Below are 288,358 nucleotides of genomic sequence, written 5' to 3'. Positions count from 1 at the left end.
GTCTGTCAAGGGAAGAAAAAGGCCAAAACACAGATAAAAGCACATGCAGAGAGTTTCTGAAACAGCATGAAAGTACAAGAGAGCTGATTATTCCAGTAGAGCTCTTAGACCCATTTGTGCTGAAAGTAAGATTCATACCTGAATTTCTTATTATATAGGACAATAAATAATCTTTTAGGCTTAAATTTATCTAGGTGTATTTCTTTCATTGGTAACAAATATGCATATATGATATATATGCTATTCAGATATAATGTATATATATTTACATAAGCATACACACAATTAAAACATGTTGAGGACCTAATATTTATCAAATAACGTTCTAGGCACTATGCATACAAAGATGTAAAACATGCTTTAAGAGTCTAAGAAATTCTGGGTTAATATAGCCTTTTAAGCATATATTTACTTTCTTTCTTTTCCCAAATCCTTCCAAAACAACTATAAGGAGATTTTTTTAAGGCATAAATTTATAAGTACAGAGAATGATAGAAGAAATAGGAAGAAAAGTTTGTAGCTAGTAGGCAGGTGATTAAGGAAACTTTTCTTTGGTAGGAAAAGCAGTGACTCAACAGCACCCAATAGTGAAGAAAGCTAAGCTTAACCTGATCTGTACCACCAAATAGAAACCCCAGAAGTTTCAGAAGCTAACAACACCAATTACCTCTGCAAGAGGGGATACTGGTGATAATGAAAGAGGAGAAAGTTGTAGTCTACTTAAAAATCAGTCAAATCCCCAAGTATTTCTCCTTTTCAATACCAGAGTTACTTGGGACCTCTAGAAATGGTAAGACAGTTTTTGGATTGGAGAGTCCAAGTAGAACTGAGGATGAAAACATCATACTGACCACAGGGTAAGTAACTGAATTTTTACTTCCAGAATGAGACTATGTACACTTTCTTCTGTCATTCAGCTCCTTGTCCAAGGATTCTAAGCAGCCTAAAATTCTAAAGAATTTCTCAACAGCAGACATTTCAAGGAAATTGCCTGGCCAGATAGGTCTACAGTGAAACCCACAATTAGAGTTAAAAGTGAAACCCATGCATTCAGAGATTTCAAATAGATTTTTTTTCATTGTTGTTGTTGCATGGTTTGCAGGATCTTGGTTCCCCAGCCAGGGTTTGAACCTTCACATGTGGCAATGAAAGTGTAGAGTCCTAACCACTGGACTGCCAGGGAATTCCATCAAATTTAGATTTTTATTGGCCAAATCTTAAATATGAAGAGAGAGTCAAGGATTAGCAAACACCTAAAGAAAATAAAAGTGCCGAACTCAATATGCCAGCAAATCTGGAAAACTCATCAGTGGCCACAGGATTGGAAAAGATCAGTTTTCATTCCAATCCCAAATAAAGGCAATGCCAAAGAATGCTCAAACTACTGCACAATTGCACCCATCTCACACACCAGCAAAGTAATGCTCAAAATTCTCCAACCCAGGCTTCAACAGTACAGGAACCATGAACTTCCAGATGTTCAAGCTGGATTTCAAAAAGGCAGAGGAACCAGAGATCAAATTGCCAATATCTGCTGGATCATGAAAAAAGCAAGAGAATTACAGAAAAACATCTACTTTTGCTTTATTGACTATGACAAAGCCTTTGACTGTGTGGATCACAACAAACTGCGGAAAATTCTTAAAGAGTTTGGAATACCAGGCCTCCTGAGAAATTTGTATGCATGTCAAGAAGCAACAGTTAGAAATGGACATGGAACAACAGACTGGTTCCGAATAGGGAAAGGAGTACGTCAAGGCTGTATATTGTCACTCTGCTTATTTAAATTATATGCAGAGTATATCATGCAAAATGCCAGACTACATGAAGCAAAAGCTGGAATCAAGACTGCTGGGAGAAATATCAATAACCTCAGATACACAAATGACACCACCCTATGGCAGAAAGTGAAGAAGAACTAAAGAGCCTCTTGATGAAAGTGAAAGAGGAGAGTGAAAAAGTTGGCTTAGAACTCAACATTCAGAAAATGAAGATCATGGCATCCAGTCCCATCACTTCATGGCAAATAGATGGGGAACCAATGGAAACAGTGACAGACTTTATTTTCTTGGGGCTCCAAAATCAGTGCAGATGGTGTATGCAGCCATGAAATTAAAAGACATTTGCTCCTTGGAAGAAAAGTTATAGCAACCTAGACAGCATATTAAAAAGTAGAGACATTTTGCCAACGAAGGTCCATCTAGTCAAAGCTATGATTTTTCCAGTAGTCATGTATATATGTGAGAGTTGGACCATGGAGAAACCTGAGTGCTGAAGAATTGATGCTTTTGAACTGTGGTGTTGGAGAAGACTCTTGAGAGTCCCTTGAACTGCAAGGAGATCCAACCAGTCCATCCTAAAGGAAATCAGTCCTGAATATTCATTGGAAGGACTGATGCTGAAGCTGAAACTCCAATACTTTGGCCACCTGATGTGAAGAACTGACTCATTTGAAAAGACCCTGATGCTGGGAAAGATTGAAGGTGGGAGGAGAAGGGGACAACAGAGGATGAGATTGTTGGATGGCATCACCGACGTGATGGACATGAGTTTGAATAGGCTCTGGGAGTTGGTGATGGACAGGGAAACCTTGAGTGCTCTAGTCCATAGGTCTCAAAGAGTCGGACATGACTGAGTGACTGAATTGAACTGAAAGAAAATCCATGACATGAAAAGAACCAAAAGAATCATGTAACTGTAGTGCTCCAGGCAGAAACAGAGATCCTCCTAGGGAGTAATAGTTTCAAAATAACTATAACTAATACTACTCATGAAGAAAAGAATAAAATGGTATTAAAAAAGAACATTCAGAGAGTAAAATGAGCTCTTAAAAATTAAGATTCTAGGGAAGAAATGAAAAATGCCATAATCTATTTAAAAGATAAAAATGAAAGAAACTTATATGAAATTAGTCAAAGATATGGAAAATAGGAGAGGAAAAAAGCAAGAATATTAGAAGACTAGATGAGAGGTACAACATCCAAATAATGGGAATCCATAAATAGAACTGAGAAAGTAAAAGCAAGGAAATCATCCAAGACTAATTTATGAAAAATTTTTCATAAAGAAGTGACAATGTTCAGAGATTAAAAGGATTCATTAGGCCACCAGCTGATCAGATGAAATTAAACACCACAGCACGTCATGACATTTCAGCATTTTACAACAGAGGACAGTAAAGATTCTAAACGACTTGAGAGCAAAAAGGAAGGGAGTTACATCACACATAAAGGTCAGAAATAGGACTGACTTCTGACTTCTCAACAATATGGAAACTAAAAGGTAGTGGATGTCCAACAAATTCAGAAGGAAAGCAGTTTCTAACTATATCAAGGGGGTCCCCAAGACCAAACCCCCATGTTTAATGATTCCCTGGGAGAACTCACAGGATATGGTTGTAGTCACTGCTGTGGTTTGTAAGAACAGAAGGAGGCAAGAGAAATTCAGCAAAGGGATTGGCACATTTGGTTAAGTCCTGAGGATACCAGGCTCAAACTTCCAGGAGTCCTCCCCCAATGGAGTCACAAATGAAGTGCTTCACTCTTCCAGCAATTCTGATCTCTTCCACATGTGTGACATCATATATGATGTCTACCAGAAAAGCTCTAGAGATGCAATATCTGAGACTTTTATTAAATGGTCATATAGGGGGACTTCCCAGGTAGCTCAGTAGAAAAAGAATCTGCCTGCCCAGCAGGAGACTGGGGTTTGATCCCTGGGTCGGGAAGGTCTGCTGGAGAAGGAAATGGAAAACCATTCCTTGGACAGAAGAACCTTGTGGGCTACAGTCATGGGGTTGCAAAGAGTCAGATAGGACTTAGCGACTAAGCAGCAATAGCAGCATTATAGACATCCTTTGCCCAGAATGTACCAAAATTCCAGACTCCCAAAAGAAAGGTGTTCAGCATAAACTATGTTGCTTGCACAAAAAACTAAGACATAGGAAAGCACTCTTATCATTCAAGGAATGTTTATATCAGTGTAGGGAACAGTTTATAATCCAAGTTTCCAGACCCCAGACAAGGGACAACCTTGCAAGCAGGCTTTCTAAGGATAGCATGATCAGGCTAAATATGCTAACTCTTCTGCACACCAGATCCTTAATTCTCAATTGCACCATCAGTCAAATGTAAACACAGAATAAAGATATTTTCATATACTCAAGACCTCAGGAAAAGTTATGTCCTATATCTTCCTCCTCTGGAGAGTACTGAAGACCACACTTCACCAAAGTGATGGAGTAAACCAAGAAGTAGAAAGAATGGAGAAGTAGGACACAGAGACTCCCACACAGAAAAGAGGCAATGAAATCCTCAGGATGACAGTGACAGAAGATCTCAGGATGAGAGCTTGTACCAGGTACTGATGACAAGCAATTCATCAAGGAACACATCAGGAGAAACTTCTTTAGGAGGCAACATCAGTAGGCTATTTGATGGACTGAGTAGATAAATAGCACATGTAGCTACTTAAAGTTGAATCAGTACTAAGTAAAGAAAACAAACATGAAATCAAGACAATTACTCAGCTCAGTTCAGCAACTCAAGTATGTCCGACTCTTTGCTACCGAAGGGACTGCAGCACACCAGGCTTCCCTGTCTATCACCAACTCCCGGAGCTTGTGCAAACTCATGTCTATCAAGTGATCAATGCCATTCAACCATCTCATCCTCTGTCATCCACTTTTCCTCCTGCCTTCAATCTTTCCCAGCATCAGGGTCTTTTCCAATGAGTAAGTTCATTGCATCAGGTGGCCAAAGTATTGGAGCTTCAGCTTCAACATCAGTCCTTCCAATGAATATTAAGGACAGATTTCCTTTAGGATTGACTGGTTGGATCTCCTTGCAGTCCAAGGGATTCTCAAGAGTCTTCTCCAACACCACAGTTCAAAAGCATCAAATTTTCAGTGCTCAGCTTTCTTCATGGTCTAACTCTCATATCTATACATAACTACCAGAAAAGCCATAGCTTTGACTAGACAGACCTTCTTTGTTGGCAAAGTAATGTCTCTGCTTTTTAATATGCTGTCTAGGTTGGTCATAGCTTTTCTTCCAAGGAGCAAGCATCTTTTAATTTCAATGGCTGCAGTCACCATCTGCAGTGATTTTGAAGCTCAAGAAAATAAAGGCTGTCACTGTTTCCACTGTTTCCCCATCTATTTACCATGAAGTGATGGAACCAGATGCCATGATCTTATTTTATTGAATGTTGAGTTTCAAGCCAGCTTTTTCACTCTCCTCTTTCACTTTCATCAAGAGGCTCTTTAGTTCCTCTTCACTTTCTGCCGTAATAGTGGTGCCATCTGCATATCTGAGGTTACTGATATTTCTCCTGGCAATCTTGATTCCAGCTTATGCTTCATCCAGTCCAGCATTTTGCATGATGTACCTTGTGTATAAGTTAAATAAGCAGGGTGACAGTATACAGCCTTGACATACTCCTTTCCCAATTTGGAACCAGTCCATTGTTCTATGTCAGGTTCTAACTGTTGCTTCTTGACATGCATACAGATTTCTCAGGAGGTGGTGGTGCAGGTAAGGGAGTCTGGTATTCCCATTTCTTTCAGGATTTTCCACAGTTTATTGTGATCCACACAGTCAAAGTCTTTGGTATAGTCGATAAAGCTGAAGTAGATGTTTTTCTGGAACTCTCTTGGTTTTTTGATCATCCAGTGGATGTTGGCAACTTGATCTCTGGTTCTTCTGCCTTTTCTAAATCCAGCTTGAATGTCTGGAAATTCTCGTTTCACATACTGTTGAAGCCTCAGTTGGAGAATTTTGAGCCTTACATTGCCATCATGTGAGATGAGTGCAATTGTGCAGCCATTTGAACGTTCTTTCATATTGCCCTTCTTTGGGATTGGAATGGAAACTGACCTTTTCCAGTCCTGTGACCACTGCTGAGCTTTCCAAATTTGCTGGCATATTGAGTGCAGCACTTCAATAGCATTATCTTTATAGAACTTGAAATAGCTCAGCTGGAATTCCATCACCTATCTTTGTTTCTATCTTTGTTGTGATGCTTCCTAAGGCCCACCTGACTTCGGACTCTAGGATGTGTCTGCCTCTAGGTGGGTGATCACACCATCATGGTTATCTAGATAACCAATTAGTACCTTTAGGGGAAACGAAGTTGGACAGGAAGTGAAAGGTAATCACAGGAAAATATTGCTAAGTAAAATACATTTTACAGTGTATGTGTTATGCCATCATTTGTGATTTTCTGAAAAAGATGTACAAACACATTTATATACTCATGGACTCTCTCTGGAGTTAGTCAAGGACAGTCCTTTGAGAAAGAAACTAAGTGAATAGATTGAAAGGGAGTGAAAAATTTTTTCACTCAGGTTCTATTTGGATTTTTTGAGACTTTTGCCATGAACATGTATAACTTTTCAAACAAACAAGCAAATAAAATGACCTCTGAAGAAAAACAAAACAGTAGCAGAATATAGAGTAGTGAGACATCATAGTCCCTCCAGACAGATCATCTTCTTCAATAAGCATGGTCACCCTGGCTACACAGTCTCACTAACAAGCTGAAGGAAAGCTTATGTGCCCAGGTAGAAAAAATGTTAAATAATTCATTTTTTTCCTTTAATAGGAAACAGTTAAGAAAAAAGAGCCTGTAGTTTTCATTTATAAACAAAATTCGCATTTAAAAACATGAATGTTTCTTCCTTTAGTCTCCTATAAGCATTAAAAAAATTATCTATGCACATGAGTGGAAAAATTTAACTACCATAAAAATATCAGGTACTCACTAATGGGAAATAATATGAGAGAAAAAGTTGTAACCTTCTCAGCAAATACGCAGCATAAAAAATTTTATCATGAATCAACTCATAGTTTTTCCCTAATGAACTGATGATTTTTCTTACTAATTCTTTTGCAGCTCAGTCTTCTCATCAGAACAACAAAAAATCATGGAAATAATATTTGCTCTAATTGTAGCTTGTATTTATTAATGCCTTTCCTCTTTAAAATGAACCCTTTTACATCTCTCCTGTGGTCCTCAGCAATGCTGGGTGAGGCAAGATAGCTGTTATTCCTGTTGTTTAAAATAAGGCAAAAGAAATTGAGTGTCCCTGAATCTGTCTTGATCAAGCTGACCCTGCTGATCAATAATGAAGCCAGAGCTGGAATCCAGATGTTCTAATGCCTGCTCCAGGTTCTCTCTCCTGTCTTGCTGCCACCTACTACCAATCCCACTAGGTCATTTGACTCTCAAGGGGATAATGGTCAAAATGGCCCAAGAGGAGGGCAGAACAACATGCAATAAAATATTATTACAGCCCAACTCTAATGAAGCAACTTACTACGACACTAATCAGTAAACCAAATGCAATGGTTCACCCTATCCACTTCAAAGAAACGTTGTAAGTGTAATTAACCTTTCTAAATTCATCAAGCGGAAGAGCTTCTTAGAGATTATTTTTAAATGCACCTACCTTCAAGCTGCAGATAAAATAAAGGCAGAAGTGTATGTGAATTACCCTGTGCGAAGTACAAGCCAGAGGCAGAAAATGTGAACTTGGGTTTTTCTGCTTCTCCCACCCCATTGCAGTCAGTACAGAAACTCTAGTCCCTCCGCATCACCTGCAGGCATCCAGCTGCTAGAAAGTTGCAAGTGGAGCAGCAGGTGGGTGCGGCTTTTAGTAATGAAGACATAGTGGATGATTCATTACCAGAAGCCTTGTAAAAGACATAAAAACAAACTTCACAAAAGAGAAAAGCCAACAGAACTTTAAAATACGTAGCAATTACAGTCTCCAACGATGTGGGAATCATTTTGAGAGATCATGGTGCCAACGTTGTTTTTCATGAATCAAATATTGTATGTACAGAAGAGGGTGAGCAGGATTCACATTTCCCCTGTCTCATTTCTCCTGTAGTTCCAGAAGAGAAGAGAGGCTAAGTGACACTTCTTCCTCTAAACATAACCTGAACACATGATGGTTGTTGTGTGTTTATTGCAAAAACACTACTGAGCTCCCAGTATCCTGTGGTCAACACTGTTTACAATTTTAATTAAATCAAGTATCAAATATTACATAGAAACTCTTCTGTGCATTGATATCTACACATCCCACAGCTAAACCACATACCAAAGCCTTGTTTACCATAGATTTCAGTCATCAGACCACTGCTTGAATGATACACTCTATTTATCAAAGGGGGGATCACATTGGGATCATGTATAATTATGTTAAAAAAATTTTCAGGCTAAAAATCAAGTCAAAATTACTCCAAACAGCACCACACCAAGTCCCCCTCCAGACTTCATCTCAATGCTTTCAAACTACCATGCTGGAGAAGACTCTTGAGAGTCCCTTGGACAGCAAGGAGATCAAATAAGTCAATCCCAAAGGAAATCAACCCTGAATACTCATTGGAAGGACTGATGCTGAAGCTGAAGCTCCAACACTTCAGTGACCTGATGCGAAGAACTGACTTACTGGAAAAGACCCTGATGCTGGGAAGGATTGAGGGCAGGAGAAGAAGGTGGCAACAGAGGATGAGATGGTTGGATGGCATCACTGAATCAGTGGACATGAGTTTGAGCAAACTCAGGGAGATTATAAGGGACAGGGAAGCCTGGCGTGCTGCAGTTCATGGGGTCGGAAAGAGTCAGACACAACTTAGCTATTGAACAACAACAATGAAAAACCAGAGAGTAAATCTTACTGATTCTTTTAAAACAGACTTTCCAGGTGATTGATAACCACAGTAAAGTTTGATAACCTGTAAGCTCTGGGGCCCCTGTTTGAGTAATACAACCCACAATGCTTACTGAGGACTCTGAACTTGGCTTTCACCTGCATAATTCATTTACTTTTTAAACCAGAAACTATTGTGTTATTTCTACATCATACCTTGTTCCAGATAACACAGTATGATATTGAGCAAAACACACATGGCTCCTGCCCCTCACCAAGGCATTTAAATGCTATTGAATCCCAGGGTTCATGAGATTATCCTGAAAAGTTTGACCAGCCACCACACACAATGGGTATCAAACATCACCTGAGAAGCTTGTTAAACATCATGCATATTCAGCAGCTCTGTAATAGATTATAGGAATCTACCTAATTAGTACATTTCCCAGGTGATTACAACCACATTTTGAGAAACTCTAGTCTGGAGAGTTGAAATACAGAATACATAATTTGTTGTATCTGTTTAGGCCTAAGTTAACATATTATACAAGGTCTTAGGTTTCATTTTTTAAAAAGCACATATGTTATATCTGCCCAACATTTTCCTTCCAATTTTTTGAGCCATTAGTTTTCATGAGTTCTATTTATAATTATGTGTGTTTGTTTAATCACTCAGCGAGTATTCAGCAAGCACTACTGAACACCTACTATGTATCTCACTTCCTCATGGGCACTGCTAAAACCAAGATTGAAGGGTCCCGTCTCTTCCCACACAGAGCTTACAGAGAAGGAGGCTTGTCAGCTGTCACTCTCCGCAAGTGTCTTAGTAACTATTGAGTTGGTCAAAAAATTCACTCAGGTTTTTCCATAGCATCTTACAGAATACCCTGAATGAACTTACTGGCTGATATTATGGGCAAAAGTGAGTTGGGAACAAGAGGAAAAATGGTTGGGCTGTGCCTGGGGAATCTTCAAGGTGTGCACAGAGGAAGTGACCTGGAGGCAGGAAGTGACACGGAGGCAGGCTTAAAGAATCCTACCAGACAGAGAAATAGAGGACTGGAGGATATGCCAGGCATTGTGTGGAGTGTTTAATGAACATGATTCCATTAATTTTCACAGTATCCTTATAGGTAAATGCTTTCTCCATCTCGATTTTATAGCCGACGAACCTGTAGCCAGGAGGGTAAACCCCCTGCCCCAGATCCCAGGCATGGTGAGCGGCTGGGCAGTCACGTCCAGGCTGTGGGCCCCCAGGGCCTGCCGACACAGAAACTCTGTCCCATCATAGACGGGGGGAACCCTATGGAGAAGAGCCCAGAGCCGGAAAAGACCCTGCCGTGCTCAGGGATTTCAAACAGCACACGGTCCCAGGGCAGAATGCATGTGGGAGGAGGAGGAGATAAGAGCAGAAGTGTAGATTTTAATTAAACAAGACACACCTGAAAACTGGTGTCTTTACACTCTGATCTTTACATTTATATTTTCAGAATTCAGTGCAAGAACCCATTCGTGTAAGCAGAAAGAACTATTACAGTTGGTCCTCATTATTTGAAAATCCCATATTTGTGATATATCAACTCACTAAAATATATTTATAACCCCAAATCAATACTGGCAGTTTTGGCATGGCCATGTGTGGACACACACATGTACAGAGTAGTGAAAACTTTAAGTGGTCCCGTACACCCCACCCACAGCACCCAAGTTCTTGGCCAAGCTGAGGTGCAACAGGAGGTTTCAGCTCTCATTATATAAGCAAGTGTCCTTTTTGCACTGTTTAGCGCCACGCTTCTCACACATTTGTGCTTTTTATTGGTGATGCTGCCTTCTAAACTGTCCACCAAGTACAGTGCTGAAGTGCTCTCTAGTATTCCTAAAAGCAAGAAGGCTGGATGCACATGATAGTGAAAACACATGTGTCAAATAAGCTTCTTCAGGCATGAGTTACAGTGCTGTTGGCCATGAGTTCAATGTTAATTAAATGTAAGTTATAACATTATATATATTAAAATACATAGTATACATTATGGGATATATTATGTGTTATAATTATTAATTGGGCTTCCTGGTGGCTCAGATGATAAAATATCTGCCTGCAACGTGGGAGACCCAGGTTCGATTCCTGGGTTGGGAAGATCCCCTACAGGAGGGATTGGTAACCCATCCCAGTATTCTTGCCTGGAGAATCCCATAAACAAAGGAACTTGGCAAGCTACAGTCCATGTGGTCATGAACAGTCAGACATGACTGAGCAACACACACACATAATTATTAATTACCCTATATTATATAGACATTATTCAGTTTTGAACTCAGGGCCAACAGCACTATAACTCAGTCCTGAATGAATCTGACCTAACACTTGTGTAAAGTCTAACACATGTGTGTGTGTGTGTGCTCAGTCACTAAGTTGTGTCTGACTTCTTTATGACCTCTGGACTATAGCTCTCAAAACTCCTTCTTCATGGAAATTTCCAGGCAAGAACACTGGAGTAGGTTGTCATTTCCTTCCCCAGGGGATCTTGAACCCATATCTGCCTGGCATGTGAATTCTTTACCACTGAGCCCCCAGGGACCCCATTTAACACATACACATACACACACACAAAATAAGGTTTCTTAAAACAGAAACCCACATAAAACAAAGTTACATATTGATTAGCTGATAAAAATGTGGTCAGAGGTTTGTAGGAATCCAACTCTGTGTTTTGCTGGAAGACAATGATTCAATATTTGCTAATACAGCATTCATGGTGATTGTATAGAATATAATTACCACACATAACGAGAATAGTCTGTATTTTCAGAAATGAAATGAGATTAAGAATAATGTAAAACCTTTAATATATTGAACACTTGCTCAGATACCACGTCAGGGGCCTTGTGCTTATTAACTATTTTAATTTTTATGACAACTCTATGAAAAAGAAGAAACAAAGACACAAAGCAATCAGTTATCTCTTTAGGATGATACAGCTAATTAAGTGATAGAATTTGAAACTAGGTGTGACTTCAAAGCCCAGCTGATTGTATAAATACTTTCCCCATTCTATCTCCAGAATCAAAGAAACTCCATGTGTAGTACCACTGTGCATGTTCTCTAATTAAAGCCATTTTGAATAAGGATTTTATTTGCTAGGTCACTATTGTTACCTTCACCACCTTTCTACATGCTAATAAGTTGGTCCTTTGATCTGGGCCCCTATAGTCTTCAATTCCAGATGGCTAGGTCAGACAAGGCAAGGTGGATCTTCCACTTAAACAACCTTGGGCCCCTCTACATTATTTATGCAGCTTCCAGAATTAGGAGTTTCTGAAAATGACCTTTAAAACCCCTTCCAAACCTGAAATTCCATGATTTCCTGAACTTATTTTCCTGATGCTTAACATAGGATGCAGGTTTCCCTGGTGGCTCAGTGGTAAAGAACCCGCCTGTCAACGCAGGAGATGTGGGTTTAATCCCTGGGTCTGTCAGGATGATCCTCTGGAGAAGGAAATGGCAACCCACTCCAGTATTCTTGCCTGGGAAATCCCAAGGACAGAGGAGTCCAGTGGGCTACAGTCCATGGGGTCGCAAAAGAGTCGGACACAACTGAGCAATTAAATAACAATAACAAACACAGGATGATAGACTTGTGGATGTTAAAGTGACTCCAGAGGACCAGAGCAATGACAGACATATACCAGTTCTGTGTTGGTGCCTAGGAAGGTCAAATTTCTAAGTGGTGATATCCCCCAAAGTCTGGGGCTATTTAAAGACAATGTACCTACACAGATACTACGTAGATAATGTGAGGACACTTTCAGAGGAAGGCCAAGCTAATAAAACAGGAGACTGTCTTGCAGAAGACGGCAACAATATTACCACAGCAGGTGTGACTTGTCTTAAAATAGCTTAAACTGTCTTTGTAGAATTAACAGAACGTAAAAACATACCTTAACATCGAAAATTACTATAAAACAATACAATTGGGAAGCAATTCAAACACACTAAATGCTAAAACAAAACAAAGCAAAAAAACCTATGTGACCTCTTCCCCATTGATATACCATAAAAGAGGTACATATTTAAAAGTCTAGACTAGTCATCTGAAATACAGTGTCCACAATATGGATAATTTGGAGAAGTCTTCATTCTCAGGACATAAATTTTTAGCCAATTTATTTAAATAGTTTTTTGGACTTCTAAACAATTACATTGTTTAGGACCAAAAAAATGTAGTTAGTGAAAAACTAGTGCATAAAATACAGCCTAAGTAAAAAACAAGGAAACAAACCTCTTGAAGCTACTCAGGCATTCCCTTTCTTGATGACTAATGAAATCTATTGGCTAAGTATTGCAGGTAATATATTAAATGTTCTTTTTTTAAAAAAATGTTCTTTTTAAAAATCACAGAGGTAGCTGCCAGTTTACTACATGGACAGCCATAATATAATGGAATTAGTTTGGGGAAATTACATATCTAGCAGGATATGAAGGTCATTCTCGCAAAGTATTAAGCTGTCAACCAAATATATTCAAAGGGAAGTCTCCATTGAATGTTGATTTGATCGAGTTTCAGTCATGTTTGTGTTCTTCCTGCTGAATCTGTGATCAAGTATTTATAGTCTCAAAAGACTCAAAAAGTTTTTAATCTATGCCAGTGATGTCACATTGACAGTTCAAAAGGTACAAAATCTAACAAATGGCACCAAAGAAAAGCCAGTTGCCCATACAGACAAACGCCACAGAATGACATATTCCCAATTATATTTATCTTTTCTTATTTATTACATTTGTCTATATATTTATCAATATTCATTCAGTCAAAAAGTTTGTATTTTACTTTCTGGTTTGAATCGCCCTCTTGCCTTCTGAAGTCAAATACAGTTTTTTCAAACTTTCTTCATCCAGGCAATTGACTCTTACAGATCCAACCTTAGCCTTTTCTTAGAAATTATTTGTAAGATGAAGCTAAGTATAATGCTAGCATGTTTTGAAATATTGAAGATATTTGATTTTCAGACTGCTTATGAGGCTTGTTTGATTTAAAGTGAAAGCTGAAAGCATATACATAATGTATTTTAGATTGAGGAATTCTCTTCAAACAAGGGCTATTGATTATGTATTTCTTCAAAATAGTACTTAGGCTTTGTCCATACACAGAGGTACAGAAAACTTTCTGTGATAAGCTTGAAGCTACATCTGTTAAAGAAATAATTGATAAGCTGGAATTCGATAAAATTAATGCCTACTGCTCTTCAGGAGACTATGTCAGGAGAATGAGAAGACAAGTCACCAACTGAGAGAAGATATTTGCAAACAAAAAAAAAAAACACCATATGAAGGACTGTTATTGAAAATGTACCAAAAAACTCTTAATTCTCAACAATAAGAAAACAACCAATCCAATTAAAAACTAAAGATAAACAACAAGGCAAGGATCTTGAAAAAGAAGATGTATAGATGGCAAGTGAGTATAGGAAAAAATACTCTACATCACGTCATCAGAAATGCAAATTAAAATGACAAGATAACCACTACATACTTATTAAAATGATCAAAATCCAAAATACTGACAATATTAAAACCTGATCAAGATATGGAGCAAGAGGAACTCTCATTGCTGGTGGAAATGCAAAACAGCATAGTCACTTTGGAAAATACTTAGTTTCTTACAAAACTAAACATACTCTTACCATATGATCCTACAATTGGGCTCCTTGGTATTTACCCAAGGGAGTTGAAAACATATCCACACAAAATCTATGCAGGAATGTTTGTACCATTTTATTCATAATTGCTAAAACTTGGAAGCAACCATATGTCCTTCAGCAGGTGGTACATACAGATAATGGAGTAGCATTCAGTGCTAAGAAAACAAATGAACTATCAAATCATGAAAAGACATAGAGGGAATTTAAATGCATATTTAAATGTATAAATAAAAGAAGCCAATGTGAGAAGACTTCATACTGTATGGTTTCCACTATATGATATTCTGGAAAAGGCAAAACTATGATGACAGTGAAACAATCAGTATTTTCCAAGGATGGGAAGTTGGGTGGGTGAAGATGGATAGACAAGGCACAGGGTATTTTTAGAGCAGTGAATATACTCGGTATGATATCATAATGATAGATACACATCAAAACATATTTGTCCATGCCCATAGAAAGTAAAACATCAAGTGAACTTTAATGTAAACCATAAAATTTGGGTAGGTATGATGTGTCATTGTAGGTTCATCAATTTCAACAAAGACACCACACTGGTAGAGGATGTTGGTAATAGGGGAGGCTATGCATGCATGGGAGAAGGGGTTCTACAGAAAAATCTCTGTACCATCTCTTCAACTTTGCTATGAGCCTAAAACTGCTCTTAAAAAAAGTAACATCTTACAAAAAATTGAAAGCTACTTTTGAAAATCAAGATATTCTAAATTATAAACATAAATTTGGAGTTGTACCCTCAATAGTAATTGAACCACCTGAAAGCATGAGTTAGCCATGCTGACCATAAATACATACGGCGTAATGTAAGCAGATGATTCCCTTGATTCTGCTTTCATAAATCAAGAAATAATAGTTATCTGAATTATCATAGTCATTGTCGCCATGGTTATCAGGACATACTGGTTGCATTTTCCTTAAAAATGAACTCAAAAATGAATAATCAGCCTGCAATACTGTTCCCAGGGACGGGGGAGCCTGGCGGGCTGCCGTCTATGGGGTTGCACAGAGTCGGACACGACTGAAGGGACTTAGCAGCAGCAGCAGCAATACTGTTCTTAAACTTTTTTCGTTCCCCATTAGCACGCCACAACTCCCCCACCGGTAAGACTGTGAGACATCACTTGATATTTATACTTTCCCATTTTATTAAAACTGTCATCTCTGTCAAGTCTAATTTCTCTTTGGCACAGCTCAATTTCTTTTTAGACCCTGAGCCTGGCAGGCCCTGTTAATGTGAATGTCCAAGCTCTATTACACTATTCTGTGTATTGACTTTTATCACAATATGAAAGCATTGCACACAAAAGAAAATCCCTTGCTGGGCTCCATAGGATGTGGGACTCACCCACACCTCTAACCTCATCATGTCCTCTACTCCCCTTCCTCTCTAAGCTTCATCCACATGCCCTTGGCCTGTTTATTATTTTGCTTATTGACCTTGACAAGGTCTTTCCTGCCTGTCAGCTTCTGTGTTTGTTACTCCCTCACCACAATGCTCTGCCCTCAGATCTTTACCTGGGTGAGACCTTATGTGTAAGTTTTCAAGGACCATTATCACCTCCCCAGAGAGTATTCCCAGCTAGCCAACCAAATGCAGTCAATCTCCCATGTCCCCTTCCCCAAGCAAATTTCTGTCAAATCGCCCGGCTTCATTTACCTCTCTGGATTTGACACTGTATAAAGTGATACTGCTCATTGGTTAGTTGCTTCTGATGTAGCCCGACTATATTATACTGCAGTTAAAGGAAGAATGGCAAGTCCTAGTTCTGTCTTTGACATGGAATAACCCAGAGCAAGTCCACAAATAGCACGAACCTGGCAGAAACTTCACTGTCCCCTCCATTCACTATAATATGAAAATGTATTACTTTTTAAAGAAATAATTGCACTGTGTTATAGGCAACAGGAACACTGTTGAAAGTTGTGTGTGAGTGGGATTTTTTATTTTGGGGTTTTTTAGAAATCAAATTAATTTTCAACTTCATTTGATGGGAAACTAAGGAACATTAATGCAGATTCATGAATAAATCACTTTTTCTAAAGAAAATCATGATTTTCTTTTACAATTAAAACATATTCTTTGCAGGCACTTTAGACAATACAAAAAAGTATAAAGAAGGTAATTAAGATAAACAGCATCTTATCACAGAAAACATCTTGGTAGTATTTTCATTTGGTCTTTTATTCTATGCACATAAACATGTAAATTCATTATGAATGCAAAGCCCTATAGTGTATGCAATTTAGATCTTGACTTTTTAACATTTCATTATATCTTCGTATGTCATAACATATTTCCTAAAATAAAGTACTTAAGAGCTATAATGGTATTCCTTCATGTATGTCATACATTATTTAGCTAAGCCTTTAGCAATGAACATTTACATTACTGACAAAATTTTGATTATAAATAAAAGTATGATGAATATCATTATATAAACTCATACTTTTAAATCAGATCAAATTTAGACCAAATGTTTCTCCAAATGGATCTGTCTGTTCAAGAAACACACAGCTGACACTTTCATTAAGTTAAATCTAGGCTAGTGCTTTTTAAAATAGTGAAAGTGAAAGTGAAGTTGCTCAGTCATGTCCGACTCTTAGCGACCCCAAGGACTGCAGCCTACCAGACTCCTCCATCCATGGGATTTTCCAGGCAAGAGTTCTGGAGTGGGTTGCCATTGCCTTCTTCTTCTTTAAAATAGTAGCTGATACCAAAAATCAAATGATGACTCAAGTAACTTAGGCAAAAGAGTCACTATTTCTCTTCATTATGCATATTAATTAAATAAAATTACTTGTCCTTGCCTGAACATATAGCAGAGAGGACCCAACGCGTTTCAGAGAAAAGATAACTACAGGATGGACATATGTGACATTCCCATGCTTTTCTTAGATTGAGAAGGGGAAATTGGTAGTTAGAGCTGTGTCTAGGTTAAACCAACTACAGAAAGATCAAGGAAGAGAAAAGAAGGTTGGAAGAAGTTGTCATATACTATGTCATATCGTCAAAAGGCATGGACTTTAGTTAGATTCATGGATACATTATTTCTAGAGATTTGATCTTGGATTGGTTACCTATACTCTGATAGTTTTACTAAGGGAAATGTAGATAATGCCTATTTCACAGACTTCTTTTAAGGATTAAATATGACTGACTCCTAAGTCAGTATACAGCATACTAGATGATCAAGAAATATTTAGTTAAAAGAAGGCAATGAATCTCACATACTAACAACCAAGGGATCACAACAAAACTCTCAGGCTATAATCAAATGTACCCAAATGTCAGAGGGCAGAGCAGAGTATAAACAATCAATCAAGGGTGAGAAAGGAGCTAAAAGCTTGAAAGGGGTGGGGAAGGGGCAAGGAAGAAGGCTAAGGTGAAACAAATACTAATCTGGGGAAGCTGAAAGCATAGGGTCAGGCAGGCAGAGGTGACCAAGGAAACATAACTGAGCAGTTAAGACTACACTTGGCATAGAGCAGGGGGCCCCAACATCTGGGATCTAATGCCTGATCATCTGAGATGGAGCTGATATAGTAATAATAGACATGAAATGCACAATAAGTGTAATGCTCTTGAATCATCCCAAAACTATCCCCCTACCCCATCCATGAAAAGACTGTCTTCTATGAAACCAGTTGTTTAGTCACTAAGTCGTGTCCGATTCTTTACCACTGAGCCACCTGGGAAGCCCCATGAAACCAGCCTCTGGTGCCAAAAAGGTCGGGGACCACTGGGCTATAGAGTGTCATATATTCTATGAGCAGCTGATAGCTGATCAGGGCTAGCACAGGTCTTGATGATAAGTCAGGCACCTGGTGGAGTTGGGAGTGATGGGACAAGCCTCAAACATGTTAGACACTTTATTCACTGGTGCCCTAAGAACAGTGCAGATAAAGAAAAGCTGCAGTTAGAAAGTTAGAATGTAGCCAGGAGCAAGCAATAGAAAATTCAATTAAGGAAATTAAGACAGAAACATATTTGTTTACTTAACAAAAAGTCCAGCGGTAGATGTGGTCGATTTAGGAATTCACTGTTATCATTACACATCCAGTTACTTTCCATCCTTTCAGAAAGCCATCCCCTTTGTGCCAACAGGGCTTCCCTGATGGTTCAGTGGTAAAGAATCTGTCTGCAATGCAGGAGACAAAGGAAGCCCAGGTTCAATCCTTGGGCAGGAAGATCCCTTGGAGGAGGAAATGGTATCCCAAACCCACTCCAGTATTCTTGACTGGGAAATCCTATGAACAGAGAAGCCTGGAAGGCTTCCTTCCATGGAGGTCCCAAAGGGTCAGACACAAGTGAGAACATGCAGAGTATATAGTTTATGCCAATAATGTCTTCCTACTCAGTCACAAGTTGCCTGGGCAACAACTCCAAATGGCATAGACAACATCCCAAAGCAGAACCAAAAAGGGTGGTGGGGGAGAGAGATTTGTTCATTCTTATCTTCTCTCCTATTAAAGAGAAGTCTGGAGAGGCCCCCACAAACCTCCAATTATGTTGCCGTGCCTTGAACTCTGGTCCCATGCACACTCCTAGGTGATCACTAGCCAAGAAGAAGGTGGTTAAAGTCCGCCCATGGAGATACTTCAAAGGGGAAACAAAACTGGAGCTCATGAAGGAAGTTGACTCGAGACAAAGGGAAGCCCCCCAGAAGTGAGGCACAGGTTACAGGGTGAAGGAGAGGCCACTAACTTACGTCAGATGACCCAGGTATTGGCCCTGTCTCTGTCTAAATCCTCTGCTTGGGTATACTAATGATCTTTAAGGCAATGTCCATTCTTCCGTAAACTGGAAATACTGCTACTCTCACAAGGGCTTATCACCGTTAGGAGGATTAAATGAGATAACACATGTGACAATGCTTTGCAAACAGGCAGGAGGAGTCCAGATATGACTTTGATTGAATGACAGCAAGGCATTAGCTGTCAGCTTAGGCCATCTGTAAATAAGTGAAGCCTCCTTCAAGAGGAAAGTCACCATGTTGTATCTTTCTTGTTATTACTGCTTTTAGAGAGTTGGCAGACAAGCCATTGTAATTGGTGATATACACTAAATGGCAAATTGGATGTCCTGAAGATTTGAAAAAACATACTTAGATGGTATAACACATAAAACTGTCTACAGTGTATCGGACAGAGGGGAAGCCACTTTAAATATTCTGTGAAAGAAAAGTCTTGACCGCACTCCAGCAGGAAAATAACTTGTTGAAATCTCAGCAGAAGCAATTTTCAATTTATTAGAATTCTGAATATTACATGCTTCAGTTATCCCTGGAACAAAACCTCTATGCATGAATAAACAGATAAATGCAAGGGAGACAAACCAGATGTTTTTTTTTTCCTAACTGGTTCACTCACAGGAATCAGCTAACGGCCCTGAGAAGGTGACTGTTACCTCTTTGACCTGATAAATCAACCCAGCCTCCTGGCAGTGACAAGCGAGGAGACATACAACAGCTAGAGAGGGATGTAAGCATCTGATCTGACTCAGAGTTTGTAATAGCCTCTGTCCTTGTGCCCGGGCTGTATTGAGTTCTATGTCACACTATCATGGCTGCCTGGAAATGGCTTTGTGAATCATGCATATATTGGGTCAGGAATCAAACTTTTCAGGTCAGGGAGGCTTGGTCATAACTGAGGGTCAACAGGCTGTTGGGGTCTCCCTTCTTCTATGTGCAGAACAAGGAGCATAATTGGGGGGTCATGATGAGCCCCATACCTTCTGTGTCCACTGAGCTATAGACACGTGAGGAAAAGGTGCAAGTGGATGGCCCAGACTGACCTTCTTCTAACCACCTCCATGCTCCAAGCTTTCTCCCTGACTTGTGTATTCATGTGTAGTCTTCTAGCTAAATGTCACAAGATATAAATAATTTGACCCCATCCTCTTTCTCCTCTGGCTATTATGTGTGCATGCTCAGTCACTCAGTCAAGTCCAGCTCTTTGCAACCTCATGGACTATAGCCCGCCAGGCTCCTCTGTCCATGGAATTTTCCAAGCAAGAATACTGGAGAGGGTTGCCATTTTCTCCTCCAGGGGACCTTCCTGACCCAGGGATGGAACCCGCATCTACTGCATTGGCAGGTGGATTCTTTACCTCTGAGCCACCTGGGAAGCCTCCCTGGCTGCTATGTCTCTTCCACAATCATTGCTTCTCCTTTCTGAAGATGCTTTCATAACAGCCTCCCCCGAAGATGCTGCAGCAATGAAGGCCAAGAGGTATTAATGATCGTTTCTATCCAATTAGCTATTATTTATGCCAGGTACAAGCTAGAAACGGGGTAAGAGGTAGGAAAAATGAAACTACTATGTTGGAAAAGGATGTAGGAATGAAAGTGAATCAACAGGAAGATACAGAAGAAGGAAAAGGGGGAAGTTCTGTTTAGCTTAACAAATATTTTACAGAGTGCCCAGTACATGCAGATATAGGGCTAAGGTTTGGAAATTAAGCAGCAAATAAGAAATTGGGACGTGTGATGATCTAGCGGAGGTGGTAGATACGTTAACTTTTTTACTTTAAAATGAAAAAGTAAAAGAGAGATATACATTTGGGATGATGTGGGGCACTGAAATACAATCCAGGAGCTTAGAGAAGATGCTATATAGGAGATAGTGCCTGAGTTAAGTCTTAAAGGATGAGTAAGACAGTAAAAATGTGGCAGATATTTCAAGCAAAGGGACTAATGTGAATAAAGACATTAAGTGAAGGAAACTGGTGATGCAGAAAGAAGGGTCATAAGGTAAGACACTTTCCTATGATCAAAATCAATAATGGAAATCATAATACAATGTATATTTTATAACAACACTTAAATTACAATCCATTAGCTCATCTTTTCCTTGTAACAGACCTGGTGGTGGTGGTTTAGTTCGCTAATTTGTGTTCAACTCTTGTGACCCCACAGACTGTAACCTGCTAGGCTCCTCTGTCCATGGGATTCTCCAGGCAAGAATACTGGAGTGCGTTGCCATTTCCTTTCCAGATCCAGGGGGGATCTTTCTGACCCAGGGATTGAATTGGGTCTCCTGCATTGCAGGCAAGTTCTTTACCAACTGAGCCACCAGGGAAGGCCTGTAATAGGCCTAGAAGAGACAGATACTGCCACCCACATTTGCAAAAGAGAAGACTGAGGTTCAGAGAAATCAGTTCAGCAAGGAAGGGCCATGCCCAGCAAAGCCTCTGGGATCCATCTCCAGGGCCCTCTGCTGTCCCTGACTTTTGCTTCTTAACAGAATATGAAACCACCCAAGAGAAAAGGAAACTTCGGGTATCATATACTCCAGTAACTTCGAAATTTTGAGCATGACCAGTAAAAAAATTTTCATTTCCATCTAGCACCCCTTCCAGAATATATGTAGACAAAAGCATCACAAAACAAGGCTTAGTACATACTGTGTTTTCTGATACTGTCTATTCTATTGTTTCACTTAAACAAAAAATGCTGGTCAGAACAATTAAATTAATTTCACTATAACTAAACATTTGAGGAAATGGTGATATTCTCAGCCAGTTTATTTAAAGGGAATGAAACTGAGCCCTGGGAAAGAATGGGGCTTGCTGATGTCACCTGTGAGGCAGCGAGCTTTCTGGCTATTGGAGAGATCAACAAAAGGCACCAGATTACCAGGTTAGTGGTTTGCCTAAAACAGAGCCAGCATTGGTTTTTTTTTCTTTCTTGCCCATTAGGCCTTGTTCTAAGTGCTTGATCTGTCCTAACTCATTAACCCCTAGGATCCTGTGAAGCAAGCTCTTTCACTAGTCCCATCTCACTGGTGAAGAAACTACATACAGCACAAAAAGATTGAGCCGCTGGCTTGCGGATGCTTACATAGGTCATGGGGGAACTACCCATCCCCAGGCCAAGAAAAGCTTGATTCAAGGACCTTGGGTTTTTTTGGCCACTCCATGCAGCTTATGGGATCCTAGTTCTCCAACCAGGGATCGAACCCAAGTCCTCAGCAGACCGCACAGAGTCCTAACCACTGGACCTCCAGGGAATTCCCAAGGACTTTGGAATATTGATGAATAGCTCTTTTACATGTGAATTTAAATCATTAGGATCTCTCCAATTCCCTTTCTCTTCTCGTCAGAACCTTTATTTCTTCAAAGCTGTACTCTGTGACCTGGCTGGGTCATGAACTCTGTGTTAATGTGAGGAATCCAAAAATGTTCTCAGGACTCCTCAGTTCTAGAAATTAGAATAATGCTAGACTTGTTAGTATTGCTCTGATCCATTTGGTTTAGGGTTTAATTTTTTCCTGTTTCTGCAGAGGCAGAACAGTCTCTTAATACGCAGAAAATTGCAATTTCTACACGAGTGGAAAGGGTGATTGGCTTCTATTAATTCATGAGACACAGACAGTATTGGGGAATAGTCATCCAGCAAGTGGACAGATGATACCAGGGAATTTAAATGCATGTGATATAATAGGGTGTACACATTCATATCGAAACTCTGCTATTTCATTACTTCTAACAATTTTTCTTTCTTGATGGCAATTCTCCAATAAGTTAACTGTTATGTTTCAGTCCACAGTGGAAAATAGAAGCTTATATAAAGTTCAGTCAATTAATATCAAATGATCATTGTGCCCTCCATGACAATATCAATGGCGGGGTTCAGGAGGTAACTACAAAGAACAATAAAACTGGCTTTACAATGGGAATCTACTTAAAGCAGAACTCAGAGGATTCAGGAATGCAATTCAATACATGGTTTAATGAAGTCTACTTGAGAGAGAATCAATCTTGGGGGAGAAAAACAAAGCCTCAGGTTTCCTCCAAACTGAGAGAAATGTATGCGACAATAATAAGAGATTCCAGAAAACAGAAATGTTTCCAGCAGATGATATGAATTAAAGACAATCCCGCTTGCTCTTTCAACACTTTTTTTTCCTCCCCTGGGAGTCACTTACATAATCTAGGCAATGATTAATCACTTTCATTTACTGGTACTTCTCCACCATGATAAACCTCTAGAAAACCTGAATCCCTAAGTGCTGACAGTTAAATAAGTAGTAAGCCTTTTTCCTCACCTCAATCCAAGAAATGACTTCATTATCCTTAAGATAAAAGCCAGGGAATCCTTGCTGAAAACATATTTCAAATGGAGCCAAAGGGGCAGCTTCATCTGGGTTCTGAAAGTGGCTCACTGCTCATGAACTGTGTGGTCTTGACTACATCACATCCCTTCTTGGAGCCCTGTTTCCTCATCTGCTACTTCACTGACTAAAGCTTTTGACTGTGTGGATCACAGCAAACTGGAAAATTCTTCAAGAAATGGAAATACCAGAACACTTTACCTGCCTCCTGAGAAATCTGTATGGAGTGTCAAGAAGCAACAGTTAGAACTGGACATGGAACAATGGACTGGTTCCAAATTGGGAAAGGAGTACATCAAGGTATTGTCACCCTGCTCATTTAACTCATCATGAGAAATGCTGGGCTGGATGAAGCACAAGTTGGAATCAAGATTGCTGGGAGAAATATTAACAACCTCAGATATGCAGATGATACCACCCTTATGACAGAAAACCAAGAGGAACTGAAGAGCCTCTTGATGAAAGTAAAAGAGGAGAGTGAAATAGCTGGCTTAAAACTCAACATTCAAAAAACTAAGATCATGGCATGTGGTCCCATCACTTCATGGCAAATAGATGGGGAAACAATAGAAACAGTGACAGACTTTATTTTCTTGGGCTCCAAAATCACTGCAAATGGTGACTGCAGTCATGAAGTTAAAAGACACTTGCTCCTCAGAAGCAAAACTATGACAAACCTAGACAGTGTATTATGAAGCAGAGACATTACTTTGCCAACAAAGGTCCATCTAGTCAAAGCTATGGTTTTTCCAGTAGTCATGCATGGATGTGAGTGTTGGACCATAATGAAGGCTGAGTGCTGAAGAATTGATGTTTTTGAACTGTGGTGTTGGAGAAGACTCTTGAGAGTCCCTTGGACTGCAAGGAGATCCAACCAGTCAATTCTAAAGGAAATCAGTCCTTAATATTCATTGGAAGTACTGATGCTGAAGCTCCAATACTTTGGCCACCTGATGCAAAGAGCTGACTCATTGGAAAAGACCCTGATGCTAAGAAAGATTGAGGGCAGGAGAAGAAGGGGACAGCAGACGATGAGACGGCTGGAGGCGTCACCGACTCGATGGACGTGAGTTTGAGCAAGCTCCAGGAGATGGTGAAGAACAGGGAGGCCTGGAGTGTTGCACTCCATGGGGTTACAAAGAGCTGGCCGTGACTGAGCGACTGAACAACAAGGACACAAGATGCAACTCTACTCCTGGCTTCTCCATCAGCGTTGCCTGTCTCAACCCGATGTGTCTTTCAAACTTCCTCTGTTTCCTTCACTGCCTTCCCTGGATTTCTCCTTGTTCTCAGGCATCAAGTTTTTTTTTCCATCTTACTCCTCAGGAGTGTGCCCCCACTAAGCCCATTGACAGACAGCTCTACACATAAAACCATGCCACCCAAATCACAGCCCCCCACTCCCACTGAGGGAAACATCAAATGTTTGTGGCCAATACTTCTGTCAAAAGCAAATTTTTACAACAGGAATAAATAAACACATCTGTACATACATTAAAAATAGTATAGCTGGTCAAAACTTAAAATAAAAATGGAATAATGAAAGGAAACTGAGGTGGCAAGAAGAATGATATTTTCAGATATTATTTACGTTTCATTTTACAAATGATAGAACTCAGGATTTCAACTGTATTGAAAAGACAAATATAAAATAAATTATCCTAATTTGGTAGGGATTACTGTCTCTAATCCCTTGGACTGCAAGGAGATCCAACCAGTCCATCCTGAAGGAGATAAGTCCTGGGTGTTCATTGGAAGGACTGATGCTGAAGCTGAAACTCCAATACTTTGGCCACCTCATGCGAAAAGTTGACTCATTGGAAAAGACCCTGATGCTGGGAGGGATTGAGGGCAGGAGGAGAAGGGGACAACAGAGGATGAGATGGCTGGATGGCATCACCGACTCGATGGGCATGAGTTTGAGTAAACTCCGGGAGTTTGTGATGGACAGGGAGGCCTGGCGTGCTGTGATTCACGGGGTCACAAAGAGTCGGACACGACTGAGTGACTGAACTGAACTGACCTGAACTGTCTCTAATGGATACAAACATTCACACACAAATAAAATGTGTGTGTGTGTGTGTATATATCATGTGTGTGTATATATCATACATATACCTTATGTGTATGTATGCATATATCTTATATATACTTGTGTTATGTATATAGTGGACACAGTGAATATATGTATAGTATATATATATTGTGTTTATATATGTGTGTATATTCATCTTATGTGTGTGTGTGTGTGTATATATATATATATATATACATATATATATACACACTTGCAAATCTGTGTGTGTATATGTACTATCTGTAAGTATGTATTTCACACACACACACACATTTTTGTTTTCCATATAGAATATAAAACAATTTCACCCTTGATTTCCTTCTGTGGAATTTTAAAAAAATTCTCAAAAAGGGAAAATCCTAACTCACACACAAGATATTATTATGAGAGGATGATTTACTACACTATTAAACTGTGCGTTTCCTGCCTCAAATTTTCCCTCCCAGCTCATTTCACTGTCTTTCCTCGGTGGCTCCCTGCAGGGAAGCAGAAAGAAAAGATGCCTTTGACACCCAGCAAGGCTGGGAGGAGAGGTTCTTCAGATCTGAGAAAGACACAGAGTTCTGTGGTCTCTAACAGCAGGAAAGATGTCCTACTTTCAGGAAACTTCCCCTGTGGGGAGGTGGCAAAAAAGCAAAAAGTCATGAACTATGGTCCACCTCCAGGTCCAGAAATTCTTGAAGGTGGAGCAGGGCACAGGAGCCAGAGTGGCTGCAGTCGGGAAGTGTGTGTGACCCAGGGCGGCGGGTGATCCATCAAAGACTGATGCCTTTGATCGCAGGGTTTCCCCAAAGCTCTGGACATGGGAAACCTCAGCTCCCTGTCCACCCGCCTCAGGGGACCAGGAATGCAGGAATAATGGGTTTGAACTTTCCAGCAGGGAAGAGAATTAGGTACTTATGTCAGGAAAATAAAGTCTGTGCTTCTTGCTCACCTTTTCTGCTACTTTAAATGTGAAGTATGGGCCACACAAAAGTATTGGCTTTGTCTTCAAATGTCTAGTTAAGAGACAACACATTAAGTTTATTTTTCAGAGAGGAGATGGGATGGTAGGGTAGGGAGATAATTTTGGTGAGAGTTCTATATAAACAAAAGGATTTCTTGATGAAAACTTGAATAAACAGCATTTTGTTACCTACATAATGTATTAAACTCTTGCAAACAAAGCAGCTGCTACTAAGCCAAATCAGAAAATCACTGTCCTAGGATTCTCTGTCACCAGTGATTAGATTTTTCAGTATTAAGTAATTCAAAGCAGGGTTGTCTTGAAAGCATGTTCACCTTGTATATGTCAGCCAAAAATATAATCCACAAAAAAATAGCCCTGCTCACCAGTGACGTGTGGCTACAAAGTTGATAGTGCACCTGTGCTGTGTGGAGAACTCCGGGTCCGACTCTTCCCTGGTTTCCTAGGGACTTTGTTATAGCCACACAGAGGGGTCACTTGGGGTCTTGAAAGTTAGAGTTCAGTTTGTTCATGGATTGTAGAAATCAATTCACTACATAAGTTCAATACTCTCAGCATTATAACTCTTTTATCTCAAAGGCAGTGGAGAAATTCAGCATAGGGCCTGGCCCAGGCTCTTTCTATTTACATCCAGGCTGATCAACTAGCAAAAGGCAGATTGTGTTGGGGAATGGGTGCTGTGGCCTCCATTCCTAGAAAATGTTCAGGACCAAAGTCCAAGTGATCAGCAGACATTTTCTCTCACTAGTGGAAGCAAGTTGTAGATGAGTCAGTAGATGCCACGGTAGAATCCTGGGTGCTAGTTCCCACTTTGCATTCCCCACTCACCCGTCCTGTTTGACATATACTCACTAGCTGTGCGACCGTGATGAGGTCCTGAGCCTCAGTTTTCTCCTCTATAAAATAGGATGGTTGGGATGGATGATCAATAAGATTACTTCCAGATCAACTCTAGTAGTTATAAGTTCATATTATTATTATTACCAAGATACATTCACATTATTAATCATTTTTAGACAGGAAGCAAAACATAGGGTTGAACTGATATTTTGATAAAAAATGAATCTATTTGACTCCCATAATCGTATTTTCTTTCCTCTCATCCAGTTTTATAACTCTCCTTGTCCTTTTTCCCTTTGTCAATTTTTTCCCACTTTGCTCTTTCCCCCCACACTCAAACATGTTCTGATCTTATGCAGAGGAGACCATTATGAAGTGCTCAAAGCATTTATTTTTGTAAAAAAATGTAGTCATGTTGTATTTATTCTTTGACCAATGCCTGGTATTGCATATGATTGGAACCCTAAGTGGAACCCTCTCTGATTTTGATGGAACCACATGAGGAGCCCCAGTTCTTCTGTATGAGTGATCAAACCTTGAACAGGCCTTGAACCTTTTGCAGCAGAATAGAAAGTTTCACCTCTCCCCAACTGAGCTTTCCACACAGAGGACGTTGCAGGTTACAGGAGTTGGAATAGAGAGAGAACAGCCCACGTCTCCCTCCCAGTCATTTCCAAGCAAGATAGAGCTATGTGGAATGCAGCCAGGCTCAGGAGAAAGAGAGCTGGCTTTGCAACCAGATGGACCTAGTTCTGAATCTAACACTTTTAGGTAAGTACATCAACTTTGTGAATATAAATTTCCTTTGATAACTAACACCCACTTTTATAATAACACTTATTTTAGGGTGCTGCAAGGATTAAAAAAATATATGAGGAATGTGCCTGGCACCATAGAGGCATGCAATGAATTGTAATAATTGATCAATACCCACTCAACTTCAATTTCAGATTTTTCTCACCTCCAACCTGGATCATTTTTTAAATGTCTGTTCTTAGGTGATAAATATAAGATTTTTTAAGAATTTATATATATATATATGTATATATGTGCATAGTTGTCTCAGTGGCAGGTAAAGAATCTACCTGCCAATTCAGGAGACCTGGGTTCGATCCCTGGGTCTAGAAGATCCCCTGGAAAAGGGAATGGAAACCCACTCCAATATTCTTGCCTGGGAAATTCCATGGACAGAGGAGCCTGGCAGTCTACAGTCCATGGGGTCGGAAAGAGTCAGACACAACTGAGCAACTAACTTTTTCACTTTTCACATGCATAGTTACAGAATAATGATGAAATGAACTGTAATTATAACTATATAGCATTTATGAAGGAAACTGAAAAAGACACAAATATATGCAGATATTCCATGCTCATGGATTGGAAGAATTAATACTGTTAAAACGTAAATACTATCAAAAGCAATCTGCAGATACAATGTAATCCCTATCAAAATTCCAATGGCATTTTTCACAGAAATGAAGCAACCCTAAACTTTGTATGTAACCATAAAATACCCCAAATATCTTGAAAAAGAATAAAACTGGAGGTATTATACACCAGGATTTAAAACTATACTAAAAAGCTATAATAACCAAAACAGTATGATACTGGGCAAAAGAATTAAATTGAACCCCTATCACACCACACAAAAAATTAACTCAAAATGGATCAAAGACTTGAACATAAGAACTGAAACCATGAAACATCTAGAAATATAGGCAATAAGCTTCTTGACATTGGTCTTGGAGATGATTTTTTTGGATTTGATACCAAAAGTGAAAAACCAATAGGACCATATTAAACTACATAATTCCTGCATAGCAAAGGAAACCATTAGCAAAATAAAAGGCAACCTATCAAATGGAGGAAAATGTTTGCCACCTGTGAATCTGATAATGGGTTAATATCCAAAATATATAAAGAATTCACATAACTCAATAGCAAAAAAGAAATCCAATATGATTTAAAAATGGACAGAAGACCTGAATAAACATTTTTCAAGAAAAGACACACAGATGGCCAACAGGTGTATGAAAAGGCACTCTACATCAACAATCATCAAAGAAATGCAGATCAAAACCACACCTGTCAGAATAGCTACCATGAAAAAGAAAAGAAATACCAAGTCTCGATGAGGATGTGGAAAAAGGGGACCCTCATGCATTGTTGGCAGAAATGTAAATTTGTGTTGCCACTATAAAAACCAGTATGAGGTTTCTCAAAAAATTAAAAATAGAACTACAATATGATCCAATAATTTTACTCCTTAGTGTCTTCTTTTTCTTTGGGTGCTAACTCAAAAAGATATCTGCACCACCATAGTCACTGCAACATTATTTACAACAGCCAAGATGTGGAAACCACTAAAATATCTATTGATGGATGAATGGATGAAAAAATGTGGTGTATATATACATATATATATGTATATATACTTTATATGTGTACACACACAATGGCATATTATATGGTCATAGAAAGGATGAAAATCCTGCCATTTTTTACAACATAGATGGAATTTAAAACATTATGCTAAGTGAAATAAGTCAGACAGAGAAAGACAAATAGTGTGATCTCACTTTTATCTGTATGTACTTATATATGTACACACACACACACATATATAAATAACATGTACACATGTACTTTTATGTGTGTGTGTGTGTGTGTGTGTGTATGAAGCACAAGCCAGAATCAATGTTGCAGGGAGAAATATCAACAACCTCAGATATGCAGATGATACCACCCTTATGGCAGAAAGTGAAAAGGAACTAAAAAGCCTCTTGATGAAAGTGAAAGAACAGAATGAAAAAGCTGGCTTAAAACTCAACATTCAAAAAACTAAGATCATGGCATCCGGTCCCACCGCTTTATGGCAAATAGGTGGGGAGACAATGGAAACAGTGACAGACTTAATTTTCCTGGGCTCCAAAATCACTGCAGTTGGTGACTGCAGACATGAAGTTAAAAGATGCTTGCTCCTTGGAAGAAAAGCTATGACAAAGCTAGACAGCATATTAAAAAAGCAGAGATGCTACTTTGCTGACAAAGGTCCATCTAAAACCTATGGTTTTTCCAGTAGTCATGTATGGATGTGAGAGTTGGACTATAAAGAGAGCACCGAAGAATTGATGCTTTTGAACCATGCTTTCCACCCATGGAGAAGACTCTTGAGAGTCCCTTGGACAACAAAGAGATCAAACCAGTCAATCCTAAAGGAAATCAATTCTGAATATTTATCAGACAGACTGCTGCTGAAGCTCCAATACTTTGGCCACCTGATAAGAAGAGCCAACTCATTAGAATAGACCCTGATGCTTGGAAACATTGAGGGCAGGAGGAGAAGGGGATGACAGAGGACAAGATAATTGGATGGCATCACTGACTCAATGGACCTGAGTTTGAGCAAGCTTCGGGAGATGGTGAAGGATAGGGAAGCCTGGCCTGCTGCAGTCCAAGGGGTTGCAAAGAATCGGACATGACTGAGTAACTGAAGAGCAACAATATGTATATACAAATACTGTATGATTCCACTTATATGGAATCCTTTTTAAAAATGGACTGATACATACAGAGAATTGATTAGTGGTTGGCAGAGGTTGGCAGGTGAGCAAAATGGAGAAGGTAGTTAAAAAGGCACAAACTTGTAATCATAAAATAAGCCCTGGGGAGGTAATATACAGAATGGTGACTATAGTTAATAATACTGTGTTGTGTATTTAAAAATTGCTAAGACAGTAGATCTTAAAATTCTCATCACAAGAAAAAAACATAATCATGTATGGTGCTTAATGATAACTACACATTATGGTGATCATTGTGCAATATGTACAAATATTGAATCATTATGTTGTACACCTAAACTAATAGAATGTTATGTGTAAATGATATCACCATAAAACATAATTAAATATACCTATTTACCTCCAACCAAGATCCCAAAAGAGAGCACAACCAATGTATTCAAATTTCAATATTTGATACTTCTCAAATTCAAGATGTATCCTCATCCCCATCATAAATTTTGTGTTGTTACTCTTTTTCCTAGTCAATGTTATCACTGTATATATCTATATAATTTTATATACATATAAACTTAAGATATATAATAAAGTTGAATAAGATTTAGCAAAATAAGCTATATTTACATGAGTCCATGTGGATCCATATTGATATGCATGTTCTTATTCTATACATATAATAACTTCCTTTTGTAGCCAATATTTAGCTTTTAATACATATACCCATGGGTTCACATAAGTTATGTCACAAATTTCTTTCCAGCTGTGTGACAAACCTTAGGTTTGTAATTTCAGTTACTGTAATTTTTATGTGAAATTCATAGTTCCTTTTTAATGTTCTTGGTTATTTTTAATAATCTTGTTTTTCTACATACTTTCAATACCTCATCCTTTTTTTAATACCTCATTTCTTTAATTACGTAAAACATATCTATTTTTAATTTGTTTCTGAAAGTTTCAATATCAACCACCCCTGCAGGTCTTAATCTGTTTTATTCTATTGCTTATTGGCAGTGCATTTCTGCTGATTCTTATTAAGGGTGGCTCAGCTCCTCGCTTATTAGAGATTTTAATTGAGAGCCTCTGTTTCTTGGAGCTCAGTTTGTGGGAGTTCTTCTGCAACCTGCCCAGTCTGAAAGCATCCTTCTTTGGAAAAGCTTTTAGTTTGCTTCTGTCAAGTACCTGAAGCCTGTCAACCTGGGACCACTGTTAGTTTGGGACTTTGGTTTCTGACTACAGTTACTGTGACCTTTAGCTTCAAGCTCACGTGAAGACTGATTTGTATCAGGGATCAAGGGAAATTATTTTTCTACTGCCTCTGAAGAGCTATATTTTCATATTCACTATCATCCTTTGGTGGCCTCTGCCTTGTATATAAGTCTTTAATCCAGCTTTGCATCTGTTCAGGTCCCAAGCATGATCACCTATCTCCAAGGCACCCACACTTTCAGTCCCAGAGTCTCAGTTATGAGGAAGAAGTGATTTCCCCCAGGAAACAGGCTGGTGGTGATATTACTTAATTCTCTGGATTAATATTTCCTCTTCATTACTGGCTTCCTCCTGCTATTCACCACCTGGCCCCTCCCCTCATGTAAACATAGTACTTTCATGCACTTAAAGGCTTGGTTTAAAAATATCTTATCAAGAATCTTTAGGTGTTATGCACAAGGAGGGATTTCTCTGAACACTGGGTTCACCACTGCTAGACACATGAGCGTTCCATCTCGCTGTGGTCTCCCTTCTCACCTGGGCTCACTGCCCTCTAATCAGCTCCCAGAGACCTACAGAACCCTTTCCCACACCCTGGCCCTGCCTCCATGAGCCCCTCATACACTTTTCTTTGCTCTGGATCTCTGCTTCTTTCTTACCCCAAATTTTCAACTAGGCTAAAGAGAGAAAACAAAAGCTCTGGGGTCAGAAGACCCAGATTTGAATCTTGTATCTCCTTTTCCTGTGGGATTTAGGGTTGTGAGATAAGAGAAAATATATAAACACATGGCTCTCTGCCTCAAGTTCCTGGCACAGAATTCCTGGAATTTATAACTTCCTAAGAGATAAGAGTACCCGGAGCATCTTTTGTTCTATTGAGTGACCTTGAGGGACTGCTGGATGGACTGGGGGTTGGTTGACAGAAAGACCAAGCCATGAATCATCAACCCCATCCCCATCTTCAGAGAGGGAGGGGGGACTGAAAATGGAGTTAATCGTGGATTGTGCTTATGTGATGTGTCTCCGTAATATCCCAATAGCATGAGGCTTGAGGAACTTCCAGACTGGTGAACACATTCAGACCAGGAGAGTGACTCACCCCAACTCCACAGGAACAGAGGCTCCTGCCAGCTAGACCCTCCCAGACGTTGCTATATGCATCTCCTCAGCTGGATCCTTCATCATGTCCTTCAATAAACTGGGTAAGGTAAGCAAATATTTCCCTCTGCCCTATGAGTCATTCTACCAAATTAATCAAAACTGAGGAAGCTGTCATAGGAACCTCTGATTTGTAGCTACATTAGAAATATTGTGGCTACATGTAGAAAATCTAAGTAACATGGAGACCTGTGTGTGTGTGCTAAGTTGCTCAGTCATATCTGACTTTTTGCAAACCCATGAACCATACCCTCCAGGCTCCTCTGTTCATGGGATTTTCCAGGCAAGAACACTGGAGTGGGTTGCCATTTCCTTCTCCAGGGGATCTTCCCAACCCAGGGATCCAACTTGCATCTCGTGCATTGGCAGGAGGATTTTTTTTACCACTGAGCCACCTGGGAAGCCCAACCGGGAAGCCTACTACTTGTAATTGACATCTGAAGGAAGGTGGGGGGGAATCTTGTGGGAAACCTGACACCATCACCAGATAGTGTTAAAATTGAGCTAAGTTGGAGGACACCCAGCTGGTACTGCAGAAAAATGCTTGCTGTGATAGAAGACATATACATTGGGTGACCAGAAGTGTCAGGGTCCAGCCTTTTCTGTGAAGGTAAAGGAGAGACACAGGAAAAGATATAGTAGGTAAGAACTCAGTTTTCTCTACACAAGAGGTAGGCATGAGTGGTAAAGAACCTGCCTGCAAATGCTGGAGACATAAGTGACATAGATTCGATCCATGGGTCAGAAAGATCCCCTGGAGAAGGAAATGGCAATCCACTCCAGTACTCTTGCCTGGAGAATCCCACGGACAGAGGAACCTGGTGGGCTACAGTCCATGGGGTCGCAAAGAGTGGGACATGACTGAAGCAACTTAGCACACACACACTCAAGGCTGTGAATTTACCTCAGTGTGCAACTTTGCTTCTGAAAATTTGAAGAATTTGAATACAGGGATAAATCATGTGTAAAGTAGAAATAGTTAACCCAGCCCCACTTGTCATAAATAATTGTGAAAAGTGTTAATTGCTCAGTTGTATCTGACTCTTTGCAACCCCATGGACTGCAGCACTCCAGGCTTCTCTGCCCATGGAATTCTCCAGGCAAGAATACTGGAGTGGGTTGCCATTTCCTTCTGCAGGGGATCTTCCTGACCCAGGGACTGAACCTGAGTCTCCTGTATTGCAGGCAGATTCTTTACCATCTGAGCTACCAGGGAAGCCCTGTTAAATAACTGCAATGAATAACTGTACTAAGAAGCAAATAAGGCAATGTATGTAAAAACTTTTACAATTGGTAAAGTTTGCTAAACGTGTAAACTGTTCATAGAATCTGACCTACAAATAAAGGGTGCTTCTCTCCATCATCTGTACCCAAGGAAAGGAGCTAAAGAATGATTTTTATACTGAATGTATTGTACTTCAAGGTCATTTGTGTTTCAGTGGAGAAATATGAGTAATGCAAAAGAAAGCAACTCGAAGTGTCTTCAGAATGCTGGGGTTGGTATTTTAGAATGGTGGTTTTCCTTTTTCCTCATGCCTCTGTTATCAGCACAAGCACATGAGGCCAACATTCTTCATACCTCCAGAAACCACCTCACCCCTAAATTCTGATAATGGCTTCTGTAGCAGTGATGATCACAGAAAGGGAAGGCCACTGCAAAGTGCACACAGCACAGGCCAGCTCTTACTGACTCCTGTGGGGAACATCATAAACTTTGATAGATGCCCAGTTGAAAACACAAAATAGTAAAAGTTTGTTCTAACACTTTCCCAAGAGGTGATTCCTGATGCCCTTGTTGGAATTGAAATTGAAAGCTGGCTCCAGCCATCTGTTAAGCGGCCACAGGTCCTCCCCAGCTGCTCCCCATGGGCCAGAGTTAATATTGTGGCTATGCCTCTGCCTACTGGGAAGCTGGGTGAGCTGAATTCATAATCAGGGAAGAAAGCAAACATGCAGTGTCAGCCAAGGAAGGAAAAGCAATATTTAGCATATATGCAGGTAATAAAGATCTTCAAAGATGTATACAGTAAGTCCCCTACATACAGACAAGTTCTGTTCTGACAGCATGTAAGTTCAATTTGTTCATAAGGCCAACAGAGTTAGCCTAGGTACCCCACTGACACAATTGGCTATATAGTATGATGAAATGAAAGTCTCTCAGCCATGTACAACTCTTTGCAACCCCAGAGACTATAGCCCGCCAGGCTCCTCTGTCCATGGAATTCTCCAGGCAAGAATACTGGAGTGGGTAACCATTCCCTTCTCTAGGGGATCTTCCCAACCCAGGGATCAAACCCATGTCTGCTGCATTGCAGGCAGATTCTTTACCATCTGAGCCACCAGGGAAGCCCATATAGTACTGTACTGTAATAGGTTTATGATATTTTTCATACAAATAATATGTAAAAAACAAACACACAAAATAACACATTTTTAATCTTACAGTACAGTACCTTAAAAAGTACAGTAGTACAATAGCTGGCACATAGGGGCTGGCATCGAGGGAACAGGCAAGAAGAGTCACTGACTGGAGGAGGGGGAGGAGGGGGGTGATGGCAGAGCCTTAGGATCGTCAGCAATAGGAGACAGACGGCAAGCTGCAATTTTGCTCATGCCTGACATTGATGGCACAGGTTCTGGTTCCTTGCTGGAACCAGACACATATTTGCATCTTTCAAAGTTCACAACTTGGAGGTTCATACGTAGGGAATTTACTGTATATTCTTATGATGGCAAGTCAGCCAGGAAGTCAAGCTTTGCATATTTGATGGAGTTCCTAACATCTTAGCATCAGCCTGAATTCCTGATATTTTATAGAAACACACATGCACACTTGATCTGGAGTGGTTATTATGTCCTTATTTTAAAGTCCTGACACTTGGTTTCAGCTACCTATACACTTATGCCTCTGTCTGCCCATTTTCCAATTTCAGTGATCTTTGGCTCAGTTAAGTTTTATGAGAACATTGGAACTGAGCAGAGTCCAGCATCAGCTGTCTAAGGTGTCCATTGGGAAGGAGTAGGTGTAGTAGTACAGGGCTTGACAAATGAAAGGATCACCTATGGCCACTTGACAATCTGGCTGTTCGGAAGTTGAGATGATGGAGATAGGCATAACCAATGAGCCATCAGAATTAGGAGATAGTCTGAGGCAGGAGCTGAGAAAGACATGAAGTTGGTCAGGAGGATGGGAGATGGGCAGGTAGGCAGTGTGGGATGACTCGGTATATGGATATGATGCCCTCGCCATGGTACATTTGGGCTGGCTGAACCAAATCTGACACATTGCTTGTAAGGCTACTGTGGGCTTGCTTTCAGTGTTTATCTAAATTAGTAAATATCCACAGGCTGATTTATCCATTGTTGAGTGTAATATATTTTATGAAAATACAGGCTCAGCTCATCTACATGTCTTAATTTCAGAGTTAAAAATCCAGCATTAGTTAAGCATAAAATTAATAAAACTATTAATAATGAACAGAAAAGAAGAATCAGAAAGAAAAAAAAAAGCCTATACCAGCATAATAGTTACCAAGTCTAAATTCTAAATGCCATCATACAGCATTCAGGTATCATCATAAGCTGTATTTCCCATCACCTAGTTTTTCTCTAGGCTTCCCTGGTGACTCATTGGTAAAGAACCCGCCTGCCAATGCAGGAGACACATGTTCTATCTTTGGGTCAGGATGATCCCCTGGAGAAGGAAATGGCTACCCACGCCAGTATTTTTGCCTGGAAAATCCCATGGGCAGAGGAGTCTGGTGGGCTGCAGTCCATGGGGTCACGAAGAGTCAGACACGACTGAGCGACTTCACTTTCACTTTTCACTTTCATGCACTGGAGAAGGAAATGGCAGCCCACTCCAGTGTTCTTGCCTGGAGAATCCCAGGGACGGCGGAGCCTGGTGGGCTGCCATCTATGGGGTCGCACAGAGTCGGACACGACTGAAGCGACTTGGCAGCAGCAGCAGCCAATGCAGGAGATACATGTTCAATCCTTGGGTCAGGATGATCCCCTAGAGAAGGAAATGGCTACCCACTCCAGTACTTTTGCCTGGAAAATCTCATGAACAGAGGAGCGTGGTGGGCTACAGTCCATGGGGTTGCAAAAGAGCAGGACACAATTTAGCAACTAAACAGCAACAGTCCTCTCATTTTTCAAGACTCAAAATTTGTTCCCCCTTTTTTCGTAATTCAAGTATGTTCAGGCATCTGTCCCCCTTTTCTCATGACATTCTGCTTCATTTGGAAATGTAGTTTAAAGCAAAGTTATATGTAGACAACATAGTTACCAAGTCTAAAATCAGGTTCAAAAGCCTTGAGGATTAGAAGTAGAAAAGCCTGATAAAGGTGCAAGTCTCCTAGGTAGGGATCGAGTCAAAAACTTCTTCATGGTTTTAAAGTCAATTCCTTGAGAGAGGCTGTCAGCTTGAAAGTTGCCTGCACCATATCACCTTGCTTCATGCTACATTCTCATAAAAAGAGAAAGTTGTGAGGGAAAAAAAGCGGGGGGGGGGGGGGGCAAATGATGCCCAAGTAAAGTTTAATTAGGAAAAAAAAATGTAGAACAACTTTGAAGTAAGAAGTTGAAGAGAATGAGTAGGAGATAGGACACACAGATCATGGAGATGCTCAGTGCTGGGGAAGGCATTTGGAATTAGCCTGAGGCTGGTGGTTTTCAGTCTCTGTTCAGGAGCTAGGGCTCCTTCGACTATGTCTCAAGCAAAAGCCTGAGGGAAGAGGAGGCGAGGAATCCTTCTGATATACCCACTCACCATCTGAGGTCCCTCCAAGCACAGAGAACCTGGGAGACTGGCAGGAGTGTAACTGCCTAGACCTACAATGGGGTTGGCCAAAACTTCACTTGGGTTTTTCCATTATGTCTTATGGAAAAATCTGAATAAAATTTTTGGCTAACGCTATATTTTGTTGTTGTTTCATCGCTAAGTTGTGTCCAACTCTTTACAACCCCATGGACTAAAGCCCTCCAGGCTCCTCTGTCCAGGGGATTTCCCAGGCAAGAATTCTGGTGCAGGTTGCCATTTCCTTCTCCAGAAAATCTTCCCAACCGAGGGATCAAACCCACATCTCCTGTATCTCCTGCACTGGTAGGCTGGCTCTTTACCGCTGAGTCAGCAGGGAAGCCCAACCCTATACTATCTTTGATTAAACAGGTAAAATAGAATATACCATTTATCCACATTGAGATCCTATTTTCCCTTTGGTTATAATGCTGCTATTATTCCTCCCATGGGATTGAGAGTTATATTTGATATTGCTGTGAGAATACAGTTCATGCAGCTATCAGATAAGATTTCATGTTCAGAATGTCCTGGATCCTTAAAAGACAGAATTCACCAAAATTTTTCTCCCATTTTACTACAACTTCAGCTATGGAACCATTGTCATCTGGGTGATTGGCTTACTGATGCTCCTTTCATTATTTCTATATCCTTGTGAATCATTTCATTACGGTGGCAGCTCAATTGGACCTTTCAGGGAAATAAAACCTAATTCTATCTGCCCAAACTACCTAACTCATCTCAATTTTTAGCATGTATTTCTTTTGTCCTGGCATCCTCTAACCCTCTCTACCCAGATGCACCTTAGAAAAAATTTGCTTCTCTAGATTTATATTCTTCAAAAATTTTATTCAAAATAATCTTTACATGGAGATGAAGTTTAGATGAAAGCTTCAATATTGTTTATTTCTAACTCTGTCAACATTCATTCATGCTCTGAAAGTCTGATGTGAAACGTGACCCATATATGAAGCCACATCTTCCATCACAGGACCTCTTTTATCAAAAGTCCTGAAGCCATACACCAAAGCTGACAAAACACACCACAAATGCAACAGAGGCTGTTCCTCCCTGCAGGAATGTTGATATTGCTGTTTGCAAAGCTTTCACTTATTAGCCCCAGATTTCTCTTTTGTGATATTCAGGTTGCTTCCTTGCAGCAGCAGTGACAAATAAAACCAAAAAGAGCATCAATCAGCCCTGCAGATGGCACAGAACGTAAATCACTGTGCATACATGCCACTCTGGCTGCTGGCACCTGGTTTGCAAAACTTTTGGCCCTAAAGAGGTGTAATTTAGCAGGAAAGAAAAAACAAATAAAGGTACACAGGGAAAAAAACTAGATGATGGGTGGTAGCACTGAGGTCAAGGGCACTGGTTCTCTGAGACTACATTCCTTCAGTTCGTATCGCAAGTCCTGCTTACAGGCTAAGTGATCCTGGGTGAGTTAACTGACTCCTCTGTGCCTCAGTTTCCCCATGGTGGTGGTTTAGTCGCTCAGTTGTGATTGACTCTTGTGACCCCACGTACTGTAGCCCACCAGGCTCCTCCATCCATGGAATTTTCCAGGCAAGAATACTGGAGTGGGTTGCCAGTTCTTCCTCCAAGGGGTCTTCCCGACCTAGAGATCGAACCCACATCTCCTCCATTGCAAACAGATTCTTTACTAACTGCACCACAGGGGATTCTGCAGTTTCCCCATACAAAATTAAAACAATGTTATCTATTTAGAAGATTTTCTAAGGATCAGGTGAATGAATGCTTTTAAACGCTCAGGACAGTGCCTGGCAAGTAGCACTCAGTAGGTGTCAGCTATGATAACACTTCTTATCAAGGCAAAACAACCAACAGTTTCCATGAGATCTGACTCATATTTTTATTGTTGGTTCTAAATGTATTTGATGTATGCTCTCCTGGCTCCATCATGAGGCGCTTATCTTCCCCTGTGGCCTGTTCGGGACTGTCTCTTGCCATTATGTTGCATTCTGCTTCCCTTCAATTGCTCGTTAGGTTCTAGCATATTTGTTCTGCAAGGAAAGTGCTTCCTATAGAAATTCAGAACAGAGGAACCTTGGGGACATGCAGTGAAGCAGAAAGCTGTGTGGCCTGAGGAGGAAGAAAGGTCAGCAGGTCGTCACCCACTCAGCCCAGCAAGGTGGTCTTTAGTCCCTAAGGAATCAACCACTGTTTGTCTCCAACTCAGAGGTCAGCCCACTGCAAAAAGATACCTCTCTAAGAATCAAATTCACAAACTCACTGTGTTGGGCTAAATGATGGCCCAAAGGGTATCAACTCCTAATTCCTGGGACTCTGCCTAACAGCCAAGTGGTGCTTAAACAACATTTGCCTCATTCATCTTAAACATGCAATAATCTCCTCGCATCATCTGTAGGCCAACGATTCGAACCAAATCTCAACCATACTAAGGTGTATGGCTGAAACGGAACACGATCCAGTGATCCTTCCTCACCATGTCCTCCAACTGCTCTTTGAAGAAAAACTTTAGCCAAGGAAAAAGTTTAATCAGAGAAGTGAGAAAATGCAGAAGCAAGGGAAAGCAGTCAAGACCAAAGGATAATAGTTTAGTCATTAAGCAAAGTCAAGGACTTTTAGTTCCTCCACAAGGGCTATGGATAACATTCTGAGCCATATCTTGCGAGCTGTTTCATACCAACTGTCATAGATACTCCCCCAGGTGAAAGAAGTTAGGATCAGGCATAGAGCTGTTACAATTCTGAAAACTGACCTCAAGGAAGTTGAGGAAAAGCTGACCCTGGACCTGAAGACTAACTCTACTTAAAACAGTCAAGATGATGCTGGTCAGACCACTACATGAACAATTTCAAGATGACCTTCAGGGTTGACTGTGCTGTTTCGGCATGTAGACCCCTCCTTCTACCTCTGTAATGGCCAATAAGGGAAAAGAATCTAAAAAAGAGTGGATGTGTATATATGTTGAACTGAGTCACTTTGGTGTACACCTGAAACTAACACAATATTGCAAATCAACTACACTCCAATAAAAATATTTTAAAATATATAGTGCAAACACACAGGAGCGTACACATTCACAAGCTCCTGCCTACTGATATTGTCATGGAGGGGGTGGACGGTGGACTCCAGTCTGCTCCAGCCCCCACCCTGGTTGCTGGTCTCTGAAATAAAGCAAACTTTCCCTTCCACCAACCTTGCCTTTCCAGGATTGATTTTTGAGTGGTGAGCAGCCAGACCCCACTCTCAGTAACATGGCCACTAACTGTGGGAAGCTTTCCTGCAACCTTTGTTCCCATCTTTTCTGCTTGCCTCTTCTGCCTTCCAAAACATTATCTGCTATCTCGCCTCATCTCCTCCTCACAGCTTCTCCACGCCCATGCCCTGCAGCCCCCACCCCAGCTGCCTGCCTACCCCTGCAAAGTTCCCCGGACCAGCAGTTCTTCATCTACCTCCCGACTGATGTTTTCTCTGCTGTCACCCACAAGGAAACAGTTCTCAAAATACCCAATAGAAGTGCTGCTAACACTTAGAGTTGTGTCTTGAATGTGACTGTTTCTAAAAAAGCAAACAATTTTTAAAAGCCCCTTAATTCTTAAAATATCCAGTGTGGGATTACTCCTTTTCATTTGCATGCTAATGGACTCTAAAATGTCTCTGAAAACAACTTGGAGACTAATGGTCATGGATATTGATTTTTCAGGAGAGAAGGAGCATTAAATAAAAATCGTCAGTGTAATTAATTGCAGCTGAACAGAGAGGTAAGCCGGTCTACAATACCCTAGGAAACATTCTGTATCAAGGTAAAGAAACAGTACTATAGTCATTCTTCTTATGACTAACTTCTCTCACTAGATTCCTTCATCACACTTCAATATACAGACAGTATAAATAATGCATCTTATGTAAAGTAGCAGACAGGCATTGAGAACATAAGTGTTTTGTTTTTTTTAAATTTCTAATTAAAACCTATCCTACAGAGCTGCAGCACCCTCACATATATCTGATTCCTTATTAGTATGGCATCCACTTAATCCCCTAAGTAGCTGTTGTTCAATTAGTCAGTATTAGGTCTCCACATTTGCCTTTCCTACATTTTAATGGATTTTATCTCCAGTAGCATTTTTTAGGAGCATTAAAGGGTGATGAATACATTTTGTATGACTACTTGCTAATACTTTCAAATGACCACCCACTCCAGTATTCTTGCCTGGAGATTGCCGTGGACAGAGAAACCTGGTGGGCTACACTCCTTGGGATCACAAAGAGTTAGACATGACTGAGCAACTAACACATTTTCATGTCTAAAACTAAAACTCTGACCTCCTCCCACTAGGAGCCACCAAACACCTACCGCATAGCACAGCCTTCCTCTTCTCAGTGAAAGGAAACTCAGACTTCCAGTATTTAAGTCCAAAATCTTGCAATCATTCTTGGTGACTACTTTCTTACATACCACCCATCTAATCCATGAACTCTACTTCCAAATTTATCTGGAATCCCACCACTTCTCACCATCCACTGCCAGCACCCTGGTGTGAGACACCATCATCTCTAACTTACATACATGACTTTAATATCCCCACTACAACTAGAAATTCCTATTGACTATAATTCCTCACTTTATTGGAAGACATGTAGATATGAGGAACTCTGAGGGTGAGTTGTTTTATTAAAATGTGTGAACACACTGCTACTACAACAGGCCACAGTGCTAAATAATAATAATTTCACTTCATGGTTTGATAGAACTTGCTGCAGGAAACCATGTGTAGGTAATACATTTTATTTTCAGCAAAATGTTCTTCAGAGAAAAAGTCTATTTGGGGAAATAACAAAATAAGTGATTTTCCTTTATTTATTTTTTTTAATGTTTTTTTTTCAAATGGGCTTCATGTAGGAAGAATCAGAATGGATTCAAACCCAGGAATCTTGTATTCACAGTTTATTTGCTCATCTGAGTTAATATTTTCGTAGTAACTTTGGTGGCTCCACACTGAAATACCCACATTCTCACCTGTTCTCTTATGACTAACAGCATCCTTTTCTAAGATGATTGAGCAGATTTCAGAGGTAGACTTTCCTGAAATCTGGTTGCTTGGATGCCCCTGAGTTCTAAGAGATACCTTGAGAATCTAACAAGGAATGCTTTCATCTGCTTAACTCTGCTCTATATGTGTGTGTGATGTCTGTTTTCCAAAATCTAAACTGTATGACTTGTGTTTCCTTAATGTAATTTCCCAGTACATGATATAAAGTCTCTCCTTCATAGTTAAGTCCTTTTAAAACTATTATTATTGACAGTAGATATTTACAAAGTCAAATAGTGATATTTCCATAAGTGAAACTCCTACTGCCAAAGAAAGAGAGCATTAAGCTAGGAAGTAGGCACAAATATTCATGGTGTATAAGCACAGTTTCTCTGATCAAAATTCTCACATATTAATATAGGCCTTTAAAACTTTAAATATGAGCATTCTACCATAAGGATAACTAAATGCATAGTCACACTGCCTCAGTAGAGACATTCATATTATCCTCAGGTTTGCAAATACAAACACAAGCCGGACATTCAGGTCAGGAGTGTTTGCGCTCCACTGGTTCCTTCGGTTCCTTCACATGACATTTGCGAAATTACTGCTATCATTCTCTTTATGTGTTAGTGCATAGCTTCAACCCTGCAATTTTAAAATGCATTATTCAAATCCTAGCTCTAATGCTCACTTAAAATAAATAATTTCTTTCTTCCTCAAATCAATCAGCTTCCCCCGCCACCTTCTTTTTTATTGACTAGGAATACTCAGTTTTACAAAATCAGGAACAAGATGCAGTAAAGTGGTAAATATTTACATTGACATCCTCATCTCTACCAAGTAATATAATCCAACCACTTAAAAAGTCTCCAAAACCTATGTGCTTTTAGCATATTTCATCCTCAAAAGAAGCGGCAGAGCTAGTATAAGTAGACCCCATGTAAAGGCTGTGATGGGGACTTCCCTGGTGGCTCAATGGGAAAGAGTCCACCTGCCAATGCAGGAGATGTGGGTTCCATCCCTGGGTCAGAGAGATCCCCTGGAGAAGGAATTGGCAATCCACTCCAGTATTCTTGCCTGGCAAATCCCATGGACAAGGAATCTGGCGGGTTATAGTCCATGGGGTCGCAAGAGAGTCAGACAGGACTTGCTGACTCAACAACAACAACAACGACAAACGGGAGTGATGCCCTGCCCCCCACCTACCTTCGACCCACAGATCCAGAATTTCTTTTATCATCTTAGTCTCCAAAGCACCTCTCACCCATCTCCCATTTGGTGTGGACCGGTAAACTAAGAATTGTGGGGGAGGGGAGGGGGGGGTGGAGAATGACACAGGAAGATGCTGCAGAGGGGTAGGGGTACCAGAGGAGGAAGAGAGAGATGTGGACACTGTGACAACTTGTCCCTGACCCGTTTGTTCATCCAACGTGGTTTCCTGATCGCAAACTCTATGTCAGCCTCTACTGGTAGATAGCTGCAGAGGAGAATAACATGTAGGCATTTACACACGAATTTTTAAGTGTTATGGACAAGTGTAGTGACACAGCAGGAACGCCACACTTAGGGCCCCCTCACTGTGCCTAGCACTCTGCTTCCACCCAGCAGCACGTCTGCCCACACAACCCCATTAGGTGGTGGGATGACTCACTTCATAGATGAGCAGAGTGGGATTAGAAAGGCTCAGGGATTTGTCTGCTGTTGCAAGGTTTACAATTCATGAAAGCAGACCTAGCTAGGACCACCATCCCAGTTAGCCTTAGACTATGAGATTTTCCCAGCATTCCAGTCATGGGCAGACCAGGTGACTGTTCACCTTATCGTATCCAGGTCTTCTTAATCCATGTCAACTTTTTTTCCCCAAACCACCAGTACTTTTAGTTTCTTATTTTTACAGTTTACTATTTATCTTAATGAGCTTTCCAGGCATTGCTATTGTATTTGTGTGGGTGAAGGGAGAATTTGTAATAGAAGAACTAACATTCTTCAGTGAATAATGAAAAAAAAAAAAAACCTGTTGTACCCAACATACTGTATACCCTTCTAGAAGACCTTATTAGCTAATAATTTTTATTAATGTCTTTTAGTTTTGTATACATCTTATATATTCCATTATAAACATAATCAGCAATCTCCTGAAAAAGCAACCTATTGATGGCAGTGATTTAACTGTGACCCATATTTCTATGTTAGGATCTTTCATACTGAGCAGAACATTGAAGTTTTCTACTTTGTATTGAGTTTTCTTCAGATTCCCAATCTGGTTTCAGAGTTCTTTTCTATCTTCATCTTCAAAGACTGTGATCTCAACTGATCATCTATTTGATCTCTTTTATAATGTCTTTTAATGTTTCATTAACAATTTCCTATAGTTCCTCAGCGTTTTTCTTGAAAGAGAGTACAACCAGATGACCAAGAACTTGGGCACTGACAAGAGGGCATGGAGTCAAGTCCTGTTCTACTTACTTTTGGTGTGACTTGGAAAAGATGCTGTGATTCTCTAGACTGTGGATTCCTCATCAGTAAAATGCACATAATCATAGTTCTAACTTGTAGAGTGATTTTAAGGAGGTAATGACTGTATATAACTGGAGGACTTGAAACAGTTCCTGGTACCCTCCTGCACAGATGGTTGGATTGTAAATTGCTATAACCACTACAGAGAACAGAATGGAGGTTCCACAAAAGACTAAAAATATAACTACTGTATGATCCGGCAGACCCACTCCGCTCCGGGCGTATGTCCAGAGAGAACCACAGCTCAAAAAGATACTTGCACCCCAGTGTTCACTGCAGCACTATCTACAATAGCCAAGAAAATGGAAGCAACTTAAATGCTGATCAACAGAGGAATGAATACAGAAGATGTGGTATATAAATACAATGGAATAGTACTCAGTGATAAAAAGAATGAAATAATACCTTTGCAGCAACATAAATGGACTTAGAGGTTATCATAGTAAGTGAAGTAAGTTAGAGAAGGACAGATATCATATGATATCACTCTTATGAGGAATATAATTTTTTTAAATTGTGGTGACCCAAGGACGAAAGAGCAGATAAAACCAAGGAGGGCCTTGAAATGCAGGAATGGGAAAACCGGACCCTTATCATCCTTCCCTCACCCATGTTGTAACTATTAATGAACAGTGTAGCCTGTCTCCCATCCTAACCCATATGCCCTACTCTTTTCCCACCCATACACATGCCTCATCAAATCAGCAAATGATCTGCAAGACTTCTATCCCACTCCTTGTACCCTGGGTATAAAAGTGGACTAAGGACCCCTATTCAACATCAGTTCGCCTTTGAGCTGACCCGCTGTTCTAACAGCATCTCCCACTCTAATAAACTTTATTTCCCTCTCATTCTCTCTCATGTCTTCAAATTCTTTTCCAATCCGCACCCGAACCACAACTAAAATAACATATGAACTAATTTAGAAAGCAGAAACAGACTCACAGATTTAGATTTCCCAAAAGGGAAAAGTGTGGAGGGGTATAAATTAGAAGCTTTGGATTAACATACACACACTATTTTATATAAAATATTGATAGATAATCAACAGGGACCTATTGTATAGCACGGAGAACTCTACTTAATATTCTGCAATAACCTATATCAGAAAAGAATCTGTAAAAGAATATGTGTATATGTATAATTGAATCACTATGTTGTACACCTGAAACTAACACCACATTTTGAATCAACTATACTCCAATAAAACTGTTTTAAAAGTGAATACATTTAAAAAAGCTGTTTCTGGCACATACTGTGTGCTTAACTAGTGTTAGCTAGTATTATTTTCATAAATGGCTCAATAATTTTTATGTTTTTAATATTCTAAGATCACAACTCTTAAGATTTTTAACAGAAATATTAACAATTCCTAGAAACATTCTGATTAAAGTTGATGATACCAATTTAATGTTACATTTTTTTAGAAAATATGATTTCCTGCACAGTATGTAATCTGACAAAGGAGTCTCAGCCACTCGGCTGCTAGGGAAGTCCCTAGACCATCCATCTTGACATCATTTCGTTTCATTCTTCTGCCCTCCTTCTAAGTAGTGCCAAGCCACTAATTGGAGATCAACAACCAAGCATAACCACCCAGTCACCCTTTATTAGCTTAGAGTGAATCCCTTTTTCCCTATAAATCCATGATGCCTTAGCACCTACCAGTTTCCCCATTGCCAACTAACAGATAGCCCTTAAATGGAGTACACCCTTGCAACTGTCGGTTAGAGTCAGTGGATTTCAGGAAGTAAATAAAGATATAATTATTATCAGGCAATAAGCTAACACAAGAAGGGGGCTCGAAAGTGATGCCATTCTATAAAATTATACCTCCCATTGCTTCTCTTAAGAATATCATCCCTTATATCAGCAAACGTGCATTGCCCTGCTACAAAAAAATAATATTTGGTAGGAATCACACAAGACTCCCTCCCCAATAAGCATCCACTCCAGACAACTGGAATTAGCTCAGTGTAACCGCTTTAGCCACATAAAAATGGGCATTTACTTTTATAGTCGGAAAACCACCCAAGAATTCCTTGAATCCAAGAAAGGGGTTGGCCCATCCTCTCCCATGTATTTCTGTGTGATATTGAGAGTGTTCCATTCCATCCTGGAAGCCAACCATTAAACAGGAGATCAACAGACACCTGTCCAAAAGAAAACACAGGAGTTTCCAGAATACGACAAAGAGTTTAAAGAAGCCTGTGACAAAGAGTTGAAAATCTGAAGACCATTTAGCTTAAAGAAAAGAGGATTTCAGGGAAAAAAGATAACTGAGGTGAACAGGGCAGCCGATTAGCTGATTAGCAATCTTCAAATGCTCTAAGGATTATCATGACAATGAGGCTTTCAAGTTATGATTGTTAAAAAGAAAAAATTGTGACAAGAAATTTTAGTTCTGGCATCTTTTGTTGCCTTCGTTATTGATAATTCCCTCTGCCCTCCAGGAAGGGTGGATTCTGGTACCAGATGGGTTCTTTGTTTGCTGAATGGGAGGCACTTGTGGGGAAAAGAAAGGACTAACTTCACCAAGAATAGGAGAGAGACATAAGGACTTTGAGGACTGTTCAAAGAGGAACAGGACCCGGGAGATTCTGAGGATGCCTTGGGGCAAGAGTTTCATGAAAGAAAAGACCTAGCATAAGGCAGACAAAGAGATAATCTGAAGAATGAATACACAAATGTAGTATTTTATCAAAATAATAAATGGAATGGTTAAAAATTTTAAATAGCACAAAAATGTTCATAATAAAACAAAGCTCTTCCATTATACTAAAATCTTCACCCCTAAAATCCTTTTCAGAGGCAATAATCTAATTTCTGATTTTAGTTCTTCTGTTTTCATATACCATACTTACATTTTAAAGACCAAAGTCATACATTAGCTTCCCTTGTGGCTCAGATGGTAAAGAGTCTGCCTGCAATGTAGGAGATCCAGGTTCAATTCCTGGGTCAGGAAGATCCCCTGGAGAAGGAGATGGCAATCCACTCCAGTACTCTAGCCTGGAAAATTCCATGGACGGAGGAACCTGATGGGCTACAGTCCATGGGGTCGCAAAGAGCCAGACACGACTGAGCAACTTCACTTTTCACTTTATTAACTTTAAAAATTATCAGTTACTCTATAACTGTATTTAGTATGTTTAAAATTTGTATCTTCTTCCCATTCCCCAATATAATCCAATCTTATTAGATTTTTTTTTAGTTTTTGATGGACAGGGAGGCCTGGCGTGCATCCATGGGGTCACAAAGAGTCGGACATGACTGAGCGACTGAACTGAACTGAAAATGTGTTTACTTCTGTTTTTTCCATCAGCTATATTCATACCGCCATCCTCATCCTTACTTGCCTCCTTCCCTTTTCCCACCTCCACACTTCACATTATCAAGGTTGAAAACATTATTATGTAACCACAGTTAAGTATTCTTTGCTTTGTTTATAGGTGATTACAGAATTGAAAGGCATCAATTGCATTTTCAGTCTAATGACTGAGTAAATATTGTTTACCTCAGAAGCTAACAGTGTGGTTTCTGAAGTAAATAACATTCGTTCATGGCTCCAAAGCTCACAATTTCAATGCTCCCCCCACCACCACCCCACCAAAAAAAAGAAACCGTACAAAGGAAACTCATTCTTATACTCCACCAGGAGCCCAATCACACTGCGTTTTAATTTCCTAAATGGAGTATGCATTGCTTGTAAAGTTTACATGATGGTTGTTTTACCTGGAATTTCAGGTTGCCTCATGTGTGAGCGTTATCAAAGAAAATTTGCACTAGACAGAGTTAAACAGGCAAAGAAGACAATTCAAAACTATTGCCATAAAAGAGAGAGAGTTCATTCAACTCCACTGAAACAACAGGCCAGAGGTTTTGAAGAGATGGGGTAAACTAAAAGAAAAGTACTAGAAGACATTAGAGGGAGTGTGGTCTATGCAACTAGACAATTTATGTTTGTTAATTGTTGCCTATTAAAATTAGGCTCCTCCTTTCCCTCAGAAACTGCAAGACAGGGGCACTGGTCAAGACCAGGGAGGCCCAGCAGGTAATGAAGAATCTATAGTAGGATTGGAAAATCAACGCTTGGTCACTTACCACGCTCTTCAACTCTTCAACTTCCTGCTTTATATTCATCCTCCAGCAATATTTGGTTAAGTTCTGCGAGTTGATTCCCTGTGCAAAGGTCCATGTCCACCCTCTGGCCATAGCTGGTAGTAAAGATAAGATGACAAATATTCTAGTAACAGTAAATCTCAAGGGCAACTGAGTCAGGGTTACTTGATTTGAAGACCTCTCCCCACGTGGTTAGTCTCATTCTGTTTGACTGGGCATTTCTGAGTGTTTTGTTGTTGTGTTTTTTTTTTAAGGAGGGAGGCAACCCACTTACATCTTTCAGTGCTGAACCCTTCTTCATTGAATGTCTCACTCACAGCCAGATGTCTCATTCTAATCCTCAGTTAATGTCAAATGCCACTTTTTCTGTGAAACTTTTCCTACTCCCCAGGCAAAGCAAATCACTCCTTTCTCTGCTGTGCCATTAAGATATGTTGTTTTACTCAAAATCTTTGTCTGGGTATTTCTTAATCCATAAATGTGGAGGTGTTAAACCTCTCTCTCATGGACACTGTGAGGATTAAATAAGGTAATGCGCTGGAAGGCTCTTGGCATGGTCTCTGGCATCTACCTCCTTTATGATGGTACTTATTAACAGCTCCTGCGATTATGTTGGTTCTTTCCACATGGGGCTCTGATCCCTAGATTGTGCCCTCCTTGAAGGCAGGGGTAAATTTTGTTCATTGTTCATTGAACTATTTTGTTCATTGTTCTATCCCTAGGACCAAACACAGTCCCAAGGACAAATGACAATAAACATTGACTGAGTCAAATCGTGACTTAGTATAATCAGTTTGCTTTCCTATTAAAATCTACCTGAGATCAGAATAAATTGAAGGTGCTTGGGGGACATTAGGAGGAGAGCGGGTTGCTTTTGAAGCATTTAAAGTTAGTTTGCAGCAGTGGGGTGACTTTACAATGCCAAAAAATAGCACAAGTTGTGCTGGAAAGGGAATCATGAAGAGAAGCAAGATGGTGCCAAACTCAAATATCAATCTCCCCTTCCTGAAAATTCCCTTGAGTTCTCTTTCAGGCCAAGTTTTTTGAAAAGAACTAATGAAGGATTTTTCCCTGGCCAACAAAGGATGGTAAACAATGCACCTGCATTTATAGGGGCTCCTAGGATTCCTGATATTGTAGGCCCTGATGTTACCCGATAGTGAGTTTCCAGTTGGAATGGAAAATGGAGGAAGAGGACTGGAGTGGACCCACAGGGATGGCTCAAACTCAGATCCCAGGGTCCACTCTCCTGTGACAAAGAGAGGAGACTATGATACCTCAGTGGATAGACTAACCTTCAGCTACCTCAGGTACTCCCATTCCTCTTCCTCTAGTGACATGTTCAAAGAGAAGGGAAGCCATGTACAGTCATTAGGGGAAACACACTGACTGAAACTGCCCACACTGGCCAGGCACCACAGTAGCCATTTGTGTGAATTATTTTATGACAGGAGGTCCTGGTAAGGAACACAGAACTAACAAGCCACCACCAATCAGAAGAGTTCAGGAAAGGTTAAAAGGAGATGCCGTATGTCTTCCACCTCCCAGAATCCTCCTCGCTGGAATCCGTCTTGGTTAAGTGATGCGTATGTCACCAGAAATGACCCTGAATTAGAACGATTGGCCAGAGACAATCCAGAAACTAATCCCATCACCATAAAAGTCTGAGACTGTGAGCCTCCTGGCAGAGTGGTCCCCCTGGGTTCCTTTACCCTACTGCTCTCCACCCAGGCGCCCCTTCCCAATAAAGTCTCTTACTTTGTCAGCACGTGCCTCCTCAGACCATTCATTTCCAAGTGTTAGACAGGAACCCCTTTCCAGACCCTGGGAGGGATCCCCCTTCCCACAACATACTGAGTGTCATTTCTGGGTCATACATGTTCCTAGGCACTTTACCTTTCAGGCTCACTTTCATCTCATGGAAGTATTGTATTTCTATTTCACAGACTAAAAGGAGGCCCAGTGGAGTTGTATCATGTATAGTAAATAAGAAAGTCAAGATTCAAACCCAAACCATTCTGTCCCCAAAGTCCTGCCTCTTTTGCTTTTCCTCACTGATGCCCCCAGGCCAGGATGCTAAACATGTCCGTTCAGCTGTCCCAGCAGAAGCCAGAGATGGTGACACAGCTGACAGCTGGTTCCCACCCCCGTCCCCAAAGACAGTGACACTTTCCTAATACATGTATGTGTGGTTGGATGTGCTGTGGCATTTACATTTGCTGAGATCTGTACTAGCTGGAACACATTCATTCAGTATAGGCTAATCATGGTTTATTCATTGGGAAATGCAGCTTTTGGTGGAAGCAGAGATGTGGCGGTGCTGTCCGTGTGCCTGTATTAATTGTGTTCATTAGATTACTTATATGCCATGCCAGGAAATGCCAGTATTAATATTTCGGCCTGACAAAAGGAGAAAATCATTTAACTCTGTAATGTGAAACCAGTGATGCAAATTTGCAACTAGAATGAGAATACAGACTGAGATCAAAAGCCAGCCTTCCATTTATTTGCTTTCCTAGAATTATTTTTCACAGAGAGTTAAGGATGAAAGTAAACCAAGTCAAGAGTGACTCCATCCTGTGAACCCTCAAAGACTTAATGGGATGTTGGTCCAGTACCTGAAAGGCCATATGCTTGGCAACATGGTTCTGATGTCTCGATTAGACTTAAGCAGTGCCTGTTTATACATGCAAAGTGAGAGGATTGTTGTCACTATTAGCATAATTCAGGCCAAATGCTTCCTACATGAATCCTTAGCTGCTCGTTACCAAGTGGGGGATCTTGTTTGTATCATGCCTCAAATTATAGCATTTTTTGCTATATAATTTGCTATATATAATATATATAGCAAATAATATTTGCTATATATAATATATATATAGCAAATATTTAATATTTGCTAAATATAATTTGCTATATAATTTTATATAATGGAAATAAAACCTTTCCATTTCAGATTTGCCAGATACAAGTTTAAATAAGAGGTCAGTTAGTCAGTTTAGTCACTCAGTCGGGTCTGACTTTTTGCGACCCCATGGACTGCAGCACGCCAGGCTTCCCTGTCCATCACCAACTCCCAGAGCTTACTCAAACTCATGTCCATTCAGTCGGCGATGCCATCCAACTATCTCATCCTCTGCTTTCCCCTTCTCCTCCTGCCTTCAATCTTTCCCAGCACCAGGGTCTTTTCAAATGAGTCAGTTCTTCGCATCAGGTAGCCAAAGTATTGGAGCTTCAGATTCAGCATCAGGCCTTCCAATGAATATTTAGGACGGATTTCCTTTAGGATGGACTGGTTGGATCTCCTTGCAGTCCAACGGACTCTCAAGAGACTTCTCCAACACCACAGTTCAAAAGAATCAATTCTTCGGTGCTCAGCTTTCTTTATAGCCCAACTCTCACATCCATACATGACTACTGGAAAATAGCTGAGAAAAGAAGAGATGCAAAAGGCAAAGGAGAAAAGGAAAGATATACCATTTGAATTCAGAGTTCCAAAGAATAGCAAGGAGAGTTAAGAAAGCCTTCCTCGGTGATCAATGCAAAGAAATAGAGGAAAACAATAGAATGGGGAAGACCAGAGATCTCTTCAAGAAAATTAGAGATACCAAGGGAACATTTCATGCAAAGATGGGCACAATAAAGGACAGAAATGCCATGAACCTAACAGAAGCAGAAGGTATTAAGAAGAGGTGGCAAGAATACACAGAAGAACTATACAAAAAAGATCTTTATGACCCAGATAACCACGATGGTGTGATCACTCACCAAGAGCCAGACATCCCAGAATGAGAAGTCAAGTGGGCCTTAGGAAGCATCACTACAAACAAAGTTAGTGGAGGTGATGGAATTCCAGTTGAGCCATTTCAAATCCTAAAAGATGAAGCTGTGAAAGTGCTGAACTCAATATGCCAGCAAATTTGGAAAACTCAGCAGTGGCCACAGGACCTGAAAATGTCTGTTTTCATTCCAATCCCAAAGAAAGGCAATGCCAAAGAGTGCTCAAACTATGACACAGTTGCACTCATCTTGCACGCTAGCAAGGTAATGCTCAAAATTCTTCAAGCCAGGCTTCAGGAGGACCTGAACCATGAAATTCCAGATGTTCAAGCTGGATTTAGAAAAAGCAGAGGAACCAGAGATCAAATTGCCAACATCCACTGGATCAGCAAAAAAGCAAGAGAGTTCCAAAAAAACATCTACTTCTGCTTCATTGACTATGGCAAAGCTTTTGACTGTGTGGATCACAACAAACTGGAAAATTCTGAAAGAGATGGGAATACCAGACCACCTGACCTGCCTCCTAAGAAATCTGTATGAAGGTCAAGAAGCAATGGTTAGAACTGGACATGGAACAACAGGCTGGTTCCAAATTGGGAAAGGAGTACATCAAGGTTGTATATTGTCACTCTGCTTATTTAACTTATATGCAGAGTACATCATGAGAAATGCTACGCTGGATGAAGCACAAGCTAGAATTAAGATTGCCGGGAGAAATATCAATAATCTCAGATAGGCAGATGACACCACCCTTATGGCAAAAAGTGAAGAGGAACTAAAGAGCCTCTTGATGAAAGCAAAAGAGGAGAGTGAAAAAGTTGGCTTAAAACTCAACATTCAGAAAACAAAGATCATGGCATCTGGTCCCATCACTTCATGGCAAATAGATGGGGAAACAACGGATAAGAGGTCAAGTCTTCACTAACCTGTCCAATGAAGAAATATGCCACTTTACCTTTTAAAGCTTCCCTCCCACCTCTCTGAAGATGGAAATAGACCACGATGCCTTATAGAGTGGCCTTGCTTTTCAGGCTCTATTGGATCCACACATCTCTGGGTAAAAGAAAGATTAATAAATAATTATAGGAATCTCTGAATCTCTTGGTTTCTCCACCGCCCCCTATATTCTCTTGAATTCTGAACCAAATGCATGACTTTAACACAACCAGGACAAGATTAAGTACTACCCCAAAGAGCCCTTTATGTGTTTCCTCCAGATGCCACTGGATTGTGTGCACAATTGGATTGTGTGAGTATTTCTGATAATTTGATGAAACAGGAGTACAGAAGTTCCACTGGGGGTGGGGGAAAGTGTGGGGGTGATTCCAGGACACTCTGCAGATACTGAAATCCAGAGGTGCTTAAGTCCATTATAGAAAAAGGCAAAGTATTGGGATTTCCTCTGCAGTCCAAGCTTAAGACTTTACCTTCTAATACAAGGGATGTGTGTTTGATCCTTGGTCATGGAGCTAAGATACCACATGCCTCAAGCCAAAAAACCGGAACATAAACAACAAAAGCAATGTTACAACAAATTCATTAGAGATTTTTAAAGAATGGTCCATATTAAAAAAAAAAATTTTAAGGCATAATATTTACATATAACCTACATATATCCTCCTGTTTACTTGAAATCATTTCTAGATTACTCATAATCCCTAATATAATGCAAAAGCTATGTAAATAGTTGTAAATACAACACAAATGCTATGTAAATAGTTGCTGGAGTGTGGCATATTCAAGTTTTGCTTTTTGGAACTTTCTGTGATATTAAAAGTTAGTTTGGATCCACAGTGAGTTGAACCCACAGATGCAGAACCCATAGATATTGAGGGCCAACTGGAGGTCTGTGACATAGCCTATGTTTGGCTTGGAGGACAAAGGGTCATAGGTTTTTTTCTTTCAGGTTGTTGAAGAGCTGGAACAGAGAGTAAATTGCTAAGGTCTTTTGAAAACTGTATACAAGTTGTTGAAAAAATACATCCCTGTAAGTGCATCCCTTAATCCCTTTAGCAAGTGAGAAGATCACATTCAAGGGCAGAACTTAAAAGATTATGTTAAAATCCATGACCATCCCAACTGTCTTTCTCCAGGGAAGCCTTTACTTGCGTGCCTCATTAGAACAAAACTCAAATTTTAGAACAAAACCTATCCTATCTGTATGCACTCTAGAGGTTATAAAGCATTTTCACATGGGTTATCTCATTTTACCTTCCCCACAGCCCTTTGATTTGAGCCTGTGATACTGTTCACATGTTGTAAAGGAGCAGAATCTGAGGTTGAGAGAACACAGTGATTTGTCAAAAATCACAGGATGAATCAGAGCAGGCTAGGGCCCCAGCCCAGACTTTCTAAGTTCAAGTACCCTGCCCCACCAGTTCCCTCCTTATGTAATGCTGGGGGAGAGGAGATTATCAAAGCTGATCCTTTCACGTCTGGGCTTTCTGCTCCCAGTCCTTGGAAGTCAGTTATCTCAAGATCTTGAGACCTAGTAAATGCCTGAAGAAAAAGGTCTTAAGAAATCAATAAGATTGTGTTTAATTACTGGAAATTTCTCCTCACATTCCCTCTGCAATCGAAAGGTATAAATAACCTAAAAAACCTTACTGCAACAAGCAACCTGAAAAGCTGACGAGTGATGAATAAGATCCTGGATGCAGCCAACTCTGAACCGATTGCCATTTCCATTCTGTGTACCTTGTTTTTTTTTTTTTTCCTTTCACAAATGCAGAAGTTTGCTTTTGCCTTATTTGTCTATTTCCTTATGTAACTGACCTTAAGCGATTGTATAACACTGTGAGACTGTGATTCAGTGCACTGTTCTCCCCTACTTAGTATTATTAGAAGCTATTGGAGAAACACGGCTGGTGCTCTCTGAAAAGGGATCTTTTAATATTCTATTTAAAGATCGTGTTGTGTTTTCCTGTGAAGAGGAATAAAAGATAAAATTGTCACATGCAAAATTATTAACTGCTAATTGTTGATTTTTTTATGAAAAATGTTTATAGAATATTTTGTGTGGCGAGAACTAAGAAAAAAATTAAATATAACACATGATAGATTCACAAGATTGCCACAGATCACATATTATCAAAAACATCAGCATGAACATAGATTCATTTTCTTAAAATGCTTACCTACATTGATACCAAAAAGAGGAAATTAAGTTATCTATAAGTGTCACTGTACTGTACATATGAAATAATCTTGGATTTTCTTCCTAAAAGTTCTACAGTAATGCATGTGCAAATGTGTTGAAAACCAAAGGAAAAAAATTTCCTTATTGACTAGATACACTGTAAAAGTTGCTGGTGTGCTTCACAAGAAAAAAATTTGCACTCTCCAAAAAGAACTGCTTTAAAAACCCAACCAAACAGCAATAGGAATAAATGCACACTGAACAAAGCAAGTTCACCAATGTTCTTTCATTTTGTTTTCAGTCCTCTGATAGCTACATGCCAGTGCCTTTGCACAAGGTTGCAGTGGCAGTGGTTTTCTTCCATCCCTAAAAATTATCCTATTCCTTAAGGCAGATGCCATTAAATTGTCACCACTCCAGACCTGAGTCCTGAACCCCCAACCCCTTGCCAAACACTCTATTTTTCTTTCACCTTTCCAGCTTCCTTGGTTCTGTCCTCTCATTTAGCAATTCCAATCTGTGAGAATTTTTTTTTTCTATACAGTAGATTTATTAAGTTTATCATGATGGATACAATCAACTACCTCATCCCTTAAAGGAAGATTGCTTCCTTTTTGCATCACCATCTCCTGTCCCACTTAACCACCATAAAGTTAGCTCATGTATTATGGGGGCTATAGGATAATAACATTTGAACCACAAATTTAAAATAATCCTATGTAAAAAAATGGCACCTAAATTTTTTTCATGATATTCTTTTATTATCATTTAACTATCTCTGATGTCCCCACTTTCATTCTTTTTTAAAAAAATTTTTTAATTGAAAGATAATTACTTTACAGTATTATGTTGGTTTCTGCCAAACATCAACATGAATCAGCCATAGGTAGACCTGTGTCCCCTCCCTCCTACCTCCCTCCCCGTCCCACGCCTCTAGGTTGTTACAGAGCCCTGGTTTGAATTCCCTGAGTCACACAACAAATTCCCATCAGCTATCTATTTTACATATGGTAATATATGTTTCATGTCACTCTCTCCATACATCCCACCCTTTCCTTCCTCCCCACCACCCCGTGTCTATAAATCTGTTCTCTATGTCTGTGTCTTCACTGCAAGAATTAGCACTTAAATTTTAACAGACAAGTCACCGTCTCCCAGGAGACTGCTCTAAAGTTGAAAGGAAGCCTTGCTTTGTACTTCTGAGAGCTTATCATAAAGAATTGTACCAAGTCAGAAGTTCTACTAGCATCTCTTTTTATCACAACATACAGACCTAAGCCTCTATAGAATATGAGGCCAGCTCTACTTTGAAGCCTGAGCTCTACTTTCATCTTCTGGCAACCCATTCCTAAAGCTGTAGATAAACAGGAAAAGGCTCAGACGGAAACATAAAGATTGATTCATGGCTTGGATGAACTGATTAATTAAGGAAGGTTATTGGAATTTTCAGAGGTACCAGTCATCCTAGCAGGTCTAAAGGAATTTTCATGGCCATATATCTCATGAGAGAAAGGCATACCAACATCTTTGCTGAGTTATAAAGAAATTATCCAAAACTAGGATTTGTCTTTATCAAAAGGAAAAATTCAAGCTTTAGATCCTCTTCCTTCAGTGTTCAAATTTGATCATATTGGGACTCCCATCCTCATGAGTAAGACAGTGCAGTTAAAGAATAAAAATATGGCAAAAATACAGTATAACATACCTATATATCTAGCCCCCAAACAAGATTCAAATAAACAATTGTGCAGACAGGTTTGCAAATATGCAAAGATGTCAGAATCAACTTATCACAATGCAATGGGCAAAAAGAGCAACCAAAATATCTCCTTTTAAGACATAAACCAAATAAAATGATGTGATGTCTGAGATCTCTTTAAAATAATAAAGTGAGACAGAGAAAGAAAACAAGATTGGCCATGAGTTGACAAATTGATTAAATTGAATGATGTATACATATGGTTCATTATACTCTTTTCTGTATTTTTTTATATATTGGGAAAAGTCTGTAATAAACTAACAAAAAAGATACTAATTTGACAAATTTTTCAAGAGAGCAAGACTGAGATCTACATTTCATGGCAGGACCGGTCAAAAAGAAGAACAATCAAAACTGTTCAAATGGACTTTATGCTCATTAATTTTAGTACTAAAAAGACACCTGGCCCCAATTCAGGTACAGTACCTGTGTGCCAAATGAAAACTAAAGATTATTAACTTTGATTGCTCCATATTAAATTGGTTGCTTAGATTGCTTTCGTATACAGAGTGCCTTGATTCAACTATTAAAGTACATTTTAATTATCTTTCTGTCTTCTGGAGAAGAACATGTGATATAGAATAGCTTGAAGAGGCTGAGATCCTGAGTTTATCATTTATACTTTAAGAGACAAAACATTCTGTTTGTTGGGAGACAATTTTCCATGGGTCTTCTGTGTTTCTACATGTCTTACAAGTAAAGGCACAGACTACCCTTTGTTAAAGTCTACCTTTTCAAAGATCTTTGTGTAGCAACAGCCCTGAAAAACAGAAATAATTTCTCCCCCTGACACAAAGGGCAAGCAGGCTTATTTCCCATGTATCCCCTAGGCTTAGAGTTCTAACACAACTACTGTGCAGGTATCATCTGCCTTTTTTCTTATGAGGATTGGGTCTGAGGAAATGAGCATAAAATATACTGATTCTAAACAAAAAACAAAAAACACTGATGCTCATGCCGCATGGTGTACCTTCAGTAATAAAGTCCTTTGTCTCTGACCTGGGAGTTTCATGTCTCTTGCTAGCTTCCATGAAAAGGTAACAAGATTATCTATTAGCTTGCAAGTAGGAGAAAAATCTCAGATCCTGCACAAATCTTGACCCTGCTAAAACTGAAACTGTAAATATGATGTGCCCGGCATGAAAGTGACCTATATTGAAACTGACTGCAAAGAAGACAGCCTCTGAATTCATTTTGAAAGATTATAGTTAAAAATTAGCAATGCCTGCCAAGCGAGCCAGCAGGTGGGCTGCATCTTCATCCTTCATGCCATTAACGCTGACCTTGTCGAGTTACTTGTATCAGTGCCAGCCACACAGGAAGTGCTCAACCAATGATTACCAAGCTGAAATGCTTGCTACAATTCTAGAATTGGATTCTAGACTTCAATTGATTAAAAACTGAAGAGTCACACATTACTTATGACAATAATTTTGATTTTTAACATTTTTATAATCAAAAGTTCTTTAGATATTGACTAGAAGAAGAAGGAAAGCATTTATACTTTGTATGCAAGACATAAGCACTGAAACATTAATAAACATTTGACATAAAACATTAAAGAAAAGGTTACCGATTTCTTCATTACTATTTAAAGAGAATTTAAAAACCAAAACTATCATCACAGGTAATAGTTATTACTTTAAGCTCTAAATAACTAAAAAAATAATACCATGCCAAAACTGAAGTCTCATGTATTATGTCAAAGTATTTGCTAAGGTCTCACACAGTCAGCTGAAATGCTCCAATTTTCCTGCTCTAAGTAGATAGCCAAGGTCTTCAAAATAATTCAGGGGCAACATTTCATCTAGCATCAAACAGGACAGGTGCTCAGACAGGCAACAACACTGATAAATGCCTGAGGTGAATTCCATTATCCACAATGAATAATACGTGACTCATCCCAGTGGGGTAATGAACAGATTTTGTGGAAACAGCATGAAAAAACCAATGGTTCAACTTTGGACTTGCCTACCATACCACTTATTGGTACAGGTTCATTTCTTACAGTGCTTTATCACTGAAAAACATAAAAAAAGGGAAACCTTACTGTTCCCAAACCTAACAGAAGAGTATAACACTTTTGATCAGTGATATATTTTTAATAAGGCAGTGTGGGTAAGCCCACAGTCAGGCTTGTGAACTGGTTACTTCTACCAAAAGGTTCTGTAAAGATGCAGGATTAATTTATTTTCCTAGATGCAGATCTGGACCAAAGAGAGACAGAGGAAAGAGAGAGGCGGCACGAAGGTGTCAAAGGCAAAGGTCGTTAAAGAGTATGATTTTGTCCTTTTATTCTATATTTAATATGAAGTTGTGATTCAATGCTTGGAAATTGTTCTAAACATAATTTTAATTAAAAGTATGTAAAATAAACCCTTAGCAGAAACTCCAATTACATAATTATGGCTTGAGGTATTCCCCAAGATTCTAGTTTGATCAACTGGGTGGATTATTTACTAGACTGAAAGAGGAACCGGGGAAAGGAAAGGTATTTATGAACTATTTAAGCAAAGGTGAAGTGTGAAATTTAAATGAATATGAAATATCTATGTGAACATAATCAGCATCAAGGAGATGCCTTCAATGAAGATACTTTCATATCTGTCAAAATACAAATGGCAGCTAAAGCCTTGATAATGAATGACATTATCTAGGGAGAGAGTAGAAGGTAAACGGGTCTCTGTATTGAGTTGTACAAAAGCCCATTAATGATAGGAGGAGATAAGGAAAGGAGACAGAAAGGATATACAGTGAGGTAAGTGGAAACCAAAGAGATGGTCTCAAAGTTGGGAGAGATCAACTTCGATGAGACTTACTGTTAGATTATGCAGAATATGAACTTTGAGGATTTTGAAATGTGGAAGTATCTAGTAACTGAAAAAAATTCTAAATATAAAAAGCAGCAAGACCGGTGGGTGTTAAAGGATTCAAAAAAAAGATGTGGATTACAATAGTCAAGACATAGAAACAACTTAAATGTCCATTCATAGAGGAATGGATGAGGAAGATGTGGTACATATATACAATGGAGTATTAGTGATTTTAAAAATGAAATAATGCCTTTTGCAGCAACATGGATGGACCCAGAGATTGTCATACTGAGTGAAGTAAGACAGAGAAAGAGAAATATCCCTTATACACAGAATCTAAAAATAAATGATACAAATGAACTTATAAAGCAGAAAGAGACTCACAAACTTAGAGAATGAACTTATGGTTGCCAGGGGAAGAATGCAGGGGAGGGAGAGTGAGAAAGTTTGGATGGACATGTACACACTGCTATATTTAAAATGGATAACCATCAAGGACCTATCGTATGGCAGAGGGAACTCTGCTCAATGTTATGTGGCAGCCTGGATGGGAAGGGGAGAATGGATACATGTGTATGTATGGCTGAGTCACTCCGGTGTGCACCTAAAACTTTCACAACATTATTAATAGGCTATACTCCAATAGCGAATAAAAAGTTTAAAAAAAAAGATGGTGACTAGGAGTGAAAATGTGTAGACATTTATGAGCATTTATGTAATAGAGACTAATGGAATGGAAACTGTGTTAATGAAGGGGCTGATGTGATTGCAATGATATGATAGAGAGAAAGAAACTGAATATACAGAAAAGGGAATATATTCCTAAAGTAAGAAAGCCTTTGGGATGATGAAAATGGAAGGGATCCAGAGCAGGTGTGCTGACTGTGGATTCAGGAGGAAAGGAGAGATAAGTCAAGACGCCTTCACATGTGTAGATTTAGAGATGACATGGTCATTAGATAAAGAGGTAAGTGAGGCTAGATGCAAAGTGTGAGGAGAGACTTGAAATATGAAGTCGTCATTGAAGAGGGTGGGAAAGTGAAGTTCTGAGAGAAACGTTGTAAATTGGTAATAATAGATTTGCTAAGCATCTGCAGCTAAACATGGCTTTATGGTACATTATCTTCACATGCTTGGTAACTCATCTTAATGAAATAAAACGTTCATTTAAATGTGCTGGTTATTTATTGTTGTTGATCAGTCTCTAAGTTGTGTCTGGCTCTTTGCAACCCCATGGACTGTAGCACAACAGTCTCCTCTGTCCTCCACTATCTTCTGGAGTTTATTCAAATTCATGTCCATTGAGTCAGTGATGCTATCTAACCATCTCATCCTCTACTGCCCCCTTCTCCTTTTGCCAATTATACTTATGTCAATAATATGTTACAGTGTTATTTGTAATTTCAGCAGCTCTCAATTGTTTCGCTTTCCCCTTGATTCTGGGTTATTTTGAACTTAGGGATCTTCAAAGATTTAGCGGTAGTAATCAAGGTAGGAACAAGATTTCCTGGAAATCTGGTGCCAAAGAGACAGTTTCTTTAAGTCATCTTGGTTGGATCTCACTACTCAGTGGCAAAAAATTTGCCTGCAATGCAGGAGATGTGAGTTCAATCCCTGGGTCAGGAAGATCCCTGGAGAAGGAAATGGCAACCAACTCCAGTATTCTTTCTTGAAAAAATCTCATAGAGGAGTCTGGGAGGCTACAGTCCATGGGGTCACAAAAGATTCGGACATAGCTAAGGAACTGAACAACTATCAGCAAAAACATAAGTGAATAAAATCTGTACTAGTTTACTAGGGCTGCCATAATAAGATACCACAGAATCATGGCTTAAACAACAGAAACTGGTTTTCACACAGTGCTGGAGGCTGCAAGTCCAAGATCAAGGTAGAGGGAGATTCGGTTTCGCTGGCAGCCTCTGTCCTTGGCTGGCAGGTGACCGACTTCTTGCTGTGTCCTTACTTCACCTTTTCTCTGCACATGCACACCCGGGTGTCTCTCCTTCTCTTTACAAGGACACCAGTCCTATTGGATTAGGGCTCCCCGCTAATGACCTCAGTTAAACTTCATCATCCCTTTGAGGGCCCTATCTCCAGACACAGTCACATTGATTACAGCCCACCTGTATGACCTCATTTTGCCTCCTTGAAGGCTCTCTCTCTAAGCACAATTACATTCAGAGGTACTGAGCGTTGAACGTTCAACAAACAGATTTTGAAGGGGAATCAGTCAGCCCGTCTTTCCTGGTGGCTCAGATGGTAAAGAATCTGCTTGCAATGCAAGAGACCTGGGTCTGATCCCTAGGTCAGGAAGAACTCCTGGAGAAGGGAATGACTATCCACTCCAGTAATCTTGCCTGGAGAATTCCATGGACAGAGGAGTCTGGGGGGCTACGGTCCATGGGATTGTAGAGTTGGACATGACTAAGTGACTAACACACTCAGTCAGCCCATAACAATAGCTAAATGTAAAAGACCTTAAGAACTCTGAATAAGTATACAAATACCCAATGCTGCTTTTAAATTTTTGTGAGAAAGAAATTCCATAATAAACAATGTGAGAAACGATACATGGGGTCTCATGGGACATATAAGTTACACTATGGGTCTGTTAGCATTAGGTACAACTGTTATTTTCATGTTTCTGCGTGGCCAGGACCCCCTGATCAGACTGCTGGCAACCTAGGTTTAAGGATGCTAAATGGTGTACAAGTCTTAGAAGTTAAAGACAGAGATATCTGGAGAGAATTTCTGGTCTATTTCCCCAGGAGCTATTTGTTTATATTCCAAAGAGTAATAGACCTAGGGACCTGGGTTCATGTCTCTAGAGAGGATTTATTTAAATCCCACAGAATAAAAGCTCAAAAGTGTTTCCCTCTCTCTCTGAGGGAAAGACGGGGCAAGTTTGTTCCTATTATAAACTCCCAAAGTCATACTTTGGAGGGCTCCTCTCCAGTGGCATGAATCCATCACATGTGCAGGTGACATCCTTCCTTACCGTGTGGCCCATGACAGACTGAGCCCTGGGAACTGTCACAGAGGTTCCGTAAGTAAGTAACTGGCCTGTTCTCTGATCAAGAAACCTCATGTCTACTGCCAGGATCAAATAAATACATATAGACTTTTTTTTAAAGGTAGGGACTATAATCTCTAGATTTAAGATCCTAAAATTTCTAAGGGCCAAAATCTAAAGAAAAGTAGGTGAACATCCTTAGAACAAGATGCCTTAAATAATAAGCAAACAAGTGCTAGATTTGATTAGCTACTTTCCCCTTTCCAGACAGACAACTACCCATTGCAAGTGGCTTTAAAAAATCTTTAGTTTCTTAAAATCTTGGTGAGCTTTCTACCAGTCCAAATTTTTAGCTTATTTTTTTTTTTTTAGCACAAGAAACTGTTATATCTAGATCATTTTGTTTTCCTTGCTGATGTGATAGCTGTTTGTAGGACATTATATCAACATGTCACCTGAAAGTTGTCTGTAGTCTTTATTTTTTTAATCATCTAAAAAATTATTTCCTTTAATTGGAGGATAATTACTTTATAATATTGTGATGGTTTTTGCCATACATCAATATGAATCGACCATAGGTATACATGTGTCCCCTCCATCCTGAACCCCCTCCCACCTCCCTCCCCACCCTTGGTGCAGAACACTCTAAAGCTGCTAAGTCAAGTCCCCGACTCTGTGCTAATCAGATAACAAAAACAGTGCCATTAATATGCTCAGAGAAGTTTGTGAAGTTTTTATTTTTAATTCAATAGAAATATTATGAACAAATAAAGAATTATTACAATTGAAAACAAACAAAACAAAAATAAGATGTCTTGTCTCCAAAGGGAAAGTCTTCTTTTAAGGAAGTGCCACTGTTCATTGTACTTATACCCCACTGTGCAACTCTTCTACTTTTTCAAGCCTCCTGTCAAATATGATGGACTGTTTTGCTTTAGCAGCTTACTTTCTTTAGCAAACACCTAATTAAAAATCTTAAAGGAAATGAAAGAGCTGCTGAAATGAATTTATTTAGAGACAAAATGTATCTTTACATCTGCCAAAGACTTACGGATTTTAGGTGGACATCAAGGTGAACTCAGGGATTATATTCAAATACAATCTATTATCCATCTATTGACAATACATGTACATTTCTAAAGCTTCTCTAAGGATTTGAGTTTGAGAGGACCTTTGGTCATCTAAGCTAGCCATCAATCAAAAATTTACAATACTTTTGCAGATGGATATGCAGCCTGAACCTGTAAAAGGAGTCTGTTGTCTTCTAAATCCACTCATTCCATCACTGGGACTCTTAAATCCTAGAAACTCTTCTTTATATTGAACCAAAATTCATCTCCCCATAAATTACACATATTGATCCTAAGTCTGGCTTATGGATGATAACAATTAAGTCTTTTTCTCAATCAATAATTGTGAGATACATGAAGATCATTGCTGTGTCTGTTTTAATCTTCTTCTCCAGTTAGTTATTGATTCTAACATCCAAATCTGTGTTACTTCATGCTCTTTCGATAAAAAATTTCTATGCCTTGGACTCATCTAATGGTGTCCTAGCACCTATGCCAGGATCAAACCCTACCTCAGCATCAAGCTGTATTATCTTCAGATATTACAGACACATTGCCTTGGACCTATAACCTTTTCAGAACTGAATATATTTGAAAGTGAGTTATCAGCTCAAAACTGTTAAATAAAACCTAAAAAATTGAAATTAATAAAAATTTTATTAGATATCTGTAAGACCTATCATTTTGCCAGATTCATCCATTATTAAATTTAATATTCATTTAAAAAATCATTACATATGAAAACAATCTGTAGGTTAGTTTTGACTTCTTAATCATTTCCAAGAATGCAAAATGACTGCAGAGAAATGACAGCTCATTATAAATGAAATGAGTTACTGTAGCTAAATAACTTCAAAAGCAAAACCATAAGTCTTTACAAAATATAAGCATTTATAAATATATATGTCACACATATATAATATTAATGATTTTTCGTTCTAAATGAAAGTCAGGGATTTCAACAGTAGTAGAAGAGCCTGTAAAGGTCTTAAAAATGGCCTTTAAAATTATGAACTGCTGCTACTGCTAAGTCACTTCAGTCATTTCCGACTCTGTGTGACCCCATCCCTGGGATTCTCCAGGCAAGAACACTGGAGTGGGTTGCCATTTCCTTCTCCAATGCATGAAAGTGAAAAGTGAAAGTGAAGTTGCTCAGTCATGTCCAACTCTTCATGACCCCATGGACTGCAGCCTACCAGGCTCCCCCGTCCATGGGATTTTCCAGGCAAGAGTACTGGAGTGGGGTGCCATTGCCTTCTCCAAAAATTATGAACTACTAACTCCCTAAGAATCACCTATGGATATATGATAAATTCAGGGTTCTGGGCTCCCCCTCAGACCTACTAAATTAATCATCTAAAAATTCAGTGCTGCTTATTTTAACCAAAAACTTCCAGGTCCTGTCCCTGACTTTTCCTCATCATTTCACCACGCATCTCTGACTCCTCACCTGCCATCTGTTTCTTGTCAGGTACACTGACATTTGTGTCCCTGTGTTGACTCGAAGCAGTCAAGTCCTCACATTATTACTACAGCATTAAGACTATGGACCGAACGCCACATAGAAATGTTTATTTCAATTTTAGCCACGGTGAATGCCAACAGAAGAATGACAAGAAGACGAAATAAAATTGTCAAAATAAAATCCTCCCCAGCATCCCCAATGCTAAAGTATTATTTACTTTTATTTTTTCCTTCTTGCTTCCAGCTTGAATTGCGTCTGCTGCCCTGAGTATATAAGGGACTCAATCTGTCCAAGGAGGAACAGTCCCTAACCTGGGGTGGGGGTGACTTATGGTTCTAGAAACATATCTCTAGAACAGATCAGACCATTCTGGCTACAAGACTCTGAAGTGAGGAGTATCTCATTTCCTGAGCCACTTAAATAAGTAGGAAATGCAAAGATCTTTTTAAAGACTCATCACCAAGCTAGGGAGCATTGCCAATTTTTTCTTCCTAGTGGTAGATTTTGGTTAGTCATTTTTCTAAAAATGATTATCGCACTTACTGTGCCTTAAATGGTCTCGAAGAAACCTGAAATAGTGACAGACTCCTTAAATACTACTAGGGTATGACACAGAGCCCCAGAATCACAGAGTTCAATAAATATTAATGAGTTTTAATGGTAATATCAAAAATATTCCTATAGGATATTCAGCTAATCTGATTTTTATATCATTTTCTACAGGAGAACGTCATCTCCTGTAGAAAATGACACAGCCAACATCGACCTAATATTAATATCTAAAGAGATAAAACATTTATTGTTGTAGGACTGTTATTTTTTTAAAAAAGCAACATCCTCTTTCTTAAAATTGATTTTGTTGAAATCAAATATATCCATGTAAGGCCTTGATACTAAAAGGGAAAAAAAAAGCCTTCAGGATTTTTAATATTAGACTTGTCAGTGTATCTGAACTTTGCTAAAAATAAACTGAACAGAGTGCTAAAAGACAGCTTTGGCAACAGAATGTAACATAATTACTGAATCTTCAGAATGGAACATTCATAAAAATAAACACTGGACATGTGCCTAAGCCCATATAGAAACTGGGCCTGGTTTGTGTAAAAATGGTACATTTGACACACCCAACCAATTTTGCTATAAATTAGCAAATCCTAGAAGAGTTATATACAATGGATTTAAAAAAAAAAAAAAAAAACAAGCATAAACTCACATGACAAAGAAAAAAAGAGAAGCAATAATAACAAGAGAATTTTGGAAACTTGAAATCAAATGAACTAGTAGCAACTCGCTTGGCAGAATTGAAAGAGCAAAATTCCGCATTCTTTCAGCAATGCGGAAAGCAAAGAAGTAATCTGATTGACACAGTAGATTCTCGAAAGGCTAAGAATTCAAGCCCTCCTAAGGTAGTGCTCCAAAGGATGCCACGATGAGAAAGATTGGTCCAAAGACATATGAGAAGCATTAGATTCTGTATATCTTATACTCCCTTCATGTGGCTGGGTGACTGCTCCCTCCCTCAGTACGGCAGAATGCTAGAGATTTAGTCTCTGAGGTGAGTGAAGCACAGCGTCTCTGGACTGAGGGGAATACACGCACAGAAGAAACTGGGGACCCCCTACTGCAAAGAGGAGAGTTTAGCAAACTTTGCATAATGACTGCTGAGATCTCTCAAATCAATTTCTGTACTGGCTCCCAGGACTACGGCGGCCCTGTCCTTACTCTCCAGGCAAGAGGTTGCGTGAATCTTCTCTGGGAAATTAGTTTGGTCCAACAAGAAATATCTAAAGATACCAACATCCACATCTGGCATTTCCTCAACAGCTGCTGCTCTGTTGCTCACTAATGTCCCATTCTCTGTGACCCCATGGACTGTAGCCCGCCAGGCTCCTCTATCCATGGGATTTCCCAGGCAAGAATACTGGAGTGAGTTGCCATTCCATTCTCCTCAAGAGCTGCTGCTAAGACGCTTCAGTCGTATCCGACTCTGTGCAATCCCATAGACGGCAGCCCACCAGGCTCCCCCGTCCCTGGTGACCCTAAAGCAAAGGACATCAAAGAAAATTCTGCCCAATGTGCCAAGCTTTCAGTCATCTTTTCGAGGTCCCACTCTTACATGAAGACAACAAGAGATGGCCCGAGATCTTGGGAAATTCTCAAGATAGATACCAAAAGACACAAACAGAGGAAAACAACTTAACAGAAACAGAGACTATCTGAAAAGAAGGAAATTTCAAAAACATCTATCATCCATATCCTCCAAGACAAGAGAAACATGGTATCCATTAAATAAGAATATGATAACCTAATAAGGAACATTTAAACCAGCAGCTCTCAAACCTTCTGTTCTAAGGATCCCTCTCCCTAATACTTTAAAAGAATTATTGAGAATCCCCAAAAGCTTTTGCTTACATAGATCATATCTATCAGTATTTATATCAGAAATTAAAATGGATACATTTTCAATATTTATTGATTTAACAAAACATTATATAATATATAACCAATATAAAAACATAAGTAATGTATTTTTTAAAAAATAATTACATTTTCCAAAACAAAAAATAATCACTGACAGTAGTGACTGTACATTTTTTCAATTCTCTTTAGTATTTGAGTTAATGAAAGGCAGCTGAATTCTCAGATCTGATTCTGCATTCCATCAGTTGCAGATCATCCAGTATTTACATATAAGAAGTTTCAGAAAGAGGAAACATGGAAAGGATACAATTATGAAAATGATTCCAGAGAATTTTTCAGACGTAAGTTTCAGATTGAAAAGTCTCATCAAGTGCACAAACAAATGAATAAATGTAGACTCATCCAAGCCTACTTCATTGTAGACATTTCTGAATCATTTCAGAGCCATCACACAAGACTTCTGGGAGAAAAATAGGTCACACTCAAATGATCAGAAAGCAGAGAAACCTCAGATTTCTCAAATTATAACCTAATTTAAATTATATTAAACTCTGTAATCTAAAAGAAAATGGACCAGTGCCTTCAAAATTTTGAAACACAAATATTTATAGCCAAACTCTCATCAAGTGTAAGAGTAGAACAGAGACTTTTATAGAAATGTGAAACCCCAGAAAAGTTTTCTTCATACATCCATTCCCAGGAAACTATCGAAATATGTGTTCCATCCAAATAAATCCTTAAGCTACATTTAAGTCCTTAAACTACATCCAAATATGTCCTTAAAATACATTCTAAAAAACAAATAAAAAGTTAAGGTTTACAGGAAACAGAAGATTCAACAGAAGACAAGCAAAGAGAATACTGGGAATACTTGGGATGATAATGACAAAAGATTTCCACGATAACACACCTGTGCCCCTGGTGCAGAGAACAAGCAGTCCAGTAAAGCGCAGATCAGACGCTGAGGTCTATAAAAAGAGAATGCAGGTATGAGGACAGATTTACACAACTGTTAGAAAGTTTGGGATTAATGTTACATAAATAGAAAATTAGGCTAATAAGTAAACATAGGTAATTGTTAACTCCAGAGAAAACAAAAGGCAATGCATGAAAGGAAATACAACCATACCCTCCTAATTGACTCAGTTCCAAATGAATATAGGACTGCCCAGGTGGTGCTAGCAGTAAAGAGTCCATCTGTCAGTGCGGGAGACATAGGAGACATGGGGTCGATCCCTGGGTCAGAGAAGATCCTCTGGAGGAGGGCACGGCATTCCACTCCAGCATTCTTCCCTGGAGAATCCCATAGACAGAGGAGCCTGGCAGGCTACAGTCCATGGAGTTGCAAAGAGTTGGATACAACTGAAGTGACTTAGCATGCACAATAATAAAATCTAACCAAAACTATAATCTTGCTATTCTGAGACAATAGAGTGGGGACAGGTAAGTGTGCCTGTAAGAGCAACACAGTGGAAAGAAAACTAGCTAATTCTTCATCTTCCAAAGTAACAATTCAATAGAAAATATCAGTAATTGATTTAAAGAAAAAAAGAGTAATCCAAGCATATTATTTATAGACATGGAGGGAAATTCTGAAGTGTAAGTTAAAAATATTTAAAGAGGACATATCTGAGGAAGGAGGGGAAAAAACTACTTTTCATCTTAAATCTTTCATAGTTAACTCTTTAAATGTACAAATATGATAAGAATACATTTTTAAAATGTTGCACAACTTTCAAAACACAAAATAAATCAAATACATAAAATATCAAACATATGGGTCAAAGAAAGCTAACACTACTTCCTCATTTTAGTTAGGTCTTCTCAACTATTTGAGCCTTTGAGGAAACTAAACACATTAACCACAAACCCAGGCTAATGTTCTCAAATATCACATCATTAGTGAATATTAGAACTCAGACAGAGGTTATGCCATTGACCCATGTGAATGCAAATTTGCCTGGTCATATACTCTTAGCAACCTGAAATTTTTGATAATTATTTTTTAAGCTAACTCAATCATAGAGGGGCTTCCCAGGTGGCACTAGTGGTAAAGAACCCACATGCTAATGCAGGAGATGTAAGAGATGCAGGTTCGATCCCTGGGTCAGGAAGATCCCCTGGAGAAGGGCATAGAAACCCACTCCAGTATTCTTGCCTGGAGAATCCTATGGACAGAGAAGCCTGTCAGACTATAGTCCATGGGTTTGCACAGAGTTGGACAAGTCTGCAATGACTTAGCTGCAGCAATCATAGAAGGAATCTCCTCATCACTGCTGGATACAGGCTTGTATAGTATTATTGCTTCCAAGATAGAACATATATTAAAGCTAACAGTCTCAAATGTGGTCTTACTAAGAATACAACCAATGAGAGACTTTTATTGCATCTGATGTAAATTGTGGTATAGAATCACCTGTAGGTATTTTGGGTGCCTCTCTAATACATTGCACACACCAACTTCTTAGTATATGCAAATACTAGTAATGATGGCAATACATTTGAAAGCAATTCTGCTAAAAGCACAAGGCAGTCCAGTCTATACTTTTAGTACTGAGGCATGAAATGGTGACCAGTGTCAGTTTTGACATAAGTGAGTACTGGGGCTGAATTTATCAAATATACTAAGTACTATCCTTTTGTTTCAGGTACTGTGTTAGGCTGTGTGCACAAAATGGGATATTTACATGATAAAGCCCCAGTGAGTGGTTGGACTATTTCTCTATATTTAGTCATAACTTCATGAGAAATTGTCCTTGTTCTTTCCATTAGATTCCAGTGTGCCTTGCCTGTGATGATCATCTCAGTTACCCTGGAACTGGAGTTGCTCATTGCCTGGGAAGAAATGGCCATCGTATTTCCCAGGGACAGTGGGGTGGGCTTCCTGGAGGTTTCCCAGAAGGCATTGCATTGTCTCATCCAGTCGCAGGCTCAAGCTGCTTTGGGAGAAGCTCTCTCTTAAGCTATGTTGCAACAGAAATGGAGGAATAAAGTGTAAGAGGCCAAGCACGTTGTGTGATTCACTACTGCTCTCAGTCATTGGTTTGAGACTAGAAGGGTCTTCAGCCACACAGAACACAGAGTGATAATGAATAAGGAACAGGAAAGAGCCCACTGGTGATGCTGGGATGGAGCCTGAGGATTCCCTCTGATGAAAGGTGGGAAAGCAGTAAGAAAAAGAAAAAATAAAAGAAAACACATGGGTTTGAAATCAAAGAACTAGTTTTAAATACCAGATCTACCCCTTTCCGGCTATATTTTTTGAGCAAATAACTTACCTTTTTTGAGCTTCAGTTCTTGTTTTGTAAAACAGAAATGTCAATATCTATTTGGGGGGGTGTCATTTGAAAAATTTAAATAATTCATATAAACTTCTAAAGCACTGGGCCGTACGGCTGTTGTCATACAGTAGAAGGCACAGTGACTCCAGGCAGGTCAATCTCAGTTATGACCCTGAAAGTGGCCATTACAGCTTTGGAGCACAGACAGTGAAGCCAGGCGGAAGCATTCAGTATTCTGGTGTCAAATAGGAGCGGAGGTCACTAGCAGATCAAGCTTGATGGAGGCAGTGACTCAGCCAGACAGAAAGGCCCAGAGGCGAGTTAAGCACACACTTCTTCCCTACTGCCCTGGTTTTCACAACAACGGACTGTAACAGGCTGAATAATGGTGTCCCCGAAGATGTCCACATCCAGGTTATGCTACCTGGCAAAAGGGACTTGTGGGTGTGATTAAGTTAAGGGTCTTGAAGTGGGAAGGGTATCAAGAAGTGGGCATCAAGAGTAGAAGTCATCAAGAGTGGGTCTGATGTAATCACAAGGGTCCTTAGAAAAGAGCCAGGAGGATCAGAGTCAGAGGAGATATGTCAATGGATGCATTAAGATGTGTCTGTGTTCTGTCTCCAGATTAAGTCCTGACTTCAAAAGCAGACCAAATAATATTGCAAGAACATGTGTTGGCATTTTCAGTCTTCCAAAGAAGGGAAGGCAGATTTCTGTCAATTTCACCAGCTGGTGTTTCTGCGATTCTATCATTAAAATCCTATTTGAGGCCATGAAGAGAACTATTTAAGGGCAAACACAAATGTATAAAGAAGCTCAGTTGGGATCTATTTATTGCTGATTTTGCTAAGTACGTGAACCTCTATTCCACTCACTTCAGATGACTTGAAGATATTCATCATCTTCCCCAGAGGCGTGAACAAACAAAAAGTTTATATCTCTTATTAATTTTTCAGTCAAAAGAGGTACATATTGACAAGGTCATTAAGAAACATTGACTGTTATGATCAATCATTTCACAAAATCAGGAAGTCACTTCCCAGCTGTGGACTGATCCCTGGAGAGGCTGGTTCAAAGGACCTCGGTCGTTATCACAGCCAGCAGCAGCCTATGGGAGCCAAAATCCTACAGCAAGGGCTTCCAGCCCAAACGAAGTGTCTTTATTCAAGGAAGCAGCAATTAAATCTCTGCATGTCATCCCTGCCTTCCTTCTCTTGCCTTTAGCTTTTACAACATCCCCTAAACCAGTGCATGCCAGACAATTATCCAAGGGAATTGAGGGAAGCTCCTCCTTGAAGCATTTGGAGCCTGTGGTTATCTGGATGAAATGCAGGCAACAGGAGGAGCACGGGGACAGAGAAGGTGGAGAAAGCTCCATCTTGGAAACAGAAGAAATGAGAGGAGTAGACTCTTTCTCTCTGTTCCTGTTTCTAAAAGCTATTTCTCCATTTACAACTAACATGTGTTTTAGAGATGTATTTGAACAGTTAGGCCCCATGGCATCTGAGCAGAGCATCACATATTTACAAACTGACTTGGCATACAGTGGAAGTCACATTATAGAAAGGGTCCGATTATAGATAAATTCCCAGTTCTCAGAGAAGAAGCTTCAGTTCAGTTGCTCAGTCATGTCTGACTCTTTGCGACCCCATGGACTGCAGCACACCAGGTCTCCCTGTCCCTCGCCATCTCCCAGAGCTTGCACAAACTCATGTTCTGTTGAGTGGCTGATGCCAACCAGCCATCTCATTCTCTGTCGTCCCCTTCTCCTCCCGCCTTCAATCTTTCCCAGCATCAGGGTCTTTTCAAATAAGTCAGTTGTTCGCATCAGGTGGCCAAAGTATTGGAGTTTCAGCTTCAGTCTCAGTCAAAGAAGCTTGGTATGCAATAAATTAAGCAGCTCGAAATTTTCATTGAAATAAGGCAGTCTCAAGGAACTTACATGGTCCAGGAGGCGTTTTACTTCTTTAGAAAAGGGATGCAAATTCGAAATCTTGTTAGGGAACTAAGGTCCCGTATGCTGAGTGGTGCAACTAAGTAAACGAATAAGTAAATAAAGGTAAACAGAAAATGAGACCCTAGAAGGGCTTCTTTCCGTGGGCACAAGTGGGCACATCAAGTCTGAGAATGTTGATTGTATCAAATTCTATTGCAGAAAAGTATGAGAAACTGAAGATACAAGATTTATTATCTACAAAATGGACAATTTTCTTGTTAAGGTCCTCACCTATCTTAGTACATTTATTCACTCAGCACACATTCACTGAGCACTTACTATATGCCAGGCATCGAGTTATGCTCAGAAATGAAATTTAAAAACACAGAAAGTCTGCCATTAAGGAGCTCAGAATCCAAAGATAAGACAGAGGTACAAGAAACTGTAAAACATGGGGAAGAATATCTGTGATGTTCTTGCCTTCAAGCATGCTAGTTACTACCCAAATTGTTATCCTAATCTGCCAACTGCTACTTACTGACCTGCAAGGAGACAAGTAAAGAAATTGAGAATATATCTTTAGAAACTCTTATAGGAGTTTGAAATTACCATGACATCCAAGCACAGGATTGTCTATCAAGTAATTCATTTATATTGTATGTTACAAAATGTCAGACTATGACAGATAGGACATTTTTTTAAAAAATCAGTCCTTAACTGTAGATCTTTTGAGAGACACTGCTTAAAATTTTAGAAGCTTTATATTATAAAACTAAGTGATTGTGTATTATATACACAAATAGGAACACTCCAGAATTCTTTCCCATATCTCCCATTAGCTAAAAAGAATTATTTTTCTTAAAACAGTCACTACAATTCTAGAAATTGGCCGAAAGGCTTTCTTTTAGCTCCTAGCCTGGGAGCGTGTGGCTCAGTAGTAAAGAATCCACCTGCCAAGCAGAAGACTCAGGTTTGATCCTTTGGGTCAGGAAGAATCCCCTGGAAAAGGAAGTGGTAACCCACTCCAGTATTCTTGCCCAGAAAGTACCATGGACAGAGAAGCCTGGTGCGCTCTAGCCCACAGGGTCCCAAAAGAGTCAGATACAACTGAGCAACTAAACAACAACAGCAACTGAGAGTGTACTGGCTATCTAGGATTCTTAGGTTTTATTTGTCCTGCATGGTATTTTTTTATTTTATATTCCACATTTAAAATTGAGGTAAAAATTCCAGAAGAATTGAGATAACTGCCTTTGCTTAAGGAAATGTGGGAACACAGGCCTCCAGCCCATAGGGTTGTGGCTGGGAAAATGCAAAAGCCCCTCATCCTGGTACCCAGGTTCCTCCTTTGAGTTGTCTACCTGTCCTCCGTAAACACGTGAGTCTAAACCACCCTTCCTTACCTTCACTTTATCGGTCTGGTTGGGGATGTTAGTTCATCTCTGCCACTCTCCCATATCCATTTTGTCTGTAACATTTTGTAAAGTAAATAGGAAATTAAGTTCCCCCTGGTAAATAAAATGTGAATGGGTTTTAAGTTTCAAAAGCAGCATACTAGCCTTGGTTCAAGAAATTCTGAGACGATCAGAAAAGGAGAGGTTTTTATAAATGCCACACATTATAGACAAGACCTAAAACCATGTCTAGTAAAATGCCTCACTCTTGGAGTAGAATGAAGAGGGAATTTTGTAAATCAAAATGAACTCCTAGAAGAACTTGAGAAACCATCTCTTTTCCCCATAGCATTCTTTTGCTGTTGTTGTTGTTCATTTTTATTTTATATTAGGGTATTGTTGGGTCCCATGGCACTTCTTGGTTTTATGAGGATTTATTCACTCGGTGAATTCTTACAGACTGCTTTCTACGTAGCAAGCATATGCACCTATCTACCATGCATTCAGTTGTGAACAAAACAGAATCTCTACCTGTATGGAGCTTATACTCCAATGAAGAGAGAGAGATAATAAACATAAAAATGAATAAATAATGATGTAACTTCATACAATAATTATAATGAAGAAAACAAAATAGAACAATGAGATAGAAAGTGATGGGGTATTTGTGTCAGGGAGAAGTGGACCCATAAGTGGGTTGGGAAAGGACTGCATAAAGAGATGACATTTGAGCTGAGATTGAAATGGCGAGGAAGAGACAAGCAGATAAAGATCTTATGGGTCATCAAATCTATTGGCTGGATGGCACCACCAACTTGATGGACATGAGTTTGAGTAAACTCCGGGAGTTGGTGATAGACAAGGAGACCTGGCGTGCTGTGGTCCATGGGGTTGAAAAGAGTCGGACACGACTGAGCGACTGAATTGAACTGAACTGAAATCTATAGACAAGAAAGCTGCGGAGCAGACTGAGAAAACTGCACTAAAATCCTCAGCCAGACTGCTCAAGTGAAGAGAAGCAGAGGTGATGCACTCAAATACCTACAGACAGGTAGACAACTCCTCAGGTTATATAGGGCTTCCCTGGTGGCTCAGATGATAAAGAATCTTCCTGCAATGCAGGAGACCTGGGTTTGATTCCTGGGTTGGGAAGATCTTCTGGAGAAGGGAATGGCTACCCACTCCAGCGTTCTTGTGGGGAGAATCCCATGGACAGAGGAGCCTGGCGGGCTACAGTCCATGGGGTTGCACAGAGTCAGACATGATTGAGTGACTGGCACTTTCACTTGCACAGGCTCTGCTGGTTGTTATTTGGTGCTTCCTAGCCCAGAAGGAAAGGCAGAGTGACTCTCTTTGAATCTGGCCCAGCCTTTGTATTGTATTACACAGGCCCTGTGTCTCTGGGTCTTAGATGTGATGCTTTCTTAGCCAGGACACAGGTCCTGAGATGGAAGCAAGCTTCAAATGTTGTGGGACTTCTAATATAGCTCACATGTCTATGAACCTCCTCCATCGCCACTTTTTTCTAAATTTCCCCAGGACCCTCAGCAAACTACTGCTCATGCAGTAAAACATCATTCACTGACTTTAGCTTGTTCCTCACAATTTCTGCCCAATGTTCACCTTCATGTCCTCTCTGCCCCATTCCCCAGTCCTTCCTAACATCCCTGTCAGCACCACCATCACCACGACCAAAGTCTCAGAGAGTCCTTTGAATTTATTGCCAAGTGGTATGCCAGGAAGCCTTCCCAGGTGACTCAGTGGTAAAGAACCAGCCTGCCAATGCAGGAGATGTGGGTTCAATCCCTGGGTCAGGAAGAACCCCTGGAGGACAAAATGGCATCCCACTCCAGTATTCTTGCTGGGAAAATCCCATGGCCAGACCAGTGGGCTACAGTCCATGAGGTCACCAAGAGTCAGAACATGACTGAACGACTGAGCACACTCACATGACCTGCCAGGTAATGACAGCTAGTCAGTTATGCAATTATGTCCGATTTTATGTCCAGCCATAAAATAGGAGGAGTGTTAGTTGAAGGTTTTTCCTAATCTGTTGTGCACACTTTAAAAACACATGTCTTAGTGCTCGGGGCTGGTGCACTGGGATGACCCAGAGGGATGGGGTAAGTTCAGGATGGGGAACACGTGTAAATCCATGGCTGATTCATGTCAATGTATGGCAAAAACCACTACAATATTGTAAAGTAATTAGCCTCCAACTAATAAAAATAATTGGGAAACAAATAAATAAAAACACATGTCTTTAAGACCCATGATGGATTTCACTGACAAAGAATTTTTTTAAAAATTAAACAATTAGACTTCAAAGGGTTCACAATTGATTGAGAACCTGAAGAACTTAAAAAATTGAGTATCATCATAAATTCCAAGACAACTGTATTGTGCACACTACAGGGACTAAAGAATGAAGCTATTGATTATTTAAAAAATTAATCGTCATTTACCATGATTATGTCTACTACTTGCTAACAAGGAATCAAAACAGTAACATTAATTCCTCAAAGTAATTGACATGAAACATGAAAATGTTTCAAAAGTAAAAATAAAAAGAAGAAAGGGAATCACTCCAAGAATATGAAATCATATAATTCTTATTTGAAGGTTAAAAATAAAGAATGAGAAGATTTAATAACCTCCTTCAGTGAAAGGAATTATTTATGTTGGTACAATGAGTATAATTAAATAGAAGAGGATGAATAAGAACATGAAAAACTGAAGGCTAGTGTGAAAATTCCCAGATGGTAGGAAATATACATATTATCTCATTGTTATTATTCAATATTTATCAAACATCTTGTTTTCCAAATGCTGCCAATTATAAAATTCCAAGTGTATGTATCTTAGTGAAGAATCTAGAGTAGCTTGTAGACTCGAAAAAATCATCAAACTGTTGAAGTGTGTCTTTGAATGATCTTCCCTCCCTCCCTTTCAGTACAATGCAACTACCAGCTATTGGATAGCTACTGGGAATGAGGCACTGAATCACAGGCCAAGAGGTAACTCAAACTCTGGCCGCCTGTCCTGGCTGTCAACCCATAAATTATCCACTTTCCGTACAAGCCCATCAAAATTCTCAGGCTCACATCTAGGGGGAAAAAAAAAATAGAGGACTTGGATTCAAGTAATTCACACTCTATTGAGGATGACTAATAAGTTTAATCCATTGAAACTAGATGCTGCCATTGCCCACATCCCTGGTTCCTCACATAGCATTTCTGTACCTGGGGCTGTGTCCAGAACTGTGGAAGGCTGCATTGTGCATGAATTAGGCCAGAAGTTCTAGAGAATTAACACCAGCTTGGAGCAGCCTTCAGTCCATGCATCTAAGCAATCAGTGGTATAAATACCCCAGCTCTACCCTCCTCAAGCTAGAGAGCTAAGGCATATCATGATGCACCCCTTACTGGTTGATTTACCTCCTCTGTCTCACTCCTCACTTTCCTTATAGTGTATACTTTATATCTTTCAAGTAAACTACTTGCACTCAAATTTTTGTTAGGATCTGTTTTTAAGGGACACAAACCAATACACCAGCCATTAAGATATTTGCATATAAGAAGATGAACTTATTTATCCAAATGAATTTTCTCAATACCAGTAGGGAAGGAGAAACTGAGGTTGAAAAGGCTGCTCTTTGTTCAGTGCTTACATTAGCCCCCAAACTTCCTCCGATCTGTCTGTTTTCCTCTGATCTTCTTTATGCCCTGCTCAATCTCTAGGGCATCCCAAGCCCCTGGCTCATCTCTAAGCATCGTTTGCTGTTTTCCAGCCCCTTGCTTAGCAGTTGTCTCCATAAGAAGACCTCAAGTGACTTTCTCTGTGACTTTTTCACACAGGTGAGATCCCTCATGTTAGGATCTGTCTAGTTGGACCTTTCAGCAAAGCCAATATTTATTTAAAGGGCAAGGTGAGAAGTCCTAGACCACGGCCAAAAAATGACCTCACTCTTTTGAGCATCTGATCTGGACTCTGGCCTGGCTTCAGCTGCTCCTGAGGTTCTGTAAGGTATTACTTGTGACTCATCAATGCAGGTGATTTATTTGCAATGTGTTGAATATATCCTTTCACCTGATTCCTGTAAAAACAGCACTCATTTCTAAATCTTTATTTCTCAACACACTAACCTGACAACATTCAAATTTAAATTCTTCTTTCCCACCTTTCAGAAAAAACCTTGCCAAACCACCAGCTATAGACACTTCTTCAGCTGGTTCCCAGCATGGCTTAGTTTCACAGGCAATGTTGTTTTTGTTCAGTTGCTCAGTCATTTCTGACTCTTTGTGACCCCATGAACTGCAGCACACCAGGCTCCTCTGTCCTCTACTATCTCCTGGAGTTTGCCTAAATTTATGTCCATTGAATCAGTGATGCTATCCAACCATCTCATCCTCTGCCATCCTCTTCTCCTTTTGTCTTCAATCTTCCCCAGCATCAGGGTCTTTTCCAATGAGTCAGCTCTTCTCATCAGGTGGCCAAAGTATTGGAGCTACAACATCAGTCCTTCCAGTGAGTATTCAGGACTGATTTCCTTTAGGATTGAGTGGTTAAACTTGGCTGTAATTTCCCTGATGCTGAGGTTAACTTCATTCTACTGCTGAGCAGTGAGGCCATCATTACTGACACCACCTCCATCAAAGATTATTTCCAGAGACTGGAAAGTTAGTTTTGGGTTTATTCCCACATGTGCCTTTTAGGAAGTGTCTGTTAGCTTCTTTGTGATATCCTCAATTCTAGTTTTGTTTAAAGACATTTGCAATATCTACTCTAGTTATAACGAAACTTCCTATGGCAAAGATGAAATCTAGCTCATGTCTTTGAATGACAACGAATCTGCATGCATCCTCCAAGCAGATATCTGGCTTTTGAGTTAGCTTTCCCTGCATTTTTGCTTTCTTTTCATAAAGTTTATAGCAAAGATGGACTTTGTGATCTTTCTGGTCACCTTCCCAAATCTCTAACAATTTCTGACCATGTCCCAAGCAAATTTCTCTCAAAGATTTTCCAAATATCAAGTAGTTAACAATCAAAATCAGCCAGGTTTCATATATACACTACTAGGTATAAAATTAAACTCCAGGAGATAGCGAAGGACACAGAAGTCTGGTATGCTGCAGTCCATGGGGTCCCAAAGATTCAGACACAACTTAGGGACTGAACAACAACAACGTACAAAATAGTTAACTATGAGAACTGACTGTATAGCACAGGGAACCCTACTTGATGATCTTTGGTGACCTAAGTGGTAAGGAAATCCAAGGAGGAGGGAATATATGTATACACGTGATTGATTCACTTTGCTGTGTGGCAGAATCTGCACGACATTGTAAAGCACCTATACTCCAGTAAAATAAAAAGGGGGGGGGGGGGCGAAATAAAGCATGGGAGCTGTGAATAGGTTATATGCAAAAACTGTCATTTTACATAAGAGACTTGAGCATCCATGGACTTTAGTATCTGCAGGGGAAGAATTGTCCTGCAGATACCAAGTGTGTGTGCTAAGTCACTTTCGTCCTGTCCGACCCTCTGGGATCCCATGGACGGTAGCCCGCCAGGCTCCTCTGTCTATGGGATTCTCCAGGCAAGAGTACTGGAGTGGGTGGCCATTTCCTCCTCCAGGGTATCGTCCCGACCCAGGGATTGGACCCGAGCCTCTCACATCTCTTGCACAGTCAAGCAGGGTTCTTTAACCTAGTGACACCCAGGAGCCCCAAGGGGCAACTGTACTTCCTTAAGAGGAACACATTTCAAATCAAAGTAATAAATAGCCTTGTAGAATATTTTGATAATCTAATTACTTAAAAGGAGTGAATCATATCTTTTTCTTGGTGGGGCAGGGGGACTTCCTTGGGGGCTCAGCTGGTAAAGAATCCACCTGCAGTGTGGGAGATCTGGGTTCAATCTCTGGGTTGGGAAGATCCCCTGGAGAAGGGAACAGCTACCCACTCCAGTATTCTGGCCTGGAGAATTCCATGGACTGTATAGCCCATAGGGTCGCAAAGAGTTGGACACACCTGGGCGACTTTCACTTTCACATCTCTTTTAAAAAAATTAGCCAAGCTTCAAACTGGTAGCACTAACCCTCCAAGGCTGCATCTTCATCATATCATCCTCTCAGCAGATCTCAGCATGCACACCACATACTGCCTACTTTTTCTCAACATGTGTAAAATGGCATGCAATTTCCCAGCAGCAAAATCTTCAAGTTTTGCTTTCTAGCCACATGGATCTAAAACACAGCTGTGTTTTCCATGAATCCTTTACTGCAAAGCACACACATGCTGCAGAAACTGGTATCCTATTTTCATGCTGCTGTTGCTCCAGAAATTTTTCAATCTGTTTCTGAAGCTGTTCTGATAAAACATTATGAAACAAAATATTGTTGTCTCTTTCTTTCCAAAAAGCAGCTCAGGCTGATTCTCACTGCACTATAGGACTCTGTGATATACGTCTTCTCTTCAGGGTTTTTCCCAACTCTGTCTCCAGGTTCTGCATATAATGCATAAATTTCAAGCTGCTGGTTGATGGCTTTTCTATTTCAGTTTTCTTGTCCTGCCCCACAATGTCTCTGGCTTGGTTTGCTTTTTCCCTTTGAATTTCAATTCTCTTGTAATTTCTCTGCAGGGAGCTCTCTAGCTCCTGCACTGACAAAAGATGCCAAAGAGTGTTCAGGAAGAAATAATAAGGACTTAGCAAGCATTACAATTTCGATCTATAAGTGAACCACCTTTCGTAACCCTTGGGAAAAAATTGGATAAAACAGCGTAGTCAAATGTAAATTACAGATGTGGAGTTCCCATGAGGGCTGGTGTACCTGAGTAGTCTAGAGCCCGTCCAATTGTTGTAGGTATTGGCTCTATCATTCACCAGGTATTAAATAGATGCTATTTGTGATCTTGCTTGAGTTTCCTAACCTCTTTGATTGCATTTCCTCATCTGTAAAATGAGCAACAATAACACCTATCTTGTGTGTGTGTGTACATGTGTGCAAGCTAAGTCACTTCAGTCATATCTGACTCTTGCAACTCTATGGACTATAGCCCGCCAGGTTCCTCTGTCCTTGGGATTCTCTAGGCAAGCATACAGGAGTGGGTTGCCATGCCCTCCTCCAGGGGATCTTCCTGACCCAGGAATCAAACCCACATCTCTTACGTCTCCTGCATTGGCAGGCAGGTTCTTTACCAACTAGCACCACCCAGGAGGCACCACCTATCATATAGGCTGGAGTTAAAGATTAAATGAAAATACATGTCAATAATTAATTGCATACCTTCTCACAAATGTGAGCTATTTTTACTGTTCAGTCTAATGCAAAGTGTATGACAAAGGGGAGTGATTAGGGACCTCCCTGGTGGTCCAGGGGCTAAGACTCTGAGCTCCCAATGCAAGGGGGCTGGGTTCAGTCTCTGATCAGGGAACTAGCTCCCACATGCTGCAACTAAAGAGCCCACATGCAACTAATACCTGGTGCTGCTAAATAAATAAATAAATAAACTTTTAAAAGAATATTTGTTTTCAGGAATTGTCTATGTGTCATTCTGATCACTGGGTTCAGAGGGAGGTCTTTATCTTTTCCACCTCCTCTCCAGCTCTAGGGTAAAGTCTCCCAGCCCTAGTAGCCTTTCTACACACACCACCAAGTTGCATGCTTGGTTACCCAACTTCTGAATTGCACGTCACTCTTGGCCTGCTCTCTGGGTCCTTGTCACTGGATTGAACAACCATGTTGAGGCACAAAGGAGCTTAATAAATGATCTCTCTCATCCTAAGAGGGGTTCTGAACCAATTGATAAATAAAGTTGCGACTTCCCTGGTGGTCCAGTGGGTAAGACTTCGCCTTCCAATGCAGGGGGTGAGGGTTTGATCCCTGATTGCAGAGCTAAGATCCCATGTGCCTTGAAGCCAAAAAACCAAAACATAAAAAACAGAAACAATATTTTAACAAATTCGGGTGGAGAGGAAGGTGGGAGGGGGGATCGGGATGGGGAATACGTGTAACTCTATGGTTGATTCATATCAATGTATGACAAAACCCACTGAAATGTTGTGAAGTAATTAGCCTCCAAATAATTTTAAAAAAAAAGGAAAAAAAAATAACAAATTCAATAGTCTTTAAAAACGGTCCACACACACACACACATAAAAAAAAGGAAGAAAATCTTTAAAACAATCTTAAAAAAAGAGAAAGAAAGAAAACAATATAGTAAGGCAAGCAGAAAAAATAGACAACCTTTTGGCTCCCTGGTGGCACTGTTGGTAAAGAACCTGCCTGCCAATGCAGGAGACATAAGGGATGTGGGTTCGATTCCTGGGTCAGGAAGATCCCCTGGAGGAGGGAATGGCAACCCACTCCAGTATTTTTGCCTGGAGAATCCCAGGGACAGAGGAGCCTGGTGGGCTTCAGTCCATAGGGTCACAAAGAGTGGGGCAGGACTGAAGCAACTTAGCACATACATAACACCTTTATTCTAACAAAGATGATCTTGGAGAAGATAGGAAGGAGGTGGGTTTCCTTATACCAAGTGCCCAAAACATACAGCCTTCCCCTCCCAGGCTGTAACCATAGATCTTAACCTTGACTGTGAAACTGATCACATCGACAAGGACAGATGTACTGACTGAGATCTGCTTCCAAGGAAAAGAAGGAAAGGAAGACACTGAAGTGGCCAGGCCTGTTTTCTCCATCTCAAGTCCCCACTGACATCATCACATCGCCCTCCAGAGAACTTGCATGGTGGGGTAGAATCAGGCTGATGGCACTGCTAGTGACGCTGTTATCTACAGGAAAGACTACATCAGGAGGCAGAGCTCAGAAGAAGCGCTCCTCCCCCAACAGGCTGGACGCTATTACAGCACAAGACCAGCCTCGAGCAGCGTTTACAGGAGAGGTCAAAACGCAAGCTCAGCATCCTAAGAGCCTTGCTTTCCTGTTTCTTGCCTTGAATTTCTCAACATAAGAAGAAAAAAAGAGAGAGAGAAAGAGAATAAGAATTACCTCACAAGCCCACATTTGAGTTTTAAATAACTCAACTTTTCTCCAATTTGATACCTCTATTACATTCCCTGACATTCCAGGAAGCCCTGCATAACTGAAAAATACAGCCAGTGCTACCTTTCTGGTGCCACGTGCGTGCTCAGTCATGTCCGACTCTTTGCCACCCCATGGACTGTAGCCCACCAGGCTTCTCTGTCCATGGGATTCTCCAGGCAAGAATCCTGGAGCGGGCTGCCATTCCCTCCTCCAGGGGATCTTCCTGACCCAGGGATGGAACCCACACCTCTTGCGTCTCCTGTACTGGCAGGCAGATCCTTTAGCACTGAGCCACTGGGGAAAGCCTTCTGGTGCCACAGGTGTGCACAAAGTGGTGGACCTGGGGATGGACCCCCCCTGCATCCATTTTCCCTGTTTCATTCCGGTCTCATCAAAATACAAGATGACCCTTGAGACTGACCACAGACTGTGACACAGTATTTTTTTGGCCTGCTACTAAATACAGTGACCCAAGACCTTGTCAAGGAAAAAAAATGCAGTGGGGTGGGGGGTGGGGGCAAATGTTTTAATTACGACTTTTCATGGCTTTGTTTTGTCTCTTAAGAAAAGCTCAGAGAATTTAATTGTCAAATCTCCTGTTTTATCTTTGTTTTGTTCCATTAAAAAAGAAAAAAAAAAAAAAGCCAACTTCCCTGCTTTGCCCAGGGTTGTGCCAGAGGGTTTCAGAGGTTGTCTTGTTGCACACCACACCCAAGCAAGGATGTCGACCTTGTAACCAAGCTGTTCTCCTTTGTCGGCCCCACTCCCTCAACCAGTCTATTTTCTCCATCTTGTGGGTGTTGTGCTAGATTTCAGAAATAAGTCCAAGTACAAAAAAGGAGCTAATTTATTCCCTTGAACTTACACAGAGGTATCATCTTCTGATGCAAACACAGGTTTTGATGAAGAGAGTTTCACTTGTTGGAAGCAGGGCTGACCCAAGGTTTAAAACCCCAGGTAAGACAAAGAGGTGCGAACAATAGAGACCCACATGCCTTCCAAGGGCATCACTGGGAGAAGAAATATTTTGAAAAATATCCTAATCTCTGAGGTGCAACTATTGGAATAAAGACAAACTTTTAATGTCATTTTTTTAAACATATTTGGGGGGGGCAGGGTGGTTGAAATAATTGCTTTACAATATTGTGTTGGCCTCTGCCACACATCAACATGGATCAGCACAGGTATACATATGTCCCCTCCCTCCTGAATCCCACTTCCATCTCCCACCCCATCCCACCCCTCTAGGTTGTCACAGAGTCCTGGCTTGAGCTCCCCATGTCACTCAGCAAATTCCCACTTGCGATCTATTTTACAAATGGTGATGTATATGTTTCTATGCTAGTCTCCCAATCCATCCCACCCTCTCCTTCCCCCTGGTATTCATAAGTCTGTTCTCTATGTCTGATGACTCAGCAAAATGTTAAGAAATTCCATAAGTACATAACTAAGATCATCTTTCTACTCCCTAACTTTTCTCTGACACTCCCAAATTAAAGCATTTCTCCAAAGAATTGCCAGTAGAATAACGAATGCTACTACTATGCCCAGGTACTCAGCAGTTTTTCTTTCAATAGGCCATCTCTCTGGGGTGTTGACTTTCTTTTTCACTAAGAGATAATAGTTCCTTTTTAGGCAAATAAAGTGATCTTCCATGACTGTGTCCAGAAAGTGGGAGGATTCTAAACAGGAGGACTGTACAAAATCCTCATCTTAAACACATTGATGATGCAAATAGGACCACAAATTATGTAAACATGAGTTTCTTTTAATTTATACAAAAACATTTAATAAAATTCAGAGTATAAACCATCAATTTCCCTGGGGCAAACTTATCAATGTCTCCTCCTAAATCTTACAATTTGCCAAAAATCAAAATAGAGCTCAGAGTCTGTCACACTTTATAACTATAAAATATTTTAAATGTCTACAATTTTTTTTTTTAATTTTGGATGTGGGCAGAAACAAGAACAAAATATGTTTTAGAATGAAAGAGATAGGACTGTGTTAAGTCAGCCTCTCAAAGCACAAGCCTGGTGTATTGCAGTCCATGGGGTTGCAAAGAGTCGGACACAACTGAGCAACAGCAATAAACATGCTGACTTCATCAAGCTGCAGAAAAACAGCCCAGAGTCTCTAGCTGCACCTATTAATGTTGCCAGATAAAATGCAGGAGGCCTATTTAAGCTTCCCAGGTGGCTCAGACCTTAAAGAACCTGCCTGCAATGCAGGAGACTCGGGTTTGATCCCTGGATTGGGAAGATCCCCTGGAGAGGAAATGGCAACCCACTCTAGTAGTCTTGCCTGGAGAATCCGATGAACAGAGGAGCCTGCCAGGCCAGGGTCCTCTGTCCATGAGGCTCAAAAAGTTAGACACAACTGAGATACTAACACTTTAGCTAAGTTTGATTTTTCCCTTAGTAATAAAAAATTCTTTTAGTATGAGCATGTTCCAAATATTTTATGGGACTTGGTTTCACGAAAAACTTATTGTTTGTCTGAAATTCAAATTTAACCAGACCTCCTATGTTTTTTATTTGTAATGACCTAGAAGGGTGGGATGAGGGGACAGTGAGAGGAAGGCTCAAGAGGGAGAAGATATATATACATATATACTTATATACATATATATATACTTATATATATACATATGTACTTATAGCTGATTCATGTTGTTTTACAGTAGAAACTAAGACAGCATGGTAAAGCAATTATACTCCAATGAAAAATTAAATAGTAAAAAATCATTAAAAAGAAAAAAGGATAGTTACCTCTACACCATCGACCTTTCATTCAACTGGGCTATTAAACTCTGGTAACTGGATAGAAGAAATTAAGCTGCTTCATGAGCAAAATCAAGGCAGAAATGGAATCACACACTGACCAAGTCTTAGCTTTGTTTTATTTCTCATCTCTACTTCAGAGGAAGCTTTTCAGAAAGAGGACATCAATTCACCCTACCTCAAGCAATCCAGTTTTCTATATTACCTATTATCTATAAGATCTCGTCTATATGTAAGTCAATGTTCCAAATTGCCCTACATACGTCTCTATGAAATTGGCACCATTTTCACCACAGTCTTAACAATCAGGAAGCTCAGGCAAAAAAGAAATGAAGGCATTTCACCCAAAGCAAGCAATAACGGAGGCTGACACTGAACCCAGGCATTTTGACTCAGAGCTGGCACTTTAAACAACTAAGCATTCTTCCTTAGTCACCTTGTGTGCATGCTAAGTCACACCTTGTGCATGTGCTAAGTCGCTTCAGTCACATCTCTTTGCGACCCTATGAACTACAGCCCCTCAGCCTCCTCTGTCCATGGGACTCTCGATGAAAGAATACTGGAGTGAGTTGCCATGCTCTCCTTTAGGGGATCTCCCCAACCCAGGGATCAAACCCCAGTCTCCTGCATTGCAGGCAGATTCCTTAGTGAGTCACTTGGGAAGTCCCAAGTTACACCTTAGTCACCGTAATCTCTGATAAGATAAATCACCTTATCTCTGAATTTAGGCCAACTTATTTTGATCTTAACTCTGTCTCTTCAATCATTTAGGAACACATTGCCAATAGCCTTGCTGTTGTTCTTCAGCCAAGTCACACAGCCATGTTCGACTCTTTTCGACCCCATGGACAGTAGTCCACCAGGCTCCTCTGCCACGGAATTCTCCAGGCAAGAATACTGGAGTGGGTTGCCATTCCCTTCTCCAGGGGATCTTCCCAACCCAGGGATCGAACCTAGGTCTCCCGCATTGCAGGCAGATTCTTTACTGTCTAAGACACCAGGGAAGCCCACGCTGTTAGGCAGCCATTGACCAAAACCACGTGCCTTGGCCAGGCATGATAATAACCTCTTACATGAGTTGTCTCGCAGCAGGAAGTTCTGATAAGGAACGTGGTGTTGCTGCCAAAAACCAACTAGGAGAATTTGGATGGGGCCAGGAGGAGGGAGGAGATGCCAGCCCATAATAAGTCCTGCCAATCTCCCAGAAACCCTCACACGGGATCCATCTTGGCTGAGAGATGCACGTGCCGCCAGGAAGGACCCTGAGTCAGCGCGAATATGAACACAAGCAAGATGATTGGCCAGAGACAACCCAGAAGGCTAACACCACCACCATAAAATCTTAGACTGTGAGCCACTTGGCAGAGAGCAGTTCTCTTAGGTTCCCTTACCCCGCTGCTCTCGGCCCAGATGCCCCTCCCCGATAAAGTACTTGGGTTTGTAAGTACGTGTGTTTCCTCAGACAGTTCATTTCTGAGTGTTAGAGGAGAGCCCACTCTAGGGCGCTGGAAGGAGTCCCCTTCCGGTAACACCTGAATTTGTGTTTATTTTCTGTTCAGGTATCACAGGCAGTTTCTCCCAAAGCAAGCAATAATGGGACATATGTGTTCTTGCTCTTATACTGATTTTTTGTTTTTTCCTGAAACACACCAACTCTTTAGGTATCAATCAAAGCTCTAGGTAAGACACATAAAAGGCTCTCCCTAATATCAGACGGCTTATTTGTTCACATGACCAGAAAAGAGTTGAGTCAACCCACTCATGTTTGGGGCTCCTTCTCAATTCTGTGTACAAACGCAGTCACCTACCAGGACCTGGTTGTTGTCAGGAATCAATCAGAAAGACATGTGAATAGAGCAGTTTCCAGAGTCAAAGAGAAGAGAACTAGATCAACCTGTTCTTTTGAAAAGAATTAACTAGAACATAGAGGGCAGGAGATCCCTTCTTAGTGGTGTCACTATCTCAAAGGCAGAACTAGGAAACAGAATAAGAAAGAGAGTTCATAGGGAGATGGAAAAGAGTGGTGAGGAAAAAAAAAAAAAAAAGCAGTAACATCAAAAACACCCTAAGGTCATCTGAAGTTTGAAAGCCCCGATTGAAACACTGAGAACTTCCTGGTTGATTAAATTTTTGAAAGTTGTGCCTGAGTTTGGGAATGGAGGGCAGATTTTAGGCTTTGTTTCCACTGCTTTAATCTAAGACACAATAGTTGATCACTCTGCTGAAAAGCAACAGACTTACAGAACAACAAGGGTGAGCACAGTGTTTGAGGCAAGTTACTATAGTTCTGTTACTACAAACTCAAAACATTTTTTGTTTGTTTTCTTGGATTGGGTTTTATCCCAATGCCCAAGGAAGACTTTAAAGAATGAAATTAGATAAGAGTTTCACAGAACTAGAACAAATAATTTCACAATTTGTATGGAAATACAAAAAACCTCAAATAGCCAAAGTAATCTTGAGAAAGAAGAATGGAACTGGAGGAATCAACCTGCCTGACTTCAGACTATACTACAAAGCCACAGTCATCAAGACAGTATGGTACTGGCACAAAGACAGAAATATAGATCAATGGAACAGAATAGAAAGCCCAGAGATAAATCCATGAACCTATGGACACCTTATCTTCGACAAAGGAGGCAAGAATATACAATGGAAAAAAGACAACCTCTTTAACAAGTTGTGCTGGGAAAACTGGTCAACCACTTGTAAAAGAAGGAAACTAGAACACTTTCTAACACCATACACAAAAATAAACTCAAAATGTATTAAAGATCTAAATGTAAGACCAGAAACTTTAAAACTCCTAGAGGAGAACATAGGCAAAACACTCTCCGACATAAATCACAGCAGGATCCTCTATGACCCACCTCCCAGAATATTGGAAATAAAAGCAAAACTAAACAAATGGGACCTAATGAAACTTAAAAGCTTTTGCACTACAAAGGAAACTATAAGTAAGGTAAAAAGACAGACCTCAGATTGGGAGAAAATAATAGCAAATGAAGAAACAGACAAAGGATTAATCTCAAAAATATGTAAGAACTCCTACAGCTCAATTCCAGAAAAATAAATGACCCAATCAAAAACTGGGCCAAAGAACTAAGCAGACATTTCTCCAAAGAAGACATACAGATGGCTAACAAACACATGAAAAGATGCTCCACATCACTCATTATTAGAGGAATGCAAATCAAAACCACAATGAGGTACCATTACACGCCAGTCAGGATGGCTGCTATCCAAAAGTCTACAAGCAATAAATGCTGGAGAGGGTGTGGAGAAAAGGGACCCCTCTTACACTGTTGGTGGGAATGCAAACTAGTACAGCCGCTATGGAAAACAGTGTGGAGATTTCTTAAAAAACTGGAAATAGAACTGCCATATGACCCAGCAATCCCACTTCTGGGCATACACACCGAGGAAACCAGATCTGAAAGAGACACGTGCACCCCAATGTTCATCACAGCACTGTTTATAATAACCAGGACATGGAAGCAACCTAGAAGCCCATCAGCAGATGAATGGATAAGGAAGCTGTGGTACATATACACCATGGAATATTACTCAGCCGTTAAAAAGAATTCATTTGAATCAGTCCTAATGAGATGGATGAAACTGGAGCCCATTATACAGAGTGAAGTAAGCCAGAAAGATAAAGAACATTACAGCATACTAACACATATATATGGAATTTAGAAAGATGGTAACGATAACCTTATATGCAAAACAGAAAAAGAGACACAGAAATACAGAACAGACTTTTGAACTCTGTGGGAGAATGTGAGGGTGGGATATTTCAAAAGAACAGCATGTATACTATCTATGGTGAAACAGATCCCCAGCCCAGGTGGGATGCATGAGACAAGTGCTCGGGCCTGGTGCACTGGGAAGACCCAGAGGAATCGGGTGGAGAGAGAGGTGGGAGGGGGGATCGGGATGGGGAATACATGTAAATCCATGGCTGATTCATGTCAATGTATGACAAAAACCACTAAAATATTGTAAAGTAATTAGCCTCCAACTAATAAAAATAAGTGAAAAATAAATAAATAAAAATTTTTTTAAAATTAAAAAAAAAGAGTTTCAGTAACTTTCATTGATCACTGCCTGAAAAATTTAAAAATGTGATTCTGTAGAGGTCAAATAATTCTCTGCATAAATATAAAAAATAACTCTTTCAATTGCCTGTTAAACGTAACTGTTATTTGTTCAATATGGAAGACATACAGAACAAGCAAAGACAAAGCCAGACATTTCCACGAAAAACCTACACTCTCAAAGTTGTTTCAATAGCTGGTACACTGGCTGGTTGAGAAAGGAGAAAGCAAAAGAAATTGATTTCCTGGAGCATGCTTTTTCTTTTTTTTTTTCTTTTTAGTTTCACATCTCAACTACTATATTTCTACTTTATTGTGTGTGTTTTGGATTTTGCATACTTTGTAATTTTTTATTGGATTCCAGCCATTGTGAATGTTACCTTTTAGGTACAAAATATTTTAATATCCTTATAAATATTCTTGAAGTTTGTTCTGAGATATAGCTAACTTTCTTGGAAACAGTTTGATCCTTTTGAATATTATTTTACTTTTTTGCTCAACAAGGCAAGAGCAGTTGAGTCTAGGGTTGATCATACCCCATCGCCGAAGTAAGATGCTTCTGATTTCTCTAGCCAATGCCCCCAGGAATTATGGGCTTTTCTAGGCTGACTGGTGGAAACAGGCATAATTCTTGGCACTGGGTAAGCTCCAGGCTCTGTCACTTCTCATTCTTTTTGGAGGTTCTTTCTCCAACCTTGAGCAGTTTTCTCCTGTGTATGTACTGATCCTTCTCTGCTACACACCCCAGGAGGAGCCTCTGCAGGTCTCTGGAGTTTTCTCCACAGCTCTCTTCTCCCCTCTGCTTTGTCCTACAAACTATAGCTGCCTTGTTCTCCCCTGACTCTCAGCCCCGTCTAACTCAACTCAAGGAGTTCTCCTGCGTTCCTCCTCCTTGCCCCATGGACTGGAAGCTCTCTAAGGGCAGTGTTCAGGGCAGTCATAGAGTATACCTCACTTGTTTCTCATTTCGTAGGGATCACATCATGTCCAATGTGATCTGAGATCACACTCAAGGGCTAATATCCAGTGTCTTCAAAACTATTGCTTTATATTTTGTCTGAGTCTTTTAGTTTTTTTAGGCAGTACCGTAAATCTAATTCCTCTTTTTCCAGCTTGGCCAAAAACGGTCATCTCTAATAAAAGATTTCTGAAATTTCCACATGTGAGCCTCACTGTAATGAAGGTGGGTAATGCTCTCTTCAATGCTCTCTGATGGGAAAACAGAAACCATTAGACTCTTTAGTTCCTACCAGCTACATAACAAGAAACCCAGTTGGTTTAAAAGGACCTGTTTGATTCCAAGGCAAGCTGTTGACTTAATGTAGAGGACACCAGGGATACATTAAACCAGCACTCTTGTTTCTGTTTATAATCACCAGTGTATATGTCTCAGCCTCTGGTGCTGCAAGAAGAAGATATTCAACAGTTGGGGACAGTGTGTGTCTCTTTCTCTCTACTGCTCTCTCTTTCTTCCTTTCTTTCAATTTTTTTTTTTTTTTTTAAGATTCACCACCTGCTTCATATCTCCCAAGAAAAATCAAGGACGAGACTCATGTCCATATTCAAATTAGAGACCATAATGGGTGTCTGGTATATACCTTAAGACACCACTGAAATGAAAACTTCCCTATCCACCAAGAAGGCAAAATGCAGAAAGAAATAATCAGAGTTGCCTGGTCTAAAGCCATCCCATTTTCTATTTACAGATGAGAAAACCGAGATTGATAGTTAAATGACTTGCTCCAAATACAGTACAGTGAGTAAACAATATACATATACACTCAAATTGAGACCTGATTCTAAACTGTCTGCCCAACACACCATAATATCACACACCCTTTCTTCAAATGAAGACCATAGTTTTACCAGCTAATGGGATCAAAGTTAACAGGGTCTCAAACAAATCAGATCAAACTCCTACCTCCTTCTCCACTGCACCACTACCAGATGGACTGCTGGGCTATTCCTCATCTTCCCCTCAATTCTTATCTTCTTAGGACTGCCCTTAAAAGTCCTCTTGACTCTCCAGCTCCAAAGAGAAGGGGTAGTGGGATGAGGGTTGGGCGGGCAGGCAGGCAGGCTATAGCAAGAAAAGATGAGATACCAAAAAGCTCTCTTCTTACCCTGTACTCTACTAGAGAGTTTTCTGGTAGAAAAATGCCCTGATTGGCTGCTTGTCCATCATGTAAAAATGTTTTCCTGCCCCCTCTTTTCCTTATTGTTCTCTTTCTACTAAATACTCATCAGCAGTGCTTTTGTCACTTGGATTATAACTCTCTGGAATGGACATTTGGTTGATTTGTGTAGGGTGATCAGGAGAGATTATATAATATTCCCTCCTCTGTCTGCTACAGATTAGTAGAAGAGGCAGTGCAGTCTTTTTTTTCTATTCATAAATCTCACAGAAGCCAAATCTAGAGTATCAAAACTCTGAATTGCTTGTATATTGGCCCCTTGACTTGAAATCAAGACAAATGGATCATCAAGCGATTGGTAAAGATGATACAGTGTAGATGCTCTGAAGATGCTAATATCTTGGACAAATGCAGTGTTGCCATAAGCAAAGAATAAAGGGCAAGTTCTAAGAGGATATGAGACAAAATATTCTTCCAGAAATCATATAAACAAATAACACAAATGCACTAAAATGGACAGTCTATTATCTTAAATAGAAGTTTCTAAGCTTTCAATGCATCTTTGCTTTCCTTGGTACCTATCATTTAACCGCATGCCCTTTCATACACCCATGCCAAGTGGAAGGTGCTTGATCATACAGACTGGCACGGAAGCAAGCTACTGCTTGTTCTGGCATTTCTGCCCCTCTTTCAAAAAAAAAAAATGTCTGAGAAAACAAGTAGTCAGGTTTGAATATGTTGTGTTAAGACATCATTCTAATACCCTGGTCACCCTTCAAACATTACATCAACAGCTCCATTCAGCACTTTTCTGACCTGTGAGGCATCTTCATCTCTCCCGAGGATTAGAGATGAAGGTTCTGTGTGCAGTGAATGAGCTCTGGGACAGAATGTAAGATCGGGTGCAGTCCAAGGGCAAGGATAAATCCTGGCAGAACACTGACACCATCAGTCATGCTTTGTCTGAAGGCCACGCCATAAAATCCGCCACCCATTAATGTGCATTTGCTATGAACCAGCATACACAATCAAGCTCTCCTGAACGCATGTCAGAACTATGCTAATCCCACTGAATGCTAATATCCTGTGGATTTCATTTGAATAGCTTGTTTTCAACTCCAGCTCAAACCCTCTTCCTTAGGGAGATTTCTGGATCTAGAATGACACTTCTAATTTTCTTCCTGGTGTTTTTATTATTTCTCTAAATAAGGTGATTCAGCTCAGGAATTATTTACTCATGAGAATTGCCTTTTCAGGGAACCAAAAGCTTGACTCTGGACTAAAGAGACCAATGCTTAGGACTAAAGAGTACAGTTAGGCGGTCCTCTAGTACAGGTGGTTTACAGCTTACAGTTAACTGGTTTACAGTTAAACTAGCTTAACTATATTCCATACAAATTTTGACTGTAGCTTTCCTGGCAGCAGTATGATATATACCTGATGTTGGAAACAGCTATGACATAGTTAAAGCCATAAGGACACTGGTTACATGTGAGAACTACAGCTGTTAGCCTAAGGATTGTCATTTTTATCAAAGTTTCACAAAGTCCCCTTGGTATCCATACATCTGTTCTCTACATCTGTGTCTCTATTTCTGCTTTGTAAATAAGATAATTATTTTTTTTCAGATTCTACATATATGCATTAATATACAATATGTTTTTCTCTTTCTGACTTACTTCACTCTATATGACAGTCACTAGATCCATCTCTGCAAATGACCCAATTTCATTCCTTTTCATGGTTGAACAAAATGTTTCATTGTGTGTGTGTCCGTGTGTGTGTATAGGCTTCCCCAGTAGCATGCCTGGTAACCACATACCACATGTGGGGTGGGATGAATTGGGAGATTGGGATTGACTTATATATACTATTGATATTATATATAGTATAGAGGACCAGTGAGAACCTACTATATAGCACAGGGAACTGTATTCAATGCTCTGCGGTGACCCAAATGGGAAAGAAATCCAAAAAGGAGGGGACATATGTATATGCTACCTGACTCACCTTGCTATATAGTAGAAACTGACACGACTCTGTAAAGCGACTATACGCCAGCAATTTTCTTTTTAAGTTTCAAAACGCCAAGAAAAAGCAATTTATTTCTCACCTGTGTCCATTCTCAGCAAATGTTTACTGAACACATGCCGTGTACAAGGTATTGTACTAAGAAAGCTCTGAGAAAGTCAAAGTCCCTGCCTTCATGAGGGTTAGTGAGAGAGCCAAGTAATCACAGATAGGAATGAGAGGAATGAGGGCAATGAAGAAAATAAGACAGGCTTAAGGTATAGAAAGTGGGACTGAGTCCTACTATACGCAGGAGGATCAGACAAGGCCTCACTGGGGATACTGCATTTGCACAAAGTTCTAAATAATGAAAATAATGCTGGTGACAACAAGGGCCTACTGTAGAAACCATGGAACGCTGCCCAGTGTTACATGGCAGCCGGGATGGGAGGGCAGTTGGGGGGAGAATGGATACATGTTTATGTATGGCTGAGTCCCTATCATATCATTGTTTATCGGCTATACTCCAATACAAAATTAAGTTTGTTCTTTTTTAAAAAGAATGTTGGTGAAAACTGTGCTGCTGGCAGAGGGAAGAGCAAGGAGAAAGGTTCAGAGATGCAAATGAGCCTGGAATGTTCTGGAAACAACGAGAAGGCTCCTGTGTGGCTGGAATCCCATGGGGGACATAGGAAGAAAAAGGAGGTAGAGATAGAGAGAGAGGCAGGGACCAGGTCACAGAGGCCCTGTGAGACGTGGAAGAGCAGAGATTAAAAATGCAGAGGATGGAGCCTGGAGTACACTTTCAGAGATGGCTACTCTGGCTACTCTGGGGAGACAGACCTTAGAGGAGCAGGATTTGAAGCAGGGTCCAGTGAACTAGACACTAAGGTGGAGACTGGTAGTGCTCTGGACCAGAGGGATAGAGAATTAATTGTTCTCTTTTCAGTATGTTGAAGCTGAAAGGCCTGCTAAGAACCTAAGCGGACAAAAATTGGGTCTAGAATCTGGAGGTCAAGGGACCAGAGCAGGACTAGAGATATCAGCTCAGGAGAGAGCAGCAAGAGGGGTTACTTAAAATCATGGAACTGTTCGAGATCTCAAAGGAAAGCTGTGAGGGCAGAGAAAAGACTGTAATATCTAGATGTTAAGAAGAGCCAATATCTAGATGCAAGAGCAGGAAACCCAGGGAGTAGAAAGGAATCAGACTACTGTATGGTGGTACTCTGCCATAAAAAGGACATGAAATTGAGTCATTTGTAGAGATGAGGATGAACCTAGAGACTATCATACAGAATAAAGTAAGCCAAAAGAGAAACAACAAGTATCATATATTAATGCCTATGTGTGGAATCTAGGATAATGGTAGAGATGAATCTATTTGCAGGGTGGGAACAGAGACACAGACATAGAGTGGACATGTGAGGAAGCGGGGTGAGATAAACTGGGAAAGCAGTGTTGACATATACACACTCCCATGTGTAAAACAGCTAGCGGGAAGCTGTTTTGCAGCACAGGGACCTCAGCTCAGTGCTCTGTGATGACCCAGAGGGGTGGGGTGTGGGAGGCTGCCTGCAGAGGGAGGGGAGATGTGTACACAAGGAGCTGAGTCACACTGTTGTACAGTACAAATCAATACTCTGTTGTAAAGCAACCATATTCCAATTCTTTTTTTTTTAATTCCGAACTGTCTAGTGGGATCTCCATGGAAGTTTTACATCCATCACTCCATGCCATTAGATGCTGACAAAGAACAACAACCAAAAAAAGTGTTTTTAAATGAAGAAAAGTTAATTATGACAAACTCTACTGAAATGCTAATAAGGAAAATGACACTGAGATTGGACCACCACCTTCAGTGTGAAGGGCAATTTAAACTTAAAAATAAATTTCCAGGAAACTATTCAATCTAGCGTCCAGCTTGGGAAAAAATTAATTTTCTGAACGGATTAAAGTGTTATAACTTTTGTACCAGAATGTTTAAGAAATTTAACAAGAATATTTCAATAGCTTTAACAAGTGTTCAGTTTTTTTTTTTTTTAAGTGTTCAGTTTTTATTGGACATATTGAACTAGAACTTTAACAAAAGTTCTAGTGAAGTAGTTCAGTTCAGTTGCTCAGTCGTGTCCAACTCTTTGTGACGCCATGGACTGCAGCACTCCAGGCTTCACTGTCCATCACCAAATTCTGGAGCTTGCTCGAATTCACATCCAAGAAGTCGGTCATGCCATCCAGCCATCTCATCCTCTGTTATACCCTCTCCTCCTGCCTTCAGTCTTTCCCAGCATCAGGGTCTTTCCAATGACTCAATTTTTCACGTCAGGTGGCCAAAGCATTGGAGCTTCAGCATCAGTCCTTCCAACGAATATTCAGGGCAGATTTTCTTTAGGATTGACTGGTTGGATCTCCTTGATGTCCAAGGGACTCTCAAGAGTCTTCTCCAACACCACAGTTCAAAAGCATCAATTTTTCGGCGCTCAGTTTCTTTATAGTTCAACTCTCACATCCATACACGACCACTGGAAAAACCATAGCTTTGACTAGATGGACCTTTGATGGCAACGTAATGTCTCTACTTTTAAATATGCTGTCTAGGTTGCTTATAGGTTTTCTTCCAAGGAGCAAGTGTCTTTTAATTTCAAGGTTGCAGTCATCATCTGCAGTAATTTTAAAGCCCCCCAAAATAAAGTCTCTCACAGTTTCCATTGTTTCCCCATCTATTTGCCAAGAAGTGATGGGACTGGATGCCATGATTTTTGTTTTCTGAATGTTGAGTTTTAAGCTAGCTTTTTCACTTTCCTCTTTCACTTTCATCACGAGACTCTTTAGTTCTTCTTCCCTTTCTGCCATAATGGTGGTGTCATCTGCATATTTGCGGCTACTGATATTTCCCCTAGCAATCTTGATTCCACCTTGTGCTTCATCCAACCCAGCATTTTGCATGATGTACTCTGCATATCAATTAAATAATCAGGGTGACAATAAACAGCCTTGACATACTCTTTTCCCAATTTGGAAACAGTCTCTTTTTCCATGTCCGGTTCTAACTGTTGCTTCTTGACCTGCATACAGATTTCTCAGGAGGCAGGTCAGGTGGTCTGGTATTCCCATCTCATGAAGAATTTTCCACAGTTTCTTGTGATCCACACAGTTGAAGGCTTTGGCGGAGTCAATAAAGCCAAAGTAGATGTTTTTCTGGAACTCTCTTGCTTTATTGATGATCCAGCAGATGTTGGTAATTTGATCTCTGGTTCCTCTGCCTTTTCTAAATCCAACTTGAACATCTGGAAGTTCACAGTTCATGTACTGCTGAAGCCTGGCTTGGAGAATTTTGAGCATTATTTTGCTAGCTTGTGAGATGAGTGCAATTGTGCAGGAGTTTGAACATTCTTTGGCACTGCCTTTCTTTGGGATTGGAATGAAAACACTTTTTCCAGTCCTGTGGCCACTGCTGATTTTTCCAAATTTGCTGGCATATTGAGTGCAGCACTTTCACAGCTTCATCTTTTAGGATTTGAAACAGCTCAACTGGAATTCCATCACCTCCACTAGCTTTGTTTGTAGTGATATTTCCTAAGGCCCACTTGACTTCACATTCCAGGATGTCTGGCTCTAGGTAAGTGATCACACCTTCATGATTATCTGGGTCATGAAGAATTTTTACTTTGTATAGTTCTTCTGTGTATTCTTGCCACCTCTTCTTAATATCTTCTGCTTCTGTTAGGTCCATACCATTTCTGTCCTTTATGAGCCCATCTTTGCATGAAATGTTCCCTTGGTGTCTCTAATTTTCTTGAAGAGACCTCTAGTCTTTCCCATTCTATTGTTTTCCTCTATTTCTCTGCACTGATCACTGAGGAAGGCTTTCTTATCTCTCCCTTGCTATTCTTTGGAACTCTGCATTCAGATGGATATATCTTTCCTTTTCTCCTTTGCCTTTTGTTTCTCTTCCTTTCTCAGCTATTTGTAATGCCCCCTCAGACAACCATTTTGCCTTTTTGCATTTCTTTTTCTTGGGACTGGTCTTGATCTCTGCCTCCTGTACAATGTCACGAACCTCCATCCATATTTCTTCAGGCACTTTGTCTCTCAGATCTAATCCTCTCAATCTATTTCTCACTTCCACTGTATACTCATATGGGATTTGATTTAGGTCATACCTGAATGGTCTATTGGTTTTCCTTACTGTCTTCATAAGTCTGAATTTTGCAATAAGGAGTTCATGATTTGAGCCACAGTCAGCTCCCAGTCTTTTTTTTTTTTGCTCACTGCATCTTTGGCTGCAAAGAATATAATCAATTTGATTTCAGTATTGACCATCTGGTGATGTCCATGTGTAGAGTCTTCTCTTGTGTTGCTGGAACAGGGTGTTTGTTATGACCAGTGCATTCTCTTAGCAGAACTCTATTAGCCTTTGTCCAGCTTCATTCTGTATTCCAAGGCCAAATTTGCCTCTTACTACAGGTGTTTCTTGACTTCCTACTTTTGCATTCCAATCCCCTATTATGGATAAAACTGGAGCCAATTATACAGAGTGAAGTAAGTCAGAAAGTAAAACACCAATACAGTATATTAACGTATATATATATATGGAATTTAGAAAGATGGTAACAATGACCCTATACGTGAGACAGCAAAAGAGACATAGATGTAAAGAACAGACTGTTGGACTCTGTGGGAGAAGGCAAGGGTGGGATGATTTGAGAGAATATTATTGAAGCATGTATATTACCATATGTGAAATAGATCACCAGTCCAGGTTCGATGCCTGAGACAGGGTGCTCAGGGCTGGCGCACTGGAATGACTCTGAGGGATGGGGAACATATGAACACCCATGGCTGAGTCATGTCAATGTATGGCAAAAACCACTACAATATGTAATCAGCCTTCAATTAAAATAAATAAATTTAAAAAAAAAGAAAAGGACATCTTTTTTGGGTGTTAGTTCTAGAAGGTCTGTATATCTTCATAGAACAGTTCAACTTCAGCTTCTTCAGCATTATGGGACATAGACTTGGGTTACTATGATATTGAATGGTTTGCCTTGGAAAGGAACAGAGATCATTCTGGTTTTTTTTTTGTTTTTTTTTTGAGATTGCACCATTGAAATAGAGAAAAATTAGAAAGGTATATTTTATTAGTAACAACCACAACATCATTATTTCATACTATGTTTTTAAACTTACAGTAATTTTTCCTACAGGATTATATGGCCTAATTCTTATTCTTTTCAGATGCTGTTGAATATAACTTTAACTTGAAACACTAATGCCCATTTTGAGATATTCCTGTGATTTAGATTAAAATATTCAAAATATTTCTAACTGAAATTACAATTCTGAGTTGTATCTTATTTAAGTTGAAATCTAATTTTAATTAAACTTAATTTTAAATTTATAATTATTGAAAATGGCCTGTGTCAAGAATTTGCAAAAGAAAACTAAGAATAGTTATAATCTTTTTTTTTAATTTTTGTGTTCAGAAGAAATGTTTATTAAAAAATGCAAAACCATTTTAAAAGTAATAATAATAAAGTTGATAACCAACAAGGACCTACTGTATAGCACAGGGAAATCTGCTCAATGTTATGTGGCAACCTGGATGGGGGTAGATTAAGGGAGAGTGGGTACATGTATATATGTATGGCTGTGTCATTTTGTTATGCATTTAAAAGTACAGAACTATATCAAATGGGTTTGAGTGAGCGCCCTTGTGGAACTTCAGCTCAAACAAGATGAAAAGACAGCCCTCAGAGCTGGAGAAAATATTTGCAAATGAAAAAAACTGACAAAGGATTAATCTCCAAAATATACAAACAACTCATGAAGCTCCATGTCAAAAAAAAAACCAAACAACCCAATAAAAAAATGGGTGGGAGACCTAAGTAGATATTTCGCCAAAGAAGATATACAGTTGGCTAAAAGGCACAGGAAAAATGCTCAACATCACTAATTATTAGAGAAGTGAAGATCAAAACTATAATGAAGTACCACCTCACACTGATCAAAATGGCCACCATCAAAAAACCTACAAACAATAAATGCTGGAAAGAATGTAGAGAAAAGGGAAACTTCTTGCACTGTTGGTGGGAATGTAAATTGATACAGCTACTATGGAGAACAGTATGGGAAGTTCCTTAAAAAACTAAAAATAGAACTATCATATGACCCAGTAATCCCACTACTGGGCATATAGCTTGAGAAAACCATAATTTAAAGTTTGAGCATTCAGTATGGCAAAAACCACTACAATATTGTAAAGTAATTAGCCTCCAACTAATAAAAATAAATGAAAAAAAAAAAAGTTTAAGCATTCAAAAAACTAAGATCATGGCATCCAGTCCTATCACTTCATGCAAATAGATGGGGAAACAATGGAAACAGTGACAGACTTCATTTTCTTGGGCTCCAAAATCACCGCAGACAGTGACTGCAGCCATGAAACTAAAAGATGCTTGCTCCTTGGAAGAAAAGCTATGACCAACCCATATAGCATATTAAAAAGTGGAGACATTACTTTACTGACAAAGGTCCCTCTACTCAGAGTTATGTTTTTCCCAGTAGTCATGTATGGATGTGAGAGTTGGACCATAAGTGCTGAAAAGGCGATGTTTTTGAACTGTGTTGCTGGAGAAGACTCTTGAGAGTCCCTTGAACAGCAAGGAGATCAAACCAGTCCATCCTAAAGGAAATCAGTCCTGAATATTCATTGGAAGGACTGATGCTGAAGCTGAAACTCCAATATTTTGGCCACCTGATGCAAAGAACTGACTCATTGGAAAAGACTCTGATGCTGGGAAAGATTGAAGGCAGGGGGAGAATGGGACGACAGAGGATGAGATGGTTGGATGGCATCACTGACTCAATGGACATGAGTTTGAGGAGGCTCCAGGAGTTGGTGATAGACAAGGGAGCCTGGAGTGCTGCAGTCCATGGGGTCGTAAAGAGTCGGACATTGACTGAGTGACTGAGCTCAAAGTTTAAGCAAATAGAAAAATGATATTTAAAAGCATCTAAAGGAGATGGAAATTAGTCAAAACCATATGGGCAAATGTGAAGTACTGACAAGGTAAACCGCGACATGAGTAATCGATAAAAGTTTGCAGAAATTCAATAAAGCAAAAGGTAAAATCAGATAGGTGGTGAGGACAATTGAAAACTCCAGAAAAGGTTGCTATTCTGGATCAATAAATCTGAACTAGTGAGAAAATAACACAGATATGTCAAAACAAACACCTCAAATATTAAAGTTGAGATACTAATTGCTAAAACTAAAAAAGTGAAGCTGACAAGCTACCAGAGAAAATGCATCAAAGAATATTAAAAAGGTAGAATGTTTGGAAAGAAAAACAGATTTGACACAAATATTTAAACTGAATTTAATTTTCCATAGAAGCATCAAAAATGCATTTTACATGAAATGATGTGAATTAAAAGCCATTTTAATATCAACTTAAAAATTTCAATTCAAAAGTATTCCCAAACTAGCAACACAAGAAGAGAATGAGAGTCCTATATTTTAAGCATCAGTGGAAGCGGCATTAGTCAGTATTTTCTGTTTCAAGTCTCAAGAGAAAAACTTCTAAGAGGTCCGGTTCATCTATTTAAGCCAAGACTCACAAATTACAAGTGACAGTCCAGCCAGTAGATTGGCTTTTGGGGGGTCAGGGTCCTTCCCTGTCATTTGTGCTGAGAAAAAACCGAGACAAGTGGTATAGGGCAGGCATTAGGGCAGCAGGGTCCAGAGACTCGTCTTTGGAGCCAGACTCCAGGGTTCAACCCTTGGATCTTTTATTTACAAGCTGTGTGACCTTGGGCAAGTTATTTAATCACTGTGTCTGAGTTTCCTGGTCTGTAAAGAGATAATAGTAATATCTGCCTTACAGATGTGAGGATTAAATATTTAAACAGTACTTAGAATAGTCCTTGGCACAGAGTAAGCTAACCAAGTAATGCAAGTTATTATTAGAGTCTGAGGGAAGTCAGAATTAAGAATATGAGCTTCACCCAGAAGAAAATAAACACTGGTGATTTTGGAGCAGGAGAGAAGAAAATTATATATATATGTATATATATGAAAATTAATGTGACGGTCTTGAGAGTGAAATACACATCTATAGCTTATCTCCACTACTAGATTACAAGGTCCCTGAGCACAGAACTTACATCATGTTGATGATGTGTTATGCTGCTGATACCATAGCTTTTAGCGCAGAGGTGTGCCTAATAAGATGCTTCCAGTAGATGAGTTTGTAGAATTGAACTGAGTAACTTTAAAGAGGAGTTGGACTCCCTGGAAGTCCTGTTATTAAGACGGTGCTCCCAACACAAGGAACATGGATTCAATTCCTGGTCAGGGAGTGTGGATCCCACAAGCTGAGTTGCAGCCAAAAAAAAAAAAAAGGTAGGAGGAATTGGCGGAATTTGGTGACAACAGGAAGATAAAGAAAGATAAAGAAGATCCAAGCATATTTTTCATGTTTTAAGGGTGCGTGGTTGGAAGAACATGGATGGCTACCATTTTTTAAAAAAAAGACAGCTGGAAGAAAAGTTTAAGACAGTTTGAATTTGAGGTGCAGGTAGTACATTTAGGTGCAAATGTCTAGCAGATATTTAGAAATGTGAGGCCAAGCTTGGAAGATAAGCCAGGGCTACAAATACAAATTTGGGGATCATCTGCCTCAATGTGTGAGCTATTACTATAAGAGTAGGTGGAACAACCAAGAATGAGAACATAGGAATAAAAGAAGAGGCCAGAGCAGGACATGGGAAAAGCCAAATGACTAGAGAAGTTTACAGAGTTAGATTCCGGAAGGATCAAAACAGGACTGCAATGAACACAGAGGTAGAGCAGTTAATTTTAGAAATCTACCAAGACACCACTTCCTTGATTAAAAACACATCATATTACCTTGGCCTGCCATGGCTCAGCTGGTAAAGAATCTGCCTGCAAATGCAGGAGACCCAAGAGACAAGGGTTCAACTCCTGGGTCAGGAAGATCCCCTACAGTAGGAAATGACAACCCAATCCACTATTCTTGCCTGGAAAGTTTAATGCACAAAGGAGCCTGGTAGGCTACAGTCCATGAGATCGCAAAGAGTTGGACATGACTAAGCACACACACATGCCATAAACAAATACTGCCGAGCTTCCAAAAATCAACATAGCTTTAAACATTTCTGCCTTCTTCTCCTTTCTATGGACTAATCTGAACAGAAACCTTATCACAACAGCTGTTTTCTCCTTTTCCTTGGTAAATGTTGAAGCACTTAATATCAAAAATCTGAAAAGATTTATTTCATACACTTGACCAGAGCTAAAGTAGAAATTGACATTCCTACAAGGAAACAGTAAAATTTGATGTCAGACAGAGCATATTTTTTTCTTCTCACAGTAGGAATTTTCTCTTTGTTAAGGTTTACTTTTTTTTTACTTCATATTTTCAGTAACTTAATTTGGGCTTGATGGAAACTTTTTTTGAGGTGGATGACAATAATAGCTAGAATATTAATTGGCATGTTCAGACAGGGATGAAAAACTATTTGAGGATAATGTAAATTGCAAGTGCAGGAAGAGGGTGCTTAAATATCCAGAAGAACAAGTGCAAACTGCATCTTTTTTTTTTTTTTTCTGCACTCTTAGCAATTGGCACTTGGGTAAATCATGTGAAAGAATTGGGAATGAGAAGTTTCTGACCTATCTGATAGCCTCTAAGAAATGTATAGGAAGCTTACCTAAGTAATGGTAGATATTTCACAAAGATTTTTTTCTTTTTTTTTAATGTGAATACGTGGAAAACAAAGATATTAGAGTTTGTTTGAGACTATACCCTAAATGGAGAAGGCAATGGCAACCCACTCCAGTACTCTTGCCTGGAAAATCCCATGGACGGAGGAGCCTGGTAGGCTGCAGTCCATGGGGTCGCTAGGGGTCAGACATGACTGAGCGACTTCACTTTCCCTTTTCACTTTCATGCATTGGAGAAGGAAATGGCAGCCCACTCCAGTGTTCTTGCCTGGAGAATCCCAGGGACGGGGGAGCCTGGTGGGCTGCCGTCTATGGGGTCGCACAGAGTCGGACACGACTGAAGCGACTTAGCAGCAGCAGCAGCATACCCTAAAAACAAAACCCTAAAATTATGGAAATATATTTATTGTCCCTTACAGTTAACACATTTATTTATGTTATAACCATAACAGGGCATTAATTCTTAGAAAGAGAAAAATGAATGTTTGAAACATGACTTTTTTTTTTTTTACTTTTCAAATACAAGTATGCTAATCAATTCATACTTGATTCTTATAGATGATCATAAAGAAACACGTTTCATGCACACAAAAAAGAATCTAATTTTCTCAAGGGCCACTTAAGCCTCTGATACCCAAATCATTATTTTTAAATCCATCGCTTCATGACCTTTGTTTCTCTTCAATTGTTAAATAGTGTAAGTCTACTACATTTTCAACTCACAGTGGCTTTTCATGTGATTAATCACCTTCATGGATGTTATAAAATCTAAACTCACCCCACCAGTATTTGAGATTTCACTTTGCAACTGATCTCCATCCCATTTGCATTAAACTTTCAAGTGCTTACAGTATTTGACATTCAACAAGGCTCTTCTTTATTTTCACAATGCACGTGGAATAGATGCTCATGTTGTGGCCAGTGAGATGTTAGAAAACAGAACCATTTTTTAAGAGCACACTTGAACAGAGGAACGTATTCCTATAAAGACAATTTTGGTTTCCTCTTCAACTGTGTAACAATGGGTGATTGAATTATAAATATCAATTCCACAGACTTATCAGGCTATTTTTTAGGTTGGATCATCCCTGTCTCTAACCCCAAAGACATGACATAAAAGAACAGGATAAATATCCAAAACCTGAATAGCAAAGAAAGGACTCTTTTTCTCTATCCCAAGGTTCAAATTAAATATGTGAATTCAAAGCAAATGATCACTTTTCATTGGTAATAATAGTAACCCAACATTTATTGACAGATCATTATTTCCCAACAATGTTTCACTTGCCTTAATTCTACTTTTCTTTCTCTCTCACATAACCCTTTGAGATGAGTATAATATCATCTCCATTTAACAGGTGGCAAAAGTGAGCCTCAGGAAGGCTAGGGAACTTGCTAAATTTATAAAACTATTTTAAAAAAAATTATCACAGTATAATTGCTTTACAGTGTTGTGTTTGGATCTGTTACACAACAAAGTGAATCGGCTACATGTATCCATACATCCCCACCCTCTCGGACCTCCCTCCCACCACCTTCATCCCACCCTCTAGATCATCACAGACCACCAAGATGAGCCCCCTGTGCTATAGCAGCTTCCCACTAGCTATCTGTTTACAATCCAGTCCAAAAATAGGCAGAAGACCTAAATAGACATTTCTCCAGAGAAGACATACAGATGGCCAAAAGGCAAATGAAGGGATACACAGCATTGTTAATTATTAGAGATATACAAATGAAAACCCCTATGAGGTATCACCTCACACCAGTCAGAATGGCCATCATCAAAAAAAATCTACAAAGAATAAATGCTAGAGAGGGTGTGGAGAAAAAGGAGCCTTCTTGCACTGCTGGTGGGAATGTGAAAAAGAAATTAATTATGAGATTTACAAGGGGCAAGATAGGGGTAGGGAATTTAGAGATATAAACTACTATGTATAAAATAAGCTACAAGGAATATATTGTACAGTGTAGGGAATAGAAGCTAATATTTTATAATAACTGTAAATGGAGTACAACCTTTAAAAATCACGAGTCATTATGCTATACACTTGAAGCATATAATATTGTGAATAAACTCTACCTCAATAAAAAATTTATAAGAGATATACAAACTGACATGGTTTATATAAGAAAGGTTAAAGATTTTGGCGCAATGGCATATGCAAACATTTGATTCTTTGGGGAAATGGTAGTTATTAGACTTATACACTAACTCATAGATAGGACATCTTACTTATGGTGATTAGAGATAAAAAGAGAGATGAAAGACCAACACATTCTTTACATGCCAAATAAACTATGAGCTTATGTTTTTAACTCAGATTAAATATGTTCCTGCATACCTCCAAAATGAAAATACAGACTTTTTCCCCCCAAAGGCATAAATCCTCAAGGGCAAAGAGAACAAAGAGACAAATGTCAACAAGATTTTAGAAGCTAGAAACCAGATGCTGCTGCTGCTGCTGCGAAGTCACTTCAGTTGTGTCCGACTCTGTGCAACCTCATAGACGGCAGCCCACCAGGTTCCTCTGTCCCTGGATTCTCCAGGCAAGAACACTGGAGTGGGTTACCATTTCCTTCTCCAACGCATGAAAGTGAAAAGTGAAAGTGAAGTCACTCAGTCGTGTCTGACTCTTAGCGACCCCATGGACTGCAGCCTACCAGGCTCCTCCATCCATGGGATTTTCCAGGCAAGAGTACTGGAGTGGGTCGCCATTGCCTTCTCCGAGAAACCAGATGAGTGAGCAGTAAATGACTTTGCAAACCTGCAAACCCAAAGACCAGTTTGGTACTGGGGAGGCTCTCAAAGTAACCAGCATACACTACAGTTCCCGGGTATCCAGAAATGGAAGTCACCTGGTACCCCTGAAAGGACTGGGTGAAGGTAGAGCTGACTGGTTGAAAAGTCTGTCTAGAAAGAAAACAGATACCCTCTTCAATCTCAAAGAAGGGGTTTCCCTAGTGGCTCAGATTGTAAAGAATCCACATTCAATGCAGGAGACCCGGGTTTGATCCCTGCATCGGGAAGATCCCCTGGAGAAAGAAGTGACAATCCACTTCCAGGATTCCTGGAAAATTCCATGGACAGAGGAGCCTGGCAGGTTATAGTCCATGGGGTCACAAAGAGTCAGACATGACTGAGCGACTAACAACACCCTTCAATCTCAATGAAAGAGAGAAAATTGATTCTATGAATATGATAAACTGAGGGGATTTTCAGGAGTACCAGGCAGAGTTAGGAACAAAAATATAAAACCCAAACTTGTTAGACTGAATGAAAATCTACTCACCAAATGGTGAGATCCCCAGCCGCTCCCCAGCTCAGATCTCAGAAGACAGTCAACCAGACATTTACCTTCCAAAGGTAACTGAAAGTCTTTTCAAGAAAACATAATCAACCTACAAGGAAAAACCTAATGATACAGAGGGATGAGTGATCGCCACCACCAAAAAACAATGTATAGGAACCCCTACCCCCAAAACACACACACGGTGCTTAGAATCAGGATTTTCAGTCCCTCACCCTTAAATAAGACAGGTGAGCCTGAGAACACCAGATATTTGAATAAGGCCTCTCACATGGCAGAGGTTGAATCCACCAGGGAAAAGGAAACTGAAAGAAACACAGACCTTGCAGTGAAAAGAAAACAAACCAAAGATCCTTTTCGCTCAGACAAGGGAAAGAAAAATCTTACCGCTCTGAAAAAAAGAATAGAATACTACAAATCTGTGATATTCTCAGACAAAAGAGAGCTCTTGGAAGTTAAAAATGCAATAATAGAAAGAAAAAAAAATGCCCAGAGAAGGGTTAGAAAGTTGCAGAAATCCCTCAGAAAGTGGCTCAAAAGAGTAAAAAAAAAAAAAGAAAGAAAATGAGAGAATCAGCCTAGAAAGCTCAGCATATCAATAAAAGAATTCCATAAATAAAAAACAAAAAGAATCAATACAAATAAACCAAAGAAAGGATTCAGAAAAATTTTCCAGAACTGACATATATGAACTCGAATGAAGACCCCACTGAGTGTCTAGCTCAAGAGAAAAGAGCAAATCCAAACAAGCCCTTTCCTAGTGGAATTCAGAGTCTAAGGGGAAGGTTTCACAGAGTCCATTCTTTAAAGTTAGGTTCTAGACAAAGAGGAATCAGAAGGACGTTGGTCTATTCAAGATGACCCCAGAAACTAGGACACAACTGAACAATGATTTCAGTATTCAAGAAAAATTATTCATCTAATTTTCTGTGAAAAGAAAACTACTAATTGTGAGGATTAAAAAAAAAAAAAAAACCCTCAAAATTTACCTTCTGCATTCTTTCTTAGGAATCTGCTAGATGAACTTTGCTATAACAGGAATATAAAGAAAGAAAAAAACAATGCGGACTACAGAACCCAGGGCCATCAACACAGAAGAGCGACAAAGATAATCTCTGGGATAATGGTTAGAGAGATCCCAGGACTAGAGTTGTGCGACAGGTCCAGAGCGGCTCCAGTGCTGGTCAGAGCAGAAATGCACAGGGCTCCATGCAGGATGCTGGGTGCCCTGGTGGCGCCGCAGTAAAGAATTCGCCTGCAATGCTGTAGACGCAGGAGATAGGGGTTCCAGCCCTGGGTCGGGAAGATCCTCCAGGAAAGGGCATGGCAACCCACGCCAGCATTCTTGCCTGGAGAATCACATGGACAGAGGAGCCTGGTGGGCTACAGTCTGTGGGGTTATAAAGAGTTGGACACGACTGAAGTGACTTAGCACGCACCGTGCAGGATGTGACTGTGAAGACTGAGTTTACAGGGTGTTTGTCTGTGAGTACAAACAGGACAGATTTACGTTTCAAGCAGAGTAGTCCTGAGGTAGATAAGTAATAAACCCCTAAAAAGCAAGTAAACCAGAATGCAATTGTTAAAAACCAAGGAAAAAGGGAAATACAGTATACCACATGACCAAGTTGTGAAGAAATGTCACAATCACAATAACATACAAACTGAACATAGATCAAACTAAAAATTAGATACAGGAAGATGAGTAAAGGGTGTATGTGTGTTGACTGGAGGAGTAAGAAGATGAAATTTTCATCCGTACCACTTTAATGAAAACAAAAACAAAATTAACAGGTTGAGGAATTTACATTATTTTAATTTTAAAATGTCTTGCTTCTTATTAATATTTTAAAACTCAGATAGTATGAGATGGCTGCATTTTTCTCTTTTACCTGAAAAATCACATTTCAAAAAAATTTATGTGTGACCTTCAGGTTATCCCCACCCCCCACCCCACCGCCCCGCCACTGTGAGTTATGGGTGTCAAATAAGAATGCAGTGAGCCATTCCTATTCCAAAGAGGAAATCCTGTATGAATTGCCCCCACCCCCTACCCACTCTGTCCTTCATATTCCTTCAGGACCTACCCACAGTCCTCTCATAGCAATTCTAATTCTTCATTTTTAATTATTTCTTTCCATGTCTAACTTTTGTTAGTAAACACCAAATTGCTTGAAGACAGAATTTATCTTATTCATTTTGTATCTCCACAATCTAGCCTAGAGCCCAGGGGGGAAAAAAAAAAAAAAGAGGCTACTCAATTAAGAAGGGAGAGAGGGAGAAAGGCAAAGAAGGAGAGAGAGAGAGAGTTTAAGGGGGAAAGGGGACTCATTGTGAGCAAATGTCTGGATGTTAGATATGACTCACAGAAGAAAAGACATTTGGAATATTCCAAGATTTATTAATAGTAGTGCAGTCTAGGAAGAGAAGCTAGTGAGAAAGAATGAGAAGGAGCTGCTGGAGAGTGAGAAGGAAAATGGAGATATGGAATCACAGAAGGACAAGGACATAGAAAGTAAAGATTGGGATGGACACATATACACTATTAATACTATAAATAATATGGGTAATTCATGAGCATATACTGCATAGCACAGGGAACTTCACTTAATGCTCTGTGGTGATCTGAACGGGACTGAAATCCCGAAGGGAGGGGATGTATGTATATGTACGGCTGATTCACTTTGCTAAACAGAAATTAACACAACATTGACACAACAGAAAATTAACACAACATTGTAAAGCAACTATACTCCAATAAAATTAATTTAAAAAAGGAGGAGCACTTCTTGGTCCTTCAAGGTTTACAGCATCAATGCTACCTAGAGACCCTCTACTCTGAGTAATGTTGTGTTAATTTCTGTTTAGCAAAGTGAATCAGCCGTACATATACATACATCCCCTCCCTTTGGCATTTCAGTCCCATTCAGATCACCACAGAGCATTAAGTGAAGTTCCCTGTGCTATTCAGTATATGCTCATTAACGAAGGTGGAATTACCCACCGGCTTTGCACGCTGACATAGCTGGGGTCCTCCATAAGAGCCACTTCCAGGGAGGGGTGGAAGGAAAAGCCACATTGGTCTGGTTGGCAGGAAAATGTAACTGAAAACACAAAGACAGGAGGAAGAACAAGCTTTGTGGGGAGTTTGCTAGGATAGAGGGCAGCAGCAGGAGGAACATGTGGAGCTGAGAACAACATTCATACAAATATTACTAAGGCATAACTGCATGCTGATAGCAGCAGTCCAGTAAAGAAGGAGAAAACGGTGGTAGGAGAGGAAGAGGACACCACAGCAAGAACAGTTCTGGGAAGAGGAGAGAGGGGTGTGGAGAGGCTGGCTGACCTCAGCAGAAAGAACAAACACTTCTATTCCAAGGGGGTCGGGGGACGCTCTGCAGGAACAGAGAAAGTGGGCTTCATAAAATTGGCACTGAGAAAGTGAAGTAGTTCTCATCTGATTGCATCTATTTTTCTGATAAATATGCTGCATTTATGGACAATGAAAGGAGAGATCTTTCTTCTGAAAGGAATAAGACTGAGTTGGACAGACAAGGAGAAATTCCAAATAGGTTTCTAGAATAAGATATATTTGCTGGAGATGAATAATAATCATAACTACAATACCAAGCTCTGAAACATGCTCGAGGAAATATTAAAAAGTTTTCTACATTTGTAAAGAGAAAGGTACATAATTTGACTTTACAACCCAAGAAACCACTGTATTGTTTTTAAGCTCTAGGTAATAGTCCAATTCAGAGAGCATTTAATAGTAGACATTTTCAAAATGCAAAACAGAAAAAAAAAAAAGCCCATTATATAAAGTGCTTACATATGTTTGGCATGCTTTAATTCTCATGGCAACCCTATGAAATAATTATTTCTCTTTTGAAAATGAGAAAACTGACCCTCCAAAAGACTAATTCAGCCAAATCACACCGCTGCCAAAGAGCCAAATTGAGAACTACATCAGTCTGATTCCTAAGTTCAGTTCTTTCTATGACCCTCTATTCAATCATCCATAACTTCATAAAATGCCATGATTTGTAAATGCTCTCTTTAGCTAACACTCCCAACTTTAAGAGATTTGTCATTTGAAGCACCATTTTTAGTTTATTCAGAATTAATTATGTATAACTCAGTTTTATAGTGATATATGCAGAATTTATTCCTTTTCTTTTTACATATTAATAAGTGTCACTTAGATATACCTCTCAAGAATGGTGGGAGATGTAACTAGAAACAAGAATCTATTTACAAATAGCCTTAAGAGCAACGGGCTTTGCTTCAGGACTCAGATGCTCAAAATATGTTAGCATTAAAACAAACAAGCAAACAAAAACATTGTCTTCTGTTAAGTAGTACAAGGCACAGAAGCACTCTGATATAATGTCTGGCACAAGTGAGACAGTCACCTGATCACATAAGAGACATCCCCAGGCACGCTAAGGTTTTATTCTGAAACCACCAATCAGACACAGATTGTAGGGATACTGGACATTTATTTCAACTCTAAATGTGGTTAAGTGTGGAGAAAATTGAAGGAAAGCACTGAATTGAAAGCACTGATAGAAATCTGAGTGCTGAACCTGGGGAGGCTGTAACTGATGTCAAAGTCAGTTTGGACGATGGACAATCATCCCTTCCCGTCTGGCCCCATTTCTATTTCACAAACTAAATGAGAGGTTTGGCCCCTTTCAGCGATCTTCAACGGCGGCTGTGTGTGCTTAGTCGCTCAGTCATGTCTGACTCTTTGCAACCCCATGGACTGTAGCCCGCCAGGCTCCCCCGACCATGGGGATTCTCCAGGCAAGAATAGCCATTCCCGTCTCTAGGGGATCTTCCCAACCCAGAGATTGAACCCGGGTCTCCCACATTGCAGGCGGATTCTTCACAGTCTGAGCCACCAGGGAAGCCCTCAACTCTGGCTGCACTGGAATTTCTCATGGAGCTTTGAAACAATATAGGGTCTGCATTGGAAATCAACTATTCTTCAGTAAAATTTTAAAACACACACACACAAACAAAACATAGAATCCGAGTCAGCCCAGATCAATTAAATCAGGCTCTCAGATGGTGGGACCCAAGCATTGACAACATTTTATTAAAACCTCCCCAGAGATTCTAATGTGTAGCAAGGGACTGACAGTCGCCAGGCCAATGACAAGTTCTGCGTGGGAAGTTTATGATGCTTTAGCTAGACCTGTGGATGGGATCTTGATCAGAAGACCTAATCATACTGATTCAACCCCATCCTACCTTCTTTAGTCAATTGGAACTAGCTCATAGCAGGTCTTAAAAATTCTCCAACCTTTCAGAGCAGTTGAGTTCCGCCTCTCTCCCTATTCCAAGAGTCTTGAATAAAGTTTTCCGCCCATGTGACTCTGTCTGGTGAGATTTTTCTTTAACAAGGAGTTTGAGTTTCTAGTGATACTCCCTGCAGAAAAATGCAGATGAGCTGAGTGGTCTCTTTTCAGAAAGATTCAGAAGCAGAACATATAAACCAAAGATCTCTCTTTTGCGATCAATATCACGTCCCAGGGCCCAGGTTCATCTCTAAAAGACCTCAGTGTCTCTGAGATTTTAGATCCTCTCAGGCCCTTCCTTGTCATTGAAATTAACTTGGATACTTAATTCTGCACTAATTCATTTATTAATGTTTATTCAACATCCATACACATCACCCAGCAGTGAATGGGACCTTTTACAGAAATCTTACAAAAAATAAATAAATAAATAAATAGAGAGAGAGAAAGAGAGTCCCTTGGACAGCAAGGAGATCAAACCAATCAATTGTAAAGGAAATCAACCCTGAATATTCATTGGAAGGGCTGTTGCTGAAACTCCAATACTTTGACCACCTGATGTGAAGAGCTGACTCATTGGAAAAGACTCTGATGATGGGAAAGGTTGAAGGCAGGAGGAGAAGGGGGCGACAGAGGATGAGACGGTTGGATGGCATCACCAACTCAATGGACATGAGTTTGAGCCAACTCCAGGAGACAGAGAAGGACAGGGAAGTCTAGTGTGCTGCAGTCCATGGAGTTGCAAAGAGCTAGACACGACTGAGCATCTGAACAACAACATTTACTACTCCCTGAGGTGCAGCATGGATAGCAGGAGAAAAAAACTGGTTAAAATTAAAGAGAAGGAATGTTTTCTATTTATTGTTAAGTCAAAATAAGCTTAACATGCAATTTCTCCCTTGACACTAAGCATAAACACCACTGTTTGCATATTGCTCCAATACCAACTTGGGATTTGAGGTAGGTTGCTTCTCCTCTTTGTGCTGCAGTTCCCTCAGCTCTAGAATGAAGGCACGGTACTAGATGCTCTTATTTTTTGCATTATAAACACGACTTGTCTTTTGTCCCAGCATAATAGAGGGTAACCCTGGAGAAGGAAATGGCAACCCACTCCAGTATTCTGGCCTGGGAAACCCCATGGACAGGGAAGCCTGGCAGGCTACAGTCCCTGAGGTCACAAAAGTAAGAGTCAGACATGACTTAGTGACTAAACCGTCAACACCATCAATAGAAGGTAAGAGTGGAACAGAATCAAGGGGGAGGTGGAGGAATTCGGCCTGAGATTTCCCTCACCTCAGCTAGCACACACCCTGATACTGCCTTGATTGACAGCTGAACCCAGTGATGACATAAATGGCATTCTCATCAATTTTCCAGATGAAGTACCTTCTCAAAGATTAGAACAGAGATTCTCAACCTTGACTAAATATTAGAATAACCTAGGGAGTCTTAAAACTGATTCTCAGGTCCAACACCCCAGGATCTAATTTAATTGGTCTGGAGAGCAACCTGCCTGCAGATCAGGTTTTGTTAAAGCTCTTCAGATAATTCTAATACGTAACCAAGGGTGGGAACCACTACCTGAGAAGATGGAATTTAAATGCCTTAATGCATTTCAGAGGTGCTTAATTCTGGTGTTAAACTAATGGAAGAATATCAGGAATGCACGTCTAGGAGCAGCAAGCCGCATTAATATTGTTAGTAGTGTAAGTGGAGCAAAGAGAAAAGTGGGTGTGATGATGAACCAAAGGATGATGACTTGTACAAAAGAGAAGACGACAATACACACAAACATAAAGTGGCATACCCAGCAAGGGTAGGCTATAATAGAAGAGCAGATGAAAAAGAGGAAGCTGTGTGCATTGAGTGTCTACTGTATTATCCATTTTGCATATGGTTTCCCATTTTTTGACATCCCCTAGAGACAAGTGTGATGAGACAGTCGTCGTTATCATCATCTTACCGTTTGGAAAGTGGCTCAGTGACATTATATAACTTCCCCCAAGGTTATCCAGGACCCATGCTTGTACTAAAAATTCAGGTCCATCCAAAACTCATAGTCCATTTTGTCCAGATTATTAATGAAATGACTAAGAACAGACTTGGAATTCATCAATTTGACAACTACTTCTTGCCACAAAATAGACACTCTTATCATGTGCTTGCACTTGGACCACTGTCTGCTTTTCAACATCTGGACATGGCCACAAGAAAGTATGTTAATTTGATAAGTAAGATTAGGCAATTTCATATGGAAGTCAGTTAGGCCAACTCAAAGACTCATTATTTTAAGAAGAAAATTTGTAGTTCTACTACAAAGATGTTATATTTATAACTTAACTTTGATCTAGATGTTGAGTTTTTCCTTGTTGTTTTAAGCTTGGCCTGTTAATCACACTTAGACACACAGGTGATGTGTTTTTGCTGTTTGACTTTTCTAAAATTGCCAGTTTCAAAATTATTTTCTCAATTAGACCATGAAATTTTGTTTCCTTCATTCCGCTTTCTTGGATCTATGCATGTTGATCTAATCATTTAGGGTCACAATCTTCCAAGTAACTGCTTTTGTTTCTTTCCTCAATAGATATTCTGTGCTCTTCATCAATAGATATTAAACTCTTATGCTATATTTGCTTCTAGCCACACTTTTTAATCTAACATCTAAGCCCCTTTGGTCATCACCCAACTCCTCATTTGTAAATGTCACTTCAATAGCAGCTCTTTCCCCTGGCAAATTTGTAAATACAAATTCCATTCTTGGTTCTCTCCCCCTCTTTAATGAGTCACAATTCATGCTGGTCGTCGTCTTATCTTCTTTCTGCAAACCAGAGACCTACAATCTGTGTCCTATTGTCCATGATTTTTCTGTCTAGTTTGCTCTGTGCTGTACTGGTTCAGCCCTTGGCTCTGCACTACGAGAGATGGTGTTTTGGGTCCCTTTTCATTCTTCAGAGAAACAGAAGCAATTTAACTTCCTTAGCTCTGATTCATAGATGCTGGATCACGCTTAGGGCTTTTGATGTTCTGTTGCTCACTCGATTTAACAAATAACTGAACATTCCCAAATTTACTTGCTGGCCATCTAATTCCTTTGTCAGGGAGTGTATTTCCCTAGTGCTTTCAATACCTGACATTCAATTAAAAGTGGGACAGAGAGGAGAAGCAGGCCATGGTGAGCAGAGCCTCTTCCTCCAGCGCTGTCTTTTTTGATTAGTTGGCAGCCAGAAAAAGGCTCCCAGATGCCAGCTTTCAAAGTCCCTGAGCTAAGAACAGGGGAGCAACTGGAGAAAGTGATAATTCCTCTTTCTGAAGGGGCTCCAGGCACTGAGCCAGGGAAAATGAATGCCATCATATTTAATAGTTTAACCCAAGGGAAGCTGAAAGGGGTAAGGGAGGTTGGCGAGTTGCTAGAAACTGGCTGAAAGCCAGTCCATCCCTGGATTCAATTCTAGACTTGCCAGCAACAGGTAAAAAAATGTCCTAGAAAGGCAGTGGTCACTGTGAGTTAAAGAACGCTGGATCCTTTTCATAGAGTCTGTACAGTAAAGGACCTCAGATTCTCATACATCATGAGAGAGGTAAAGGGTTTCCCTGGCCCTTTTCTCTCCCCACAATGGAAACTGAATTTTCCTCCAGTGAAGTAGATTTAGTGCTTCCCAGGTGGCGCTAGAGGTAATGCCAACACAGGAGACAAGATACAGGGACAATCTCTGGGTCAGAAAGATCCCCTGGTAGAGGGCATGGCAACCCACTCCATAATCTTGTCTGGAGAACTCCATGGACAGAGGAGCCTGGGGGCTACAGTCCATAGAGTTGTAGAGTCGGACACGACTGAGCAACTTAGCACGCATGCATACACGCAGGCAGCAGATTCAACTAATTTAAGAGAAAGCAACAGGCCATTTCTCACTCTAGTATTGCAAAGTAAAATCCATGCCCATGACACATGCATTTGTGAGTGTTCAATACAAAACCTAGAAAACGAGTAATCAATGCATTGTATTCTTCTTAATTAATTGGCTGCAGTGAGAACAACTTCCTTGTAAAATTAAGATAAAAATACTTCTTTATAAAGTTGTGATGAGAATTCAAAGATTAAAAATGCCTATAAAAGTAATCAAAATAATGTAGACAAATAAAATATACTCGATAAACTGGAGCTACTCTTAACATGTATGCATATTTCTTTTACTCTTTTATTCAGGAGCTAATAAAGTTCTGGAAGCAAACTCAACAACAACAACCCAAAAAATGTCCCCAGAGATAAGAAACTTCAGCCACACTGTAGCCTCCACTACTCATTCAAACCTCACTATCTCACATCCTGACTCTCCAAATAAAATCATCAAAATATCTCCAGTTCCGGAAACTCTATCCCCTAGATTTTAAATGGTAAGAGTTAAAGGGCCCAGGGAACATCAGCCTTTAAGAGTAGAAATAAAACAACAACAAAGTAAGTAATAAGGAAAAGTAATCAAAAGCAGAGGGATGAAGGAGCACAAAAGAAATCACCATTAACAATGCCAAACTCTGCACTGATGCAAGATCAAATAGGAAAGTGCTTTGGGGTCTCTGGATGCAAGGTGCTCCATGGATGTCAACGACCACATTATTCTTGCCTTTACTATGATGAAGGATGAAATCACGTGAACAGAGTACATGTGATCTCAAAAGCTCTGTATCTGCCCATGGCAATTTTCAAACTAATTTGCACAGCTCAACTCTGTAAAGAAAAGAAATAAAATATGTCTTAAATTAACCCATGCATAACACACTTTGGTGAAAGCTGATGGTTAAGTCCATGTCCTTGTCATTAGCATGTGTTGCTACCCCAGCTCCAACTGTCTGAGATCTTTAATCACTGGGAAAATTAATCTCACAACAAGTTTGTTCACAAGAGGCTGCCATTTGACAGCTATTATGCAAAATATGAACCAGCACAAAGTACATGACAATTATTTTTGTTTCCAACAAATGTTGATTCTAAATTGTGTTAGATGGAGTTATTAATAGCATAGTTCTTTGGACAGAAGAAAACATACTGGCACACACGAATACTTCTATTAATCATCAGATTGGAATGATCATTTCAGAAGCCTGTTTAGAACATTTCATTAATATCTAATGGAGAAAGACAGGTAAACTCTGAAAGCATTTTACAGTGATCCAAAATGAACATTTATTTTACTTCTGAAGACAGAAGTACTTATTTCAGTATCTCCAATATTCTTAATGTGTATATACCAAGCTGCATAAAAGGTCAGGTGACCTCCCAGAATAGCGACTCCCAGTTAGCAGCAAAGGTGATGGTAGCAAGCCTTACCTGTATGACCACACATACTCCCATCAGAAGACATGGGTTTTTAGAAATACAGGCTGGAACTATGAAGGGATTGCAGAATACCGTGCTATAAATGGCATTTCTAATTTTGTTAAGAACGTTGATTCTTTATTTGGACTAAAGTCTACCCCAACTTACTTCCCCTGGTGACCAGCTAGTTATGACATCATTTAAATGTCAATAGAGTCAAATCAATATTTGTCATTGTTATGTTAAATGAGAACAACAGAGAAAATATCAATACTTAGTGATTTCTTAGCTGTCCAAATGGGCCAATTTGGCCAAAAGACACTTTCTAAGAACACTGAAGTGAAGTGAAGTGAAGTTGCTCAGTCGTGTCTGACTCTTTGCGACCCCATGGACTGTAGACTACCAGGTTCCTCCATCCTTGGGATTGTCCAGGCAAGAGTACTAGAGTGGGTTGCCATTTCCTTCTCCAGGGGATCTTCCCAACTCAGGGATCGAACCCAGGTCTCCCGCATTGCAGGTAGACGCTTTAATCGTCTGAGCCACCAGGGAAGCTTCTCTGATTATATCATCAAACTGAAGGGATCTCTAACACAGAGCATGGTGAACATAGGGACATACAATGAGTATATGTAAGGGACATATAAATGCCTGTTGATGCTTTTAGTTTTTACTTACTAAAGGGTACACAGGACTCTGATAGTTATTAAATTTATAGATAGAGATTCACATGCAATTGTAAGAAATAACACAGAAATTCTGTATACCCTTCACACAGTTTCCACATCTTGCAAAACTATAAAACGATATAAGAGGGATATGGGAATTGTTACAATCTACCAGACTAATTCCGATTTTCCTTGTGTTCAACGGTGTGCATGTGCATATCAAATTCTATAAAACTCTATAACATGCATAGGTTTGTGTATCCACCACATCTTCTGATTTTTTTTAATGAATTATTCTATTTTTTAATTGGAGTATAGTTGCTTTACAATGTTATGTTTCCACTCTACAGCAAAGTGAACCAGCTACATGTATACATATATATCTTCTTCCTTGGGTTTCCTTCCCATTTAAGTCACCACAGATGTCTTCTTTTATAATGCCAACCACCTAACCCCCAACCCCTGCCAGCACTAATCTGTCTTCTGGTTCTCTAATATTATCATCCCTAGAATGTTATACAATTGGCTTTTAGATTCAGCATAATTCCCTTGAAAATAGACCCACATTGTTGGTTGTTTCACTAGTGCGTTCATTTTTATCACTCAGTAATATTTCTCTGGGCTAAATGCCCAAGAGTACAGTTTCTGGGTCATATGGTAATCAAATGTTTACTCTTATAAACAATGGCCAAACTTCTTGAGAGTGGCTGTACTATTCTAAATGTCTACTAGCATGTATGAGAAATCTAATTTCTTTACATCTTTGCCAGAATTTGGTGTTACTATGTCATTAAGTTTTTAGCTTTTTTTGACTAGGAATTTTCTTTTTAATAATTCTTATCTACAAACAAGACACCTCCTTTATAGAAAAATCAAAATACAAAGAAAACAAAACTTCTCATAATTCTACCTGTCACTGATAACTACTCTTAATATTTATTAATATCCTGATACATATTTCTAAAATCAATGTTAACTTTTAACAAAGTAGAATCTACCATTTGTGACCATTTTTGTCTCTTAACAAATGTAGCATAAAGCCTTTCCATAGACAATAAGTCTCTGGTCATCCAGTGGTTAGGACACCTGTTTCACTGCAGAGGATGTGGGTTTGATCCCTGGCTGGGGAACTTAGATCCCACACACCATGAGGTGTGGCCAAAAAACAAATAGACAGATACAGATATACTAGAGCTATACTATATTATATTCCTGGATACACGGTAGTTTAAAGAGGAATTTCTGTAGACTGTCTAGCTCTTAAGCAACTAACTATTCAGAGACTTATACTCAGCAACATGTATAATATTTTCATTTATGCGGCTAATGGAATTGATCCATTTATCCAGGCATGTAGTGATATCTCATTATGGTTTTAATTTCTCAAGTGTTTAATAATGTTGAATGTCTTTTCATGTGCTTATTTACCATCTGTATACCCTGTGTGGTAAAATGTCTGTTCCTGTGTTTTGTCTATTCTCTAATTGGATTGTAATTTTACAGTTGAATTTTGAAAATTCTTATATATACACACATATATATGAATAGACACATGCTATTTTTGTAAGCTTTGGAAGCATTAAGCCACTGAAAATGCTACAGTGAACAGTAGATCTTATGGCTTTGAAAGAGTCATCAGGTCATCAGCCAAACTACCTCTTCTCTTCCAGGTAAGGCTGCTTATGTTCACTGAGCATATAAACAACTGGGCCCCGGCAGAGTACGTGGTCTGCCTGAGTCGTGCACTGTTAGCGGATGATGGGGTGGACTTGCTGGTGATGGAGAAACCACCTCCCTCATTTCTTCTGGGGCCCCGAGACTACATCTGCAAACTTAAGGAGACACTGATGCCCTGTCTCCAGAAAGCTTAAAATCCAAGCCTATCCAGAAGGCCATTTCTTCTCAAACTCATAATGGCACTGGCCAAGCAATCAGTGTTATCTGTCCCTGGTGGCAGAACTGAATGTTCTGGTCCATAGCTTTATGCCTCTCACCAGAGCTGGATAAAATAACAATTCATAAATTGAAGAGCTTCTGTTTCACTGCTCAAATAATATTTTATCAAGTAACACTGACTCACTCTCCTTAGAATACAATGAATGTGCATGACAGAGTCAAGTTCTGAGAAATTTTAAATAACGTCATTTGCAACAACATGGATGGACCTGGAGATTGTCATACCGAGTGAAGTAAGTCAGACAGAGAAGCAGAAATATTGTATGACAGACCTCATATGTGGAATCTAAAAAGAAATCATTCAAATAAGCTTGTTTACAGAACAGACCTATGGACTTAGAGAACAAACTTAATGGTTGCCAGAGGAGGGATAGTTGCAGTGTTTTGGATGGACATGTACACCGTGCTATAATTAAAATAGATAACCAACAAGGACCTTTGCTGTATTCTACTGGTTAGAAGCACCTCATAGATTCCACCTGCCCTCAAGGGGGAGAGTTATACAAGAGGACATTAGTTTCCTGACAAAGGTCCCCATAATCAAAGCTATGGTTTTTCCAAAAATATTGTATGGATGTGAGAGATGTGAGAGTTGGACCATAAAGAAGGCTGAGCGCTGAAGAAATGATGCTTTTGGACAGTGGTGTTGGAGAAGATTGTTGAGAGTCCCTTGAACTGCAAGGAGATCAAACCAGTCAATCCTAAAGGAAATCAACTCTTGAGTATTCATTGGAAGAACTGATGCTGAAGCTGAAGCCCCAATACTTTGGCCACTTGATGCGAAGACCTGACTCATTGGGAAAGACCTTGAAGCTAGGAAAGATTGAAGGCAGGAAGAAAAGGGGACGACAGAGGAAGAGATGGTTGGATGGCATCACTGACTCAATGGACTGAGTTGGAGCAAGCTCTGGGAGATGGTGAAGGACAGGGAAGCCTGGTATGATACGGTCCATGCGGTTACAGAGAGTCAGACATGAGTGAGTGACTGAACAACAAAATAGTTCATTGGAAGTGATCTACTGCTGTTTAATTATAGGGGGGGAACCTTTCTTTTTTAATATCACCCAGAAGGAATCAAGAGTACAGAGTGCACAGATAGCAAAGTTTCGTTTAAGGTAGAACTGCTCAGTTTTCAGGGTGGCAGATGGGATGGACACAATCAAGAAACCAGTGCAAATACTTAGGGGCTTGCTGTCTTAGGGATGTGTCTCATCTGAATCAGCATGAAGGGGGGGAAAAAGGGCAATTTTTCCATTCAGTGTTTGTCTGGGGAAACAATATGGTTCAGTGTCCATTTTGTAGGAGAGTAAAATGACATTGCACAGGATTAAATAATTATGTTTCCAGACATCTTGACAAACTCAGGGATATTTCTGCCTTATCCTCTAAGCCATTCCCTCCAGTCCCAGTTCTTCTATAGTGTCTTTCTCAAACTTCAAAACAAAAACAAGTCACTTCTTCTCTCCTCCCTCAACATTCTAATGAAAGATTCCGACATTTGACAACAATGATGTCATGTAATTAAAATTCTTACCACAGGGAGGGAAAGGAAGAATGAAAATTGTGTCTTAATATGAAGGATAATTAAGCCTTCTTTCTCCATTTTAAAAGAAACTCATGATGTCCTTTGATAACAATTTGTCCCAAGAAATGTCTCCATCCATGTTTCTTCATCTGGTTATGAAACCTGTATATTTCATTTATAAAGGTTCCAATGCCATCACTCTGGGTCACCCATTCCCACAGTTTCATCCTCCTGTGTAGATGTCCTCCAAGTGAAATCACCTAGCCGGAACATGCATGATCATTTCACTGGCATGACCTTATCATATATGTGTTCCTGGTGCTGCAAAAGCACTGTATCTGAAAAAGCCACTCTCTTCATCTTTTAATCTCTCTTGCCTTCACTATTCCTGTTAAAAGGACCACCCTCCTCCCCGTTTCTCAGACTGAAATTCTGTCATCTTTATTTGCTTCCTCCCTTTGGGGATTTTTTTTTCTTCCATCTCAACCTCTGCAGTGTTTTCCCAGGTATCCTTCCTTTGCACCCCAAGCTCCCACCTCAGCTCCTGCCCACCTTCCTTATCTCCTGCCGTGGAGTTTATTTCTCCTTCTGCCCTTCCTTCCATTCCCTTTATCATCAGTTCTACCCACGCTGCTTCCAACATGATCTTTTTAAACACACATCACATCATGGCATGACCCTACTGAAAAGCAGTGAATAGCTCTCTAAACCATAGGGGAAAAATGCAAACTCCTTGGACAGGCATTGGAAAATTTCCAGAATAAGGTACCGACTTTTCCTAGCATTATCTTCTGCAGTAATTACACTCCCGCAGTGTCACCCAGTCACAGGCACTGACTCACCAATCTTGAGCCTGCCTTCACCTGATTTCCCCTCCTGCCTCACAGGCTTCTCTCTGCCTGGAAATCCCTGTATCTCTGTACACGCATCCTCTCTTCTCATCTATAAGTGGTTAATTTCATAGCCACATGTCTCGTGAAGTTTTCCAGACTTCCTCATCTATCTCCTCACTTTTGGACAGGACATACAGCAGTGGAGCACTTCCATGTTATTCCACATTAAAGAAAACAGGATACAGAGGAGACCCCTTGTTTTCTAGGACATCAAGAAGTCTTTCATTACATAAAGGTTCCTTTTCGGAAACTTTCCTAGGAAACAATTTCTGAAAACTCACCCTTTTCAAATATTCATTAATTTTCAAATCATATTCCAGGAAGCTGTTATAGGTGTTAAAGAAACAAAGATAGGAAGTCTGACTATAAGGGACTCAGGATCTGACAGGAAAAACAGATAAATAAGACACTATGGTGGGGGTTTAGTTGCTAAATTGTATCTGACTCTTTTGTGACCCCACCGACTGTAGCCTGCCAGGCTCCTCTGTCCATGGAATTCTCCAGGCCAGAATTCTCCACCCCAGGAACAACTGGGGTGGGTTGCCATTTCCTTCTCTAGGAGATCTTCCCTGACCAGGGATCAAATCCTCATCTCCTGCATTGGCAGGCGGATTCTTTACCTCTGAACCACTATGGATTGCTGCTATAATAGATTATAAGTGAATCAAATAAGTAGATTGGATTATTCTGTTGGGAGATGGAGGAAAAGTGATTTGAGAGAAGGCTTTACTGAAGAAATGGCATTTAAGTCAGACTTGAAATGCTATAACAACATTTTTGAGCATTTTTTATATACCAGGCACTTTAAATACATTTCTTTCACATGATCTTCTCAACCACCATATGAAGTTGATATTATTATTATTGTTCCATTTTACAGATTAGAAAAAAAACAGGACTCAGAGCAACTGGGTAGTATTGCCCAACCCATGCAGTTAATAAGTGGAATTGGGATCCATACTCAGGTCTGGATAGATTCAGTCTAGGCATTGGTCATTGCTTCAATCTGCCTCTAGATCATAGCAACTAGATGATGATATCCCCACTTTAGCTCCCCACAAGTTTCAGTGTTGAGCTTAGCACTGAAAGTTTTCTTACCAAAAAAGTACACTGAAGCACAAGCAACAGGTGGCAACATAAGCTTTATTGTGTATTTTGTAGAGAAAAATTTGGAGAAGGTCACACAAACACCCTTCAACTAATAGCTCAAATTTTTCTATTAAGACATTTCTAAGTTCCTATTGATACATCCCTTGTCACCCAGCTACCATCTGGCAGTTTCTCCTCCTCTCTCTTTCATGCTTATGCTCTTCTCTTCTTGCTCCTAAGATACACAGAGCAATTCCACTCAAGCACATGAAAAGTCATCAGAGTGATCAGAAAAAAAAAAAAAAATTAAATGCCGCTCATGAGGATCACTGATCTAATATTTAAAATTCTATCTGGAATGGGGACTTACCACACATGCTAAATATATTTATCAGGAAATTCTTCCTCCAAAATGCCATGCTGCCACCAGAAATAACTCTGGTAAATAAAAATTTCTCCATCGTTCTACAATATTAGAGTGGCATTCTTACTCTAAAATATATTAATGTGATTTTCTCTAATGCACTTCTGTATATATAACCTTTCAATCAGATCCAGTGAGGAAGATCAATCTAAAAACTAGTAGTATAGTTTAACAGAGATGAATTTGCTATATGTGTGTTAAGGAATTGAGAGGGCAAAGAAGGAACACATACAGAAGTAACAGGAAAATAGTCATTGCAGGAAGCAGCTACCCCCTGTAGGGCTGGAGGAACAAAGAAAAGATAATTGAAGCTCAGAAGAAGGCTCAGGAGCCAGGATTCAGACCTCTGAGGAGGAGGAACAAATAATGCTGGTTCTGGGGGTGTGGAGAGAAACTCACAAGTGGAACTAACTGCCGTTGCCCATGTTAGAGGCCATTGCTGGGCCATGTGATGAAACAGGAAGCAAACAGGAAGGAGTAAGTCTCTCCTCCCTTTCCAGTCTTCCAGTCTCCTTCTACAAAGTCCCAGGAGGCCCTAGTGATAAAGAATCCGCCTGCCAATGCCAAATATGCAAGAGATGCGGGTTCGATCCCTGGATCTGGAAGGTCCCCTAGAGAAGGAAATGGCAACCCACTCCAGTATTCTTGCCTGGAGAATCCCATGGACAGAGGAGCCTGGTGGGCTACAGTCCATGGGGTCACAAACAGCCGGACACGACTGAATGACTAACACTTTCACTTTCTTTTCGTCTCCTTCTGGCGCCCTGATTGGTAAAAGAGAAAAGTGCTTTGTAGAATCTTACCAGTACAAATCCTAGTAGAACTAGACATCTTAGGTTCTGAGAGAGAATAGTTTGACAACCAGGAAATGATCTCTCTAGTTAACCTGAGTCAACTACCTGCCTGAGCAACAGAGGCAGCAACAGGAGTAGTGGTGGAGGATAAAGATTTCTACAACAGGGATTCCATGGAATGATGAGATTCATATTTATCTTGTAAAATTTACACAATGATTTCTGAATTTGCAAGCAAGATGAGAGACTAACACTGTTTGGAGAGACAGTGACCCTAGACACTGTCTGGAGAGAAAGATAATTTTCTAACTGCTTTTATCTCATCTTAATAGATAAGCCTAGAGGAACAGATGATTAAGTTTATCTTTATACATAGGGTAAAGCTCTATACAGTCAGCAAAAACAAAACCAGGAGCTGACTGTGGCTCAGATCATGAACTACTTATTGCCAAATTCAGACTTAAATGGAAGAAAGTAGGGAAAACCACTAGACCATTCAAGTATGATCTAAATCAAATCCCTTACAATTATACAGTGGAAGTGACAAATAGATTCAAGGAATTAGATCTGATAGAGTGCCTGAAGAACTATGGATGTAGGCTCATGACATTGTACAGGAGGCAGTGACCAAGACCAGTCCCAAAAAAAAGAAATGCAAAAAGGTTGTCTGAGGAGGCCTTACAAATAGCTGAGAAAAGAAGAGAAGCTAAAGGCAAAGGAGAAAAGGAAAGATATACCCATTTGAATGCAGAGTTCCAAAGAATAGTAAGGAGAGATAAGAACTTCTCCCTCAGTGATCAAGGCTAGAAAGTAGAGGAAAACAGTAGAATGGGAAAGACAGAGATCTCTTCAAGAAAATTAGAGATATCAAGGGAACATTGCATGGAAAGATAGGCACAATAAAGGACAGAAATCATATGGACATAACAGAAGAAGATATTAAGAAGAGGTAGCAAGAATACACAGAAGAACAATACAAAAAAGATCTTCATGACCCAGATAATCACAATGGTGTGATCACTCACCTAGAGCCAGACATCCTGGAATGCGAAGTCAAGTGGGCCTTAGGAAGCATCACTACGAAGAAAGCTAGTGGAGGTGATGGAATTCCAGCTGAGCTATTTCAGATCCTAAAAGATGATGCTGTGAAAGTGCTGCACTCAATATGCCAGTAAATTTGGAAAACTCAGCAGTGGCCACAGGAATGGAAAAGGTAAATTTTCATTCCAATCCCAAAGAAAGGCAATGCCAAAGAATGTTCAAATGACCGCACAATTGCACTCATTTCACACACTAGCAAAGTAACGCTCAAAATTGTCCAAGCCAGGGTTCAACAGTACCTGAACTGTGAACTTCCAGATGTTAAAGCTGGATTTAGAAAAGACAGAGGAACCAGAGATCAAATTGCCAACATCCGTTGGATTGTAGAAAAAGCAAGAGACTTCCAGAAAAACATCTACTTCTGCTTTATTGATTACACCAAAGACTTTGACTGTGTGGATCAAAACAATATGTGGAAAATTCTTAAAGAGATGGGAATGCTAGACCACCTTACCTGACTCCTGAGAAATCTGTATGCAGGTCAAGAAGCAACACTTAGAACTGAACATGGAACAACAGACTGGTTCCAAATCAGGAAAGGAGTATGTCAAGGCTACATACTGTCACCCTGCTTATTTAACTTCTATGCAGAGTACATCGTGTGACATGCCGGGTTGGATGAAGCACAAGCTAGAATCAAGATTGCCGGAAAAATTATCAATAACCTCAGATACGCAGATGACACCACCCTTATGGCAGAAAGCAAAGAACTAAAGAGCCTCTTGATGAAAGTGAAAGAGGAGAGTGAAAAAGTTGGCTTAAAGCTCAACATTCAGAAAACTAAGATCATGGCATCTGGTCACATCACTTCATGGCAAATAGACATGGAAACAATGACAGATTTATTTTGGGGGGCTCCAATATCACTGCAGATGGTGTCTACACCCATGGAATAAAAAGATGCTTGCTCCTTGGAAGAAAAGCTGTGAGCAACCTAGACAGCATATTAAAAAGCAGAGACATTACTTTGCCAACAAAGGTCCGTATAGTCAAAGCTATGGTTTTTCCAGTATTCATGTGTGGATGTGAGAGTTGGACTATAAAGAAACTGAGCACTGAAGAATTGATGCTTTTGAACTGTGGTGTTGGAGAAGAGTCTTGAGAGTCCCTTGGGCTGCAAGGAGATCCAACCAGTCCATCCTAAATGAAATCAGTCGTGAATATTCATTGGAAGGACTGATGTTGAAGCTGTAACTCCAATACTTTGGCCACCTGATGCAAAGAGCTGACTCATTGGAAAAGACCCTAATGCTGAGAAAGATTGCAAGTGGAGAAGGGGATGACAGACGATGAGCTGGTTGGATGGCATCACAGACTTGATGGACATGAATTTGAGTAAGCTCCGGGAGTTGGTGATGGACAGGGAAGCCTGGTGTGCTGCAGTCCATGGGGTTGCAAAGAGTCGGACATGACTGAGTGACTGAACTGAACTAACATGAACTTTTGCATAGGATATCAGGAGAAAATTACATAGATAAAATGATAGCTTAAAGTTTGCTTCTTCCAGATCAGAGAACTGCCAGAGGAAAGAGGGATACTATAAAAGTGAAAAGATCAAAAACAAAGGCTTTCATTCCCTTGATCCCTCTTGATGTCAAACCTCAAGGGGAGAAGGCAATGGGAAACCTCAGGGTAGAAGAAAGACATTTCAAACACATTGTCCCTGGGGGCACACTCCCTGGGCATGCTAGGGGAAGCCTTGTTCATGGCCATCATCAAATGGCACAGATTAACGCAGCAGCAATGTGATGGGAGGTAAGTAAAAAGCTCTGATGTGAGCTGATGAATAGTCCTTGTTTCCCATGAGCTCTGTAAGGTACACAGGGAAAGAAGGGCCCATGTGCCCCAGAGAGCAGATATGAATGTGCTGAAAGGGCCAGTGGGTAGGCAGGAGCCTGGGGAAAGATAAAAGAAGCCATAGTGTGCTGGGTCATCAAGATGGACATAGAGATCAATGGCTAGAACCACAAACTTAAGGTAGGCTCCAGCCCTTTGCCCAAGTTTGGGCAGAAGAGTAGATGCAGCCCAAGGGCCATCGATTGAAGACAGGGCTGCACTCATCTAAAGAGTCTAGAGAAGACCCAGAGTTCGCTGTGCCAGTCCAAGCACTTCAAGGGCTCTGCTGACTGGCAGGAGGCTTCTTTTTTCCTTTCCTGCCTTTACTCTCCTTTCTTCCTTCCCCCCCATCTCGAACTCCTCCCTGCCTTCTAACACAATGTTCTCTAAGTTTAACTTGGCTAGATAGCTTCAATTCCTGATGTATACTGTCACAGACTACGCACATGCAAGATAAAGAGCAAAGCGCAATTGACCCTTCAAGAACACAAGCTTGAACTGCACGATCCACATGCAGACTCTTTCAATAAATATCCTGGAAAGTATTTTGGAGAGTTGAAACAGTTTAAAAAAGCTCTCAAACCACAAAGCCTAAAAATACAGAATTTTTTTGTAAAGTTAGGTATGCCATGAATGCATAAAATATATGTAGATATACACATTTTGACATTAAAAAATGTGTTAATCAACCATCTATGTTATCAGTAAATCTTCTGGTCCACAGTAGGTTGTTAGTAAGTGGGAAAATTAAAATTAGAAAAATTTAGAAGTAAACTGTTGCTCTGTCTTTAAATATTGAGTTAAAGGTGAGCAAGTTTGTCCCCACTATAACATTAATTCATATATTGAAACACATACTATTATTTCTAACATTGACTCTGAATTTTCAAGAAGCCATGTAATATAGAATTTAGAAGGAACTCTTTAGCTAGACCACCTGCCTAAAAATCCGAGCTCCTTCACTTCTTAGCTGGGTGGCCTTTGATAACTTGCTTAACTATGCTTCACTCTTCTCATCTTGAATAGAAGTAATAACAGTTCTTATTCAACTTTATATATGTAGAGCTTTTAGAAAATTTCTTGGCACATATTAAATGCTCAATAAATGTTATTATGATGCTAATGATGATTTATCAGGAGCCTTATCAGAGTTATAATCATCATCCTTTATCACCTCCAGGTTGGAAGGATGTATAAAAGTATAAAAGATATGAACTCAACTATGAAAGGGGGCCAGCTCTTTAAGATCATCACCATACTCCACCAGAGAAGTTAGTTTCTCTGATTAACCAACATGGCAGTACCTGAGAGTCAAAAGAGGTCTTTTTCACCCAGATGTAGTGGGTTGGCCAAAGGGTTGCATAAGATGTTACAGAAAAGCCCAAATAAATATTTTGGCAAACCCAAGTGGCACTAGTGGTAAAGAACCCGCCTGCCAATGCAGATAGATGTAAGAGACCTCTGGGTCAGGAAGATCCCTGGAGGAGGAAATGGCCACCCACTCCAGTATTCTTGCCTGGAAAATCCCATGGACAGAGGAGCCTGACGGGCTACAGTCCACGGAGTAGAACATGACTGAAGTGGCTTAGCACATGCAACAGAACAGAACCAACAAAAAAAGCAGGTGAGAATTCCAGGTGTTGTTCTATCTGCACCTGTCCCTTTCTCATTATTTCTAAGAGTTTAATTAAGAAGAAGGACCAAATACATTTCAAATCTGCAAATGAGATTAGAGGCTTTGTACTGTAAAAGTTTAGGTGCTGGAATTTAGATGGTCCTGCAGAGCATTCCTGTCTTCTGTAATTCAGAGCAGTGGCAACAATGGCAAAGCCATTAGAATCATATCCACTCCATGACATTATTCAGTTTTACCTTCTGAGGAGGAAAAAAAGCCATAAGGTTAAAAGGTGGCAATACTCCTCTCACTGCATTCTCCCTCCTAACAGCTATCACTGAAGATAAGTTAGTAATAAAACACAAAGAGACTCTTCTGAAAGGATGTATCTCCCTTGGAGCCTAATAGATAACATCATCTTAGAATTGAAAGGTACGATATAATCAGGAATAATAGTGTTCCATATCTGTTCCAATTTCTTCTGATTTACTGCATTTTAAAAGTAATTTAAGACAAGATTTGCTGATTGCAGGTTGTTTTGTGTGACAATTCCCAGGTGGTGCAGTGGTAAAGAATCTGTCTGCCAATGCAGGAGACACAGGAGATGCATGTTTGATCCCTGGGCCGGGAAGATCCTCTGGAATAGGAAATGGCAACCCACTCCAGTATTCCTGCCTGGACAATTTCATGACAGAGGAAGCTACTCCATGATTCGGACACAACTGAGCATGCACACGCACACAAGAACCATTCTTAACACAGTTTCACTAAAAAAAAATAAAGGCAAAGGAGAACTTTTAAAGAGTTGGACCTCATTCCAAAGAATCCTGAGATAGTCACATGATTTTAGCAAGACCCCCGCCCAGTCCCCACCCTTGTAGCCACAGATCCAGATAGCCATCTGCTTTAGGATCCCCAGGATTAATCTGATTCATTTCCTTTCTCTCCGTTTGTATCAGCCACCTAGAGGGCATCCTGACTCCCAGGTCTTTTCTCAGGTCCCAGATGTTATTTCTGGAGATGACTCAGGCAGAGACACAATATCAGACACAACATCAGTCCTACCCCAGCACTCACTACCCTCTTTCTTCTCTCCACACCACTTCTCAGCACCTGACATACTACAGGCTTACTTGTTTGTCTGCCCCTCCACACTCGGCTGTAAGCTTTACGAAGGCAGGAAGTTTTGTCTTGATCACTGATACAGCTCAAAATTTACAAGAGTGTCATGTAGATGGTATATAGTTTGTTGAATAAATGAATGAGTGATTCCACCCTGCCTATAAGAGTGGAGATGACTCTAGAATTGATCTCCTTTTCTCTGGTGGACAATTTCACTGGGTAGGCAGAGGGGAGGGAAAGAAATGCCATAAAATTGGAAAGATCATCCATTTTATTTTTTCCCAAATTTAAGATCTTTTCACCTCTAACCTCTGAAGGTCTCTGAGTTCCTTTGTGACTTGATTAAAGGGATGATTCTAAGCAGGAAAGTCAAGGTCTGTGCATACACATGGCCATAAATCAGGCTTTTCTACATTAAAACCCCTCTGTAACTCCTTGGGTGAAAGCACCCTAACAAGTAAAGCCAAATATTTAAATGTAGAAAAGGCACATCCACAGTAGGAACTACTCAGGAACAATGAGATTACTTGATAAAACCTCCATGCTAAAGCTAGAGTCTGACTCTGCATTTGAACAGACTGTATAACTTTGATTCAATTCAGTTTTTCCATCTATAAAATAGACTTTTCACTTTTAACTCACAAAGACACAAGAATATGATGTGGGGCTTTCACATTCTGATTTGGGGAAATTCCATCTTGCCAACATTTTACATCAGAGAGAGTATTTATAAAGTCTATTATATGAAATCTTAACATTGTCACTTGGTCACGTTACAGACTTTTGATAAGCTGTGCTAGATAATGTGGCCAGGCTAATGTGGATGGAATACAGAATAGGAAGGAAATGTTCAGTCTGGAGAAAGGAGTAACTTGAGGTATTTAATTAATATGCTGATTCATTTCAGATTCTGGAAGCAGAATATCATCTGCTCACCAGCAGTCCAGGAGGATACTCAGAGACACAATGGTGGATAGTAGTGTAAAAGTTTCAGGCAGGTACAAGCAAGGCTGTCCTGCTAAACTTCAGATTTCCTTTCCTAAGCACGAGGAACTTCCCATTCTAACCCACAGAGCTCCAAGAAGGGAGAAGGATGCTTATGGAAAGCAACACTTCCCTCTTATTGCTGTTTATTTCTTGCAGAGACAGCTTAATTAGTGTAACTCTGACCCTCTTCACGCTTACACTTTGCTAACGTTGGCTAAGTGAAGTGACTTTTCTAATTGATAAATTTGGGAACAATAGTGGGCTGGCCAAACAAGCTCATTCTTTCCATAAGATATTATGGAAAAACCTGAACGGCCTTGCTAGCTAACCTGATAGTTGGGGAAGCTTGACCTAATAATTTTGCCTCTTGAGAGAAGCCTCCCTGCATAGCATAACTGTAAATTAACCAGAGTCTGAGTCTTGCAGAGGTAGGCCTGTCCTGGTCAAGTTCCGTCTTTAACAGTGAGAGTAAACCTAGCCAATCCAAGGATTTAATTCAGGTCCATTGTTTCTTACACTAAGCTATTTGCCAGTCAAACTCCGTCTTTACCTGTTTCTCAAATGGTTCAGAATCCAAGCAGCAAAGAGATTTCTTTATCATGACCCCAACACCTTATGTTCTCTTTTATTCATTCCATTTTCTAGTCATTCTGAGCTATTAATTGTTCTCTATACTGCATCAGAGTGTCTTGTTTTCATGTCTTTGCCCCCAATGTTATTTCTGCCAAAAGAAAATATTCTTTTGTTTAGTTGCTAAATCTTCAGAAATTGTTTTCATACTTCAAGACCTATGCAAATACTTCCTTTTTCAAGATAAGCTATCTGCCCTCAGAGACACTGTCTTTTGTTTCTGTTTTATCTCTAGTGCCTAGCATAGTACCTGGCACATATTAGATTGCTAAATGTATTAAGAACTGTTGGAATGAAATGAGTTGGGCATTAGGAAACAGATTATCTCCTGCTTAGAAAGGATTCAGGCATCAGTTCCAAGATAACTCATGCTCTCACCTTCAAGAAAATCCGTCTGAGGGATAAATACATATGAACAAAAAGCAAAAATCCATCACCTTCTCTTTTAAAGTATAATTTTTTTTATATATGTGCTTCATATCCTCAAATAAACCCTACGCCCCTTGAAGAAGGGCAGAATTCAGAATGCATTTTATTATATATTGTAGAAAATGTGTATCTTTTAACAAATAACTAAATGCATAAGTTGTTAAAGTAAAAAAGACTTTCCAAAACTCAGGTTTCATTAAGCTGCTACCTCAATGAAAGTTGTATGAGCAATTCTCCTTCTCTACTCACCACCCCAAGTCAACAATGGATTCAGTCCTAAAATTCCCAGTGAGGTCAAGGAGTGAAAACTTGAATCAAAGGCACTTTCTAATGTACCTGATGCACACTTCAGTAACAATCATGACCAATTATGATGGGAGGCTACTGGATATTCTCCTGGATTCTGTCGGTCCTAACCTCATATCCAGAAAGTTTCATTACCTCCAACCCTCTTTGGTTCATATGCTGTGTGATTTTCTGTTAGTGAGGCTGTATTCCCTGACTTTAAGTGAGAGATGTGTAGAGCTGGGCAACGGTGGTGATCCACATGATGATGATGAAATGCATGTTTCATTATTTCTCTTCTTATATCAAAAAACAAAAAAGCTTGAAGAGCTAAACTGTAGGTGTTTGGAATTTTATGAGAGCACTCAGGATATTAGGGATGTGTCTATGCTTCAGATGTGTTCTTTGGAAGTGCTGATACTCAGACCCAGCTTTTGAGTGTTTGTTCACTAGAAGACATCCACTGAAGCACTCAGATTAGTTTTATCTGTAATAGCCCAAACCTGGTTACAACCCTAAGGTCCATCAACTGTAAGTTAATGAAAGCATTGTGATACATTTATAGAATGAAATGCCATACAAGGAAAAGTATAAACTACTGCTACACAGTTCAGTTCAGTCGCTCAGTCGTGTCCAACTCTTCACAACCCCACGGACCACAGCACCCCAGGCCTCCCTATCCATCACCAACTCCCGGAGCTTACTCAAACTCATGTCCATTGAGTCGGTGATGCCATCCAACCATCTCCTCCTCTGTCGTCCCCTTCTCCTCCTGCCTTCAATCTTTCCCAGCATCCAGGTCATTTCAAATGAGTCAGCTCTTTGCATCAGGTGGCCAAAGTACTGGAGTTTCAGCTTCAACATCAGTCCTTCCAATGAATATTCATGACTGATTTCCTTTAGGATGGACTGGTTGGATCTCCATACAGTCCAAGGGGCTCTCAAGAGTCTTCTCCAACACCACAGTTCCAAAGCATCAATCCTTCGGCGCTCAGTTTCTTTATAGTCCAACTCTCACATCCACACATGAATACTGGAAAAACCATAGCTTTGCCTAGACAGACCTTTGTTGGCAAAGTAATGTCTCTGCTTTTTAATAGGTTTTCTAAGTTGGTCATAGCTTTTCCTCCAAAGAGCAGACATTTTAATTTCATGGCTACAGACACCATCTGCAGTGATTTTGGAGCCCCCCAAAATGAAGTCTTTCACTGTTTCCATTGTTTCCCCATCTATTTGCCATGAAGTGATGGGACCAGATGCAATGATCTTAGTTTTCTGAATGTTGAGCTTTAAGCCAACTTTTTCACTCTCCTCTTTCACTTTCATCAAGAGGCTCTTTAGTTCTTCACTTTCTGCCACAAGGATGTTGTCATCTGCGTATCTGAGGTTATTGATAATTTTCCTGGCAATCTTGATTCCAGCTTGTGCTTCATCCAGCCTGGCATTTCTCATGAAGTACTCTGCATATAAGTTAAACAAGCAGGGTGACAATATATAGCCTTGAGGTACTCCTTTCCCAATTTGGAACCAGTCCATGTCCAGTTCTAAGTGTTGTTTCTTGACCTGCATAAAGATTTCTCAGAAGGCAGGTCAGGTGGTCTGGTATTCCCATCTCTTTCAGAATTTTCCACAGTTTGTTGTGATCCACATAGTCAAAGGCTTTGGCATAGTCAATAAAGCAGAAGTAGATGTTTTTCTAGAACTCTCTTGCTTTTTCGATGATCCAACAGATGTTGGCAATTTGATCTTTGGTTCCTTTGCCTTTTCTAAATCCAGCTCAAACATCTGGAAGTTCCCAGTTCATGTACTGTTGAAGCCTGGCTTGGAGGATTTTGAGCATTACTTTGCTAGTGTGTGAGATCCTATGAATGATAAACTATCAACCAACAGATTGTACCAGCACAGATGTTTAAGCTGTAAAAGTCAGATGCTTTATATTCCTGTAGAAACGCCCCATAAAACCTCTTGTTCACAAAAAAATGGGGAGGGGGATCTGAGATGCCAAGCCAAGAACTTCCAGAGTAAAACTTTTATTTCCTGAGCAGGAAAAACTATAAAACAGTGAGGCTTTGTTTGAATCTTACACTGGGATGTAACCCAATTTACTTTTTCTCTCTAGGATTTTGGAAATTCAAACAGGTTTAAATAATTTCTTAGCCCCCTGTATTATAAATTGTATATGGTGAATACTAAATAGAGAAGGCAGAGTTTAGTGAAATGCACAGCCCCAATGCAGAGTTTTGGAAACATAACTGGGATTGAAACATTTGAAAATCACCATAGATTCAGAGAGCATTCCCTTAAGCTCTGGAAGAAGGGGACCCTGTCTCGGGGTCCACAAGTCACGTGTCCCTATGACTTGGAGGACTGCCCTTTAAACTCTCTAGGTTTTCTCTGATGTCAGGGACAAATGGCAGTCATCCTGGCACAGCACCCCAAGCCCAAACCCACTTCTTCTTCTTAGGGCATCCTCTGACCCTCCACCCTGTATGGAAGGTTTACCAAAGCCCCAAGAATCCCTGGGGCTTAGGCCTGTGGGGTCACCCTGGGACTCCATGTTCAGCCCCAGTTGAGGAAGGGAGGGCCAGGCAGGCAGAGTATTTCTTTTGTGGGATTGATATTGGGCCTCCTGTATAGAACTTACACACTGATTTAGGGTAACTTACATTTTTTTTATAGAGGAAGATCCCCTGAAGGAGGAAATGGCAACCCACTCCAGTAACCTTGCCTGGAAAATTCCATGGACAAAGGAGCCTGGTGGGCTACAGTCCATGGGGTCAGAAAGAGTCAGACACATCTGAGCGAACAAACTGCTTAGAGACTGGGCTGCATGAACTCTAGGAGCAATTCTGGCTTCAGAAAGTTCAGAAGATGCTTTTTCTCCTGACTTCTAATATTGAATATATAAAACACTTGGCAATAGAGAAGTGCATGATATTATTAACAGAGAGAGAGAAAAGATAGAGGTGGAAGAAGAAAGAGATTGACTTCTGGTTGGTGCAAAATGACAGTGATATGGGCATTATGGTGTCCATTTTACAGATAGCAAAACTAAGGTTCAGAGCATAGGTTAGCCCTTGTTAACACAGCCATTAATCACCTCCACCATCTCGAGGATGTAACTGGACCAATTTTGGATTCGAGAAGCAAACACTGAATCAGAAACAGAATGATGCAAAAAGATATCGAAACATTCGACAGACATGTTCTACACTCCCGTCACCATGGAACATGACAGACACTCCTGTCACCATGGGAACCCAAAGACCTACAAAGACATGGCTCGACAGGCAATTCTCAACAGACCATTTTTATAGCTATACTGTAGCAGTGTAGCATTATTCTCTACATGTCATCTTTTTTCATTCTGGACCAGAGTGACTTGATTAAACCATCACATGGGGGTCCCACCTGGACCATCAGACAGTGGACAACCCCAACCAGGATCACCAGTATGGCTCCAAATGTGTTTTTTACTTAATTTTATCCTGGGCCACTAGAAAAAAATGCATGCTTTGTGTCACTCATGACTTTTTAAACTAAAGAATCCATGCTAAACATATATAAAAACTCGAAGAAAATTACAAGGAATGAGCCTGGAGAAAAGAACTACTTTGAGGTAAAACTCAGAGAAATTAGCTAATTAATTATACAACTGACTTAAATGGTGCCTGAAATGTAAGGAAGCCCAGAGACTGGAGATAGTTTTCCAGGAATCATGTGTGGGTCGAATAAAGATTATTTCTGCATAGTGAAATTAAGTTAGACCTAGAAACTTCTGAGAGGAAATAGCCTTTAGAGGATAGCTTAATCTTGAAACATTTATCACCTGAGTGGGAAAGGAGATAGAAATGCCCTGTGGGTGGCAGTGACTTAGGTTAGGTGACTCCACGGCTCGCTCTCTCCCCTAGTTTTATTTTAACCTTAGCAGGCAGCCCGGTATAAAATAGAAACTTCCTTTAACAAAACAAAAAAAAACCTTTCAAACAGTCCTCACAGATATATTCTGCAGGATGACATCCTTTTGCCTTTTCACTTTTAAGCCCTAAACCTTCCCCCACCCCCCAAATCAATTATTCATGAAAACTTTACTAAGCAGTTGCCTGTCCCACCTGGTAAGTGTCTCTTTAAAGTTACTCTGCTGGATAATTAGACTTAATGTATACGGGAGCAGAACTAAGATCATTTGTGTTATAATGTTTTAATAATGGCATTTCCTTTTTCCTAGACATAATGGTTTTCCCAGGTGGCACAGTGGTAAAGAATCCATCTACCAATGTAGGAGACAGAGATGCAGGAGACATGGGTTCGATCTCTGGATCGGTAAGATCCCCTGGAGGAGGTAATGACAACCCATGTCAGTACTGTTGCCTGGGAAATCCCATGGACAGAGGAGCCTGGCGGGCTACAGTCCATGGGGTTGCAGAGAGTCAGACATGACTGAGTGACTAAGCACACACACACACATGTAGACATAATACATATGAACTCTTCTAACTTTTCAGATCAGGTGCATCTATTTCCCTACTCCAGATCAAACATAAAGAAAATTCTTGAGCCATGTAACAAACCAAATCATTTCAGCTTGCTTTTAATAAAGAAAACTTTAAAAGAATGAGGCATTCGTACTAATTATCAATAATTACTTTTAAAAATTCTGAAAAAAAAAATTTAAGTCTAAAGTGCCACAGATAAATGTAAGAAACACAAACATAGGTACAAACCAGTATCTGATTTACCCCTATGATCCATAACCTTTGTGTAGTTTAATAACAGTGCTCATTTCCAAAGCTAAAAAGGAAAGATTCAATACTCTGTCTTCACTTTAAAGAAACCCCAGCTGAATGAAGCATAGCTTTTAACATAGGTTAGACATAGTTCAGGATCACAAAGGAACTTACTATCAATTCCATTTAGCAGAAGACACTAGCTGCATATGTAAAACAAGTACATACAAAAGCTATGGTTCTTCTAAGTTCCCCAAACAACTCTTCTGGTATTTATGCAGCCTCGTTTTATTTTGAAGTAAATGCAACTCTCCTCATATGTAACCCAAACTCACCTTTTGATGAACATGGCAGTAACTGGCACGTTTAAATTTCTCTCCTCACCCTCCATTCTTTTGGGTGAAACACGTGACTCAGAGGTGAGAGCTCTATTGCCATGTTCAGTAGGGACTTTTAAAGAGGCATCAGACGGCTGAAGTGAACCTGAGGGAGAACCGTAGGAGAGAAACATCGCCCCACCGGCCCCGCTCACACTCCAGCTCCGACTCCACCTGCGGCAGACTGTCCATCTGTCATTAACTGGTGTGAAGCTGGATCACTTTAGGAATGCACTGAAGTACTGAATCTGCCTCAAGGACAACAACGGGGTAAGAACTGAGGCTGTCCATGGCTGATTCTGGGATCTGACATGATAAACACAATGGGAGGGACACACACGGGAAATTAGGAGAGAATGGAAAAGGGGCAACTAATCCCAATAAATAGTAAGTGTAATGAAGACATGGGGAGACTTCCCTGGTGGGCCAGTGGTTAAAAATCTGCCTTCCAATGCAGGGAGCTCAGGTTTGATCCCTGGTCCGGGAACTAAGACCCCACATGCCCCTGCTGTGGTATAACTACTGAGCCCACGTGCTCCGGAGCCTGCCTGCCCCAACTAGAGAAGCCACGTGCTGCAACGAGGCTGAACACCAGCCAAATAAATATCACCAAAAAAAGAAAAAGAGCTCAGTAAATGTTGATTGACTAGATGGGTGGAAGTTTTAAAAAAGAAATGAAGACATGGGAGGAAGACTGCTCGGGGAAGGGGCCCTGAAATGGGCCTTGGGAGTTTGGGAATGACAAAGCCAAGTGATCATGCTTGAGTTTCAGATATGAAGATTAATCTCAGTCACTAAATAATTATAGAAAAGGGATCAGGAGAGCTGATAAATTTGGCAAGCAGTTACTCAAAGAGGTCAGCGAGTTGCAGTGAGAGACCCCGAGGGGGAACGTGGGAGGGAAGAATTCAGCCCCCCTGCCCATGGTTGCTGCAGGGGGACGTCAGGGGCTGTCACAGAGGCCTGGGGTCTTTCCCCCAGGTCTTCATATCATCTTCCTACTATGCGCCCTAATGCATCCTGATCTCTTCTTACGAGAGCACCAGTCCTGTGTCCTGGACCTCATTTCAACGCCACCCCTCTTTAAAGGCCCTATCTCTAAACATAGTTACATTCCCAGAGATTGGGACTTCAATACAATATGACTTTAGGAGGGACACAATTCAGGCCAAGACAGAGGACCAAATTCTGCCTGAGTTTTAAGGGTGTTTATCCTGAGATTAAAATAGTACTCTTCCTTAACTGTATGTAAATTAATGAGAACAATAAAGTATAAGCATCTAAGTAGGCTGACTGGTGTAGACAAAATTACAAGGAAAATAAGGCCTATATATTTTCATACCTATATATGGGAAATAGATAGATCTTTCCATTTTCTCTGAGGAAAAAAAAATACATTCAAGAGACAATGAGTAAATCTCAAATAAAATGTTCAAATAAAAGAACTCCAACTGAAAAAAGCAGATGAAGGATAGACTTGTGGAGAGCTTTGAATACAAGTCTAAGAAATATGGAATTGGTAAAAAAGGAAGGTAGGAACATTTTTTTTCTTTTAAACAAAGGAGTACCAAGAACCAAACAGTTCTTTTCTAAGCTTAAATTGATGGGTGGGTTGGTGAGAGAAAGAACTGGAATCTCACAGAAAAGAGAAACCAAGCAAAGAGAGCATAAATCAAATGGCAAATGTGGAAATACCGGATGGGGATGATGGAGAGAAAAAAAGAGGAAGTAGATTATATTTAATAATGAGTTGGAACTCAGGAACTAGTGATAAGAATGAATAAAATTTAACGCCAAAATTTAAGCCAGCTTATTCATCGTCACCTTTCATAGCAAACAGTGTTTCTGTTTTTCCATTTTCAATACCTAATTAAATTGTCACTTGAAAAATATGGAACAACAATTTCTCTGTTGTTAGATGTCTGTGTATTAACTGATTTGCGTTTGCAGAGCAGTGAATGCTATTTAGAGACAGTAGCTATATTTCCCCCTCAGAATGGTCTTTCCATTGCTGAAATGTTAAATTACTCACAAAAACTTACTTATTAAATTGGCTGTAACTGCCACTGTTAAAATATGATGGCCAACATAATTGGCCCAAAAGTGACCACTAATGTCTTGTTCATAGGGGACATGAAAATTAATTGCCTTGTTTCCAGTTCCAAAGCTCAACGCCTCCGTTACCCATCAGTCAGTCCCTGTCGGCATAGCGTCTCTCACACTAGGCTTCCTTACGCCATGACCGCAGCTCCCTTCTTCCTGAAATAACAGTGCTGTGGCAGGAAGTAACCGCCTCACCCTAAATAGTGGGAGTTTATAGTCTCACTGCCATGGATTTAGGTTCCCAGGTGCCTCAGGTAAAACTCACAAATCATGGGTGGCTTCATGACTCATCCCTTTCACTTCTTCCTCTTCCAAACCTTCGCAGGGGCATACATGCTCATGCACACACACACATGCATGCACGTACTTGCTCAACACTGGCCCAACAGCTCACTTTGAGCATCTGGCTTGGCTTCCTCACTCAGAACTTCTGTTTGTCTGATATTATAACTATGCCCTAACTGTAGTCCACCTGATTAGAGCCCTTTTGACTTGAACTGCTTCTGATAACTCCCTTCTGCTAAAGGTTGGATGCTGCACTTAATAATGGTAGGCACTAATTAAGGTCTTTCCAGGAACCGTTACAGAGAAGAGCCAATTATGACTCCATATTGGATCTGTTTCTTTTACTCTAACCTTTGCTTCCCATTGCTTTTCTTCACTAAAACAATACTCTCCATACATAATGGCCTGCCTTGGGGAACTCTGCCCCTATGCCGGAATGTTATACCAAAGTGCCTTTGTTCAGAACGCTGTGCACCTTACCTGCCTCCTAAGAAACCTGTATGTAGGTCAAGAAGCAACAGTTAGAACTAGACATGAACAATGGACTGGTTCCAAATTGAAAAAGCAGTACATCAAGGCTGTATATGGTCACCTTGCTTGTTTAGCTTATATGCAGAGTACATGATGAAAAATGCCAGACTGGATAAAGCACAAGCTGGAATTAAGATTGCCAGGAGAAATATCAGTAACCTCAGATATGCAGATGACACCACCCTTGTGGCAGAAAGTGAAGAGGAACTGAAGAGCCGCTTGATTAAAGTGAAAGAGGAGAGTGAAAAAGCTGGCTTAAGATTCAGCATTCAGAAAACTAAGATCATGGCATCCAGTCCCAACACTTCATGGCAAATAGATGGGGAAACAATGGAAATAGTGAGAGACTTTATTTTGGGGGGGGGGGCTCCAAAATCACTGCAGATGGTGACTGCAGCCATGAAATTAAAAGATGCTTGCTCCTTGGAAGAAAAGCTATGAAAAACCCAGACAGCATATTTAAAATCAGACACATTACTTTGCCAACAAAAGCCCATCTAGCCAAAGCTATGGTTTTGCCAGTGGTCATGTATGGATGTGAGAGTTGGACTAGAAAGAAAGCTGAGTGCCAAAGAATTGATGCTTTTGAACTGTGGTGTTGGAGAAGACTCCTGAGAGTCCATTGGACTGCAAGTAGATCAAATCAGTCAATCCTAAAAGAAATCAATTATGAATATTCATTGGAAGGACTGATGCTGAAGCTCCAATACTCTGGCCACCTGATGCAAAGAGCCAACTCGTTGGAAAAGACCCTGATGCTGGGAAAGATTTAAGGCAGGAGGAGAAGGGGACAACAGAGGACAAGGTGGTTAAATGGCATCACTGACTCAGTGGACATTAGTTTGAGCAAACTCTGGAAGATAGTGAAGGACAGGGAAGCCTGGCACGCTGCAGTCCATGGCTCAGACACAACTGAGAGACTGAATGATAACAATTTCTCCCTGAGGTTGGCCATTCCAGTAGATATTTCAAGATTAATGGCTTTTTTCTTTATTTCCTCACCTCCTACCCTGTTCTAAGAAAGAACATGGCATCCAGACCCCATAAGATGGTTATTTTGAGACATCAGTCTGCTGTCTTCTCAATCTGCCAGTTTTCCAAATAAAGTCCAATTCCCTGCCTCAACACCTCATCTCTTGGATTTACTGGCCTGTTGTGTGGCAAGCAGAATGAGATTGGACTTAGAACAGAATGAACCAGACCACAACCACCCACCTGAACTTTATTTCCTTGGCTACCAGAGCTTGACTCAGACTACCACATTTACCAAATTAGACATTCTTAAAGGTTCAAAGCAAACTGATTTGATCATACTTCTTTGATACATCCTTAGGAATTATATCATATGCCACACAGACTGGATTTCCTCCTTTTTCCCCTTGAGTTTTTGTTTCTAAGCTCTCCAAGCTGAGCACATGTGAATTATAATACTAATTCATCCTGAAATTTCAACACAGTTGGCTTCACCAGAGAAGGGGAAAAGTTCATGCTCCATGTATCCACAACTCTAACTTATTCTAAAAATAGCCATAAAGCTATCATTATGGATAGTCAGGTAATCAATGTAAGAAAATACTAACAAACCTGAGGATTAGTTGGCATTTCTAAAACCCTTAGGGAATCCATAAATTCACTGTCTTTAAAAGTGTAATAAATAACATGTCAGACTTCAGTTAATGAAAGAACAACAACTCAAATTTTTCATTATGGAAACATAGTTCATCGTTTTTTAAAGGGAATCATACCAATAACCAGTGACAACAATCTGTTAAAGTTGTCTTGACTCTAGAAATTAATTTAAAACCTTCAAGAGTGAAAAACTTTAAAAATTAGTTGTCACAAAGTGTCCCCATGTACTCTGGAAGTCTATTTTACTTTATCTTAAAGTAATACTTCTGTGACCAACCAAATCCACCTGGCTGTATATTTTCTTATGGGGAAAAAGCTGTAATGAAGCAGAAAGACTAGGAAATTGGAATAAGAAGATATAGTGTACCTACTAGTGCGCAGTTGAAAGTAACAAAGTCCATTCTGGGAAATGTAAGCAGACAGGGAATTTGTAAAAGAATTTTGAACTGACAGAATCTCTGTGGGTTCTGGAGCACCAAACATACTTGCTACACACTTTGACACATTGGAGCTTGTTGTTGCTCAGCCCAAGAGAACAGCTAGCAATTCTCTACCGGTATCACCACTGGACTAACCCCAGAAGCTTGGCCGTGGCGACCTTACACACTCAGACCCACCACCACTTCACATCCTCCCTGCTCATGGCCACAGCGGTTCCTATCTGTATCCTAGTCTTACACAGCTTCATTCGTTTTGTAGAACCTAAACCACTTTTCTGCACTGTAAGCAGAAAGGGAATCAGAGAAATGGTTTTTTAGTTTTCTAGCCTCTGTGATAGAGAAAAACAAGCCAATGGAGTGAGAACGGCCTGGAGTGAGCCAACCTCAAGTATCAATCACAGTCTGTTCCTTTGACAGGTCGATGTCCTTTCACACTTTCTCATAACTAAACTTCCAAATAATAACAAAGCAAAACAATGCTTTTGCTTAACTTTATGCAACTTTGCCTTAGATGAGTAAAATGATGCTTACCTCTTTTTTAAAATTAGTTTTTATTGGAGTATAGTTGCTTTACAATGTTGTGTTAGCTTCTACTCTGCAGCAAAATCAATCAGCTATACATATACTCCCTCCCAAATTTAAATAGTTGTTCATAGCAACACTATTTACACTAGTGAGGACAAGGAAGTACCCTGAAAGTCTGCAATAGTGAGGACATGGAAGTATCCCAAATGTCTATCAACAGAGAAATGGATAAAGAAGATCAGTGCATGTATGTATATACTTGTGTATGTGTGTGTATATATGAGTGTGTATAGATATGTGGATGTATAGATATATAGATATATTATGGAGTATTACTCAGCCATTAAAAGAAATGAAATTGGGTAGTTTGTAGAGACATGATGGATCCAGAGGGTATCATATAAAGAGAAGTAAGTCAGAAAGAGAAAAATAAGTATCATAAACTCTTACTTCTTAAACCCTTTCAAAAAGATCTATGGTCTTATTAATCTCTGTACCCATCCCATGTAGTTCTCCTCTAGTCTAGGAACAATCTTATCTTGATAATCTGTAGGTTAGTGACTAAATTATGCACATGCACAATATAACCGTAGGGGAAAGAGTGATGGAAATTAAAACTTTGAGGCTGTAAGTTGTCTTCCTTGAAGCTTTGGACCCCAGGAAGAAGGATCCAGCCCACTGGCCAGTACTCCTTGTGCATCAGAACTCTGCTGTGAGGGATGCCTCCAGGTCTGCCCAAGCCAGCGCTTCATAGGCGCCTCCCTCCTGATAACCTCGGTTGATCATTTAAGTGGCCACCACACCCTGAACACCTGTGTCTCCCACTCTACTACTGCAGGCCCTTCACTACATTCAGACGTGTCAGGTCCCCAATCCCATATTTCCAGTTAATAATCTTGGTCCCAACTACTAAATTAACCTATAGATTTGGACACACTGGTTCTACCAGGTCCTAACTCCATTAACTGCTGCAGGTTTTTGGACAATAAAATGGGAATAGCATGGTATGGTTTTTTGAGGATTAAAAAATAGGTGAAAATTCCTACTATAATGAAATGAAATTTATCTGACGGGTTGCCATCAAAATAATTGTTTTGAGTGGACAGAACATAGAATAGGTAAGGAAAACAGATAAGATACTCGACTAGAGTAGAGGAAATGTTATAGCAGAAGTTACAAGAGGATACTCCTGAGGGAGATTGTTTTAGCCAGTCCAGCTGCTATAACAAAAACAGCATAGATTGAGTGTGAAAAACAACAGTTCTGGACCTAGAAGTCCAAAATCAAGGTGCTAGCAAATTAGGTTCCTTGTGAGACCCCTCTTCCTGGCTTGCAAATGGTCACCTTCTGGTTATATCCTCATGTGACCAAAAGAGATAACTCTTAAGTCTCTTTCTCTTCATTTTTTTTCCTTCTCCTTCTCCTTCTTCTTATAGGGCACTAATCCCATTATGGGAGCTCCATCCTCATAACCTCTTTTAAACCTAATTACCTTCCAAAGACCCCAGCTCCTAATACCATCCCATTGGGGTTGGGGCTTCAGCATATGAAGTTTGAGACGGCAAGCACGCAGTACCTAACACTTGATGAGAGAAACCTCACACGGAACAGCCCTGCTGTTCAGGAAATATAGTAATAAGCCAGCCTCATACATTACAGGAGCCCTTGAGAGAATCCATTTTACAGAAGGGTACAACGACCACAAGAAGCAGTGATCTAGAGGCATTGCCACATAGCAGCAACAGGCTGACCCTCTGGAGTCAGATAGAAATGCAAACCCCAGCTCCGCAAGTTACTAGCTTTATGATCATGGGTACTTCCATTTCCTCATCAGTAAATTTTAGACATTTTAGCAAAGCTGCATGACAATCATGAGAGACAGTGTATATAAAATGCAATTCCTGGCATGTGGAAGATACTCAGTAAGTATTTTATTAATATCCACATCTATGTTTTAGGTACCACGTTAGGTTCTTTACAAATCAAATGGCGAATGTGAAAATGGGGGATGGGGATAACTTCAGTTGTGTCCGACTGTTTGCAACCCCATGGACTGTAACCCACCAGGCTCCTCTGTCCATGGGATTCTCTAGGCAAGAATACTGGAGTGGGTTGCCATGTCCTCCTCCAGGGGATCTTCACAACCCAGGGATTGAACCCAAATCTCTTATGTCTTCTGCATTGGTAGTCGGGTTCTTTACTATAGAACCCGGGAAGTCACCTGGGAAGCATAATCTCATAAGAGTCTAGGAAAATCCTGTGATAGTTTGTTATCATTGACATGGCCATTTTACAGATGAGGAAATAGAAAAGTTAAGTGGCTTGCCCCAGACATAAGTCAGTATGTGGCTGAGTCGGGATTCACACACTAGTGACCTTACTAAAGAGCTTGGATTTACCTGATAATTTCTCTGTCCTCTAGAAAAGGGCAGATATAAGAACTAGAATAGATTATCTCAGCCTCACTACCAATTCTAATCTAAAATATCAAAAAATACTTACTTAATACTCTCTAAACAGTAAAGAAGGAAGTATTATTTTGGCCAAAATGTTCATTCAGATTTTTCTGTAACATCTTATGGAAAACCCAAATGAACTTTTTGGCCAACCCAATATATAAAGCATTTTCAAAAAACTTTCTGTCAATACCAGATACAAAGTAAATATTTCCAGACCAAAAGGTAGAACCCTCACTTAACTGGGGGACAAAAGCCACTAATCCAAGATGCTTAATTATTAAGGAAGACTAAGAAATAAAGAAGACAATTTGGGGGCACAAGATGACTGCATAACAGCCCCATAAGGGAGGAGTAGACACCTCAAAACACAGTAAAATTCAGTGTAAGGATTTTTTAAACCTAGACATTTAGCAAAGGATAAAGACCATGATTCCCTGAGATTATCACAATGTAAGAACTAGAGTGAGTAGGAGCAGACAGAGAGGCTAGATGGAAGCCCAGAGAAGTGGAGCAAACCATAATAGAATCTCCTTACAGCAAATCAAGCCATTCCTAGAATGCAGAACTCAGCCCAGGCACTGGCTGGTACTTTCACGGCAGCTTTCTCTGTCTCAGAGGAGCAATAAGACTGAGGCTGATTATCAAAGTGCCTTAGGACAAGGAGTGGGCTTCCCTCATGGCTCAGCAGTAAATAATCCACCTGCCAACGGAGGAAACTTGGGTTCGATCCCTGGGTAGGGAAGGTCCCCTAGAGAAGGGAATCTTCACTTCAGTATTTTTGCCTGGGAAATCCCATGGACAGAGGAGCCTGGCAGGTTACAGTCCATGAGGTCTGTCAAAGAGTCAGTTGTGACAATAACAATAACTAGGAGGAGGAGGAAGTATATCTGGTTCCCACCGACAACTCTCAGACCAATTAGCATAGCAACGTGGAGCGGAGGGGCTATACATCTTTGCCTTCATGGCTTTGGTGGCCCTCAGAGTAGATGATCTCAAGCAGAAAAAAAGTGTGATAATCCAGATCAACAACTGGCCTGGGTGAATACATGTGAAAGCAGCAGCAGCAATGCAGTGAAATTGAAGCTGTCCCTTTAAACCAGGCAGGGGAAAAACCCTGATAAGCTGTAAAAATTGTGAGGAAGATGACCTTCTCCTGCCTTATGCCTGGAATTAATTTGAAGACAGTAAGACTATAAATCAATTTTAAATAGGTTATGAATAGTCAGATTGGAGGGGGGAAAATGAAATGTTCTTGTATAAAAGTTTACTCTATTTCAGATCAAAGGGCAGGCACTAAGAATATGGCAGGGTGGGAAACCCTGGAGAAAAAAAAATTCATTTGCCAAAGACACTGGTTTGGGAAAGAAGAGATGGGGAAGAAGAGATATTGTCTTACTGTCAGGCAATGTTCTCCACTATACTTTGCAGTATCTTCTGCCTCTGATGCCTTAATCCCCAGTTGGTGGTAAAGTGAAAGTGTTAGTTGTTCAGTTATGTCTGACCCTTTGGAACCCCATGGACTGTAGCCCACCAGGCTTCTCTGTCCATGAGATTCTCCAGACAAGAATACTAGAGTGGGTAGCCATTCCCCTCTCCAGGGGCTCTTCCCAACCCAGAGATTGAACCCAGGTCTCAAGCACTGCAGGCAGACTCTTTACCATCTGAGCCACCATTCTGGTTAATCTGCTATCAATAAGAGCAACATTTAGTCATCAGTAGAAGAGCTTTAGGTACTCTTTTCCTTTCGATGTCTGTGCTAATCTACATTAAAATCAGCTTTCCATCAGTCTGGATTCCTGAACAAGAAGAGCAGAGAGCACAGCCTGTGATGGATATGAGGCACATGGGAAGATAGGCCATTACCATCAGCTTTCAGAGCTGTTAGTTACAGCAGCATAACCTACCCTGAATGAAAGCAGAAACTGGTATCAGGAATATGGTGACCCACATTGTAGAGGGATAACATTTGACAAAATGATCATCTATGATAGTTTGGAAAGCTAACATATTAATACTTAGTGAACATGTTAAGCTTCCCTAGTGGCTCAGATGGTGAAGAATCTGTCTGCAATGCAGGAGACCTGAGTTTGATCCCTGGGTTGGGTCAATTCCCCTGGGAAAACAGCTGTGAAAACACTTAGTGACTATAGAAAGCAACATCATAATAAATGCTAAGTATTATCTTATTCTGTTCTTATTCTTGCCTGGAGAATCCCATGGACAGAGGAGCCTGGTGGGCCACAGGCCATGCAGTCACAAAGAGTCGAACTCAAGTGAGCAGCTAACACTGAGAACAGTGAACGTGTATCTCCAGAAGTGGTCAGTTATCAGAACAGTATAGCATGTTCTTAGCATCCTTAGCTTCATCTACGGGGTGTATTAATTTGCTATCACAAACTGGGTAGCTTTTACAATAGAAAGGCATGCCTCAGTTCTGGAGTTTAGAAGTCCAGGATCAAGGTGTTGACAGGGCTGGTTCCTCCTGAGTATTTAGAGGGACAATCTGTTTCATGTCTCTGTGCTATTTTCTATTGCCTTGATGACAATTTTTGGCATTCCTTGACTTATACGTGCATTACTGTGAGATCAGCCTTCATCTTCTCATGGTCTCAGTGTCTAAATTTTCTGTCTTTATAAGGACGTATGTTGTAGTGTGCATCCAATGACTTCAACTTGATTACCTCTACAAAGATGAAATTGCCAAATAAGGTACCTTCGGGGTCAGGGAGGTCTGTGGGGTTAGAACTTCAATGTGTCCTTTGTGGAGAATACAACTCAACTCACTACATAGGTATGACAAGAGTTGAAATCAGGCAAGAATAACCACATGACATTCCTAAAGATGCTTAATGAACACAGTGTTGCTTTCCCAATTAATCTTAGGCATATGTGATAACCAGCGTTACAAGTGTGAGCCCTTTCTAGGGCCCTTTGCTCCCTAGACCCCTTGAGCTGTAGCAAGAGGCGTGCCTGCCATAGTATCAATGGACTCAGAGCAGAGCTTCCTAACAGAATGAAGTTCAAGCAAAAAGAGCTTAGAAATGAATCCCCATTTTTCCTAATGCAAACTTGTGCTAATCCTGAGTCTGAATTCTCCTCCTGCTGCACACATTTCTCATGGGGGATAAATGGTATAACTTGAGGTAATGAGCCTTTGCAGTTAGGAAACTGATGGGAAATCTAACAAATTGCAAGATCTTCAAGTGGTTCTTTTGGGAGAATCCAGCATCATAGTGAAGGCAAACAGAAACAAATTCACATAAAGCAAGAGGAACAATTCATATGTTTTTCCCTAAGGATGAAAGAATGTATTGTTCCGTGTTTCTTCCAGCAACCATTTTATCTCACAATTGTACGTGTCTCTGGCTTATAAAATGAGTGAATCAATCAAAGGTGATTAGGCACAAGCGCATTCTGTTATCTGGAGAGTGTAAGCAACCCCTGCCATTCTTACAAATCTAGGATTCCTGAGCTAGGATAACAGTTCTATGGTCTGAATCTAGGGAAGTTCAAGTAACACATGTTTTACAAAGCTGACCTGAGGAAGCAGTAGGCTGATTCTCATCTAATGGGATTTATTCGACCTCTACTGACCTTTCTCTGCTCTATGATATTTAGATTCTTATTCATTATCACTTAATCATTCTCTAGCAGTTCCATATTTTAGTTTTTCTCTCCCAAATTATTCAGTGTAAGCTTTTTGAAAACAGAAAGCATATCTAACAGAGGTTATAGCTGTGAAAACACTTAGTAACTATAAAAAGCAACATAATAATAAATGCTATTATCATTTGTACCTTATTCTAAAACAGCATGGAAAATACCATCATTCAAGCTCTGTTTAACAAATGATTACATTTCTCTCAAGTCTACCAGAAGACTAAAATTAATTTCATACTAATTAACTCCAATCCACAAACTAAATCTCAGTTTTCAGCTTTAATCTTGGCTTTACATTTATGATCACCAAGAAAAAAGGCCACGGGTTACAGAAATGTCATGATTTCACAGTTTCCAAGGGGGAAAATTAAGATATGATATGATGATAAACTCATTGAGAGATTTCGAAAGTTAGCTCTTTGATGTCATTGTTATTTTTTCAGGAGAGAGAAGACTTTCAAGCTTTTTAAGATATGAATGCATATTTAATCTGAAATGATATCACTGTGACAATAAACTCGGTGCCTGAGAACATACTCAGTAAACACTTTCCAGCTGATTAATAGGTGTGAGGTAACAACATGCCACACGCTTCAGCAGGACTTTTCTGACACAGAAGGCACGACCCACAACAGACAGTTCCTATTACTACCCTCGAAGAATTCTCAAGCCTGAGGACCTTCCTGGGGGTAAATGTGCTTGTGTGTCAAACCAGCAAATAAAACTGAGAATACAGAAAAGGCCACGGAGGCAGAAGTGAAGCAGAGGCACTGTGAGGAGGTGGCTATGAGTCAGAATCTGGAAAATGAAAACAAGGCAGACAAGACATAGATCAGGACATTGGAATGTAAGGCAAAAAACCTGCAGCAGAAAAGAGAACGGAACATATATTCAAAATAAGGAGTGAATATAAGCAACGGCATCTTGCACAAAGCCTAGTTCACAGTATGCACTTGGTAAGTGTTTGGGGATTTTTAATGATGATGTCATAGTTCATGGGCTCAGATGCACTGCATTTCTGCCAGACTCCATACAGGGTCCTTTTGTCCTTGCCCATCGCTGTAAGACGCACTCTGACATACAATGGTGTGATAACCTGACAACAACCAACAACGGATGCTAACAAATTACATCATGAGGAATATTTGGCTGAAGAGAGCGGTTAAATGACAGAATCTTCTCTCCTAAGGATTCATCTTGGATGCTCTGCAAAAGACTGTTCTATCACCAGCACTCACCCAGTGTCTCCCACAGACACAGCCGGATACCCAAGTGACGGGATGCTGCTGACAGCAGCTCATCACAGCTCAGTTCCCTTCTTCCTCCTGGCCAAATCTGTTACCTCAGACACTGCAACCAGAGGAAAGAGTCTCCCGAGTTTTACAGAACTGACAAAAGATCAGAAGTTCAGTCTGGGGACAGACCCAAGTCTGGCCACCATTGGTACTAAGTCAAAATCAGGGTGTATCCGAGGAAACCAGATCTGAAAGAGACACGTGCACCCCAATGTTCATCGCAGCACTGTTTATAATAGCCAGGACATGGAAGCAACCTAGATGCCCATCAGCAGATGAATGGATAAGGAAGCTGTGGTACATATACATGATGGAATATTACTCAGCCATTAAAAAGAATTCATTTGAATCAGTCCTAATGAGATGGATGAAACTGGAGCCCATTATACAGAGTGAAATAAGCCAGAAAGATAAAGACCAATACAGGATACTAACGCATATATATGGAATTTAGAATGATGGTAACGATAACCCTATATGCAAAACAGGAAAAGAGACACAGATGTACAGAACAGACTTTTGGACTCTGTGGGAGAAGGCGAGGATGGGATGTTTTGAGAGAACAGCATCGAAACATGTATATTATCTAGGGTGAAACAGATCACCAGCCCAGGTTGGATGCATGAGACAAGTGCTTGGGCCTGGTGCACTGGGAAGACCCAGAGGGATCAGGTAGAGAGGGAGTGGGGAGGGGGGATCGGGATGGGGAATACATGTAAATCCACAGCTGATTCATGTCAATGTATGACAAAAACCACTAAAATATTGTAAAGTAATTAGCCTCCAACTAATAAAAATAAATGTAAAAAAAATCAGGGTGTAGTCTGAAAAGGAAGAAATATATTGAAAACTGGCACCGTGATGAAAAGACAAGGAAATCAATCTAGAAGTCAGACAGATTGATTTCCTCATTTTACTGATGAGCAATCCAGGTTTGGGAACTGCTCCCAGGTGCCTCAGCTGGCTGGTAGCAGAGCATGGGACTAGAGACACATTTCCCAGTACCCAGAGGCAACATCTGTCCTGCCACGCTGCGGCTCCTCAGGGCAATGGGTGGTGAACACACCTGGCTAGGAATGCTCAGGGACCAGGTATGTTCTGGTGATGTGTCTCCTAAAGCTCCCCTTCCCATCTCAAAACCAATCACCCTTCCTCCATCCCCAAAGTAAGGAGGAAGAGCACTTCTTCTTTATTTTTTTAATTTCCAATGGCGCTATTATTATACCCATTTTAATGCCTTAAATTTTACTTTTTTATTTTTAAATTAATTTTTATTGGTGTATGTGTGCTTCACAATGCTGTTATAGATGATCTTATTGCAGTCAAGCATGACCAAAGTGACTTAGCAAGCATGCCAAGTATACACTGCTATATATACTAGGTTGGCCAAAAAGTTTGTCCAGATTTTTCTGTTACATCTTATAGAAAAACCCAGATGAACTTTTTGGTCAACCCAAGATGTATAATGCTCTATATTGTATTTCCATATATTAGTGTAATATTATATTTTAAAATTCTACATATTTTAAAGAGCAAAATTATTTGCTTTAAAACTGAAATCACTAACCACATGAACACTAGTATCACAAGTTATTAAATTCATCACAGGTTTTCCTAAACCAGGGACACCAAGAAATCTGGTCATACCCAAGATTTCAATCTTCAGGCCCCAAATTGAACATGTTTCCAATTTCGTTCCTTTGATTCCTTGGTTTTCCTAGAAATCTGGTAACAGAGAGAATAGGAAGAGGGACAAAGATGATAGATCTTTGATACTGTGTTCTCACTCTATTTAACTGTGGTAAAAACACAACCTGAAATCTACCCTCTTAAATTTGCAACTGTGCAGGGTAGTCTTGTTACTTACATGCACATTGCTGTACTGAAGATCTCTAGAACTTTCTCCTCTTGTGTGGCTGAAACCTACCTCCACTGAACTCCACGGCCCCTCAGACTCATCATCATCTCTAGCTGCTGGCATCCACCATTCTACTTTATGTTTCTAGTTTGACCACTTTAGATACTTCATTAAAGTTGAATCACGTAGTATTTGTCCTTCTGTAACAGGCTTCTTTCACTTAGTATGGTGTCCTCAAGGCTCATCCATGTTGTATCATGTGATAGGATTTCTTTTGTTTTTAAAGTTGAATAATATTCCATTGTGTATATAGGCCATTTTTTTTAACCCATTCATCTTCTGCTAGACATTTAGGTTGCTTGCACCTCTTGGCTATTGTGAACAATGCTAAAATAAACATGGGTGTAAATATCTATTCAAGATCCTATTTTCAATTATTTTGGATAAATACCCAGAAGGGAATTGGAGGATCATATGGTAGCTCTAATTTTAATTCTTTTTTTAACCTTCATGTTGTTTTCCACAGCATATGCACCACTTTTCATCCCCAGTAACAGTGTACAAGGGTTCCCTTTTCTCCACATCCTCTCCACCTGCTTTTCAAAACTATACTATAGCCATCCTAACACGTGTAAAGTGGTGTCTTTTGGTTTCATTTGCATTCCTCTAATGATTAGTGATACTGAGCATCTTTCCACATGCCTATTGGCCATCCACATGTCTTCTTTGAAGAAATATCTATTCAGTTTCTATTTAAAACATCTGTTCAGTTCAATTTAAAACCCATTTTTAAATTGGGTTTTGGGGAGTGTTTTGCTGTTGAGTTATATGAGTTCCCTATTTTGTACATTAATCCCACTTCCCTGATGGCTCAGTGGTAAAGAATTCGCCTGCCAATGCAAGAGATGTGGGTTTGATCCTTGAGTCAGGAAGATCCCCTGGAGAAGGAAATGGCAACCCATTCCAGTGTTCTTGCCTGGAAAGTCCCCTGGGCAGAGGAGACTGGCAGACTACAATCTATGGGGTTGCAAAGAGTTGGACACGACTTAGCAACTCAACAAACAAACAAAACAGATGATTTGCAAATATTCTTCACTCTTTTGAATGTTTCCTTTGCTGTGCAGAAGTTTTTTTTTTTTTAGTTTGATATACTCCCACTTGTCTATTTTTGCTTATGTTCCCTGTGCTTTTGGTGTTATTTCTAAGAAATCTTTGCAAAGATGATGTTATCAAGATTTTATAGTTTTCTTGTAGGAGTATCATAGTTTCAGGACTTATGTCTAAGTCGTGTAATTTTTATCCTTCCTTATCTTTATGTGGTATATCATGCTGATTTTTTTTTTTTAAACATTGAACCATTCTTATATCCCAGGGATAAATCCCACTGCTCACGTTGTACAATCCATTTAATGTACTGTTGAATTTGGCTTGCTAGCATCTTGTTGAGAATTTTTACGTCTATATTCACCAGGGATATCACCTTGTGCATGTGCACTCAGTAGCTAAGTCATGTCCAACTCTTTGTGACCCCACAAACTGTAGCCCACCAGGCTTCTGTGTTCACAGAATTGTCTCAGAAAGAATACTGGAGTGGGTTGCCATGTCCTCCAAGGAATTGTCCTGTAGTCGTGTATTTTTTGTAGTGTCTTTGTCTGACTTTGGCATCAGGGTAATGCCAACCTCAAAAAGTTAGTCTGGAAGTCTTTCTTCCTCTTCAACTTTTTGGAAGAGTTTGAAAAGGATTGGCTTTCATTATCCTTTAAATTTTTGGAAGAATTCTCCAAAATTCCTGATGGCTAAGCCATTAGGCTATAGCCCTTTCTCACTGGGAGGTTTTTGTTTACTGATTCAATCTCCTTACTAGTTACAGGTATGTTGAGATTTTTCATTTCTTTACAATTCAGTCTTGGTAGGTTGTTTCCAGGAATTTATCCATTTCTTTTAGGTTATCCCATCTGTTGTGGTATAATTGTTTATAGCAGTCTCACAATCCATTTTATTTCCATGACATCCTTATATCTCCTCTTTCATCTCTGATTTGGAGTCTTTTTTTCTTGGTTAGTCTAGCTAATAGTTTGTCAATTTGCTTATCTCTTTAATAAACCAACTCATTACTCTTTTTTTTGTTTGTTTGTTTGTTTTTCTACTCTTTATTTCTGCTCCAATCTTTATCATTTCTATCTTCCTGCTAAATTTGGGCTTAGCTTGTTCTTTTTCTAGTTCCCTGAGGTGTAACGTTAGGATGTGTGCAATTTTTTCAAATGTCCTTCATCTATATATATATTTTTTAATAAGGAACATTTTTAAAGTCTATATTGAACTTGTTACATTACATCTGCTTTACACTTTGGTTTTCTGGCCACAAGGCATGTGGGATCTTAGCTCTCTGACCAAGGACTGAACATGTACCCTCTGCATTGGAAGGTGAAGTCAACCACTGGACTGCCAGGGAAGTCTTGTCTTTTTAATGTAGGCATTTATCATTCTAAAAGGAACCCAACTTCTACTGTTTTTGCCACTTTCATATGGTTTGCTTCATTGTATTTTTGTTTTCCTTTGTCTGAAGATATTTCCTAATTTGCCTGTCCATTTTTTACTTGACCCACTGGTTGTCCAAGAACATGCTGTTTAATTTTCACTTATCTGTGAATTTTCCCTTTTTTCTTCGGTTATTGATTGGTAGTTACATCACACTATGGTAGGAAAATATACTTGGTATGATTTTAACCTTCTTAAATTTCTTAAGACTGGTTTGTGACCTAACTTACGATCTATCCTAGAGAATATTCTGTGTGTTCTTAAGAATGTGTCATCTGTTGCCTTTGGGTAAATATTACACATAGTTCAAAAACCAGTCTTAAGAAATTTAAGAAGATTAAAATCATACCAAGTATATCTGCCTGGTCCATTTGGTTTATAACATTGCTCAAGTCCTCTGTTTTCTCATCTTCTGTCTGGATGTTCTATTCTTTCTTGAAAGTGAGATTTTGAATATTTTTTTACTATTATGTCACTGTCTCTTTCTCCCTTTACTCTTGCTAATATTTGCTTCTTGTATTTGGGTGCTCTGAGATTGAGTGCTTACATATTTATTATACATGTTATAGTTTCCCTGGTAGATTGACTATTACTATGTAAAGTACTTATTTGTCTCTTGTGATGGTTTTGACTTAAAGTCTATTTCATTGGATATAATTACAACTACTTCTGCTCACTTTTCGTTACCATTTGCAAGGAATTATTTTCCCATCCTATTACTTCCTGCTTATGTGTGTCCTTAAATCTAAAGTGATTTAGGCATGTACCCCAATATTCCTAGTAGTATGATTTGCAATGTCCAAAACATGGAAACAACCCAACCACTAATCAAAGATTACTGGCTTAAGAAGATGTGGTGTATATATACACACGGAATATTACAAAGTCATAAAAAAGAATAAAATATTGCCATTTGCAACAACATGAATGGACCTGGAGAATATCTTAGTGAAGAGAGTCAAAGACAAATACTATCACTTATATGTGGAATCTAAAAAATACTACTAATGAATCTATATACAAGACAAAGACAGACAGACATAGAAAACTTATGATTATCAAAGGGGAAGGTAGGGGAAAATTAGGAGTATGGGATTAACAGATATAAATACTATATATAAAATAGATAACCAATAGGGATTTACTATACAGCACAGACAGAGGAGCCTGGCAGGCTATAGTCCATGGGGTCGCAAAAGACTTGGACACAACTGTATATGCATGTACTTGCAGGGAATTATATCTTGTAAAAACCTATAATGGAATGTAATCTAAAAAAATAACTGAATCATCTTGTTGTACATCTAAAACCAGCACAATATTGTAAATCAATTATACCTCAATTAAAATAAATTAAAAATTAAAAAAACAAAGTGATTTAGCATATAGGTATTTTTTAATTCATTCGGTCACTCTATATTTTGATTAGGGAGTTTAATTCATTTACATTTAAAGTAATTACTGAGAGGGAGGTATATTATTGTCATTTTGATAATCGTTTTCTGTCTTGTATTTCTCATGTTCCTCTTTGTCTCTCTTGCTGTATTTCCTGGTTCTTCATGGCTATTTTGTAGTGTCATGCTTTGATCCATTCTTATTTTCTTTTTTGAATCTTCCATAAATATTTTCTGTGGTTACAATAGGACTTACATAAAACATAGCTATCACAATCTATTTTGTTGATAATAAATTATCAGTCACATGCAAAATCATTTTTATTCTTCCCACACACTTTATGATATTGATGTCACAATATCCAATAAGTCTCTACTCATCAGAATTAAATTTGCCTCCCATTTTAAACTTAATTATGATGAGTAGAGACTTAAATCTGCCTCCCATTTTAAAGTGCTTCCTTGGTAGGTTAGTGGTAAAGAATCCGTCTGCAGTGAGGTAGTGCCAGAGACACAAGTTCAATCCCTGGGTCAGGAAGATCCCCTGGATGAGAGTCTGGGAACCCACTCCAGTATTCTTGTCGGGACAATCCCACGGACAGAGGAGCCTGGCGGGCTACAGTCCATAAGGTCACAAAGAGTTGGACATGACTGAAGCAATTTCAAACTACCGCACAATTGCACTCATCTCACATGCTAGTACAGTAATGCTCAAAATTCTCCAAAGCAGGCTTCAGCAATACGTGAACTGTGAACTTCCAGATGTCCAAGCTGGTTTTAGAAAAGGCAGAGGAACCAGAGATCAAATTGCCACCATCCGCTGGATCATCAAAAAAGCAAGAGAGTTCCAGAAAAATGTCTACTTCTGCTTTATTGACTACACCAAAGCCTTTGACTGTGTGGATCACAATAAACTGTGGAAAATTCTGAAAGAGATGGGAATACCAGACCACCTGACCTGCCTCTTGAGAAACCTGTATGCAGGTCAGGAAGCAACAGTCAGAACTGGACATGGAACAACAGACTGGTTCCAAATAGGAAAAGGAGTACGTCAAGGCTATATATTGTCACCCTGCTTGTTTAACTTATATGCAGAGTACATCATGAGAAACGCTGGGCTAGAAGAAGCACAAGCTGGAATCAAAATTGCCGGGAGAAATATCAATAATATCAGATATGCAGATGACATCACCCTTATGGCAGAGAGTGAAGAAGAACTAAAGAGCCTCTTGATGAAACTGAAAGAAGAGAGTGGGAAAGTTGGCTTAAAGCTCAACATTCAGAAACCTAAGGTCATGGAATCCAGTCCCATCACTTCATGGGAAATATATGGGAAAACAGTGGAAACAGTGGCTGACTTTATTTTGGGGGACTCCAAAATCACTGCAGATGGTGATTGCAGCCATGAAATTAAAAGATGCTTGCCCCTTGGAAGGAAAGTTATGACCAACCTAGACAGCATATTAAGAAGCAGAGATATTACTTTGCCAACAAAGGTCCGTCTAGTCAAGGCTATGATTTTTCCAGTAGTCATGTATGGATGTGAGAGTTGGACTATAAACAAAGTTCAGTGCCAAAGAATTGATGCTTTTGAACTGTGGTGTTGGAGAAGACTCTTGAGAGTCCCTTGGACTGCAAGGAGATCCAACCAGTCCATCCTAAAGGAGATCAGTCCTGGGTGTCCATTGGAAGGACTGATGTTGAAGCTGAAACTCCAATACTTTGGCCACCTGATGTGGAGAGCTGACCCTTTTGAAAAGACCCTGATGCTGGGAAAGATTGAGGGCAGGAGGAGAAGGGGGTGACAGAAGATGAGATGGTTGGATGGCATCACTGACACAATGGACATGGGTTTGGGTGGACTCTGGGAGCTGGTGATGGACAGGGAGGCCTGGCGTGCTGCGGTTCATGGGGTCGCAAAGAGTCAGACACGACTGAGTGACTGAACTGAACTGAAGCAATTTAGCATGCACACACGTTCATTTTAAAGGTCATTTTCAACTTTTACCAACAAATTTAAATGTCTATTTTGTACTTCAAAACATTAAGGAAAAATGACTTCTCAAAATTATTCTCATCTGAAATTTAGTATGATTAGTTAAAGTAACAACTACAATGCTGATTAGCATGATCAAAGCAACAATGGTACACATATTTAAACTGAAAATATACAATCACAGATGCAAATTTATAAATGTATCCACTATCTTTGCTCCAGGTTCTACCATGCTCACCATTCTAGCAGCTTCTCAGACAGGAGAGCATGCATCTCAAGCTTTCTCTGCTGGAAGCTTAGCAATGAGAAAATTCAGGCAGCTACATACATTTCATTCCTCTTTTGTCTCTACTATTATACACACAGTCTGACCTCTTTTTAAATGGCTTAAAGTCCTGCAGTAAACAAATGCTTATTGACAAATGCAACCATAATACTCAAAGAACAATTTGCCTACCTTCCAACTGTTCTTAAAATGAGAAGTCACAGAAGAAAGGTATCAGAAAAAAAAAAAAATACACAGATCAAGCCAATGAGGAGCAAGTTTTCATGCTATCTCCAATTTCTTCCCATTAAAAGGAGATATTTCATAACATTTGCACAGTGTAAAGAGTCCTGCATATTAAATACCTACATGATGCATGTGTGCTAAGTTGCTTCAGTCGTGTCCAACCCTTTGCAACCCTGCCAGGCTCCTCTGTTCATGGGATTCTCCAGGCAAGAATACTGGTGTGGGTTGCCATGCCCTCCTCCAGGGAATCTTCCCCAACGCAGGGTCAAACCTGCATCTCCTGCATTGGCAGGCAGGTTCCTTACCACTAGCGCCACCTGGGAAGCCCTTACATACCTACAAGTTTTAACACATGTAGAAATACCAACTAACTTGTCTAAGACCTGAATGATAAGGAGGAGTCTGGGGCTGAAGTTTCTGGAGGCAAGGTTTTCAGACAGAAAGAATAAACTGGGCACATGCCTAGAGGTCGGATGAGTTTGATGTACTTTAGGGAAGAAACCAGAGCAACTGGCTGAAGGGGTTTCACATGTGATGGGAGAACAGCAAAAAAGAGCTTAGAGGTGCAGACAAGGGCCAAGTCAGGCAGGAGACACAGACCTTGGCAGGAATCTGAATTTTATTCTAAGAGATGTAGAAAGCCATTTGACGATTTTTAGCCAGAGCATAAGAGATCTGGTGGACGTGCCAGAAGGCTCACCCTAGCTGGTATGTGGAAAACAGCTTGTGGGCTCTCTAGATGGGGTGGGAATGGAAGCTGGTAGACTATCATAAGCATCAAGACAGGAGGTGGGAGCAGTTTAGAATAGAATGGTATAGTGGAAGCTGGGAGAGAGGGCAGATTCAAGATAGATTTTGAAGATGCTGCTGATAAAGACATAATCAGGGGATAAAGACAAGAGAGCTAACCAGAGTGACTCCTGGGCTTTGGCCTCTAGTGGCAGAATACCTATGCTAATAGAATATGGACAGTCTGAACAGTGGGCTTAAACATGCAAGACAAACTTTCATAAAGATCAACTTAAAATTCTGTCCCTAAATTATTATTTTTTAACCCATTGCAAAAGTTTGAAAAGATTTGGTTTAACACAAGTGTATGTGAAAAAGGTTTTGGAGTTTCCATTGAGTCCATGCTTAATAGAACCCCAGACAGCAAGCAACAGAAAATATGGTTGCTACTGTACCCATATGCATGTTTTAAATACATATGTGCGTCACAAAAACACAGTGTTATAGCTCAACATTGTATTACAGAATTGTTTGCTATTGTAAACCTTTCGCAATGATCATTTTATAAACTGCATAATATTCTATTGATTAAGTACATCAAAACTTAAATATCCCTCTATGGAATATACAGGTTATTCCCAGTTGCTCTACAATCTATGAGTTCTCACAGTGGCTATCATGATGCATGTAGTATTTTCAACATTTGGGCTCATTTCCTCTGAGAAAAATCCTAGAGATGGAATTTTTGAGTTGGGACCCATTAATTTCCAACTGGTACGTATTAGTAAAGCCATACTGATTGATGCTCACATTTAGTCATACTGAAATATGTCCCTGTAAAGTTAGGCTATAACCGCTGCCCAGCACCTCCTGAGTTCCCACTTTTCCCAACATTAGCCCCTCCTTTGGAAGCATTTTGACATCTCCATGATCCCAAAAGGAAAGTGCCAACACCTGGCTGCACAGGGTGGCTCCAGCATTGTGACCAGGGTCCTGACGGATCACACGCTATGCATTATTAGTTGTTAAATATCGTGATATTCTGGGGTCACAGGTATTTAAGATCATCATCGTCATGGTGTGGTGTTCAGTTGTGTCCGACTCTTTGGGACCCCAAGGACTATAGCCTGCCAGGCTCCTCTGTCCTTGGGATTTCCCAGGCAAGAATACTGGAGTGGGTTGCCATTTCCTCCTCCAGGGAATCTTCCCAACCCAGGGATTGAATCCACATCTCCTGTGCCTCCTGAATTGCAGGTGAATTTTTTACCACTGAGCCACCTGGGAAGCTTTAAGTTATAACATTTATATAAATTAGTCCAGCTTTAACAAGTGAACTGTAACTTTTATTGATAAATTGGTGCTATAACATTCAAGGAGGAATGACTATTTTATCCAATTCATTCTGATTCTTCTAGCCTCTTCTGGGACTAAGACGACCTCATTAAGTTGCCCTGGGTATTTCTCAGCTCCCATCCCGTTCTCCGTGTACCACACAGGGGCCTTTCTTCCTCCCCCAAGACATTACAAAATAGTAGAGTCTATTTCTTTTTTTGCCATTCCTCTCCTCACCTCCACTTCAGTACATTTTGGCCTCTACAGACAGGTTTTCTTTCCTCCCTCCTGTGTAGGAAGAGGTCTGTAAATATTTTTATTTGTTAATGGTGTATGGTCTATATTTTTATATTTTTGATTTGTTGGTGGTATACAGTCTACATTTTTTAGTGTTGTCCTAAAGACATTAGAGCTTTGAAAGATCACAAAAGCAGTATTTTCAGAGCTGGTAAGGGACCAGACAGCTCTGAACTCAATAAGTTATTTTTCTCTCTTTGAAACAAGTATTTGAGGATACCTGATCTTGACAAAATAATCATTGTCTTTATTTAGTAAAAAAAAAAAAAAAATGCATATAAGTGATTTATGCTGAACATGTTTTTCTAAAAATGTTGAGCCAAAGCAATCAATCAGACATGGATTATTGCATGGTATGATAGTCACTACCTAGGTGGCTATTGCAACATACACTCTAAATTTAGTGTACTCCAAGTCACTTTTGGAAAATTTCCCACAGCTCATCTCCTTTCCTTTTAGCAGTTAGCTTTGAGAGTCACTCCTAAAACAACATGGTAAGTATTGATGTAACATCATTCAATTAGAATAATAATAGAACAGGTGGACCCAGTTCTGAATGAGTGGTGATTTAATCCAGGGGTCCCCATCCTTTTTGGCACCAGGGACAAGTTTCATGGAAGACAGTTTTTTTTCCTACAGACCAGGATAGGAGAATGGTTTGAGGATGATTCAAGTGTATTACATCTATTGTGCACTTTATTTCTATTATTATTACATCAGCTCCACCTCAGATCATTAGACATTAGGTCCTAGAAGTTGGGGTACCCCTGATTTAATCCACAGAGAAAATATATAATGGAAATCTGAGATGCTATGAGGCTATCTTAGGAAGAATCATCATGTTGAAATCTACTAAGGAAAAGTGTCCCCAAAAAAGTGAGGGTGGAAAAGATGATGCTCTTAGAAGAAAGATGGCAGCACTGGGCCAGCTCACACTCAACCCTATGCTTCCAATTATGCATTCAATTTAGTTGAGATAGAATTATGCTCCAGAAAAGGCTTCCTACTTTGGATTTCTATTTTAATGACTATACCATGGCCTGCCCAGGAAGACTTCTCCTTGACAAGTTGAAATAGAAAACAAATAAAGGAAAGTAAGTATAATCCCAGTCCCTGAAATGAGGTATATACACGTACATACTTGAAGCAGAAAAAGAATGGCAATGGCAATCCAAGTTGACTAATAAATTTTAGAAAAAGTGATAAAAATCCATAAGTAAGAGTAATCACAACAAAAATAGTGATGAAATTGGTGCTTAAATAGAGTTCTTGGTGAATGTTCTGAGTTTAATCTCATAAAACATCAGCTTACTATGAAGATACCGTGTGGATTAATGCAATTTAAGAACCAGAACAATTTTTAACTATTGGATCAAATATCATTCAATTTACAAGAAAGCAAAATAGATGGGAAAACAATAGGTCCATGTCTTCTGTATAGTAAAAAATCCAAGAGTTTGGAACAGCAGTGATGCTATATATTTAACAACCCATTTTACAGAAAAGAAACTGATCTGCAGTGCTTGCCTATTTCCATGGTGTAAATATCACTGCCATGGCAGATTTCAACCTGCTGACCCAAGTCACCGATTAGATTTGGAAAAGGATGAGCACAGTTGGCGCCTGCAAACTGGTACAAGCTATCTCTGGCACACCACTGAAATAGAGGGCCATGGACAATACATCATGTGAGTTCCAGTCATAAAAATAGCTTCATTAAGTATTTATAGTCTGTGGAAACGGTACAGCTTAGTGGCAAAAAGCTACACTTTGATGTTCATATATTTGGGTGATAAACCCTCCCCATTTACTATTGCGTGGTCATATGCACACAATAAAGTTACAGTGGTCCCCCTGAGCCGCAGCTTCATTTTTTCTAACTTTCCCAGTTACCCAGGGTCAACCACAATGGGAAAATATTAAATGGAAAATTTCAGAAATAAATAATTCATAAGATTTAAATTGTGCACCACTCAGAGTAGCGAGATGAAACCCTGCACCGCCCTGTTCTGTCCCAGCCGGGGTGAATCGTCCATTCGTCCCGCTTATCCCACCCATCAGTCACTCAGCAGCCGTCTGCTTCTCAGACGGACTCTCTAGGTTCTGCAGCTTTCATGTTCAAGTACCAATTATCTCACTTAATGACGGCCCCAAAGTCCAAGATTGGTGATGCTGGGACTTCAAACATGCCAAAGAGAAGCTATAAAAGTGCTTCCTATCAGTGAAGAGGTGAAAGTTCTAGACTGAAAAAGGAAAGAAAAGAATCCTGTGCTGAGATTGCTAAGATCTATGCTAAGAATGAATCTTCTGTGAAACTGTGAAAAAGGGAAAAAAAATTCAAGCTGGTTTTGCTGGCACACCTCAAACTGCAAAGTTACACCTGTGGTGTGTGACAAGTGCCTAGTTAAGATGGAAAATGCACTAAATTTGTACAAGAAGATACTTTGACAGAGATAAACACCACATTCACATAACTTTACTATACCATATTGTAATTGTTCTATTTGAAATTACTGTTGTTACTCTCTTACTGTGCCTAATTTAGAAATTAAACTTTATCACAAATATGTACACATAGGAATAAACAAGTATATATACATATATGTCCATGGAATTCTCCAGGCAAGAATACTGGAGTGGGTTGCCATTCCCTTCTCCAGGGCATCTGCTCGACCCAGGGACTGAACCCAGGTCTCCTGCATTGCAGGCAGATTCTTGACCAGCTGAAACATCAGGGAAGCCCTAAAACTACTTAAACTAATTTTTATAATTGTTCTATTCTCAATGTGCCTAATTCAGAAATTAAACTTTATCACCTACCCTGCTGATTCAGACAGCAGAGAATCTGCCTGCAGTGCGGGAGACCTGGGTTCCATCCCTGGATCGGGAAGATCCCCTGGAGGAGGGCATGGCAGCCCACTCCAGTGTTCTTGCCTGGAGAATCCCATGGACAGAGGAGCCTGGGGGGCTACAGTCCGTGGGATCGCAGAGTCAGACACGACTGGGTGACTAAGCACACACGGCACGTGTACTAGGCCCTGTGCCAAGTGATCACATGCATTGTTATATTCTTACATTTTATAGAGCGAATGCTATTCTTATGCACATTGTGTGTATAGAAAAGTAAATCTAGGTACATTGAAATACAATAGTTCCCCCCATCCACAGGGGATACATTCCAAGAAACCCCCCAGGGGATGCCTGAAACCACAGATAGTGCGAATATTTATGGAGGAGGGCGGGCAACCCATTCCAGTGTTCTTGCCGGGAGAATCCTATGGACATAGGAGCCTGGCGGGCTACAGTCCATAGGGTCTCAAAGAGTTGGACACGACTGAAGTGACAGCACATATGGCATGTGTGTCTGTGTGTGTGTATATATAAATATATATATATTTATATACACTTGTTTTTTTCCTATATGTACATACCTGTGTCACCAGGGTAGCCCCAAGTACATAGTATAAAGGAAAAACTTACATGTTCAGCTATGGATAGAATACACCCAAACTCCTTAATATAATCAACATGTTCCTTTCCTAGCTACCTAGAAAACCACAGCCCTCAGCTTTCTTCTCTTACACCCGCTTATAGCCAATGATCAACTATAATTCCCTGAACAGGCTCAGCAAGTCCAGATCTTGGTTTGTGTTATTCCCCCTTCTACTTCGCTCCTGAGTAAATACTTATTCTTCCTTTGCTAAATCGCTTCAGTCGTATCCGACTCTGTGCGACCCCATAGATGGCAGCCCACCAGGCTCCCCCGTCCCTGGGATTCTCCAGGCAAGAATACTGGAGTGGGTTGCCATTTCCTTCTCCAATGAGTGAAAGTGAAAAGTGAAGTTGCTCAGTCATGTCCGACTCTTAGCGACCCCATGGACCACACCCTACCAGGCTCCTCCATCCATGGGATTTTCCAGGCAAGAGTACTGGAGTGGGGTGCCATTGCCTTCTCCTATTCTTCCTTTAAGTTCCTGCAAAAATCTTTGGCTCCTCTGCCAATCTTTCCTTGACCACTTAGTTCCTCAATCTATTTTTTTTTTATTATTGGAGTATAATTGTTTTACAAAATGTGTTCATTTCTGCTGTACAATAAAATAAATCAGCTATGTGTATACATACCCCCCCCTTGTGAGCCCCCCTCCCGCTCCCCATCCCACCCCTCCAGGTCATCACAGAGCAGAGCTGAGCTCCCTGTGCTATATAGCCACTTCCCACTGGCTGTTTATTTTACACCTGGTCATGTATATCTGTTGATACTACTTTCCCAGTTTGTCCCACTACTCCCTTCCCATCTAGTGTCCACATGTCCATTCCTCCTATAAAACTGATCACTCCTTCCTCCATGCTTCTTCATCTTGTTCACATCTTTAACACTTATCACATTGTATCTTAATCATTTGTTTACCTGTCTGTCCACCCAATACCTTGTATATCATAACTATTTTGTAAATGATAGTCTAGTGTCTTGACAGTAGGTTAGCATACTCCTCTTTATATCCCAAGCCCCTGATACAGTGCTTGGCCTACTGCCTCACATATTTTTTGATGATTTATTGAATAGAGTCCAAATAATAACTGAAGAGCTGGAACAAGAGAAGGAACCCAAATTGAGTTCCCTTAAGCAAAACTAGTACTTATTAGAGAGTAATAAACTCAGACAGCTTGCCATATTCATTGGGGTCTAATTAGAAGACAAAAAAACATACCAGTAATTTGAACAAGGACAATATTAATACCAAGAATTGTAAGCTGGGTAGTAGGTAGTTAATTACTGAAAGATGTAAAAGAAAATATTAAGGTATAAAAGGGTAGCAACTTCAGAAAGCTGTGGCCACTGATAAGCTCTAAGTGAAACTTAGAAACTTAAAGGAGGGGTCTTCTCCCTGCAAGAGAGAGATTCTGACATTTGAGAAGGAACTGGTGGCTGCAGAAACACGTAGGCACTAACCAAGGTGAAGAAACAGGCTCCAGTTTATTCGCCACAACCATAGGCAAGAGACCCACTGAGCTCTGATCTGCTTGATGTCACAGGAGAAAAAGAGGCAACAGAAGGAAAAGGTCCTTCTCATATTGTCTTGCTGTCCTTTCCACAGCACCATCTATTGGCAGAGCTTAACATCAAGCCAGTTGGTAAAGGATAAATGCAGCCGTATAGCCAAAGCTATGGTTTTTCCAGTCTGCATGTATGGGTGTGACAGTTGGACCATAAAGAAGGCTGAGTGCCAAAGAATTGATGCCTTTGAATTGTGGTACTGGAGAAGACTCTTGAGAGTTCCTTGGACCGCAAAGTGATCAAACCAGTCCATCCTAAAGGAAATCAACCCTGAATATTCATTGGAAGGACTGACGCTGGAGCGCCAATACTTTGGCCACTTGATGCAAAGAGGCGACTCACTGGAAAAGACCCTGATGCTGGGAAAGATTGAAGGCCAAAGGAGAAGAGGGATGCAGAGGATGAGATGGTTAGATGGTATCACCGACTCAATGGACCTGAATCTGAGCAAACTCTGGGAGAGAGTGAAGGACAGGGAAGACTAGTGTGCTGCAGTCCATAGGGTCACAGAGAGTTGGACACGACTTAGTGACTGAACAACAAATGCAGTTGACAAAGCCTATATCCATTACCAAACATTAGGACAAACAAATAGTAGGTTTAGAGCTGAGAAGTAACTGACAGCCAGCACACTCCTGCAACTGGAATAAGTACAACAAAGCCTAGGACCGCTGCTCAGATCTCAGGTGCTAGGAGCAGAGACTCAAACCATCAGCATCTTGCTTCTCTAGTCCCATCTTGCTCTTCTTTAGCAAAACCCTCATTCTACCTTTCAACCATGGATGGGCTCTTTCATGAGTCAGAGATCATGAACACTATCACCAGCCAGGACCATCCTCCTCAAATCAAGACCAAAGTGGAGGCTGAGGATTAGAAAGGATCCCGAAGAATCTCTGCCACATTACAAACAAACTCTGAAGGAATTTTGAATCATGGTCCCGACCCCTGCTGCCTTCTTTAATGAGTTTCTGTGCCCAAGAGAGTGTACAACTCCAGCGTGTCTTAAATGACACGTGTTCAATTCTATAGGGAGGAGATAATGGGCTATTAACTGTAGAAGCACATGGGGAGGATAGAGAAAAAGGAAGAGCTCCCCCAAAAGAAGGGGCCGAAGACGAAATAACACCACCTGCTTCAAATACTTCAACAGTACCATCCTGTGCCTCATTTCTCTCTCCTTCAGGCTATTATTTAAGATCCTGCTACAAAGCTCAGTCTTCAGATCTACTACTCAGCAAGTCAGTTCTGCCTCCACACAACCTACTTGTTCACTGTGTTTGATCTCTTCTGCTTCCATTTCAGCAATGACAGAAATAGATGGCCAAGGGCTGGTGGTGGACACCATGATCAATCACTGTGGAGTGAGTCATAACACTGGTCTCGCTTCATTGCTGCAGCTTCTTAATGCAGGATGAAAAGAATTTGAAAGGCAAGTTAAAGTTTCATAGACAAGAAAAGATATGTTTAAAATTAAAAACCTCCTTTATAAAGAACCAATCATAATTATGACCAAGGGGGTTTTTATTTAAGGAGAGGAATACCCACTTAGATAGTACCTCATTTAGTGAGTCCAATTTATTCATCTATGATTTTAAAAACTTTCAGAATTGTTTTACTGAACACTTGGACATCAGTTAGAAATGTGATTAATTAAATTCCCTTAAACTGTAATTATAGATTTAATATGGTTGATTCCTTTGAAGGTATTAAAGTATATAAAATAGCAAATAACTGAAGTTCAGTGATTCCAAAATTTATAATACCTTAACATTAAAGCTAGTTATCAAAATGCTGAAAAAAAATACTTAACTTCATTTCTTCTTGCCCCATACTCTGACACATTGTTAGTGCTATTTTCAGATGCTCTTAAGAGTTTTGTTAATCTAACCAGACACAAAAGAAAAAGATCATAGTCACACAAATCAAGGTTGCAGATTCTAGTTGTTGGCTAGGAAACTCTGCCTTGGGACCTTGATCTGACTGTAATGACTACAGGGATTCAAAGAAGCAACACTGAGTATCATAAGCTAAGTCTTTCTATGTAATAAATGTTTTAAGTTTCATTTATTTTAAGTTGGTGCCTTTTCTGAAAATGATGTGTTCTTCAACTTTTGGATTTCTTGGTCCCTAATCCCTTGGCCTGTCTCTATGATATATGAATCTAGTGTATTTGCATTATTATTAAAAGTACATATTTTTTCTAGAATCTTTAAAATTTTAATTACTAGAGCCATCTAGGGTTTAATCTCTATGAATATCTCACTTCTTGAGCTGTTAGACTCAAGAGATTAGGCTATTAGAGATTAGGCTACTTTAGTAGAAATGAATGTTTGAAATTTCCATCTTCTTGATCAACAAGTCTGTTTAACTTTTATATTAATTTGCTGGTCATTTCATATGACCACAGTGCTGATCACTATTTCCTTTTCTTGGTAGAGCTCCTACTTTAGACTGGATTCCTTTCCTCTTTACACAGAAACAAGTGTGTGTGTGTATGTGCGCACATGTACATGCATGCACACACACATTTAATTTAAAAATACCACACATAGTAATATTTCCCACTGTAAAAAATAAAAACTTTAAAACTATCCAAATATATCTGTGCTCCTTTTATATGATAACTATTCTTTGCACACTTAACATCAACCTTTTTTACTCAGGGTGTTAGAAATTAGCATCTGTAAAAAGCCATGAATTTACAACTATTACTATTATTTGATGCAAATTTCTAAGGGTTACTGTTCCTGAGTCCTCTTAAGTAGATCTCCTCACTCTTTTACTGACCCTTACATCTCCTAAAGCATTTTTGCTTTCTGACAGCAGAATATTCCACACATAGATTGATTTCTTTCCTGGCTTGAGGAGGAAATCAAACACCTCCATGAGATCTGGTCCCTTCTATGCAGAGGACAAAATTGGACATCAAACAAAATCTGGACACTAGGGTTACAGTATAAAAATGATGACGGGCAAAAGACAAACACTATTGGGCTTTTTTTTTTGAAGTGTCTGAGCAGGAACATGTATTTATCTTAAAAGTATGACTTCAAGTTAATTTTTCCAATTTAATGTATTGTATTTTCATTGCCACCTTTCCTTATAATATGCTATTTCATCAACCACTAGGATTTGTTTCTACACTGACTTAAGATCTCGTTAAAAAAAAAAAAAAACACCTTAGGATAAAAGTTTAAGACTCTCCATTGCTTATACATCCAGAGAATATTTACATATAACAAACCAAAAGTAGAGTCATATGAGTAATTTTTTAAACAAAGTATAACTCAGAAGTAAAGAGAATTAGGAAATAGAGTATGGTTCATGATTCTGTAAAGCAGGATTATAATATAATAGTGGGAAATCCATGTCTGTGGCTCTAGACCAAGAATTATCATTCTTAATCTTTCTTCTTTGAAAAAATGTAGAGCAGTAGAGGTTGGAGGAAAAGAGAAAAACATGAAACATGTTCACAAAATAACTCAAGTCAATTTCATGAGTCCATGGATAATGATGGTAGATAAATCATTCCCACTCAAAGGAAAATTTTATGGACTTCTATCACAAAAATATTTATTTCAAAATCATCTATTTGTTGAAAGTAATGCCATGGATGATGATGTACTGCTTCATTTTGTATTCATGAATGTAATAAAATTTGATTCAGGGAAGATGGTGGCAGTGGCAGATTAGTTTTTCTTAAATTCTTCTTAAGAAGAATAATTCTACCATTTAGAAGACTGAGATCATGGCATATGGTCCCACAACTTCATGGTGGATAGATGGGGAAACAATGGAAACAGTGAGAGACTTTATATTTGGGGGCTCCAAAATCACTGCAGATGATGACTGCAGCCATAAACTTAAAAACTTAATCCTTGGAAAAAAGGCAATCTAGACAATCTAGATAACATATTAAAGAGCAGAGACATTGCTTTGCCAACACGGGTCTGTCTAGTTAAGGCTGTGGTTTCTCCAGTGGTCATGCATGGATGTGAGAGTTGGACTATGAAGAGGGCTGAGTGCCAAAGAGTTGATGCTTTCGAACTGTGGCATTGGAGAGGACTCTTGACGGTCCCTTGGACTATAAGGAGATCAAACCTAAAGGAGAGTCCATCCTAAAGGAAATCAGTCCTGAATATTCACTGGAGGGACTGATGCTGAAGCTGAAACTCCAATGCTTTGGCCACCTGATGCAAAGAATTGACTCACTGGAAAAGACTCTGCTGCTGAGGAAGATTGAGGGCAGGAGAAGGGGACGACAGAGGATGAAATGGTTGGATGGCATCACCAACTCGATGGACATGAGTTTGAGTAAGCTCCAGGAGTTGGTGATGGACAGGGAAATCTAGTGTGCTGCAGTCCACAGGGTTGCTAAGAGTCAGACACAGCTGAGCAACTGAACTAACTAAATTCTACTATATAAAAGCAGGCAAGTAGCCAGAAAACAAAGAGATGATCAACATCTCCAACAAACTTAGGTGACAAAGTGTCTTCATACACCCCATAGTATGGGCTGGTATAAACAAACTTTTAGTAGCTATAAGATACATAGAGCATCTGCATCATAGAAAGCATAAGAAAGAACTGGATATCCTCCACAGTCTAAGACTACAGTCCTAAAATAGCCAGCAGAAACCCACTGGAAATTCCAGAAGGCCAATGTGAGAACAGCAGCCGGCACTGGGTGAATTTTGCATAGTCTAGTGGTGGGTGAGGGTGTGGGCCCTGTGGAAAGTTTTGAAGAGACTGGAGCAGTCTGTATCCCTTGGACTCAAAGTCAACTGCCTAAACTCCCTTACAGGACAAAGTCCAACACTGAGCATGAAGTGCTAGGAACAAAATCCAATTGAAAGACACAAGGTCAATGGAGAAAAACGAAGGAGGTGCTCACATAGAAGCTGGACATGAGAACAGAACCAGGAGATCAAGAAGACCCACGATACTTTGTGTGGGTGCAGTCAGTCATGTCCAACTCTTTGTAACCTCAGGGACTATAGCCCACCAGGCTCCTTTGTCCATGGTGTTCTCCAGGAAAGACTATTACATTCTCCAGAGGATCTTTCTGACCCAGGGATCAAACCCATATCTCTTGCCTTGGCAGGTGGATTCTCTACCACTAGTACCACCTGGGACTTTGTAACCCTACATTAAAGAGTTAGATGGGTTAGCTGTGGAGCATAAAGTTAGAGAAGTTATCTTGAACGAATGGCTTTCTAAAAGTTTAACAAAACTGATCGTATATAAAAATAAGCAACAGAGAAGGAGAGGTCAATCTCATAGCAAGTTAATTAATACACATATTAAGTTAATATAAGGGGAAAAAAAAGTAAAATGTGCCCCTGTTACAGTAAGAGATCCGATGTTGGAAAGCAAACAGGATACCTATGGAAAGATAAATATATCAAACCAACTTTGATTTTACACAGATCTAAAGGGTTTATGGTGTTTTTCTCCAGAGAAGTGGAAAAGTCCACAGGACAGACATCAGAAGCAGAGCAGCCGGTCCAAGCAACGCAGATACAATCAGCCCATGAATGAACAATATCCCTCAATCAGCCCAAGAATGAACAGAATCTTTCAAAGCAGCTGCACATGGTATAATTTTTATTTATGAAATGAAGATAGCTTTATGCTTGGCACAGAGATCAGATTAACTTTGATTACAAGGAAGCTAACCTCTATAGATGGGCTTCCCAGGTGGCTCAGTGGTAAAGAATCCACCTGCCAATGCAGGAGACGCAAGTTTGATCCTTTGGTCAGAAAGGTCTCCTGGAGAAGGAAATGGCAACCTATTCCAGTATTCTTGCCTGGGAAATCCAATGGACAGAGGAGCCTGGTGAGCTACAGTTCATGGGGTCACAAATAGCTGGACACAACTGAGTGACCAAACACACACAACCTCTATAGAGGTTTCCTTAGAGAAATCTCTAACAGATTTCTTTCCAAGGAGACAGGTACCTATGAGAGTTGAACTTGAGCAAGTTTATAGTTATTTTAAGAGATCTGTGTATCTTACATGTTAGCAAGCAAATGCTTATAGGCTGAAAGAAGATGTCATCTACACAAAATGTTCTGACTGTTCAAATACAAGTAGTTGATTTTATATTTAATAAAATTCAAATTATTTCAAAAATTATTGAACTCGGCTTTCTCTAACATTTATGAGACTTTCATGTATGTTCAAATAAATAAGCAGATTTTCCCCTACTTTTTATTTTGAACAATTTCAAAGCTACACAGCAGTTGGAAGCATAGCACATGAACAGCCATCTGCCCTTCATGTAGATTCACCCATTTGTAACATTACTGGCAATACAGTCCCATTCTCTCTCACTCTCTCGGGTGCTCATCTATGACTTTTTTTTTCATTTTCCTGATGTATTTGTAAGTGAATTTCAGATTTCACTTCTTCACCTCTAAATACTCTAATGTCTCTTAAGATTAAAATTAAGGAGGTATCAATTCTACAACCACAATATGATTCTCATATCTATTGAAGAGAAGGGGGCAGGAAGGGAGGTGAAGAGAGACAATGAATTTAAATTTTACCAATTCCTAAAAATATTTTAAAAGTTAGGGCTTTTCCTCTGACCCGGGATCTAAACAAGATTCAGAAAATGAATGGTTGTTTTTCTTTCAGTATCTTTTAATACAGAAGTGTACCCTTTTTCTTATGGCATTGAGCTTTTGCCAGAGGCCAGGTCAATGGTCTTGTAATAGAATATGTCATGTAATTAACTTGTCTGATTGATGAATCCACTGACTAAAAGATTCAGCTAATATATATATATATATATATATATATATATATATATTTGCAAAAAAAAGTTACAGGGGTGCTATCATATACTTATTTCACTAAATCAGGACACATAATAATCATTGTCTCACAATAAGGAACATTAATTTGATCATTTGGTTAAGTGAATCACAGGCATATGTTCTCCAACGCAAAGAAAGATTCACTTCTGCCTCTGTAAATCATGTTATCTAATTCTCAACTAGGTATTAGCAAACTGAATGCAACAGCACATTAAAAAGAATCATTCATTATTATCAAGCATGATTTATCTCAAGATAGCTCAACATACACAAATCAATACATGTAATACACCACATTAACAGACCAAAGGTAAGAATCATATGATCATCTCAACTGACACAAAAAAAATATTTGGCAAAATTGAACATCCTTTCATGACAAAAAACAATAAGTTGGGTAAGAAGGAAGTCGAGCATAGAAGGAAAATTACTTAGCATAATCAAGGCCATATACAACAATGCCACAGTTAACATTGTGCTCAGTGGTGAAAAGTTAAAATCCTTTCCTCTAAGATCAGGTACAAGGCATAGAATACCACTTTTTGCCATTTCTATTCAATAGAGTACTGGAAATCCTACCCAAAGTAATTAGACAAGAGAAATAAAAGGCATTCATATCAAAAGGAAAAAGTAAAATTGCCTGTTTGTAGCTGATATGATTTTATATAGAGAAAACTCTAAAGACTTCATTTAAAAAAAAAAACTGTTAGAATAAATCAATTCAGCAAAGTTGCAGGGTACAAAATCAACATACAAAAATCAGTTGCATTTCTATACAGTAAGAGTAAACTACCTGAATGAGAAATTAAGGAAGCAATCCCAGTTATAACAGCATTAAAAATCAATGAAACACTTGGAAATATGTTTAACCAAGGAGGTGAAACATGTGTACAACAAAAACTGTAAGACATTGATGGAAAGATTGAAGAAGATACAAATAAATGGAAATAGATCCCATGTTCTTGGATTGGAAGAATTGATGTTGCAAACATGTATACTACCCAAAGTGAACTACATATTTAATGCAATCCTACTCAAAATCCCCACAGCATTCCTTACAGAAATAGAAAAAGATTACTCTAAAGTTTAAAATCACAGAAGACCTTGTATTAATATATTCAAACCAATCCTGAAAAAGCACAAAGCTGAGCCCATCACATTTCTAGATTTTAAGCCTTATTACAAAGTGATCAAAACAGTATGGTACTGGTATATAAGTAGGCACAGAAGGCAGGGGAATAGAATAGAGAGCCTAGACATAAACAATAAATATATGGTGAACTCCCGGCAATCTTGATTCCAGCTTGTGCTTCATCCAGTCCAGCATTTCTCATGATGTACTCTGCATGTAAGTTGAATAAGCAGGGTGACAATATACAGCCTTGACATACTCCTTTCCCAATTTGGAACCAGTCTGTTGTTCCATGTCCAGTTCTAATTGCTGCTTCACACAGACTTCTCAGGAGGCAGGCAGGTGGTCTGGTATTCCCTTCTCTTTAAGAATTTCCCACAGTTTGTTGTGATCCACACAGTCAAAGGCTTTGACATAGTCACTAAGAAGTAGATGTTTTTCTAGAACTCTCTTGCTTTTTCAATGATCCAATGGATGTTGGCATTTTAATCTCCGGTTCCTCTGCCTTTTCTAAAACCAGCTTGAACATCTGGAAGTTCATAGTTCCTGTACTGCTGAAGGCTGGCTTGGAGAATTTTGAGCATCACTTTACTAGCGTGGGAGATGAGTGCAATTGTGCGGTAGTATGAGCATTCTTTGGCATTGCCTTTCTTTGGGATTGAAATGAAAACTGACCTCTTCCAGTTCTGTGGCCACTGCTGAGTTTTCCAAATTTACTGGCATATTGAGTGCAACACTTTCACAGCATCATCTTTTAGGATTTGAAATAGCTCAACTGGAATTCCATCACCTCTACTAGCTTTGTTAGTAGTGATGTTTCCTAAGGCCCACTTGACTTTGAATTCCAGGATGCAAGGAGATCTAACCAGTCCACCCTAAAGGAAATCAGTCCTGAATATTCATTGGAAGGACTGATGCTGAAGCTGAAGCTCGAATATTTTGGCCACCTGATGCAAGAACTGACTCATTTGAAAAGACTCTGATGCTGGGAAAGATTGAAGGCAGGAGGAGAAGGGTACAACAGAGGATGAGATGGTTGGATGGCATCACTGACTCAATGGACATGAGTTTGAGTAAACTCCGGGACCTGGTGATGGACAGGGAGGCCTGGCGTGCTGCAGTCCATGGGGTCACAAAGAGTTGGACACGACTGAGTGACTAAACGGAACAGAATAAGGTTCTGAATTGGAACTGAATAAGGAACTGAATAACTAATTTTTAACAAGGGTTCCAAGACCACACAATGAAGGAAAAGGACAGTTTCTTCAATAAATAATCCTGGGAAAATGGGATCAGTTCAATTCAGTTCAGTTGCTCAGTCATGTCCGACTCTTTGCGACCCCATGAATCGCAGCATGCCAGGCCTCCCTGTCCATCACAAACTCCTGGAGTTTATCCAAACTCACGCCCATAGAGTCGGTGATGCCATCCAGCCATCTCATCCTCTGTCGCCCCCTTCTCCTCCTGCCCCCAACCCCCCCCAGCATCAGGGTCTTTTCCAATGAGTCAGCTCTTCACATGAGGTGGCCAAAGTACTGGAGTTTCAGCTTCAGCATCAGTCCTTCCAATGAACACCCAGGACTGATCTCCTTTAGGATGGACTGGTTCAATCTCCTCGCTGTCCAAGGGACTCTCAAGAGTCTTCTCCAACACCACAGTTCAAAAGCATCAGTTCTTCGGTGCTCAGCTTTCTTCACAGTCCAACTCTCACATCCATACATGACCACTGGAAAAACCATAGCCTTGACCAGACGGACCTTTGTTGGCAAAGTAATGTCTCTGCTTTTTAATATGCTATCTAGTTTGGTCATAACTTTCCTTCCAAGGAGTAAGTGTCTCTTAATTTCATGGCTGCAGTCACCATCCACAGTGATTTTGGAGCCCAAAAAAATGAAGTCTGACACTGTTTCCACTGTTCCCCATCTATTTCCATGAAGTGATGGGACCAGATGCCATGATCTTAGTTTTCTGAATGTTAAGCTTTAAGCCAACTTTTTCACTCTCCTCTTTCACTTTCATCAAGAGGCTCTTTAGTTCCTCTTCACTCTCTGCCATAAGGGTGGTGTCATCTGCATATCTGAGGTTATTGATATTTCTCCCAGCAATCTTGATTCCAGCTTGTGCTTCTTCCAGCCCGGCGTTTCTCATGATATACTCTGCATATAAGTTAAATAAGCAGGGTGACAATATGCAGCCTTGATGTACTCCTTTCCCTATTTGGAACCAGTCTGTTGTTCCATGTCCAGTTCTAACTGTTGCTTCCTGACCTGCATACAGGTTTCTCAAGAGGCAGGTCAGGTGGTCTGGTATTCCCATCTCTTTCAGAATTTTCCACAGTTTATTGTGATCCACACAGTCAAAGGCTTTGGCGTAGTCAATAAAGCAGAAATAGATGTTTTTCTGGAACTCTCTTGCTTTTTCAATGGTCCAGCGGATATTGGCAATTTGATCTCTGGTTCCTCTGCCTTTTCTAAAACCAGGTTGAACATCTGGAAGTTCTCAGTTCACATATTGCTGAAGCCTGGCTTGGAGAATTTTGAGCATTACTTTACTAGCGTGTGAGATGAGTGCAACTGTGCGGTAGTTTGAGCATTCTTTGGGATTGCCTTTCTTAGGGATTGGGATGAAAACTGACCTTTTCCAGTCCTTTGGCCACTGCTGAGTTTTCCAAATTTGCTGGCATATTGAGTGCAGCACATTCACAGCATCATCTTTCAGGATTTGAAATAGCTCAACTGGAATTGCATCACATCCACTAGCTTTGTTCGTAGTGATGCTTTCTAAGGCCCACTTGACTTCACATTCCAGATACAAAAGAATAATACTGGTCCTCTATTTTACACCACTAACAAAAATTCAAAACATACCATCTAAACATAAAACATAAAATTGTATAACTGCTGGAAAACACAGGGAAAAAGATTCTTGACACTGGCTTTAGCAAGGATTTCTTGGATAAGACACCGCAATCACAAGCAACAAAGACTGCAATAAGTGGGACTAAATTGAAGAGCTTCTGTGTAGCAAAGAAAACAATGAATTGAAAAGGCAACCTACAGAATGGGAGAAAATATTTACAAACTATACATGTGATAAGGGCTTAATATTAAAATAAAGAAATATTAATAACTCATAACTCAGTAACACAAAAAGCAAGTAATCTGATTACAAAAAAGGCAAAAAACCTGAAGACATGTTTCCAAAGATTACATATAAATGTCCAATATGCAAAGATGCTCAGCATCACTAGTCATCAAAAACAATGAGATATCTCCTCATACCTGGTAAGATGGCTTTTATCAAGAAGATAGGAGGTAAAAAAATTCCTGGTAAGAATGTAGAAAATAGAGAGCCCTTGTAAACTGTTGATGAGAATGGAAATTGGTTAAGTGACAGTGTAAAACAGTATCAGGTTGCCTCAAAAAATTAAAAATTCAACTGTCATATGATCTGGTGATCCCATGCCTGGAATATACATTCTAAAGAATTGAAACCAGTAGCTGAAAGCGATACCAGCACTCCCATATTCATTGCAGTGTTATTCTCAATAGCCAAGGTACAAACACAAGAGCCTACGTGTCCATCCACAGATGAATGGATTAAGATGTAATGTATACTTACATACATAATGGAGTATTATTCAGCCCTGAGAAAGAAGGAAATTCTGACAGTGTGACCATGAGAATGGATGTTGAAGGCATTATACTAAGTGACAAAAGTCAGGCAAAGAAAGACAAGTACTGTATGATCTCACTTATGTAAGGAATCTAAAAAAGGTGAACTCATACAGAGTAGAATTGTGGTTATCAGGGACTGGAGGTCTGGGGAAATGTAAGAAATGTTTAAAGGTACAAACTTGAAACCAGCAGTAAGTTCTGAAGATCTAATACACGATATCATAATACAGGTAGTAACAATCTAGTATTACAGACCTTAGAGCTGTAATACAAACTTTAGATCCAGGAATACAAGCTTTATATTTATATATATATAAATATATCGTGGGTGCTTGTGCTTAGTGCTCCAGTCCTGTCCAGCTCTTTGAGACCACACGGACTGTAGCCTGCCAGGCTCCTCCATGGGATTTCCCCGACAAGAATACTGGAGTGGGTTGCCATGCCCTCCCGACCCAGGGGTTGACCTGCATCTCCTGCATTGCAGGCAGATTCTTTACTGCTGAGCCACTGGGGAAGCCCTGGTAAATATATCAAATAGATACATTGTATACCTTAAAATTACACAATGCTGTATGTCAATTACATCTCAGTATTTTTAAAGGTCAAAAAACAAAAGCAAGTTATCTAAGGGATATTTCAAGACCATGTGAATTTCCTGATCCCAACCTTTGACCGTCAGCTTAAACAACTAATGATATACTTCTGCTGGAAGTACCAAGACAGTGATTTTCTAACTTTATTATTCTTTATGCATTTATCTGGGCTTCCCTGGTGGCTCAGTGGTAAAGAACCTGCTTGCCAATGCAAGAGATGTGGGTTTGATCCCTGGGTTGGGGAAGATCCCCTAGAGAAGGAAATGGCCACCCAACCTGGTATTCTTGCCTGGAAAATCTCAGAGGAGTCTGGCGGGCTACAGTTCATATGGTTGCAAAAGAATTGGACATGACTTCAAAACTAAACCACAACAAAAACAATGCATTCACTTACTAATGATCAATAGAAATGAAAAAAACTACTGTGATTTGAGAGTACAAGTATTCGGAGAGGTTAGAAGCCACTTTGTCTCAGCAGACATGAGACATTAGGCTCAAGATTATGTAAATGTCCCACTTCCCCCGCAAGCTCACCACACCACTGCACAGGACAAGTATTTTTCCTATTAGAAGCTCTGATGATTGACAGCTCTGCTGTCTGAATTATTTGCAAAGATCTCATTATTAGATTTAATAGGGATAAACATAATTTTCTTTAAAAAAACTAGAACCTCATTATTCCTGACACTTAATATTAGGATTCTAAAAAGCTGTATGAAGTAACTGAAAAAGCCAGCTTAATCTAGACTGAAAACACTAAGCAAGTGACTCCACAACCTCTACCTCCATACATGCTGAGAGCAATGAAATTTTAATATCTGCTACCTAATTTGTTTATTTTAATTTCTAATATATTTAATACAAAGACTACATGAGGCCAAGTTGTTAAACTCTTGTACAAGACTGGTTACTTTGTAATTTGTGATTCCCTGGGTTTTTCTTGAAAACCAGCCAGAAATTGCTACAGGCACAGAATTTAGCAGTTTAAAAACTGCATTCAAGGAAAAGAGGGACCAGTTTCACTATGGAGATCCTTCAATAGGCTCTCATAAAAGAGCCTTACCTACACATATTCAATGCCAAACCAAGGTCAGCATCAGTCCTGACCCTTTGAGGCTCTCAAAAAAGCATATGTTGAAACAGGGGCTTCATTCTTTAGAAATGTCTCCACAAAGGTGTATAACAAGGTTTTTGTTGTTATTGTAAAGATTTCAAGATTTACTATCAAATCTGCCTGCATGATTAATGAGCCACTCTTTTCTAATCAGGAGTCATATTCTCCAAGGGAGATAGATGGTAGATATTTAAAATACAGCAGAAATCCAAGGTCATTATAGTCAATAGTCCGTACCTACCTTCTGGATTCTGCTGTGTGATTTTTTATTTTCATTGTTAATCAAATTTGAAGTATAATAATGGAGTAAATACTTGCTTGTTGAAAACATGAATTTGTAGGAATTATGAAAATAAAGTAAGTAAAAGTAAATAATCCTTGCATGAAATTTAGGAATGGTTGAAATCTGGGGGTGGATCCTGAAGAAGGGCCAGCTTCTTGAGAGAGCCAATTCCTAGGCAGGTGGGTAAGAAGTCTGGGGTTCCCAAGGAGGAGAAAGGGGTCTGGGGCTCTTGAAGCAGAGATAGGGGTCTAGAATTCTCAAGGAGGAGGAAAAGACAAACATTTTTTTTTCTCTCTACATTCCTTAGTCTTAGTCACATAGAATGTTTTCTTCTTTAAGCCCAGAACCGATGATTGACCAACAAACAATTCAGTTTAAACTCTGTACTAAGGATTATATAACAACAATATATCCTGCCTGAGGACAGTTTCTCCTTCCTGAAAACCTTCTGGCTAATCCTGTTATCTTAAAATGTAAATTATGGGAGTGGGTCCAGTAAAATTTCTACAACCTTGAGACATTCTTTTGACTTATTGTAATAACTAACTTAAAAAGTCTATAGCTCCCTTGCTAAAGACTAGCAGGGGGGGCACTCTCTGTCCCCCTTCTGATGTCTATGTCAGAAAAGTTCTGTCCCTTTTTATACTTTAATAAAACTCTGCTATACAAAAGCTCTTGAGTGTTCAAGCCTGGTCCCTGGTCCCGAAGTTAAATCTTCTTCTGAGATCATAAATCCTACACCATTCACCGTAAGCTATCATTCTCAAACAGACAATGCTTTTTCAGAAAAGACTTTTTTTCAGATCAAAACAAACACTCTATCCTAATAGGATCCTAATAAATTTTTAAGTAGATGTCCAAGTATGTTTCAAGCAGAATTCTTCTACATAAAAATCAAACTGTAACTAGTAGGTTCACAAAATACGTAGAAGTTTGCTTGTTAAAAGCAAAATGCATTTGTTCTCAAAATCTATCCTTTGAGTAACTATAAATAAGTCATTCATTTAAGATTCTCCACCTAACAGTCAGCTTGGATTAGCATAGTTCTTACCAGAGTTCTTACTCAGAATCATCTGGTAAGATTTTACACACACACACACACACACACACACATACAAAAGTACATGTGATGTACCCCAATGTTCATTGCAGCTTCACATAGCCAGGACATGGAACCAATCAATATGTCAACTGAGAGATGAATGGATAAAGAAGTTGCAGTACCTAAACAATGGAATATAACACAACCATAAAAAGGAAGGAAGCTGAGTCAGTTGTAGTGAGGTAGATGAACCTACAGACTGTTACACAAACTGAAAATAAGTCAAAAAGAGAAAAACAAATATTGTATATTAAAGCATATAGATGGAATCTAGAAAAATGGTACTGATGAACCTATTTGCAGGGCAGGAATAGAGATGCAGACATAGAGAACAGACTCATGGGCACGGATGGAAGGGGAGGGTGGGACAAATTGAGAAAGTAGAATTGACATAAATACACTACCATGTGTAAAATAGCTAGCTAGTGAGAAGCCACCATATAACACAGAGAGATCAGCTTGTTGCTCTGTGACAACATAGAGGGGTGGGATGAAGGGGTGGGAGGGAGGCTTAGGAGGGAGGGGATATATATATATATATATATATGTATATATATACACACACACACTTATGGCTGATCCACGCTGCTGTACGGCAGAAAGCAACACAACATTGTAAAGCAACTTTCCTCCAATTAAAAATAAATTTTAAAAAGTACATGTGCTGAAACACACACCCAGGCACTCAGATTTACTGGAGATTTACTAGAGTCAGGAATATACACATTTTAACAACTCCCCCAAATGATTGTGAGATGCACTGCCATTTCGGATGAGTCAGTGGAGAGAGTAAACATAGATAGGTTCAAGCAAATATTGCCTAACTAGTTAGACAATCTTGAGAAAGATACTGAATATCTCTGAACATCCTTTCATTTGTATGTAACTAAGCCACACAGCCATGAAATGTCATCAAATATCATATTTCACTTTTAAAAACCATATTTGTAACTGTTTTAATTCTAAAAATCTGTCCACATATTTAATGCTTCATTTTTACTTTAAAAAGCTATTACTAAAGTCAAAGTGGTCTTACAGTAAGTAATATCCTAGGATGAGGAAGGAAGATTTAGACCCAATGAAAATGCCCCAAAGTTGATGTTGCTGTTAGCTATTGTCTCTCTCTGCTATGCCTCAGTACCAGTCAAGAAGGACCTTAGAACCTTAAGAAAATTCAGTCTTAAAAGTCAAAGCAGGCCATTGGAGTCCCTGAAAATATGACTCTTTGTAGGAGTGACACCTAAATTGGGATAGTCAAAGTCCACTTTTTTTTTCTTTGGTACCATCTCGGAATGTGACCTTAAAAATATGACCTTAAAAAAAATATGACCTTAAAAATAAAAGTACCCAGAATTCATCCTAACCAAAATTTCAAGTCTCAAATTTAAGTTCTTATACAAGCTCTGCCTCTTTATACCATCTTCAAAAGACCCATATGCTCTTCCTTCTTTGTCTTAATTGCCTCTCCTAAGATACTTTTCGCAGAAGACAACGGCACCCCACTCCAGTACTCTTGCCTGGAAAATCCCGTGGACGGAGAAGCCTGGTAGGCTGTGGTCCATGGGGTCGCTAACAGTCGGACACGACTGAGCAACTTCACTTTCACTTTTCACTTTCCTGCATTGGAAAAGGAAATGACAAACCACTCCACTGTTCTTGCCTGGAGAATCCCAGGGACGAGGGAGCCTGGTAGGCTGCCGTCTATGGGGTTGCACAGAGTCGGACACGACTGAAGTGACTTAGCAGCAAGATACTTTTTGGGTAGGTAGCTAACCTTCATGTGTTTGGGACCATTGCATATTAATACCGCTCATCTCATTCTATTGAGGAGGAAGAGCTTTCTAACAGTAATGCTGGAACACCTGCAGCAGGGGCTTCTCTTCCACAATGTACCGCTAGGGGGTGTTGAATTATGACCTCTCTCAGTGTATAAGGTATCTCTAAGTATTTTAAATCCTGCCTCTCTTCCATCTCCTTTCTATGAGTAATACTAGTGAAGGATGTTACGTTTTCACGAAGGACAGAGTATTACAAAGTACAGGGTAAGAAGATGATTCCACAGCAGAAATTTCTTTCATTATAGAATTGAATCTCCCTCCTAAATATCTATGAGAGCTTCTAGTATAACAAATTTAAAAAGGGGACAGGGCAAGATGGCATCATAGGAAGCCCCTGAGCTTACCTCCTCCCATACGCAGATTGAATCTATACCCACACATAGAACAACTCGTCCTGAAGAAGATCTGAGGGCTGAACAGCTACCGCACATCGAAGGACCACGTGTAGAGAAGACAGACATGGTATCCGTGGGAAACCTACTCCAACCTGCGGTAGGGGGGGATATAGATGAGGGGCCTGAGCAGCTGCAACATAGCAAAACAAGCAAACAAACAAACAAAAAAAAAACTCGCAGCAGTTTAAAGGGCACCTAGACTATAGCAAAAGAAAAATCCATTTACTAACCCTACAGCTTCTGCCAGAAGATCAAGGAACTGCTGGGGCCCTCTCCAGGGTCAAGGGCTCTGAGGAGCATCACCAAGTCCCTTCATGAGTCATCTCAGCCCACACCTTCTACTGAGTGGGTGTGGAGATTAAATGATATGCTTTTATATGAAAGTATTAAACTATTCTTTTTACAATAAATGCTGGTTTCTCCTATTCTTCTTTCCTTCCTTCATTTCTTCTTTCTATCCTTTCTGTTCTTATTATCAGCTCCTCAAAGAAGAGAGTAAGGCAAAGCTCCTCAAATAAGAGTTGCTGAAAGTAGGGTTAGAAGAGAGGTCTATTAGACAAATCAATGAAAACCCCAGACCACAGCCTCCTATCAGCTTCCACTAGATGTGAAATTCTTAGGCAAGTGGAAGTCTCAGAATCTCTACAGATGCCTGCCTGGCACAAGATTGACCAGACTTTAGTCTGAGATATAAAATTGAAAACTGCATTTATCCTGACAGATCTCCTCTTGAAATCAAGACAATACATCTCTGCCAATTCTCCTTGGTTCTTGGGATCTCAGAAGTTCTCTTGGTGATAGTAAGTGGGATAATATTCAGGCCTGAGAGGCAACCCAAGTAGACCCTCATACACATTTGCTTCCACACTTGATCACTAGTTGAGTTTCTTTGGTCAAAATGTACTTCTAATTGAGTTGTGTTGGCCTGGGAACAATTGTGAAAGAGAATGTTTCTGATTAACCCAGACTAAGATCAACAAGCTTTGCTATGGTAAATAGCAAAAATACTGTGCTGCTATGTCTACATGAGTTAGTAGAAATGTCAGTCTTGTACTATGAAATCGACATTGAACAAAGACATAGACATTGGCAAGAAGAGTGTAAGACTGCAACTTAGCCTATAACTCAGGTAGTAATTCTTAAGCATTTAAATGCCTAGTGGGGTATGATACATAGATGGGAACATCACAGTTTTCAAGTGAATCAAAATAAAATAGCTAGTAACTCTTGAGACTTACCATCCACGCTAGATTTCAACATCGAAATGATAAAAGAAAACGTTTTATATTTCCTATGGCTGTTCCACATCCCTACTGGATAAACATCCTCCACTCAGTAAGCCCTGAATTCATCATCTAAAACAGAGACTGGCAAACCATGGTCCGCAGGCCAGACACCTATTTTAAAATAGAGTCTTACTGGGACACAGTCATACCATTCATTTGTGTATTGTTTACGGTTGCTTTTGTAACAGAAGAGTTGATAGGGCAACAGGAATTGTGTGACCAACAAGCCTAAAATATTTACTATCTGGTCCTTTAGGGGAAAAAACAGTCAATCTTTAAATTCTAAGCAAAAGTTTCTGGCTCTGGGTAAGATGGAGTGAACAAACTCTTCGCTGTCTCTTCCATTGAAATCAGTTTTAAAACCTGGACAGAATATACAAGGAAATGATCAGGAGACTAAAAAGTAGTGGCAAGTGGGTTGGTGAAAAAGACTACAACTCAGAGTACCACCAAACCAGTGGTGAGTTTGCCATTGTCTCCCCTGTATTTGCAAACCCCATCATGTGTTCCCCTATGTGGATGCAGCAGTGGACATCCATTCCAACCAGGATAACTAAAGCCACAGGTTTCTGGCCAAAAGTCTGAAAAGGAGAGCCCCAGAAAGCTAAAAAGTAGTGAAGAGATTGTAGTGGTGAAGCATATGACAGTGACTTCACGAAGTTTATTAATTCCTAGGAACACCTCTGACCTGTGTACATATAATCAGAAAATAAAATGTTTTGAGAACTGGCCCCAGGCTTGTCACTGGCTGATTCACTCATGGCATACATTCAAATAACACTGCAAAGGCTTTGAAAGCTGAGTTGACGTTAGAACTACCGTGCAATGAAGGCAGTTTTAAACTTTCAAATTACACCTGATTAGGCATCCAAAAAAAATTTTTTTTTCAACATCCACTGTAGGATTTAACAAGATCCATAATCTCACAACCTAATATTCAAAATGTGTCAGATTTAATCCCGAATTATTGAGCATATGAAGGACCAAAAAAGTCCCATCTCCACTTCACATGGGAAAGAAAACCTACGGACATCAACATCAAGATGAGATGGATATTAGATCTATCTGACAGACTTTGAGGAGCTGTTATACAAATGCTCCAGCAAGCAAGTCTAAATACTCCTGAAACAAATGAAAAAAATAGAAAGTCTGCAAATAAGCAGATAAAGAAAATCTGAAATTCTAGAACTTAAAAACACAATAAAAGAAATTTAATGGAAAGGACTAATAGTTAAAACTCTCCTACCAGAGTCACTAGGATACTTTTTTTTTTCCCCTTACAACCCATACAGACATCCCTTCACCAAAACAGTATATATAATTAAAAGGTCTGGGTCTTAAATTCTATAAAATTTTTCTAAAGATCCGTTTCTGCCTTTTGAAAAACCTCTAAAATAAATTTACTAACCATGAAAAAACTTCGTTATTTTTACTTTATGGTTATATATTAGATTTTCTTGTTTGCTTGCTTACTTTAAACAAAACTGGTATCACCAAGATCTGTTTTTCATTATATGCAACAAAGTTTACTGGCAAATATGTGTCAGATATTTACCACATTTATTGGGACATTTTGTGCCAGTTAGAATGTATCAAAGACACCTGGGTTATGTCAAGAAGGTAAGGAGCTAATTAGAAAGTTTCCATAAAGAAATGAGTGCAATTGATTGGAAAACAATGGACTTTTTAAAATTCATGAACTGATAACATTAATGTTAAGATAGGTAAAGGGAAAGACCAAAAAACTTCATTTAACAATTTTGGAAGTAACTGGGTCAATAATTTCTTATTCTGAAAGTTAACAATTAGAAAATAAGAGGAAAGAATTAGTCATTCTACCTTAACTTAAGTGAACAGGATAACTAAGTAGTCTTAATTGATGATGGAAAGCTGTTTCTTTAATCAAAATACTCTAGCTAAATCATGTAGGAAGGAAAAACAGATTTAGAAAATCACACTTTTATAGTCCCTAAGTAAAATAACTGAGCCAAGCAAACCATCAATGGAAAGAAACCATTAGATGGAGAGTTGGTGGGGAGCTTCACAATGGAGGGGTCAGGACTGCAGGGTTAAAACAACCAGACATCGCTGTCTTATGTGATGGAACAGGAGCACATAGCGTCCTTCCTGTGAAGTATTCTTGCCAAAGATGTGAAGCCAGAACCAAATCAAGTGTCTAAAGCTAATGCTAATTTATCAAAGCAAAGCAAAACAAAACAAACACAGCAAAAAAAAAAAAAAAAACGAATACAGGGAGTAGCGTTAAAATACACATATTACCATGTATCAAAAAGACAGCAAGTAGGAAGCTGCTGCATAGCACGGGGAGCTCAGCTCAGGGCTCTGTGATGACCTGGAGGGGTGGGGTGGGATAGAGGTGCAGCGGGAGGGAGGCTCAAGAGGGAAGATAGGTGCATGCTTATGGCTGACTCACGTTGTTGTATGGCAGAACACAACCACACACAACACGATTTTATGTAAGTACAAACACTGTAAAGCACTTATTTTCTAATTAAAAATAAAATATTTAAAAAGCAAACACAAAAAACAGGAGCTAGACAAACACATTACATGACACCACAATGAAGCAAACAAAACTATTCTAAAATTAGGAACTTCTAGAGGTTTCTGTTGACAAGTCATTGACCAGGTGTTGCAACTAATCAAAATGTCATGAAAATGAAAAATAAGGATGGGGTCAATATAAAGGAAAAGAGTCTTAGGATACATAACAGCCAATGAATAGATCTTTCTTGGATTCTGACTTGAAGGAAAATTGCACAGAGGCTTCTTTGCACCTTTGAAATGATGGTATGGCATAATCTTAAGGAATTAACATTTTATTAAGACAATGGCACTGTAGTTATATTTAAATATGTCCTTTTTAGAGATGTATACTGAAGCATGAAGGTATAAAATGACATGATGTCTTACATTTGACTTCTAACACTTCAGAAATAGAAAAAAGAAAAAGCTATAGATAAAGCAATATGGAAAAAGTTATGATAACATACCTTGATGTTGAATATATGGAAACTCATACTAGTCAGTCTACTTTTCTGCACGTTTAAATTTTTTTCTTAAAAATACTTTCGGTAAAAATTGCTACTGATCAAATCTTAAAGAGACTCCAAAATCTGTCAACTAAGTTCTGAAAGCATCTCTGAAATAACAAACAATTGGGTGCATTTGCACCCTCATTCAAACATGTGGTTGTTCTCCCAAGGTGCATATTTTAAAGGAGCAAAAGACTCTTGAGCTCTACGTTCTAATGTATTTTCTTTAAACTGCAGTCATTTTTATCTGTAATCTTAACATGTCTTATTGTTTACCATAGGTAAAATCATCACACCTTTTTAAAAATATCAAAGCCCAGATCCTCCATTGATAATGGGAAAGAATATGAGGTGGAAGAGAGAACACTGATTATCTGAACCGCATGACTATTCCGCTCACCCAGAGATTTACCTTCTTATTACTTATAGCTGCTCCAAGGGGGCCTGCCACTCCTATTTGATATTCCTACCTAGGTCACAACATGGGCTTCCTGGGTGGTTCAGTGGTAAAGAACACACCTGCAAATACAGGCGATGTAGGTTTGATTCCTGGGTCAGGAAGATCCCCTGGAGGAGGAAATGGCAACCCACACCAGTATTCTTGCAAGAAAAACCCCACGGACAGAGAAGCCAGGTGGGCTACAGTCCACGGGATGGCAAAAGAATCAGACACAACATAGCAACTATTGAAAAACAACAATGTCCTAACATAGGACCCTTTTCTTACACCCTTAAGTAAAACTGAATCAATGCTGAAACATTTACACAAGATTTTAGTTAAAAATTGGGAATAAAATGACACCAGGAGTACCATAAAACTAGATCAGGAATGCTCACAGGGTGGCCATTGAACCAGCAGCATCACTTGGGAGTCTTCTATGAATGCAAATTCATGGACTCCCACCCCAGACATACTGAGTCAGAATATCTGGGGGTAGAGCCCAGGAATCCTTATTTTGAGAATTATTGATATAATTCTTTTATAAGTACAAGAATCACTGAACTTGATAACCTCTAGAGATTCTGATTCAGTTTTGATAATCAAAACTGAATCATTCAGTTTATATCATTCAGTTTATGATAATCACCCTCAAACTTGGCAGCACATTAGAACCACCTGGGGAGATTTTAGAACTCCTAACACCCAGGCCTTACAACAAACCAATTAAATCAGAACCCTGGGGTATATTCCAGGCATCGGTAGCTTTTAAAACTCCCCAGAGAATTCCAATGCACAGCCCAACTTGAGAACCATTGGTCTAGAATATGGCATGACCCAGACATCAGTATTTTTTTAAAGAGCTCCAAGATGATGCTAAGGACAGCCTGAGTTGAGAACCAATGATTGATATAGTTTAAATCCAAGGTACATCAGTTTCAACAAGGGGTATTCTAAGTCATCTCACTGTCTGCTTTCACACATCATGGGTCATTTTTCCCCTACATGCCAGGAATCCCCACAAGCACACCTTGATGCTGAAAAGTCCAAGGAAATAACAGTGAAGATGGTCATTCTCTCTTCTACCTTTTTGTATGTGTCTTTCAAGTTCTGATGATTTGCCTTCCACAGATGTACGATGTCAGGGGTATCAACCTGATTTTGAGAGGCCCCACTTCTTACTCACAGGGAGGAGAACTTATCCAAAAGACTTCAATAGAAATTGTATCAGAATCTGCCCCAACACAGTAACTTCAACATTTGAACATGAGACACTAACTTAAAATATTAGATAAAACAGTTCACGTTACCTATATATACCAAAAATAATGCAAATAAATATTTCAGTGTCCAGAAAAAGAGAAGTAATTAAAGATATACATATACTATACATATGTGTAAGCTACTCTGTGGTCTATATTTTAACTGATAATAGAGCCTATGGGAATTAAATACTTTATAAATTTCCAAGTTTTCTGAGAGCTTTAGATTCTAAAGAATAAATCTGTCTCTTACTGATGCCATTCTGAACTACCACCAGGGAGATACCACCATATAATGAACTGTGCTTGAGATTAACACGGACCTTCATTTGAACCGAACCCAAATTCACCACTTACTATTGAAAATTGAATTAGTGATCCTGAAAGAGTTATGTCCTCTATTCAAACTTTGGTTTCATGTATAAAATGGGAATAATAATAATAATACCTATTTTGAAGGGCTTTTGGGAGAATCCATATATGTGATACACTAACAATTTGCTTACCATATGATTTGTGATCAACGATGGATATTTATTATTATTTCCAGAATACCCATGTCATTTCATGCCTCCAGGATTTTGCCACACTATTTCCTCTACCTGGAATGCCTTTCCCTTTTGTTAACCTGGTTCATTCAACTAATATATATAAATATATTAACTTCCCTGGTGGCTCAGACGGTAAAGCATCTGTCTACAATGCGGGAGACCCAGGTTCGATCCCTGGGTTGGGAAGATCCCCTGGAGAAGGAAATGGCAACCCACTCCAGTACTATTGCCTGTAAAATCCCATGAATGGAGGAGCCTGGTGGGCTACAGTCCATGGGGTCGCAAAGAGTTGGACACGACTGAGTGACTTCACTTTCATTTTTTAATATTTACTATGTGCTGGACCTTACTAGGCACTGAGGATAGTTTAATTCTTCATGTAAAGATGACCCAAATTGACAAATGCTATGAAGGAAAAATGTAGGATAAAATTCAAGTGGACCAAGGGGGCTTCTAGTCTGAGGTGTCATCAAACAGTGACAAGGTTAAAAGCATGGACTGTGGAGTCACTTCTGACTCTGCGCTCCATTAGTTGTGTGACCTTGGGCACATTATTTCAACCTCTATGTTCTGTTTCCATAGTACTTAACATAAAACATTGTTGGGACAATTAAATGCTGGGCAAACAGCATAATATCTGGCATATAGCAAGTACTTAAGTCTTAATCTGGTGAAAATCATCTTGCCTTTAAGTATTATTTTTTTCTATGAAATTTTTCCTACCATTAGTGTAGTGTATATAGTAGAAACACAATAAGTGTTGAAAGAATAAATTCCACATGTACTGCAAATAAGTCAGAAGTTTACATCAAGTTATATATAGTGTTTCAGTTAAGTATGGAAGCATTCATTTGGCCATCTAGCTCAAGGTCTTCCTTTTAACTTCCATATAATAACTGCTCATATATTCCACTGGCTTCCTCTCTATAAGAGTTTCAAAGGGAAGCTAAGTTTTAGCATACAAAACAGATTCTTTGCTTGAGGATAGTCTTCCTAAGTTTATTTATTGTGTATTTATTTATTTAATTTTGTACCTGTCCATAATATTATCTTTTAACTTATAAAATTATATTTATCAATGCTTAATAAATTTTATTTTCTGTGTATGGATATTATTAAAATTTCTATTTTATAAAGGAATAAATTATAGCTCAGAGGCTAAGTAACATGCCCGTGTGTGTAACTAGTAAACGGCACAAACTTCAACCATGTTTCCAAATTTCATGACCTTTCACCTTCTTTCATTTCAAAAGACCCTTCTCATACTTAAACCCATCAATTTTAGTAAATGATTACCAATGTCTCCTAAATACTCCAAAACCTGAATTTGTCTTTATATTCACAGATGCTAATATTCCACTACAACCAAGCCCCCATATAATTAGATTGTGTCTAGCAAATCAGCTTTGATATAATTATAACAGGAATAAATCTTAACATTTATATTTATTATGTGCCAAGCACAAATCAAAACACTTTACAGGCATCATCTCTCTTAATTCTCTCAACACCTCTGTAAGGTAGCCAGTACCATTACTCTATTTCACAGATGAGTAATTTGTAGCTTAGAAAATTTAATCTAAGTGACACAGTTTAATTTCCACCTTACATTTATATTCAAAGCTCTAATTTTTAGCTGTTTTTTTTCAGTCTTCTCAGCCTATCTGTGCTCTTGACTATGGACATAATAGCATTTTAACATTTCCTATTCCCAGTCTTCCCTATTGCTGGAATTGTACTTTCCTGCTTCAAGATTATTGTTCTTCTTTATCATAAATCGCCTGTAAAATTTTTCCACTGAAAGGGTACCAGACTGGCTTTAAGAATCTCTCTGTTGAATTGTCAGGCCCCATTCCTAAAAATTGTGTCCATCAGGGACCTGGGGGTAGGTGGCTAAGATATAATTCCTAAGCTATGCCTCTTTCTTAGAAGTCCATGAACCAAAAATACATCACCACTGTGACTCTCAAGCAGATAAATGCAGAATACCCAGAAATTAGCTTGAATCAAGTCATCATGATCCCTGGGCACCACTTACAAGTTGAATAGAAATTGCTGAGCGGTTGTAGCACCATCATCACAACAATTGAGGAAATGTGCTATAAGTTATTGAGTGTTCCAGATGGTCCGTCAGACACATGCATCACAGTACCCGTTACCATACCAGCTTAGTCTTGGATCAGTTTACAGGTAGGACATTGTGTGTAACCCAACCTCTACAGGAGCACAGATCCCTAAGAAATGGAGAGTTTAGGGAAGGAGAGAGACAAGGCAGATATGTCTTGGCTAATTCAAGATCCCCACCCTCTTCCACCTGCTGAGACAGGATTGCTTGAAAACAACTATTGCTGGGGCCAATTAGCAAGCAGACAAAGGATCCACTGGCAAGACCAGGTACCATTAAAAACCTTCTCAGGAAGAACATAGGCATGAATAAATAAGACCTGAGTTATGTGTCTACCACTGAATAGTTATGGAGTATTTAATCTTCAAGGTAGCACGAATTTTTGGAAATCACATAATGTTTTGTGGCATTAGGGCATTAGAAGGGGCTTACTGGCGGCTCAGTGGTAAAGAATCTGCCTGCAATGCAGGCAACACAGGAGACACCGATTTGATCCCTGGGTCAGGAAGATCCCCTGGAGGAGGGCATGGCGACCCACTCCAGTATTCTTGCCTGGAAAATCCCATGGACAGAGGAGTCTGGCGGGCTATAGTCCGTGGGGTCGCAGTTAGTCAGTCAGACACGGCTGAAGCAACTGAGCATGCCACACACGCAGGACATGGGAAGCCACACGTGCTCTCAGATCCACAAAAGCCTCCATTCCTCTGGCAAGATATCAAGTGGCATTTAAAGGATTAGGTGGTAAAAATGTCAAAAGTATTATTCAAAATAACATGAGAGAAGTATCATGCAGATAAACAAAATTGGGTTCCTATCTTACGTCACCCACAAAAATTAACTGAAATAGATTGAAAACTTAAAGACTTGAAACTATAAAATTCCTACAAGAAAACACAGGAGGAAAATCTCCTTAATATTGGTCTTGGCAATGATTTTTTTGGATATAATGCTAAAAAACAAACAAAAAAGACAAAGATCAACAAGAGACTTTGATACAGAGTGAAGTAAGTCAGCGAGAGAAAAACAAGTATTGAATAATATTGCTTATATGTGGAGTCTAGAAATATGGTACAGGTTAACTTATTTGCAAAGCAGAAACAGAGACACAGATGTAGAGAAAAAATGTATGAATACCAAGGAAGGGAGTGGGGAGAGGGGGGATAAATCAGGAGACTGGGATTGACAGATATACACTATTGATGCTATGTATAAACCAGGTAAATAATAAGGACCTACTGTATAGCACATGGGGCTGAGTGCCCTCAGGTTAACTAAATGGAAAGGAAATTCAAAAAGAAGGGATATATGTATACATATAGCTGATTCACTTTGCTGTCCAGTAAAAATTAACACAAAGTTGTAAAGCAGCTATACTCCAATAAAAATTTTAAAAATACCAAAATAAAAAAGAAGCCATTCTGCTTTTCTACCTAGCACTGCCTAACACTGTAACCCAAACTCGGGGGCTTAAACAAACTTTTTGTATCAACCTCACAGTTTTGTGGGTCAGGAATTTGGAGAAAGCCTATCTGAGCATCTCTTCTGCACTGTGATGGCATTACTGTGGATCATTCATTGGTAATCGGCTAGGTGAGGTGTCCTCACCTTCATGCATCCTCAGAGCCTCTCTGAGGTCCCTTCGGCAGGGCAGTCTGACTATGTGTTGGATTGGCCAAAAAGTTCATTTGGGTTTTTCCATATGATTGAATAAGCTTGAATGAACATTTGGCCAACCCAATACATGTGGCCCAGGGGCCTAAAAATGAGCATTTTAAGAGACAAGTAGAAACGATGGCCAGACCCAGAGCTGGTATGGGGTCACTTCCCCAAACTCTATTGGTTGAGACAGCACAGGCCAGCCCAGATTCAAGGAAAGTAGGCCCACCTCCCAGTGAAGCCATCCTTCCTCTGCTACCAAAAAAACAAGTTTGGTCCAAGGACAATTAGGTGTTTTCCAAGAAGATACTCTGCACATTTATAGAGTGCGCTATTCAGACTACCCGATCACCCAGCCGTATACACCAATTTTTATGGAGGGGAGCTACAGAACAGAATGAGCATGAAAGAAAGTCCTCAGGGTGTTTGTAGAAAATTGAGGAGACCAACAGCTCTTCTTCAAGAGAAAACACAGCCTGGGTTGAGGAGAAGTGTCTTGTCAATGTCAGACATGGAAGAGACCAGGAGCCACTTGGACCCTCAGCCTCCCTTCTGCACCACAGCCTAAGGTAGGCAGGGTACGGTCACCCCACATGGCCACCCAGTTACCTCACACAGGTAAGGTGTCCGCAACCCCAGACCTCAGGGAGGAGGGGCTGATTTTATGGGTGTAGAGTGGGTCAGAGAATGCACTTCTATTGACACTCTCATGATCTCCCTTTTCTGTTGAGGAAACACGGGGCCATTGCTTAGAAGCCAGTTACCTTGAATGTCTACTGAGAACACAGAAGCAAAGTTTGCCCCCCTCGAGTGGGCTTGTACACATTGTGAAAGAAAATGTCAGTCATTCGGTCATGTCTGACTCTGTGTGACCCCATGGACCCCAACAAGCCCACAAGGTTTCTCTGTCCACGGTATTCTCCAGGCAAGAATACTGGAGTGGTGGCCATGCCCTCTCCCTTCCAGGGGATCTTCCTCACCCAGGAATCAAACTCAGGTCTCCTGCATTGTAGGCAGACTCTTTAACATCTGAGCCACCAGGGAAGCAAGGAAGTACACACTGCATGAATGGAAATAAGCAATTCCTAGTGAAAAATGGAGAAAAGGAGACGAGGGTGGCAGAGGATGAGATGGCTAAATAGCATCACTGACTCAGTGGACATGAATTTGAGAAAAACTCCTGGAGATAGTGAAGGACAGGGAAGCCTGGTATGCTGTAGTTCATGGGGTCAAAGTGTCAAGCACGACTTAGTGACTGATCAACAATATTTAGTGACTGATCAACAAACAATGGATCTCTTCCTCATTTCAGCATTATTGCCAGTCTGTCTATTCAAACGCCTCAGTAAAATGTTCTTAAAACGCTGCAGTAAAATGTAGAGGTAGAGTTTCTTGTTACAATTGGGAGATTTTCCTTTATATTCATGAGAATGTAACACGATAGGTTCCCAGGATGAAAGTGAGTTCATTCACTAAGCAGACACAGTCTGCTCTCATAGTCCTGCAGACTCAATTACTTTACAGGCATCTTAGCACTGTACCAAAACCCATGCACATGGCAGCCAGCATTGACAGTATCATTTCTTTTAGAGGTGAGTGAAAATAATAATCTGAGGGAAGAAACGCAAGGAAAAATACATAACAGACATATTTCTCAGCTGGTTTCCTCTCTTAGCATATCCACCCCTATTCCAAGCAGAAATGGAACTCCTATATGAGAACCAGTACATTGTTTTTTATTACCATTCTGATCATCTGATACCCTTGGCGTTTTTAAAAATATGTCATTTGTTAACTATGTGATATAATATGAAACAGTGTTAGGAGTCTAGCAGATGCAACTGGCAGAAACTCAAAATCAAATGACTTTAAGCCTAAAGAGGGAATTATTGGCTCAGGAAACCAACAACTTTAAGGGAGGATGCTCTTAAACCCAGATAGATCTGGAGGCTTGAGTGATGTTGTTCACACTCTTACTTCACCTCTGAGCTCTGCTTGTCTCCATTTCTTTTTATATATTCATCTCATTCTTTCCTATTAGATGCTTACAGGTATTCCTCAAAAGCAAGAGACATTCTGTCTCCTAGGATCAATATTTAAAACCTCACAAGATTCCACTTTAGTCCTCTTGTATCCGATATCCTCTCATCCAGTAATGAGAGACACAGGGGTCCCATGATCAGCCTGGCTGGGTCCTGTGATCACCCCAAGGTCAGCAGGCAGTGTACAAGGTCCATCAGAATCCTGGGCTTAAGAAAGAACAGTGTCCTCACTGAAAGATGGGCACTGGGCAGTCAAAAACACATGTTCCCATCACATGATCAATCCTGTGTTTGGTTAAACTAGAAAGCATGTGTTAAGAGATGGGGGGACAAAAAAGTTAAAAAAAAATCTAAGTTTACAATGCAAATAAAAGATTTTATTCATTTATTCTTTTCTATGCCACTCTAATCTGCTTTTATTTTGTTGTACTTCCATTCTATTCTATCCTATCTTAATCCCCATGTTATCCTACTTTACATAGAATGGATTTAATATAGCTACAACTATCTCTTCTTTCATAACACTTTCAGTGCCCTTGCTATGGAATCATTCCTATCCTACAAGCACACTGCCAAGTTTCCATCAAAAGTGGGCCCACCTACAATTTAAGTACCCTGAAATTATCTGGATCCACCCAGATAATCCAGATAACCTCCCTGTCTCAAGGTCACCTGGTTAAAGACCTTAGTTTCATCTGTAGTTTACTTCCCCTTCACCATTTAATATATTCCCAGATTCTAGACTTTGGGACATAGACATGTCTAAGGGCTATTATTCTGCCGACCACAGACCCCAGGGCTGGCTGACCCCAGTTGACTTGCTGAGACACACTTGTGATGAGGACTTTTGCTTCTTCTTCCCTCAGTTATCTTGATTTACTTTTTGAATAAAGAAATTTCCTAACAATCTCAAAAAAAAAGAGGGAGAGAGACAGCCTCCCCCACCCCCCGCCAACCCCCCCCTGCTCTGCCAACTACTCACAAGTTTCTCGACTCTTCTTTATAGTCCCAAGCTCCTCGCCAGGACCTGCAGAGCCCCATATGATCTGACCAACCTCATGTTTCCTCCCCTCACCTCTTACTCTCTTTTCTATCTATGTCAGACTTCCATCCCACTCACATCCCAGACCAACCTCTTACCAACAAGGTCATAAAATAGCACTAATTTTGAGATTCTCAATTCCCAATCCTCTCTTTGGTCATGCCTCCGCAGCATTTGGTGCTCCCTGGTCATCTTGGAAGACCTTCCTCTCGTGGACTTCACAGCACTTTTCTGTCCTGGGTTTCCCTCCATCTCAGTGGCTGCTCCTCCCCCAGTTTCCTTTGCCAGCTAGCCCGCTGCCCCCCACTTCTCTTACTGACTTCTCTCTGGAGCACCTTGGAGCTCAGGCATTTTCTTTCTCTTCATCTCAATTTACTCCTTAGGCATTTTTCTCCCAATCCTATGACTTCAAAGATCATGTAAATAATGAGGAATCTCAAATTTATACTCCAATTCCAGGCTCATATATTCAACTACTTAATATTTCTATTTGAGTGTCTAAGAAGAACCTTGATTTAACAAATTTAACATTTGCTCTCCATATCAATATATGTTTCTCCCATAATTTTTCACATATCAGCAGATGGCAACTCCATCTTAGTTACATGGGTCAAAAACTTCAGAGTTATCCTTGACTCCTATTTTTCTCTCATACCTCACTTTCACACCATCGGCAAGTCCCACTGGGTCTACCTTCATAATATATCCCAAATCCAGTGACACTTTATCACATTCACCAACACCAGTTGGCTCAAGCCTAGATTATTGCAGCAATCTCCACCTAGACTTTCTTCTTCTACTCTTGCTTCCTTCAGTCAATTTTCTATCCAGCTCAAAGCATTCTTGTGTTCTTAGGCTCCACACTTCTTACCAGGACTTGCAGAGCCCTACATAATCTGATAGTTGCCTGTTTCTTCACCTTCATATCCCACCAGTTTTCCCCTCACTCCCTTCACTCTAGCTCCACTGGACTGTCTGTTGTTCCCCAAGTATCCCTAGTCAATCATACATCTAGGATCTTCACAATTGCTTGTCCCTCTCCCCTGTTAGCTCAGATGGTAAAGACTGCTTGCAATGCAGGAGACCCAGGTTCGATCCCTAGGTTGAGAAGATCCCCTGGAGAAGGAAATCGCTACCCACTCTAGAATTCTTGCCTAGAGAATTCCATGGACAGAGAAGCCTGGCAGGATGCAGTCCATGGGGTCACAAAGAGTCGGACACCACTGAGCCATTAATACTTTCTTTCTGGAAAGCTCTTTTCCCAGTTTCCCAGGATTCTCCTGGTTATTCAGCTCTTAGCTCTAACATAACCTCCTCAGAAAGATCTTTCCAAAGAATACCATCTAAAATACTCCCCACTGCTGTCTATCCTCTAACACTATTCCACTGTTCTCCTGGGCAGTCACCATCACCTGGCCCAACATTTACATATTAGTGTGTCTATGGTGATCTGCCTTCCCAGATAGAATGGAAGCTCTATAAGGGAGAACCATAACTGAATCCTGTTCACATAAGTATGGCTCAGCAGGAAAGAATCCACCTGCCAATGCAGGACAAACAGGTTCCATCCCTGGGTCAGGAAGATCCCCTGGAGAAGGAAACGGCAACCTACTCCAGCATTCTTGCCTGGAGAGTCCCATGGACAGAGGAGCCTTGGCAGGCTATAGTCCAGAGGGTCACAAAAGAGGTGAACATGAATTAGTGACTAAACAACAACAATTCACACAAGTATACCCAGCACCAAGAGCACTGTCTGGCTAGTGGGAGGCCATTAATAAATAGTTAACAAATGAGGAAAATGCCGGAGGCTGTTTAAGAGAAACTGGGAGGTGGGAGGGGAGGAGAGAATGAAGAGCTGTCAGAGTAACTGGAACTGGAAAGAGGTTACAGAAAACATCCTTCTTTTCAATTAGAGCATTTTTATCAGACAGATAAAATCTAATTACATTTGCAGGAATCTAACTGATTTTTCAATACTGTTCAAAAGACACAGCAAACACTGTAGAGAATGTCAAACTCCTGACAGGAAGATGACAGTTGAAATTTGTCAGGAATATGTAATGAACATCTTCTGCCGGAGGAGGCGATGATTAATAGATTGTATTTTAGAACTAATATGTTGAAGTGATGCATATGGAATTTGATAGTTTCAAAGATGTACAAAGATGGTTATATGGTATTTCTTCCTCATTTATTATTAAAGATTATTGATATTCATGATTTATTTATAGTTTAAAGTTTCTCTATTATAATCAAAAAGAAATATTCAATACCTCATGCCTCTCCCATATTGAATGTGTTCATTTATACACAGTTCTCAGACTGCCCAAATATTGCAGAACTAAATAACTGTCATCTCTTCTCAGGAAGGGAACACATAAGGAATAAGGTAATAGTTCTTAAAAACCTTAAGAGTATATATATATACACATATATACATAGATAGATAGAGAGAAATCATCTCCCAGAATAGCAGCCTGCTTTCACTATCCCAACTGAGTAGGTAATGAGCCACAGGACTGCTGACCTTCCTAAAGATAAGCAGAACAGATGTGGACAACTGATCCCCAAACAGACCATTCAGATGGTCTCTGCCTATAAATCTGAGATGGTCTTCAAAAATTCCAGCAAGAAAATTTTCACTTCCAAGAACAAAGAGTAGACATATTTTTTCCTATTCCTTCCACTAAGCATAGGTAAAACCCCTAGATGTCATATTTAAAATGAACATAATACTCTGAAAGGTAGAAAGTGGGTGGCAGAATGCCGAGGGCCCATGAGACCTAACAGTGGAACACACAGGTGGTTGAGTTTCTGGGTTTTCTTTTGCTCTCATGTAACCCAAACCAGTGCTGGAGAGAACAGCAAGCAACCTGGAAACACCAACAGTAATAAACAAACAAACAAAAAAAATGCCTCAACCAGAGCCTCTCTCGAGCCAAAGGATCAGGAAAGCAATAGCCTAGGAAGACAGAAAAGCTTTAAATAATAACCACTCTACTTTGCACACCAAAAAGTAAACTGTGGTCCCCATTTGGTAAACATAACTGTCATCTTTAGAAATAGGTGTTGCAGTGGTAAAGAATCTGCCTGCCAACGCAAGAGATATAGGAGATAGATTCAGGTTCGATCCATGGGTCAGATATATCCCTTGAAGTAGGAAATGGCAACCTACTCCAGTATTCTTGCCTGGAGAATCCCATGGACAGAGGAGCCTGGCAGGCTACAGAGTCACAAAGAGTCAAACACAACTTGAGCACGCACACATCCCCCAAGGATCTTGAACTAGAAGGACATGGGAAATACTCTTATGACAGTAAATCCCCTACATACAAACAAGTTCTGCTCCTAGCACATTTTTCTAAGTCCAAACAAGCTGGCCTTGGTACCCAACTAACACAATCAGCTACTTAGCATTATTGATTATAATTGTAACCATGCACTTGCCCAGAGTAATTAACCTATGATATAGAATGAGATGGTTGGATGGCATCACCAACTCAATGGACATGAGTTTGAGCAAATTCTGGGAGATGGTGAAGGACTGGGAAGTCTGGTGTGCTACAGTCCATGGGGTCCCAAAGAGTCGGACACAACTTAGCAACTGAACAATTAACCTATGATATAAGTATCTAATGGCACTGAGATGTTCAATTTCAATGGGAAAATCTATTATTTTTCCAGTAGTTGAACCAAGCTGTTTTGATTCTACCTCACTATTTATCATTAGCTCATCTTCAATAATTATAAAAATGAGAGAAGAATATTTAAGGGAAACATGATTGTTTGGAGGACATATTTTTTCAAGCTGGATAGCATGAAGTGGAAGCCGCTCAGTCGTGTCCAACTCTTTTAGACCCTGTGGACTGTAGTCTGCCAGGCTCCTCTGTCCATGGGATTCTCCAAGCAAGAACACTGGAGTGGGTTGCCATGCCCTTCTCCAGGCTGAATAGCATGAGTGGCCAACAATTTATACTACTGGGCTATATGGAATTGTCCAATTAGCCTAAGCCTAATTGTTATGCGCTTAGGCTTATGATCATTCTTATGTTCTCAATGTGCCCACAAATAAATGCAAAAGATGATTCTAATCCTGTCTTAAAAATAAAAAAGAGAGAGAGAGAAATGATTCAATGTAAGACATAATCCTCTCAGAAGCATTTTTCTCAGGTTTATTTAAAATAGCAATTATCCCTCTCTCTCATGAAATCCAGATTGACAAAAACTAGCTGCCATAACTGTTTCAGAACATGTTAGCTATACACTGCAAGGGGCTCACCCACCCAGGTATACACTTATTTAACACAGTTCTGTTCCTCACACTCTTACACATTAAGCTTGATCTACTAAATATAACCAGTTTTTAAGACTCTCACAGACAATAAGGGGACCACATCTGCAGTGGGTCAGTGAACTGACTGTCCATGAGTAAGCATTCTGGGATATGCAAAGGTAAGCAGCAAAAATTACTCTATTCAAAGTGAGACTGCTGAGGTTGTATTGATGACTTTGTGTATAAATCTAACCACATTGACCCATCTCATAGCTTGTTTTATGAAAGCAAAAAGTAAGCAGGGGCCTGTGTCCTATCATGAACTAGTCCTATTGAGAATCAAAAATTCAAACCAAAAAGCAATACAATATTTTAGAAATTAGAGACCTTGTACTATGACACTAAAAGAAAGTGAAAGTGAAGTCGCTCAGTCATGTCCAACTCTGCGATTCGGTGGACTGTAGTCTGCCAGGCTCCTCTGTCCATGGGATTTTCCAGACAAGAATACTGGAGTGGGTTACCATCTCTTTCTCCAGAGGATCTTCCCAACCCACGGGTTGAACCCGGGTCTTCCACACTGCAGGCAGACTCTTTATCACCTAAGCCACCAGGGAAGCCCCATGACACTAAAAGTGCTTTTTAAATAGGGAGATATGAACCAAAATTGCATTATGGTCACACACACTATGAATACCAGGATGGAACTTCATCATATACTCTAATCTTAAGAGAAGTCTGGACCCCAGAAATGTTACCTTCAGGCAGTGTGACATTTTAACTCAGCAAATTATAAAACCATTATCCCTGACATTTTCTGTGAGTGGGACAAGTTTCCAACTTGCTTCTGCTCCTGTGCAAGTAAGGATTCAAATGAACAGACATTTTAATAAGATGAGCAATGCTATCTGAGTGTATCATACACAGCGCCTTCCTTTCTTACCTCATAAAAGTGCTTTGTTATGGAAGCAGATTAACAGCTATCATAATTCTAATCCTCTCGGTTTCATTTATTGAAGGCCCACCACACACCATGTATTCTATTTGGTACTCCACAGCTGCCATCACACATAATCCTCACAATAATCCTATGGGGTAGAAGAGGAAATGGAGGCTCAGAAAGATGAACCAGCCTAAGGTCACAAGCCAGAATACAACACTGCTGCCAAGAAAAGTCAAACACCTCCTGAATGCTTAGAAAAAGGGAGGAAAAAGATGGTGGTTGAGGTGGTGGGTGAGCAGGAGAGGTGGTGGGTGAACAAGTGGAAATTTTATTCTTATTTTCTATATCTAACTGTGGTTTTTTTCTTAACTGGGAAAATAGGGTTACTTTTATAATTAAACAGAAACTACTGAATTCCTTGATCTGGTAAGATAATTGTATGGAAACTGCAAATCCCTTGAAAGCAAACACACAGCCTGCTTGAAGTAAATACTAGATAGAGCTGAATAGGGTTAAAGTAATTTATTCTTCTTTCAAAACAATGAAAGCTAAAACCAGAGAACAATTAGCAAAGTATAAGTATTGTGACTGTATAATATGTATATAGTACCATTAGGTTATAATGAATGCACAGATACCCTTGTATAAAATATAGAAAAGGTATCTAGGGAGTATTTACCATTGTTCTAACATTAGAAAATGTCAATGATTCTCAGCTTCTGCTGCACAAGTATTTCTATGGAGTTTTTGGTTCTTTTTTAATGAAGAAAATTTGGCCTCATTCCAGATGACCTGAATCTAAATTCCTAAGGTAGTATGCAGGTATAAGCATTTTGAAAAATCTCCATAGATATTTGTTGAACATACCAGTGACTGAGAATCCCTACTAAAATTGTTCCTTTAAAAAAATAACTCAGGGTCCTCTCCACCTACACACTATAGTACTGATTTTATTGGTATTTGAACTACAAAGAAAGGAACTGAAACTAGAACTTACATCTTTTTTTGTTCTTTGTATTTTGACGAAAATTTTTATTTTGATGACTTTTGCTCATGAAAATAGTGTGTTTGTTGTTCATTTAAAGTGGAGGCAACGCTATGGAAAACAGTGTGGAGATTTCTTAAAAAACTGGAAATAGAACTGCCATATGACCCAGCAATCCCACTTCTGGGCATACACACTGAGGAAACCAGATCTGAAAGAGACACGTGCACCCCAATGTTCATCGCAGCACTGTTTATAATAGCCAGGACATGGAAGCAACCTAGATGCCCATCAGCAGATGAATGGATAAGGAAGCTGTGGTACATATACACCATGGAATATTACTCAGCCGTTAAAAAAAATTCATTTGAATCAGTCCTAATGAGATGGATGAAACTGGAGCCCCTTATACAGAGTGAAGTAAGCCAGAAAGATAAAGAACATTACAGCATACTAACACATATATATGGAATTTAGAAAGATGGTAACGATAACCCTATATGCAAAACAGAAAAAGAGACACAGAAATTCAGAACAGACTTTTGAACTCTGTGGGAGAATGTGAGGGTGGGATATTTCAAAAGAACAGCATGTATACTATTTATGGTGAAACAGATCACCAGCCCAGGTGGGATGCATGAGACAAGTGCTCGGGCCTGGTGCACTGGGAAGACCCAGAGGAATCAGGTGGAGAGGGAGGTGGGAGGGGGGATCGGGATGGGGAATACGTGTAAATCTATGGCTGATTCATATCAATGTATGACAAAAAAATAAATAAATAAATAAATAAAATTAAAAAAAATTTTTAAAAAAAGTGGAAGCAAGATCATGTGAATTTTTTTTCATGTATGGGTATGAAAATCTTTTTTATACCAATATCTCAGTTGATAGAATATTAAATTTTTTGTACATTTCCCAAAACGTTTTAGTAAATGTTTAGTGAGCATTTATATACCAAAAAATTCTCAGCAATTCTGCCCCTAAACACATGTTCAACAGAAAACACTTATTTACCAAAAAGGCATTGACTAGCCAAATAATAATTCATAGTAGCCCCAAACTAGATACTAACCAAAACCCTAGTAACAACAGGATGAGTAAGTCACACAATGACTGGCATAAATCAATCAAGAGCTACATGCAACAAGGATGAATCTCACAAAAAAGATGTTGAATAAAAGTTGCCAGCAAAATACTACATACTGCATAATTCTACCAACATAAAATTTAATAATTGATAAAACTCATTTTGCTGTTAGAAGTGGATGGAGTGACTGAAAGGGAAAATAAAGGGGATTTCTTATATGCTGGAAATTTGCTATCTCTCAATGTGAGTGCTGGACACCTGGGTATGTTCATTTAAGGAAAAATGCATCAAGCTGCACACTGACAATATGTGAACTTGGCTGTAATATATTATATAGCAATATAATAAAGGCAAAATAAAACTAAAATGTCCACAGCAAAAGAAACAGCAGGCATGAGAAAGCTTAAAATTTAAAAGCCAAGACATAATAAAATCCAAAATATATAGTCAAAGAAAATATGATGCAATAGATTAAGAAAAATGGAGACACAGTTTAAGATTCCAACACCAGCACTGGCCTATGAGATTAAACTTGGACATACCTCTTGACTTCTGAGGGGCATCTGTGTCATAGACTCTTTCTTCACCTCTCTTGCAGAGTTGCTGCCGGGACTATATAACAAATATGTAACGCATAGTACTTGTCACATGGTTCTATAAGCATTTATTTCTCTTCCTTGGTTTTAGAACAAGATATGACTATAAGTTTCAAAGACATCTGCTGGATGAATGGATAAAGAAGCTGTGGGACATATATATATACAATGGAATATACTACTCAACCATAAAAAGGAATGCACTTGAGTCAGTTCTGATGAGGTGGATGAACCTAGAGCCTATTATGCAGAGTGAAGTAAGTCAGAAAGGGAAAAACAAGTATCATACATTAATGCATACATATGGAATCTAGAAAGATGGTACTGATAAACCTATTTGCAGGGCAGCAATGGAGATGCAGACAGAGAAAGACTTTCAGACAAGGGCCAATGGGAGGAAGGAGAGGGTGAGATAAATGGAGAGAGCAGCATGGTAGCATATACACCACCATATATAAAATAGACAGTCAATGGGAATTTGTGGTATGACTCGGGGAACCCAAGCTGGGGCTCTGTAACAACCTAGAGGGGTGGGAGATGGTTGGAAGGTTCCAGAGGGAGGGAACATATGTATACCTATGGCTGACTCATGTTGATGTACGGCAGAAATCAAACCAATATTGTAAAGCAATTATCCTTCAATTAAAAATAAATTTAAAGAAGACATCTGCTGTTATTCTTAAATGCAGGAAGAGTACATAACCAGTAGTCTAACTCAACATCAGTGTGGACAAGTGTACTACAAAGAATGTCCATGCCAAGATAGAATTAGACAATTCCAGAGGATTTCTGAACATTTCTAACAGTATATGCTTTTCTAGGGTGGGAAAACAAATGGTAGGTGGTGACTAAGCTACCAGACAGATGTGTATATATTGTGTATATATACACAATATTGTGTATATAATGTGTATATATTGTGCTGCCTGAAAGAATATCGGCTGTGACACAGTTTTTAACAACCAGGAGCTGTGATCCTGATACAGTTGAGTGTCACTGTGATAAGTGTCAATGAACATTGAAGGAAGAAGTGATGGTCAAACTCCAGGAGCCAAACTCCAATGCAGCAAGGGAAAAAAGAAGACCTGTATATTAAAAGATTTTGAACTTCACGGCAATTGGCACTAGCATGTTTCCATTTAAATAAGGCAAGTCGGTATCAAATTTGACAAGAGCTAGTGTACTGTTAGGCTTGGTGCATTGACTGGCCTCAGGAAGTACTACTATGAACAGAGCTAGTGGGGATGATGGAATTCCAGGTGAGCTATTTGAAATCCTAAAAGATGGTGCCATTAAAGTGCTGCACTCAATATGCCAGCAAATTGGGAAAACTCAACAGTGGCCAGAGGACTGGAAAAGGTCAGTTTTCATTCCAGTCCCAAAGAAGGGCAACGCCAAAGAATGCTCAAACTGGACAACTGCGTTCATTTTACATGCTAGCAAGGCGAAAAGATCAAGCCCGAAAGCAGAAGACAGAAAGGGGAAACAGCCTCATTAACCTCGTATTCCTACACAGTCATACTCAACCCCAGAAGACAGGAAGACAGTATGTACAAAGCCCTCCTACAGCAGCCAAAAACATGAAAGCAAAGGAAATAAATGCTCACTGATGAATGAATAAGGAAAATGTAAAAAAAAAAAAAAAAAAAAGGAAAATGTGAGGTTCACATACAATGGAATATTACTCAACTTTTCAAAAGAAGGAAACGCTGCTATTTGTGACAGCATGCATGGCCACTGAGGCTTCCCCAGTGGCTCAGTGGTAAAGAATCCGCCTGCAATGCAGAAGGTGGAGGGGGCTTCTTGTTCAACCCCTGGCTCGGGAAGATCCCCTGGAGGAGGGCATGGCAACCCACTCCAGTATTCCTGCCTGGAGAATCCCATGGACAGAGGAACCTAGAGGGCTACAGTCCACAGGGTCACAAGGATGTGGCTGAAGTGACTGAGCGTGCACACATGCAATGGACCAGAGGACATTGTGTTACATGAAATCAGCCAGATCTAGGACAAACACTAGATGATACCACTTACATAAGGAATCTAAAACAGCCAAACACAGAAGAAAGTAGAATGGCATTTGGCAGGAAATGGGGAGGAGAGGAAAATGGGGAGGTATTAGTTGAGGGGTACAAAATTTCAGTTATACAACGTGAATAGGTCCTAGAGATAGGTCCTACTGTACTACACAGTGCCTAGAGTTAACAACTCTGTTGCATACTTAAAAATTTGTAAAGAGGGTAGATCTTAAGCATCCTTATCACCATAAAAAAGATAAGTGGGCAGGGGGAAATTTTGAATGTGATAGATATGTTCATGTATATGTTTATCACCATATCTATGTCATAAACACAGATATGGCTGATGGTTTCACAGATGGGTACTGATCACCAGACTTATCAAGTTGTATATATTAAATATGTATGGCTTTTTATATGTCAGTCATACCTGAAAATGGTTATGTATCTCATTGATACAAATGCACATATATTCTCACACACATGGGCTCCCACGTGTGGCACTAAGTAGTAAAGAACCTGCCTGCTAATGCAGGACACTTAAGAGACATGGGTTCGATCCCTGGGTCAGGAAGATCCCCTGCAGGAGGGCATGGAAATCCACTCCAGCATTCTTGCCTGGAGAATCCAGTGAACAGAGGAGTCTGGCTGGCTACAGTCCATGGGGTTGCAAAAGAGTCAGACATGACTGAAGCAAATTAACACACACATATAAATACACACATCATGTTCTCAAGGAAAGAAAATGCGACAAGAATTTTAGACCAAAGTGTAAAGACAGAGTCATGTTTTTACACTATTAAACACTTGGGGAATACAGTTCCATGACTCGTTTTTTAAGAATCCACTAGAGAACAATCTTCAATCAACCAAGAGATAACTAGACAGCAATGGCAAAAATAGATGTTAGTAAGCATTCACCCCAGCAAACTGTAGGACTAAGCCTGGAACAGGTGTGAGGACTATGATCACAAAATGGATTTAATGTTATTGGGCCCCAGAATCATTTAGAAATGATATAATTAACAAAATTGGAAAAGTCAGAAAGAAGGTAAGAAGCAACATAAGCATGCTGATTTTCTCTTCCCTCATAGATATTATGTAAAGCTGATAAGTAAAGGCACATGTGTGTGCATGCTAAATCACTTCAGTCGTGTCTGAATCAGAGCAACCCTATGGACTGTAGCCCACCAGACTCTTCTGCCCATGGGATTCTCCAGGCAAGAACACTAGAGTGGGTTGCTATGCCCTCCTTCAGGGGGTCTTCCCAACCCAGGGACTGAGCCCGCATCTCTTACGTCTCCTAGGTACACATACACTTAAAGTAAGAAGAGCTATAAAGGCTTTGTTCACAGGCACGGCTCTGCACAAGGCCTGCGTGTGTTACATTTTCACGGTGCATTCGTACGTGAAGTTATTTTCTCCAAATACATTACAGCCTTTGACTTTTCTTTATGGCAAATTATCTAGAGGAAAGCACTTGATCTTTGTAGAGAAATTATGTGGAACCAAGTTCCTAAAATGCAGTTAAAATGAACATTGATGGAAATGGTAAAAGCAGAGAATCTCCAACTGAGGGATAAAGATACTCCATGGAGAAGTCAGCGTTTTAAGTGGATAAGATTGTGGCTTCCAAAAACTGTTATATTTCTTAGGCCTTGAAAGTTAACACATAAATGAAAAGAAATTTTTCGTAAGTAGCAATACTTCATAGACATTATATTCACAGAGAATATGTGAATATATTCATTAGAATATATTCACCTTCATTAGAATAATTCTCTGTTATAGTGAGTCGTTTTATTAGAGCCCAATAGTGGTTCATAAAATGTGAAAATGTTCGAGCTGCCAATTTAAAGAACCCTGTGTTGGATGTGGGGAAAACATTAATAAATTGTTTGTAGAAATATGTTAGTATATTATTTTAGATAGGTATTTGGTGGTATCTTTGAAATTTAATATTTTCAATACTAAGACATGATTTAGCCTGTTTAACGAGAAGAGACCGGTCAAATGAATCACAGTGTATCCTTCACTAGAATTCTATTGCCTAAACTTTTTTAAAGTTATACATATAATTAAAATTTTAATATATATACATATATATCATCTAGGCTTCCCAAGTGGCTCAGTGGAAGAGAATCTACCTGCCAATGCAGGAGACACGGGAGACGTGGGTTTGGTCCCTGGATGAGGAAGATATCCTGGAGGAGGAAATGACAACCCACTCCAGTATTCTTGCCTGGGAAATTCCATGGACAGGGAAACCTGGTGGGCTACAATCCATAGGGTCACAAAGAGTCGGAAATGACTGAAGTTACTTATAGCATGCTTTATCCTGGAAAACAGTCCAGCGTAACTTGAGATGGAAAATAGAATAGAAAGAGTTATTGTATCTCCGTGTGTAGTGTGGCCTTAGGAGAAACTACATTGAGGTAATGTTCTTTTCCATTTCAGGAGTTTATGGGGCCCTAGCAGATATTTTATAAAAGGCCCTGAGGAGTGTAACTGCCTGAATTATCAATATCAGGCAAAGAGAGGGAACAATAACTTGGCTTTAAAAAGTGACCTCATGAAGGTGAAAACTTGCCTTTTCTGCTATACTGTTATACTTCTGAGGAAGTCAATACTTCATATTGACTGATCTAGGGCTATTGAACCCACTGGAACTGATGAACCCAGTGTATGATCCACTCATTTAATCCCATCAAAATTCAAGACTCCCTTTCTACCACATGTCCACTCAACACAAAGAAGGGAGAGCTCCAATCTGGGTCAAGACCAAGGTCACAATTAGGCCATAAGTGCTATTTAATAAAAGATACAGCCTTCATTGAGAGGAACAAAGAGGTTAAACAATCTATTCCAAGCAGTGAGCTCTGATTATTTGCTTTTTAGATCAGTGTATTTCCTCTCACAGGCTGTTTTTCTCATAGCACTAGTTTGGGAAAATTGACCCTAAGGGTTTCTGTTTCCTGGAAAGTACCTTAACCATCCATCTCCCCACTCCCCACTGCCTTTTCTAGAACTTGAGTGGAATACAGAAGAACTGTCCAAGAGGCTGTTAGGCATGGCTCTGACCCAACAAATTAACCCTCACAACCCACGTGGTTTAGTCTGGCTCACTGCATTCCCTAGTTATGAATAAGAAGTAAATTTGCCTGGAATATTCCTTCGGCACATACCACAGACATCTAACTGGGTGTCTATGCCCACAGTTGAGACAAAATTTGGAATCCTGCTCAAACATCTTTGAGATTCAACCAACAGACATATGTAAAATTGTATGAGGGCAATTCTTTGGGACTAGCAAAAATACTGCCTCACAATAGCTTTCCTGTCTTTTTTTTAAGAAAGAGGTTATCCTTTTGCTCTATAGTGAGCACCTAAGTAATAATATATTCATTCTTCCCAACTCTTGGATATGCCCGGTAGTAAAGTAGATATATCAGGAAACAAACTTACACTTTTCGGACACTGACTGACTGGAGTACTGTTTGTCTCTCCAATGAGAATATACCAAGTGGCCTCCTCGTGATCTGAAATACTTGCAATGCCTCTTAAAGTACCTAAGTATGACTTGGGCACCAGAGCCAATCTGATGAAATAAAAACAGATAGCAAAAAAAAAAAAAAAAAATGAATAAGCCAAGTATTACCTTCCACTAACAGTGGATAGTCATTGTTTTACTAGTCTGGGCAAGAAATCTTTATTTGACAAAAGGGTCCATTCCATACAGTCCCCATGAAACAGTCAATCACTTTCCCCTCATCTCTCCCCACAGGTATGGGCAGGTACAGGTCCCAGACTGGCCACCAATTCAAGGGCCCCATTCCCCCAACCAAAAGAATTTGCCTGCAGTGCAGAAGACCTGGATTCAATCTGTTGGTAGGGAAGAGCCCCTAGAGAAGGGAACAGCTACCCACTCCAGTATTCTGACCTGGAGAATTCCATGGACTGCATAGTCCACGGGGTCACAAAGAGTTGGACATGACTGAGTGACTCTCACTTTTCATTCCCCTAGTCACCATGACTGGTTCAGAGGTGGGCATGTGACCCATGCAGGTCCAATCAGGGTCCTTCCTGCAGGTAACATAGGGATGTCACAAAGTTAAATCACAAATTATGTAAATTCAGAACCGCCAACAACCATCTTTCCCAGTTGCATGAAGGAAGTTAGGTGTAGCTGAAGAGAATCAGGTCAACTGAGAGGAAAACAGATTTCAGAGACAGAAATAGTCTGCATCTTTTTAGACCCTGGATCCAGCCATGCCTGAAGTATCAGTTCCATTCCTAGACTTTTCAGTTACATAAAAATCTCCTTTGAGCTTCTTTGTCTTGGATTTCTCCCATTTACCAGTAATAATCTTGAATAATACAATTGCCATGCTTAAAAGAGAAGCTATTTTTCTTTAACATCTTACCTTTAAGCCAGTGTATCTCAGTCATGTTCAGAACATAAGATCATTCCTGGTTCTCTTCTTATGACCTTTAATTAAATATTTTTAAACCATTTTGTTTATAAACCTAACACATACACGCTTCAGAGAATTTATAAAATCCAAAGTAAACATAAACAAGAAAAAGTGACTCTAACTCTTGACCTAGATGATTATTATGAATGCTTTCATGCATTTCCTTTCAGTCTAGGATCATGCATATGTATTTTTTAAAGCTGAGATCACACTCTATGGAATTTTTATCCTGCTCTTATTTGACACATGACTAACTTCCCACGTAATGAAATGCTCTTCAACTATATGACTACTCTTAAAGCTAAATGCTCTTTCCTTTGCCTTCTCTCCTTCCTGAAATATCTCCTTCCCTTGGCTCCTAAGACTAAGGGAAGAGAATATTTCTGTTTTTCCTCCTTCCTCACCACACCTACACCCTAGCCTCCCTGACTGGTTCTCACTCACCTCTAAACATTGAGGTATCCCTAGATTCAACTGTCCAACTGCTTCTTTGTCTGCTCAGATGTTTGGAAAATCTCACCCTATCTCATGCCTTTCACCATCATCTATACACTGACAATTTCCTAATTTACACTGCAGCCTCATCTATCTAGACCCTTGTATACAGTATAGTCACTTGTTGGTCACAAGACATCTTAAGTTTAACACATCCAAAACTGATCTGATATTCACCCAAAACTTGCTCGCCCTTGAAGCACTTCAATGAAGGGCAATTCCATCCTTCCAGCTGCCCAGATCTAAAAACCTAGTCACCTCTCTTTCTCATGTGCCACATCCTGTCTACCCATCAGCAAGTACTCTTGACACTGTCATCAAAATATACACAGAATCTGACCATTTCTCACAGACCCATTACCACTCCCCTAGTCCAAGCCACCATCCTCTCACGTGAAATGGACATCCTGCTTCCCTCCTACCCACTACCTAGCCCTCATCTCATTCTGCTCCCAAAGCAGCCAGACTGATCAATTTAAATGTATCTCAGAGCGTGGCATACTCCCACCCACATCAAACGACCTCCCAGGTCACTCGAGGATGAGGCGAATCCTTTCTCTGGCCTGTGTAAGGTTCTCCACAGAACTCCCAGCCCACCCACGCTACTCTAACCACACCGGCCTCCTTGCTTTTTCTCACCTATCCCAGGCTTGCCCCGCCACCTCAAGGTCTTCGCTTGAAAGAAAACCTTGCTGAACAATCTTTACCCACTCCCCACATAACTGCCCGAATGATTCTATTCCAGTCATCAATCAAATACAAACTTCCCATAAAGCCTTCTCTGACCACCTACTATTACAAATCTATTCCAGTCCCTATCCCAGCCTTTATTTTCTTCTAATACCTATCACTTGTAGACATTATATAACTTACTATTTGTACCCTTCCACCTCACACTCTCAGGACAAAATCCGCTCACCATCACCACATCACTCTTGTATAGTTTAACATTTTCAGTGAAACTGTTCTTACTTCTTATTAAGGTCACCAACCAACCCGTGTTGCCAAATTCAGTGGATTCTTCAATGCCTTCATCTAAACAGGCATCTCAAGATAGTAGACTTCTCTTGGCCTCTTTTTTTTTTTTTTAATTTTTATTTTATATCGGAGTATAGTTAAGAGTTGGCCTTTTTCTTTTTCTTGAGACACTTTCCTCTGTTGGATTCTATGATGTGGGAATCTCCTGCTTGTCTTACCACTTCTCAAAGGGATTTTTTTTTCTGAATCCTTCAAACCCTTAAGATTTAGAGTATAAATGTTGGCATGCTTGGTCCAAGGCTTCTGTTCTTCTCTGTCATAACCTTTGCTCTTTAAAGGACCATGATGTGGGTTGAGTAATGACCCCCAGAGATGTCCATGCCTCAATCCTCCAAACCTGTAACTACGATACCTTAAAATGGTAAGCACAACTTCACAGATGTGCTTAAGGCTAAGGGCCTTGAGACGGGGAGAGTAGTGTGCATTTTTCTAGGTGAGCCCAATCTAATCATACAAGTCCTTAAAAGTGGAGACTCTTTCTCAGCTTCAGAGAGCCAGGGAAGTGAGAGCATGAGAAGAAATAAGCTTCTAGTCTCTAGCTTTAAAGATGGAAGAAGGGGCTACAGAAGCCAAGGAACACAGGTGTCCTCCAGAAACTGGAAAATAGGATTAGATCTAAGCTCCCCTGGACTCCCCAACAAAGATGCAGCCCTCTTGACTGTCCCTCTACACCTCCCCGACTGGAGTAATCCAGGGCTCAGTCCTCAGACGTCTCTGCTTTCATAATCCCATTCACTCTCTGGCCGATCTCACATAGCCTCAGACCTCAAGTACCATCAACATACCCCAGACAGCCAAGCTTATACCTCAACTCTGTACTTATGCTTACCACCACCAAAAACTCCTTAAGTGAATGAATTAAGGCAGAAATACTGTCCATCTTCACAGTATTAGCTCCTTAAACTGTCTGACACAGCACTTAGTTTTTATCTGTGAAATTAATGAATATTATTAAAACTAGACACCACTGTTGGCAAACTGAAGACAGACGACAGGGTCATTAGCTAATTTCAAGTAGTTGTTTCTTTTCACACATGCCACTGGCATTAACAGAAGGTGATGCAGGACACTGCTTTCCAAGTGTGCGGTGGTCAGGGGGCCTGGCTTGTTCCAAACCTCAAAACTGGAACATCCAAAGGAAATGATGGATTACATACCACTTGGGAAATCTGTGAATTTTTTTTTTTTCTCATTCTTAGACGGTTAGTAAGATTTGAGTAATAGAAATCTCAGGGGCATATTGTGAAGGAAGAACATGGAATAAACAAATTCTATGCTGCCAATTCAGAACAAAATCAGATACAACTAAGTGGAGGTTAAAGTGGCCACTGTCTTTAAAAATAAAGCATAAAAGGACAGACAAAAGAAGGAGCGAGTTAGTCCAATGCTTCTTTGAATAAAAACAAGTGACTGATACCCCAGACATCCAGGCCATTTAAGTTTCCCAGACTGCAATCTACTAAAAAAAAATCAGTATACTCACACAGCAATATGAATGACTCTTACGGTCATACGGTTAAGCAAAATAAGACATACACCAAATGAGCACGTACTACATGCTTCCATTTAAATGAAGGTCCAAAAAGGGCATAAGGGAACTCACATCACGATGGAAATGGTAGAGATCTTGATTTAAGTAGCGGTTACATGAATGTATATATTTATCAAAATGCATTAAACCATTTAAGATCTTAACAATTTAATGAATGCAAAACATAATGCAATTTAAACACATAGAAGTTTCCTGCAGTGAGTACTCTGGGGGTTGGAAGGGGAGTGGGAAAAAATAGAAAACAAATGCCTTCACAGCAGGATCTCTCAGAGCCTTTAACATGCTTCTATGCACTGCTCAGTGGTAAAGAATCTGCCTGCAATGTGGGAGACCCAGGTTCGATCCCTGGGTCAGGAAGATTCCCTGGAGGAGAAAATGGCAACCCACTCCAGCATTCTTGCCTGGAGAATCCCATGGACAGAGGAGCCTTGTGGGCTACAGTCCACGGACTTGCAAAGAGTCAGACCCATCTGAAGTGACTTAGCGCATGCACTGTAAATTCCTAAGATGAGGCTACAGGATATTGTATGTTCCATACTCAATTGCTCAAAGAACTTTATTTTTTCTTACATATATTAACATTAATAAGGCACTAATATTTCAGAACCCGGTAACTTTAGCCTGGAAAAATTCAAACAAGGGCTATGAATACAATGTCAGTCACTGAAAACAAAAAATCAACATTTTTCAGTGAATCCCCTAGAATTAAACTAGTTGCAAAACGCACACTTAGAGAAAGTGCAATTAAGTACTGGAGTAATTCTGCCCAAAGTAATAAATTTCAATTTTATATTAGTGACCTCCAATTCCTTCTGGCAATAATTAGAGTGTTAACCCTATCTTTACTACCTAAAAATAGTATCTATTGAAGAACTCCAAGTTAGTAGCAAGAAAGCATTCATCGATATAGACAATGCTTATCTTTCTGTCTCTGTAAAACATGCAAGTCATCCTGAAGTGGCATAAAGGCACTGAAACACAAGTTTAAAAATGGAAGTCTTCGGTTGGGCTCCTGAGGAACCCTTGTGTGTAGATTCACTAGGGAAAGCCCCAGACCAACAGCTGTAGGGAAGCAGGGCCAGACAGGGGGAGGGCTTGAACTGTGATGAAGCCACAACAAAGGTGGGGCACTCTGAAACAGGGGAGGCCATTAAGGGCTGTCCAGCCTTGAGGCAAGAGGGTCAGACTTTTGTACCCTCACAACAGACCAATCACTGTTTGCTGGCGGCCCCAGGAGAGGGGCACAGCTATGGACAAGGTGGCCTCCTTGAGAGTGATTTTCACAGGGGAGGGATCAGCTGAGAGCTGACAGCTACCAACACTTCGGGCAGCACATAGAGTGAGAGCCTTAGTCCTGAGGGGAAAAATGAGGCACACATCACAGTGTCCGCAACAGCCGCCAGGGCGCACCCTTTTCACCAGGCCCAAAGGGGAGTCTGATCTGCAAGAAACCATCCTGACCAAGTCTAATTCTTGTGCTATTAATGAACAATCTCTGTTTAAGTACCAGGAGCCAAGGATTGAGATTTCTGCCCACATTGTTTTGTCCTTGACAAGAATTCATGAAACTGCAATAGAAACTACAAATTATCTCAGATGGTTACTAATAGAATTCCCTCATAATATAAACTATATATCAAGAAACTCACATGACTACCTTTACCATGACTGGAAGCCTAACTTTTTTCAGGCAGAATAATGGTCTGAGAACATCAGCTTTCTTTAAGACTGATAACACAGCACTCACTATAACAAGATTTAGCATCAAAAAGCTTTAGAGTCACTTTCCAACACTAAAGTGTTTTTTTTTTAATATATCATATTCTCCTTTGCCTTTCTTTTCATTTGTGATTTTCAAAGTGATTCAATTTTATACTTTAATTTTTAAATTGATGTATAATTGATTTAAAATGTTGTGTTAGTTTCTGATGTACAGCAAAGTGATTCAGTTATATATATACACATATGCATACATATACATATATACATACATATATAATACATACATATATATGTATGTAAATATGCATTCTCTTTCATATTATTTTCCATCATGGTTTATTATATGATATTAAATATAGTTCCTTATGCTACACAGTAGGACCTTGTTGCTTCCTTTGCCTTTTATAAATAAAATTAATTTAGTATCCCGTTGGACAAAACAATGAGAAAGGAGTTAGAATTTTCTCCCTGAATCAGTTCATTTATTCCTTAATAATGCATCTACCAAGGACATCCCATTAGGGGACATTATGTTTGGTACTGAAGGTACAGAGATGAATAAGATGTTCACCATCTAATAAAGACGACAGACATGTAAACAAGTGACTATAAATCATTCATTCGTTCCACAAACACATCTAAGCACCAACTATTTATACCATGAATAACAAAAACATAGTCTTTGCCCTTCCAGCGCTTGCAGGCAATGTGAGACATGTTCAAATAGAAGGTGCTATAGTCTCTGCCTCCATGGGGAAAGAATACCATGGAAAGCTTTGTAACAGTAAGCTAAACAACAATAGTAACAATAGCAACTAACCTTTACTGAAGGTGTAAAATGTTCCAGGCAATAACATAAATCTCAACCCTCACATCAATCCTCAGAGGTAGATTCACAGAGGACAGAACATTGGAACTGAACCTTGAAAGCTGAGTAGCAGTTTGCAAAATGGACACAAAAGTGGTGGGGGGAGTATTCCAGACACAGTGAACTAGAGTAAAAATGCTTAAAAATCATCAGAAATTGACAAACTCATCTGCATGTAGGCTGCTGGTGGGAGGTGAACAAGAGTCCCAGCCCAAAAAGTGGGAGCAGGGGGGCATGGGCACAGACAGAAGCCACGTGCCCTATGGAGACTGAAGGAATGTTGGCACAAAATGCCATGTTTAGTAATATCAGTGAGAATATTAATAAGAATTAAAATGGTTAACATTCTTCCAGAGCAGCCAGACATAGGCTAAATATTTCTACTCCTTATCACATTTTAGTTTTATTACAATCAAATGAAGCAACTTGACTGTCTGGGCTTCTACTCCTTGTGAGTAACAGCTGTGGTTCAAGCCTGGGGAACTCTGATTCAAAAGCCTGTGCTCTCTCCGCAGCTGGCTCTACAACACGTGGCCGTCACCCCCCACCCCACCCCACCCCTACAGGGGAAGCAGAGGAGTCCGGGAAGACAGGGAGGGCAGGGAGGGGTGGATTCCTGCTCCAGCCCAGGAGACAATGAGAAAGTGAAAGTGTTCATCGCTCAGTCCTGTCTGACTATTTGAGACCCCGTGGACTGTGGCCCACCAGGCTCCACTGTCCATGGGATTCTCCAGGCAAGAATACAGGAGGGGGTTGCCATTTCCTTCTCCAGGGACTCTTCCTCACCCAAGTATTGAACCCCAGTCTCCCACATTGCAGGCAGATTCTTTACTGTCTGAGCTACCAGGGCAGCCCAGGAGAACATGATACAGCCTTTAACCAAAGAAGTGAGGTTTGTAGGCTGGAGAAGAGATTTGAGATATATGTACACAGAGGTGGCCCTGGAGACTTCTTAAGATCAGGCAGTGAAAAGGAGGGAAGAGATGTGGAAAATAGCCAGTTGTCTGAGAGATGGTGATTCTTTAACCAAGTGGAAGGATGGAAATATGCACAAAGAGGTGGGAGCAGAATGGGAGGGGAGCAGTAAAGATGCTCAGGTCAAGGTCTTCCAGGCTAGAGATAAAAGGACCTGCTGGGCAACTAAATATCTGAGGCAAATCCACCGTGACGGTACCGATTTGGCCAAAAACATGTTGAAGAAATGAGACAGGAGGTGTATTTGACTAAGGAAAATGTAAAGAATAAAAAGATGAACAGAAACCTAGAAAACCTCAACTGCTCAGGAAAGAATTCATTTTCCCATCTGTAAAAATAACATACATACACAGAGATTCCTGACATATCTACCTCCTTTAAAAATCTGAGAAGGGGCTTTCTTACAAGTAAAGGTGACTGCCGTTGGTGTTATCTCTGGAAAAACTTATTCCCTTCCTCATGTGAGGTATTGGATTACTTCTAGGGGATATATTTCTGCTGAAGAAAATAAGCTAGGTAAATGGTGTGTTTAAAATTTTGAAGAAAAAAAAATAGTACTAATAGCTTCTCAGCATTATTACCAAAAATCCGCTAGCCATTCTGAGCCCAAATTGCGGATGTCAGTAATTCCACTTCAGGAATAAGCTCTCTGCCTCGAAGCACCAGCGCTCCGCGGAACTACCATTCTCAGGCTTTATTTACATTCTCTCTTCACCCTTCACCCTAAATAATATCACAGTGGGGCTTACCTGCCTTAGGAATCTGTACCAAAGGCGATTTCTCCTGTTTCTCTCATTAAAAAAAGAAAGAAAGAAAAGTTCCCACTGTTAACATGTAGCAAATGAAAAAAAAAAAAAAAACAGCCCTCCTGGTCCGCCCTCCCTGACTGTTGCTACCTTGCAGTTTCTGACACATAGAGGGAGGGCCGCCGGAGTGAACCGGGCGGCGGTGGGCGCAAGTCCCTTGCCGGGGAAGCAGGCGCCCCTGAGGCGGGCGGCTCTGCCCACGGGTACCGCGCGATGCGGTCCGCGCGGCTCTGAGCGGCCCGGGGACCGTGTCTCCGCGCGCCCGGCCCCGCGAGCGCCGCGGGAGGGAGGGAGCACCCAGCCGGGCGGGGGCAGAGGGAGCCGCCGCGGACCTGGCAACGCTGGCACTGGCTCGACTCTCCCAGACAGTTTTGAAGTCAGCAAAACAGAAATCGAATTACTATGATGCTGGCAGTGGCCGCTTGGGGAGAAGGGGCTCTCTCTGCCGGCTTGATCACCAGGAGAGATGCAGCGAGTCACAGATGAGCCAAGCGTGTCTCCCGGGCGGACCCTGAGGACCCGTGTAAGTTGCCCTGCTCACCGGCTTGCTGTATTTTACGGTTGTGTCATTTTCTTTCTGACTTGAAAGGCTGCTTGGCCGCCATGGAATTGTTTCAGTGAGAATTCCCAGTGTGGAAAGTTGTCTGCTGATCCTTAAGACTTTTTTTTTTTTCTTTTCTTTGATTAACTAAGCCACAGAATACAAGCTGAAATTCCTCACTGGCAGCCGGGGCAATGCAGCCCAAGACTGACAACTCTAACCCAAAGTACCACTATACTTACTACGGAATTAACCCTGGATGTGTTTTTAATAGCCTGCCGTACTGTAGGCTGCCTGCAGCCCCACTGTTTGGGATCGAATGCTATTTTAATGCTGCTGTGGCTAAACTAGTATGATCAGTGTAACCAACGGAGTGAGATAGAGCTAAATGACAGTCCTGGTAGTTAACAAAACTTTTCCTTTTTTTTTTTTTTTTTGGCCAGGACCACATTTTTCTCCCTGACTCCTCAAAACTCAGCAACCTCTCTCTTAAAAGTCCATGCTGCTTTTTTGATCTTGCTTTGGAGAGAAAAAAAGAAAAGAAGCTAGACAGAGGACTCTACTGAAATTGTGAAGGAAAGCACTATAAAGAAGCCGCCGCAGTTCTTTAGCTACTATTGTAATAATGGAAGAAGAAACGCTAACCGATGGAGCCCAGCACATACGCCAGCCTCGCGGTGACAGAGCTTGGGGACATAATGCTGAATGGTGACCAGAGCCTGTAACCGGTGAGGTTTTTCTTACACTTCATCTGCTACAAGTTCCGGCTTAAAAATGGATATTCTCTGTGAAGAAAACACTTCTTTGAGCTCAACTACGAACTCCTTAATGCAATTACATGCTGACACAAGGCTCTACAATACTGACTTTAACTCCGGAGAAGGTAACACTTCGGATGCATTTAACTGGACCGTGGACTCAGAAAATCGAACCAATCTTTCTTGTGAGGGCTGTCTCTCACCACCCTGCTTCTCCTTACTTCATCTCCAGGAAAAGAACTGGTCTGCTCTGTTGACAGCGGTAGTGATTATACTAACCATTGCCGGAAACATACTCGTCATCATGGCAGTGTCCCTAGAGAAAAAGCTGCAGAATGCCACCAACTATTTCCTGATGTCACTCGCCATAGCTGATATGCTGCTGGGTTTCCTGGTCATGCCCGTGTCCATGTTAACCATCCTCTATGGTGAGTGGCATTAGCTTCCTAGCTGTACCCACACGGGTAACAAAATGCGTGCATGTCATTAGCAGATGAGTCCGGGCTCAGGGGACCAACTAAGCATAAGGCTTTGTTTATGGAGGAGGGGCTACCACGTTACACTACTTAAATTTTAAAATGAGATCACATTTTAAAAGATCAGACAACCTGTACTCTGTGATCATTGGAGAGTTTTGTGCTTTGAAACATATACAGTTTACATAGGGAGATAAAGTGTTGTGCTTAAAAGCACGTACATTTTATGTAGAATTATAAAGGTCCCAAGACAGTCCTAAAGCAATAGCATCTGTCATATCTGAATCCACTTGGTTTTCAAGCCTTTATATTCCCAACGAAATATCCCAGCCTTCAAGACAGGCCAGTTTGATCTTGGTCCCACTGTTTTCAGCACTTCTAATGGAGTGGTAAAACCTTCCCAGTTCCCTTGGAACATTTACAGAGAGAACATTAGTGGTGCACTGGGTTTAATGTTAAAATATGCAGCGTCTCCATTAGAATAAATGACTTACACTAGTTTTAATTGTTCCCTGCCTGAAGAAGCATTAATTTGGAGGTGTGCCTTTGAATTCTACCCCTCAGCTCTTTAAAAATGCATGTGCATAAACTCCTCCTGAATTGTTTGGAGGAGGGTGGGAAACACATGGGAAGAGATTCATCTTGCTTTCTTCTCAGTGGAGTTTGAAAGAGTCAAACCTCTCAGCAAGTCAGCAAACACTGGGACGGCTTCAGCGGGAAGCAGAATGTGATATTCTTTCCAAATTATGAGTAATACAGCCAGATTTCTCCCTTTAAAAGTGGAAGAGGAGGGGAGACTATTGAGATTGCCGACACAGCACGCCAGCCCGTCACCCAGAGCTAGAAACATGTTATGGGCATTTTCAGAAGGGATTTTTCTGGCTATGTCTTAAGGGCTAAAATATGTGTATCAATCCATCCCCAAGGAGTATGGAGGAGGAAGGAGGTGAGCAAGGGAAGGTGGGCGTCGGGTTTGCACAGGGTCCACAGCGCTCCTTGGAAGGCCAGCCCCCGCTTGACGACTCAAAATGTCACACAAGGATGATCTGATTAAATTTGCTTGTCATTTCCCAGACATCCGGGAGAGGTTCCCGCTTCCTAAGACCCTGCCACGTGGAAGGCAAACTCCAGGAGTGGGAGATGACTCCCAGAGGGCCCATCCGGGAACCCAAGCCCGGGTGGGAGGCGGGGAGCGGGGGTACCCTAGAGCGGCAAGTGGGGCTGGCAGCCGGCAGCCAGGTTAGTAAGTCGAGTCCAGCCGGGCGCCGCCGGCTCGGGGTGCAAGGGCGCCCCCTGGTGGCCGCGGCTCTGTGCGCAGTTGATTCCCGTCGAGAGACACGCTTCTCCCTTGGCTGGTCCCCAGGACTCCGCAGAAATGCCCCCTCCTTATCCTCACCACGGAAACCTAGACTACTCCGCCGCTGCCTCCTTGCAGAGACAACTCCTCCCATGGTCAGCATCAGTTCCGACCAGGCAGAGGGTGGCTTCCTCCCAAGCACTGGGCTCTCCTTCGAGCTCAAGCTCTCTGCATGAAGCATGAAAGGCACCAAGTCAGACTTGACTGTTGCACTTTTACTTTTCTAAACATCAGTGGTGGCATCTTGGTAGAGATGGTTTGCGAACAGAGAGTTTGTTCAGCTTTGTGGGTCCAGAGCGTGGGGAAAGATGGTCTTCATAATTTTCCTTCTTAACATGTGCGCAGATCTAACACCATGGCTTAGATTGTCATCAAAACTAATTAAGGTTCATATAACCGTTTGATCTCCCTCTAAAACAAACAGATACAGGAGACTGTGTGTTCCTCAGGCATACCCTATCTTTTTTAATATAGCAGGTGACTTCCTGCCCTGCATCTCACAGTGGATCCTAGGGGTAGCTTTAAGTCAATTTAAAGTTGAGGTCCAACTTCCGCCCACCCTCCTGGGTATCAGGATCCCCAAAAAAGCTGTTCAGCTGATTCTAATGTGCACCCCCGGGGTGAGAACCACTGCCCCAGGCTGTGGTTGCCCAAGTGTGGTTCCTGGACGGGTAGCATCAGTACCAGCTGGGAAATGGTTAGAAATGCAATTCTTCCTGCCCCACCGCAGATGCATAGAATTAGAACACCTGGAGGCGGGCTCCAGTGGCTCATTGTAAGAAACCACCTCAGAGATTCTGAGGCTCCTTGAAGTTTAAGCATCACTTCCCTGAAACAGTTCTGAGAATACTATGCTTTTCTTCACCGTTGTCTTCATCCTCCTGCCCTGCCTCACGTCCCCCCAGTTTGAGTTTAATCCCCAAAGCATTGTTAGGGAAGCTTCATTTTCATGAAGGCATATACCAGTCTGTGGAGAAGGGCATGGCAACCCACTCCAGTGTTCTTGCCTGGAGAATCCCCTGGAGAGAGGGGCCTGGCGGGCTATAGTCCACAGGGTCTCACAGAGCCGGACACGACTGAAGAAACTTAGTATGCACGCATGCCCAGTCTGGATTTTTAATCATTTCTTCATTCACACCAATAGCAGTTTTGGCAGACTACTAAATGCCATCAGTGTGCAAGACTCAACAGTTGTAACAATGGCTAAGAGAGGGTCTAACCTCAGGGAACCTACAGTCTGAAAAAAAGTAAGTCAATAAATAAGTAGCTAATAGGATTCTTTGACCAGGCTGCCCTGTCCATGGTATTCCCCAGGGTTCTTTGATAGAGGAACCCAAAGTACATCATAACTCCCGACCTAAGTCATTAAAAACAAAAAGAAAAGTAGATATTGTTAGGTAGAGGAGACAGAAGGAGAGAAACCCTGAAGAGACACAGCCTGAGTTTACAACACACCAGCATGATTCCAGCCATGAGTTTTCAAATCATGTGTTCAACCAGTGCAGTCTTGCTCTGCTTAAGTACAGTTGACATCAGGCTGCTTTGAAGTATTGAAAATATCTCGTATTGCCTTTTGCTGTTAACCGTGCCTTTTCCCAGGATGAAAACTATTCAAGCAGAGTAAATTTCATACGCCAGAGAAGTTCAAGGTCACTCACGAATGATAACCTTCTGCATCCCAGGGTACCGGTGGCCTCTGCCCAGCAAGCTCTGTGCTGTTTGGATTTACCTGGATGTGCTCTTCTCCACGGCCTCCATCATGCATCTCTGTGCCATATCCCTGGACCGCTATGTTGCCATTCAGAACCCCATCCATCACAGCCGGTTCAACTCCAGAACCAAGGCGTTTCTGAAAATAATTGCTGTTTGGACTATATCAGTGGGTAAGTGGAACAGTATTTCATACTCTCATTTCAAATGACAGCTCATGCCGTCTAAGTAGACTTCTGTTGTGGTTTTTTGTTTGTTTTTGCGCTGAACCCTGACATTCTCAGTCAATTGTTCTATTTGCTGCAAGATATGTCATAGCATAGTGATTCTCAGCTTTGCTTTAGAAAAGAAAAATCTGTTAATATCACTGGCTGACAATATAAATTTGTATTGTTTTGCACAAGTAAGAATATACATATACACTGACAGACTCAAAACTGAGAATAACTGTGCTATGTGTGTGCTCAGCACCAAGTTGTGTCCAACTCTTTTGCAACCCCATGGACTGTAGTCTGCCAGGCTCTTCTGTCCATGGGATTTCCCAGACAAGAATAATGGAGTGAGTTGCTACTTTCTTCTCCAAGGAGATCTTCCCAACCCAGGTATTGAAGCTACGTCTCCTGCATCGCAGATGGATTCTTTACCACTGAGTCACCAGGGAAGCAACTGTGCTATAGCCGTCTTCAAAAACTTTTCCCATCTTACACTTTCAAATTCACAAAATTCAAGTGTCTGAATTTCTAAATCTTGAGTTTCCCAGAGACCTCAATGTTTATAATCACTGGACTTGTGGTCACCATAAGAAAACAGAGCCCAGTACTGGAGAATGCACAGTTTCTGGGGGTAGAAAAAGGTACCAGGTACCATAACTCAGAGGGAGAGGTAAGGGTGACAGATGGTGGCCGGACTTAGTCAAAGAGAACCCAGCACCTCTGTAACCCTCCCTCATCCTGTTATGATACAACATGCCAGAAGATTTCAACCCACTTCACTTAGATTGATTACAGACCTTCACCTGTTGCCAGCATTGATTTTCTGCCAGACACCTAACAGTCAGGAAAGCCCAGGTAGTGGAAGCCAGAGACAGCTCCCAGGCAGCAAAGTGCCTTGCACCTGTCACCTCAGCTGGCTTGGTTCCCAACCAAAGACTCCCTGGGATTTTAATCTTTTAAAGTTGCCACGTGGAAACCACAATCCCACCAGGGCCACGTGGCCGCCAGTGTCTACTCACATGAGAAACTATGGGGTTTGTTGGCAGGCTTGACATCAAGGACTTGTGTGAGTCCACTCATGGTTTTGTAATGATAAAACATGCAAAGGAATTATTGTTGAGTCACTCAGTCATGTCCAACTCTTTGCGGTCCCATTCCTATAGCCTGCCAGGTTCAAGACATTTCCCAGGCAAGAATACTGGAGTGGCTGTCATTTCCTTCTCCAGGCGATCATCCCAACCCAGGGATCAAAGCCGAGTCTCCTGTGTCTCCTACATTGGCAGGCAGATTCTTTACCACAGAGATAGCAAGCGCAATAATAGGACAGCTTGTGTTTTTCAGGTCCTATGGTTTGCCTTGCTGTTAAATACATCATCTGCAGAGTAGGTAACTCCATTCTATGGATGAGGAAATAGGTTCAAAAAGTGAAATGGCCAAAGCTAGTGAATAGCAAAGATTGTGCTCAATTATGATGGGAACTTATTTAATTGACTTAAGGGATCACCCATGGTGGCTCAAACAGTAAAGAATCTGCCTGTGGTGAAGGAGACTCAGGAGACCCGGGTTCAATCCCTGGGTTCGATCCCTGGACTGGGCAGATCCTCTGGAGGAGGGTATGGCAACCGATTTCAGTATTCTTGCCTGGGAAATCCCATGGACGGAGGAGCCTGGCGGACTACAGTCCATGGAGTCACAACAAGTCAGACATGACTGAGCGACTAACATGATGGGAACACTAACAAACAACACTAGTGTGACTTCAGCATTTTTAGAAGTCCTAACTATTTTGCATTTTAAATGTCACAATACAGTCTGAAGCAGAGTGGGAGGTCTTATTTCGTGTTTATTTGAAGGACTGAGGAAACAGGGCAGAAAAAGGTGTGTGGCTTAGTGGGTCGCCTCTCCAGCTAGTGTCAGGGCTAGGACTCTAAGCTTCCAGCACCAAACCCTGCCATCACTGCTGAACTTGATAAATTCTTTCCTGAGAAGACAGATGTTGCTCCCAAAATATGCTTGCAGTTTCTGGGCCTGTGCAATCTTGAACTCATCCTACTAGGATCAGGAGAATGAAGGATTGGTGGTGCTCAATCTCAGCTGCATGTATAAGCCCTGGGGAGCTACTGATTTCACTGGTCCGCGGCAGGGCCAGATGACTCCAAGGTACAGCCAGGGTTGAGGCCTGAGACAGACAGCTGCAGAGGGAGCTGCAATTAGCCAAACAGGGGAAAGAATTTAGTGAAATATTATAAAGGCCTGGGCTAAATATTGCATGGTATTTTGCACCACTACTAAAGAAACTGGACATTTGTCTTCATGTTCTGCACAATTAGCATGTACATTAGTAATTATAATGGCTTTCAAACTGTCATTAACTAATGTTTCAAGGTACAGTATCTACTTATAGCAAGGTTCATCTTTGAAAGTGAAAGTTGCTCAGTCGTATCCAACTCTTTGTGACCCCATGGACTATACAGTTCATGGAATTCTCCAGGCCAGAAGACTGGAATGCATATCCTTTCCCTTCCCCAGGGGACTTCCCAACGCAGGGACTGAACCCAGGTCCCCTGCATTACAGGCAGATTCTTTACCAGCTGAGCCACAAGGGAAGCCCAGATGGTGGATATAAATGTATATTTCACCGAATCTCCTTGATAATTTCAATTATTGGGGGAAAATTGTTGTTAGCTTTATTAAGGGGTAAAAGCAATGCAATTTAACCTAACAACTTACTTGGGATTTAAAAAAGAAAAAAAAAAAAAAGAGGGGCAAGAATAACAAATGAAACAAGCCAAGTTATTTTCTAATTGACTCTAGCTCTATGCTTGGACACTGTTCCAATGGTGAGAGACATGCTGGGAACATCACCCAGTCTTTTACCCTCAGCCACACTGCCTCCCCTGACCACGTCTCAGCTAAGCTTAATAATAGCCTGTGTGTGTGTGAGTGTACTCCGTCACTCAGTCGTGTCCAACTCTTTGCGACCTTCGGGCTTATGGCCCATCAGGCTCCTCTGCTATGGGGTTTCCCAGGCAAGAATACTGAAGCAGGTTGCCATTTCCTACTCCAGGGGATCTTCCTGAACCAGGGATCAAACCCACGTCTCTTGCATCTCCTGCATTGGCAGGTGGATTCTTTACCAGTGCCACCTGGGAAGCCCTAGTAGGAAGGGCTATTTCTGCACAGCGTCCAGAGACACAGTAGTGTTCGAAGCACCTTTCAGGGGATAAACTGCAGAGAAATAAGTTGCACAGGATGACATAGCTCATAACTGGGAGTCACCCCAGGGCAATTCTGTTTGAAAGCCAACACTCTTACTACTGCCCCAAACACAATCTGCTTCCTGCTCCTCCCAGCCATCGCCCCAGGAGTCAGGGGCTGGAATGGGTTTTGAAGGAGACAGTCAGGAGCCGTCCTTCATCCATTTGGCCAAACTTTTATTGCATAGCTACTATGTCCTTGGATGCACATTTTGCGGTCCCTGACCATGTGGTCAGAGAAGGCAGATAAGAAAATACAAGAAACCCTGAGGTTACCTAGGCTCTGTACCAGAAATCTGTAAGAGGTATGGCTGAGGAGTTGGTAAAGGTTTTTAAAAAAAAGTCAGTCCTAGTGAAGGTGTACACATACTCAATTGTGTCTGACTTTGCAACCCCATGGACTGTAGCCCACCGAGCTCCACTGTGCATGGAATTTTAATGTAGCATAAATATTCTCCTGAATTATTTTTTTAATGTTTCCATTTGCATTGATTTTTGTTGTTGCACATTTAAATCCTTAGGCTGGAAATTTTGTGCATGGTCTAACGTGCTTTCTTCTACCAAGTATTAACGTCTTTTCAGCATCTACCGATATCAGTTTTTCCCCTTCAATTTATTGATATATTTAGTTTTCTTTCAGATTTGAATATCAAACTGCTCTTGCTTGCCTGGAATATATTCATAAATGAAGTTGATTTGTATGATTTGATTATTTGGTTTCTTATTCTTATAAGATTTCTTTTGGTGGCTTTATTAAATTTGGGAGATTTCTTTTTTTTCTTAAGATCTTGAAATATTTAAGAGGAATGTGTTTTAAAGGTTATATAGAATTTAATTCTAAATCTTTCTCATCCTGGTGGCTGTTAAAATGGTATCTTTAACTATATCACAAACCTCTTTAAATATTTTATCTACATTTTCTACCTTGTTTTGGGTTATTAGCTGCATGCAAAGTTTGTCTTTTGTATTGATTCATTATCACTAAATGCAATGCTTCTTGTTTTAAAGTCTGCTTCATCTGAAATTAGTATAACTATGCCAGCTTTAATTCTAGGGTCTTATTTTCTAGATATATTCTATTCTATCCTGTTACTGCCAAACTCCTTTTTGACTTCATATAAATATTAAGTACATTGCTTGTAAGAAGCATATAAAGTTTTGCTTTTATTCAGTCTGTCTTTTAATTGGACTATTTATTTGTATTTAATGTAACCCACATATATTTGGATTTAAATTTACCACCTTGATTTTCTTTTTATTTCCCATTTTCCCTATGTTCCAGATGCTTTCCATTTTTGCCTCCTTTTGCACTAATTAAGAATTGTCAATTCATTATTACCCTTTATAGAACTGTTATCTCAGTCTTCTAAATCCTTTTAGTGATTATAACATTCATTTTTCCCTTAAAAGAGGCTAATGCAATTACTTTATCACTTCCTAAATGATTCAAAAACCTTAGCATATTTAAGTCAGTTTACCCTATCATTTGTATTGTTTTTCCTATTTTCTATTTATCTTTTTAAAACCTGTAAGTCATCATAAATGTTCTGTTCACTTAGAATTTGTTTTTCACATATTGACCCTTTCTGTTGCTATTTATTGCTTCTGTCACTTCTGTGATTCTACCTGGGTTTATAGTCCTAATTCCTGAAGAATTTCTTTCAGAATATCACATAGGTTTATTTCAGCTTTATTGTTTTTATAACAAACATTTTTATTTCACCTTCATTTGAAGCATATTTTTGTTCAAGTATAGAATTCAAATTTGGGAGTTATATTTTTTCAGCAAGTAATGGATGATGTTCTCAAGTTCTAGTTTATATTGTTTCTTAGTAAGAACTTTTGCTGTCAGGCGTGTTTATAATCTACCACCTCTTACCACCCTTTGCAGCTATAGGATTTTTTTATCTTTGTATTTTAACAATTTGACTATGATTGTCCCTCAGTGTGAGTTAGTTTTGCTCTTATCCTATGTGGTGTTTATACTGATTCTTAAATTTGTAGCTCAATGCCTTTCATCAGTTTGGGTGAAATCTTGGTCAAATTATCTTTTCAAATATTGCTTCTGGTCCATTCTCTCTCCCGTCCTCCACTAACTTCTCAGATTCCAATTTCTCGTATGATAGAACTTTTACTCATGTTTATGACTCTTAAGGGGCTTTCCCAGTAGCTCAGTAGTAAAGAGTCCTGCAATACAGGAGACACAAGGCACATGGCTTAGATCTGAGTTGGGAAGATCCCCTGGAGGAGGAAATGGCAACCCACTCCAGTATTCTTACCTGGAAAATTCCCTGGGCAGAAGAGCCTGGCGGGCTACAGTCCATGGGGCTGCAAGGAGCTGGACACAGCTGAGCACACACACATGACTCTTAAACGCTTTTCTGCATTTTTCACTTTTCAATTCTCACTTTAGTCTGGATCATTTTACTGACTTTTCTTCTCCTGGGTTGTTAATCCCCTCACCAGCTATTTCTAATTGACTGTTAAGCCTATGTTTGTATTCTTAATTTGGTACTAGCATGTTTAGTTTTTAGAATTCCCACTTGATTCTTTTTTGTAGATTCTAGTATGTAGGTGGTGCCAGTGGTTTAAAAAAAAAAAAAAAAAAAAAACCTGCCTGCCAATGCAGGAGACTCAAGAGATGTGGGTTCAGTCCCTGGGTCGGGAAGATCCCCTGGAGGAGGACATGGCAACCCACTCCAGTATTCTTGCCTGGAGAATCCCATGGACAGAGGAGCCTGGTGGGCTACAGTCCATGGGGTCGCAAAGAGTGGGACATGACAGCACACACACACACGCAAGTACTCTGGAATAACTCCGTGTTTTCTTAAATATTCATCACAGGTATCTGGGTGTCTGAGTTACTTGGGAATTTCTATTTTCTAGAGTCTTTTTCTATTAGGTTCTGTCAGCTGCTAAGCCTGGTAATTTTATTAAATATCGACACTGGAAAAAAAATATGTGGATACTGTGTTGATGTTGTCATTCTTCAGAGAGGGGTCCATTACCTTTAGCAGTTAGGTCTCCTAAATCCAGCCAGGTTTAGGATGAGTTTTTGTGAGCACTGATCTATTTTCATTTTACCCTGATACTAGGATATATTCCTTCATGACCTCAGATGAACAGGACTTCAGTCTCCATTTTCAAGAGCTCTCAACTCTAGTTTTTGTTACCTTGGCACCATGAGGCTGCTGCTAACCCTTCTGTTTTTTATTGGAGTATTATTGATTTACAATATTGTGTTACTTTCTGCAGTACAGCAAAGTGAAATGGCTGTACATACATCCACTCTTTGAGATTCTTTCCCCATATCGGCCATTACAGAGAATGAGCAGAGTTCCCTGTGCTATACAATAGGTCCTCATTGGTTGCCTGTTTTATATCGAGTAGTGTGTATGTGTCTTTACCTCTCAATCTGTCCTCCCAACAAGTTGGAAAATGCCTTAAAGGGAAAGAAGGCTCATACCATCACGTTCCTTTTTTCCTCTTCCTTTCACTCCAGATCATAACCCCTGAAATCCCGACCAGTTTGACAGCCCCAACTCCCAATTTTTGACCTCCCAACCCCTCCCAAGACAAGGATTGAGGCCTTGAATTTTGCTCTATTTGACACTAGTATACCGTACCTCCTCCTCCTCGTTTGAATCTTTCCAATGTATCTTTTCTCACTCCTTCATTTTTAATATCTTTGTTCTTTTGTTTAACATACTTATTTTCACAGATAACTTACAGATGGACTTTTTAAAATAAAAACTGATTCTCTGCCTTTTGATAATGAAATTCAGTCTGCCTACATTTACTGACAAAATTGGTTTTATTCCTCCCATTTTATACTCATCATGTACCTTTCTTTGTAATAGTTAATTTTCTTCCTCATTTCATATGTTTGCTGACTTGCACAATGTTTTGTTTCTTTCACCCCATCCCAGTTAGTTTGAATTTCTTCTTGGCTTTTCCATTCCTTTTTTGACTATAAAAGCTGAGTCGTGTCCAACTCTTTGCGGCCCCATGGACAGTAGCCCACCAGGCTCCTCTGCCTGCGGAATTTTCCAGGCAAGAGTGCTGGAGTGGGTTGCCATTTCCTCTTCCAGGGGATCTTCCCAACCCAGGGATCGAACCTGCATTTCTTGCGTCTGTCTCCTGCTTTGGCAGGCAGATTCTTTACCACTAGTACCACCTGTAGTCTTATCTCAAACAATCATTATACTGACATCTCTATTACTATTAATATATGTAAAATAAACAGTAACGCCACTAAATTTTTATTTCCTCATATGCCCTGAGTCCCAATCATAGATTTTTCCGTTATTTTATTTACTTATTTAAATTGAAGGCTAATTACTTTACAATATTGTGGTGGTTTTTGCCATACATTGACAGGAAGCTAATGGCACAATAGATCCTTTTTAAGCAAGTCAAAAAATGCATAAACCATAAAGATCGATATAGGCATAGCTTAATACATGAGAAATAGTACATTTTATATGGCTAAAATCAATATCAACAAAGTCAAAAGCAAACTTTCAATGTCTAGCTAACAGACCAAAGAGCACCCACATTTTGAAAAAAAATGAAAAGACAAGCAATTCAACAGGGAAAAAATAAACTGTATGAACAGGCAATTCACAGAAACCTAAGTTAAAATGGACAAAACGCATGAAAAACACTCAGCCTTTTTAAGAGTCATGGAAATATAGTTTAAAACAATAATGCAATATCACTTTTTACCCATTTGATTGGCAAAATTAAAATGAGTGAAAACACCCACTGCAGTTTTGGATATGGTGCCCTGTGTATCCATATTCAGTTTGTGTGACTATGAGTTGTTTGTTCTTGAACAATCTAGCAAAAGTTGTTAAAATTTGGCCTACCAGCCTCACTTGAGAGGATCTGTTCTACAGAAAAACAAAAGTACATGTAAGAATCTATGACAATTTGAGGGAATAGCAGAAAAGCTAGGTCATGGTTGAATATATTATTTTAAATTATGGAATATTCTGCAAAGCTCTTAAAAATCTTGAGTTGGGGTTATTGGAGATTCAACTGGAGGAATGTCTGTGAAGTTAAGTGCAGAAAGCAGGTGGCATGCATGGTCTGGACCCATTCTGGTAAGATAATAGTAATAATACATGGAGATGTTTACACATCATTAATAGCACTGAGAAACTATTAAAAGACTTCGCGCTTGCCAAGAAGGTAAAATTAGGAAGAATGGCAGAATTGTTATATTTTCCCTCACGTATTTCTGTATAATTTTTCACACAAATATGATGATAAAGTGTTTTAGATCAGGGGTCCCCAACCTCCAGGATCTAATGCCTGATGTTCTGAGGTGGAGCCGATGTAATAATAATAGAAATAAAGTGCACAGTAAATGTGATGTGCTTGAATTATCCCCAAACCATCCCTTCCCCAAGTTCGTGGAAAAACTGTCTTTCACAAAACTGATCCCTGGTGCCAAAAGGGTTGGGGACCACTGATCTATGGGTCCACGAATGAAACAGTTACACCTGCATCATAGGAGAGAGGGCTCTGTGAGAGGTGGTGGTGGTCTTTAGTTGCTAAGTCGTGTCCAACTCTTTGCAACCCCATGGACTGTAGCCTGCCAGGCTCCTCTGTCCACAGGATTTCCTAGGCAAGAATACGAGAGTGGGTTGCCATTCCTTTCCCAGACAAGAACACTGGAATAGGTTGCCATTTCCCATGCTGACCCTCAAAGTTTGCAAGGATCTAACAGATGGCAAGCTTGGTAGCCACATCAGAGCTGACTCCGGTTTTCTTGCTCTAGGTATCTCTGAGATTGGCTGCTTCTCCCCCGCTCCTTACAGTGACCAGCTTGGTCAGTTTACTTTTGCCAAGGCCTCTATCTAACTCTGAGGAACAGTGAACGTAATTACAAATTGATTGCATTTTCTATTTGTGAGTTTCTCTGAGTAAAGAAGCGATGACAGACAAGATTGAAGCATTAGATTAAGAATGATCCTGAGCTTCTCTGAATTTCATTTTGCCTTTATAAACCCAATTCCCTTGATCAGAGGGAACTGTGACTTCAACTACAATATATAAAATGAGCAAACCTCTTCCTCATGATGATTGCCTTGCTAATGCTGCATGAGAGAAGAAAATAGATGTTTATTCACTGACTGTCTTTAGCAGGTGAAAGTCTGTATCGGATAGAAAACGTGAAAATGATTATTTTCACGTTGTCATATCCTGACAACCAAGCAAAGACACCAACTTAATTTTTTTTTCTTGCGCTTATTTCATTTTAGAATTGTATTTGCAGCTCATGAGTAATTTTGAAGTATCATGAGTGTAAATAAGATTTTTTTTTCTCCCTCAAGGCTAAGCATGACCTTGTATTTTATGCACTATTACTTTCATAATAGAAGAGACAAGCTGTGTCAATTTATTCAGTCCTTCACCTTCACAAACTGGGACACCACACATAGAATCCTAGACTAAATGTTTGGGTCATTGGATCCAACCTCATGCTTTCAGGCAGGCCAAAACTTTGATCTGTTGACCAGTCTGTTCATTCACTTACATTCCTAGACAACGTAGATGAATGAATCAGCTTTGAGGGACAATGAAAATGCTACATCTCACTACAGTTTTAATTTGTATTTATCTGATTATATAGTATTTGAGCATCTTTTTATGTTTTGAGCAAATTTATATTAAGTTTGCTGTGGTTGGTTGCCTGTAGTTTTGGCTATAGAACTTGGTGGTTATGAGCAAAAAGTCTGGAGCCAACTATCTCATTATGTCTCCTATAAGCCATGTAACCTTGGGCAAGTTGCTCAACCTCACCGGACCTTCTGTTTCTTGTGAGCAAATCACAATAACAGTACCTACATTGTGAGGTTGCTTTAATAATTGAATAAATACAGCATTTGTCTCATGTTAAATGCTTCCAACATCCTTTGAACTCCTTTCTGTAAGATTCTTGGACTTTTCCTAACATAAAATAAGAGAATAAGCTATTTGTCCATGTTTTCACATTTATCTACATATTCCCAATAGGTTGTCACTTGCCATTACTTACGGTGGTTTTTCCCCTCACATACTTATATATATGATTTATTTATAGATGTTCTTTCTCCTTTATGGCTTCTGAATTTCGAATTGTTACTAAAATTGCTTTTCCCACTACAAAGTTATAAGAGGAATTATTCCATATTTTCTTCCATTATTTTTATGGCTTTTTTTAAAAAATACATTTAAGTCTTTGATCCATTTGGAATTTAACCTGTGGCTTAATTTTATTATTTCTACACTGCTTTTTATACCAGCTACTTATTATACCACTTATTTGCCCATTGATTTGATATGCCACCTTTATCATATACTCAGTTCTTATATATGTATATTTGGGTTTATTTCTGAACTTTATGTTCTGTTGACCAGTCTGTTCATTCACTTACAGCATTCTTTTAATTGTTGAGATGAAACATGGACTTTATTATCTCTTAAAACTAATATTCCCTCATTGCTCTTTTTCAGATTTTTCCTGACTAAAATTTTCCCTTGCTTTTTTGAGTCTGAGTGTTTATTAGAAATCAACTTCTATCTAGTCCCAGAAAAGAAAATTTTATTAGAGCTGCATACAATTTTGTAAATCAATTTTCTAGACCTTTTTGCTGGCATATCTGTATGCTTCTGGTCTTACTTAGTGTGTGTTTGTAAACAGCCTCAAATTCCATTTGGAATTAGGTGAAAGTACATACAGGTAACTACCAAAAATTTTAGCACTTAGGTTTTAAAAAATTACATGCATATTTAGGTCCAAGAGGAATGATAGTGAAATGTGTATGTCGAGTTTTCCTATCATACTGTATCTTCTGGGGGTGGGGAAAGGCTTGGAAAAATACAAAATAAATCAGCAGAATAAAATAGGCTCAAAACCAGATAGTGTTCTGTTGCCCTTCTTAGTGGGGTACACCCCTAGCTCTACTGTCAGAAACAGATGTACCTGGGGACCCCACTTAAGGTTCTCTCCTCTGAGACATTATAGGTTTATGCCCAAGCCCCTTGCTGCCAGGAGTCAGCCTAGGAACTGGCTGTCTCTCCCACTGCGTAGAGATCACATTGTAGGTGAGCATCTACCAAGACACTAGGCTGGCCAAGAAGTTCATTCGAGATTTTCCGTATGATGTTAACCCGAATGAACTTTTGGTCAACCCAATACAAAAGGAAACTGTTGAAGAATTCGTCTAACTCGCCTTTCCCTCAGTTTTCTCTATCTTCTGATTTCTCTCCCGGGTGAGATCGCCTCCCCTCTTTTCACTCCCGCCGCAATGCATTAACACATCAGAGATCCACAGGGAAGCTCTGGGTGCTGCCCCAGCCTGCAGGGGAGTAGGTCAGCGTCCAGGAGCAGCGATGCTTGCAGCCCAGAGGGGCTGCCGTCCTTCCTTAGGGCGCTGCAGCACCAGAGAGCTGCCAAGGAGCCCGCCACACTGTCTCTGCCCTGAAACAGAGCCTCTGCAGGGCCACCACGCTGTCCACCTCCTTGTCTTGACCCCCAAGTGAAGCACTCTTTTCCCTTTCCAGACACAGGTGTGAGAATTCAATGACATCTCCCCCAGCAGACAGCCTCATCTCGTACTTCTCATATACTTCCTCCAAATCGATCCTTCCCTTTGGGGTCAACAGGTAGGAATCTTCACTAAGTCAGGAACAATGGCAGATCACCCGATCAATTTATTGGAATGTCGCATCACAAAAAGACTGGGCTCTTAGAAGACATGTCCTTGGTTGTCCTTCAGCACACTGCCCTCCATGGATAAGAGGAGGTTTAACGGCCCGAGTAGTTTAGAATCTGCCAGAGGGACAGATGACTTCTATATGCATGGCAGATTCTGGTCATAGCCATGGGACTATGTACCGAATAAAACAGAATTCGGTAGCATGCATTCTCCACAGCCACTGGAAACTGGTGGGGAAAATTAAGAAATGATCTGATGAAAAAGAAACACTTTTAGCCTTTATGGATTGGACCTTCATCGTAGACTGAGTTTCTTGGCTTTTTGCTCATCATTCTTCTAAGGTGGAACAGTTAGAGGAGGGGGGGCACAGAATTGGGACTTTTATAGCTTCTGGCCACTTACAGCAGAGAACTAGTATCCATAGATTGCCCCCTCCTGCCCTTGGGCTGCATCAGGAATTTGCAAGTTATGGAGGCATCTGCTTCCTCCAAATCTATCACTTCCTTTTGGGCCAGCAGGTAGGAAATCTTTACCAAGTCAGGAAGGGTAACAGATCATCTGATCAATTTGTTATCACTTTCACCCTTTGTGCCCTGGTACTTCTTCCTTCAGTGACCTGACAAAACCCCAGCCCTGGACTCCCAACCTTTACTGTTGCTGGAAAATTACACTCTGTGAATCGGGCACCACCCACCCGCGGTCTCCATGCTTGCCTGGACTCTCATTGTTTTCAGTCCTTTGGTTTATCTTTAGTGGATGTATTCAAATCTTTTTCCTATTCAAGTCTTATAAACCCTGGGTACCATGCTCTGAGCAGACGATCTTATTCCCTTTCAACCCAAGAAGGGGCCATCAAGCACAATTCCTCTTCTACTCCCACTTTCTAATTCAAGTTTTCAGTTTCCAAATGGGCGTCCCCAGAATAGCCCAGTTCTTCCACACTTTGTCTCTATGTCCTATCCCTCCCACCAGAACCTCTGACTCCTCCCCATCTCCCTCTCTCTGAATCAATTTCCTCTAAAGGTTCTGCTCACTTGCTCCATTTTGTCACCTCTCATTCACACCCCCACGCAACATCCGGCTTTAACCTTTCTCCTTTGTACTGTTCTTCAAGGTCACCTAATTCACAATCCAATCCAAAAGTCTGTTTCTATTTTAATATCATACTCAAGTAACACATGAATGCATCCTCAATGTGAGAAAGTCAAACAGCTCTGACTATAGAATGAAGTTGTCCTTCACCCCTCCCTGCCTCTCCAGACCAGCACCCACAGGCACTGTGCTGACCTTGAACCTCACGGTGATTGCTCGGTGCAGGGCATAAGCAGGAGAGGGAGTACCATCTGGCCAAACCCCCCAAGTCCCCTCCCACTGGTATATCCTCCGACTCCGCTTGCATTTCCGGCTATACCCTCCAGATCCTGTTGACCTCTGCTGCAGTTTCTTTGTTTCGGCCCTTTCTTCAGCTTCTTCTTCTAAACCTAGCCCCACCTGCTGTCTGTCTTCCAGAGATGCCTCAATCATTTGTGAAATACTAAGATGATATTTTCGTGGGTCATTATAGTTTATTCTGATCAATGTGCTTTATCTTTTTTTAATCATTAAATGGAATTTTAGGAGGAAATATAGACACATGGACATGTGAGCTTAGATAATATCTTGATCCAAGTTTTATTTATATATAGATAGACCATTCTTTATCTACAACCCTTTCATGCATTTAACTCTGTATTGACATCTCTTCAAAACTCTCCTTCAGAATCTTCCCCTCCCTCTCTGATCTGTTGCTTGTATAGTCTCCTTTTTCTCTTATTCCTTATATGGAAGTGTTCTCTATAGATCTATTCTCCACCTTCTCATTTTTTTTGATTCTCCTTGTTTTCCTGGGTCCCTTCCTTTTCCATAGATTCACCTATTAGCAGAATACTGAGGGACTAACAAGTCTATATTCTAGCCCAAAGTGCTCCCCAGAACTTCAGACCCTGGCATCCAACTGTGTGATGAGGGCTTCAAGCCAGAAAATCCCACGGGGGCCTCAGTCTTACCAGATCAAAAGCTGTGCTCACTGCCTGCCATTCCTCCTCCTGAAACCGCTAGTTCAGAATATGGCATTAACATCTACTTGATTACTAGATACCTAAAATTGCTCCACATCTAAGCAGTTGGCTCCCCCCTTGGCTTTGACTTGCTAGTCGTTTCATACATCAGCTGCTTCTCCTTTCATTCAGCCCTGCCCCCTGTCCTGTGATACCGCACACATCTCCCTGTTCACAGGATTTTGAGTTTGTCTGTTTTGTGTGGTTTTTGGTGAAGCTGTCACTCTCCACCTTGTCACCAAAGTCACCCTGTGAAATAAAGATTTGACCAAATCACTCTCCTGTTGGAAACCCTTTGGCTTGCTTGCTCCCGAAGGAATGGCTTTGCTGACTGTAGATTACAGATCCTTACATAAGAGACACAAAGGCCCGTAAGTCTGGTCCCTCCCACACCTCTATTCTACCTCCTACCATACTTGGCCTCACATTTTATCCTCCAGCCACAATAAATTGCCCGTAATTACCCTGTCATTTCACCTTCTTCAAACACCTTCTCACCTCCTCGCTCAGCTAATTTCTGCTTCTCTGTTGGTCCCGCCTTCTCTGGGAAGCCTTTTTCATTTCTCCCTTCTCTCCAAGGATTAGGTATTTGCTCTGCTTTGATTCTTCCACAGCCTTTATATGTAGTATCTTTTCACAAAGTTTAATCACCTGTTTATTCCCTTGCTAGATGGTGAGTTACCAAAGAAGAGATGAAAATATATATATTTAATCTCCAGCCCAAGTTACATAATAGATAATGCCTTTCCACACTTGCACACAAAAATTAATTTAGAGAGTCAGACTGAGGGTACCTTTAAGAAATTTAGTGTATGCTTGATTTCAAAAACCTATTTTCAACCTATTTTTAGATTGCTTCCCCCATACTTTATGAAAGCCTAACATTAATATCCAATTAAACTGCTACTTTTATTTTTCTACTTAATACCTACCATGCGGTAGTTATTATAAAGGCCTGATTAATAGAGTCTGTAAGAAAGCTGTTGAATCTTTTCCCCCACCAGTTGATGAACTTTGGCTTGAGATTTTGTGGCCTGTTTGGAAAGCGTGGGACAATTCTCCTCCTTCGAAGTCAGGTTCTCTCTTGCCAGAATCAACATAGCACCTCAGTGTAGTTTTTCATTGGCTGCTTTTTTAAAATAGTAACAAGAAGGTAAGTAACATATCTCTTGGAGGCCTCGAGGATCTCTCAGGCAGAATCTCATCACTGCAGCTGAACATCACTGGGGCCTCCACATTCTGCAGTCCAAACATCACCTTTGCAAGTTCATATTTTCTCTTTCTTTACCCCAGAATTAGGCCACTCTGGGGAAGCTGACTAACATGAGTCCAATTCAAATAAACTGACTTCTTTGATACATCAGTAATATATTCCCATCTTCCTGGACCCATTCACCTGCTTGGGAGTCTCCTTCCTGGCTGGGTAAGCCTCTCAGACGGCCATACAAAATAGCAATGTGAAGTAAGGGAGGGTCCACAGTGAGCCAGAGGCAGGATAAGCGAGGAAGGGACCTAGTGAGGCCTGAACAAACCTACAAGCACCTAGCAAAGGGTCTGATGCATACAATTTCAAGCTTTTTTGTTTGTTTGTTGTGAATCAAAATATAAGCATACGAAGGGTTTTTAGTCTAATGGAGCAAGAACTGTAACAGAAAACAGAACTGCCATTATAATAAAAATGCAAAGAACTCAGCAGCATTTGAGGACGAGAGAATATTGTATAAAAATAGAAATTTGAGTTGAGCTTTGAAGAAGGGAGGAAAGTTGGGAAAGTGGAGAATGAGACAGAACTCTCCAGAAAGAGAGTAACACAGGAGAAAGACATGATATCGCTTGACAAACAAAAGGGTTGAGATCTATGAGTGCAGACAACCTTTGAAGGATAGTTTTATAATGAACACTGATGAATTACCCTTTTCCACTCTAGGGATTGTTGTTATTCTTTAGTCTCTAAGTCATGTCCGACTCTTTTGTGACCCTGGGGACTGTAGCTTGCCAGGCGCCTCTGTCCATGGAATTCTCCAGGCAAGAATACTGGAGTGGGTTGCCCTTTCCTTCTCCAGGGAACTTCCAGATCCAGGGATCAAACCCATGTCTCCTGCATTGGCAGGCGGATTCTTTACCACTGACCGCTAGAGAAGCCCCCCACCTCCAGGGTTGTCAGTCTTTAAATAAGCCAGACCAGTCATCTTGAATCAGAGCAGCTTTCCCCTGGGCAGCACTGAAAGAAGGCTGAAGGTTTCTTAGCTCTCAGCCTCTTTCAGTATTTCATCTCAGTCATCCAAATAGTTCATTATGCATTAATGTTGAGCTCTAAGATTAGCACTTGCTGGCCTTAGTCATGTTACAGGTGCTGGCTAAGAGAGAGTCTATCTGGACTCTCAGATAGACAGGGAGATATGTTTTTATCGGAAACATTTTCAAGCCTTTCTTCTAGAGAGTTGCTTATGGGAAGACTTCTGCAGATGAAGAGTTTCATCATTTTATTATAATCCTTCTTGGTTTTCATTCTAGAAGGTGGCACTTTCTAATATTCCCCTGCTTAATATTCTCTTGCTTAATGAAGGGGAATGGCCTTTGTTTTGGCCACAGAATCAGGAAGCATGAAGAATGCTGGCACTTTAAAATGTCTCCCTAAACTTAGTTTCTAGTCTATCCTCATATTTCTCATTTTTTTAATGAAGGCTGATTTCAAGAGTTAGGACTGCTTGCTACAGTGGGGTATAGAGGTGGATAGAAACTTCTTGCTCAATTTCTATTAGAGTATGCCCATAAGAACCTTTATGATAAGTTATTGTCTTAATTTTTTAAAACATTTTCCAAAACAAATTACTTTCTCTCCTACATCTCCCTATTTTCTATGGAATGGCTTCTTTCTCATATTCCTATTCCTTTTTAACTCCCAGATGGACCGTTGTAAAGGTTTGATGGGAGACTGTGTTTACAGGCTGTCCTCGAATGGTTAAAACATGACCAAGTTAATGCCCACTGTGTGTTATATTCAAAGAAACTATCTTGTTTCTACATTTGATGTAGAAGCTTTGACAACCACCCAGTTGATAGAAAAACCAAAATCTGTCTATTCAGGGGTGTTCTTTTTTTTTCTCTAATACAGCAATTAGCCTACCTGTTGGGTAAGGGCTGTTGCTCATTAAATTTTTGCTTTATTCCTTGAAAGCTATTCAAGCCTGTCTGGAGGAAATCTGATCTCCATTTACGGTCTCTGTTTGGCACACTGCTTATTTTGTCTAGGCACTGGCTTCTGAGCCCCTGGTAGATGCCCATGGTGTACCACAAACATGTACCTGCGTTGTGTCTACTTAAAGAGAAAGGAGAGATGCTTATTATGTTTCCCAGCTACCAACTCTCCAACACCTTCTTATACAGGACTCTGCCAGCGTTCCGTTGTGGCTCCATGCTTTTCAGGCATCATTGTTCTTAGATGCAAATTGAGCCATCAAGCTTTGGATGGTTGGTATGCAAAAACCCCAACCCTGCCCATCTATCAGTGTGTATAACAGATATTCTCCCCAGGTACTTAAAGGCGAGGTTGTATTCCTGTTGGTTTTGTTTCGAAAAGCCATCCATCTGACCCATAGAAAATGGGGGGGAAAAGTCTTTGGATTTAACCTCATATAGGAGCTCGTTTATACTTGTTGATTGAATAAATAAAATGAATGAATGAGCAAAGAAAGGAGAGAAAGAGGAGAAAGGAGAGGATAGGAAAAGAGAGAGGAAGAGAAACAGGGTTGCCTAGAAGCCTTTGTAGTTTTCCTGATTGCAAGTCATCTTTAACATGTTCACCCAAGCCTGTTTTGCATAGGGGGCCTCACCTGGCAAAGGATGACACATGAAAATTTACAAGAACATCTCCATAGCAGCTTCTCTAGTATTTTCGCTGATTTAATGTCTGTTTCCATAGAAACAGATTTGCCAAGGCTAGCCATAGAAGCTAAGAATGAAACACACATACCAAGAGAATTTCATGTTCTAACTTCAAGCAAAAGCTGAAAGTCACACTTTTGTCTTTTCTATAACTTGGTGCTTTAAACTCAGGAGAGAGCCTTATTAATTTAAGAAATAGCTTCATTACATTAATGATGTTTTCATTTTTGACTGCTTATGTAGCTCATAAAAGTGAAAGCCATTATAGGAGGAGTGTTCCTAGGGGATGTCCTCCGGGGAGTGGAGAACTTTGGATTCCAGATATGGCATTCAGAATGAACACCCCACCAACCACCCTTTTTTCAATGAATATTCTTAACCAGAACTTGCTCATCTGCCTGTTTTCTTCACATTTGGCTAAACCATTCCTAAGAGTGTTAGAGAAAAACTGAAGTGAAAGACTCAAAGATGGAGACTAAACAGTGAAATGGTTCTCTAAGCATCCATCATAACCATGTTATGTTTCTGAAACAAGATGAAAGACACAAAAATAATGACCTATAACACAAAAATAATGAGCCATTTCATCCTTGGATGAGAACACATTTTTGTGAAGGATGGCTTTTCTATAAGGAAACAATGGAATTGAGTTAGAGTCATAGGACAGTGCATATTCTCAGGGTCACTCCCAGATAATCTGATTTAGTAGATAGTAAGAAGCAGCCCAAGGATTGGTGTACACTAAGAGGCACCTTAGTGCCTTATTCCTTGGAAGATAAGCTATGACCAACCTAGACAGCATATTAAAAAGCAGAGACCTTACTTTGCCAACAAAAGTCTGTCTAATCAAGGCTATGGTTTTTCCAGTAGTCATGTATGGTGAGAGTTGGACTATAAAGAAAGCTGAGCGCCGAAGAATTGATGCTTTTGAACTGTGGTGTTGGAGAGTCCCTTGGACTGCAAGGAGATCCAACCAGTCCATCCTAAAGGAGATGAGTCCTGGGTGTTCATTGGAAGGACTGATGCTGAAGCTGAAACTCCAGTACTTCTGGCCACCTCATGTGAAGAGTTAACTCATTGGAAAAGACCCTGATGCTGGGAAAGATTGAAGGCAGGATGAAAAGGGGACAACAGAGGATGAGATAGTTGGATGGCATCACCAACTCAATGGGCATGAGTTTTGAGTAAACTCCAGGAGTTGATGATGAACAGTGAGGCCTGGTGTGCTGCAGTCCATGGGGTCACAAAGAGTCGGACATGACTGAGCGACTGAGCTGAAGAGGGACCCCCTGAACTACGAGTTTAGAACTGGGATAGATTTTTTGATGTATATTCTCATGGAGTGCCTGACATATGCACTTTAAGATTTCAGACACATACATTTTATGTACATTTGTTTCCAAGGAACCAATGCTACAATAGTGGGACACAGAGCCATTGACCCATGCAGTAGGTCATGCTGGGTTTTGACCTTGCACACACATGGTCCTTGCTGTCTTTGATTCACTCATCGCTAGCATAGGAGGCACTTGATACATGCTGGCAAAGCTAACCATTAACGAGCCCATTCTGATTTCTTCAAGCCAGGTGTGCTGGCCTTGGTTCTTCATAATCTCTTACATTATCTTGGATTTAAAAGTCTAAATTTAAGAGTAGTTTTCATTCCAAGTTGGTCAAAGTCACAGGAACTGTCTCACACCTCAAAGAGCACCATGATACTTTAAAGCAATCATTGTACATCATGAACTTTACCAGAATTGAAGAGAAAACAATTGAAGATACAACTGAAATAATTTCCCTGGAGTTCTTTTGAAATCATAAGACTTATGTGGGATCTGTCTAGAATTAAATTACATTTTGATAAGCCTTTCCGGCTCTATAATTCCATTTTCTACTGTTAGATCTCAATACCTAAAATTGTCAGCAAGCCACTGAACAAAGAGGCTTTTGTTCTGGTTCCAAGGGATTCTACGCAACCTTCAGAATTACGCTCAGAACAAGTTGGGTGTCAAGATACAGAGAAAGACACTGAAACCTCTGATTGGCCTCACCAAGACAGGTGGTGTTATCTGCAACTCTTGTCCATTTGCCTACCTGCAGAGTCTATTAACACTCTATTTTGAAGTAGAGTTGGATTTTGGTGAATAATCTAAATTATAGACTACATCAAAAGAGTAATGCTAAAATGTCTATTTTCGGAATGATTTGCTTGTTTTTCTTTTTCCATAATGGTTGAATGCAGGGTAGACAATGGATTATTTAGCAACCCAGTAAGCAACTCAGCAGCCTGAATAAGGCCAGAAGGGGACTGATGGACCAGAAGAGGTTCTCTTTTAATCTACCGTCAAGTAGAACTGAGTAAATAGTAGGCATGAAAGCAGATAAGGTTTTGTGATTGATTTTTGTTTTTCAGGTAAAAATGGACCTGTCTAGTTTATGGGATTTTAACCAATTTCTCACAAGATATGAAATATGAATCAGGTTGCGTTTATAGTTCTTTAGGAAGCTTTTTCTACATTAAGCTTCTAGCATGCAGAAAAGTCCAATTACTGGTAAGCTGAAATAATTCTCACAATGTAAAATATACTGAAAGTTGGAGGAGAGAAAGGATGATATGGGTTTGGTTAGTGTAATATTAATAGCAGTAATCTAACAACTTTTTAATGGGCTTCCCTGGTGGTTCAGTGGTAAAGAACCTACCTGCAAATGCAGGAGATGTGGATTCGATCCCTGGGTCAGGAAGATCCCCTGGAGAAGGAAATGGGAACCCACTCCAGTATTCTTCCCTGGAGAATCCCACGGACAGAGGAGCCTGGAGAGCTACAGTCCATGGGGTCGCAAGAGAGTCAGACGTGACTCAGTGACAAAACAACATTTTGAAAATACATCTTCCAGCACTGAGCTCCTCGGGTTATAATACAGCGTCACGCACAGTTCAGCACAAGATATGAGAAGAGTATGAAGACTCAGACAGCCTGGCTACTGTCCAACTTTGACTTTTGTCAGAATACAGGCAGTGTGTATTTCCTCACTTGTAAAATGAGTTTTGACTACTGAATTCCTAACTATATAGTCATGTCAAAGGATCCCTGAAGTCTTGGCATTAAATGAGAGTATTCAGTGAGATCCCAAGCAATGTTTAACTGGAATTTAACTTACATCACCTTTAAACCCCTGGTTTAACTCTAGTCATTAATTTTAGCCCAATTTACATTTAAGTCTTCAGATTAAAATTGAATATAATTGATACAGCTCCAGGATAAGGGGATCTAGTTCAAACCACCAACATTACTTTGCACAATATCTAATTACTAGAGATGCAAAGTATTGAGCCCACCAATATATTTCATTTTCTCTTTTTTCAAAAAAAAAAAACAAAGCAACAGCATTAGAAATATTTTATTCCTAGAACTTTTTGTTTTGATTCCCACATAAAATGTATTTTAGCAAAGATAATATTATACATACTATATAACTATATTCTGACATTTCACATAATGTTGTATTAATGTACTTTTATTTTTCCATATAGGCTTCAAAATTAAGATTTTAGTGGCTACAACTTATTCCCTTATGTTGCAGTTTTAAAATCTATCAGCCATTTCCCCAATTCTGTTTCTAGTTTTGACTGATAAAGAAGTATTCAAAACAGTGGTTTGGCATATAGTGTATCTTATTCCATCCTTATAGTAGTCTGTTTGTCCTTTTACTTTCACTTGCCTGTAAATTACCTCAGATATACTTCCTTTGGTCCCAATAAATTTACTTTTTCAGTTTAAACAAACCTTTGACCCATTTAGAAGATAAATTTAAAAGTAACAAATAAAAAAAAAAATAAAAAAATAAAAAATAAATAAAAAAAAAAAAATAAAAGTAACAAATAAAAGGCATGTACATTTAAACAAATGATAGTTAACAAATTTGCCATTTTAAGAATATAATTTAGGAGTGTTATAGTCATAATCTCATGCCACCATTACCATTATTTATTTCTAGACTAATCCCCACAGACAGAGACCCTGAGTGTTGAGTAATTATTCACCATTCCCTCCTGCTCAGCCCCTGGTTTGTCTACGATTTATCCATTCTAGATATAAGTGAAATGTTATTTACTCTCTTTTGTCTGGCTCATTTCACTTAGCACCTTTTCAGGTCTCACCTATATTACAGCACCTATTGGAACTTGATTCTTTTTTATAGCTAAACAGTCATTACATATACATTTTGTTTGATTTATGTGTTAGACAGTTGGGTTGTTTCTATCGTTCAGGTTTTGTGAATAATGCTGTAATGCACATTGGCATACAGAGATCTGTTTGAGTACCATTTACTGCAGAGTGTAATTGCTGGGTCATATGACAATTTTATGTTTAGCTTTTTGAGGGACTGCCAAACAGTTTTCCACAGTAACTGCACCATTTTACATTCCTATCAGTAATGTACAAGGATTCCAGTTTCTCTGCATCATTACCAAAGCTTATTTTTTGTTTATAATAGCCTTCCAAGTAGTTGTAAAATTTTATCTCACTGTGGCTTTGATCTGCCTTTCCTTAATGACAAGTGTTATTTCACATACCTATTGACCTTTGCATATCTTCTTTGAAGAAATGTCTGTTTAAGTCTTTTGTCCATTTTAATTAGAATGTTTGAGTTTTAGGAGTTCTTTATATATTCTGGTTATTAAACCTTTGTCAAATACAGTTTGCAAATATTTTTTCACATTCTATGGGTTGTCTCTTTACTTTCTTGATAGTGTTCTTTGATGCATGGGATTTTGATGAAGTCCAATTTTTTTCTTCAGTTGCTTGTGCTTGTGGTATCATCACTATCCTCTTAGTCTCGTCTCCATTTTTACTCCTTCACATTCCTTTAGGTGACTTTATCACCACAAGTACTACTGTCAAATAGTAATCCAATAGTTATCTGAGAGTAAAAATAAAGACTTGTAAAAAGTTATTTTCCTGTAATTTCTCATGATATTTTAAAACAAGTATTGAAACTTCTGTGTAGCAATATAAATAGCTGACAATTTTTCCACCTTTTAAATGGCAATCTTCCAGTTGTTAGTGAATATAGATGTGGTTTATAAGTCCTTTTGGATAGTTCAATGATGAATAGCCACCCTAGACTTCCTTGGGGAAGTGCTTGAAGATAAATACTAAAAATTCTGTGTAATGGATAAAATAGAAACCCAGCCAAATATAAGGACTTTAAGGTATTCTCCCTGTGAGCAGATTCTTTCAAAGAACTAAGTATAGTAACTACACATCTTTAAAGATGTGATTTCCTCATTTAAAGGGAAAAAAATTCCAGTGATGATATTTTAGGGAAATGCTAGTCTGCAATTCGAGTAGAACTATCCTTTCAGTCATATGGTCAATTCCTCCAAATACATCTTCTGAACAGCATTGTTCGTAGCAATGCCTTCACCCTCAAAGACCTTGTACAAACATTAAATCTCAATACCAAGCTGTCTGAGTTTTGCCTTCCATTTCATCTTCAGGCTCCTTTTCCAGCTGCGCAGACCCTTCAGTAATTCCATTCAGCATGCCTCTCTGACCCAGCTCTGGCAGCTTTGCACATTCAAGAATGCTGAACTTTCAGATAATTCAAGTATTATGTGCTCCCTGAAGTCTGACCTCCTTAGGGAAAAGACATCCCCATAACTTTACAGAGATGGAAAGAAAAGATATTTGAATGTGGAAGCAGAATGTCCACTGATGACATCAAATGGTGAATTTAACAGACTGACTAGGTTCCCAGCTGCCTAAGGAAACCAGCTACTTAAGAACTGACCATCTTTTTGCAGCAGTGCCAAGACAATTGATGAACTATCTTTTTTATTTCTTACTTTTTCTGGATATTTTTTACTTCAGTCAGGAAAAAGTTAAAATTTAGACTTCAGGAAATCAATTTGTGTATAAGCTTTATCATCAGTTCTCACATTCCCTTAACTATTCCATTGTTCTACCAAGGTCTCTAATTCATTCAGAAATTACATGTGATGCCTAATGGGTGCATCTTAAGATTTTACTTTACTTGCAAGGTATCAGTCACAGGTTTACCTGCCAGTTTCACAGATGCTGGCAGATGACATGAGATTTTTGGATCAGCGGTTCCTGGCAATAATAGGCAGAGTATCATCGTTTTCTTGAACTGGTTGCCTGAGCCTTGTTTCACACAGGGCAATGGAACCACTAACAACCACACACATTACACTACATTATGAGTAAGGAATCTGCATTCAGCAAACCCAAATCCTTTACGATAAGCTGTAAGCAACCTTCCCCTTGATTCAGATGGATACGCTATCTCTGTCATCCAAGGCTGTTCACTATTCAAACATCCTTGATAAGATATTCCTGAGGAAGAGCAGCTCAAAGTTCCACGGAGAATTGCCTTGCACAATTTTATAATACACTGTATATACATTTATATCCCATTATGTTGTGTTGGTATAAATTTATAAGTGGTAGATTGCAGAATAAGATACATTCAAATTGAAAATGGCCCCTTCCCTGAGACTGGCAATTTGTTGAGATTTGGTGGTTAGCCTTCACTTTCCAGGATGAAGGTCACCTGTAGAGTAGTTATTTTAGATGCAAGATATCTGCTAGCTAACTTTGTCTACTACATGCCTAGCACAGAGTCAGCATTTAAAGAGTAGCTGTTGTCATTGTTATTAGTTCCAGGCAAGGGTCAAGAACTAGTTTTTAGTTTCCTGTTTTCCTGTGTATAGACTCAATTTGGAAAGTTCTTCCCAAGATAGGTACATGTTCTATTGCCTCTTAAGCCTTTGCTCAAATGCTTGTTTCTTGCAAGACCTACCCTGATCTACCCAGAGAGGTTATCCCATTCTTTCTTATCTATTCTCCATCCATTTTACCCAGCTTTCTCTCCACACCACCTTATTTTATTGCCTTTTTAATGTATTTACTTATGTTTTATCTTCACCTAAAATGTACGCCCCATGAGGGTAGGGGTTTGTAGTCTAGTTCACTGATGAATCTCCAACCCCACACACTATACCTAGCCCATAGATGGTGTTCAGTTGTTCGATCGTTCAGTCATGTCTGATTCTTTGCAACCCCAAGGACTGCAGCACCCCAAGCTTCCCTGTCCTTCCCTATCTCCCAGGGTTTTCTCAGACTCATGTCCATTGAGTCAGTGATGCCATCCAACCATCTCATCCTTTGCGGCCCCCTTCTCCTCCTGCCCTCAATCTTTCCCAGCAACAGGGTCTTTTCCAATGAGCCGGCTCTTCGCATCAGATGGCCTAAGTATTGGAGCTTTGGCATCAGTCCTTCCAATCAACATTCAGAGTTGATTTCCTTTAGGATTGACTGGTTTGATCTCCTTGCTGTCCAAGGGACTCTCAAGAGTCTTCTCCAGCTCAAAGAGACTAAGTACCTAGTCTGGGTTTCTGTACTGTGCTGTGCTTAGTCGCTCAGTCATGTCCGACTCTTTGTGATCCCATGGACTATAGCCTGCCAGGCTCCTCTGTCCATGGAATTCTCCAGGCAAGAATACTGGAGTGGGCTGCCCTGCCCTCCTCACTAACAAGGCAGGACTGGTCAAATGCAGGTCTTCTGAACTGACGTTCATGACCACTCCCACTGTACAACACTTTCTTTCCTCAGCCTCATCCTATGCTAAGACCTCTAGGCAGGTCCAGGATAGCTTTAAGACCTGAGAGACCTCAGAAAAAGGAGGGAGGCAGAGAAGGAGAACTGTGAGGCCAGGCTAAGGCTGAAGGATGGGGTCAGCTTCACAGGTAAGCAGATCAGGAAGTGGATCACCTGATCCCACTGTATCTACAGGAGCCAGCCTCCTGGGTAAAGAACACAGATGCTGAACCCTGGAAATGGGAACTGTCAGAAGTCTAATCTCTCCAAGTCAGGACTGCCTGTAGTCATCAACACTTTATAGAGAATTTTAATCTACAAAGCAATTTATAAACCTCTCACAAATGAATCCTCTTAGGAGTTCCAGCGTGTGGGGCAAGATAAAGATAGCAGAACTTAATAATGAAGTGTAGACAGCATAAAGGTCTCATGAGATGGCTAGAGGAAGCCTGGGAAAGCTTACCTCCTTCTGAGCTTCTACATGCTCCCTTTGCTGCTAACACGTTTTAGGTGTGCTTCAACTGATCTCTGCCTCCTCCGGTCAGTGAGAAATGCTGATCAGCATTCCATATTGCAGATTTATCCCCTGCCCCTCCTGCATCAGTACAGGTATGTGTGTATATAAATATACTCTAGGTAAATGACCCCAAAATACTGGGTTCACCAAAAAGTTCATTCAGGTTTTTCACTATGTTTTACAGTAAAACCTGAACCAGCTTTTTGGCCAACCCCAAAAAATCTTGCCTGGAATCCAGTAATTCTGAGTTGTCTATAAAATAGCCACTAGACTAATCTATTGCTATTTTAAGGCCCTATGTCCCTTGATGGCATTTCAAAGGATTGGCTCCCTGGTCCTTAAAGACATTCCTAGTTGTAAGACTTGCAAGAGGCTTTGTAAAAGATTTAAAGCTCAGAGCCAGAGAAAGAATTTACAACTGTACAAAAGAAAATGCTTTAAGGGAAGGAAAGGGAATGTCTTTCGCCTTATTTTTAATAAGAATTTATCCTTTTGATTTTAATTTGTATTTGCCCTTAAAGTCTATGCAAGTAATATACTGACTCAAAGTTGTATAGCCATTCATAATGTGACCTTACTTGACTGTTGGGAAGATAAGTCATAATTGAAGAACTTAAATTACAGAATTTTTAAAAGAAATGTTTACTCTCAAATGTACATGGTAAAACAGGGTTATACCAAAGAGTATCAGTACAGGGGTCCTTAATATTTTATTTGAGGAATAAGTTGAAAAATTTGTGTAAATTAGAGATTTAAGTCATTTACACAGAGATGACCAAGTGCTTAGAAGCATTCTAAACAATATTTCCACCAGTAACTTGTTTTCTTTGTGGATCAAATGTCATTTTATAAGTAGTATCAGTATTTTTCTACATAGTCCAACATAGGGCTTTCAAATACAGAAAGTAATACAATGAGCCAAGCAAAGAACTTAACTTTCCTTGACAGTGTTACCCTACTATAGGTCTCTGCCTCCTTTGTTGTGCTATTGAAGAAGTTACATGTAACAATCATATGCTCTCAGCAACTTCTGTTATAACTTAGGAATACTAACACCCTCTACTGCTTTATTAAAACGCTGGTTTCAATACTTGGTAAGATTCATCCTCAAGAAAGGGTCACACCGTCATTTACTTGAAGGACATTTCCAGCTGTTATTCATGTACTCTGCAGTTCATTCTCATAAAGTGCCTTCATGTTAATCAAGTGGCCAGAAAAGTGTCAAATTTTTTACATACTCATTAATCTGTGCACCTATTAGCCCAGTTAATTTGTAGGTGAACACTTGAATGCTCAAACCACCACAAGTTTGATGCCTTATTCAACAAAATTCTGATAGGAGTTATGTAAATAAAGATCTTTGATAACTTTTCAATGGCTTCCCATCACCCTGTGGATGACTTTGAAATATTTTCTCTAGGTTTAAATGCTTAAATGTGCCCTTCTGCCCATTTTTCCACCCTCACTGCACCCCACTTGTTTTGTGTTTCCCTTAGGACCTGCCTGCTCTTTCCCCAATTAACAGACTCTCTGACTTCAGGGCTGAAATACCACCCATCCTTCACTTCAATTCCTACTCTTTGTCAGGCTCCAAATTTTGTAAAGCAGTGTACTTTACCACTGAATTTCTCACCAATTAGAGGAAGCTCTTAGAGTTATCTGACCCAACAGATGTTTTGTTTTAGGAAGGCTTCGTTTGCTAGAAGCCACTAACAACAGTGACAGACTTTATTTGGGTGGGGGGGGGGCTCCAAAATCACTGCAGTTGGTCACTGCAGCCATGAAATTTAAAGATGCTTGCTCCTTGGAAGAAAAGTTATGACCAACCTAGATAGCATATTAAAAAGCAAAGATACTACTTTGCCAACAAAGGTGTGTCTAGTCAAAGCTATGGTTTTTCCAGTAGTCATGTATGGATGTGCGAGTTGGACCATAAAGAAAGCTGAGCACTGAAGAATTGATGCTTTTGAACTGTTGTGTTGGAGAAGACTCTTGAGAGTACCTTAGACTGCAAGGAGATCAAACCAGTCAATCCTAAAGAAAATCAGTCCTGAATATTCATTGAAAGGACAGATGCTAAAGCTGAAGCTCAAATACTTTGGCCACCTGATGCGAAAAACTGACTCATTGGAAAAGACCCTGATGCTAGGAAAGACAGGGGGCGACAGAGGATGGCATCACCAACTCAATGGACATGAGTTTGAGCAAACTCCAGGAAATAGTGAATGACAGGGAAGCCTGGCGTGCTGCAAGCCATGGGGTCACAAAAATTCAGATAAGACTGAGCAACTAAACAACAACCACAAGACAATGTTTTTTCCTTCTAAAAGAAGTTGCCCCTACACATATCCAGTATTCATTATCTTGGGCTCTTTGGCACTGTGTAAAGGCACAAGACAAACTGACTTCCATTAGGTCATTAGTGATCCAGGAAGTTTTGGCAACACAGATTAAACCAGAGAAGGAGGCTTCTATTCAGAATTGGTGGAGGGCACTAACAGGCTTCTCCACTGCTGAAAAGTAGCTCTTGAAGGGAAAACAGTAATTTCCCCAAAATAATTCATTCCACCTGCTTCAGCATCTGTAGGACTTCTACTTGGGATAAAGTTTTAGTTGAAAATAGCTAATAGGTTCTCAGTTATCAGCCCTTCCAGAAATGGGTGCATTTTAAGTAGAGAGTACCAGAAAGATTGAGATGCTCAACAAAGAAATGAATCTGTGATGGGAAAATCTAGGGAAAGTAGGAGAGACTTTGAGACCTTCCTTCCCAATGTCTCCCAAACTGTATCACAAGAGCAAGTTTACTCCTTGGCCCAAAGCTGACAGGGGAGCCCCAAGGATTGGTGGAAGGAGCTGTGTGGATATTTGTTGCTGGGTCCTTTGTCTGGAGGTAAAGAAAATTTAATAATGGTTTTGGGGACAAGGGAAGGACATTTATCACAGTCTAGAAGCATGTCAAGTGAGAAGGAAGCTGCTTAGAAGAAAAAAATAAAATCCTATCCTTTGAGAGCCTAAGCTCCAAGTTTCAAAAATGCTAACACTCCATCAGATTTCATCTTATTCTCTTTTTCTTGCTTCTAAGCCTTTTTCCTCCATTTCACTTTGAACCTGGTTGCTTTCTTCATTTGTCATCTCGGTTCAGTTACCTACCAGCTGTTAGGAAATAACTAGGACCTTTTAAAAGGATAAATTCTTTTTCCCCCTGCTTAGTTTCCCACTTCTGCCTACCACAAAAACATCTGGTGAGTCTAATTTTAAGTAATCAACCTTTTCAACATGGTGATTAAAAGATATATATCTGAATTTGCATTCATTTGTAGAAATGCTTCCTGGGAGCCATTCATTTTTCATCAAGCTCCCTGTGTTTTCACTACTTCCTGCCATCCCCCCCGGTGGTCAACCTGCCTGAGTAAGCAGCTCTATTTCACTCCCATCTCTTGCTCAGCAAATGTGAAACCATTAGCAAATGTTAATAATAGTAACCCATCAGACTTCATTATTTCAGTAATGGAATCTGTCAAGGTCAGCCACTGATAGCTGTTAATGACCACTTTGTTGACAAATAGGGGGTAACTGAAACAATATTCATTTTAAGCAAATAAAATATGTTCTGATTAAGAATTCATTCTCCCCAGTTGGAATCCAATTAAGCCAGCTTCTGCTGGAGAAAGGCTCACTCAGATCTCTCCACTTAAGAATATGGTCACAGAAACAACATAGTTTTAAGTGGGACTTCTTTCAATAAGTCTTTTCCTCTTTAGAAGCAAAGAGCTTTCCTTCATCCAAAAGAAAACAAAAGATTATTTGGCAATCCTTCCTTGTCCCATCTCAGGCCCTAACACACAAATGCACACCCACAGATCTTCCTGCCACTTTTCCATAATTAACCCCATGTGCTTATGTGCTAATTCGCTTCAGTCCTACCCAACTTTTTGTGACCCTATGGACTGTAGCCCACCAGGCTCCTCTGTTCCTAGGATTCTCTAGGTGAGGATACTGGAGTGGGTTGCAGTGCCCTCCTCCAGGGGATCCTCCCGACCAAGGGATTGAACCCGAGCCTCTTACATCTCCTGCATTGGCAGATGGAGTCTTTACCACCCGCACCACCTGGGAAGCCCAGTTAACACCCTGGTTTTGCTTTCATTTGTTCATGTTACCATTGAGGACCTCTTTTTCGTGTGGGGAGGGGCTACATTGTGTAGCATGTGGGATCTTAGTTCACCAACCAGGGATCAAACCCTCACCCCTGCATTGGAAGTGCAGAGTGTTAACCACTGAACCACCAGGCAAGTCTTGGGGAATCTCTTCTTAATTAGTATGGAGGTTTCCATGTATTACAGAGCAACATCAAGTAGACTTAGACCTCCAATTAGAAATCCAGTCAGGGGAACAGTCAAAATCCTTACTACTCTATATGACACAGATACCAACCTAGGACCCTATCGTACAGTGAAAGACAAATATGTAAACAAAATATAATCTGAAGAAGATAAAAGGGCTATCAATGAACAGGACATAGTATCAACATCACAACAGTAATAATGGTGACCATTTAGAGAGATGTTCAGGAAATACTTTTCTGAGTGTTTTTATTTCAGCTGAAACTTGGAAAATAAGTAGCCACATAGTAATATCTTGAGGCTTTGGACAAATTATTAAAAACCTTGTTGCAGAAATTTGTGTAATTATTTGGGAGAGAAAAATGCCTGCAAATGCCAAGTTATAGTAATATTTTCTTTTTCCCCATATGTTGAGTACTGCTGTCTCCTTGGAGAAAAGCAGTTTTTCAGAGTGAAATAATTCCTGATCCTTAATATTGATAGAAAAGGATAATATATCACTGCAAGTTCTTTACTGCAGACAGAAGTTATAACTGTTTTTCGTAGTGAACAAAAATCCCAGTCTTTTAATAATTCATGAGTTCAGTAGAATGAAAACCGAAGGGTTAAGGTCCATCTGTCCTGCTTTTCTCAAGTTACTTTTTCCCATCACCCATCTTGTCTAGCTTATGAAGTGGCCAAGTCAGATGCCTGAACATCATTCTTGCCATTTTCCTTGCCTCCCAGAGCCCAGAGCTAGGTCTTTTGTCACTTTGGTGTTGCCTGATTTCATTCCTTTTTCCTCCATCCCCCGTGCCTTGGCATTCATTCAGGACTCTAACTTTGACGGGAATAGTGCTATATTGTCTAAAGTGGCCCAACTTATTCCCATTTCCAGTTCATGCTTGCGTTAGTGCCCAGTCTAATTTGTAAAGCACAGATCTACCAGGTCTCTTCCCTGCCTAGACTCTGATTGGCTCCTTCCTGGTTCATCGTGCATCAGGTATGACATGGAAAGCCCATCAAGAATTACTTCCTGGGACTTGCCTGGTGGTCCAGGAGTTCTGACTTCACCTTCCAATGCAGGGGGTGCGGGTTTAATACCAGATTGGGGAGCTAAGATCCCGTATGTCTCAGGGCCAAGAAAACATAAAACAGAAGCAGCATTGTAACCAATTCAGTGAAGACTTTAAAAATGGTCCACATCCAAAACAAAAAAATCTTAAAAAAAGAAAAAATTAAGAATTATTTGCTGCCTTTCTACTCCATCTCAACCCCACTGTGTTACCTGCAACTCCTCACTGGGTTCTGGTCTCTTTCTCTAAGATGCTCCCCCTGTCTGGGCATCTTCCACCTCTTTATTATGACCACAGCTCTTCATCCTTCAAGTCTCAACTCAGTACTCCCTTCTTGCTAAGATCCTCCCCTGACACCTGAGGCTCTGGTCCTGGAGGAATCCTTAGCACCTTCCTTGTCCAGACTCCTGCCTGTTTACCAAGCAGTTCCTCTTGGTTGTACTCTGTCTCCAAGTCATTGCATCCAAAACTGACATCACTCTCTCCCTAAAACTTGTTCTTTTCTAGTTCATATTCTGTGAGGGGTAGGTACCACCCCCACAGAGCTAAAAACCTTCAGTCTTCATTTGTCTTTCTGTCCTCACATCCACACCTAGTCACTATGATCTACCGATTCTTTTAATGTTTCATTAATCCCCCACTTTCTTTGTCCCCACTGCTCACTTCTCACCTTGTGTTCGACACCAGCCTCTTTACTGGATTTCAGTTCACTTGCTCAGTCCTGTCCAATTCTTTGCAACCCCACGGACTGCAGCATGCCAGGCCTCCCTGTCCATCACCAACTCCCAAAGTTGACTCAAACTCATGTCCGTTGAGTCGGTGATGCCATACTGAGCTAGTTCCCTTCTAATCCATTTTCCACACTGCCAAACCTTTCATCCCATCATTTCCATTCTCTGCCTTAAGTCATTTAATGGCTGTGTGTTGCCCTCAGGATGAAGTTAAAACTTCTCCAAATGGCTCACAAGGCCCTTCCAACTGTGACTCTTGCATACCTCTTCAGGCTCATCTCTCCCTGGAGGATCCTTACCTCATATTGAATTACTTTCACTTCTTATTACATGCAGTGCTTTCCTGTCTCTAGGAAATGTATTCAGTTTGTCTGGATAAAGCCTTCTTTCTGAGGTCTCAAGTCTTTTGATCACTTTCTGCAGAAAGCTTTCTTGATCTGATCCCCAAATCTAAGTGTCTCTCTGTGCTCCCTGTTGTACCCCAAAACTTCTGCCACCCTAGAAGTTCTTAGCATTGTTAGTAATTCTTCCTACTGAACTGTAAACTCATAGCGGGGACTGCTTCGACCAAGGGGGTATCCTTGCGGCTCAGCATCATGCCTGACACTTAGGAGATATTTGAAAAGTATTTTCTGCATAAATGATAAGTCATTAAATAATGATAGCCCTTTAACCTAAGTTACAAGCCTTTTTATAAGAAACCCTGATCCCAGGATGTAAGTATTGGGTTGACCAAAAAGTTCGTTTGGGTTTTTCCATGCCGTCTTGTGAAAAACCCAAGCAACTTTTTGACCAACCCAATACTTTCTGAGTGCTTCCATATGAACCACCATACAAGCCCCATTCACCCCAATACTTTGTACTAAGAGTTGAAGAGGTTCTACTAGAGAAAGGCAAGCTGATCTTACCTTTTACCAATTTTAAGGTATTTATAAGACCTGCATTCACCCTAAACCTAACCCAAGCCACAAGGGAAGCCCAAAAATATTGGAGTGGGTAGCCTATCCCTTCTCCAGTGGATCTTCCCAACCCAGGAATCAGATTCTTTACCAACTGAGCTATCAGGGAAGCCCCTGTATTCACATAAAAGATCTATATTACTAAGGCTGAAGGATAGCCAAGCCCCACATCCATTTAGAAGACTCATTTCTGTTCAGAACCCTGCAATTTTTACCTTCAGTTTCACAAGGTTCATAGTGACTGAAGTAACATTCTTACATCTTTACTTCCTATCTGTCTTGATTGGGAAAAAGAGAGGTTAAGTAATAAGGTTTATTAAGAGTTCACTGGACGATAAATGCAAACACTAGGTACAACTTTATTTCAAGTCCTTTCTAAATCACATATTAGGTTGATTAGAAAGCCATGAGGGATTACTGTTTTATTTTAATGAGAGATTTTTATAGAGAAGAACAATTCAAATTGAGTACTTTTACTCAAAGGAGGATAAGAATCATATTGGTAGGACACAAATGCCTGAGTCTTGTTCTTAACCCATTACTCAGAACACTATCATTTTTCCAAGAGAAATTTATAACCAGAGATGAAGCAGGACAAAAGATTGCTTTGTTCTACCCTCTTTTGCCCTAAAGTCCAATCTCTTATCTTGAATGTCAAGAAATATACCAGCAAGGAACAAGTTGTAGGAATAAGACGATGGTGACTAGAGGAAAGACCCTTGTTCCCCAGAGCCCAGGGTTGTTTAAGACTTTTGGTGACTTATTTTTAGAGACTCCATCCACATAATCTTAAATATGTCAGTTTTGTTCAGTGTGGCATATTAATGCAGCTAGGTAGCCAGCTCAGCACTGATAGTTAGAGGTTACATTGTATAGACACTAGGTGTTTATTTTGAAAGGTTACATATTTGTATTTTGGGTCATTTTTTATAATTTTGGATCATCTTATAATTTTCATAGGCCCTTCAGAACACTAAAAGGTCTCCAACTTCAGATGTTTTTAGGGAAAACAAGCTTTGCGGTTCTGTACCCAGTTATAGTTTGTCTGTCTATATGGAATAGAGAGCAACCAATATCATAAGGAAAAAGCCAAAGAAAAAAGTGGCCAGGATACCCACAGTAGGGAGCCCCTTCCCATTCCAGACAAGGGAAAGACAACCTTCCATACCACCCTAATGAGGTTTATTTAGGGGTCTCACACACACAAACACAAAAAGAATGTTCTATGTTGGATCATGTGACACTGACCTTTCTGAAGATCAAAGATGGCTAAATAGCAACATTTTCAGGCTTCAACCTAATAATTCAATGAGTGTCCTGAACCTAGCCAATCCATAGCATCACTGCTCCCAGGAGGCAGAGTGAAGGTAAAGGGGTATATTACTTTTCTAGGCTGCCATACCAAAGTGCCACAAACTGGTGACTTAAATACATTTGTTTCACAGTTCTGGAGGCTAGCAGTCCAAAATAAAGGCCTGGGCAGGGACTGGCTCCTTTCGAAGGCCGTGGGGGAGAGTCTGTTCTATGCCTCTCTCCCAGCTTCTGGTGGTTTGCTGATAATCACATTTATTCTTTGTTTTGGTAGATGTCCCACCCAATCTTTACCTTAACCTTCATGTAGCTTCATCCCTGTGTCTGTCTCTGCATCCTAACTTCCCCTTTCCATAAGGTCAGACATACAGGATTAGACATAGGGCTTATTCTAATGACCTTCTTTGAACTTGATCATCAAGGAAGTCTATTTTCAAAGAAGGTCATGTTCACAAATACTGCAAATTAGGACTTCAGCTTATTTCCCAGAAACACTCTTTAACTCATAACCTTATAACAGGGGCAGGTGGCAGCAGGTGGGGGAGCGGCGGGGAGGCAGAAGGTAATCTATGATCACTTGACCAGAGGCCCTGATCTATTTTTCCCTAGAGTGTTATCTAATGTTAATTTTATGATCACATACCTGAACCTAGGAGTCTCTGCTGACTTCTCTTATTAGTGATGTATACCATAAAATCCCTGGACAAAGCCTAGATAGAGCTGAAGTAGGGTCAGACCTGGAATAGTGATATTTTATTCTAATAGAGGTTCAAAAAAAGAAAAGAAAAACCACCACTTATTGGAAGTCCTGACAATAAAAGTCAACTCTAGCAGCGTCTGCCTCGAGCCAGTACAAGCCTGAAATAAGCTAAATAGCTTATTTCTATTTTGCTTCTAAATAGTTCTGCAAGTTCTATTATGTGCCTTCTTGTAAGCTAACGAAAAAGTCTAATTAACTAAATTCTAACAAAATCTAATAAGCAATCCTAACAAAAGCGAACACTAAAGGTATGACTCACAGCCACCGAGAAACACCTAAGCCATTTGTAACACCACCTACTCGAGGATTCTCTTATTCTCAGAGCACTGATCCTCCTATAACACATTAGTTAATGTTTCTGTCCTCGTCACACCCAGGAGTTCAAGTTCAGCTGACATCTGTGGCCATCTCCTGAAAGATGACACTGCCGGGGAGGGAGGGTCTTTCCACTTTTTCTCATTAAATCCTCACAACTCTGAGGGATAAACTTGTTAGGTAAGATTCAAATCCCAGGACTCCCCTGGGGGCTCAGTGGTAAAGAATCCACCTGCCAATGCAGGAGACATGGGTTCGATCCGGCCAGGGAGATCCCACATACTGTAGGGCAACTAAGCCCGTGCACCCCAACTACTGAGGTCCATGTGCCCTGCAGCCTGAGCTCCGCAACAAGAGGAGCCACTGCAATGAGAAGCCCACACACCACAACCGGAGAGTAGCCCCCCCTCACCTTGGCTGCAACTAGAGAAATGTTCAGGCAGCAACGAAGACTCAGCACAGCCAAAATAAATTAAAAAGAAAAATGAATCAAATCCCAGACTTGACACTGTATCCAGAGTCCTGAGATACCACTCCCCCCCCCCAAATCTGATAGGAAAATACACGTGGTCCTGATGACCACAGCCCATCTAGCTTAGTCTCTCAGGCTGGTTCCCCTTTGTTCTTCCAGGTGTAAAAGTAAAGAAGAGCCTCAAGGTGCTGTTACAAAGGCAGACCCTTTGAAACTGGAGACTCTCTTCTCAGCCTAACAGACGAAGGTTATTCATGAATCTGAGGACTAGCATAGAAGCTATGGCAAACCTTTAGGAAAACAGGTTATCAGGTCCACACATGGGAGACACATGATCTAGACAGGAAAGCAGCCAGAGCCACAGACGGGGCAGAGGCCCCCCTTAGGGTCTCCCCACCACCCTGGGCAGGGGCTGCTTCCCTGGTGACCAGGCAAAGCAAAGAAACTGCAACCTCCGCCGGCGCCTTCTCCAGCCAGTGGGCTTGTTCGGGCCAACCAGGGCTGGGGCTGCAGAGCCTGGCCTCCACAGCACATGAGAATCACCTGTGGGGTTTTAAAATCTTCTGTCCCAGGCCTCACCTGGGGCTCGAAGTCAGACTATAGGCTCAGCCGGGGTGTCAGTGTTTTAAAGCTCTGAGATGTTTTTAACGTGCCCCAAGGTCGAGAACATTGAACGAGAGCACGGGAGAAGCAGGGGAGCGGTCAGCTGGTCCCTGAGCTTTCTCTCCTCCTGCTCCTCCCAGCCCGAGGGCCAGGGAAGCGTGAGCAAGGTCAGCAGCCCACGCAGGTGCTGTTAGAGGCACCCAGGCAGGATATGGACAAACAGGGGGACTTTGGGCACACATTTTAATACTAGAGATTCTCTGCACTAAAGTCCTTCTTCCTCCCCAACTGAAATCACCAGGAGGCGTATGGGCTAGGGCGTGAGCTGTGTAACCCCCTCTCCTGGTGTCTCCATCAGGTGCAGCACAGACTCAAACAAAAGATACTTCGGCCTATGAGAAGCAATCCTATAAAGGGACTGCGTCCCCCAACCTTTACTCAATAATTCAGAGGTAACATAGCATACCAAAGGAACAACAGCAACCACGCAGATGGATATGGGCAAAAAAAAAAAAAAAGCAGTAACATAAGAATCCTTAAGAACTTTATGAAAAAATAAAAAAGCCTTACACTATTATGAGAAAATAATAAGACAACCAGTTAAAAAGATATGTAATGTGTTCATATTGGGATAATTTGACATTGTTAATCACACAACTTAAGATTCTAGTTTTCCCCTAAATTAAACCCACAGTTTCAATTCAAAGATCAAAAGGATTGGAGGGACTTGACAAAGCTGTTGTCAGGGAGAGCAAAATCCATCACACCCATGGCTAGTCTGAGGAAGAGGAAGGACCCAGGACAGAAGGTACAGCTTCCCAACCCCAGCCTCCTGCCTGTTTATTTCACCCCCCATGACCACAGCTGCGAATGGCACTTTAATAGCATAAATAAAGGTGAAAAGCAAGGCCGCTCTTCATATTCTGGAATAGTTTTCTTCCGCACAGGAGAGTTTAAAAATTAACACAGGAGCCTAGATGAGCACCAAAACTCATGAAGTTTTGAAGGATTCATCAGTTGAATCCTGCTCCAAACGCACCAAAGCAATGCCACTAAAACACTGAGGGCAGGGAGGGCTGTGCACAAAGGCTGTGTTCATAACCTGGAGAGCTTCCCACCCCCGACCGTCTCCCTGAATGTGCCGACCTGCAGCAATACCCAAATATCCGAGCAGGAACCACTCTAGGCAACGTGTATCCTTTTCTGGGGCAGCAGTAACAATTGTCACAACTGAGCAACACTTTGGTCAGATTTTTAAAGAAACACATGAATATATTACTTCCAGTTTCAGGTAGAAGTCTAAAATAGGTCTTACCGGACCAAGTCAAGGCATCAGCAGGGCCACATTCCTTCAGGGAGCTCGGGGACAAAGTATCACCTCAACCCTTCCAGCTTCCAGAGGCCAACGGAGGCCTTCTTCAAAGACCTGATCGCTCTGATCTGACCCTCCCCCCCCTCTCTTCCACTTTAAAGGCTCCTGTGATTACAGTGAGCCCACCTGAATGAACCGGGACTCTCACCCTGGCTGAAGGTCAGCTGACTGGCATCCTTAATGCTCACCTGCAACCTTAACTCCCTTTCACTGTGAAACAACATATTCAGGTTCCAGGAGTTAGATGTGAACGTTTCAGGGCATCATTATTCTGTCCCCCACAAAATGTTTCAGTGCAAATCTTTAGTGGGCTGGAGCTAGTTAAACCATGTCTCTGCTACTGTCACAAAGTTTAGAAAAGTGATGAACATATAATTAAGAAGTTCACAGTTTACTTGGCCAGATCCACCACTATTCCACATGTCCAAAAGGTTGTTAAAAGGAGGGTCTCTCACCCACTTAGTCTGAAACCATCCTACCCTTTCAAACTAAGTGGAGAAGTGAAAATGAAAGTTGCTCAGTCTTGTCTGACTCTTTGTGACCCCATGTTCTATACAGTCCGTGGAATTCTCCAGGCCAGAATACTGGAGTGGGTAGCCTTTCCCTTCTCCAGGGGATCGTCCCAACACAGGGTTTGAATCCAGGTCTCTCACATTGCAGGCAGATTCTTTACCAGCTGAGCCACAAAGGAGGCCCAAGAATACTGGAGTGGGTAGCCTGTCCCTTCTCCAGCAGATCTTCCTGACCCAGGAATTGAACCAGGGTCTCCTGCATTGCTGGCGGATTCTTTACCAACTGAGCTGTCAGGGAAGCCCAAAACTAAGAGGACAACTGAGCAATTTTTCAGAAGTCCCTGTTTCCATGGTATGGAAGTTATCTATATGAGACTATTCTTCTGGTCTGACTTATTCTAAGAGTTTCAATTTTAACATGTAACATCTTGGACCATAAAGACAGCTTAGTGCCAAAGAATTGATGCTTTCAAATTATGGTGTGGACTCTTGAGAATCCCTTGGACAGCAAGGAGATCAAACCAGTCAATCCCAAAGGAAATCAACCTGAATATTCACTGGAAGGACTGATGCTGAAGCTGAAGCTCCAATACTTTGACCACCTGATGCAAAGAGCTGATTCATTGGAAAAGACCCTGATACTGGAAATGATTGAAGGCAGGAGGAGAAGGGGGTGACAGAGGGTGAGATGGTTGGATGGCATCTTCGACACAATAGACATGAGATTGAGCAAACTTGGGGAGATAGTGAAGGACAGGGAAGCCTGGCGTGTTGCAGTCCATGGGGTTGCAAAGAGTTGGACACAACTTAGCGACTGAACAACATAACTTTGTAGAAGTTAGAATAAATGAAATCTTACTGAGTAGCAATTTTATTATCACTCACTGAAAATACAGTCTGGGAGAAATCAAAACCCAAAGTTCTTCATCTCAGGCTTCCTTAAACCGGATGGGAAGTTTAGAGGTCTTGGCCAACCAGTGCATGCCTGCATGCTCAGTCACTTCAGTCGTGTCTGACTCTTTCTGACGTGGTGGACCATAGCCCACCAGGTTACTCTGTGCTAGGGATTTCCCAGGCAAGAATACTAAAGTGGATTGTCATTTCCTCCTCCAGGGGATCTTCCCTGATGGGTTTTTGATAAAAGAATGGGAAGCTACAAAGCTCTACAAACCTAGCAGTTCAAGGAGAGAGTGGCTAAGACAGGAGGGAGATACAGAAGGGTAGCTTAAGTTAGAAAAGGGGGTCACTAGTTGGTGACTTTCTGTGTCCCCCTCCTCCAGGGACACTGTCAGAACAAGAGTTTATCTATCTGTGTGGCTATTGCATTGATCTGTGTCCAAGGGGAGTGTGTCTGCCACCCACACTGAGAAAGACCCTGCTTGATCAGAGGACTTAATAACCAAATTAAAATGTGTCTGAGGCTTCTGGCAGAAACAATGTCAGTTTATCAGTATATGGACAGTGACCCCAAGAACATGGCAAGATGAGAAACCTATGAGAGATGTGTGTAAAGAAGGATCCACTTAAAAACACTTTAAAACTTTTTTTCCCACCAACAGGAGATGCAGCAGCTATCGGGGCAGGGCGAATACACAATGCAAAAAAAAGAAAACTTTTTAAAGCTCCAAACCTGTGCCAAGCTAATTGAATAATTAAAAATTGGTCTGGCGCACAGATGTTTTGTTTGGCTTGCACAGTGTGTCTTTTTCTTAATTGAACCTGATCATCCTTAGACACTGTTCAGCTTACCAAGCACCACTCTTCCATCCTCTTATACTCCAACACAGAACTCAGTTATATGACTACACCAGTCCCCTACACATTCAAGTTCACACCTATTGGTATGTAACTTCCAGATTGATCTATGTATTAAGTATTTGAGCATATGCTGACTGCAGGGATGACAGAGAGCGAGGACAATCACAGGAAGGAAAAGGAAAGTAGCAAAAGGCCAGGAATTCCAGCATTGTCATCTTTGAAAAAGACATTTCCCTGCCCCTAGCCCAGTGACAACAGCTGCAAATCGCACCATAGCTAGGTCCGGTGAAATGGGTATCTGGCATAGTCATAGCTGGTCATCTCTTCCAACAAACCTTTCTGTATTTGGAGAAATTCCCAAGAGGCAGAACTCAAATTCCCAGCCTTCCTTGCCGGTCAGACATTGACTCATGGCCAAGGTTCCTCCAAAGAGCAGCATTTGGCAAAACTGTGATATGGATAAGAGCAAAGTGAAAAAAACAGAATGTCTTTGCCAGCATGGAGGTAGCTGAGGCGTCAGGTTCCCAGTGGCAGCAGAACTGAGTCCCTGGTAGAGATGTGACATTGACGAAGCAGGAAGCTCTGACACTCAGTGGACAAGGAAAACAGCAGAAGTTTCCTCATCACACCAGGTCTGCAATGAAACCTTGGTGTTTCAGCCACGGCAGAGATTTTCAGATAGAATGAAGGACTCTGTACATTAAGAAAGGCTGTTGAACATTTTTCTGTTATTTCTGTCTGCTAGACAGAACAAGACTTAACAAGTTAAGACCTAATATTTACTACCAACAGTACAGCAACTCTCATTTATAGTCCTCATGAGAATTCTTTAATGGGGATACTATTAAATAATCCCCCCTTTTATGGGAGAAAAAGCTCAGATGGATTAAGTGGTTTGCTTAAGGCCACAGGGGATCCTGTTTTCTGAGTCGAAGTTGGTGGCTTTTTCTTCTCTATCAGTGGTTTTCAGTGTGGGTTCCAGGGATCTCTGGGACACTTTCAGGAAGTCTAGCAAGCTAATACTATTATCATCACCAACATCATCATCATCTTCAACATTGTTATCGTCATATCCAAAAGAAACGAGATCACTGTCTTGAAGAAATGTCTATACCCCCATGTTGTTTGCAGCATTATTCACAATAGCCAAGATATGGAAACACTTAAGGGTCCATTGATGAATGGATAAAGAAAATGCGGTGTGTATAGATACAGAGGGAATATTGCTCAGCCATAAAAAAGATGAAATCCTGCCTTCTGTGACAACATGGATGGACCTTGAAGGCATTATGCTAAGTGAATGTCTGGCAGAGAAAGACACATAGTGTATGATCTCACTTACATGTAGGATCTAAAATCACTGAACTTTTACAAACAGATCAGAATGATCATTACCAGGGGCTGAGGGTTGGGGGAAATGAGAGTACAAACTTCCAGTTATAAGATGAATAAGTTCTGGGGACCTAAGGTACAGCATGGTGACTGTAGTTAACAATACCATATTGTATATTTGAAAGTTACTAAGAGCACAAAGCTTTACTGTTCTTACTGTACCAACAAAAAAAAAATGATAGTTTCATGAGATAAAGGATATGTTAACCAACCTTATTGTGGTAAACATTTTGCAAAGTGCATGTGTATCAAATCATCACATTATAGACCTTACACTTACACAGTGGTATATGTCATATATCTTGATAAAGTTGGGGAAAATAAGGTGTCGTTTTCTCTTTTCCCTTTCATTGTTTTATGAGGGTGCAGTGGAATTTTCCAAAGGATACATGCCATGTGATGTAACAGGCTGAAGCAGAAGCATATGTGAGAATCCAGCTGTCTTTCATTAAGTCAGACATAAAAGAAATTTCCAAAACTGCAAAACAGTGCCATTCTTCTCACTGTTTTCTTCTGGAAAACATAATTATTTTTCATAAAAATGTTATTTATGTTAGTATGTAATGAGTTATTAGTTTTGTTTTAAAATGGATTGGTAAAGTATTATTTTAAGTGTTCTCAGCTTTCTTTTCTAACACAACAAGTATTTATAGATATAACCCACAGAAACAAAACCTCTTTGGAGTCCCTAATAATTTTTCAACATGTGAAAGAGTCTTGAGACCAGAATATTTGCCAACTGCCATCCTGCATTGTTGTTGTTGTTGGTAACTCGCAAAGTGGCATCTGACTCTTTTGTGACCCCGTGGACTGTAGCCCACCAGGTTCCTCTGTCCATGGGATTTTCCAGGCAAGAATATTGGAGGGGGTTGTCATTTCCTTCTCCATGGTATCTTCCCGACCCAGGGATCAAACCTGCATCTCCTGCATTGGCAGGCAGATTCTTTACCACTTATCCACCTGGGAAGCCCACCATCCTGCATTCGGTTCAGTTCAGTTCAGTCGCTCAGTCGTGTCCAACTCTTTGTGACCCCATGAATTGCAGCACGCCAGGCCTCCCTGTCAATCACCAACTCCCAGAGTTTACCCAAACTCATGTCCATCGAGTTGGTGATGCCATCCAGCCATCTCATCCCCTGTCGTCCCCTTCTCCTCCTGCCCTCAATCCTTCCCAGCATTAGGGTCTTTTCCAATGAGTCAACTCTTCGCATGAGGTGGCCAGAGTACTGGAGTTTCAGCTTCAACATCAGTCCTTCCAATGAACACCCAGGACTGATCTCCTTTAGGATGGACTGGTTGGATCTCCTTGCAGTCCAAGGGACTCTCAAGAGTCTTCTCCAACACCACAGTTCAAAAGCATCAATTCTTCGGTGCTCAGCTTTCTTCACAGTCCAACTCTCACATCCATACATGACCACTGGAAAAACTATAGCCTTGACTAGGCGGACCTTTGCTGGCAAAGTAATGTCTCTGCATTTTAATATGCTATGAAGGTTAGTCATAACTTTCCTTCCAAGGAGTAAGCATCTTTTAATTTCATGGCTGCAATCACCATCTGCAGTGATTTTGGAGCCCAAAAAAATAAAGTCTGACACTTTCCACTGTTTCCCCATCTATTTCCCATGAGGTGATGGAACCAGATGCCATGATCTTAGTTTTCTGAGTGTTGAGCTTTAAGCCAACTTTTTCACTCTCCTCTTTCACTTTCATCAAGAGGCTTTTTAGTTCCTCTTCACTTTCTGCCATAAGGGTGGTGTCATCTGCATATCTAAGGTTATTTCTCCCGGCAATCTTGGTTCCAGCTGTGCTTCTTCCAGCCCAGCGTTTCTCATGATGTACTCTGCATATAAGTTAAATAAGCAGAGGGACAATATACAGCCGTGACATACTCCTTTTCCTATTTGGAACCATCCTGCATTATACCTACCTTAAAAATATATCAAGATTTACCTTGTCTGCATTTTAACAATTTGATGCCAGGGCTAAACCTAGATTTTCTGCTTATGCCTCTGTATGCTCTTCCTCCCTAGTCTTGATTTGGATTGATGAGTTCATGAATGACAGGCAGAAGTCTTGAATTGCAGTGATTATAGACTTAAGCACCTTCTTCCTGTCAGTTCCTAAAGTACCTAGTTCTCCATATGTTCAATTAATCTTTGATCACTGGATGAATGACTAAAATAGGCTGCTATCACAGAGAAAGGAGCTGCTTCTTGTCACTGATAAAAACGTGCCCTTGCTCCTGAGTCTACAGTTGCATGCCAAGCACAGCTGAACTCAGCGCTGGCAAGTGCACCCTGGCAGGTGGACGACAGCCCTGCCTGGTCAGCAATAGTATACCTTTTGCTGAAGTATACCTTCAGCAATAGTATACCTGCCCCTCTACCTTCGGACTTGACCCCTGTCCAGAGTCTGTTCACCCACGAAACCCAGCTTAACCACACAGTCTCCTACACAACTCTTTCCCAGAGACGCTAACCCCCAATGACCATCACATTCTGACATCGTGTAGGAGTGTTTGTCCACATCACCTATTTCTCCTCTTGGTCTCATTCTATCCTACACTGCTATCTTCTTGTTTATTTATTTAATTTTATTTTTTTAACTTTTTATTTTCATTGGAGTATAGCCAAATAACCTCAAGTATTCTTGCCTGGAAAATTCCGTGGACAGAGGAGCCTGGCAGGCTACGGTTCATGGGGTTGCAGGGTCGGACACGACTGAGTGCATACACATAACCAAATAACAATATTGTGATAGTTTCAAGTGGATAGCAAAGGGACTCAGTCATACAGATACATGTATCCATTCTCACGCAAACTCCCCTCCCATCCAGGCTGCCACATAATATTGAGTAGAGTTCCCTGTGCTACACAGTAGGACTTTGTGGGTTACCCATTTTAAATATTGCACTGCTGTCTTTCTAGATCACCTGTGTCTATTTCGTTTTCCCTGCAAGATCTTAGGCTTCACAAAGGTTCTTAAAGTTCTTCTGTGGTACTCACAGAGTCAAGCATAGTGCCAAGGACATTATAATAACTGCCATCTTAAAAGTTTACAAGATAATTCAGACACATTACCTTGTTGTTTTCTCACCAAGACCCTATAGGTAAGTTAGTTAGGGAAGTCTTCTTTTTATTATCTCCACCTTACAGAGGGAGGCTTTACAATTAAGCAGTCTAAGGTCACCCAGCGTGTGACTGACAGAGTTAGGATGCAAACCTGTGTCTTGTGATGCCTTATTCTGTGTTTTCCTCACTGTCTCTAGTTTCCTAATATGTACCTGTGTAATTTACCTGACGGAGAACTTTGAGAAAAACAACAACCCTAGATCTAGGTTATGAATCAGAACAGACAGGAATAAACCCAGGTCTCCTGATTCTTCCTCAGACACTGCATTTCACAGCATCTTTTCCCTGTGATTTTAGCTGTTCAGATGGTCAGCTCATATGCAGGTTAATCCTCTATGTAGTTTTCTCAGAAAGTATACACAAGTTAAGGATCCCATAATTATCTGATTTCCCTCTCTCTGCCCTAGGTGGCTAACTGGTAAGCTCATTTATTGTATTTTTCTGGCAAAAATGAAGGATAACATTATGAAATAACCCAGTAAATTCAAGTTATGTCTATAAGAAGTATTATTATAATTTACCTTTGTAATTCCTCATCTTCTCTCCTCTTTACATTCACTTACTCAATCAGTCCCACAAGCATTTGCCCAGACCCAAGTATGAGCAGCGCTGCATTAGCTACTGGAGGAACCTGCAATAAGTAAAAGAATCGATGTCACATAATCGATTATCATAATGAGATGATCATTTCATGGTTGAAATGGCAATTCTAGAGAAAAATTCTAAGGCATTAGAAGGGTGGGTGAGCTCAATATAAATGATTTATGGAGGTGATGAAGGTCTATAGCAATGCTGGAGATGCAGAGACCTGAGTCCGATCCCTGAGTCAGGATGACCCACTGGAGGAGGGCAAGGCAATCCACTCAAGTATTCTTGGCTAGAGAATCAAATGGACAGAGGAGCCTGCCAGGCTACAGTCCAAGGGGTCGCAAAGAGTTGGACACAGCTGAAGCAATTGAGCACGCATGCATACATAAATGTCTATAGAGTAAAGGAAATGGGTTCTTATCTTAGAGAAAAATAATTAGAGGAAGGCTTTTTACCAGGGGTGTCTTGAAAGGATGGTGTCATGAGATATGTCTTAAAAGAAATGTAGACTATGGTCTGGGAACATGATCTCCATCTACAGACTCCAGATCACCCCCAACTCATCATACAGTCAAAGTAAAAACAAATGTAGCCATAAGACAAGTTGCCTTGTCAACTGCCATCCCAGGTCCTTGCTACAGAGAAATTCTAGAGCCCCCCAGGAGCTGGCAGAGCATTTCAGGGGAGGGAGTGGCATTGGAACTGATTGGAACTGATCTGGGGCAAAATGGAGAAGTGAGACCGTACCTCCTAGATTCTGCGTACAGAGCATCTTCCTTCCCCCAAGGTGCTCAAGGCTTTTAGGAACAACCCAATGGGCTATAGATACCACATTCCTCTCTGCTCTGCATCCCCAGATATTCTCAGTATTTCTCTCCTACAATGCGCTTCTTTCCAAGGCCTGTGCCCTCAGGAGTCTCTCCTGCTATGCACTTCTGTATTTCCACAAGGTGAGCTTGGATTAAGAGGTAACCCTCCGAAGTACTGCAGGTACACAGAATGGGACCACTTGCTCCAGCAGCGGGACACCGCCATGCCCCAGGTATGCCACTGGAAGGAAACGCAGGTGGGAGCAGGCAGACCTACTAGCTGAAGAGTCAAGCCGCATGTAATACCCTCCTGAGCAGTTCAAGATATGACGTAAAGAGGACAGAGAACACCACATGGCTGTGTCAGAATCCAGAAAGGTGAATAATGACATTAAAACCAGATCACAGAGATCTCATAGAGTGGGCTCAAGCATTAGGGACACTGTTTCTGCACACGCCTTCTAAGCCCAGAGGCCCTGAAATGAGTTGTCACATGTGAGATTCATTTTTCAAGCTTTCAGGAGGGATCACTCCAAAATCTATCCCTTTTTAAACACATGGAAGAAAAGATATAGTTCTTCAAAGACGCGTGTTGGGCAGAGATGAAATTTTGTAAATAAACCTTTGCTCTTGAGCACATGGCTAAATATGCAGTCTAGAAAATGACACTTTTCCATTGATGGCTAATGTGATGTCCACTTATTATTATCAATACAGATGACAAGTTGAATGAAAGAATTTGAAAAGTTTCTCTGTTGTGATTTCACCAGGAAAATGGGACTCTGATCATTTTTTTCAAATTCCATCATATCATTCAGATTCTATCTGGGCTTCATGACATATGGTCAGGTGAAGAAAGTGGTGGATAGATACTGATCTGCCTGGGATGAGGTACCTGGATGGACTTCCAGGTATCCTATCCACAGCTGAAAATACACCTTCAACAAGTCAGAATGCAATCTCTTGATCTTTCAGTGCAAGATGATCACATTTAAAGCACAACTTCATTGGGGGTGATGGTGGGGGTTAAATCAAGAGTTTGGGATTAACATATATACACTACTATATATACACGATGATATAGAACAGATCATCAATAAGGACCTACTGTATAGCACGGGGACTGCTACTCAGTATTCTGTAATAACCTACACAGGAGAAGAATCTGAAAAGGAATGGACATATGTATATGTATAACTAAAGCACTTTAGCTGTATACTTAGTTACTATGTGGTGGTTGCTTAGTTGCCCAGTTGTGTCTGACTCTTTGAACCCGATGAACTGTAGCCCACCAGGCTCCTCTGTCCATGGGATTTCTTCACAGGCAAGGATACTGGAGTGGGTTGCCATTTCCAGCTCCAGGGGATCTTCCCGACCCAGGGATCGAACTCACGTCTCTTGCATTGGCAGGCAGATACTTTACCACTGAACCACCTGGGAAGCCCTAAATCAACTGTACACCAACATAAAATAAAAATTAAATTTAAAAAAGCACAACTTCTGGGCTATAAACACAATGGAAAAGGAGTGAGGGTCAGAAGAGCAAGAGGTCACCTTTCTAGGAAGCAAGGACAGGGAACCAAGGCCACAAGCTTGGGCGGTGAGTGCAAAACTGCATGTACCGCAAGCAGACTTGGAGCATTTGTTGCAAGAATTGTATATGGACTGGGGCAGAATACAAGCTTGAAAGGCTTTTTGGACATTTAGTCATAATAGTTAAAGAATCGCAACAAAGACTTGGGGCTTAACATAATAACCTCACTCAACACTTTTCTCCCCCAATTAACTACTGCTCAAGATGGAGGGATAAAGGGCAGGTTTCTTTTCCTCTCCATCAATTCTCCACGTTGCCTTGCTGTTTTCTGCAGGAAGTTGGCCTGAGTCTGCTGGAAAATTAATAGATTTATTTAATGAAGGCAAAGGGCAGAATTGTTAAATTTTACTTGATTTGGTTTTTATTTCACGATCATCACTTTTTACTGCACTTTTAATCCTATACATCTTGGGTTCTTGACACCGGTTGTAGATTAAGATCAGCTAGGTGTTCTTTTGTTTTAATAATAATGTCCCAGCAGGACCTGAGCATTAGTATTGTTCAAAGTACTAACGTCAGAACTTCTGGGAATGGAGCCCAGGCAAAGAAATTTTCAAAAGCTCCCCAGGTAATTCTAATATGCACATGAGGTTGAGAATAACTGCAATATAAAAAAGAAACTAGGTGTTGATTATAAGGATTTCAGTTTTAAAATATCTGTCTGGCCTCAAAGATAATGTCTCATTAGAGAAAGTTTCGACTTTGAGATTAAAGAATGAAAAAGAAAGCATCAAGGTACAGAGGACCATTGGGGATTGTGTGTGTATTCTGTAGGTAGGGCACTGATACAATTCAGGGGTTATTAACAGCCTTGGGAGCAGAAACTTTTCTGATAATCTGATGAAGGCTCTATCTTCTCGAAAACAATCTACATATACACACATTTTGCAAATTTTAGGCTATCACTGTGTTCCTACAACCAATGTTAAGAACCTCTGATACAGTCATAGACTGTTATAACTACCATAAAAGGAACAAATAAGCAAGTAAAAAAAATCAACCGTAAGAACTGAGAAACCTAAGACTGGGTCTTGATTTTGCCCCTAAATTGCTGTGTGATTCTAAACAAATTACCTAAGCTTGCTAAACCTCAGTTTTTCTATAAAGCAAAATGTTTATCTGCCTATAGGGCAGTGTGGATGACATTTTTACAATTTTGTAAAAATAAAATCAATTTTGAGTAAATGAATAACTGTAAAACTACTTTGAAAAGCTAGTTTATTATTAGAGATATGCAGGGGGCTTCCCTGGTGGCTCAGTGGTAAGGAATCTGCCTGCCAACGCAGGAGACATGGGTTCGATCCCTGACCTGTGAGGATCCCACATGCCCCAACTGTTGAACCTGTGCTCCAGAGCCCAGGAACCACAATTGCTGAGTCCACGTGCTGCAACTACTGAAGCCCAGGAGCCTCGGAGCCTGTGCTCTGCCAACCGCAAGAGAAGCCACCACAATGTACTCGTGTATGGCAACTAGGGTGTAGCCCCTGCATGCTACAAGTAGGGAAAAGCCCAAGCAGCAGTTAAGACCAAGCACAGCCAAAAATAAATAAATAAATAAGATTATTTAGGGGCAGAAAAAGAGAAATTCAGAATTTATCTAAGAAGAAACATACAATTTCCTGGGTAACTGATACACATATCTGGCTTTCACTATTATGTACACCTGCCTTTGTCAGCAGATCATCAATTTATAAGGAATTCAGCAACTCTTGAGCAGACTCAGAGCTATATTAGAAGCTCTGTACCAGAAGGATGGTAAGTACCAGCCCAGGTTGGCCTATATATTCAACCTCTCTCTCCCTACTGTATAATGAATAGCCTGCAGTTTTCATTTGTGGTGCTTTATGTCAAACTGCTAGTAAATCCATTCCTGTTACTTAAAAAAAAAAAAACTCATCATGTGTTAAAATGCAAAGGAAGAGTAGTACCAGGAGGAAGAAACCTATGAACCAAAATTTGGTCTTTGAGGCCCTGGGCATTCCCACTGGCTCCCTATCAGAGAATCTCTGCTCCTTATTTCACAAGGAAACACTGTCTCAGAAATACCTTCAGTCCCAAGATATTAAAGTATAAAAATCTGGGACTGAGAATAAAGCTTGCTTTTCACAGTCAGTGCTGCAGTGTTGAGGCCATTCACCCTGACTGTGGTAAGATGTTAACCAGAGGGGCAAACTTAACATGCAGATTCTAAACAGGGTTACCCTAAAAGAAAGATCACCAACCAAAGCCTTCATGTTCCTGGGTGTCTAAAGTTCCTATTCACTTCATTGTCTTAGTCTTAATAAAAAGAAATAAGCAATGCGCAAGGAGGATCTGATACTGATACTGAATTTCGTTTGCTGTTTTCCACTCCTCAGAAAAATATATTAAAATGCAGAGTAGCTCAAACTACTGTCTGTTTGTTCATAAAGGAAAATGCGTTATGTGCAGAAATTTCAAGTGAGAGGAGATCTCAGGTCTTCAAAAGCAGCTATTATCAAACAAAGCAACCAGAAAATTAAAGCACTATAGATGGCTCTGACCACAGTCTTGGCTGTCTGCCAGCAGCTTCCTCTCTCGGTAGGAGCGATTTTGAATTGTTTATTGTATCCACAAAGTCTCTCTGAGTGTTCTGCTTCTTTGACGTAAAATTCCTCCCCCTCTTTTACAGACTATTACTTTAACTGTATAGTTAGTCTCTCCCTAAACCCTTGTTTACCATCTACTATGAGTGAGGCCCTGAAAAGAATGGTACATGAGAACATTCAAGGTGTTTTTGTTTCTTGTAAAGAGGAATGGCCATTTAAAGACCTAAGCAGCTTCATTCTGTCCCTCCTAACCAAGGTCCCCCGAGTGGATGACTTACATGTGCCTCTTGCCCCACCCACTTTACAGTAGCTCTTCACCCCAGACAGCTAATGGGGGAATCTCGGCTTCTGTGATCATTCCTCTCCCTCCCTGACCACAGAAGTTGGGCTATTCTGGAAGGGTGTGTGTATGAGAGAGAGAGAGAGAGAGAAAATGTCTTCTCCCCAAACAAGGACACACATCTGAATTCCAAATGATTGAAGAATTTGGTCTCAAGCAATCCTATATTCTGGTTAATTGAGAACTGCCACTTACATAAATTACCAGGTCACAAACAAATAGGTCAAGAGGCTCTCAAGATGGTGACTTCCTCTGTATTAATCAGGAAAATGCACAGCTAAGAGTTGAATAACAAAACCATACACTTTTTTTGGATGGTTGGTATTTTGTTTGTGTATTATGACAAATCATAATGGCTGTAATTCATCACATCAGAGAAGCAATCAACAGTTCTAGCTGGACAAAATTAAAATTGATTGAGACCCTTTGTCACCCTGGCAGAAGATAATAATTACATCATTATTTATTAACTATAGAGCCAATAGCCGAAAGTCTTTTTAACTTCTTTAGATTTAAGATCTACTATACATTAAAGTGGGCTTCCTTGATAGCTCAGTTGGTAAAGAATCCGCCTGCAATGCAGAAGACCCTGGTTCAATTCCTGGGTCGGGAAAATCTGCTGAAGAAGAGATAGGTTACCCTCTCCAGTAGTCTTGGGGTTCCTTGGTAGCTCAGCTGGTAAAGAATCCACCTGCAATGCGGGAGACCTAGGTTCAACCCCTGGGTTGGGGAGATCCCCTGGAGAAGGGAAAGGCTACCCACTCCAGTATTCTGGCCTGGAGAATTCCATGGACTATATAGTCCAAGAAGTCACAAAGAATCGGATACTACTGAGCAGCTTTCACTTTTTCATACACTGAAGTTCAGAATATACAAGCAAAGCAAAATATGACAAAATTAGAGAACAATCAAGTGAATGTATTTAATCTGAATAATCCTGGGGAAAGCCTGCTGTTGTGTTTACATCCCATTGGTAGGACATCTACTTTGCACTGAACACTATCCTGGGTACTCTGCATCTTTGGTTCATGTTATCCTCACCACATCCATGGAAGCATGTTGGTTGCATCCATTCTAAGTAGTGAACAACTACACTAACAAAGATCATGTAGATTAATACAGGAAGCACCTCCTATAGATAGTGCAAACACCTAGAAAAACAAAACACTCTTCGTAGAAACTGCATCTCAACTTGCAGGGGAGCAATGGAGACACAGACAGAGAGAACAGACTTGTGGACACAGTGAGGGAAAGAGGGTCGGACGAATTGAGAGAGTAGCATGGAACACATACATTACCAAGTGTAAAACAGATCGCCGTGGGAATTTGCTGCATGGCACAGAGCGCTCAAACCCGACGCCCTGTGACGATCTAGAGGGGTAGGATGGGGTGGGAGGTGGGAGGGAGGTTCAAGAGGGAGGGGACATACGTATGCCTATGGCTGATTCACGTTGATGTATGACAGAGAGCAACACAATATTGTAAAGCCATTATCCTCCAATTAAAAATAAGTATTTTTTTCTAAAAAAGAGTTTTTTGAAGGATAAGCAAAACTGGTAGGTATCCAAAATCTCAGAGGATGTTCCTGTTGGAGCCACATTTCTTCCTTCTCTTCTTGGCCCACAGCATGTTCCCAGAAACAGGCCAGGGACAGAGAGGAATGAAGGAAATGAAGAGTCATCAAGCACATCGAGTGTCCTTAAGAATAGTTCTGATGTCATTTATCTCCACCTTCCAAGAATCCTGGGATGGCCTTGCACAGACAAGTCGCAGGTACTGTCAGTTCAGCCTGTGACCATAAGGGCCAATGTCACTGAGGAAGATTTGCATCCAGCATTGCAATAACTCAAGCTGATGTACCCTCCTTGCAAGGATGGCCAGTGTGAGGTGACGTGAGGTTAGGACAGTCCGATCCCTGGTTGGATGGAGATGAACTCAACGGAAGTTTTTCATGGATAGTGAGAGAATGAAACTGTTGTTGGCTGGTTTGTGACTGCTTTTTAGACTCTAAATGGTGGTCAGAAGCAAGGACCAGGGCACCCCCTGTTATACAGTTCTGAAGGAGCCGAAAACATGGGCAGGAGATAGAAACTTTTTGCTGACTTTCTCCGGGGTGCTGCTGTGGTTTCTACCCTTCACGAAGGAAGCAACCTTAAACTAAGTTATAAAGAGCATTTGAGGACTTCCCTGGTGGCGCAGTGGATGGGAATCCGCCTGCCAAAGCCAGCAACACGGGCTACATCCCTGTTCCGGGAAGATTCCATATATGCAGAGCAACTAAGCCCGTGTACAACTACTGAGCTGGCGCTCTAGGGTTGATGAGCCACAACTACCGAATCTGTGTGCCCCAACTACTGAAGCCCACTCACCTAGAGCCTGCGCTCCACAGCAAGGGAGGCCCTGAAATGAGAAGCCTGTGCACCGCAACAAAGAGTAGCCCCCGCCCGCTGCAACCAGAGAAAGCCGAGGCAAAGCAATGAAGACCCAGCACAGCCAAAAATAAAACAACTAAGAAAAAGAGAGAGAGAAAAAAAGAATATTTGATTCTTTCTGCATCATCCTGATTCTTCCTTTATGACAAACACATGATTTCCGGGCCTGACCATTCCCAGACCAGTAAAGGAAGACATTCCCACTTCCCCAAAATTGTACAGTGATGGTGGTGGCCATCTGGTCGTAACATCATGGGAGAGAAACTAGCATCATTAGAGGCCAACTGTTGCCTTTATCCCCTCTGCTCCTCCTCTGCCTGAGCCTAACAACTCTAAAAGTTCCCCAAGTTTGAGTGACAAGGCAACTTGACCATGGACTCAAATTCCCATATATTTGGCTCATTCTGTCCCCAAATCTTATATTTGTCAATAAGAAAAGCCCGTGGCTGCTAATTTGTTTGTAATCCACCCTTCTGAATGCTTTACTTATAAAATTATTATAAAAAATATATAATAACTTTTATGGGACACTATGAATGTGGATACCCACTCTGTCTTTAATACTATTAGAGAAATATTAAATTTCTATGTAGGAATGGGAATGGTATCATGATAATATCAGGATTTTTAAGAGTGCATGGCTTTTATAAACACACACTAAAATATTTACATATTGAAAGATATGATGTCTGGGATTTGTTTCAAAATAACATGGGAGGGTTGCAGCAGGTGGGGATATGGGTGAAACAAGACCGGCCTCCAGCTGACCATTGTTGAAGCTGGGTGATGGGCTCATTGTGCTGGATTTTGTGTTGTGGTGTTTGTATATGTCAGAAGTTTACCATAATAAAAAGCTTTAAAAAAAAAAAAGAATCAAAACAGGTTAAAGTTACTTTAAATTCACATTGGAAAATCATATTTTTCAAAAATGCTTAAAAATAGATGCAGTTTTATGATTTAACATTAAAGGAGATTTAAAGCTATACATAAAATATTGCCTGCATATATATACATTTACATATGCATGTAAATGGAAAACTAAAACTATGGAAAAAACAAATTATGGGTGCCCCAACTGGCAAGAATACATGTTATTATTCGTAACTTGTTACTTTTTTTTTTCATTTTCCTAATTTTCTAGAAAGAAATACATTAAGTTTTTAATTTTATGAAGTTATTTGTATAAATCATGCTCGTGATGCATAAGGTGAAAAACAGAGTTATAGAATTGTACATGAAATAGAATCTGAATTTGTTTTTAAATGTGTGTGCATGGTGTGTGTATGTGTATCTAAAATAAACATCATCAAATTGTTAATGATGATTATCTCTGAGTGATGGCATCATTGGTCATTTTTTTTTTGTCTTAGTCTGTTTCTTCTTCAGTTAATATCTCAGTCTCAGCCTGTTTCTTCTTCAATCAATAAGTATAATGTTATAATCAGAAAAACATAGAATAAGAAAAGCTAACTTATTGCTATTTCTTTAGAAGTAAAGGATTGTCTATGTAGGACAATATAAATATAAGGAACTATGTAATGTATACTTAATAAAACAGATAAGTAAGTCCAAGGGAATTTTAATTCTCTTTGAAAGTATATCTTAAGCTTTTAAACAACGCTGATATAGAATTGTTCTAACAGCCACCACTAGGCAGTAATGCTCTTGCCTTCATATACTCACTTCCTTAATAATCGTGGCTCATTTTCTGTCCATCTCCAGGTATATCCATGCCAATACCAGTCTTTGGGCTCCAGGATGATTCCAAAGTCTTTAAGGAGGGGAGTTGCTTACTCGCGGATGAGAACTTTGTCCTCATTGGCTCTTTCGTGGCCTTTTTCATTCCCTTAACCATCATGGTGATCACCTACTTTCTCACCATCAAGTCGCTCCAGAAAGAAGCCACTTTGTGTGTGAGTGATCCTGGAACACGGACCAAATTAGCTTCTTTCAGCTTCCTGCCTCAGAGCTCCCTGTCTTCGGAAAAGCTCTTCCAGCGGTCCATCCACAGGGAGCCAGGCTCCTATGGCAGGAGGACTATGCAGTCCATCAGCAACGAGCAGAAGGCTTGCAAGGTGCTGGGCATCGTCTTCTTCCTGTTTGTGGTGATGTGGTGCCCCTTCTTCATCACCAACATAATGGCTGTCATCTGCAAAGAGTCCTGCAACAGGGATGTCATTGAAGCCCTGCTCAACGTGTTCGTTTGGATCGGTTACCTCTCCTCAGCAGTCAACCCGCTGGTGTATACACTGTTCAATAAGACCTATAGGTCGGCCTTTTCCAGGTATATTCAGTGTCAGTACAAGGAAAATAAAAAACCATTGCAGTTAATTTTAGTGAACACTATTCCGGCCTTGGCCTACAAGTCCAGTCAACTCCAAATGGGACCAAAAGAGAATTCGAAGAAAGATGACAAGACGACAGATAATGACTGCACTATGGTTGCTCTAGGAAAAGAGCATTCAGAAGATGCTCCTGCAGACAGTAGCAACACAGTGAATGAAAAGGTTAGCTGTGTCTGATGGGCTGGTTGCCATAGCAACCGTGGAGGGCAACACAGAGTCCGCTTTCCCTCTCTGGGAGGGGAAAAAACTGGGAGACTGCAGAAAATTAGGCCAGTCTAGTGGAACCAACAATAATATCTACATGCCTCATTTTATTCTGTCAATGAAAAGCAGGGTTCAATGCCACAAAACGTGCACTTCAAAAATATTCTGACAGCATTTCAGCTGTGAGCTTTACGATATTATTTTTAACATTGTAAATGATGTGTCTTTAAAGTAATTAGCTTTTATTGTATATTTACAATGAGGCCATAAATAAATCTAAATTATCTTCTATTTTCAAGTGGAAACCTTGCTGCTATGTTGTTAATTGATGGCATGAGTTGGGTACCTTTTGCTGTAAATAAAAATAGCTCTAAATAGTGAAATATTGGTTACATATAATGGCCTCTTACATAAAGAAAAATTCTCTTTAAAACTTACCATGATACATATTTTGAATGACAACAACAAAAAGACACTAAGGACAGTGTTGTGAAATCTGTATTGCTATGATACTTAAAAGAAATACTTGACAACTTTTTCATTCCTGCTTTTCCATAGATGCCATTTTCAAATATTCACAGAGCTGCTGGCATTTGCTGCACTTCAAGTTAATTCTCAGAAGTGAACAAGATTTTAAATGTTTTTTAGTAACTATTGCTGCTTTCTCTTCTACTACTTGTGCTTTATTCTGAATTTCCAATGTAGTCTTGTTTGGTGTTTGCTCTACTAGGTGAACCTATCAAAAGGATAATCAGACATTACCAGATACATTTCTAGAACTCGCTTCTCCTAAGCAGCACCGTAGAAGTGTTTGGTATCTTGCCCTTTAATGACTGCATCGTGCATGCGCTCCTCTGAGCAGTAAAGCAGTATTGATGTAACTGTCAGGATTGAGGAACAAACTCAGGTTTTTTGGCTACTGACAGCCGTAGAGTCTTAGGTTTGTTTGTTCAGTTGCCCAGTCTTGTCCGACTCTTTGTGACTCCGTGGACTGCAGCATGCCAGTCCGTGGGGTCTTAGGACAACTCTGTAAAACACAGTGACCCTCCTGTTGGCATCCATTAGGTAAATCAATGCTTTCAGATCAATGTATGTTATTTACTAAAACTGCTCAGTTTTGGATTCACAACTGGTGATTGAGTGTACACTACGTGTGACGAAATACCCTAGGTATGAAGTTATAAAAATAATTAAAACAAGATCTTTGCCTTTAAAGAAAAATAACCTAATTACAATGGTCCTTATCAAAAATAGTAATTAACAGACACTTAGAGAACCAGTTCAATTTATTTCCTTCTCATCTGGCTCAGAAACAGGTTTGTTTCTGCTCTGAGGATCGTCTTCTCAGTTAGTTTCCTGACTGGCTGCCCATGAATACCCACCAAATGAAGGAGGGGAGAAAATACCACTGAAGGTCAAAATCTGCAAATTAATTTAGGAATACGCACTTCAACCTTGACCCCAGCTCTGACTACCAAATATTGAGCGAAATTTTTGCTCCACTTTCCGAAAAACAAGCTCATTTATTACTCACTGACGCTGGACTCCCTACCCCTAAAAAAGTGGTAATGTAATATTTTGTAGGAAAGTTTGCTAAAGAGACAGAGATGAACAGCAGTTAATTCACCTTGATATTATATTACTCTAAGTTAAACTGCACTTTCTTATTGGAACAGATGTTAGATATGTTATTACAATACTGAAGCCTCTCTATGAATCAAAAATAGTTTTCTGCTCTACGACATTTGGGGAAAAAAAGCTCTATTTGAAAATAAAGAATGTGGGAAATACCACTGTGTAGTTTGGAAATGCATCTAGGGCTATCCTATTAATAATTATGTCCTTTTAAGTACATTGAAAGGTGTCTTTTTCAAAGCTAGAATTTATGGTAAGCTGCTAATACCTAGGCTCCATTTGAACTGAACTATTTTAATGATTATACCATACTAACTGATACAAAGGTTTAAAAGTCTCTGCTCTAATGTATTTTGCCTTAGTTTATAACTCTGCACATCTCATTATATAGTAAAGACTACAGATTCTACACCCATATACTCAATCTTGGTCAGAATGAACATAAATACTGCCTGATATGTCTTTTGACTACATATATATTACAAATGTGTATGTTTTTCTCTCCATAATTATTCTTTCAAGTGTATATAGACAAACATGTATCTGTATACTTGTACAGACATGTTCCCATGCACTTTATTCAATATTTATATATTTATATGGAGGAAAGCAAGAGTCATTACTGAAAACATTTAGTATATACACATGTGCATGTTTGTGTCATGTCAATTTAAATGTGAATTTCATGTTCTAACGTTTCTATGATCTTCCATTGCTGTCAAAGCAGATTAAAATGTAACAGAGGTGTCAGCTCTTTAAATAAACTGGAAGTTTACCTAATTTTGTGGGAAGACTAACACAATTCTATGAGGGTGATGAAAGCAATGTTCCTTTTACATACTTGATTTGTCCTAAATAAAATGGTAATTTTGGGCTCTTTGTTAAGTCTGGGGATTTTCAGATTACTAAGTTTTTTGGGTGGGTTTTTTTTTTGTTTTTTTTTTCCGCCCCATCACAGAGCTTGCAGGATCTTAGCTCCCTGAACAGGGATTGGACCCACACCCTTGGCAGCAAAAGCACAGCAATCCTAACCATTGGACCCCCAGGCAATTCCCAGTAAGGCTTTTTAACATACCTCTTACTCCAGTGAAACAGTCCTTGACTTATTTATGGATTTGTGATTAAAAGACTCATTCCTAGTCAATATTAAAGTAGAGTGACCAATCTTATTTTACTTTAAGTTGAATGGTAGATTCTTCCACATTTGAAGAAAAGAATTAAGTGTCATAGTTAGAGAAACCTGTTTAAAATATGCTTAATCTACTTGGGCACAGCACCATCTCATGGTCATTTTTTGAAGTGCTACCATAGAAAAATTCAACTAAGTCACTGTAACTGCTTTTGCAAAGGGTGCCTCTCCACTTGTGCATCAATGAAACATATTTATAAAGTGTTAAATTATTCCATGCCATATGGAACACACAGAGTGAAGATTATTTTATGTTACGATTTTAATCAAGGCTAAATCGATTTTGAGAAAGAATAAATAATTGTAAATAAACTATACTCAAAAATAAAGGCAGTTTTGTGAGTCTATAGCTGTATCTGCTAAACAGAGTTGCCTGAAACCTCGCAAGTGATCAGGCTTGGAGCTCCAGGTACCATCCAGGCATTCTGAGAGTACAAAGCCTATGCTTCTGGAGCTCAGTCACAAGAGCTAGGACCCTCCCGCTTGAGTTAGATTTATGGTGACGGCCCAGTTTCTAGTTATCTGTAGCAGACAAATGCTCCATGTTCCATCACCATATCCGGTCCCACCTGTGGGTACGCATATACAGGTGTACCCAAAGACATTCATAGGTACATACACACACACACACACATTTTCACACAAGCTAGTTTCAAGAATTATTTAAAGTAGAGATGCTGTATCATTGAATAGACAGGAAAGTTGCTCTGATTCATCATTCACCTCTAAATGTAGGGAAAGGGAAGTTGGGACAGCAAGGATCTTTTCCAGGTATTTCCAGCTCCATGTATTGAGAACCTATCTCACTGCCAGGCAGTAAGTTGTTTGCTTCACTTGCTTCACCTGATGGAAACATCACAAGCCTACAGGTGTGTATTATTACTCCCTCTCTTTCACAGATGGAGAAACTGAGATTCAGAGAGGTTAGTGACGTGCCTTAAGGTCACAGAGCTGGCAACAAAAGTGATGAGTGCCAGCCTGGGTCATCTGACCCTGAAGCAGAAACTCTGTCCCCTGCTCAGTTTGGTGTAGGAGAAAGAACACTGGACTTAGAACAAAAAGATGCGAGTTCCCACCTTAGCTCTTTGTGCACTGATTATTTGAACATGGACAAGTCATTCCCTGGGCCTCAATTTCATTGTCTCTAAAGTGGAACTACTAGTACTTGTCTTGGCTAACTAACCACGTTGCTTAAATGAGATCATGGCTATGACTGTGTGTGATAACCTATGAAATACTTATAAATGTTGTAGATGTGTTGTTATTAAAAAGAAAAAAGCCTCTATACATTATTAGCCATCAGAGCAAATTCTAGACAAAACTGGGGGCTAAGCAACATTATTATTCAACAGCTTCTACTGTCCTTTTTTTGAATGCTTCTCATTTTTGACAACTATTTGTTTCTGTTTTGTTCTTACCATAGTGGAGAATTCCCTTCACTGTTTTTTTTCTATTTACATCATAACTTATTTACATTATGCGCCATTCCCTCTAGTTTCTCCTCTTTTCTGGAGCGCTAGAAAGTAATTCTAACAAGGAATTCAGGCTTCCCAGGTGGCTCGATGGTAAGGAATCCACCTGCCAATGCAGGAGATATGGGGTCGATCCCTGGGTCAGGAAGATCCCCTGGAGGAGACGATGGCAACCCACTCCAGTTTTCTTGCCTGGGAAATCCCATAGCAGAGGAGCCTGGCAGGCTACCATCCATGGGGTTGCAAAGAGTCAGACATGACCGAGCAACTAAACAACAACAAATAAGTAACTCAAGCTGATAACTCATTGTCTCTCACAGATCCCTTCAGCTGCCCACCATGAGGATAAACCAAAGGCAAAAATTTTAAACACAAGAGAGACAATGCGGGAAGAAATCTGAGGGCAAGAAACATCCTCCCGGTATTGTTCAAATGATCCACAGAAAAACAGGTGCCTTCAGACACTTCATAATTTATATAAACTTTTATAACTTAATGCTGAGCTTTAATCCACAGTAACAACAATGGTTTTGAAAGAAACATCTGGGACTTTAACTGTGCCATTCTAAACTGAGAACAGTATAATATGACTAAGCTTTCTCTTAATGGATATTTTCCCCAGTTGTTGAAAACAATTCACACAACATGAGAGTTGTGGGTTAAGTTTCACTTGGGGCAGAATGAAGACTGCACCCCAGAGTACCTCATTTCAGATAGCCACGAGAAACTGCTTCAAGGAGGTGAGGGGAAGAGTTAGGATGTATAGGAGTTTTGCAACAAAGGGCAGGTAACCAGGAACATCAAAAAATTACTGTCAAAGAAAGCAGATATGTCAAGTTAAGGAATTTAGCGCTTTTCTATGTATTAGAAGATGCAAGAGTCTGGGCTCACTGAAATCATTCCTCTGGTACACACCTCAGCTATCTGGGGCCAGTATCCTGTGTTTTCACATCTGAAATTTCCTCAGGGCTCAACATAGGGAGTAGCTGCAGTCTGATGGCTGCTAGATGGCTTGTATTCTTTCCTTCCTGAGTTTCCTCAGGGCTCACCAGCTTACGGTGGAAGGCTGCAATCACTGATGAGGATGACATCCTTGTTTATTGACATGACAGGAAATACTCCTTTTCTCACAGTAAATATGCAATAGAACAGAACTTCTTTGTTAATTTTTATCATTTTTTAAATGCTAAATTTCATCATTTTGTAGTCAGTTTGCAAAAACAAATAGCTTTCCCATTTTCCCTTGGTGGTATTCCCATCAGTCTTGATTCTGTTATTTGTCTCTGATATTTAACACCAGATGTCCACCTGAGCCAACAATGTTACAGGGAGTTTTCACATCCAGTTAGAACCTCAGGACTTGCTGTGATTCCACTGGAGAGGAAGCCTGAGACAGAAAACCTACATCTGCTGCTAATATCTGTCCTTGGTCTTAGTTGATGCCTCTTTTCCCTCAAGGGTATAATGAATACTTAGAGTCAATGATCTTTGCAGAGTCTAAGGCTATGCTTCTCTGAGTGCTAGGGAATCCAGTCAAGGCTTTGATGAACTAAGGCATAACTTCCTGCACAAGGAATATTCTGGAACCCACAATTCACACAGTTTCTTAAATTCTTTAGATGAATTTCAAATAAAAGACAGCTTTAACTTTTATATGGGGATCTTATGAGAAAAGTCAAGTTAATGATTTCAGGAGTTTCTAAGATATGAGACCAAGGGTCTGATATCAATAGGAAGGATTTCTGCTGTGGCCTTTTTTCTCAAAGTCGGCCCCTCTTTTGTAGTTTCTAGCTGTTTCAAGATATCAAGTTGCTCTTTTAAACAGCCCCTAGGCTCCCTGAAAAACAAATGTTCCCACTATTCAAGTCCTTGAAGGGTTAAAATTTCAAAGGCCAAACAGATGTAGAATGCATAATGCAGAGAAAGCTCTCTTTTTTAAAAGCTAGATTTTTGTTGAAAATGAGCCCAGGTCATTTAAGTTTTTATTTATAATTAAGATTATGAGGTCTTAAAAGAGTGTTTATTCTGGCTTCTAGAGAAGAGTACGATTTGTACTTCCTATCTTACATAGATTTCAGACATTGAAAGGTAATAATATGCTACTATTCAGATGATCTTGTCTTAGTTGAGGTGACCCCAAGTGCAGAGCTGAGACAAGGACTGGGATGCAGGCTGTTTTTGTGGGAAATGATGCCAGGAAGCAGAAAGAAATAAGGAAGATGTAAAAGTCTAATTAAGGGTATGGTATCAAGGATACTCTAGACAATTAGGACCCAATTCCACCAGCAGTAGGAGACAACTTGGAACTCCTCAATGCAGGTAACTGAAATCAAAGGTGAACCAAAGACACCTGATCAAGGGTTTTATTCAGTTGGTAATTAATCATGGTTAGCTTCCCTGGTGGCTCAGTTGGTAAAGAATCTGCCTATAATGAGGGAGAC

General features: G+C 40.2%; 2 protein-coding genes across 2 annotated transcripts; one reads left to right on the top strand and one right to left on the bottom strand.

The window, feature by feature from the left end:
• Window positions 1-49,453: 49,453 nt before the first annotated feature.
• On the bottom strand, window positions 49,454-222,178 carry LOC122447287. Its single transcript, XM_043477797.1, has 5 exons — window positions 222,093-222,178; window positions 220,977-221,397; window positions 220,830-220,869; window positions 49,707-49,819; window positions 49,454-49,462 (listed from the first exon to the last, which is right to left on the bottom strand). Exons 1-5 carry the CDS (start codon window positions 222,176-222,178, stop codon window positions 49,454-49,456), a joined length of 669 nt encoding a protein of 222 aa, XP_043333732.1.
• HTR2A (5-hydroxytryptamine receptor 2A) lies at window positions 221,003-284,135 on the top strand. The gene is made up of 4 exons (XM_043478177.1): window positions 221,003-221,409; window positions 221,871-222,613; window positions 225,701-225,901; window positions 280,795-284,135. The coding sequence occupies exons 2-4, from the start codon at window positions 222,202-222,204 to the stop codon at window positions 281,592-281,594; spliced, it is 1,413 nt and encodes a 470-aa protein (XP_043334112.1). The 5' UTR covers window positions 221,003-221,409; window positions 221,871-222,201; the 3' UTR covers window positions 281,595-284,135.
• The last annotated feature ends 4,223 nt before the right edge of the window (window positions 284,136-288,358 follow it).

Source organism: Cervus canadensis, chromosome 9 (assembly GCF_019320065.1).
Source record: "Cervus canadensis isolate Bull #8, Minnesota chromosome 9, ASM1932006v1, whole genome shotgun sequence".
NCBI lineage: Eukaryota > Metazoa > Chordata > Mammalia > Artiodactyla > Cervidae > Cervus > Cervus canadensis.
The sequence above is the reverse complement of the archived record's forward strand: the minus strand, read 5'-3'. Positions and strand labels throughout refer to the sequence as shown.

What these genes read in the sequence shown, in the direction of transcription:
- LOC122447287 (XM_043477797.1), bottom strand. Translation starts at nt 222,178, where the DNA reads ATGAAGTGTAAGAAAAACCTCACCGGTTACAGGCTCTGGTCACCATTC. An exon ending in TCTGTCACCGCGAGGCTGGC is followed by an intron (nt 221,398 to 222,092) that starts GTATGTGCTGGG and finishes ACGGGTCCTCAG; the next exon opens with GGTCCGCCCGGGAGACACGC. An exon ending in TATGTGTCAGAAACTGCAAG is followed by an intron (nt 220,870 to 220,976) that starts GTAGCAACAGTC and finishes TTTTAATGAGAG; the next exon opens with AAACAGGAGAAATCGCCTTT.
- HTR2A (XM_043478177.1), top strand. Translation starts at nt 222,202, where the DNA reads ATGGATATTCTCTGTGAAGAAAACACTTCTTTGAGCTCAACTACGAAC. An exon ending in CATGTTAACCATCCTCTATG is followed by an intron (nt 222,614 to 225,700) that starts GTGAGTGGCATT and finishes TCTGCATCCCAG; the next exon opens with GGTACCGGTGGCCTCTGCCC. An exon ending in TGTTTGGACTATATCAGTGG is followed by an intron (nt 225,902 to 280,794) that starts GTAAGTGGAACA and finishes GTCCATCTCCAG; the next exon opens with GTATATCCATGCCAATACCA.